The 214,876-nt window shown below is 41.7% G+C and overlaps 9 protein-coding genes and 2 long non-coding RNA genes across 60 annotated transcripts; 5 read left to right on the forward strand and 6 right to left on the reverse strand.

Moving 5' to 3' along the window:
• Positions 1-1,753: 1,753 nt before the first annotated feature.
• Positions 1,754-23,064, forward strand: sgcg (sarcoglycan, gamma). Of its 3 annotated transcripts, none has more exons than XM_026193210.2 (9): positions 1,754-1,794; positions 2,019-2,157; positions 11,151-11,352; positions 11,808-11,912; positions 15,521-15,608; positions 16,412-16,531; positions 20,366-20,438; positions 20,610-20,733; positions 21,637-23,064. In XM_026193210.2, exons 2-9 carry the CDS (start codon positions 2,129-2,131, stop codon positions 21,802-21,804), a joined length of 909 nt encoding a protein of 302 aa, XP_026048995.1. In that variant the 5' UTR covers positions 1,754-1,794; positions 2,019-2,128; the 3' UTR covers positions 21,805-23,064. The 3 variants fall into 3 exon arrangements, with proteins under 3 accessions (XP_026048995.1, XP_080145132.1, XP_080145133.1); XM_080289006.1 differs by lacking the exon at positions 1,754-1,794 and adding an exon at positions 3,856-4,086 and having other exon boundaries at positions 2,023-2,157; XM_080289007.1 differs by lacking the exons at positions 1,754-1,794; positions 2,019-2,157 and adding an exon at positions 3,842-4,086.
• Positions 23,065-24,658: 1,594 nt separating this feature from the next.
• sacs (sacsin molecular chaperone) lies at positions 24,659-47,739 on the reverse strand. The gene is made up of 10 exons (XM_026193206.2): positions 47,581-47,739; positions 47,250-47,358; positions 46,081-46,231; positions 43,659-43,749; positions 43,497-43,582; positions 42,908-43,019; positions 42,503-42,649; positions 40,199-41,684; positions 39,546-39,637; positions 24,659-37,453 (listed from the first exon to the last, which is right to left on the reverse strand). Exons 2-10 carry the CDS (start codon positions 47,270-47,272, stop codon positions 25,902-25,904), a joined length of 13,740 nt encoding a protein of 4,579 aa, XP_026048991.2. The 5' UTR covers positions 47,273-47,358; positions 47,581-47,739; the 3' UTR covers positions 24,659-25,901.
• Positions 47,740-52,025: 4,286 nt separating this feature from the next.
• Positions 52,026-53,995, reverse strand: LOC145420154 (uncharacterized). The gene is made up of 3 exons (XR_013901462.1): positions 53,878-53,995; positions 52,915-53,001; positions 52,026-52,775 (listed from the first exon to the last, which is right to left on the reverse strand). It is a non-coding gene; the product is annotated as an uncharacterized LOC145420154 (long non-coding RNA).
• A 65-nt stretch (positions 53,996-54,060) lies between these two features.
• Positions 54,061-71,880, forward strand: LOC113036750 (tumor necrosis factor receptor superfamily member 19-like). 2 transcript variants are annotated; one of them, XM_026193207.2, is made up of 10 exons: positions 54,061-54,627; positions 55,423-55,514; positions 56,023-56,136; positions 60,625-60,803; positions 60,900-60,985; positions 67,450-67,614; positions 69,500-69,628; positions 69,742-69,844; positions 70,488-70,687; positions 71,108-71,880. In XM_026193207.2, exons 2-10 carry the CDS (start codon positions 55,449-55,451, stop codon positions 71,110-71,112), a joined length of 1,047 nt encoding a protein of 348 aa, XP_026048992.2. In that variant the 5' UTR covers positions 54,061-54,627; positions 55,423-55,448; the 3' UTR covers positions 71,113-71,880. The 2 variants fall into 2 exon arrangements, with proteins under 2 accessions (XP_026048992.2, XP_026048993.2); XM_026193208.2 differs by having other exon boundaries at positions 54,380-54,627; positions 69,503-69,628.
• Positions 71,881-73,695: 1,815 nt separating this feature from the next.
• LOC113036401 (mitochondrial intermediate peptidase) lies at positions 73,696-100,180 on the reverse strand. The gene is made up of 20 exons (XM_026192731.2): positions 100,041-100,180; positions 99,702-99,940; positions 99,403-99,576; positions 98,222-98,310; positions 97,998-98,084; positions 97,823-97,886; positions 97,544-97,726; positions 96,876-97,032; positions 96,693-96,741; positions 96,064-96,124; positions 95,820-95,872; positions 93,463-93,616; positions 93,231-93,308; positions 92,316-92,523; positions 91,541-91,650; positions 91,288-91,362; positions 90,613-90,729; positions 86,799-86,920; positions 84,316-84,389; positions 73,696-73,997 (listed from the first exon to the last, which is right to left on the reverse strand). Exons 2-20 carry the CDS (start codon positions 99,846-99,848, stop codon positions 73,897-73,899), a joined length of 2,103 nt encoding a protein of 700 aa, XP_026048516.1. The 5' UTR covers positions 99,849-99,940; positions 100,041-100,180; the 3' UTR covers positions 73,696-73,896.
• Positions 100,181-101,496: 1,316 nt separating this feature from the next.
• brwd1 (bromodomain and WD repeat domain containing 1) lies at positions 101,497-128,306 on the reverse strand. The gene is made up of 44 exons (XM_026193260.2): positions 128,056-128,306; positions 127,880-127,938; positions 127,727-127,756; positions 127,460-127,519; positions 126,711-126,861; positions 126,424-126,522; positions 123,972-124,132; positions 123,531-123,752; positions 122,213-122,313; positions 119,795-119,865; positions 119,477-119,577; positions 119,291-119,331; positions 119,058-119,159; positions 116,827-116,980; positions 116,582-116,716; positions 115,893-116,021; positions 115,634-115,782; positions 115,385-115,461; positions 114,999-115,211; positions 114,701-114,884; positions 113,833-113,923; positions 113,446-113,568; positions 113,273-113,343; positions 112,864-113,089; positions 112,606-112,722; positions 111,146-111,253; positions 110,841-110,965; positions 110,444-110,526; positions 110,023-110,134; positions 109,698-109,759; positions 109,432-109,587; positions 109,158-109,278; positions 108,902-109,027; positions 108,723-108,789; positions 107,267-107,317; positions 106,949-107,074; positions 106,706-106,858; positions 106,457-106,617; positions 106,187-106,359; positions 105,270-105,374; positions 104,933-105,106; positions 104,524-104,835; positions 104,300-104,440; positions 101,497-104,204 (listed from the first exon to the last, which is right to left on the reverse strand). The coding sequence occupies exons 1-44, from the start codon at positions 128,090-128,092 to the stop codon at positions 102,766-102,768; spliced, it is 6,699 nt and encodes a 2,232-aa protein (XP_026049045.1). The 5' UTR covers positions 128,093-128,306; the 3' UTR covers positions 101,497-102,765.
• A 4,061-nt stretch (positions 128,307-132,367) lies between these two features.
• LOC113036786 (uncharacterized) lies at positions 132,368-135,940 on the reverse strand. Its single transcript, XR_013901461.1, has 6 exons — positions 135,609-135,940; positions 134,559-134,588; positions 133,492-133,521; positions 133,357-133,395; positions 133,147-133,263; positions 132,368-133,053 (listed from the first exon to the last, which is right to left on the reverse strand). It is a non-coding gene; the product is annotated as an uncharacterized LOC113036786 (long non-coding RNA).
• Positions 135,941-135,948: 8 nt separating this feature from the next.
• On the forward strand, positions 135,949-139,885 carry get1 (guided entry of tail-anchored proteins factor 1). The gene is made up of 6 exons (XM_026193274.2): positions 135,949-136,074; positions 136,254-136,435; positions 136,903-137,068; positions 138,350-138,417; positions 138,590-138,704; positions 139,422-139,885. The coding sequence occupies exons 2-6, from the start codon at positions 136,346-136,348 to the stop codon at positions 139,493-139,495; spliced, it is 513 nt and encodes a 170-aa protein (XP_026049059.1). The 5' UTR covers positions 135,949-136,074; positions 136,254-136,345; the 3' UTR covers positions 139,496-139,885.
• A 142-nt stretch (positions 139,886-140,027) lies between these two features.
• Positions 140,028-142,916, reverse strand: LOC113036782 (uncharacterized). The gene is made up of 9 exons (XM_026193262.2): positions 142,802-142,916; positions 142,468-142,703; positions 142,115-142,371; positions 141,687-141,929; positions 141,443-141,580; positions 141,111-141,180; positions 140,898-141,025; positions 140,676-140,787; positions 140,028-140,500 (listed from the first exon to the last, which is right to left on the reverse strand). Exons 2-9 carry the CDS (start codon positions 142,664-142,666, stop codon positions 140,028-140,030), a joined length of 1,620 nt encoding a protein of 539 aa, XP_026049047.2. The 5' UTR covers positions 142,667-142,703; positions 142,802-142,916.
• A 1,380-nt stretch (positions 142,917-144,296) lies between these two features.
• Positions 144,297-159,806, forward strand: sh3bgr (SH3 domain binding glutamate-rich protein). 45 transcript variants are annotated; one of them, XR_013901455.1, is made up of 13 exons: positions 144,308-144,547; positions 146,559-146,744; positions 146,925-147,005; positions 149,090-149,164; positions 150,768-150,971; positions 151,507-151,536; positions 154,851-154,874; positions 155,294-155,320; positions 155,862-155,892; positions 156,528-156,554; positions 157,611-157,652; positions 158,158-158,219; positions 159,064-159,806. XR_013901455.1 is itself a non-coding variant. In XM_080289008.1 (12 exons), the coding sequence occupies exons 1-11, from the start codon at positions 144,503-144,505 to the stop codon at positions 158,193-158,195; spliced, it is 783 nt and encodes a 260-aa protein (XP_080145134.1). In that variant the 5' UTR covers positions 144,308-144,502; the 3' UTR covers positions 158,196-158,219; positions 159,064-159,806. The 45 variants fall into 45 exon arrangements, 39 of the variants coding, with proteins under 39 accessions (XP_080145149.1, XP_080145159.1, XP_080145162.1 ...); XR_013901457.1 differs by having other exon boundaries at positions 150,768-150,956; XR_013901456.1 differs by lacking the exon at positions 157,611-157,652.
• An 807-nt stretch (positions 159,807-160,613) lies between these two features.
• Positions 160,614-182,375, forward strand: igsf5b (immunoglobulin superfamily, member 5b). 3 transcript variants are annotated; one of them, XM_026193023.2, is made up of 10 exons: positions 160,642-160,782; positions 161,756-161,851; positions 165,148-165,456; positions 169,737-169,864; positions 171,807-171,972; positions 174,565-174,696; positions 177,675-177,699; positions 178,246-178,334; positions 180,850-180,914; positions 181,445-182,375. In XM_026193023.2, exons 2-10 carry the CDS (start codon positions 161,803-161,805, stop codon positions 181,553-181,555), a joined length of 1,074 nt encoding a protein of 357 aa, XP_026048808.1. In that variant the 5' UTR covers positions 160,642-160,782; positions 161,756-161,802; the 3' UTR covers positions 181,556-182,375. The 3 variants fall into 3 exon arrangements, with proteins under 3 accessions (XP_026048810.1, XP_026048808.1, XP_026048809.1); XM_026193024.2 differs by lacking the exon at positions 160,642-160,782 and adding an exon at positions 160,801-160,896; XM_026193025.2 differs by lacking the exon at positions 180,850-180,914 and having other exon boundaries at positions 160,614-160,782.
• The last annotated feature ends 32,501 nt before the right edge of the window (positions 182,376-214,876 follow it).

Genomic DNA, 214,876 nt, shown 5'->3' on the forward strand with positions numbered 1-214,876 from the left:
CCCTCTGCATCAAAGTGTGGTTTTGTTTTTTTACATCTGCCGCCTCCTCCCTGAAGTTGAGTTAAGTGGATTAAAATCAGTTAGGGGCAATAAATTAGTTTCATTCTGTTCTGTTAACAAACATGAGGTGCATCATAAATGAATAAACACTGCAGCAGGTTATTATGGCAACATTATTCTCAGTCTTCTTCTTAAACTCTGATAAGGTTATTTTTTCTAATTGGTTTCACATAACGCAGCGGCATGAAGCTGTTCTAATCTAGGAGTGTAGAGAGATTAAGAGCTTTCCAGATATCTGTTCAAAACTGCACACAAGGGGAGAATTTTACAGATTCAAGAGCTGCTGCTGCTGAGGTGCTTTCACACCCCATTTACTGTGGTGCATTCAGTTTGTCACCCAGTAAATTTAAAGAGGCATTCTGACTCAGTTGTCCCATGTTTTCAGTGTTAGATGGATCATTTCTAATTTGGCCGGGTAGATTTGCACTTTGTCTTCAGCTTGTCTGTTACCAGCCACCGGCAGCGAAAGGTTATGAGATATTGATAGGAGTGAAATGAAGAAGCTATCTTCACTGTCACCGTTTGCTCGGGGCATAAGATAGCGCAGGAGTCCTGTGATGGATGCTGTCAGGTGCTCCTTTGTCACTGCGCAGCACCACCTCCAGCACCAGCCACAAAAACATGCTTCAGGCTTAACGCCACTGACAGATGCAGTCCTCCAACATGAGCTCAGAACACAAACAGCCACCTCTCAGTACACATGATGAAACAGTGTCTGTATAACACCTGGAGTTGGAGCTGGAGTTTTCCACCAACGAACTGAAATCTCATCATTTCTATTTATGAGGTTTGCAGCTTGATTAACTAGAATAAAGCATTTACTTGTTTTGCAAGGCTGAAACATTTTCATAATCAAGTGTGCTGCTCAACACTTTGATAGTGTTCTCGGTTATGTAGTGAAACAGCCTTTGGTTCCAGTATAATTTCAGGACATGCAATCAGTGTTGACTTTTTCTAAATTTATCAGTGACAGTAATCAGTGATTTAATCGTCCCCCCCACTGTGCTGCGTACAATTACTGTGCAAGCTCAGTGAATTCCTATTTTTGTTTGCTTAAAAATATGCCTGCACTGGGCTTGATTGAATGTTCTGGACAGGTTAAAGGGGCTGTAAATGGCGTTTACATAAGGGCCCCCATTCTTTCACATTCAAAGTCACATTAAATTAAATTCAAGTGCCCCGAAGTTTAAAATATATGTGATGTTACATTTTTTAAGGAAGGTGTTAAGTCAAGGAATAATTATTAATTGTTTCTATTGGATAACCGTGTCATATGTCCCGCCCCCGCTTCTTAGCTTGCGCATGCCCAGACAAGATGTATATGGCCCTTCGCCTCAGCTATGTCGAGCCTGTACGTTGGTTGGGCTTTGATGGTAATAAACTGTCACTGTTTAATTGTGACAACAACAACAGTAATAATAATAATAATTTTATGTATAATTTCTCTTCGTTATTCAAGCTTGTTTCCCCCACTAAAAAAAAGACCAAAAAAGGTCAAATTATTTTTATTATCTAAAAAAAAAAAATCGAAGTAAAAAATCGAAATGTCATTTTTTAAAAAAGTTGTTTTCCCAACATTTCGAGTTAGTAAGGCTAAGACTTAACCTAACCGTAACACTTACCATAAGATTGAGTTCGAGTAAATCGAAACGTCGAGATAATAACCCGAGATTTTTGGGAAAATTTTTATTTAAATGGCGGCGGAAACAAGCTTCTTCATGCTATACTAAACAGGTTGTGCCTCCTGCATTACCTAGGTTTAAATAACTGGTCAGAAATTGTTTAAAAGTGGCTCGTTTGATAGTAAAAGTTGCTAATCCCTGACCTAGCCAGAAATAATGTGCTTTTAAGCTTTGGTAGGCATGATAAACTCATGCAGGGGCTTCCTTAAATATGCCTGAATTTCAAACATATTATATTTACCTTACCCATCCTACATCCTGTACACCTGTTTGCAGCCTCAGCCTGTGGAAACATTTTGTCAGGTGAATTCTGGTCTGACTGAAGCTTCAGGAAAGATGTTCACAGATCACATCAATGCATCTGGAAGCTTTTTTAGCACGTGCTAATGTGGAACAACTCACACCTTCATCCATGGTAAGTAGGAAGCTTACTGGCAGGTAGGTCAGTTTATGGAACAAAGTTTGAGACGTCATATGAGAAGAACACAGGTGTAACCTTTTAAAAAGCACCTTCCTTTTCCTTGGTTTTGTGGCATGGACACTTATCTGTAAAGAAGAGAAACTCTGTTGAGTGGTCTAACATGCTTATTGGTGAACAGTATTGCTGTGTGATACTGCAAATTCTCATATCGATATGATACAGAGTATATACAGGGCCACTATTGCACTATTGCAGATACTTTTAACCTTTAACAGCAGCTTATATTGGGGAGGGCAGTGTTTCATTATTTATACGATGAATCATCATCGGTTTTTAAATTATTTCAGCATTTCATGTATTTGGAAAGTGTATTTTCTGGAGGGATGTAAATGTACCTGTCAGAGACGTCAGCTTGTATTGTTTAAATGTGTTATAGGTTATAAATAAAATAGACATCCCTGTACGACAGACAGTTACAGAGGTTGGCTGGTTCAGTTTTTCTTGATGACTTGCAGCCTTTAGTGAGTTTCAGTTTCTTTCGTCAGGATGAAAATGTATGATTCCAAAGTGCAGAACAGCAAGGTTTAAAAACCCCTTTGTTCTGGCACCCATCACTCAGTAACAAATTGTAGCTTTTTTACGTAGGTGAGCTAAATGATTCCCCAAATCAAGTATTAGTTGTTTTTTTTCAGTAGTTTGTACTATGTGTGTGTTGTGTCTGTATTGAAGTGTGCATGTGAGCTTGGATGACTTGCCTGCAGAACAAACCTACCTACAGGTAAAAATAAATGAACCTGAACCTGAATGTATAAATTGCTATCCTATAGAGCCACACTAATGCTGTTAGTTTCATATGTTTCTACATCTGTTAGAAGCCTTTAAATCTATTTTTCTTGTTTTTGTTCGGGCACAGACATCTCTCCCGCCCTCTTTAGACTACAATATCAGCATTTAGCTCCAAGGCTGGTTCTTTAAACCTATCACTGTAGATAAGTTTCAGTTTAACAGCAACATCAAGTGGCAGTCCCTGTTTAATTGAGGTTGTCTTAACAGTGTTCTCACTCAGCGTGCCACTTCCTATCATCAAATGTTGGCACTTACACAAACAGACTATATGTAAATATTTCATAATGAAATGTGTTATCCTCAATTTAAAAACATTTTGCACTTTTGATACTCGCTATATCGCTGTCATATTAATGGATGACCTTGAGTTATTGAATTGTATTTACATACATAGCTAAAGTTAAAAAAAACAACAAAAAACCTCACTGATATATTCAAGGACCATAAAACAATTTCCACATCAGGAACCACAGCTTTGCTGCGTTTGCTGAACGTCCGCCTCTCTCACTTACTGACTGCCCTCTTCAAGGTCCACCCTTCCTGCTGTCACCCAGCAGAGCTACAGTATCTGAAAGACCAGCTTCAGTTTATACTGAGAGGCATGACTGAAGTCTCAAATTAGACACCGCTGCTTCAAGCCCTGGGTTGGGCAGTGAAAGTGACTCAGTGGATTGAATGACAAACAAATGCTCTGTTCATTATGTGATGGTTCTGTGTGTGTGTGAGAGAAAGAGAAAGAGAGAGAGAGAGAGAGAGCCTTTCCACTCATCGTTAATACTCCTCTCTCACACTCTCTCTCTCTCACGCATACTCTGATGATATTCAAATATCTGTACGGCTAAAAAGGCAGAGGGAGTCAGAGCTCAGAGTCGGAGTGGGAATGCAGGCGAGTGGGAGCGCCGTCTCGTGGTGATTATTCAGGGCACTTCCAGAGCTGGATTTATGGCACGCAGCTGTTGAGTGGCTGACAGACGCGTGAGGAGCTCAAGCGCTGCTGCTTCTCAAGCTGCTTGTACCAGCCCGAGCTCTGCTTACTGTTGCATAGGAAAGAGGACTGCTGTGCCTCCACACAGATCGGTGAGTACTCTGCCCCCGATTCGACATTTACCCATTTGGTTATTATTATCAATTTTTTGTGTCTTTTACAGCCTTCTCTTTGTATAAAGTTAAAGTGTTTTATGAAGGTAACCTTTCACCTACTGGACATGTTTTTCAGTTTTTGTCCTTCTGTACTTCTCACATTTTGCTCAGTTTACTTTTCAGTCCTCACAGAGGCAGTTTTGGATTTGAAAACAGTGTTTTTAGTCAGCTTTCAGTCAGCCAGTTCCCCTGTGTTTTAACCATACATGGCTAACAATGCTGAAATGCTAAACTAACTGTGCAAAAGAGCGACTCAGTAATATTTTCTGTGTTCTGAGAAATCCTCCGGTCTCTTTGTAATATTCATTAGATGTACCTGGGTGGTTTGTGTCTCTGTGCATTTCCTCTGGTGCTTTTTTTATATTTAGTTCACAATGCTGTGTCCTATTTATAGAAGTTAAGGCATCACAGCGAAGTGGAGACATGACGCCAGCCTCCTTACTACACACAGCCAGGCAGAAACCCTCAGCACTGTTGTCAGTTTCTAATCTCCCTTCGCTCCACACAAACGGTGTTACTCCGCAGTCCTTCCTCCACCTTAAAGCTTTTTGAGCTTTTCTAAGTTAGTGCAACTTGTGACGTTTTGTCAGGTCAAGCCTCGGCTCAGAGAAGAGCCTGGATTTTCAATTACAGCCGGACCCCACAGACTGAAAGGTAGAAGTTAGCCTGTCTGACCCGGCCCTCTAACTCTGATTCAGAGGTCAGAGACAGAGCCAGGGAGTGAGCATCATATGCTTAAGGTTAATTGAGAGGATGCCCTAGGATAAATGGACCTCCCTGGAGCAGAAGATTGTATTAGAGCTCTGTGCTACTTTATAATTTTTTGTAGTCGTTTCCACTGTAGAGTATTTGTGACCATTTATATTTAGAAGCACTTAAAAGGACACTTAGGAAATAAAGACCTGACAAAAGCATTTTCTCTCAAGTCAGATTGAATTTCCGACCATAAATTGAGCATTCCTGGCCCTTCCAGCGAAGCTCTTCGGGGACTGTTTATTTGGGTTGCTATGGAAGTCTGTGGTGGTGGTAAGCACAGAAACTGGAAGCTGGAAGACGCCCTTTAAAGATCTGGCCTCAAAGCTGCTTTCTCCTCGTGCTGCTGACAGTCTCTTAATGCTTTCATTTAAAGTAATTAGACCGAACTAGATCAAATTCATTAATGTGATAATGAACAGAGCCAGAGCTCTTTCACTCTCACTGCTCATTTGCCCAAAAAGTATAAAAGAGTTGAGCCGATCTACATGTTAACACACAATAGATCCGAGGATCTGAGGCTGTTAATAGATACAGTGTGGGGATATTGGAATCAGTCAATTAAACAGTGTCTGGCTGTTCTGGCTCCCTTTTTTATTTTTTCAAGCCTTGCTGGAGATCTCCCTTCAAAGAGAGGGACTCCCAACTACCGCTAAAAGTTGCTGTGCCTCTGCTGCATTGCTGACATTCAATTTATTATGATGATTTATTCTCACAGTTGTGATTAATACATAAAAATGAAGTGATATAGGAGAAAAAAAACGAGTTTTTGACACAAGTTTTCCTTATAAAGTCTTATTTTCCTTCTTTTTGCTGGCAGTGTTTTTTTTGTTTCATTGTGAAATAAAGGCTATTCATCACAGCTAGGCTTGCAGGCCATGTGACAGGACCTGTGGTCATAGAAATACCATCAGCCTTGTGTGCTTTCTCCCTGTGTTTACTGCACACAGCAAGGAACAACCCATTTTGCTTTATTATCAGTGCCTGTGATCCACGTCCTCCTGGACCTCAGAGAGCTCAGACCGCTTGCAGAGAGCGTGTTTGCTTCCATTCATCACTCCTTGGTGTGAGGGTGGAACAATGTTTACCTTCATTATTTACAGCAGCACAACTCCTCTGCTTGTACAGTTTGTCACTGTATGCTCAGCTCATCTTCCCCTGCCTGCATCATCATCATCATCTTCGGGCCTGGGGGAGTTACAGGAGGATAATGTGCTCGGCTGAACATCTGGTAACGTCAGGAAGAATTGCTTTCGGGCTTGAAAAGTGGCTCTTTTAACATGATGGAAAATGTTTTTGCTGTGACAGTAAGATGTAACATCTGTCTTGTATGTAAATCAGCCGGGCTTCTTTCATCTGGGCCCTGTCGAGTTCAGAAAGCACAGCTGAGACAACCCAGATACATCTGTGTTCAGATAACTTTTTTTCCCATTAAGCTGAAATGTGGTGGCTCTGAAGATCTGATGAAGATTAAGAGCAGTTTGTAGCACAGAGAAATCTTCATTCTTTGTGTTACTGCTTCTTTCGCATGTTTCATTGACTCATAATAATCCTTAACTGACAGCATTTTCTTCAGGCTCACTCCTCAATGAAAGCAGCGTTCTCCACAGCCTGCCCCTGGTTATTAATGCAGATTAATCAATAGAAAGTAACACCACTCCTCTCTCTGCAGCCTTCTCAGGCTATGCGCTCTTTGGCTCCGCTGTACTCGAACCGCTGTGAAATCTCCCCCTGAGGTTCTCTCTTGTCACTGTGTCAGATGGTCCAAATGTGCTGACTGGGGGGCTCGCTCGCAGGTTCTGCAGTCCTGCAGTTCGGAAGGCTATCACGTGAACTGAATACAGAAAACGACCGTTGTGTCATAACTTATAGTACCGGCTGTGGTTTGAAATATGCTGACTTTCATCGACTTGGTTTTTGTCACTGTTAGTCTGCTGCTGTGTAGCCAGAAAACACAGCCTCAGCTCTGTAATAAATACCATTTTTCCTTTGCCTTTTTAAAAAACTGCTGGAAATTCTGTCAAGTTTTCCACCGGTGCATAGAGCCAGCCATCCTGTAGCTCTGTGTGTGTGTGAGCTTTGGGCTCATGAATCATACTGTAGACTGTTAGACAAGGCGTTACATAGTGCTGTATGTACATTGTATGCATGTAGTGAAGCATAAAAACTGGAAAAGTATTGAAATAGACCTTGAGAACTTGGATGCTGCAGAATTTGTCACACAGAAGCAAAGCTAAAGTTTCAATTCAGTATTCAGAAAGAGACCAATTGCCATATAAAACATGTTTTTAAAATGCTTTGGTATATAACAATAGCATAATGATTTGAGGGTTTCTCTTGGGTGTCTGAATTCATTTTCTAACTCTTTTGTGTGGTAGCATTCATGGGAATAATATGCAGCCTTGTTAAAAAGAGTTTTCACAGGAGTCTATGAAGCCCTGTGAAAAACTGAGCACTCCTATTGATTCATTAGCTTGTAGAATCACCTTTAGCACCAATAACTTGAAGTAATTGTTTTCTGTATGACTTTATTAGTCCCTCACATCATTGTGTCCAGATTTCTTCTTATCAGAGTTAGCAGCAAAGACACCTGGACGAGTCACCTCATCCACAAGTTGAACTCTTCATACCTACTGGGTAAGATCAGGGATTAGGACTTCAGGTTTCCTGTATAGGAGTTGTGGGCCCTGCAGATTGACAGTCCTTTGCAACATTGCTTCAGTTCATTGAGGTTTCTTTATGCACAGCTCTCTTAAAGCCCCACCACAGCATTTCAGTCAGGTTGAAATTTGGCCTTTGATTGGATCATTGCAGCACCTTGATTCTTTTTTCTGTCATTCTGTGAATTTTTTGCTGTGCTTGGGATCATTGTCCTGTTGCATGACCCAATTTGGGCAAAGCTTTAGATGTGAGTCTGTCAGACAGACTCACATTTGAAAATACTTTGGTTTGGGCAGTTGAGATGGACTAGAGACCTTCCCAGGGTGTACCCTGCCGCTCACCTTAATGACAGCTATGATAGGCTCCAGCCCCTCCGCATATTGGAAAAGTGGAAGAAGATGGATGGAGGGATGTATGCATGCTCTGGTAAATGGGTGCCTCAATGACTGCAAGGTGCTCAGGTCCCGTGGATGCAAAACAAGCCCACATCACCAGCCTTCCAGCACCATGATTGAAAGCTGTGATGAGGTTTTTGTGCAGATTGCTGTGTTCGGTTTTCTCCAAGTCTGGTGCTGTGCATTATGGCCAAAAATCTTCACTTCGATCTCCTCTTTCCAAAGGATTATTGCAGAAGTCTTGTGGTTTTGTCAGATGAAACTTTGTAATCTTAAGCCATCCTGTTATATTCCTTTTGGAGAAAAGAGGATTTCCTTGGCAGCCCTCCCAAAACAACCCATACTTGATCAGTATCTTTTTAATTGTATCTTTATGAACTTGAACATTTATCATGCTGAGGTGTGTAGAGTCTGAACTATAGTTTTTAGATTTCTTGAAGTTTCTCTGAGAAATTGCAGTTTTTGATCTTGAGTTGAATTTGCTGGAACATCCATTCCTGGGAAGATTGGCAGCTGCCTTGAATGTTTTCCAGTTGTGAAGATTTTCTCTCACTGTAGAATGATGGACTATATATTGTTCAGACATGGCCTTTATAACCCTTTCCAGATTGATGTGCAGCAGCAGTTCCTCTTTTAAACTAAGAATAAGAGATCCCAATTCAAAGAGAAAACCAAATAAAGCTCTATTTTCTGTTGCCCACATTGTAGAGGGTGTAATTTCTATTGAGTGCTCCTGTTGATTTTTCTTAATGTATAGGCTGTGATCAGCTGACCTGCTGCTCTTTGTGTATGTTCACAAATGAATTCAACAAGATGTCAGCAGGTGGTCATGAGTTGTCCTTTGTGTCAATCCTCTACACTGATAGTCTACTGTTTATGCTGTCTTTTTTCCAAACAGGATAAAGTTGATATGAAGGTTTAATTCTGTGAATGAATCTAAGCACCATCACCTTAGCTTTTAATTATATATAACTGAACTCTGACCATGAGCACCACAGCCACTGTGCACCAGCCACACACACTTTAAATCCTTCCCAGTACAGCAAACTAACCAGTTTATCCTGCAGTAACCTGCAGAGTATTTTCATGCAGCCTTTAAATAACACAGTTAGTCAACCTCAGTTTGTTTTGCAGTTCATTTCACAATATGGAAAACAACAGCAACAGAAAACCGGACTGAAAACCTGATTTAAAAACATGAAGACTTGCATGTAAGCTTTACATTTACAGTTTATCACATACCAGTGAGCAGTCCTTACCTTTAAATCTAACCTCTCTTCTTCCTTTCCTGTTCTGTCTTTCTTATCTTTCTCCATCTCTGAGTGGAGTTAGCTCCTTCTTTTCTCTACCTGTGAAATACTGCAGTTGGACCTTTAGCTAGCAACACACTCTGCTACAAAATGCACGCAAGCAATTTGTGTGTTTGCTGATTTTTGTTGAGCTGATAGAAAAATTGCATTTGTAATTACTTAGTTAGTTACCAATACAACTCCAAGTCCTCTGCACACTGCAGTACCAGAAAATGTTGTCAAGGTGTGCTTTGTGGTAGGTGGAGTGCAGCTTTATTAGCTAGCACCAGCAAGCTTAACAAAAAACATAAGGTGAGGACACAACATGGGCTTTAATACACACACGAGGTAATTAGGAAGATGTAACACAGCTGGGGAAAACAAGGCACAGGTGAAAGAATTAAAACCACTATGATAAAAAAAGAGGACTTCAACCATAAATCATAACAAATAAACAAAAACTAGAATTCAAAACTAATATTACTCTTAAGAACTTAACACACAAGAACTCTAACTTTCTTTTTCGTATTAGTGTAGATCAGGGGTCCCCAACTCCAGGCCTCGAGGGCCGGCGTCCTGCAGTTTTTAGATGTGTCCTTCATCCAACACAGCTGATTTAAATGGCTAAATTACCGCCTCAACATGTCTTGAAGTTCTCCAGAGGCCTGGTAATGAACTAATCATTTGATTCAGGTGTGTAGTCCCAGGGTGAGATCTAAAACCTGCAGGACACCGGCCCTCGAGGCCTGGAGTTGGGGACCCCTGATCTAGATGGTGAGAAAAAGGTCCTTCTCTAATAGGAAAGCAAAAAAGGAAAAATACATATTAAAGACAAACATCTTATATTTTAAGAGTGCAAAAGAAAATAAATGTTTGGTCATTTCCTTGAAATAATAGAAAGTGTGTGCAGCAAATACATATAGATGTGTTATACATCAGCCTAACGACGAGTAGAGTCTGAACCCCGCCTCTCACTCTGTGTGAGCTGGGATAGGCTTCGGCTCCCGACCTGTCCCCCTGGACCTCCAGTTGGATTACTGGTTGACAAAATGGATGGATGGATGTTATTAATTACTATAGCTGCAGACTTGAAACTGCTTTAAATTAACAGCAAAAACCAATTAGTTGCACACCGAGACGCTTCTTAGTCACTTGATTTGCTTAGAGACTTTTGTAAAGTGATTCTGATGAAGGCTCCTGACAGCACCATTTCACTTGTAAATGCATGAAGTGATGAAGAAAGCAAAAGGCTCTGAGTGTACGAAACTTAATATAGTGTTTTTATTTTTTCTTCTTCTTTTTGGGGGGAGGGGAGCTGTTTTGTGCTGCTTTTCTTGGTGCTCCTGTTGTCAGAATGCTTTGAGCAATGTTCGCTCACTTCTGCAATCAATATTTTTATATTAACTTTATTTTAATTAAGAGCAAAACAGAGACACAGAGAATTTTAATGAATTTTCACACTTCCCCTTAGTCAAAGATTTAAAGCAAGTTTTGGGATTTGAGCAAACTTTACTACTTTAAGCAAATATTACCTATATCATACCTATAGCATCGTTTGTGATCCACAAAGGAGGATTTTTATTCCAAGAAAGCCCTCAAACTTACTCTTTACCAACTACCCAGCTCCAAAGGCAAGATAGACACAGAGTGATAAGAACATATTTAGCAGGTAATGACTGTGATAAGTGCTTTGGGTGCTGGTGAAGACCAAATACAGAACTTTACAGGACACTGTTTGCTTTCTTAAGAGGTTCACTAGATATTATCAACATTATGTTCACAGGTTGTTTTAATAATTCTCTCTGCTCTGCCAAATTTATTTCAAATTGATCTTCGATATCTTTACTAATATCTTTGATTTTACTCCATTGCCTGTGTCCCTGTCTTCATCTGTGGCGGCCAGGCGACAGATGGTGCGGGAACAGTATGTCACCACCACCGAGGGCAGCAGCACGCCCAGGTCGGTGCCCGACGAACTCTACAAGATTGGCATCTATGGCTGGAGGAAGCGCTGTCTCTACCTCTTTGTGCTGCTGCTCATTGTCATCCTGGTGGTCAACTTTGCCCTCACCATCTGGATCCTCAGGGTGATGTGGTTCAACACGGTATGCACAGCTCACATTTGGACACCATGTTTTCAGTTGGGATTGTTTTTCCTTTCTCCTTTCAAATGGTATGTTTAAATATTTAGTATGTAGCTTTTGTTGATCAGCCCATCATTTGACTATTACCTGCTTATTATTGCAATGTCAGGCAGCAATAGCGTTATCCATCATTAAGTCCTACTTGGCTGTCTAAACAGGAGAGTAAATGTGTTTGTTATTTCATGGAGACTTGTCAGCTTTCTGTCTCAACTCCAGATGGCAACTGTGGATTTATGAACAAAGCTGCAAGCCAACACACACTCTTGCATGCACATGTACACACTATGGTGGATACCTTAGACAAATACCTAAGTGATAGAGGGAACGCTGTTAGCTGGAAAGCCAAAGCACATTCCTCACCTTCTTGGCATGCCTTTGTCTAAATATGTAACCTCTTGATTTTATTTTGATCACAGGAAGGGATGGGACTACTACAAGTACATGGAGATGGGGTTAAGCTGGAGGATGGCGAGTCTGAGTTCCTCTTTCCTCTCTATGCTCAGGAGATCCACAGCAGAGAAGTAAGCCAATCAGAAATGCAAACTTTTTTTCCTGCTCTTCTTTGCCACATTCTTCTGAGATAAGCCTCCTCTCTCCCCCTCTACCCTCTCCTTCTCTCCCTTTCTCGTCTTCTACCCCATTCATTTTCAAACCTCTGTTTGCTCAGTTAAGTAGCCTGACAGCCTGGCCATTATTTCTCACTGTTTACTAAACTTAAATTTGAGTGTGTGTTGGATCTTTGGAGACTGCACGTCATCTTATCATCTAAATCTAATTCCTCGCAGACACTCAGGCAGTTTTTATCCAGCTATAGTGAGAGAGCTGCATATTTCTGACAGTACTTTTTTTAGGAGATGTGTCAGAACAAACTGGATTTGGCAGTAGCACACAGTGCACGTGGTGGTGTGCTGAGCTCTCCATTAACCTCAGGGATATTTGTGGTGGAAAGTAGTTTATGGCCCGCCTGCTAGCAGCAGATGGGAACACTTTGCTGCAGTTGTTTACATGTTATGGCTTTTCTTGCTCATAGCAGCAATATTTTTTTTTCTTGCTTCATGGGCCTCATTAAAAAGGCAATGTATTCCTCATTTATGGATGGACACATTTTCTAATGTGTTCTATGGGTTTCTAAAATGATTCAGTGCTTAGAGAGACATCCTGCTGCCCTCTACATGAAAACTTGCTTTCCTAGACCATTTTTAGAAGCATGTCTTCCCCTCAGCTACAAAGGAGCAGAAGAGATTTATTGCTAAGCTTCTTCATTTAAACATTTTATGACAGTATGTGTGTGTGTTTGCCAGTTCTCTTATACAGACCTAATTACTTGCTGTCACATCCTGTACAAATATTTAGGTAAAATAATAAATAGCCTGATAATAATGCATTCTTTGTCAGCCTTAATAAACAGTAGTCCATGGCACTTTTTTCTGGTCAGTAATGCTTCAGCCTGGCTGGTGAATATCCTCCCCCATCAGGATGCTCAGTGCCTCCTAATGGCTGCCTGATCATAATAATAATTGTCAATAATATATCAGTAAAGTGTTTGTAGTTTGTAGAATAATCCAAGTCGACAGCCGTAAATGCTAATGTGTTAGCAGATAAATGATTGCAAGGAAACATCTCGATCAACTAAAAAACAAAATAAATGGCAGTATTAATATTTGTTATGATCTCAATACGTAGCTAAGATACAATAAAAAGCTGTTAATCAGAAAATGACACCAAGTTTCTTGAGTTTACCGCCATGCTAGCTACTTTATGGTGCTTTGGGCTAAATGCTGTTGTTAGCATGCTAGCTTGCTCACAGGAATAGAATCATGTGCAGAAGCTTATGGGAATGTGTTATGAAAAGCTCCAACGCTGGTGGGGCAGCCATGTAACACAGTTTCTGTTGGTGACCACCTCCTCTGACCACATGTGGAGTCCCACAGGGTTCTATACTAGGACCTATCCTTTTTCAGTATGTCCTGCCTTTTGGCCACATTGTACAGAAACATGTTATCATACTGCTCTTTCAGCAACATTCAGTGTTATCTCCCAGTTAAGACCATCCATCCATCCATCTTCATCCGCTTTATCCGGGGCCGGGTCGCGGGGGCAGCAGCCTAAGCAGAGAGGCCCAGACCTCCCTCTCCCCAGCCACCTCCTCCAGCTTATCCGGGGGAACACCAAGGCGTTCCCAGGCCAGCCGAGAGATATAATCTCTCCAGCGTGTCCTGGGTCTGCCCCGGGGTCTCCTCCCGTTGGGACATGCCCGGAACACCAACCCCAGGAGGCGCCCAGGAGGCATCCTTGTCAGATGCCCGAACCACCTCAGCTGGCTCCTTTCAATGTGGAGGAGCAGCGGCTCTACTCTGAGCCCCTCCCAGATGGCCGCACTTCTCAGCCTTTCTCTAAGGCAGTTAAGACCATCTAACCAAAATGAATATCTGAAAATCTTCTAAAATGAACAATTTAAATCATATAAAAGTCTAATACATTTAAACATTTAAAAAATCCTGTTATCCAGTTCTTTGTCCTTCCAAAATTAAATAGGCTGTCAGAAATCTGTGTTTGCTATTGATGCAAACCTAATTTTTGAGAAATATATCAGCAAGCTAATCCAGCCCTCCTGTCTGCATTTGAGGAGTGCTAGAATACAACTGATATTGAGTTTTAGCCACATACTCTCTATTATTCTTACTGTTATTAACTTTGCCACGGAGGTTATGTTTTTGACAGTGTTTCTGTGCCTGCATGTCATTCTTTCTGTCTGTAAACACTATAGCTTAAAGTTTTGAATGAATTCTGATAAAAACTGTGTAGGGGTGTAGCGTGGGGTCATGCCAACAATCCATTCAAATTTTGCTTACATCCCCTGAGGTCATGAAGGTGAACTTTATGATTTATTGGTAGAAAATTGACAAAAAGCCTAGCCATATCTTAGAAACTGATTCTCACAAGTGTTGTGTGTATTGCCAACACATAGAAAATAATCTAATATAATATGATTGCAATATACAGATTTCAAATGTCAGATTTGACCTCCGACCTCTCCTTGATTGTTAATAGATTGATCTGAAGGTCAAAGCAATAATAATGCTGTTTAGGGCTATTTAAAACTGAGTTTGTCATCCTTTGTATTGAGAACATATAGGCATATAAGGAATGATATATGAGGATTCTAAATATCACGTTACTTTGGACCTCTGACAGATAAACCTCATAGCATGCCCTCATGATCCTCATACTGTTTATTTTACAGCATAGTGAAATAAAGTCACCACCACAAAGTAAAAATGCTTTATTGACTGAAGTGAAATACAAAGTGCAGAAAAGCCAAAAGGTAATGTCCCCACGTTAGGACAGAGGGTGTCAGGAGTGAGTGCCCTTCATGACCTGGCTCCAGAAGAGATGCTGGAATAGACCAGTGAGCAGCCTGATATCCTGAGGCAGGAACCTGCCAACTGTTCCCACCTCATGCTTAAAAACTGAAGGCGACTGAGCATTTGCTGTTTGGGCTCCTCTGCTGTGGAAAAACCTGCCTGAGCAAGTCTGACTTTTATTTCGCAAGTGTTAAGCTTTACTCATTTTATTTATTTTTTAAAATAAAATGTTCTTATAATGTTTACTTTTTTAATTTGTATTGTATTTCACTCTCGACAATGCACTAGCTTATCTCTAGAGTGTAATACTTTGGTTTTAAATCATCTGATAACTTTGACTTTTTTGTATTTTTTTGTGTGTATTATGTTTTTGTAAAGCAGTTTTGTAATGCTGATTTTAATGGACACTATTCAAATAAACGTCCTGTTTTTTTTATGGATGCCAGTTTTGCAGAGCTGTCTTGATAGCCTAATAAACCTCACATTATCAACTTCATGGTAGCGTTAGAGTCAGGCAATGAAAGTCAGTAGGAGTTATCCTCAGGGAATCATGAATGCTTTTACAATCCATTAGTTAGTGTGGACTAAAGGGTCTGACCAGTGAACGAGTGCTACCTATAGAGCCAGCGTGCCTAAAAACCTCACATAAAACCTCTTTGTCCAAGTTCATACATGCAAATATTCTAATTTTTATCATTTTACTGTTGCAGATTGATGTTATTTCCACAGGCTGTTAATAAGACAATATTTCTTCATCTCCACAGGACTCTTCACTTCTATTACACTCATCGGAAAATGTTTCCCTCAACGCCCGCAATGAAAATGGTGACGTTATAGAGAGGATATCTGTGGGTGAGAGGACACACAGAAACATGCGGCACATACACATCACATCCTGCTGATGAGTGACACTGAGAGTGATAGTAAAGACACTGGTGCACTGCAGGGATTTCTCATCCAGCATTAGCAGAGACAAGAGGCCATATTTCAATTCATAATCTCTTAGATTTCCATTTAAAATCCATTAAATTCAGCATTCCTTTTCTCCATCCATTGCTTCTGGATCATTCTGTATTACACGCGAGGGCCTGAGGCCGGTGGAGGATCATATTTGTGCGTCTCTTTATGGCTCACCGACTGCCACGTTGGGGGATTTTGTCATAATTAAAAGGCCAGCAAATTGTTGTGTTCCACAGTGCCGTTATGTGTCCTTGATCATTAAGCCATAAAATGCATAGCCTGCATAATCTTGGGCCTCTGTGAATAAAACTAAAATGCTTGTTAGGGAATACTGCGTGTCTGTTCACAGTTGTGAGCCCTGACAGAGGTTAAATATCTCACTGAGTGATCTACATGTTTTAGAGCAGCTTCTCTCAGGGCTGATGGAGTGAAGGGCAAAAGGAAGTAACCTCAGATGAGTTTCGTGTCAGACCAAAGCAGTAATATGGTTACGCATTTTTAATCACTGCGTTTCTCATCAGCAGGTGGCCGCTGACTTTCCCCTTTCCACCTCTACGCTGATCTAAATTGGGAATGTGTCTCTGAGCACATCGAACTGAATCACAGGAAGAGAATGATGATAGATTTTCATGGTTGCACGTTACTCATGTCTTATTGCCAAACCCCTTCAGGTGTTGTTGTTGTTGTTGTTCCAGGTCCAAAAGAGGCTCAGGGACACACTCGAAATCTGCTCATTAACTCGCACAATGACAACATGCTGTTCACTGCAGATGGCGACAAGGCTGAGATTGGGCCAGACAAACTACGAGTCACAGGTACACCAATGGCCGCGACGTGCTGTGTTTCCTTGGACGTAGCACACACCTGTTGGTGGAAGGGTTTTGGGGAAAAAAATGAAAAAATAATAACACTGACAACAGATGTAGACTCAACAGGACCAATTTGGTTTGATGGCAAATATCAGCTCAACAATCCAGCACCCAAGGGCAGAGACAGCCCAGTCATTTTCACAGTCATTCGTGTCATAGAGTGCGTGGTTATCTTTGAAGTGCACAGAGAGAACAGAAAAATGAGATGCCAGAGCACAATACTGTACAGTTTATCATATTACTGAACAAAGGGTTGATGGGATATTTCTGCGCTTTTATTCTGAATCTTAGTCTCCGGTGGGTTGCGTTAATGGTTACGTGTGCCGCTGGCCACACGCTGTGCTGACTGATTAATGTTGAACAGAGTGTCAGCCGATAACTTCGTATCGCTCGGGGTCAGTTTGATCCGCAGAGAGCAGCAGGCAGCGGGAGCTGTTTTTCCAGGAATCCTCTAAACAAAGCTTCTGTACTCTCTGTGTTTGTGGAGTGTTTACATCCTTCATAGTTGGCTCCAAGTGTTGCAGCATTTGGATCCAGTTTTACTTCTCTGCTCCAGCATTGCCTGAATTTTTCTGAAGTCGAAGTAGGCAGACAGCCCGCCTCTATTTAAAAAAAACAAACAATGTTTACACAACGACGCAATCCACAATATATACTGCACTGCAGTGCTTTGAGATAAATATTAGAGGATTACAGTCAGCAGCCCCTCATCCTCTGAGCACAGGTGGCATCTACAAAACTTTAGTTACACTCACCTGGCACTTTATTAGGTACACCTTCAGAGCTAGCTTAATTCTTCAAAGGACACCTCAGAGATTTTGGTCGACAGTGACATGACGGCATCACACTGTTGCTGCAGATTTGTCAGCTGCACATCCGTCATCGGAATCTCCCGTTCAACCGCAGACCCAAAGGTCCTCTATTGGACTGAGATCTGATGACCATGGAGGTCATGTGAGTTCTTTGAACTCACTGTCATTTTCAAGAAACCAGTTTGAGTTTTGTGACATGGTGCGCTTTCCTACTGGAAGCAGCCAAGGATGGGTACACTGCGGTTATAAAGGGATGGACGTGATCAGCTGCAATATTCAGGTAGGCTGTGGTGTTTAAATAATGCTCAGTTGCTCTAAGGAGTCCAAAGTGTGCCAAGAAAATATTGCTCACCACCAGCAGGCTGAACCAAGGCAGGCTGGAACTATGCTTTCACAGCATGTCTTTTGAGCATCTGCTCTGCATCTGCTCTGCACTACCCGACTCACTGGACCCTCTACAGTTTGCATACCGCCACAACAGGTCCACTGATGATGCCATAGCCCTGACACTACATACTGCCCTGTCACACCTGGAGAAGAGAGACACGTATGTGAGAATGCTGTTTGTAGATTACAGCTCAGCATTCAATACCATCGTTCCCTCGAAGCTGGACAGGAAACTGCAGGATCTAGGACTGAGCAGCTCCCTCTGCAGCTGGATCCTTAGCTTCCTGTCTGACAGACGCCAGGTGGTCAGACTGGGCAGCATCACCTCATCCCCCATCACACTGAACACTGGTGCTCCACAGGGGTGTGTACTGAGCCCTCTCCTGTACTCACTCTACACCTACGACTGCACAGCCACTAACAGCTCCAACATCATTGTGAAGTTTGCGGACGACACTACAGTGGTGGGTCTTATCACCAACGGTGATGAGACGGCTTACAGGGAGGAGGTCAGCGCCCTGACCCACTGGTGTCAAGACAACCATCTCACCCTCAACGTCGCAAAGACAAAGGAGTTGATAGTGGACTTCCGGAGGTGCAGAGAAGTGCACACCCCCATCACCATCAACGGCGCTGCTGTGGAGAGAGTGAGCAGCTTCCGGTTCCTTGGCGTACACCTGGCTGAGGATCTTACGTGGTCAGTACACACAAACAAAACAGTGAAGAAGGCGCAGCAGCGCCTCTTCTTTCTCAGGAGACTGAAAAGATTCGGCATGAGCCCCCGCATCCTCAGGACCTTCTATCGCTGTGCCATTGAGAGCATCCTCACTGGATGCATCACCACCTGGTATGGCAACAGCACCGCCTACAACTGCAAAGCTCTCCAGCGAGTAGTGCGGTGCTCTGAACGGATAATTGGAGGTGAGCTTCCCTCCCTCCAAGACATCTACAGGAAGCGGTGCCTGAGGATCATCAAGGACTCCAGTCACCCCAGCCATAAACTGTTCAGACTGCTTCCATCAGGAAGGAGGTTCTGCAGCATCCGGTCCCGTACCAGCAGACTGAGAGACAGCTTTTTCCATCAGGCCATCAGACTGCTGAACACTTCATAGACACCTCAGCTTCACTACTGGAACTTCAACATTATGCACTCCATACTGTATATAAATGTCACTTGTTTTGCACATATTCAACTCTGTATATTTTATATATTTTATTATTATTATTATTATTATTATTTTATTTTATTTTTTTACTATTTAATTTGTAAAAATGTGTATACACACACACACACACACACACACACACACACACACACACACACACACACACGTAGGAAAATATTTAGTATACACATCCAGAAATGCATACACTATTATATATTGTACATATATTTATTAGTTTCAGGTTGGCCATTCTTGTATTTTGCTCGTTTGTGTTGTTGTGTTTGCACATCTCTGTTGCTTGTGGGGCTCGCACACAAGAATTTCACTCGCATGTGCTGTGCCAGTGTGCCTGCACATGTGATGTGACAATAAAAGTGATTTGATTTGATTTGTGATTTGATTTGATTTGTCCCATCTTCCTTCTCTCACCTCCAACTAGTCGCAAGAGATGGCTGCCCCTCCCTGAGCCTGGCTCTGCTGGAGGTTCCTTCCTGTTAAAAGGGAGTTTTTTCTTCCCACTGTTACCAAAGCACTCACTCATGAGGGGTCATATGATTTTGGGTTTTTTTGTCTGTTTTCTCTGTATTATTGTAAGGTCTTTACCTAAAAATAGAAAGCACCTTGAGGCAACTGTTCTGGTGATTCGGGACTATAAAAATAAAATTGAATTGAAGTAAATTCAATTTAATTGAAATTCTCACCCCATAATCTGAATATTGGAGCAGAATTTGAGACTCATCAGACCTTCTGTTGTCCCATTTTGGTGTGAATTTAGACCCAATTTTCCTGTTCTTAGCTGACAGGAGTCAGGAAAGGTAGTTTCCTACATACCTTGGTTGTAATGAGTAATGAGTTACTGTTGCCTTCCTATCACCTCGGAGCAGTCAGACCATTCTCCTCTGACCTCTGGCATCAAAAAGGCATTTTCAGCTAGAAATCTGCTGCTCACCGGATATTTATCAGACCTTTGTCTGTAAACACTAGTGATGCTTGTGTGGGAAAATCCCAGTAGATCAGCAGTTTGTGAAATTCCCAGAGCAACCCGTCTGACAGCTACAGTCAGTCTACATTCAAAATAATTCAAATCACCTTTCTTCCCCATTCTGGTGCTCAGTTTGAACTTCAGCAGGTCATCTCGAGCATTCCTACATGTCTAAATATGCTGAGTTGCTGCCATGTGATTGGCTGATTAGATGTTTGCATTAACAAGCAGTTGAACAGGGTGAGTGCAGTGTTAAAATACTTCAGTCTGGGACAAAGGGGTGAACTGGCCAACATACCATGAATGCCACTGTCAGCAAAGCTACTCCTGTTGTTTTATTAAAAATGTTTGGTGTGTGTTGTGACCATATCAGGCTCCTGGACTCTGTTAAATGCTGTAACAGATCTTGATGTTTGTGTATCTTTGTTTGCAGGTCCTGAAGGAGCGCTATTCCAGCATTCAGTGGAGGTGCCTCAGCTGAGATCAGAAATGTTGAAAGAGCTGAGGTGAGCGTTTCAGACTTTGTGTATTATTGGATTTTTCAAAACAATCTGCTAAAGAAATACAAAACTATAAGAAATCAAAGTTTAGGTTCAGTCTCACAGGTGTTGCTCAGGTGAAATAAACAAGCAAACGGATAAAATGGTGGTGTTTTTAAAGTCGAGATGTTTCTTTAGGTTGGAGTCCCCGACTCGCTCGCTCAGTATGGATGCACCGAAAGGAGTTTTTATGAAAGCTCTGGCTGGCAACATTGAAGCTGCTTCCAACATGGATGTCATTCTGCAGTCAAAAGAAGGGCTGGTACGAAATCCACTTTTCACTTCCTGCTGATTGCTACAAAGCCGTCTTCAGGCATGCTTTTTCCTTTAGCTCACAGAGGGAATATAGAGAGCATGTTTTTCCAGCAAACATGCTGCGCTACGCTTTTACGCTCTCTCGGGTCACACCTGGGAGCTCGAGTTCAGTTTAAAAGGCGCTCTGCTGTTCCCATTTACTGAACATTTTTGTGTAGAAACACCTTACAGACAGCCGGCACTTAAAAAGCCTCTTTATCTTTCTTATCAAAAGGATATAGTGTAACATATTAAAGAAAATCTTTTTCTAAAGCAGTGAGAATCTCGTCTAACCCTAACCCTTTCTTTTGAACTTTGAAAACATCTGTTTGTGCTCTGTAGGTTTGTTGTGGGTAGTGGTTTGCTGTTTCCATGTTAGTGTTTAGAGTGAGTTTTGGTAATTGGTGGCTGAATCGGATCTGACTAATAGCTGTGGTTCAGCGAGCTGACTGAAGCACGTTAGAGCCATTTGTATCACGAGCACTTATTTGACCTTTTTTGAATTAATTCTCAGTAGATCAGCACATTTATATGACAGAGTAGTTGTGTGCTGCATCACTTCTTCATCTTTCTTTTCTTGCTGTGAGGATGATAACTGCATGTTAATCTGCACTTAACTTTAACGCTCACGTTCTCTCATTTTAAGCTGATTTACTGCCAGACCTTTTTTCTTTTTTTTAAAAATTATCATCATGTCGTCATGCACTGGTTAGGTATTAAATAGATCATTCTTTAGCTCGCTGCACACTGTGTCTTATTGTGCGTGCATGACGTAAAAGGACTGAAACAGAGTGATATTTCCTTGCTCTTTCGCTGGATCTTTGTTGTTCTCCTTTAATCGTCCTTGCTCTCCGTGCTGTCTGCTGTACAGCTGGTGCTGGATGCTGAGACGGTGCGCATGCCGCGCCTGCCCAAGAGCGAGGATGGGGTTTCTGGAAATGCTCAGATTCTCTACGAGGTCTGCGTCTGTCCCAGCGGAAAGCTCTTCCTGTCCAAGGCTGGAAGAACTTCCACTTGCAGCGATAATCAGGACTGCTAGATAGAGTCTGACAAGGTCATCGATTTTTCATCTCTCAGAAGAGGCACCTTCTGGGAGGCAACAAGCACAACAGTTTTTTTTTAATCTTTATACCACAGTGGGTCTACCAGGATCCCAGTGGCACATCGAGGCCTGTGAAAATACAAATGCCTGCTGGCATAAATGAAATGAGTTCTTTAAGTTGCATTTATGAACTTCTGACCATTCAACCGAAACAAATTGGCTCTCACAACTAAATTTGTCTGCATCAGAGCTTTATGGATCATTTTTTTTACACACACAGTGTCATGGCTGGGCAACGAGGAGCTGGTAACAGCTTACATCCTATGCAATATTATCTTGTGGTGCAATAAATGAAAGTGAAGCATATCAAGGGCTTGAAAATTTGAAAAATAAATCCCTGAAACAACGCCAGAGTGTTATTGAAAATATTTGTTTTGCTTTATACAATCTCCTCTTGGTCCAAGCCCTTGGTATGCTGTGTTTTGGTGTTGGTGCATGTATTTATTTAAATGGAGACAAACACAAATGCTGTATATTTTGTTTTATTTTTTGTCTTTTTTCTTTTTTTAAACTCAAATTCAGATAATGAGGTTTTGATATTAATGAGGTTTCACATGTGTATCTACAAAGGGCACTTGGAGAGCATACTCTCTGATAAGACCAACGCCAGTGCACTATTTTGCAATTTTAAAGTAAGTGGCTTGGATCCGCACAAAAAGGTCATGGGCTCTTCCTTTGCCAGTGCTCCAGCTCTCCACCAAAATTGATGAAATCTGTTTTATGTGTAGTCCTGATGTCAGACACACAGAGAGCAGCGATCACATGCCACATGTTTGGCATGTTGTAAGCATGTAATTACGCAGCAATTTCCTGCTGGTAAGCTGAGCTGGTCTGTTTGTTCAGTAATCTCACTTACGGCCAAAGGACTAATATATCATCACTGCTGACCTCAGAAAAAAGAACGCAAAAACAAAATATGTGGAAAATAAGAACTTGGATCTCATACTTTCAGTATAACCATTGCCTTTATGATTAAATTTGCCTTTGGTTAAATGGGTCGAAAATATCCGTATGTTGTAGTGATAGTCGCACCGAGTTTGGCACCAGTTCGTCTGTACATCACTGTTTTAGAACATTTCACACCATTGTGTTTTTGTCATCAGTCTTTTTTAAGTAGTTCATTATTAGTCCTGAGATATTTTAATAGTGTGCAATGTGTATGTTTTATTTTTGAATAAACTTTGTGCTATTCTTCTACCTGCCTGTCAGCAGCTGTAATCTTCACATGCTTGCTTTTCTAAAAAATGTTCTCATGTTTTATAATTCAGTCTATCTAAGAAAGAAAGGAAAAAAACAGAAAATGAAAGCATTGACAGACTGATGTGCACGTAAGCTGCATGCTGGTGGACTCAGTTTAATGTAACTGGCCTAATTAATGGCTCTGTGATGCACTCTAGTGGTAAAACTCTGCAGTAACACCACAGTGACTGACACCAGCAGCCCAAGAGAAGCAACTTTGTGCTTATTCAGTGGATCACAGTGTGTGCTGCAGCGGGGTCATGAAGCTGTATGCTCTTTATTTTTAGGATGGTTCAAACTGCAGTAATGTGATGTCAGCGTAGAAAATCAATTTGTTTTGGCAAGTGTAAATTTAACCCTTCAAATAACTCCAGAAATCAGCTTCATTAAAAAAAAATAGTTCTACTAGTACCAGCTATGGCTAGCTAATAAACATACTACATTGTAATAAATCTTATAACTTTGAGGTTTTAATGCAAATGCAGATGCAAGACTGTAGGACACTAGGAGCATTTGTGCTTAAAACATGACTGTCACTATATCACATTTTACACATCATGATTATCTTATAGACATATCATAATTTTGGTATCTCAACTTTAAATACATATATAAATATACAATCCTGTGAAAAAGTAATTATCCCTTTTAGCTTCCATAGGAATGGAAAAGTTAAGTAGTGGCCAAGTGTTGCTATGAATGCACTTCATTAATTGATCACGAACAAGTGTAAGCATCTTTGTAATAGCAGACATTTTGGCTGTTTGCTAGTCTGGAGCATTCGGGTGTGTGTTAACATGATTGTGAGGAAAGATTTTAGAAAAGCAAATTTTGCTGCCCATCAGTGTGCCAATGGGTATACGGTCATTTCCAAACATTATGAAGTCCGTCATTCTACAGTGAGAGATTCTTTAAAAGTGGAAAACATTCAAGACAGTTAACAGGTGATGTCTCAAGAAGTCCACCCAGAGGTCAGCCCATGCAATGCTCAGAGAAACTGCAAAAAACCAAGCGCTACATCTCAGACTACAGACCTCAAGCTGGACAAGTATGGCTTTTTTTAGAAGGGTTGCCGGAAGAAAGAATCGTATCTCCAAGACGTACCATGCTTTGGTTTGTTAAATTGCATCTGAACAAATCGCAAGACATCTGGAAAAATGACCAAAGAGAAGCTATTTAGCTCTAGTTATAATACACTGCACTACATCTTTCCAAAACCAACATTTGCCCAACGATGTGAGAGACTGATAACCCCACGGTGTATATGATATATGCAGTGGGGTTTGCATAGTTTATCTCAGGATAGCACAGAGTTCTTTTTCACAGGATTGCAGTGATTCAGCCAGTCCAATTCATCTATAACTTTGCATCTTGTCTTTTTAAGAAAGTAATTAAAACTCACACCTCACTGTAAAACAGTATACATTACTGATACAATATCAATATTTCATTTTAAAATATCAGTTTCTGTCAATGCAAAATTAAAGTCACACTCCTCTATTCAAAATACACCTTATTTAAAAATAATGTCCAAGCAATAACTGGCACAGAGTATTTGGGGGGTGAATTTATTAGGGCTTTCTATGGCTAGTGTACATCATCATGATCTACAGAAAGAACTCCAAAGTTTATTCAGGGGACAGTCTTGACTGAGTGACCTCAAGCTTGAGGTATAAGTTATTGTTTCTGTTTACAATGTGTGATCAGTGTGTGTATCGTCCTTCAAATCAGAGGTAAAACCAAGCTGCTAAATCAGCAAAAAAACACAAGAGCACCACAGTCTGGTGCTTATCTATGTTCCTTAAACCAAAAGATTCAACTGACAAAAATAAAAAGTATGAACATGGGTTAATGCTGGCAAAGGTTAACATGTTGGGTTGTGCCCAGATTACAGAATATGGCTCTTTATCACAAATCCTGCTGAGTATTAACAAACAGGTAAAAAACAAAACCAAAAAAACCCTACAAGGATACTTGACTAATCGCCTTTTCTAAAACTTCACAGATAAAAGCAAGACACTTGCACTCCAGCTTTGAGTACAGGTACTTCATATTGACTGACACAAAACATACAAGTGAGTTAAAATTAACAGAACATGTTTCTGTTCACAGCTGGATTGTCCCAAGTTTCTGGGTTGACTAATGCTACACAAGTGCAAGTACATGAGTTTCAAAAAGTGCTCTGTCCATAAACAAGTGCCTGGCTATGTTACAGAGAATGTACAACTTATAACAAAATGATACGAAATCAAGCATAAAAGTACAAACAAAATGTACAAACATGATTGTACTTCCTTGACTTGCTGAGCTTTTGCAAATAGGAGATGTTGCATGACAGTAACTGCATTACTTGACAGATTTGACCTTTTTCATAATATGCACAGCCTTTAAGTACACCCAACGGGTTTTCCGTAGCAAGAAAATATATTCATTTATTTTTTACAAAAGATAAAGTAAAAAAAAAGCAGCATTTTTTCTAACTTAGAGCAAAGATAGTCAATGTGGGGACTTTGGTAAACAAAATGTATTGCTGAGGCATCTGTATGTACAGCATATGCACAAATGGCTTTTTTACATATTACATCAAATTTCTATGAATGCAGCCTAACAGGTTATGGAAGCCATACATGTATTTACTGTGCATGAGCCACAGCACCGCCATCACAGGTGTGAACTGCATATGTACCATAAGCTGCCAGGGGGGATTCTTGATACATGGTCTGTATTGCACACAATCACACATTTCCTCGATTCCACAGAGGATCTATGCATACTCGTCTTCATCAACAGCAGTATCATATTTTTTGCTGCACAAAGGTTTCAAGCTTTATGATTATCCGTGCAGTACATTCCATCACTCTCATTGCAACCTCAGATGTGTATCTGTCATTGGGAATCTGCGGGAATGGCAGGAGATCAGGGTAGCGAGTTCTGAGGCTGTCCACACCGTATCCTTCCAGGATCTGAACGTCACTGGCGAGGCCTTTGAGCTGGGAGTTGTACTCCTCTACTTTTTGAGCCAGCGCAGTCGGCTTTACATCTTTGTCTGACTTTCCTCTGACAGCATAATCAGCAGCTATCAATGCAAGCTTTGTGGCCAAGTAGCACTTGAAACAAACCCACTCGTTAGCATTCTTATGAAGGTCATTGCGAGCAGCAGAGTAGTTTGCTCTGGCTTGTCTCAGCCACCTGCGGGCCTCCACAGGGTTTCCAACTGTCTTAAAGGTTGGGGGAACAAAGAAACGATGCGAGTGTGATGAACTTGCATAACTTGTATAATGTTCCCTGAACTGTTGCCTTTCTGATTTGTGACTCGTTGCTTCCTGGTTCCACGATGAATAAAACCTTTGAAATGAGAATTTCTCTGACTGGAAGCGGGTTGATGATGCAGAGTAGGCTCTCCTGGAAGCCCTGTCTGTATTTTGCTGATCAGCCAAAGACTGCTTCTCCATCCTGTTTATCTCATTCTGTAGGTGCTTGAAGACTTCTGTGGCAATGTCCAGATTTTCTGCATTTTTGTCTGGATGCCATTTGAGATACAGTCTTCGGATAATCTTTTTTCTCTCCATCTCAGGAAGCTTCCAGGCTTGTTCAACTACTAAGGTCACTTCTTTAAGAATCTCAGGCAATGCCTTAAGTTTGATCTTTTTTGGAGACTGTTTATGTGGAGGGGGTCGCAAGTTTTCTTTGCCAGGAAATGGAGGGGGGACCATTCGTAGACCAGAGGAACGACTGTCTGAGCTCGTAGGTGTTAATGGTGTTGATGTGTCTCGAACTTGAGTGCTTTCATCTTGTCTGGAGAACTTGTATAAGTCGAGGGAACTAACTATTTTGTACTCACTATAACCAATGTCGATCTGGAAGCATTTCCCAAGGAAACTTGTGTTTTCTTCCTCTTCTCTTTCGACTTCTTGTACAATGATGGCGTATGTATAGGTGGGCTGATATGAGCCATATATGTCTCCCCCCTCAGAGTCTACAAGATAACCCACATATTCCCCTGGATAGAATACATTCATTGGATCCATGAGCAGTGTGTGATGTATCTCTGCTGGAATTGGGGTTCCAGGGAGGGGTAGCTCAAGCTGTGAAGGCTCTGTTGAATCATATTTAACACCAAGGTTGTCCAGCTTCTCTGTGATTCTATAGATGTCATTACAGCCCAACATAGCAATCAGGTACGACGTGTCTGAAATCAAATTGTCTGTAGCAGACTTCAGTGTCATAGCAAGAGCCAAAAGAAAGTTAATGTCTTTGCTGTCTGAATGTTGGATGTAGAGGTGAATCACAGCTGTCCCATATCTCTTGAGGAATGCTAGCGTTTCGCTGCGACTGTGCGGGATAGGGCTACATCCTTTCACTCTTAAAGTTGTCTGGAGTTTCTCAAAACAGGACACTTTGAGCCCTTCACAAAGCGCTTTGCAGAGACGTATGGCTTTGTCTTCATTCACAAGGTATGCATTATCGTTCTCATGTTTCATTATTCTGATCAGTCCTGTGATGAACTGTTCTGATGAGAGCAACAGCTGAAGGCGACCTTGTAGCGAGCAAAGGGCACCGAACTGGCACATTTTTGGAGAGTCCTCATCAAGTTGCTCTTCAAGAATGCTACTCAGCAGTCTAGGCCTTAGCTTCTGTGGAAGTAGCATGATTAGTTTTGTGTGGTAGGCATGATCTTTGCCTAGATAACACTGGCTCAGATCCACAAGCATCTGAACTCCAACATTACCCTGAATTCTGCTCTTGTAGTGTGGTGCATCATCAAACACCAACACATTCGATTTGGCTAATCTACCATCATGGCTTGGCAGGTAAAATATCAAATCTCTTAGATCTTCAAGGTCTTTGCGAATGTCCTTTGGCTCATTATGAAGAGACTTGAACAATCCCGAAACAACCCTTTTCACAGTTCTCATTTCATTTGGGTCAAGCTGCTTTCCCTCTGAATTTCTGTAAATTCGCCACAGCACTTCAACATATTGTCTGGTTGACACAACATCCTCTGTACCAAGTTCTTTGAACAGTTGATGAAAGGTACCGAGTTCTAGAGGTAGTTTGTACAAGTAGGGTTTGAAGTCAGATTCATTGTCCAAATTAATGACCACCTCTTCAGGTTTTAGCAATTTCCAGCCATCTTCTACCATGACAAAGGCTACTCCACGGAGCTGGTAACGGAAATCTCTTTTATCTGCATTGAGGAACTCATATGTGGATCTTAGAACTTTGTTCCTGGTTTTCACCATTTCATCATCAGGATTGGATATACTGCAGATATTCTTACAGTTGCTTATGACTTTCTCCAGAGGTGGGTCCAAGTTGACACCTAGCATGTTTAACACTTGGTCAAGTTGTTCCTGCCCAGTGAAAGTGCTACCCTCTTGGTCCCTTATGCTTAAAGGTGTAGCTTTCTCTGGTAGTATTGGACATGATGTCCAAAGCAAATGAATAATATCTGTTTGCTTGAACTTTGGATTCACTTGGGACCCACTGAAACGTATGAGAGGAAGTGTGCCACTCATCTCTTGGTACTGAGAATGAAGTTTGATGAGTTCTTTGGGTGCTCTCTCAGGGCACAGAAAAGGTATCATTGAGAGCTCTTTGAGAAAAGTGCCCTGAAAAAGGTCCATCCTCTCACTGAAAATATGGTTCAAAAGAACATCGACAATGGTTTGCACTTTTTCCTTGGTCCAGCACTCCGTTTGCGCTTTGATGCTGATCTCTTTTGCAAACTGAAGAATTTGCTGCTGTGATACTTCATGCTTGAGACCAATATTTCTCAGAAAATTTATCCATGAGGTGAGCAACAATGTCCCATTCTTGGGTTTTGACACTTGCTCTACTTTTTTAAAAAACTCAGTAGGTATGAATGACTTTGTAGGTAGCATAACTTCAAACACTTTAACTGTTTTATCATAGAAGAACTTAGTTGGCCTGATTCTGTTTGAGTAGTCATAGATGAACGACAGTTCCTTCAGTTTCTCATAGAGCTGATCTTTCATCTCACATGGTTCTTCCATTGCCAAAAGCCTCTCCTTCAGATAGACAATGTGTTCAACTTTGGCATCATAGGAAAGACTCTCAAACTTTGGCAGAAGATGATGGAGGTAGATTTCTAAGTCATCTATTGGCATGCAGCCAAGGAACGTATACAACTCTTTGAGCTGCGGACAATCTGCAAGAAATGCAAAGGAGTTCGTGTTCGCCCATTTGTCTATGTCCGCAGAAGGGAGACTTTTGGCAAGAACATAGTTTGCCCCGTAGTTAGCAATGCTGATATATTTTCCGCTAACTGATTTAAAGCATGGGAGGAGTTTTAGGCTCTGTGCATCTTCTTGTGTGAGGCTAGCCAAGTTGCAGTTGAAATATAACAAAAAAGCCTCAAAGTCCTTGTCATTCAGGTTTCCCGATTTGAATGCAGATGTCTGAATCATGTACTCTACAGCTTTCAGAACACTTGATGGGTTTTCAATGTTTGCAGTGTACTGTGTCAGAAAAGGCACGAGCTGACTCTCTTTGACACAGATTTTGTTAACTGCAAGTTGAATACACCCTGCTTTCATTAGGGTATGAAAGACTTTGTCATTTTGGCCCTGTGGAAATATGGCAATGCTCATCAAGCTCAGAGGTAGAAGCACATCATACTCTGGAACAACAAGCTTTTCTCTGGCCATGAATTTGATTCCAGGCAGCAAAGCCCAATCTTTCAGAATTTCAAGCACTGTGTCGAAGCTAGGTTTCACTTCCACCTGATTATCCTTAACAGCGATATTCTCACTGATGAAGTTCCACACATTCTTTAGCCAGGATTCACTTGCAAAGGTATCTCTCCATTTCACAGGAATCTTTGATCGATACTCTCTTGGAAGAACAGACCCAAGTAGGTCCCCAAAGCTGCTGATGTCAAAGCTTTTTGCAACTCCTGCATTCAACAGGATGTTGCTGTACCTAATGTACAATGTGTTCATGAACATGTCTTTCCTAGATGATATCAGTTCATGGTGTGCTGTCAGGAACTTTGGTCTCTTTGAATCAAACACCTGAAGCATGTTGTCCATTGTTACCAACAGAGGCAAGCCCTCGACTTTGACTTCATTTTCCTCTATATCTTTAAAACAGTAGTCCACTAGAAGCTTCAAGTTATGAACTAGCTTATAGTTTGACTGCTGGAGACGACAGGGGAGTTTTCCAACATGGCATGATGTATCCGGTGATGAGAAAGTGTAAAGAAAGTTACGGACATCACTTGGTGTAACATAACGTACTGGAATCCCTGCATCTTCCAAACAGAAGTAGAGATTTGCAGTCTCATCGCAGCTGTGAATCAGGTTGAAACCAATATCAAGAAGCAAGGTTTTCAGCCTGTAGACATTTTCAGCCACAGACTTCCTTGAAGTTAGGTTGTACTCTGTGTTTTTCAAATGCTGAAGTTCATCTTGTAGTAGGTTATCAAAAAAGGCTCTTCCCTTGTTTGTTGTAGATGTATTCACCCATGAAATATAAATGACAGAGTGTATCTCAGAGTTGTCCATCTGTGCTGCTCTGACAACAGGAAGGAGACGTTTCAGGTCAGCATGGATACAGCTGTATACTGCTTTAACCAGGCAGTACCAGTCTGGCTGTATATCAAGTCTGTTGGCTGGGAAGAAGAACAGATATTTCCGCAGTGTATCTTTAACAACATGAAGTGGTGTTCCTTGGACTATAGTCATGGTGGGATCTGGACCTGGGAAGTATCGACGCTTGAGCTGAATCAGCAGTTCAACACAGGCGGGTGCTATCAGTGATGTCATCAGATTGTTATTCCAGTCACTCCTCACCCCAACTCCATTGTCATCTCTCCACAGGTTTCTTCTGGCAGAATCTAGGGCAAAATGTCCATTGACATGAAAGGGTAACCCTGTCTCGAGTGAAAGAGGAAGAAAGCAGAAAGCTCTGTGGGGTTTTTTGTAGTTGTGACTTACACATGCAGCTACCCCTCCACGTGGAAACAGGGTGATGTCTTCATTTTTGTGAGCTGAGATCACACTTTTAGAGACATTTTCAATGTTAGGGAAGCCAGATCTGTTGCAGATCATCCATGTAGTCAGATTTCCCTCAGTATCCTCTATGTCCATTGTGTAGGTTATCTGCTGGACTGGGATAGCAGTAAGCGGCTTCTTTTTGGTCACACTGTCGATGACAGAGGCATGAAATTGTTTGCGTTTCAATCGGTCACCATCTGTTATTTTGGCTGTCACAGAGTAGAGCACTTTTAGTTCACCAGATGAATGATCAATAGTACAGATTGATATTTTCTCCATGTGGTTAAGAAACATCAAAAGTTCTGCACCATCAGTTTTAAGCTTATCCAGAAGGTTCTGTACCATCCTGTCAGACGCAGCGACAGAACTGATCTCTGATGTCTTTGCCATGTCTGTAGAGCGGATGGGAAATCTGAACATTGTGCTGCGTTCCAACTTAAAATGAGCTCCTAAGTAAAGATTAAGAACATCTGAAAACTGAGACCTGAAGTCAGAGTCCAAGTCTCGAAACATTCTTCCAGGACTCACAGATGTGGCCCCAGGTGCATACCGTGCATGTGGATCAAAGATACAAAGAATGTCATTGTTAGAGATGAAGGATGGACAGTCAGTTATGTGGTAGACTGAATTGAATCCTATGCCATATTGACCAGTTTTTCCTGGATTGGCCTCTTTTGTTCCTCTCCCAAGATTCTGTATACCTCTGATATCATCTTCTGTGAATGGTTGATTGTTAAATACACAGAGCGCTGGGCCTTGCATCGGGATCCATTTATCGTCAAATATTCTATCTGTGGGGTGCGTTCTTGGATCAAAAACAAAGTAAATCTCTGTTGCTTTGGCATCATCTGCATTTTGAAGCAGCTCTTTCAACATTTCTTTTTCCGATGGGTAAGCATTGAGAATGCTTTTAATTCTGCTTGTGAGCTTTTCTTTTTGTCCAAACTCACTCCCAAGTGTGGTAAAGCAGACATTTGAGGCATATCTCTCCAATGCTTTATGACGTTTTGGGACTGCTCCTAATTTTACAGCAACCTCTCTTGGAATATCCCCGTGACAGTATTTCACCGTTGAGTCTCTGACTTTGATCCAGGGGCAGTCATTGTAGCACAGGGATTTTGATGGCTGCAGCATTAGATTGGAGTCGGGTAACAGAATCTCACCATAATTCACTTGACAGTATTCTTGGTTCTTGTCTCGTATTAGGCTCCATATTCCTTCACTAATAATTCTGCGACATAACTGGAAGTTTTCCTCACTGAGTACTTTTCGTCCACATTCTTGCTTCATAGTTTCCAGAACAGCTGAGAAATCTTCCACTGTGAAGCTAGGTTGTACCCCAACACTTTCAAAAAGCTCACGGCAGCTGTTTCTGTACTTGTTGGGGAGCTGGTAAAGATGTGGAGCTGCATCAAAATTTAGGTGGAAAGCAACTTTGGAAGGACTGACATATGTGTTCTCTACCAGGATGGAGCTGAAGGATTTCAGTTCCTCAGTTATCTGATCTTTTGCACTTTCGTCCTGTAGCATCTCCTCATGAAGATATTTGTAACAGGCATTTGTTATGTTTTCCTGATACAGAGTTACACCATCAAAAGCCTGAGAGAGCTTCTTTAGCTGACTGATGACCAGTCCAACTGAGGGTTTCCTTATTAGACCAAGACAGTCTTTCACAGCTAGCGAGATTGCACCACAACCTTTAAAGGATGGGGAATTCTCGTTCAGGATTGGCTTCATCAGACACACTGTGTCCTGATGTTCAGTTGTGAAGAGCTCTCTGGCAGAGAACATTGTTGTTGGGGAAAAGTTGTTCCCATGCCATGGGAGAGAGAATCCTGCAGGCCTTGTGAGGAATGGAAGAAACCTGATGTCCTGCAGTTTCTCCAAATGCTCAGCTGTTCCTTCATCTCTCATCTTCAGCTTTTCGTCAATGAGATTGAGTAGTATACTACTACGGAAGCATGCAGCTGTATGATCACTTTCATTAAGACCCATGACAGAATGAGCACGCTCAATCAGGTCCTCCCATGACAGATCGTCTTTTACCATACCTAACTGCACTAGCTTTACTAAACATACAGGGTTTACATAGTCTTTAGAAGTTCCTTCAGGAAATCTTCCATCATCAGCGTTGTAGAGTTTAGCAACTCTTCCCTCTGGGTGAATAAGTTTAGAAGGTAAAACCAGTTCCGTGTTGGGGCCAGAGCATGGGATACAAGGTGTAACCCTGAGGATTGATGCAAAATCCTCTAGTTTCTCATTCAAAACATAATGCATTAGAGGGTCCCTAAGCTCTTTGTCAATTTCCTGGATGTGTGGGAAAAAGACATCTGAAAAGAACTGCTTCTCTGTCAGGGTGTTTTCCATCAGCTTTCCTTTGCACCCAGCATCATCAAATCCTTCCTTCACCCAGTCAGGCAGCTCAACAGCACAGAGGTTTTGTGAGCCACTCTTTTTGAGGTATTTCAAGAAGATTTTGAAAGCAGCGGGTCCTATGTCTGACCTGCAGAGTAAGGCATCATCAAGGAATCTGACACATTTGATTGACACCCATGTTTTGCCATCTGAGAAAACTCTTGCATGCTCACTGTCACCTCCTTTGGCTATTTCTTGGTAGACACCCTGGCTGATCAGTCTGAAGTCATCATGTACCTGACCTGGATCTGGCCAAGCTGCATAGTAGTTATACTTCAGTAGTTCTCCACTTTCGGCCATTAACCGTAGCATGGTGAGAGCTGCTAAATAGGCCTGGACAATGACATGTCTCATGAATATAGAATTCCACTGTCCTTTGGTGTCTGTCTTCCAAATCTCTTTACGGTTTGATGTCACAGCAAAGCAGCCATTAATTTGGACTGGTAGGCCTGTTTTGATTTTTAAAGGTAAGTAACAAAACACCTCTCCGATTGGTGTTGCATTTGTCTTCACTGTCCATTTTCTATTCTCTTCCTCTGAGAGAAGAACGGCCACCCCTCCACAAGGCACTAGTCCTAATCTTTTTCCACTATCACTAAGGGAAAATTTGAGTGCCTCATTTGCATCCATGCATGAGCAAATGAGCCAGTTCGTGACCTCAACTGCCTTCTGGGGCATTTCATCTGTGAGTCTTCTTGTCTGAACACCTTTAGCAGCCATCTCAAAGTACTGGTTAGGATCTTCCTCTGAACCTCGGAACAGTGGGGAGTGGAGATCAACAATGCGCTTGAACACGTTGTGAAACTCCTCCACCATAACACGTATGATGCATCCAGACTTGGGAACATCAGAAGGTACCTTGCTGGTGCTTGCTACTTTCTTCATAACCTTTGCTGCAGATTTTAGGATACTTAGAGGTCCATATGAGGCTTTGGATGACCACACACTTTTGTTTATTACCACGACATCTTGCGCTCCTGCTGGATTTGGTTCCTCATATTTCAGGTATTTCAAGACCATGCTTCCAACATGTTGAGTGAACAGAATGAATCTGTGGCCACATATGCTGAACTCATCAACGAGAGAGTAGATATCTGTGGTATTGTAGTACAGACTGCTGATTTCACTTACTGACGCTTCCTGCTCTGTTCTGAATGGAAGTCTGAACAGTGTACCATTGTATTTGTATGGCGAGTCCTGAGCTAAAGGAAGCTGGCAGTTGAAGACATTAATGAAAGGTTTGAACTGATTGGGAAACTTTCTCAGCCTCCTCTGTTGTTTGTTCCAGTTGATTTTGATCCCTGGATTAGACCTGTCTCTGATGTGCTTGCTGATGTGATTAATGTTTGGATCAAACATAATCATGAACTCTCTGCTCATTATGATGGGGATATCTGTAACGTGATAAACAGAGTTAAAACCCAAGCCAAACTTGCCAACTTTGTCTGCTTCACACCTTTTCACTGATCCACCTAATCTTGTGATGTTCAGAAAGTCTGTGTCTGAAAATACGGCATTATTGAAAGACCACAAGGCAGGCCCGTGGCAAACAATCATGCCAGGGTCAAGGAGATTCTCCCGAATGTCAGTGTTTTTTCTCATGTCAATGAGAAAACTGCACTCTGTTGCACTTGCATCATCAGCATTTTGAAGAAGCTCTTTGAAAATGTCTGCTACAGATGGATATTCCTCCAAGATATTTTTTATTCTCACTGTTAGAGGTTCTTGTTGGCCAGACTGTTCAAAGCCAAGATTCTCTGGGTTTATCAAGCGTGTGCTCAAACATGGGACCTTCAGCCACTCTGCTGTTTTCATAGGAATGTCATCATGGACCAATATAATCGGTTCTGAAGCGTCTTCGAGTAAGTCGTTCAAATCATCAACTTTGATATCACAGTAGGTACATTCATGGATGGGCTTCATCGCTAACCTGCTTGGGTCCTTGTAACAAAGAATGGGCACATGCATGTTAGTGTCTACAGGTATCTGATTGTTGTACAGCCATCTCAGGATGTTGATTAAAAGTAGAATATCACGTTTGCTTTCTTCCTTGGTCATCTCTCCTTCACATCTCTGTCGAATGAGAGCAATGACTTTGAACACATGGTCTGGGACAACCTCTTCAACTGAACCACAGAACTTAAAAAGCTTGTGAAACTTCCTAATTGTCTTGGGCAGAGAGTAGAGGTAAGGCTGCAAGTCTAGATCAGGGAGGGCTTTTAAAACTGTCTGGCCAGGTGATGAGAACGTCTTCCCTGTCCACACCCAATCAAAAGGCAGTGATTTCATTGCTTCTCTTGCATCCTCAAGATGAGCCTGCATGAAGCCATAAATCTCAAACAAGATCTGCTGGAACTGATACCAATCCTCTGTGGTGAATGCCTGAGATTTATGCCAGTCATTCACTGCTTTCAAGTGTTGTAATACTTGATCCACTTGTGGCTCCATAGTCAGTTTCAGTGCCTTCTTCATACCTGCAGATGTGTGTTCAACCAGTGGTACTGAAGATCCCACAAGCACTGCATGGGATATTTCACACATTTCAGACAAAGAGCAGATATGGATAGTATCTCCAACCCAAGCAAGAGATTTAGGGTAAGTTAAGGGTCTGTCTTTACAGACCGGTGCCCATTTTAGTTTAAGCAAAGCTGTCTGAGCATCAGCTGATTTTACAAGCTTGGTCTGTTTGTTAAGTATTTGCAGCAGTGTTTTTGCTTTTTTAATTATCAAGTCCCATTTAGGTTCCTCACTGCTTTGCAACTCCTCTATCTTCTTTGCCACTCGAAGTACATCTTTTTCACTGAGCTGTACTTCATTTCTTAGTCCCAGTTGTCTGAGTGAATGAAGAATATCTGGAGATGATGTGAATGTACTTGTGGGAAACCTGTTTTTTTCCTCCATGAAGAATAGATGTTGCAGGATCTCTAGCTCAGGATCAAAAAGATCTGTCGCTTTGACTGACTTTCCACAAGGCAGCTGAATGAATTTAAGAGCAGAAAGCCATCCAATCACGGCTGAGTTTTCATTCTTTAGAAAAGCCAAATGTTTAAGAGCCCAGAGCATGATTTCAGTTGTCTCATCTGTTGTGTAGTAACCTCTCTCAATATCCTGAATAATCATTTTGAAACATTCTGTTGTTTTCACTTGTTCAACATTTAGCATTTTGATGAGGCGAATTGATTCCTCATCAGAGCAAGAAACAAGATTTTCAGATAATTTCACATCTGGCGGGTGCTTGGCTCTGTGGTGTAAAGCTCTGGCCCCTCTCAGTGATGTGAATGCTGAGGTACCTTTAGAGCATGTACCCAGTTTTTTAAAGATGGAAAGGTCAAGTAGGATGTACTTCTCCTTCTCTGTAATGTCAGACAGCCCTGCAAGAAAATTTCTGAGTGCAATTTTCTCTTCCACTGAGAAAGAAGAGACTTGGCTTGATAATCGTTGGGCTGATGTTCTACTCAGAATTTGCAGAAGCATACCAGGAGAGCATGGGTGAATGTAATTTTTTAGCAGAGGATGCTGCAAACAGGGATCCAGCTTTTTTATCACTACTCCTCCAAGCTTTTCTATGATGTCAAGCACGTTTTCAGAAAGTGGCGCCTCTTCCTCATCCACAAGTACTATGGGTGATGGAGTTTTGAAACGAAGAAGCTCAACTGTGTGTGTGCTTTCCTCGAGTGGCACAAGTGGGATCAAAGGCATGTCTTCAAATGTATTTAGGTCATCAGCAAAATATATATAGAGATGCTTCCAAATCAACTTTAGCCAGGAAAATGTAGGATGCTTCAACTCCCTGTTTCCAGGATCCCAATGAACTTTAAAGTCTCTGGTTGGCCAGGCTGTTGACAGGATCTCCTTGATGAGTCGAGCTGAACGTTCAGGGTTCAGCACTTGTAGCTGAGTGCAGGGTCTACCTGTTATAACAGTGAAATTTAGAAATTAGCACAAGTTATTATTACAGACACAGATGCAAAATAAAATCTGATCAATGGGTTAGGTTTGTTCTTGTTATTGATACAGCTGCTACACCTTTAAATGCACCTTTTCATTCATAGCTCAGCCACACAATGTCATTTAATTTTTGAAGTGTTTTGTTTTCTTCTTAGTCTCTTGTCAAATTTTACTCATTAAATGATGAGTACATTTCTGTCCTCAGACACATCACCTCAAATACTCAGAATCTAAATATATTTAAGACATGTAAGTCATGCAAACACGCTTGCACAAACTTTACTGTGTATCCACACACACACACACGCACACACACTGTTCCTTGTTAATTTAACAAGGAAAAATGCTTTTTCCAGGCCTGTGGCACTTGTTCACTTCGCTCATGTATTAAAACACAGACATGCATGGTAATTTATCATGTTATTCATTTTTACCTTGTATCACTTTATATAGTCAGATGGCAAAAACAGTTGTTTATAAACACTAAGCCAAAAAATATTAAATAAATATATTTCTTCTAATTCTTCTTTGCAAGCTATATAAACATTGTGTTTGATGTCACTGTTTGATGAAGACTCATTTATAGATAATGATGATAAGGCTTCAAAAGTGCCAAGGAGTTGGGGAACACACATACATACATATGATACGATCAGTAAGATACTAAAGTCATGCCAATCTGAATCCAGTCTTATCAATCCAACATATAAGTTTAGGTTAATAATAAAAAGGTCACACACTTTGAAATGCCTTACCTGAACACCCCCATAGAAACTGTTGCACTGTAAAATTTAAGAGATGTGGGATGATTTTTACTGTTTCTTAAAAAAAATGTGGTAAAATAAAGAACTTAAAAAGTAAACAAATGATACTTTTTCAGTTCAGGACTTCTGTATATCTGAGTAACATTAAGGCCTTACCCACCCTAAGGCCAAGGTTTGGAAGTACAGTTAAGATGTCTGTTTAAAATTGAATTCTTTATGTAGTTCCCTCCCCAGACACCTTAACGCCCACTCACATCCTGGGCCATCTGACCTCAGGAATTCGCATGATAAGGTGGGGCCAGGTTTCACATTGAGCTCACCCGAAACCCTGGCTGATTGGGACCCACACCCAGTTTCACACCTTGGCTCAGGCGATTAGAGGATCATCAGGGGGTCCTTTTGTCCCTCTGTGGGGGGTTACTCCCACTAGGTTTAAATCTGGGACTCCCCACCATTTGACCTTAGAACTGAAGAAGCTTCTCGGATGAGAGGTGAAACGTCTTCAAGCAACTTAAAGAAGTCCAGATGCTTTTCTTTGCAAGCTCCTTTGACTACGATGACCTGGATGACTGAGAACCTTCACAGACAATTCTTTATGTAATAAAAATGAATAATAGCAAAATGTTAGCTAGCAGAAAAATAATAAGCGGTTAGTTCCAAATTGTTGCAGCTATGTATAAATGGAGTATTCTCTGTGTCTTCTACTTTGGGCTTTGGGGAGAAAATTGTTTTTTCAGCACTTTTCCTCTGCCTGGGTCGTGACCCACAGTCATGACTATGGCATGAGTATGGCAGAGCGTGCACTCAGGATCTGCTCTTGCAGACCGAGTGGAATGTGTGGCACAAAAACAACTCATCGATGAATCAGCGTGCTCACTCTCTCTTCCATTTTCTCTCTCTCCCTTAAATTCTCTATCAGCCTATCAGCTGGGTACCAGATTTACTGCCCGCTGGCATGCTGAGAGTACAACAGTCCAGTGTTACAACATGGCTGAACCCACATAACCTACTTGTTCATCACAGGACTGCAAAGATTTTCTTTTGGAGATACAGGCCAACTAAAAAGTTAACACAATACTTTAAATCAAAATCAAATATAATAAAATAAATAATTATTTTTTTTAGGCTTCCCTAAAAAGACACTTAATCTAACAGATTAGATTCAATTCCTATTGTCAAGATTACAAATAAAAATCTGTTAAAAATGTTTATCATTGTCAAACTCTCTGCTGGTCACTGCTGGAATAAAGCTGATTATATATACATTTATTAAAAAAATAGGTGACATTACCTCTGCATTTGGCAGCTTTCTTCAAACTGTCCATCACTGAAGGCTTGATACTCTCTAATATGAATCGATGCTCCAGTCCTGGATACAAAGACCTTAGGATGAAGTTAAAAAAAAAAGGTTTGTATACAGTTTGTATAACGGTAGGCACAGTTTTCAAACAAGAAGCTATCAAAGGTCATGTTCACAGAGGGACAGCAGATTTCGCACTGTGTATGTAATTCACTTTTTTTAAGTTGTATTATTGTCTCATTTTTCAAAGGCATCAGCAATACTCACTAGATAATCATGCAATTAGTCTGTCAATATTTCTGAATAACTCAGCATCAGCCTTCCTAATATGGAAATTTCTTACCTTGCCACTAAACCTTGCAAAGAGCAGTAATCTTACTTAAAGCCATGAAGAATGAACCATACTGTTTATATAAATGTATTTGGAACTAATACTTGAAAAAAGGAAAATGAGAAATGGATTCCTTATCCATGAAAAAACAACGTGTGAATAGTTTATGGTAAAATATATAAAATAAATATTGTCTTCTCCTGTTAAAATGCATTCAGGAATAATAAAATAAATCAAATTAAGAAGAGAATTACAAAAACATGACGAAACTGGCAGAAGCTTATATGCAAAAATAAACCATCTCACTCTGTACCTGGGGTACTCCTCAGAAGCAATGTAAATGGCATCTTTTTCGGTCACAGAGGATGAAAACGTTATAAAGGTCTCATCTTGGAGTGGCAGGAGCTCAAGTCCTATAAGGTCACTGTAATTAGCATCTCCAAGTGCAAACTCCAGCAGCAGCAGCTTCTCCTGTGAGGGACCTGTGTGTCTGCTCTTCCTGATCACTTGCCGCACCAACGATGGCGTCACCTTCCTCACTTCACCGGACTGAGTCATGTAGGCAGCCAAGACAAAGTCCACAGCAGAAGGCACCTTTGCCACCTGCATTCCTGAGCTTTGGAGGTAGTTGATCACAGTCTCTGAAATGCCATCGTCTGTGTCCAGCTCTGAGAACACAGTCTGGTCCACCCTGACCCAGCTCTCGCTGAGGGAATAGATTACTTGGTGCTGCAACAATTCATCAAATAGTGGCTGGAGAATGGGTTTCCAGCGGGACTTGACCCGCTTAGGGTCTGGCCAGGCCCTATAGCTTCCTGTAGGAGACAATGGAAAGTCTTGGTCCTTTTTTATCTGTACCCTTTTGATAGCCTCAATTATGAGAGTGAAGTAAGCCCTCGGGATGACACTAATTATAAGAAGCTCATTCCACAAGGCAGCTGGATCCCTCCACTGGTCCACTTCCCGCCACTTGATACTCCTGCGGTTGTCCGTGAGGCCAAAGAAGCCGCTGACATGAACAGGAAGGCCCGTTTCGCTCTCTTCTCCAGGAGGAAGAGGAAGGAAACAAAAAGCTCGTCCTGAGAAACCGGATGTTGCACCTTGGTCCTCTCTGTTAAACAGAGTAAGAGGCAGAGCAATGCCTATGCTAGGCATAAACTTCAAATCATCTGCCAAAGAGTCCAACTCAGCACACATCCCTCTTCCCCCAACTCCATTACACACCAGCCATGTCATCCTCTGGGTCTCTTTAGCCGTTTCATCCTGAGTCTCGATGTTGAGCTGGTAAGTGACGCACATGATGGCAGAGCTGGGAACCCCGTTGCTATAGCTGTCTATAGCCTGTCCCAGTATCTTCAGTGCATTCGGTCTTTCTAGCTTATCATCAGTATTCTCCATTGCTGTAACCTGAAACAACATGCGCTCTGTGCCATCAGACTCGCGCACATGCAAGGATATTTTTTGCACACTTTTAAGGAAGAGGAGCACCGTGTCTGCGTCAGCTTTGAAAGATTCAAAGAGCTCCAAAACCTTTTCCTTGTTGTAAATGTTGCCGCTGAGCTGAGATGGTTTCATGCGAAGCGGGAAGCGAAACAGAGTTCCAGGAAAGTGGCCGTCCTGAATGGTTTGATTGGAACTCCCAAACATCCCAAAGTATGGAGCAAACTGGTCAGCTAGTTCCGTGATCTCCTTAATGTCCGACTTCAAGTTCCAGCATTGGCCCGACTCATTCACGCCAAACAGGGTCTGATGGGGGTCCAGCATGGCGATTTGGTCTCCACTAAATATACTGGGAACATCTGAAACATACATACAAAGAACAACAATAATAGCTAACAATGATAAGTGGTTACATTCAGATCAGCATATTAGGCAAGTGGCACAGTCGCCTCACGGCAAATGTTTCTGAGTTTGAACCTGATGGTCGGGTGGGATGTTTCTATGTGAAGGATTTTTGCAGGTGTTCTGGGTTTCTCCCACAGTCCAAAGACATGTTGTAGTTGTTGATGTCACCATGAATGGTAGTAAGCTTATTACAGTTAACTAAAACTAAATTAAAAACTAAAAACTAAAACTAGATGTGAAAAACCATTGTAGTTAACTGAAATAAAAATAAAAACCAGACTAGACCAGGACATAACCTCCACATGTGGGAGGACTAAAACTAAAGTAAAACAAGGAAACACACTCTGGAAACTAAATGAAACTTAAATGATTAAAAAAAAGACAAAATGAAATAAAAATACAAAATAATCAGAAAATACAAAACAATAACAACTCTGCTCTACGACCAGGCAGGGTGCACCACGTTTCATGCCCAGTGTTGACTGGAAGACGTAGATATTTATTTGGGCTTCTGCTTTGCTTGGACATTTCAGTAAATGCATTAGTGAAATTGTTTTTGTAGCCTTTAAAATCAGTGGAAGGATCTCTGGAGGTAATTATCTGCGATTTGTTACCACTGTGATTTATGTTCCAAACTTACTGCCTCTCCGTCTAAATTTGGTTGCGGTCAGACTCTGGAAAATACAGGTAAATATTCCTTGGTTCAACACACTGACTCCACATGAGAAAACAAAACATCATTCAACATTTCGCTAGATAAATAACACTGTACCTGTAATATGGTACACGGAATTGAAGCCGATGCCAAATCGTCCAACTTTTAAAGGATCTTCTCTCTTCCTGCTCCTTGCGATCTCCTGAATCCCATTCCAGTCTTCCACAGTGAACACCGCATCATTGTACACGTACAGTGCTGTTCCTGGAAATCAGAATCAACGTGACCATGCTGGGAAAAACTCCGAAAACAAATGTGATTATTCTAAAATGAGTGAGTAAAGATAATGTATTTTCTTTGACTAAATTGTTGCCTCTCTTCCCAGTCAGAGTAACAGAATAGCTGCTAACAGATATTTAACCAGGACAGATTCTTGCCAGCATGAGAGCTTGAAGGTTTGCCCTCTGATTTAAGAGCTGATCACTGGGCTATGCTGGACTTAACTTGTTACTGACTGCTAACCTTGATGCTGAGCCATGTCAGGTGACCACAGTGACTCCGCTCCATACTCTGTCTCATCGTACATGAACTTGACCTCTGTGGCTCCAGCATCCTCAGCATTTTGGATCAGCTCCTTCAAAATAAAACAGAGGAAAGATCATCAAATATGAAGACAGGGCCTTGTAACAAAGCCACACTGAAATATCAGCTTTATAGGTGGATAATTTTATCTAAAAGGCCTTGCCAGAAAAATTAAGACCTTCAGCTTTGGAAAAAGTACAACCATATATGGTAAAGGACCTGAGATCGGCAAGTTAAAGCCAAAATAAAACTATGACGTTTGATTCTGTGCAAACTTGGCATATTTTCTCATTTAAAATCTTTTTTTTTGCCTACAAACAGCCTTCTCTTGGATGAATCCCTACCATAGCAGACTGATGATATAAACTCCTAAAATACCGCCAATCCGACGCACGTGTACTAAAAATAATAACTAAATAGCCAACTTTAAACAGATCAGAAATGTATAAATTCTGTACAACCTCTGTATGCTAATTATGTTTAATATGTAGTCTATACAGACACATTTTTTTTTAAAAAGCATCCTTACCTTTAGAATCTGTCCACCTTCAGGATATCTCCTCAGGATATCTTTCAAAAATTCAACTAACGGAGGTGTTGTCTGTCCAAACCTTCCTGTAAAGACACACTGTGTAAGATTCTCTTTAATACTGACTCATTGATTGCATACATGTGCAGGTTTTCATGTTACCTCCTCCTTTTAGGCCTCGTCCCTCCAGAATGACAGATACTTCTGGGCTTCCCACGGGCACCAAAGTACCAATTTGCACACTGTTATCCAGCTATGCAGGATTGATGTGAGGAGAGAGAGCTGGTTTTAATGTACAGCAAGAATGCACCACACTGAAATAAAACTGTGTGTGATCAGGTGACATGAAGAAAATATGTATTTTTAAAAAGTCCTTACAAAATTAACATGTAACTGCATGAATAGAATGAGACATGTCATTTAATGAGACTTAACAACAGACTTATAGTCTTCAATCTTTCACCACAGCTACTGTTAAATCATTCGGAGTTGGGGTTATTGCACATTAGTTGACAGTCTGCCTTTTCCTGGTGAGCATTTCTGAATCAATGCAGCAACGCCTGACTCAGCTGCGTGGGGCTCTTCAAGGTGACACTGTGCCCTCCTGCACTCAGCAGTCTTTGCACATCAACATGCTCTCTGGCAAACTGAGCCATCCCACTCATCATCTTCATCATTGTCACGCCACTGTACAATTATTATTTCACAGTATAAAGACATTTTGTGATGTATATTGTAAGCAATATGTTTCTTAGAACAAATATACAGTGACAGAGCTCGACACACAGAGGAAGGTGAGGCCTCGTGGTTATATGTAGTAATATTATTAGGGAAAAAGTGAGTATATAAATCTGTATAAAACCTTCAATAAATGTAAATAACACCTTTTATGTAGTTGCACGCAGGCAGTCTTCATTACTAATGCCTTAAAAGAGTTTTTTATAATAGCTTTAGGGTCCTCTATCAAATATTTGGCTGCTAGGATTGAAGGTTTAATTTTATCTGAGAGCACCCACTGCCAGGCATTTACAATGAAGAATGTTTAGAGACTCAATGAGAACAAGCTAAGCTTGCCTTAAAGTGCACAGCACCTCTTCCTTCACACTGCTGCAGATTTAATTGCATCAGTGTAACATCAAATATAGACTTACATCCGAAGGACACAAAGGAAATTACTTTCTGTTATTGTTTCCTAGGAAACACATCATGTAACACAGCTTCAGGCGCAGCAGAATTCATGACTGTATTACTTTTACTTAAAACTGGCCCTGCAGTGTATGTGGTGTTAGCTTGTAGGACTGGCTTGTAGCTAATTTCTGCATATGAGATGGGATGGGGTGGAGGGGGGCTGCCAAGCACTGCGCACCATCTGGTGCTTTCCATCAGCTGAGCCACAAGACACGGGGCCAACTGCAGTCCTGCTAGTCATGTAAGTCACCGAGTGAACGATTACAAACTAGCACACCACAGTCACGCTATAGATTTACCTGTCACAAATCTGCAGTGTTATTAATGAGTTTAGATTTATGTATGTGTTACGAATTAGATTAACGGATCAAATTTTTAACAGTAACACATCGGTTTGTTTCAAATAAATAATTACCATACAATCACAGACTGTTCATTCATATAACTGTACAATTATATATGCACACAACTTAATAACCATGATCTTAAAACTGCAATATTTTGGGATACACAATGTGATATTTCTAAATCTGGAAAAATTAATCAAGCTTTCGTTTAACGCAGCGTTTTTATTTCAATCCTCTGAATGCAGTAACTTTAGTATTATTCAATACACTGTGATGAAGAGGTGCCGAGTCATGCTGTCTGCAGTATGAGTGAGATCACTGGGCAGCAGCCAGTGGAGCAGATCCTGTGTTTACAATTACTGCATAACTTTCACTGTAAGAATCATAGATAGATAGATAGATAGATAGATAGATAGATAGATAGATAGATAGATAGATAGATAGATAGATAGATAGATAGATAGATAGATAGATAGATAGATAGATAGATAGATAGATAGATAGATAGATAGATAGTCATGAGATCGATAACACTCCAAGGCCTCAAATAATTACTAACACAAATAACTAATTACACCACGAGGGAAACTCACAGCACTTCTAACAATGAGGGCCCTGTTAACAGTTTAAATGAGTGTCACACCATTTGTTCTGCAGTTATGGAACAGGGTCATTAAAATAGAGCAGCTTTCTGCTGTTTGTAATTATCTAATTTAAGAGAGAGAAGCCAAATTTCTTCCTCGTGTCTTTCTGCAATGACATTACTAGAATGTCAAAAAACAAAAACCATTAATTTACTTTGTACTCAAGTACTTACATAAACCCAAAATACAAGAAGTGGCTCACTAATAAACAAAGTAACAGACTTGTGAGTCTTGCTCTAATGTAACATACAAGTGACCAGAAAAGATTTGCCGTTGCACATCATGTGCATTTTGTTTTGCTGTGATCATACTGTGGCACGTTCAAGGAAGTTTAAAATGACAATTTTATTGTTGTCCTTATCAGTTTTATTTGTACTCTTCTATTACAGAAAAATAAATGCTCACCATTCTCCCATTGTGAGTCAGTCGTTGCTCTTTGACTGGGAGGTTTGTCTCCTCGTACAGCAACTGCTTGACATCTTGAACAGATGTAAATGGAGAGACCCGGTAGGACCTCAGGCCAATGCACTCATGACGAACTGTCACCCATGGCAACCTTGAAAATACAAACACACATTTCAAGTTTTAACAACAAACAATGGCAACAATTTTTTCTTATGTATAATAATCTTCCAACAGAGACAACACTACAATTCAGCAGCAAAGAAGGAAAGGTGTTAAATTTCATCACAAGAAATAAGAGTCTTGCTTACGGTCACTATTGATCAAGGTGTAAGTTTGGAAGAAACATGAGAACGTGGACTCTTCACCAGATCCATATACCAACCGTCCATTAATGCCATTTTATGTCTGTGTAAAGTTCTACAATATCATATTGAGAACATTGCTCTCTTCTCTTTCTCTTCACCCCCAAACGGTTAAGGCAGATGGCTGAGCCTGCTTCTGATAGAGGCTTCTTCCTGTAAAATAGGGACTTTTTCCTACCTACTACCACCAAGTGCTTGCTCATAGGGGGTTGTGTGATTGTTGGGCTTTTCTTTAAGACTCTAGGGTCTTTACCTTACAATTTAAAGCGTATTGAGGCAACTGTTGTTGTGAAATGGGACTATATAAATATAATTTAATTGAACTAACTGACCATCCTATCACATCCTTAAAACTGAAACCTTACTGCAGTCCCACCCAAGATCATTGATCTCTCAATGGTTGTTGCGGTTGAATAAGACAACCTTAGGCTAACCTGTTAACAGAAATAAAACAATATATTTCTGCTCATTCAGCAGGAGGCCATTGGAGCTTTGTGGTTAAGTCCCTCTGGACCACTGTAGCTGGGTGGGTGTGGCAACCAGATCCAGCAGAGGATGGTTAAAAAGCATTACAGTGATTATTTACTTTTACACGGGCAATAGAACCATTTTGCCGAAACGTTTATGCCTGGTCCATAAAATGAAGCTGTAAAAAATGTTGTTATTCCTGCCTTGACTGTTAGTTGAGATATTCACTTTGAAGTCTGAACACCTCAACTACCGAGGAATTATAGGAGGGCTATCAGCTGCAAATATTCAGTATGTTACATGTTGCCAGGAGTATATGACAGCAAACAGGAAACTTACCAGGGGTCTGGACAGTTTGCCATGTCGCTGCTGCTTTGTGTCCCAGCACATACACGTTCATTGGACTATCTTCCCCACTGCGCGCAGGAATACACCATCCGAGAAAAGGCTGTCGTGAAACAAGAAAACCGTTATTTTCCATCACCTGCCCCTTGACAGTCCGGTAAATTTATACCAGTCCTCTCGGTGATGTATTACACACATATATATAGCATTTATGTGTTGATGTGATTTGTCTGAGAGTTTTCGTTGTGGCCGTACACCGCCGGTGCCGGTTGTTATTTTTCCACTGAGCCTCTTTAGGAGCGTTATCCCAACAAACCCCACTCACTTGTGTGTGTCCAGCGCGCGCCGATAATGGTCCTCTCGAAAAGCAGAGACATTTCACGGCACTCGGTATTCCTGGAAACAATCGCAACAACAATAGCAAATGACACTGTTAGATCCCCCAACTACACACCGACTCCTTCAAAGGCGATGTTCTAATAATAATGAATTACACTGAGCGTGAGAGCAAAACGGGGGAATACGAAGCGAGAGGATTCCCGGGCGGTTACTTCCGCTTCGTCTTAAAGCCCGTCAGGAAGACTAAGCAGTCTCAACTAACCTTTAATTAACTGTTGTCTTTCTTCTGGGTGTGAATTCACTGAGATATTTCAAATATATTTGAATATTTTCTTCTGCAAGCGTGAATTCATTATTATAAGTTTCTCCTGTAAGGTGATGCAGTGGTGTGATGACCAATTTTGTAGGCGCATGCGTAGAAGCACATTAACGAAAAAAATCTCCCTTTAGGATTTTTCTCAGTAATAATTTTTCTATTCTTTAACTGACTGTACTAATAACTATCTTTCAACATTATTAATCTGCACAACAATATGCACTAGGTTCCAGTTAATCTTTAAATCAATTAAGGTCACGCGGTCAGCAAAGACTATAAAAAATCAAAAGCTCGCTCTGTATTCTTTTCCGTGATCCGGAAGTAACCTGTTGAGCGACTTGCCGCTGCAGCACTACCAAGGTTTTAGTGTGTATAAAATCCATCATTTAATACTAAAAAAAATCACGTTCACTTAATATTTAATAGAAAGATACATCTATACATGGAAAGGATTCCCGTGGAATATAAACTGTGCCAAAATTTAGCATCAAACAGCCGCCTTCTTACAATAAATGAAAAAAATATAGAGCTTTCCATGCTCTTACAAGTGAATGTAAGTATATTATTGACTGTTGTTGGTCTTTAAATAATCTGCATCTATAAATATTTCCGGCTGGCCAATCAGAACCTGTGGTGTTGCCTTGTCAGTTGGCTAATTAATTATTTAGGGGGTACCATTTCATACATTTGAAGTCAAAGCAGTTGGGCACAAAATGGAAAATGTAATTTAATGCAAAATGAAATGTGACATGAGGGATAACAAACCGATCACCTACATATGAAAACTACATGTATGAAAATTAATATTTAAAAGCCTCTTTAAAGTTAGTTGTGCAATTATTTTAAAGAAAGGGAACACTTAATCCTCCTTTAGGTCACTAGAAATGTAACTTCCTGCTTCTAATTATTTTTGATGGACTTATTTATTTTACAATGTCATTGTTTTATTGGTTAGGAGACATTTATTGATTTTCTCTATAATTAAACCAAGTGGCACCATCTCTATATATAATGACATCAGCAGCAAAAACAACAAACCAATCCTCTGAATGCAGTAACTTTAGTATTATTCAATACACTGTGATGAAGAGGTATGCTAACCCAACATACTGTTTTCTAATATGGTGGGGGAAAGTGAAGTGTGCTAGAATTGGCATGTGTGCTTCCAAATGTGAACTCCTTCCAATATACTTTGCGTTACTTTTCACCAGTCTAAGCGACTTAACCTGCTGACTTCTGGGAGTTGGAGTCTCAACCAAAGAGCTCAGACGCCAGCACACTGCAGTCAAAGATGCGCAAATCAACTTTGTAGAGGAGAAACACTGGCAGAGACATGAGGCCTGTCGCCATCACATTAAAATCCTACAGAATTAATTTCTCAGTATATTTCTCAGTGAAATATACCACCTTTATCTCTCCTGCTCTCTGGGTATGCTCTCAATATATAGAGGCTGTTGTCATACTGGTGTCTTTGGCAGGAATCATAAAGCCTATCCACTCTATATTTGAGAGTGTGGTGCAATACCATAGGGCAGATTTACGTAGAAAAGTGACATCATCACTTGAAAGTCAAGGACTCCCAGCACCTTCAGACATAAACCTACTCTAAGCTAGATCGTGCTGGGTTGTCTGAGGACATGCAGTCTGTCTACTAAATACGTTTAAAAAAAACAAACAAGAAAAAACACTTCAAACTTAGCCTGGTGCTGCGATTTCGGGTATTCAATGCTATAATAAAGATAACAATTCCACGCAGGCCCACTTCTATGTTGTAACAATAGACGTGCAATTTCTACATCATTTGAAAATATCCTCTGAGCCGAAATACACGTCCTATAGTGCTCTATCGCCCGAGCAGACCACATCTTATTATTGCCGCATTGGAGAGAGGAGGATACTCACATGAGGAAACGCAGCAGCATCAGCGCAGCATCTCTGCACTGCCTGCTGCTCCGCAGAGGAGGACGCAGGTTCCTTTAAATGACCGCACCAACACTCCAGGGATGTTAGTTTAAACGGAATCAGCCCTCAGATGTGATCTCTAACAGGCGTGAACACCTCTGTACTTGTTTCATACTGCAGGTTTTAACGCGCAGGTCTCTTAAAGAGACAGCATCTGTGGAAACGTCCGATGGGACGCACCACACTAGCATATTATGGGATGGGCGAATAGACACTGTGCATTATACAGAGTGCAAACTGTTGTAGACTAGAACAAATAATCCAGTTAATAATATTTTTAAAAGTAATAATGTAGGGGCTCAGTGGCAGAAGAGTGAGAAAAAGGACACGAGTGTGGTAAATGTAATTGAGAAGAAGAGAATGTGTCCACTTTAGATGGGCCATCACTTACTCACATCACATTTTTGATGCTTCAGTGAGAATATAAAATAACAATGTAGGACTGCTTTCTTGCATTTGCTAGTTCATGCATTTATTACTTCTAGGCTGTGATATATTATCATCAGGTCACTCTAAAAACCGAAATCCAAAATGCTGCAGAAACAGTACTTACAGGGACTAGAAAGAGAGAGCATATTTCTCCCATATTGGCTTCTCTTCATTGGCTCCCTGTTAAATCCAGAATTGGATCTAAAATCATGCTCCTGACATACAAAATCTTAAATAATGTTAAATATATGAGTCCCTGTCATAGCTTAAAGTCCTCTTGTGCCTTGTTATTCTAATAGAGCACTTTGCTCTGAGACTGCAGGCTTACTTGTGGTTTCTTGGGTATTTAAAAGTAGACCCAGAGCCTTCAGCTTTCGGTCCCCACTTCTGTGAAACCAGCTCCCAGTTTGGTTTCGGAAGACAGCCACCCTCTCTACTATTGAGGCTTAAAACGTTCCTGTTTCGATAAAGCTTATAGTTAGGAATGAATTCGATGACCCTGAATCCTCCCTTAGTTACACTGCACTGGGCTTAGGCTGCTGGAGGCTTCCCATAATACACTGAATGTTTCTTCTTCACTCACCTTTTTTTCCACTTTTTTATATGTTAATACATCATTACTGCATTTAATCACTGGTAATTATTAAAGTCTGGCTCTTCATAGTGTGTCTTTGTCCTGTTCCCCACCAACCAACTGGTTGCTGCAGATGGCTGCCCCTCCCTGAACCTGGTTCTGCTGGAGGTTTCTTCCTGTTGAAAATGAGTTCTTTCTTCCCACTGTCGCCAAGTATCTTATTGTTCATAGGAGACGTCTGATTGTTGGGGTTTTATTTCTTTTATTATAAGGTCTTTACCTTACAATATAAAGCACCCTGTGGCAAATTTTGTTGTGAGTTGGCACTCTATAAATAAATATTGAATTGAACTAAATCAATACTGCATCAAATTGAATATTCTGTAGAAAATAACAGGATAAAAAGGAAAATTATGAGTTTTTACATGGGTCTTCTGAAGGACTTTGGTATAAATGTGTAATGCAATAATGCTATAGTATAAGAACACAGCAGCGTACACAGTGGTCACCAGAGCTGACTGGTGGAAAAAATTGCTAATATTTGGTGCACACGTTGAAGGATCCCAGCTTAAACAAGAAGAGGATGAGAGCCTGGATACTTGTGGTCCTCCAACAACATCAACATCCTGTCCCAGGATAGAGAGATGTGTAGCTCTCCTTTTCACCTTGAAGTTAATCACCATTTCTGCGGTCTTATTTATTACTTATACATCCAGCCTCTGCAGAACCATCAGAGTCCTTCTGTAGACTGTGTTAAAAGTCTGAGGTGTACAAGGTAAACAGGAATGGAGGCAACACAGCCCCGGTGGAGTTACCGTGCTGCAGATTGTCATATCAGACAGAGCACTGCCCAGTCTCATATGCTGCAACCTGTCTGTTATGTGAACAGTAATCCACAAAATCAGGTACATGTTTAAAGACATTTCCTTTAGAGTCTCCCTCGATAGCAGCAGCTGGATAGTGCTAAATGCACTTTTAAAGGTGTTCCTCTGCAGCATGATAACATCTTCCACTCCCAGATTTTGTCTGTGTGCAGACTGCAGAGGGGCAAAACTAGTCTCTCCAGCACCTCCATCAAATGATGTGAGGTTAACAGTCATTACACCCATATGCTCTCCTGTCATAAATGTGACTGACAATAGTTCTCATCTAGTTTCTTCAGCTGTCTCTAGAATAGAATAGCCCTTTATTGTCATTGTACATGCACCACAAAGTTATGGGTGTAAAATATAAATGGTAAGACAGCAGGAATAAATAACAAGCAGAATGTTTGTGTTTGTTAACAGTCTGAATGGCCCAGGGGAAGAAGCTGCTTGTGAGTCTGGATGTGTGGGATCTCATTGACCTGAGGTGCCAACCAGAGGCCAGGGAGTCAAATAGGTGGTGGGCAGGTTGCAAGGGGTCACCTATGATGGCCCTGGTTTTCCTGAGACAGGAGGATGTGGTGATGGCCTCCAGGGGTGTCAGAGAGATGCTAATGATTTTTACCCTCTGCGTAGGCTTCCTCTTCTCAGTTGTGGCTTCTGCATACCAAACAGCGAGGCAGTAGGAGAGCACGCTCCCCAATCTAGGAGTGGTAGATTAAGGCCAGTTGGTTAGGAAGTCTTTCTTTGATCCAGGAGCAGGTGGCAGGGGGATCTGAAGGTGGGCCAGTTTAGTGGTGAGGACGTCTGGTATTATGGTGTTGAATGCTGAGATGTAGTCCGCAAAGAACATCCTCAAGTAGATCTCCCTGTTCTCCAGATGGCTCAGCTCTCTGTGAAGGCTGATGGTGATGGCATCCTCTGTAGATCAATTTGCTATTCACTCAAAACACTTCATAAGTACTGATGTGAGGGCTATCTGTAGTCATTGAGGCTCTCTATATGAGTCTTTTGGGGATGGAAGTTATGGTGGAGGCCTTCAGACACAGGGAACGGTATTAGAGGATAACAGAGTTGGCTAATTGTTTTCTGGGATAATACTATAAGTGTTATTGTTGAATACTGATTATATTCACTGTACACAGTGTGCACAAAGTCCATGCATTTTTAAATCACCTGCACCAGTAGATGGCGACAGCAGCAAAGCTCCAGGAAGAAAGGTTTGGCTTGCAGTGACGTCTTCCCACAGCTAGAGGACTCAGGCTACAGACACGCAGTGATTTATAGATTTGATGGAAACGAATGAATACAGGCCATAAAAACATGAATCACAGAAATGAGAATATTTTCATGGGACTGCTAACATTAAACTACTACTTAAACTGCTACGTGTGACATCATGAGAAATACTTAACCCAATAACACCAAGTCCATCATATTTAATACATGAGTTTTTGTGAGTTTTTCAGACCTCTGCATTTCTTGACAACCCTTAAAAAATTACACAATACATTTTTAAGCAATACATTGCACAAAAATGCTCTTTTAAAAAACAAAACGAAACAAAACCTCCCTGATACAAATTAAAACCCACCTATGCAAACTGATATTTGAAAAGAAAAACTCTTAGACTGTTCAATAAACACTCCAGATTAAAAAAGAAGAAGAAGAAGAATTTTCTGGCAATTATTTCGTAGTTCAGCCTTTGCAAGGTCAAAGACTTTTACTTTTGGAAAGTACTGCAAGAGAAAGTATTTACTTGCCACATAGACTGCGTGAAGTAATTGGATTACATCTAACATTCAAAGTAACATTTGCAAAGCACACAGTGAGTTTCCTGGAATCGATACACAGCGTGTCCAGACATGTACAGTAATTGGCCACTTTTACTGCAGTGCTGAACTTTTGTCCTCTGTGTCTTTGCCTTGGTTCAGACACACACACCAGTGTGCACACCGCTCACTTTTGTCTACCTCAGGTGGATATACGAACTTTTTGTTTCAGAGTGGGCTTTGGAAAATCAGTTTTCTTCTGGTTGCCACTCTTTTTACAAGTTAACCAACAGTATTAAAAAGAGAGAGAGAAAAAAACAAGGACAATGAAGAAAATAACAGGCTACGTCAAAAGCTCTGAACTCACCGTTAACACCTTCATCTTACATCAGAGAGAGGATTCAAGAGTCGATATTTACACTGAATTACTGCAGTAGTCGCTGTATATCCCCTGAACTCTGCTCTTCCTATTAGATGGATTAAGCACAGGCTCAGCCAATGGTGAAGCAGCACGCTGACATCATAAAATCTGCAGCAGAGATGAGGGCTTAGCAAATAAATAAATGTGGCCAAGTTAGAAGGAGAAAAGCAGGCAGGCTAAACAACTCTGCTGTGTTAACTTTTCCTTTAAACTAGTTTAACGTGTGAGGTCAGAGGGGGCCGTGGGACCACACGGGCCAGCACATAAGGGCAAAGCAAAGGCATCAAATAAAGCACGCACAGACAGAGGGTTTGTAAAACATCTCGATAGAAACCAGCTGAATGGAAACGGTACTACTGATCAGCCTGTGGAGCAGTGTAGGTGTGTGCGTGTGTGTGCGTGAGAGAGAGAGACCGGGTCTTTGATGTAGACAGGCTGATCACAGATCAGATACACGCGCTTCGTATCCAGAAAGCCAACCCCTCTCCCTCCCTCCCTTCCTCTCTCTGCCTTTGATCTCGGTCTGCCCTCGATCCGCAGCGGCTCGGAGTCGAGCCGTGCCGGGCTGGAGGAGCAGCAGCAGCAGCACTGGCATGGTGAGCGGACCGGTGCGGGAAACAGCCCACCACACCTCTCACCGGTCAGCTTTGGACTTCTAAGCGACACTCTGTAATCAGCAGGCCCCGTTTGTAGCAGGTAAGAAGAGCTTTGATGTCGCTTTTAGACGCTCGTAGATAAACGACAGACCGAGCGTTGATTGTATCCACAGGACGGGACAAACCTCGCTTTAAAGGCACGAGACGACTGAAACTCTCAGTCTGTGCACGCGTATTTGGAGAACTTATTCTCCAGTATCCAGTCTATGGTTGCAAAATGTAGTTTTCATTATTTATTTATTTATTTATTTACACACTTTGAAAAGGAAGAAGAAGAATGACACGTCCCTTTTGCAAAGCTGTGGATGCTGTCTTAACAGTTTTCCACATAAAGGAATTTTAATCTTTACTCACACACTGTCCGTATAGTTTTATAGGCTACTTATTTACAATGAACTTGAGCTATATTGGTGTTTATAGTCTGAATATTCAAACGCACAACTTCCATCTTTTTATGTGATATTAAACGGGTTTCCTCCCTCCCTCCCTTCGTGCTGGCATATCTGGTTTCTTTGTGAACTAATTTTCACTTAAATACCCAATAAAAGTGTTTTGTGTTTTTGGTGGGTAAGGTTTGTCCGCCCAGCAAATTTGCATTTAACAAACCTTCAGCAAATCAGTGCTGTTTAAAAGTTTAACCCTGAGCTTGCTTGTATTGGGTGGAGAAGAATCAAATCACATCATTGTGTTGTTTAGTCTCAGATGATTTTACCCAACCAGCCTTTCTTCCTGATAGACTCTGCACTTTTTTCTTTTCTTTTTGTTAGGGTCTATAACTCTATAATAACATACTTGTGCACACTCACTTGTCTGATTGCTGTTTTTGTTCTTTCAGCTTCAAGCTCTGAGTGGCCCATCAAAATGGTTAGGATGCTTCAGAACACCTTCTCACTTGTGCTAACGTTGCATGTCCTGTATTCATCTCTGGTAAGTTTTTTTTAAAAATGTTTGCACAAACTTAAAATGGATAATTTTGCTTTGCATGTCTTGTCTGTTGCAATGTGTGCAAGGGAAGCTGGATGACACGTGAGCCAAATGCTTTCAGCTATTTAAACAGTTTGTATATATTCTGCAAAAGTGAAAAACGGCAGATACACTGCATATGCGTTAAATAGGCGACTGCTCAACCTGTGGGATCAGTAAAATCTTTGCTGAAGAGATTGTCAACCGCTGTCTCTGGGCTTAGCATTCACTGCATTGTTGCTTTTGACTTAGATTCTGCTGCTGAAGCTTTACAGTTTTCCCACAGGGCTCATTCAGGTTCGATCTTATCTCTTCCCTGTAGGATCGAGACTTATTTTCAAACAGGAGTCCCAGGGTTTGAAGGGAAGGGAGGGCGGCCTCCATAAATGATTATGGAATCAGACTGCTTTATCTGTTCTGGATGAAATGCAGGAATCTTCTAACTTTCTCCAAATGATTGTCTCTCATTCAGATTCACGCGAGAGCCGAAGAGCAGACCAGAGAGTGCCGAGAGCAGGAGTACAAGGACCGCTTTGGAAACTGCAAACCCTGCAAGCAGTGTGATGCAGGACAGGAGCTTTCAAAGGTTGGATTTCTTCTAAACTTTTTTGATTTGTCCACAAGAGCGTTTTCCCAAAAAGCAGTGTGTGCCTCGGTTTATTTAAGAAATGGAGAGTGTTGTAATCCATAACAGGTCAGCCGAGTCAGTTTCCCAGAGCTGAACAAAGTTGGCGGGATTTGTGGGGGAAAACTGTTGGTTTATGAAAAGAATGGACATCACTGTTTAGAAAAGTGTATCTTTCCCAGGGAACAGACATTATTTATTACTTCCTGTCTTTCATGCACAAAAACAGCCAAGCTGTTATTAGCTTTTGTAGAACACCGACCCTTCATTAATCAGTCACACCCATACTTTTGACCTTCTGCAGCTGAATGGCTTCCATTGTTTTTCCCCCCATTGCGTCTCGTCCAAACTTATTGTCTTTACTGTTTGAAGGCAGCCATGCCTAAGCTTGCTGCTCTTTCGACTGGGAATACAGTTTTTTCCACCACCTTAGCCACAGGTTTTTTTTGTGTGTGTGTTTGTGTGTGTGCGCTCGCTTTGTACAAACAGGCCTATTTAGTGTCAGTTAAGGCTGGTAAGCAGAGGCTTTCCTCTCTGGCAGCAGCTATGTGCCTACCTACTTCTGCAAGTGTAGGCAGTGATGTAAAAGTGAGTAACTGAATTAATGAGTTTGATTTAATAATGATAGTGGAACACATTAAACCTTGCATATCCCCTTCCCTGCACGCTGGTACGACACAGTAAAAAAACTGAGATAATTAAACCAAAGTTTCTCATTTCTTTGAACACCAAGTCCCCACCTACCTGCTGTTAAAACCCACTGTTTGCATGCAGCGGCCAATCAGAAGGAAGGTGAGGGAAAGGCAAGCTAAAACGGCTTATTTCATACAACGGGAATACTGAAGGGCCACATGACTGATTGTTTTGAGTTATTTTGAATTATGAATCATTCAAAGCTACTCTAGTAGACTCCAAATAAATTGGTCCTGTTTGAAGGGTAATTTCTCTAACACTTTTGTCTTTGTGCTGTTTGATTGATTGATTGATTGATTAATTGACTGATTGATTGATTGATTGATTAAAAAGCAGCACAATTATTATAAAAGCATGTATATTTGACAGCGAACTGTCAAAAGCAAAAATTAAAACTTCCAGACTGCAGGATTTGCTGCAGTAAAAAAAACATTAAAAGCTCTTAAAGTGAAGAATATACTGCACATAAAACATCTGCTAAACTGACTTTACACTTCAAAACATCTTTTAGCACGGACAAAAAACTCTGTATCACCCCCCCCCCCCCCCCCCCCCCGACATCTGTTGCACACATGCATTTAAGTCTGGATCGCCTTTAATCTCAGTGCACACAGACATGCACTCTGTGGTTGCTGATACGCTTCAGTAGTCCTCGTGTTCCCCTGCAGCGTCGACGGGCATGAATGCCGCTAGCCACCCTGGGGTCCTGGTTAATAATTGGCTGCCTCATTCTTTCTCTGAAGGTAGCGGGATGCTGGCTCAAAATGGAAACCTGGGCCTTGCTCTAGGAGAAAGTTTCCCAGAAAAACAACTTTGTGATCTGAGCTCAGACAATCTGTCTGTATTCTCAAAGGCTAGCCTGACTGTCGAGAGGGAAGCAAAAAACTTTTGGAGTCCCTCTGTGCAGCTGCCATAGAGATCTCAGAGGAATGTGGCCCAGTTTGCTCTGGAAGTTTGCCTCTGGAAGCCGCTCTGAGGCTGGCTGACAAACATCAATTAGCTCCTCCACGCTAACTGTTGCTAAAAGAACCACCCATACAGAGGGAGCATCAATTAAAACCAGTTCTCCCTGACGTACTTCACTTCAGGTTTCATTATAGGAGGTTACTTAGTTAAGCTGTGTTGCATCAAGCATGAAGGTGAAGGCGTAAATCGCCTTCCAATGCATGCTGGAAGATTGCCGGGGGCATTAAAAAAGCGAGGCAGGAACACAACTTTGGCATGTCAGCATCTTGTAGAATGTAAGGGAGAGTGTAGCATTTCCTCTGGCCACACTTCTGGGACAAAGGACTTCTGGGTGGCACTGGCTAAAGAGAGGGAGCAACAGGCAGCAGAAGTGTCAGAGTCACAGTGATCGTTGTGTTTAAACAAGCCAGGCTGTAGTAGAGTTTAAACAGAAATAAAGAGAGCGCGTTATGTCCCACACAAAACACCTCTTTCAAGTAGCACGCCGTTGTTTTTCGTTGTGTTCCCGGATCAGATGACTGGCAGAGCCTCCCCGCCCCCCTTGTGATTCCCTCTTAATCTCAGAAATATCTGTGCGTCTGAACTTGCTTCAGGTCCCAGCCAGCACACCCCCAGCACCACCGCCTTCTCTCCCCACACTACAGTGCTGTGTTGTGCTTGGCAGTCTCGCCCAAAGTAGATCAGGAGATAGGGCAGGGAAGCTGGATGTTAAGCATCAGTTTTTCTACGTGTTTTCAGGTGAAAAGCGCACGAGAGAACTTCATGCAAAACTATGGGAGCAGCCACGCTTTGAGGTTTATTTGCTTTAGTTGGGGTTTTTTCCCGTCTTTTTGCACACTACAGTTCAAATAGTTTTCTCCACAGATGATCGCCTTGATGCCCTCAAAAATGTTTTAACAGACTGTTTGTTACATTGCCCTTTTTGGGTATATAATGACTCCCGTCATCACAGATTTCCGCAGCAGAGTGCAGGCTTTCCTTCAGCTGCTGTTCACGTCTCAGTTGGGTCTTTGTTGAGCTTTGTTAGCGAGGATAAAAGAAGAAAGGGACGGCTCCTTGATCAGAGGGGCAGGAACTGGCTCCATTTTCCTTTTGTTTCAGTGCTCTGACCTGCTTGTGTCTTTCGTAGCATCAGCCTTTCCTGCCATGCGGTGCCCCATGGACAGAGCTCGTGCCAGTGCCGGGCTGAGCGAGGACGAATCATCCCGGGGCCCCCTCCTTCATGAAGAAGTGGGTCACAGAACCACTGCGCGAGCGGGCTTGGCCGTGCGTTCTTAAAGATCAGATTCAAGAGTCTCTCTCTCTCGTGGTGTGCAATTGTGGGCAGCCAAATCTTTATCCTGACTTTCCCCCCTCTTTATCACTCATCGGTCACCCACATCCACTCCCCTCCCTGGGTTCCTCTGGTCTGCACGACTAGAGGGGTAAGGCCTTATATGGCGAGTTCACAGCAACAGCTGCAGAAGTCCAGCCTTATGGGTCCACCTCGGGCCAGGCCTTGCCCAGGGGTTCAGTGTCAGGCTCACATGTGTTTGGCTGGAAGCACTAAATTCCTCATCATCTTCTGTCCTGACTCTGTGGTGCCGTCACAAGATCACATCTTAGACTCCAGCCTCCATTTTTATTTCTTGCCAGCACGCTTCGCCAATCCTCCCTCCCGCCAATCATATCTAAACCTTCATCCCACATTCCAACAGGAACGCACGCCCGGCCGGTGAAACGGGACACGGGTGAAGAGAGAAGAGAAGGGAGAAGCCCTGTTTGAAGCTGACCTTCACTTTAATGATATACGAGCACCCCACCCCACCGCTCCCTGTGTGTCTTCCTGGATTTAGATTTCAGTGTGGTAATGCTGGATAACAGGAGGGCAGCTGCTGTGGAGCTGATAATGAATGATCGATGTATGATGTCATTCCCTCGGGGTAACGTCAGCTGTCATGGAAATGTCAGTTTGTCACTGAGGTCTCGCAGAGTCATTTTTAGAGATGTGACACAAAGAGAGGGAGAAAGACGGACAGAGGAAAGAACTGAAACAGTTTTGGCTTCTCCTTAGGAAAACTTTATAATGTTGCTTTAAAATGTTGAAGACTTTTGTGTTTCTACTTTGCCAGCTGATATAAAGACTGGGAAAGTCTTAAAAAACTCACACAAGCAAAAAAAAATATACACATTCAATTCCACACAACCAATAAAATAATAAAATCATATCTTTTAATTTACATTATCCTTATTTTTGCTTCGTTCAGGTGATAATGAAGGGCTTTTTTAGGCATTAGATCATTCACACAGTTGAAGGAAGCTGTGCTTTTTATGTGCACTTTGAATTGCTGAACACAAAAAGAGTATTCATCTTGTTTTCTCCATATACCTCTCCATAATCCTTGCCCCCTTCCTGAAGCGTTTCCTTTGCTTTGCTGGCCTCTCAATCAACGGGGCACTCACTGAGTCTGCTTGGAGTGGGAGTCCCACACAAACGCAGCAATAAACCTGCAATAATACAACAGTGGGTGTCCCCTCCAGCCTTTATTATTCAAATGCATGGCCTTTCTGGGTCTTGCAGCGGAAGGCTACTCATTCATACTGACAGAGTCAGGGAGCTTATTGCCAGTGTAAGATGGACTCTCAAAAGAGGCAGGCCACTGTTCTCGTCTGATCCCGCGAGCCAAGATCGTTCTTTAATTCCAGACCCCCGGTAGTCCGCATTCAAGCCCTCTTTTCACCAGCTGCACATCACCCCAAACCAACAACCCCACCTCTTAGCCGGTGTATTTCTCCCATTAATCCTTCCAGGAATGTGGCTTTGGTTATGGAGAGGATGCCCGGTGTGTGCCCTGTCGGAGCAGTCGCTTCAAAGAGGACCGGAGCCTGCAGAAGTGCAAACCCTGCCTGGACTGTGGACTCATCAACCGCTTCCAGAAGGGCAACTGCTCCACCACGAGCAACGCCGTGTGTGGCGACTGCCTGCCAGGGTGAGAGGACGCATCTTGCTGGTCAGTTTTACGAAAACCTACACGTTAATGGCATCTGTTTCGGTTAACAAACATTTGATTTTGTGTCTTGCACAGATATTACAGGAAGACAAAACTAAGCGGTTTCCAGGACATGGAGTGCATACCTTGTGGAGACCCTCCACCTCCTTATGAGCCCAACTGTAAGCACCTTTGCTTTCTCTGACCTCCTCTAACAGTTGGACTAACACGAGTGGGAGATTTTGTCCACTGTTCTCATGAACACACCCCATTCATTCCTAACTCACAATAGACGATGTTTTAACATGAAACAACAGGGATACAATAGTCCAAAAGCAAACATCATCCTCCATGACAAACTTTTGAACTCCTTGCCAAACTGCTGCTGGAACCAAAAAAAAAAGGTGCCGGGCACGCACATGCCAGCACACGGTAGTGGAGTAACCAGCACTGCAGCCATATTTCATTCACCAGCCCTCGCTGAGCCGGCCAGCTACGCTATATGTGCAAATAAATGCTTGGATTTACAAGCTGAGCAGTTGAAAAGCTGAGTAGCATAATAGTGGATTTGCCAACAGTGGATTATATTAGTTCAGAGCATGTCACTCATTAAAAAAAAATCTGTTTGGATTAAATGCGCAAACTTCCTTAAACAAAAACCCAACGGCGTTCCTAATAACGACCCTAATTTTCTTTCTCTTTGTCCCAGCACCAAAGTAAACATGTCTGCAGGAGTGTGCCGCTTCGAGCAGCATCATTTATTTCCATTATGCAAAAAAACCCCAAAAAACAAGGAGGTGTGCTCCGATGCATTCACAAAGCATTGTGGGCTTGCATTCATGTAGGCTGCAGATCCAATTAACTTCTTTCTTCTGGCCTTTGTAAGTAGTTAAGTGCAACCTTATGATTTCACGTTTCCACATAAACCCAACAGGCGAGTGAACTTATACCTTTTGGTAATTGAGTGTGACTTCCTGATGGCGGAGGATACGGCAGCTGTTTCCAACAAGGCTTTTTTTTTTTGGCAACAAGAACATCGGGGCTGTTCAAGCCAGAGTTAACACCCCTGTGTCAAATAAACGAGGACAGCTCTGGGAAAACTCTTAAAAAGGGAAAAAAAAAACAGAAAAACTTTTTTAAACTTTGCGCACGAGCCCCAGGTGTAAAGAAGAGTCGCTTCATCGGATCGTCTGCTCCCGGTTGGGTTTTTCATCTTTGTATCTCTGTCGGTGTAGCGCGTGTAATGAGCGCTGGCCTTGGGGCAGCCCCCCTCCCCGTCTGCACGTTCGTCCATCTGCGCAGCTCCCCGTTTTGATAATAGTGCAGCCCCCGTGAAACAAAATGGCCATTGTGTCTGAGAACATAGCTGGTAGTTAGCTCCTACAGAGACTCTCAGTGGAACATTTCCAAATGTTTGAAAATCTCGCCCCCCTTCCCTGCCTCCACCTCTGCCTCCAGTGTTATCTTGAGCAGGGTGGTGAAAACTTAAAGGGCAGATCATTCTAATAGGCCACACTGGGCCCAGGGGCTGGTGGTGGTGGTGGGGGTAAAGGTGCAGCTGTGCAGGGGAGGTATGCTGCCGTCTGTGGTGGACTGTAAATCTCAAACCGCTCCTTTCTTCTCCTCCCTTTTTCTTTTATGCCCCCCCACCCCCACCCCCACCTCCCCCAGTGGCTTCTTGGAGCTGAGTTAAAAATGAGGTTGTGTTTTATGGATTCCCTTCAGCCTCTTTAATGCGTTTCATCTGCTGAAGTTCTTCACTGTCACGGTAGATCTCAGAGACTAACACACGGGCGTGCAGACAGATACGTGTGCACGCGCGCACACATACACACACTTGTTGAAGGAATGCTACCTGCTCTTTGTGCCTTGTCCCGGTATCACATTTATTACAGTGTCAGAAAGGATTTAGAGCGAGTCAGACGGGAATTTGATCCTTATTTTTATTCAGAGAACAGAGAAACAGTGCCGTCAGCTATAAACCACAGTTATATTATTAGGTATATTTGAGGCAGGTTGGAAAAACTGTGCTAATATTACTACTTCCTGATAGTGCTACTACACACACTCACTTGCCACTTCAATAGGTACAGCTTGCTAATAACAGGCTGGTCCCTCTTTTGCCTTCAGAACAGCTGTAAGCCTTTGTGGCACAGATTCAACAAGGTGCAGGAAACAGATTTTGGTCCAATCTCCCACTGGAAACATCACAAAGGTGCTGTATTAGATTGAGATCTGGTGACTGTGGAGGACATCTGAGTACAGTGACGTGAACATGGTCAGCAAGAATACTTTAGTAGGCTGTGGTGTTTAAGCAATGCTCAGCTAGTGCTTAAGTATGTCAAGGAAATATCCCTGAACAATTACACCACCAGCAGCCTGATCTGTCGATTCAAGGGAGAGTGGATGGATGCTTTCATGTTGTTTACTCCAGATTCTGACCCCACCATCTGAATGTTGCAGCAGAAATTGGGAAAATGCCACCCTGTCTGATGAGTCTCATTGCATGTAGCCTCAGTTTTCTGTTCTAAGCTGACAGGAGTGACATCCATTGTGATGGCAGTCCTATTTAGAAATTCATAATGCTAGAGAAAAAAAACAGAGCTTATAGATATATGTCATTAGCATATTTCTCTACCTTAAATTTTATACCACATAACATGTTTAGACTCTGATAGAGCTCCATTGTAAAAGCATTCAGGCGTTTTGACAGCTCCCAATTAAATACTCCAAAACTTTCGTTCAGCTCTACTAAAGAAGCTCTTAAAATAGTGTTCATAGACGGTCAAAGAGCCTTCAGAGGTGTAAAGAAGTGCTTCTTTTATTTGGACTTTGTGGCATTCCATAAAGTCAGCAGGCTATGAAAGGCTGTGGTTTATTGGTCTGGTTTGTATGCAGATAATATCAGCAGGTGAGCTCTCTTCAATGGACCAGTGTTGGTCTGTGTTTGCTGCAGCTGCTGCGTCTCCGATAACAGGCTGGCTTGTGATGCTCGCTTCGGATGAGCTGAATTTGACCATGACAATGAAGGCAGAGTTTAAACATAACGGTCAGACGTCAGATACAGTACAGAGAGATTATTGGCATAACTCTCACAAAACACAAACATGCTGATATTTCAGCTTGTCAGTGTCAGTGTGGGGTGAGGAATATATATTTTACCAATGGCATACAGTACTGTGCAAAAGTCTTGAGCTACCCCTCATTTCTTTATATTTTCATAGGAAATTTGGGGAAGAAGGTGTTTGCAGTGTGTTTAGGATCATTGCCATATTGAAAAAGTGAAGCTGTTGTCAATCAGTTTTTTTCTAATTGGTACTGCATGGTAGATTAAAATCTGAGGGCTGAAATGTAGTCCCAAACCATTTCTTGACGGCCAATGCGGCCATTTCTGATAAAGCTTCAGTGAACAGTAGATGATCAACTGAAGTGACAGATGTATCACTCAGGTCCTGCGTGAGGCCTTTTTTTTTTTTTTTTGTATTTCTTAAGGTTACGGCTTTTTGATCTGCTGTAGATTTCCGTTTGTCCCTCAATCTGTGCTGTCATTCGCATTTTTCACAGATTCAGCTAAAGATACTGGAACAAATTGTGTTTTTGCCACAGGTCAGCAGTAACAAGTAATGTTCTTTGCCAAGTTGTTTGTTATGTATGGGCACAAGGCTGGTTCATGCCTTGAATTAGGTGCTTGAATGATTGACAGGTCAGCATTAGGTGGCTTAACAAACAGAAACAAAACAATCCTCTGAAAATGGTCAGGTAGAAGGAGTGGACTGAACATGAGTAAACGTAACTGAAAAAGCAGCCAATGTCCAAAGAAAAACTTCAGAAAGCCTGAAGGACTATTGTTTGACATCACATCAAAGTCTGGCTCCTTATTTGCATATTAAAACCACTATTTTAGAAAACTGGCCAGATATAAACAAATGGTCTTACTGTAAGTAATCAGCTGGGTGCTTTAATGGCAATAATGATTAGATTATGAAAAAAAAAATACTAATAGGCACTTTGAAGCTGTACATCTATTTACACTTTTTTTCCAGGTAAAAAACTATTTCCTACCAAATACCCTTTCAATGAAAACCTTTGAATCCATCAGGTAACATGAACTTTGAATCCAGCTGTAACCACTGTTCAAATGTCTATTTTGTAAAAGTCTGCAAATGAGAAATTACATTAATAGTGCCTCAGTTGCATATTTAAACAAACAAAAATCACTAAACATAGAATATAATGTAAATAGTCAAGTGTGCAAATTTTTATTGGGATGTGTTATCCCATTTGTCTCCGCTGTCATTTAGTGTTTATTGATGCCGGAGCAGGATTGAATGCTTCACTTCACACAAAGTCTTTAGGCACAAAATCCCCTAAATAAAGTGCATTTTAGATTTTTTAATAACAAGCAATAAGTCATGTTTCTGACATTATGCTCTTTTCTGTGCTTATCTCAAACGTATCCTTTACTCTGCCCCCTCGGTCAAACTGAGTATTGTAACTCCGCTTGGCGTTACAATACTTATTATTTTAGTTGGTCTCTTTTTCTCCCCCCCTTTTTTTAAAGGAATGTTAAAATACCCCTATCCCCTATCTGTCTGCATTAAAGAAAAAAAAAAACCTTCACAAAGTTAAATGTTTACATTGCATAACAAAGAGCTCTTGGAAGTGAAAAGGCTCAAACCAGCTGTCTGTATGATTAATATACTGAAAGCAAACAGCAAAGTTTTCTCAAACAAATGTCATTCATTATATTTGCCATACTTTTCAGTATGCTTTGTGGACAGTAATGCTAAGCTAGTTGCACGTGTTCTCAGAGATAAGTTTATTCCAATCACACTGCTTTTGTTTTTTTGTTCACCTCTTCTTAAAGCTGCAGACTAATGTGGAGACGTGCAGCTTACATGCTACACATGTTACCCAGTCTCCTGATATCTGTACCCAGGATGTCTGTGCCACACTGTTTCTGTGTATTGCTGTGATTAAAATCTGGAGAGGATTGAGAACGTGCTGCTGCAGACGTGCTTAGTTTTATAACCCTGCTAAATTTACATGGGTTAAGAAAAAATGTTGCCTAACCTTAAAAAAACAAAACAAAACAGCGTTTAGAAAGAAAAGGTGCAGCAAACTTGTTTTTATTATGTGTTGCAAATCAGGTTTAAAAACTACTGCTTTTAAAAATCTGCCAAATCAAATATCCTCGGCAACCTTGTGTGATTAACATTTGGGATAAATAACACACATAAGAGTTCAACATTTAAAACCAAATTTTAAGTTTGTTTTGCAATTTTTGGTTGTTTGTTTGTTTCTCTATCAAAGTATAAATCCTAAAGCCAACATATTTTTATCTGCTAATAAGGCTAAAGATTCAAATAATTTCAGAAAGTTGCAAAAAAAAGCTTCAGACTCCTCTTCACGCTTGGTTTTTGACAGTTTTTTCTACTCTTTGCTCTGTATGATGTCAGAGTGTTGATATGCCTAATTTGGTCATTTCTGGCACAGCAGCCCCACCCACCTCCCTGTTCAAATTATTGTTTATTTGCGGCAGCCAATCAGGAGGAACGTGGCTCACAGAGAGAAAAAATGGAGCTCAAATGGCTTGTTTCACATGTAAGATCTAATATCCCTGTGTTGGTGTTGTTCCTACATCATCAGAATAATGTTGGTCAAGGATCAACATTGTCTGGTCATTCACTTAGCATTAGCCAGAAAGTTAGCAATGACTTTACTTTCCTGCTTTGGTGGTCGACTGTGTGTAGCAACTAGTTGAGAAAATACAGGGACACTCAGCAGGTAAGCAGACAGACATTTTTGCTTGGGAGTCGGCAAAAGGGCAAAATAAAAAGCTTCAAAACTGACAGTTACTGTTAAGTGTATGCTAATGCTACAGCTCTGTCTATTGTTTGCTTCCGTGTTTGCACAAAGTGGCCAAAAATACCACATAAAGCAGCTTTAAACAGCGTTAGAAAACACATAGAAGTTTTCAGTCTAGCTGCTCTTACCGTAGTTTACATTTGGAGCCTATATTTTATCTATATCTGTGGGGTGTTGAGAAGGATAATTATACATAGCAGGAGCCATTTTTTTTTTCCAAACAGCATTAATCCACATTATACGCTGATGTTCTGCATGTGTGGGAACTTGAGCTGCATTCTTTGTAAGCCTGCCCTATCCGTATGAGTTTTTGTCTTTGTGTTAAAGGTCACGAAGGTGGGTACACACACTGACATCACATTTCCCCTCAGGAAGGAGGACTGTAATGCCACGCTCACACACTCAGTGACACAACATTAAGCTTTCCCTCTGCCACATACACACTCCTATGTGCCCAGTATATCCACCTCTTGATTTAAAAGCTGTTAGGGCAGCCTGAGGGTAGAGGGGGGGAAACGACTGTAAATCATCTTCTGCAGAGTATGAAGCAGAGGCAGATGAAAGAATTTAACATGGAGTCTTTTCTCTTTGAACTCTACTTTTTTCATTAGCATGGAGATTACTGACTTGAGGCAAATAAAAGTTGATAGGCTGAGAACTCTTTTAAGAAAAAGGTATTATCCTCATATTTGTCGTCGTTGTTTTAACCCTTTTTTGTGTCTGATACCTTGCTGGTAAACTGTACTTCACATTTGTCTCCTTTCTATTTCCTCGGCAGGCAGCGGGCGTGTGAATCTGGTGCCGCTGCCCTCGGTAGTGACCAGTCCACGGGACATGGCTCTGGCTGCGGTCATCTGCAGCGCTCTTGCTACAGTGCTGCTGGCCCTGCTCGTTCTGTGTGTCATCTACTGCAAGAGGCAGCTGCTGGAGAAGAAGCCCAGCGGTGAGTCCCGATGCTCTGAAGCCGCATGTGTCACATTTTCTTGTGTCCAAAATAACCATCGGAATAAGAGCTGGAACTTAATGAGCGTGGTTGTGGCAGATGTGTAAAGTAAGATTAAAGTTTTAGTGCAAGAACGTTTTCATGCACCTTGACAACATAGCAAGCATTGGACTTTGAACGCCCGCATCAGGTGCTGAACTTTCAGGGCACAGTAAAATTTCTAGTTCGATATGTACTCTAGTCAGGCGTTCCAAAAACAAAGGAAAGCTCATCAGTGTTCCAAAACGTATTTAGTTATACAACATCAAACAGTGTAGATAAGATGGCGATAAGTTATCTCAAACGTGTGCTTTAAGACGTGCCGAGAGGGCAGCTATGTGGAAGCTGGAGTCTGTAGTCCTTACACAACGTAATCAGAGGTTTACACACCCCTTTTGGGCATGAATGTCGTGGTTATTTTTGGCTATTTATGGTTATTTTGCACTGTTCTTTTCCCAGTTGCACAGCATGCAGCCATGTGATTTAAAAAAACAAGACTTGGATGCACAAGTTTGAAATTATTTTGGATTTTTGGTAGTTTCTTTTTGCCAGCATAAAAAGGATTTGCTTGATAGCACTCAGTGGATTGACCAATATTCAGAACAATGGGAAAGTCCAAGGAACTCGGTGAAGATCTAAGATTTAGACAAGTAGGGAAGGTCTCTTTGAGGTATTTCTAAACAACTGCAGGTTTTAAGATCATCAGTTCAAATAACTGTACGAGTAGATCCTCGTGCTCTTCTGAAGTTTGCAGCTGCCCACATGGACAAGTCTTCTAGGGAAAGGTTTTATTGTCAGATGAGACAAAGATTGAGCTGTTTGGCCACAATGACGAGAGATATGTTTAGAAGAGTAAAGGTGAGGGTTTCAAACTTAAGAACACTGTATAAACTGTCAAGCATAATAGTGGTAGCTTCAGCTTTACCTCAAATAAACAGCTAAACATTTAAAACTTGGGCACAGTTGGGTGTTTGAACAGGACAATGATTCCAAACGCACATCAGAACTGGTTTTGGGATAAAGCAGGCGCACATTAAGCTGTGAACTATGGTAAAAGCCAGGTCCGTACCAGCAACTCATTTGAATGGATTTAAATTCAAACTTGTGCACCCAATTCCTGGTCTTGAACGTCGTTAAAGATGTATGCAATCCAACCTGGAAAAAGAACAAAGAAATATTCTGCATATGAAGGGACTCCATAGCTGTAAATAAGGCAGCTGTATGAACATGCCATTGCTCCTTTTAGCTCTAAGAACAGGGTGCAGTGTTGAGCTTTATCAAACCCTGATGTTGCATATTTGTGGAATTCTTGAGTCCAAAAATGCCTCAATATGTGAAACGTCCCCAGGCAAAGAATTAATGACATCACGTTTCCCTTGCTGTGCTTGCTCCAAACAAAGAGTGCGGTAGAAGTTACCAAGGAGGTACCAGTTGTGTATTGTTTTTTTGGTTTTTCATACTTGTGTGATGTAAAGTGAGTTAATTATTTCATCAGTAGTTTCAGCCAGTAGAAACACGAACCCCGCCCTTCACTCCAGCGAAATGCTAACAGTTGTTTTTTTAAATTATACAAAGGAATTTTAATTGGTCTTATGGACCCGAGGGTTGTAAGGCATTTCCCAACGCATAAGAGAGCATGTAAATTTAGTAGATAAACACTTCGGTTGGAGCTGGAAGGATTTCACCTGACAGAAGTCATAATACGAGCAAAGTTGTACCACACTGGTTTCTATAATTAGTCTTAAAAGTCCCACCTTTTATTTGGTAGTTCTCAATCGAGGTAATAATGCTGTTATAAAAGTTTCACAGTCATTACTTAATCTGTCATCTCTGTGTGTTTCCTCAGCAGCTTCTCTGAGGTCTCAGGACTGTCCCTACCGCGGAGCAGAGCTCTCCTGCCTGGACGCCCGCTGGCTCCATGACTTTCCACAGAGACCTTGCTGCCAGTGTCACCTGAGCCCCGGACACACCTGTGGTAGGCTGCGGTTCACATCAAAGGGATTTTGCACTGAAATCGACAGACAATGACTACAAACGCTGGGTGAATTTCTGTTTGTGTAAAGTTGTGTCCCTGTGTGTGCTGTTCAGGTCCCGTCCATCTAATCCCGTCTCTGTGCTGCGATGAGAGCTGCAGTCTGGGCCGCAGCCAGGGTAACAGTCCTTTCCAGTCCCAGATGAGTCTCAGTGAAGGGTGAGGATAAAAAAATACAACTGATATTTTAAGAGAGTTTTTTGGGGTTGTTTTTTTTTTTTTTACAGCACAAAGAGTAACTAGCTGAGGTTAAGATGCTGCTGCTGAGTAACTCCATATTACTTGCATTACATTAAAGCTTATGATAACATGCTTGGTTTGGTTAACACCTTTATCCAAACATTTGTCAGCACAGACAGAAATGACTAAGAAACCAGCAGTGTTTGCACTACTTGGCTCTGCTGAGTGGCTAGTAGCTAAATTCAACATTAAAGCTCATGTCCAGCTCTGCATTTTTATTCTTTATTCTCTACCAGACTAAATGTGCATGATTCACAGTTCAAAACAAGATTTTTAGCTACTCTCTCTTTAACCTTTCTACTGATTGGTTGCCCCTTGCAAACAGAATGTCTGATAATCAGGTGGGTGGAGCTTCAGAGTAGGCTAGTCAGCTGCAACATTGGTACCCTTCTGCTTTACCGCCTCAGGCCCAACGTTCTATTTTCAGGTGTTTCAACGAGGTGTTGCAGATACAATTTAAATGACACCTTTGAAGTGCTGACAGCATGCAGAAGCCACAGGGTGTGGCTGCAGACAGATTTGGGATGATATTAACTACAATTTTCTTAATTATGCTTCCCAGAAATGCAAACATGGACGAGGAGCTGGAAGGACATCCCGAGGCCGTCTGTAGGGCTGAGTATTTTGATGAACCTGCAGAAGGACCTGGGGCGGTGGGAGAAGAGGAGGATGAGGGGGAAAGGTGCGGGTTGAGGGACAAATCCCCTGAGAGGAGCTCACGGAGCTGCAGTGAAGCTGTGACAGATGTATCGACTCAGGAAGGTGAGGCAATATTAGCTCAATTCCTCTTTCAGAGAAGAAAACCAGAAACACTGATAGATTTTTTTTTAATTGGATAAAAAAAATTAAATTCTTCATGTTTTATTGGTGTATTAACTCACTTGCTTGTGCAAAGAAAAAAAATCACATGGCCTCTCCCATGATTTAAAACACAGGCTCGGTATGAAATAAATCCCATAATCCCTGCTGAGAGTTAGAAGCTGTTCATCAACTGCTCTCAAACTCACGGCTTGCCTTTTTATAGCCTTGGACGCGACTCTGTGTCCATGAGGAGCAGCTGGTAAATAAAGTTCTTTGATGTAGACAAGACTGTCCTGTTTTAAGTCAGGTTCTTGGCTGGGCGAGGGTAGATACGTTACTAATCACTGCGTGTCTGCATTCCTCTTCCTGCTCTCTTTCCAGGATGACATAGATTTCTTTGGCTTGTGTTCCACCCTTGAACCACCCTGGACTCGACAACAGCCGTGGCCGGATCCTGTCTCGGATTTCTCACTAGTTCACCCCCATCAAACACAAAAAAACAAAAAACACCGCAACCACCACTACATACACCCAGACAACCAGTGTGGCCACTCTGCCCACTTCAGAGCCCTCCATCTACCAGAACATGTGCTTACATGCAAACAAAAGCATAGAGACTGTGAATTCGTTGACCCAGAAGGTAAAAATCATATGAAGTTCAAATGTCGACCTATTACTGCGGAGCGCAGTGAATCAAAATGAGCCTCTGCTCTGCATCGAGAATGTCTTGCATCTTCATGTGTAAGAGAACAAGCAAACAAACAAACAAAAAAACTGTACCGCTCATTTAGCAGCTGGTGTTATGAAGCTTTTGTGTGTAAAGTTTGAAGTGTGACGAAAAGTGTCAAAAGTGATTATGTTGCACATTGAAGACAATCTTGATAATATGGAACAAGTTAAGATGAGGAATGTCTAAGTGATAAATGTGTTGTAGATACTGTAAGATAGTAAATAGGTCAATATTTTTGTAACATAGGCATCATGTATGTCCCCCTCCCATGCACCCAGTTATGACGATGGTTGCGTTTGGTCACTTCCATGTGCCATTTTTGTAAATAAACCACTTGAACATGTTTACATACATTCTGTCATCATCTTTATTTTTTGTTAAATGTAAAAATTCTTTAATGAAATTAAAAAGTCAGTCATATGGATGAAGTTCTGAGGTCTTTTTTTAAAATCAATAACTACGAACTCATAGTATGTACTGCGCTGCTTTGAATCGGTCACTCACTCGTGTGATAATAGACTTCTCTGCATTGAATCATTACTTGTTAATCTCTGGTTCCCTTTCATAGCACATCTTTTGTTCTGTCTTCCTCCGCTCACCCCAACCAGTTGCAGCAGGTGGCCGCCCCTCCCTGAGCCTGCTTCTGCTAAAGGCTTCTTCCTGTTAAAAGGGAGTTTTTCCTTTCCACTTGCACCAGCGTTTGCTCATAGGGAGTCATATGATTGTTGGGTTTTTCTCTGTTGTATTATTGTAGGGCCTCAAGGTGACTGTTGTTGTAATTTGGGGTAGTATGAATAAAATTGAACTGAACTGAATGTTGCTAAAGAATCAGTACTAATAAGACCAGGCAACATTTTCCAGTTTATTATATAATTTTGGTGATCCCAATGCGAACTGTAGCCTCAGTGTCCTGTTCTTAGCTGATGAGTGTCACCTGGTGTGGTCTCCTGTAGTCCATATGCTTCAAAGTTCCCGTGTTGTTACAACCAAAGTATGCAGATGAGCAGTTACTTGTTGCCTTCCTATCAACTCGGTCTCCTATGACATCATCAAGGCATTTTCATCCAGAGAGCTGCCACTCACTGGATATCTTTCTTGTCAGACGAGTCTCTGTAAACCAGTTCAAAGTCACATAACTCACCTTTATTCCCCATCCTGATGCTCAGTTTGAACTTCAGCAGGATCCAGTCTGAATGGAGTGCTGCCATGAAACTGGCTGATCAGATTTTTTGTGTTAACCAGCAGATTAACAGGTAAGTGTATATTGCCATCTATCTTCTAATTTAAAAAAAAAACATTTTATAAATATGACGGCTGATCACCACAGAAAAAAAAAATCACTAAAGAATGATTTAATCTAAACATCTTATGTTTCTTCCAAAGCCATCTGTGCAGGCGGCGTAGCACTCAGTGTGACAAGTCAACTTGTTTTGATGCCTAAAATTACACTAACATCAATACTGGGGCTGCACTTCAGTTACATTTAATCTCTGCTGATATAATTTGCTTCAGGTTTAATTGGAAATAGATCTGAAAGCAAAGCAATGTTGGAGAGACATCACACCCACATAACTGTCAAATCACAGTTTTGCAGCCTCTGTGAGGTTCGAGCCACCCAGCTCGCTCAGGCTCCGCCTGTCTGATGGCGTGTTTACACTTTCAACAGCGACGTGAATCTGCATCTCGGAGCTGGCACAAGGCAAGCAAAGGCAGCTGCAGTCAGAGCCCAGCTGACGACTACAGTGTGAAACTGTTGGAACAGATGCAAACAGCCTCTGTGGAGCATTTTTGTAAATATGCACAACTTCTTAAACTTCCAGAGACTGTGTGGCTTTGTGATTTATACTGTTGCAACAGCTTTTATGAAGAATATGATAAGAACTGACCAAATCTTTCCTATTGTGCTGTAAAAAACTCACAAGCTGAAGCTCTTCTTTTTCACCCCTCCCCAAACTCCTGACAGACAAAACAGATGGAGCGGTATTAATTTAAAGCCTAAACAATGTCCTCATGACAGGAAGAACGGATTAAGTATTCTTCCTCATGCTGATTTGATCAGGAAAAAACCAAACCAAAACAATGTTCTGCTGTTACACAAGCTCAGAACAATCTTTTGGGGTATAAGCTGTGAAAATGATTGCATTTTGTTATTCATTCTTTCAAAAGTTTAAAGTGTTAAAACTTTTTAAACTTTAAATGGTTAAAAAAAAAAAAAAAAAAAAAAAAAGTTTTACAACAGTTTCAGGGTTCTTTAACTTTTTAACTGTGTGCAGCAAGAGAACATGTCAAATATATTAAATATACATTATGTTCATTTGCAGAAAGCATGAAGATCTTTAGAAACCGTGACTATGAAATATGACGGCATGTCTTTGATTTCTCCAGCGTTCTCTCAATCTTTGCCTCATAAAGTTCGTTTCCTTGCAGCCAAAACTGGCCTTCAACCCTCAGAGTCCATGATGAAGGTCTCAAAGTTTGGGTTGAGCTCAGACACGAGCGCGTCCACAAAGTCCCCGATGGTGGGCCGTCTCTGCAGCATTCCTGTCACACACACACACACACACACACACACACACACACACACACACACACACACACACACACACAGAGGCATTAGGGGGTGTTTGCAGGCTGCAAGGAGTGGCACCAGAATTAGTTTGCTGTTTTCAATCACTCCATCTCACTTCATTCATGCTTTCCTTAGTGCTGAAATATTTTTAATCTGATGTCAGAGGAGTGATCATAAAAAAGGAAAAGAAAAACCTTTTGTTTTTTGAGATCCTTTGAAGCAAGTGCTACATTTTTTCTTCCCAAATTAAGCTAAAATCATTTTAGGTTAATGGATTTCAGCTGCAGCACTTTTTTTAATTCCAGCTTCTCTTCCTCAACACTACAATGGATTTTTCCCAGTGCAATGTTGCTCACCATCATCTGCATTTTGAAGTGAAGATTTAAGGACATCACCACATTTTACCACAAAAGCGCCTCAACACATCCTAAACTACTGCAGATGTACTGCAGCACTTTTTACTCCTCACACAGTACTTACACTGAGAAAATGGGCTCAAACACTCACACCTTAACAGGCCTCAGCTGGTAATAACGTCCATCACAGTATATGCACTAAAGTAACCAAAATGTGCAGATTTCCTGTATATTTACAATGTTTTATATTCTCTGTCTCACTCACATAGATTACACAAGAATGTGTCCAGTGTCGTGGAGCTGAGAGTGAGCTCTGGGAATGTCTGTGTGTTTTCAGAGCTTGTCTGCCAGCTCATGCATTGAGGACTCCCTAGCTCGCTTTACAATTCAGCAGCACGCCCGCTTTGAAGTCAGTTCATTTCCCCTTGTGCAGCTGCCAATGTAAATAAGCACTCTCCCCCTCCCCGTCTTTCCTGCATAGGTCACCTCCATTGAGTGCACGAACACACACACATAGGAACGTCTGCAGACACGCATGAATGGCGTCGCAAAGAGTTTCACACAGCGATCCTGAATGTAGACAGATATCAAGATGTGGACACACACACACACACACACACACACACACACACACACACACACGGGAGTCTGTGCTGTTTCCACCATGATTCTGACTCAGCAGGATTGCCATCTCTCCTTACCCACCAGTCGCACCCTGCCCCTTGGCTACAACGCGAGATACCATCACACAGGGGTCCCTAACACACTGTAACCGCAGGGCCCCGGGATCCCTGTGAACACGGCAGCCACATCACAGAGACGACTCCAACCATAAACTGATAGTCATGTTTATAGAGCCGAAGGGTGTTTTCTCCTTTGACCGCTGCTGACGTCTGTGGCGTCTTTGAGGCAGAGACCAAAATGCATTATTAGATGCTCACAAAGAGTATGCTGAATTTATACCTCAGATCAAAGTGAGCGTTGTAATTTAAGCCCCAACTTTCTTTCATGGAGACTTTAGTTTTCCAATTAATGATGAGAAATATGAGTCGAAGCCCACAGTCCTGTTAGCAGCTCTCTGTGGTCCGTCATAGCTGCGTAAATGCTTTTGAAAATCTCAAGTTTGACCCAGAAGAGTTTTCCTGCCTTAACCTAATCAAATCCCCCCTTTACTTCTCAAATATGCAGCACAAAAATCAACAGAGAAACAGACACAGAGGTACGCACATGTCCTGACATGGCACTTGTTTACTTTGGTTGATTTTTTACAGCATGTGTGCAAACAGAGCTAAGGGCTACTGAGCTGAACTCTCCATCCATCCATCCATCCATCCATACATACATACATACTGCAGCATCACCGTCACTTTATCATAGATTTCATTTCCTTGCTGTGTTTAAAGGGGCCTGACCAGCTACAAGTTTCTGTGGTGTTAAACAAGCAAAGTTTACTCTACAAGACTGATGAGAGATGCACAGGTGCTGGTGGTGTGTGTGTGTGTGTGTGTCTGTTGGGGGGGCTAAAGGTGGAAAAGGAAGTGCAATCTGTGAAGGAACTTAGTCAGGTAAACAACAGTTCCCATGCTAGCTGCTCAGCAGCAGCAGCTCGTGGTGTTGGCACACAGTTCTTACGGTACATGACAACAAGCAAAACAATACACAGTGAGGACTGAGATTTTCTCAGCCACGACCCCTGGGAGAGTTGGAGAGGAATGCACAGATAACCTCAGAGTCATAACAACACTGTGGAGGAGTATCTGATCTCAGAAGCTGCCCTTATACATACACACAGGGAGGAGGGGCCGAGCCACACAAGACCCCCTCCCCCAGGGAGGAATCACCACACTGTAAAAGAGATGAAGCTCACAGACAAGTATCAAAATGTCAACTGAATACGTTTTTTTTACTCAGCTCATGGTTTTCACTGAATGGAAGCACTGGGTAATTAAAAAGGTACAGTCGGTAATTTTGGAGGTTATGTAATAGAAAAACGGAATATTGTACTCGGTGTGCAATTATGTCTTCCAACAAACAGATGGGTTCTCATAAACATAAAACTAATCCATTAAAAATACATTACAGCAGGTGCTGGTTGATGGAAGACAGCAGCAGCTGGCTGAAAGCTAACGCTATAGAAGATAATGATGGGCTCAAATGTCCTAAAAAAAAATCACACTTTCAATCTGATTAATAGTTTGATTACATTCTCAAATCGTATGGGAGTTTATTCACCAAGTGTCCAAGTCCAACAATGTTTTAATGTAAGAGACGGTTTCACTAACGCTAGTGTTGCCCCCCCCAAAAAAAAACATTGGCCGTATTTAAACTGCTGTAAATAACTTGTTGGCTTAGAATCTGTGAAAAAACGTATCAAACCCATCTCTCACGAATGAGATCAAGTAATTTTGAACCACAGAAACCATTCCTGCCACAAGGCAGAAGCTGCTGTTTTTTGGCCAAGTTTTATATATCCCTTATTCATCCAGCTAAAAAGTCTCATCGACACTAAAAAGGATGAGACTCTTGACCATACCACATTTTTCAGAGTGATCTGGTTGAGAGAGCAGCAGAAATTGCAACAAATATAAAACAATAGGTTTGTAAAAAGTAAACGAACATAAATTGACACCCGGCATATTGAGACTGCAGTCATATTTACAGCTGAGGTAAACAGCAGACTGACAGCCTGCACTCACTGCAGATGAACGAGGATTGCACTTGAATTAATAGGGATAAGAAAACTGAGTATGACTGAACATTTACAGTTTCTCAGAGCCTCTGGTGATGGCGGCAGCATGCTCTTTTGTTCAACAGACAGCTCAAAAGCCAGTAATATTCATTTTAGTGCGATATATAAAAAAGAAAAGCTGAAACCACCAAGGTTTGCCTGAAGTATTACTGACATTATTACTATTAATGTCGTGTTTCTTAATATTATTTTTGACATTAAAAAAAAAAAAATACTCAATCGCTGCAACTCTAGTTGATTATTTTTTGTGATTTGTTCGAAACCACTTTAACAAATCTAGACAGCTGAGATCTACAGATCCATTCAAACAGGGCATCCAGGTACCCATGGCTCACGACGACAGCAGCGCAGAGGAACAGAGCGAGTGGCTCTGCGTCACAAACGGTGGGGAGAACTGTACACTTACTCTTGGCTTAGCACCGAGGAAAAACCAGAGCCAAACTAAACATAGGCTGTGCTTTGTGCCCATTGTTGGTACAGCCCGAGGACAGAGCCTTTGCAGTGTGAGTCATCTCGTATTTAAGAGTTTCCATTTCCATTCATAATGGCACTGACACAGCTATTGAAGAGCGGGGCTTCTAATCATTACAGTCATCTCAGGGCTTGCATCGTTAGCCAACTTGGCCAACGGAGTTTTGGGATGTTAAAAGACAAACTGGAGCCTCAATCGACCAACTGGCCACTGACTACCTGCTCAAGGGTACATCAAAAGTCCCCCTCCTCCACCCCACCCAATTTATCCAACTGATGTACAAACATTCGAAGACCCTCTTCTTTAGCGCAACTTCCACTGCCTCCTGTTTTCTTTAAACAGGACAGTGGTTCTCAGGGAGATGGAAAACACTGCGAATTGCTGGCGTACAATAGCCCCTGGTTTTTCCGCTTATGTCACCAGCTATCAGCACAAAATGCCAAAAAAAACAAAACAAAAAAAACAAACCCAAAAAACCTTTCAAGGGCAAAATCTTTTCAGCTCCCTGAAACGACATCCTCAGATATAAAGACGTCCTGACGTGGGTCCAGCCTCATGGTAAAATCTTTAAATTACACTGGGATTTTACATTTCACATCAGTAAATAGATAGCCTGCAAAGAAAAGCTTGTTTATTTACTCAAAGGGTGGTGGGCGATGGGTATCAGTCCAACGAAGGCCACTGTGGCTGGCTAGCAGCTCTGAGTCTGGGTAATGACAGCTCAGGGGACATGAATTTAGTACAAGTGCTCTAAAATTGCAGTCCAGCCTGCAGCTACTGCTGGATGAATTTATCAAAGATCTGAGATGCTGACTAAAAACAAATAAATAAATGAATAACAGAAGTTTGGATGGCATGGATAAAGTCTGTCTGATGACCTCCATGATTTGAGAAAGCAAAATAAATAAAGAAATTTAAAAAAAAAAAGGGTGTCTCATCTTATTTATTTATTCTTGCAAAATAACACATTTAATTTGTCCCCTTCAAACAGGCCATGAATGGCATTCGTGTTTCCCTCACAGAACACACAACAGACACTTTAACATTACTGAAAAAACTGAAACTTTTTCATAAAAACATATTGACCTTAACTCCTTGTTATAGCTTGTATTTTTGGTACTTCACAATTTAATAGGCTTCTTTTGAAGGCCAGTTACACCCAGTTGCAACTCCGAGGCAGCACTGTGCTACGTAGGAAATGTGCACAAACTGGAGCGTGCGATAACTAGCCCCGTCTCCTCTGCCGCCTCGTATTCCCCCGGAAGTGTTTGACACCGTTTTCACAAATCTTAAGGTACTTGCTGCTTCATTAGCCGATTCTCATAACTATTCCAAACTTGTCACGGTGTGAAAAGTAGCTACGTCTGTCAGACCTGCAGGCAGGCCCGGGGGCTCACCGCCTCTGTAATTACAGCTTTGAAGTTCAGGAAGCTTTTTCTACAAACCGCACTTAAGACAGGCCCAGAAAGCAAGCAAGACAAGGGTGATGACAAACACTGCACTGGGAGGCTCTTTGTTGAGTAAGCACACACACACACACACACACACACACACACACACACACACACACACACACACACACACACACACACACACACACACGAATTAAAAAGGAACATCAACACAACACAACCTCTTCATAATTTTTCCAAAGCAACACTTACGTAAAAAATTGCATCAAGCAGATTTATTCGGCTTAATGCATCGAGTCATTCTAGAAAAATTTTTAAAGTGTGTTTATGCAGACAGACGGGTCTGCTCACCACTTTAGTCCAAACTGAAATACCTCAGCCGCCATTGTTTGGATGGCCATGACACGCTGCCATTTCTGGTCCTCTGAGCATGAATCCTGTGACCTGCTGCAGGTCACTTCTACTGTGTAGTATTTAAATAAATGTTTGATGGATAATACAGATGCTCATGGCTCCCATGCAATTTACTTTGCAGCTTTTGGATGGATTACTATAAAATTTATTGAACATATTTATGTCCCCGCTCAGGGTGAATCGTAATAACTTCGGTAACTCGTATATCTGCGGGTCAGGGCCCCCCAAGGAGGGTCGGGCAGAGAAAATAAAAAGCCAAAAAGCAGACAGATGTGATGAAAAGCAAAGTAAGTTACTCTCAGCACAGGCTCTTCCTGCACTTTATGGTTTGTCATGAAATGTGCTCCAAACAAAATCTATTGTCCACCCTTGCTGCTCAAAAACAGAATTTAATTTTCTTGAACTCGCACTTCAGTTAGCCATCACATCCCATCTGACACAGACTTAAAGTAAGAATTCAGGACAATTTTGGAAAGCCCCCACGAGTTAAACATTTACCTGATCAAACATTGAGTCTGACTCAAGTACGGGCTGTAAATTATGCCTTTTGCAGCTTAACATCTGGACTATGAGGTTTATCCAATCCTCTCCTCGACTTCAGACAGAACTATGCATCACTGTCTCACAAGTGCTGTGGGATTGTACAAAGCACCCCGCCTCGGGGTTTATTACTGATTGTACAAGCAGTCATAAGAACTATTCAGTCACGCTTCCCCAGACAAAGAACGAACGAGGTCCCGAGTCCCTGCTACAGAGCCCGAGTAGATCCATTTTCTGTGCTCAGTGTTTGAGACTATGGGAACAGCCTGGGCCATGAAAGCCCTCTCTGTAGGAGGACCCAAGGTTCAGTTTAGCCAGTCGATCGGCTTTCACTCTCTCTCTCTCACTGCAGTGATGCTGCCGCAATGAATTTAATACCTGGGTTTACATTTCAACACCATCTTTTCCTGGGAAACATCCAGGAGCAGGCAGGGAGGCATCCAGATAAAGACTGGCCTCTGATTGGCCTTTCCAGGTCTGCTCCGGTTCCCCGTGTGCCCTTATGCCCCTTCTACCACCTCACCTAAGGGGGATAAGCAGGGAAATGATACACACCTCCATTTACAAGGCTCTTTGTTTGAAAGGATTATGTGTAATGGGTTGGATCTGGATTCTGTCTCCTTCCTCTAGTGTTCTGGTTTCTGCTGGCCTAATCCCCGCTAAGGACATAAAAAGAGCCATTCTAATTCACTTCAAATCAATTTTCCATTCCTCAATAAGATTTCAGGATGTCTGCTATGAACCCATCAACCCTTCAGCAAAGACTGTGGAAACTTAAATATTTCAGCACATGTGCCGATGTTTTGTAGTTTTTCATCAAAATGGTGAGGTGGCTCAATGAGGGTTCTTTAAACTGCAGAGAGTTTCTGCTTTAGCTGAAGCATTTCTCCAGACAAGGAAAAAAATGTATTATTATAAAATTATTATAAATGCAGGTGCACACAATGGACAGGCTGCCAAAAAATGTGAGAGTGGATCTACCATCTAGCCCTCCCAAGGCTCTTTCATTTGATCTGCATCTTCTGTCAGACAATGCAATCGCTGGGTTAATCATTATTCCCAGAGCAGACGTTTTTTAGAGCCTTCCTTCCCCTGTGACTTGCAGCCAGAGCGATAAAAACCACCATTAAAACTCTGCCTCACGCAGGGCTTTGGACTATAACTAGAGTAGCATTCGCTACAAAGAAAACCATAAAAGCAAATATCGTAAGTTAAGCAACAGTTAATTGGACAACAGATCTTACAGCGAGGATCTGATCCAATGGTGGTTTTCATTTCAGAGTGTGGGTGCAGCCCTGTTTGGAGCTGTCACAGGAACAATCCAGTGGAGGAGGGAGGGGGTGACCCTGAGGGAGAGATTTACAGTACGCTCCTAAACGTTACCCGATATCACTATCTTTCTGTGTCTCTCTCTTCTCACCTTCTCCACTTTTGTCCTGTCCAGACAGGCCACAGCAACTGCTGGAGGAGGGGTGTAGAAGGAAAGAAAGAAGCATGCGTTCGATTTGCAGTTCAAGTCCACCCTCTTCCAACACCCTGTTTGTGCTTTAATGTGAAAGGCTTCTTCCTTGATGAAGCATTGATGAAGCTCAACTACCCAAACTCCTTGAAAGCACATTACACAGATTTTTTTTCTGATATGGGGGAAATTTCATACACTCAAAAATGTGACTTCTGTGTGATTACTTCAAGTAATAAAAGGAAACTGCTCCTGGACATCATCACATAGGCCCAGTTCCACTCCTAAGCAAGGATCGTTTCTACTACAAATGCAGTTTGATGAGTTTGCAGCCCAGCTTGTCACTAATTTTTATACCTCAAATATCTCAAATATCAGCATATTTAAAATAAAAACGAGCGCTAACATGCTAATCATTAGCCATCTCGAATTGGGATTAGCATGCTAACAACGGCTAATCAGCACTAAAAAGACAGTAAATTGTAGGATGGTGAAACTGTAAACCCTTTCATGCATTTTTATTCCTTACTAATTGTTAATTAATAAATTAATAAAGCATATACTTAGCTTGCCTTGTGTCCGGCTATACTCTTAAAGACACTTATGTTCCAAGGAGTAACCTCCTGAGATTAAAAATGAAGTCAATGCAACAATGGCGAAAACTGCAGTTCCTCTAGGTGCCTCGTGGCACCTAGAGACAGATAGCTGGAGACCCAACGGTTGAGTAGCCATTCCTGTTAATGCTGCATTGGTCACATAATACGCTGCTGCAATTTCATCACACAACCACATCCATACGGATACATCAGCACCAGTGTTGGTCAAGTTACTTGAAAAAAGTAATCAGTAACTAATTACTGATTACTCCCCCCAAAAAGTAATCCCGTTACTTTACTGATTACTTATTTTCAAAAGTAATTAATTACTTAGTTACTTAGTTACTTTTTAAAAACACGATTTACAACCTGAAGAGGTGATAAAGTGATAGATCTTTCAGCCCAATTCTACTTTTTCTACATAATCCATCATACAAAATGTAATCAAATGGAAAAGTCTCTTTTTTTAACTTGTTTTATCAGTTTTAATCTTTTAACTTTATGCATCAAGCAAAACATTTAATTATATGCAACATTCTCTGACTTGAATAAATTAGTTTAACATTTAAACCTATTTTCTACACATTCCAGCACATAAAATAAAATATTTTTTGTGTTTTCACTCACTCTTTCAAACAGATGCAAGTAAAACACAGCAGAAAATAAATAAAGTCAAAGACTCAGCGGTCCTTTTGCTCTATTTTCACCTGTAAAGCAGGAGCAGGGTAGGCGGAGGGTTACCCTGGTGTAGGTGTGCTGCGGTCAGTTGAAGAATCCGCGCGAGTGTCTCTGTGAGTTTCCCATCACGTCGTAGCTACTCGGTGCTTGCTCGGAAGTTTAGGGTTTTTTTTCGCTGTAAAAAGAAGTTTTCTTCCCACGCACGATGGACGCTAATGTTTTTGTCACTTTTTATGGAATCAAACTCAAAGTAAGGTCAGTACTTCCACACTTTAAACGCTGCACGCTCATACTCTCTCCCGCACTCGATATATTATCCATTGTTGATCTGCACACAGCTGCTGTCACCAACGTCGCACTTGCTTACGTCACTGTCATGAGACATTCTCGCAAAAAAAAAAATCACGGTTTTAGTAACGCAGTAACGCAGCGTTCCTACGGGAAAGTAACGGTAATCTAATTACCGATTTTGCAATAGTAATCCCTTACTTTACTCGTTACTTGAAAAAAGTAATCAGATTACAGTAACGCGTTACAAGTAACGCGTTACTGCCCATCTCTGATCAGCACTAAAAAACGTAAGCAAAGACACTGCCAGTTTAGTTGGTGCACTCGCAACGTAACAGGAGTCCCATGTACCACTGTGAGAGGCCGCTGACATTTGACCTTATATGGGGATTGGATAAAAGTAACCAGATCATCAAAATGATTACGTTTACTGTGACACATTCGTCATAAATTGATCCATTTGGTGCCAATAATCAAACAAAAGGAATGTGAATGTTATGGTGTTACAACAAGAAAATTGAGTCACAGAAATCCTGAAGATTTACTGAGAACGACGAATCTATTGAATAGTTACTGGAATATTTGAGTTTGTTTGATCTGAAACACAAAAGTGGTCCGGTCTGTGTTTTCAGCCCTGCAGAGTCAGCAGCGTTAAGCACTCAAACCTATAATCAAACATTTCGGTCTTTCCCTCCTTCATGATCGCCTGTGTACACAAAAAGCACTAGGAGCCATATCGTTATCTTTTTAATTATCTTCTTTAGTTAACCTTTAAAAGCAGATCAAATAAGGGCTGGACTAGCAAGGGGCACTGTGTAACTGCCGCAGAGTGAGCTCGCCGAGAGCAGGACAGGCTTTGGGCTAACAAAGCTCCTGTAAACAAAGATAAGAGACCTTGGGAGGTGTGTTAAACTAGTAAACATGTACCACGGTGGAATCTAAAGCGCAGAGTGGGACAAACCATAACAGTGGTAACTGTGACCACCTGAAACAACAGCAGCTGGATCAGCAGCTTCCATCTTTCTTTTAAGTGAGGACGCCTTTTCTGCTTCATATGAGAAAAGAAAAACAACAAATCCAAGCAGGAGTCACACTCTCGGCTGTCCAGCAAGTCAAAACAAATTTTGTGGCACAACCTGCAGTAATTAGACACACCCTTTTTTAAAAAAAAATTAAAAAAAAAATCATGGGGCAAGACGCCAATGGACTGACAACTCCATAATCTGGGAGGAAACCTCAAACTGTTGGCGCAGAATGGCGCTTTACAGATGTTTGTGGGCAAACATGATATTCTATTAGTATTTGTGACAAAAAGATTGAACCTACCCTCCACCATCAGCATGGGCTCCTTAGCTCCTCCGTGGGCCAACATCTCCCGTCGGTACCGCTCACCCATTTCCCTAAGAAAGAAACCAAGATGGAAGACAGGCAGAGAAGAGAAAGAGATACGGTTACAGACACCTGTATTCACCTGTCAACCCCTCCATCACTGCTGCTGCCACTGGGAGCCCAGGGCCAAGTCTGCTAAGTTGTCTGTAAACAACAGACAGGTGATAAAAACAACAGAGCTCTGACAACTGCAGGTGTTACCGAGACGAGGTAAAGGAGGCCAGGGGGACAGACAGACAGACAGAAAGGGAAACAAAAAGAAGTGAAACTGCTGCAGGGCTCAATGCGATGCTGATACGATTAACGGTTGATTTTCCACAACAGAACCTTATTGCTTTGCTTGTCCGGGGCAAATGCTTTAGATAGAGGAGGATCTGGTAATGTGGATGCTGCTGTGTGTCTGTGAATCACAGCAGATGCCACATTCACATTAAAGCCAGGGCTTTGATACAGATGATATGAACTATGTTTCTGCAACTCTTCACCACCTGTACTTCAGTTTCAGGGTAATGTAGTCATTGTTAGGAGGACTCCTCATTCCAGCCAATTTAGTATTTATTGCCCTTATAAATAATGAACCATGTGTCCAGTTAAATATCTGCCTCCCTACAAAAATAATTCCTCTATTCGGTTCTCTCAAATAAAAACATCTTTAACTCAGCGAAAGCTCTGATGGTTTTATAAGACATATATACACACACACACACACACACACACACACACACACACACACACACACACACACACACACACACACACGTACAGTGGGGCAAAAAAGTATTTAGTCAGCCACCGATTGTGCAAGTTCCCCCACCTAAAATGATGACAGAGGTCAGTAATTTGCACCAGAGGTACACTTCAACTGTGAGATACAGAATGTGAAAAAAAAATCCATGAATCCACATGGTAGGATTTGTAAAGAATTTATTCGTAAATCAGGGTGGAAAATAAGTATTTGGTCAATAACAAAAATACAACTCAATACTTTGTAACATAACCTTTGTTGGCAATAACAGAGGTCAAACGTTTACTATAGGTCTTTACCAGGTTTGCACACACAGTAGCTGGTATTTTGGCCCATTCCTCCATGCAGATCTTCTCGAGAGCAGTGATGTTTTGGGGCTGTCGCCGAGCAACACGGACTTTCAACTCCCGCCACAGATTTTCTATGGGGTTGAGGTCTGGAGACTGGCTAGGCCACTCCAGGACTTTCAAATGCTTCTTACGGAGCCACTCCTTTGTTGCCCGGGCGGTGTGTTTTGGATCATTGTCATGTTGGAAGACCCAGCCTCGTTTCATCTTCAAAGTTCTCACTGATGGAAGGAGGTTTTGGCTCAAAATCTCACGATACATGGCCCCATTCATTCTGTCCTTAACACGGATCAGTCGTCCTGTCCCCTTGGCAGAAAAACAGCCCCATAGCATGATGTTTCCACCCCCATGCTTCACAGTAGGTATGGTGTTCTTTGGATGCAACTCAGTATTCTTCTTCCTCCAAACACGACGAGTTGAGTTTATACCAAAAAGTTCTACTTTGGTTTCATCTGACCACATGACATTCTCCCAATCCTCTGCTGTATCATCCATGTGCTCTCTGGCAAACTTCAGACGGGCCTGGACATGCACTGGCTTCAGCAGCGGAACACGTCTGGCACTGCGGGATTTGATTCCCTGCCGTTGTAGTGTGTTACTGATGGTGACCTTTGTTACTTTGGTCCCAGCTCTCTGCAGGTCATTCACCAGGTCCCCCCGTGTGGTTCTGGGATCTTTGCTCACCGTTCTCATGATCATTTTGACCCCACGGGATGAGATCTTGCGTGGAGCCCCAGATCGAGGGAGATTATCAGTGGTCTTGTATGTCTTCCATTTTCTGATGATTGCTCCCACAGTTGATTTGTTCACACCAAGCTGCTTGCCTATTGTAGATTCACTCTTCCCAGTCTGGTGCAGGTCTACAATACTTTTCCTGGTGTCCTTCGAAAGCTCTTTGGTCTTGGCCATGGCGGAGTTTGGAGTCTGACTGTTTGAGGCTGTGGACAGGTGTCTTTTATACAGATGATGAGTTCAAACAGGTGCCATTCATACAGGTAACAAGTGGGGGACAGAAAAGCTTCTTACAGAAGACGTTACAGGTCTGTGAGAGCCAGAGATTTTCCTTGTTTGAGGTGACCAAATACTTATTTTCCACCCTGATTTACGAATAAATTCTTTACAAATCCTACCATGTGGATTCATGGATTTTTTTTTCACATTCTGTCTCTCACAGTTGAAGTGTACCTCTGGTGCAAATTATTGACCTCTGTCATCATTTTAGGTGGGGGAACTTGCACAATCGGTGGCTGACTAAATACTTTTTTGCCCCACTGTATGTATGTATGTATGTATATAAAATTTAACAGTATGTTAAGCTTCGGTCTCACCTGTTTAAAGGATCCTCTATGAAGCATTGTTTCCACACCATCGAGGCCACTGCACGTGACATGAGGTAGGAGTAGTACTTGGCCCCGTACCCAATCAGGTGGCTGAATCTCAGCTGCCATGCCTTAAGAAGAAAATGAACATTGAACAAAAAAAAATAAACAACTGTATCACTTTAAAGACAGCGAAGCCAATCCTGCCAATCCTGACAAAGCTAACGCTAGGCTAAACCCACACGGCTGCAACTTTCCTAACAGCATCTGTCGCGTGTCACCGTATCCAAGGTGACACGCGACTGTTGCGCCGGACAGATTACTTTAAAAATGCAACTTTAAAATCTGCTAATGAGTAAAAACAGCAGATTTTTTTGTAGCTATTCACACTCCATCAATTTTAAAAATGAAAAAAATCATTCGTAATCAAAAACTAAATCATGAAGACTGGGCACCTTACACCAAAACAAATAAAAATGGGTAAAATAAAAAGGATAGAGTGAGGTTACCCTACGGCCTGGCAGCGTGCACATCTCACAAGTGCTCTTTAAATGACCATAACTCCTCCGTCGCCATTAGTGCCAAAATAAGAGACAAAATGTCAACTGTTTTGGTAAGAAGAGAAGACGAGCTTTACGCAGATATTCGGTATGTCATGGTAGAACAAAGCATCTACAAAGTACTGCTGTCTATCGCCGACAGAAAAATCATCTGTTTGTCTCGTTTAGGGAGACATTTTAAAGGGTTCCTGTATAAACACTGAGGTGATAAAAGGCCAAACACCAAACAGTTTGATGTCTTTAAAACAGTCATATTTGAAATAACCAAGGTGTAATCGAGCAATCTTGGACAACCTAGCTATAATCTAACTTTACATCTTTTCGTGTCTGCACTCAGTTCAACTCCTATTTCTAATCTCATTACTTCACCCTTTAATATCCAGCCCTTCATGTTGACACAACCTGCTCTGAAACATCCAGACAGTCAGACACATAAACACCTGCCAAAGTACTTCAGAGGCGTTTGTGGTAACGCCTGCTTCAGTCAGTGACTCAGGACCAGATTTTGCAATGACTACACCCTGACTACAGACCGACGAGGTGAAAACAACACGTCAGTAGATATTAACAGAAAGCAGACTCATAAATACGCCAAACATTCTCAATCTTTTGAGCTGCCTACGTCGTCTTCACTGATGATATTAAACTGGTGAAATGAATACAAGTTTCCTTGAACAAACATCTTTGACAAACATTAAATCACATCCTGTCAGGTCCTTTTATAAAACGGACAAAACATGGAAATTCCTAACAGCTAGAAAGCCCCGTTCGCTCCTTTTCTCCCATGTTGTTGCCTGAAGGGGAGCTTCTCCATATCTATAAAGACGAGCTCCTTTATGATCTCTGAAAACGGCGACACTGGGAAATTCAGCTGGCAAACATTCAAACATTCAGCCTGCTAGAAAAGGCAGCAGCTGCTGTTGTTAACAAAACATAACAGACTGCAGACGCCTCCTTGCACATCCACATGGGGGGGAAGCAGACTTCATACACGTTAAAGATTTGAACTCAAATTAAAGTGAAATAATCATGAAACTGAGGGATGTGCTTGCAGACTGGTGCCCAAGAAGCTTCCAAAGGATCGTCTGACATCAAGGTACATGTTCTCCAGCAAAAAGCCAAATAACGCATTAGTGTGGATAAAAAAAATCTTAAATTCTTTATGCTGGGAAACATCTATTAAACTCATGTTTGTGAGAAGATATTTCAAAACCTACTGATGCTATACATCACCCTTAACATAAAAAGGTTCATCTTTTTTTCAGAAATTTGAATAATAAAGGGATATGAATGTAAAAAAATAAGACAAAGAGCACTGTAGGTTGTAAGCTCTAAAACAACTGCTTTTTGAGAGGAGCTGTGTCTGCTAAACTAAGCGCGGTCGCTCAACAGCATGAAAAACACTCCCGTGTTGACTTGACAAGACTCCTCAGGGCTGTAGTGACTTTAATAAGAGTCGATAGCACTCCTGAGAGGAGTCACGGCTCAGGAAAGTGTGGGTTAGAGAAGCAGGAACACAAATACAGGAGCTCGGATCAGCTCTTTCAAGTGCTATGAAATAGAAAATGTAGGCCGCGCTAACAAATGCGATAACACATCCAGAAAATTACAAAAAGCCTGCTTTAATTTGTTTTAATTCGGAGGCTCTTTGATTCCTCTGTGCTTCCTGACTGCTGATGTTCTGCTACTGAAAAACTGTTTGGTAATATGTCGCAGTCTCTGACAGGATGCTTTAAGTACTCATCACAAAGTGCCTTGATTATCAGGCTTCCAAGCTTCTCTTTGTTTTCAATCCCTTCGTCTCACATCAAATGATTATCGTCAGCTTTTCTGAGAGAGTGCGAGCGGGTCACATGTCAGCAAGATATCCTTTTCATCCTCACATACAAAAGGAAACTGAGTAAGCCCTTGCTTTTTACTCTGCTCCTCTTCAGTGTCAGTTAAAAGACATTTTTAGGTCTTTCCAAACTCGACTTGTGAGAAGAACGTGAGCCGTCGCATACACATCGACTCATCCTCTGGGGAAATAAAAGGGACAGCATTGCAAGTGTTAAAGGCACGGATTAGCAGTTAGAGAAATGTCAACAAAAGCGAGCAGGACACCTCGCTTTCTGCCTCTTATTCCCAAATATTATCTTCAGCTCAAGAGTGAGCATGTGGTCTGTGTTACTCGCAGCTGATCCTCTCACTCTGTACACAGCGGGAACTGATAGCCCTCCTCTATAAACTATACACATGTCAGCATCACCCTAATGTTTATAATCTGTGGCTCTCCGTAACCCATTAGCCACTCCAAACTTCTCTTTACTGCGGAAACTTTTTCCTGAGCTGCGTTTCCATGAAGGCAGTCAGACAGGGATGGATTCAGAGGGTAAACCACACAAAAAAGAACATTTTAAGGATCTAAACAAATCTGTTTTCACTTGCTCCGATCCAATCGTGATCTAATACTCGACGTTTAAGTACTGCAATCACCCTCAGTTCAAATGAGGAAAGCGATCTCGCTTGTGGTTGTGGCTGTGCACACGGAGGCAAAGTGCCTGTTAGAGCTTCCCGTATGGCTTGAAAGCTTGAAGAGAAATGACTGCGACAGTGGGAAACTATATAACATAAACCGCAATCTCCGGAGAGGGAGCTACAAAGCGAGGCACGTACAGAGGAGTGGGAGGACTCCTGTGAGGAGAAACGCTGGCTGGGACACGGTCGTCCGGGCAGAATATACAGCAGTCCTGTAATCTTTATTCCTGATGGCAACCCCACATAATTACAGCCCTGAGTAAATGCTGTATGAAGGCCATTTCTGGCTAAATTATGACTGTTTTTGATTCCCTTCTGTCTCCTGGCCTCATCCTCCTCAGCCCACAGCTGCTAAAGTGGGGGAATAAAGCACTTTTTTCATTAAAGAGGAGGGAGGAAGAGGCTCAAATATTTCCCCCTGGGAGGGTTCATTTAAAGTATCCCTCTGCTTTGTTATTTTAGCAGCCCTTCAAAAAACAGCTTTAATCCTTTAAACACTGCTGTGCCTGGGTGAGAGATAAAAAACCAGTGAGAGAAAGAGGAAGGACAGCGAATAAGAAAGGAGAAGTGAGTAGAAAGTTAAAGACTAAAAGGTTTCTGTGATCTCATTAAATGGGTATCAAAAGAAGAGCACAGAACCCTAAATTATCAACAACTTCCAAGCTTGTATTTTATCCTGTAGTCATGACGTCAGAGACCATAAGTCACGGGGGGAGAAAGGGAAAAAAAAGGTGGTCAGGCTGTACCGTGTTGGGCGCATAAGGCAAGCCGTAGAATTTCTGCTGCATGTCCTTCAGGATTTCTGTGGTAGAGCGGTTCTGTGGTTCGCTGTGGTAGATCTGATCCAAGACTGCATAGAAAATCTACACAGCAAGAAAAAAAAAAGCAAAAACAATCACCAACGTGAAAACTCTTAAACTGCAGAAATAGAGTTAAATGGTGACTAATGTCACACCATTGGACATGAATGCCCATTAAACTTTTAACATGTTTTGTGGTTGTCTTGTTTGAATCAGTTTTAGCTTTGTAAAGAAAAACAGATAAGCAAGGAGCACAAAAACAAGAGCTTTCCTAATAAAAAAAAAAAAAAAAGAAAAAGGGATAAAGGCTAAAACAGAATGGGAACCAATCAAAAAGATAAAAACAAAACCAAACCTTTCATAGCCACCAGATGCTGTTTATGAGCAGAGAAGGACTGTTCTTTATCACATCAGCTCCTCAGGGTTTTTTTTAATGTTTTTTTATGACTTTTGCACCACGGGTGTTAGTATGAGATTTTCAGTTGTTGTTTTTTTTCTTAGGGGTGGGCGTAACACTAAAGTAGTGCCACACAAGCATCATAAATTAGCTGACACGTGTTATGGATGGTTCCTGCTGTTGCGTGCTCTGTGACAACGTACATGCAAAGACATTAATCTTACCTGCAACTGGGTGTCTGCAGCTCCACACACCTTTTTGGACTCACACAAGCGAGCCACCATACTCTCGGGTAGCGGCTAAAGAGACGATAAAACTGATTAAAGCTACAAATGAACAGAATTTTCATCTGAAGCCTTCATCCTGCAAATTTTAATGGCAATGCCATGACCGTAATATTTCATCAGAACATATTTCTGTACTTTATCGATTCAAATCTGTCCTCAGTTTAAATCGTTTTGAGTGTTTAAGGTTTACCTTTCCAGTTTCATAGTGCCGTGCAAACTGGCTGATGACTCGGTAGTCGGTGGCAAAGTATTCCATGAGGATGGAGGGGACTTCAGCAAAATCAGTTGCACATCTGGTTCCTAGAGAAGGGATAAGAGACTTTAAAACAAAGCAGGATATAGGTGACTTTATTCTTGGCTGCTTAAGTGCTTTGGCTTTTATGCTTAGAGTGTTAAAAACGAAAAAGTGAGCCAGAATGAGAAACCAAAGTCTTTACAGCCCCAACCAAAAGTCAGAATCAATACAAGTCCTTGTGATCTTGTGACACTCAGCAATATCAATAAGTAAGCAAAAGCACATAGGGCAGGAATAGATGTGTAGAACAGAGGTGAAAAAGAGCAACTGTCATGAGATTTACACAACACAAACTTAACCAACATGTCTAAACATTGTGCCCAGTGAAGAAACAACCTCCAGTGCAGTTAATAGATACTGTTGTCAGGCTCAAATAAAGGCTTTGGGATCTTAAATTACTACTGAAGGTATCTGCAAACCAAACCATATCAAATGACAGCGTTAGCAGCCAGCTATCATCTGCCCTCTCCTCGGGGCTTACTTTCCTTGTTCAATTCACCACAGTGTAATGTATAACCCCTTCCTACAGCTCTGTATCAATCTATGTAATTCTACCTTGTGACATTTGGAAATGCAAAGCCATAATGTTCCAATATTATTACTTCTCTAAATCCTCAAGCAAACCAGGGTCCACTGAAGAGCCCTACTCATTGTAAGGGTCACTCCGCACCTGTCACGTGCTGGTAGCGAGTGCGTCCCAGCATTGAGTGCATAGCGTGGCCCATCTCGTGGAAAAGGTTCTCCATCATGCCGGGAGTGAGCAAGGTGGGGGCGCCCTTGGTAGGGTGAGGCAGACTCAGCATCAGCACCACGACTGGCAACTGGTACTGACCAGTTTCCTGGCACTGGCGCCCACCGCGGATGGTGAAGTGACAGTCCTGGGAGGAAAATGAGGAGTGAGGCTAAAGTGCTACTATAGAAAATAATACTGATATATACTAATGACGTTACCAAAACATAATTAAATACAAACTCAGAAAATGTTGGGACACTTTTAAAAATGTGAAAAAACAAACAGAATGTAGAGATTTGCAAATCTCATGAACAAATTTTACTCACAATAGAAATAAAATTTTTACACAGAGAAAATGTTTAATTTTAAGAGCATCCAGTATTGAATTTCAGCCTTCTGCACAAAGAATTCTCTGAATGTTTTGATATTATGTCGATTAAGAGACATTGATGTTGAACATTATTCTGAAGTTCTCCCATAATTTGTAGACAGTTTTTTGCAGATTGGTGAACCTCTGCTCATCTTTACTTCTGTGAAACTCTGACCTGTTGTCAATTAACCTAACTGGTTGCAAAATGTTCCTCCAGCTGTTTCCCTTTAGTAGCATTTAGTTTTCCATCCTTTCGCTGCCCCAGTCCCAACTTTACTTGAAATGTTGCTTTTTTTCATGAATTAGTCTAAGTTTAAACATCTATGTTAAAATATGGTTTCGATGTTCGAGTGTGAATAAAATGTGGCTTTTCTGTTTTTAATCCACATTTTACAAAACTCGTTTGGGAATGGTTAACCACATTTCAAAGAAGGAAGAGATACTTTAAAATCTCGAGTACGTCGATGAGTGTGTGCTCATACCTGATGAGGTTTATCTTGCCGGTGGAAAAAGTCACAGTAGATGTATCCCAGTAATCCCTCCGTCTCATGGACCACAGCCTGGAGAAATGCACGCACAGTGATGTAATCACCCAATAACTGCACACAGACACAGCATCTGAAACTTTGATCTTTAAAAATGGTCCGTGGATTAGCGCTTGGCACAGACTATTCCACACAAGCGAACCTTTTTTCCTCACTAATAATGAGTTACCAGTTTGCGGACATCCTCGCTCCAGACCTCTCCAGCTCTGGGTTGTTCAGACATGAGGGAGACGCCGTACAGCTGAGAGAAGAGATTGTTCAAACCCTCCATACAGGAACCAAGAGACAAGTAGGGACTGTACAGACTGGGCTCTATGTTGTACCTGCCGTGACAAATCAGAACATATCAATGAAAGAAGGAGATGTGACCTTCAGCACCGTGATCCAACAAAGTACATAAAAACAACAAATAGGAATCATGTGCATCTTCTAAAACAGGAAGATCAGCAGATCTAGAGTGGTCAAATAGCCCAAAAGGCCCTTTTTTTATTACTGAACCAGAAGTTGAAGCCCAGATGAAAAAAGAATGGTAACGCTTGCCCGCTTTGAACCAGGACATATTTCTGTATACGTTTAGCTGCAGGTTGCTCACTCGACTAGCTAAGAAAAAAAGAAAACGGATCCTGACTATCACTCATATGTGAGCTCAGCTGGCAGGGCAAAGCCACCACAGTGCCAGGGCTCAGGTTTGGCCACCCATGCTTAAAATGGCTCCTTTCATTCATGCTGCTTATAAGGCATCAAAGATAAAGACCACCGAGCCAAAACGGTTGTTTAGCTAGAACACCACATCCATATATTATCAGTGATGAATAACAGGCCACTGCTGAACACAGCTACTAGCTGTGTTTACCACACACAAGCTCTAGTCCCTGTTTCAGCAGGGTCTGAACACACACCGGTTCGAGCTGGTACTGCTGGAAAAGCACCGATAAAAAGAAAATGAGTGACTGAGAGAAACAAAAAAGCCTGTGATTGTGACGAAAGAGCCTCAGTGGGAGGAATTAACATAATGTGAGCATGTAAGAGTGTACTTGTATGACCGTCTTTGTGAGGACCAACTTAAATTTGGGATCTTGGCTGTTCCTTTCCTCGCCGTCATACACCGAAAAGGGCTTTTCTTTTTTTAAATGCCACATCAATTTTTAGGCAGCATGGTGGCTCCCTGTCATTGCGTGGTTTCTCTCCGGGTACTCCAGCTTCCTCCCTCAGTCCAAAGACATGCGCTTAGTGCCGTTAGGTTAACCTGTCATTCTAAGTTGTCCATAGGTGTGAACGTGAGTGCGAATGGTTGTCTGTCTCTCTGTGTTAGCCTTGGGTCAGGCGGGCAACCTATCCATGGTGTGCCCTGCCTCTCGCCCTATGGTAACTGGGATAGCCTCTAACCCCACCCCATGACCCTGACAAGGATAAACGGAAGAGGATTGATGGACCAGTCCCAGAGGACTGGCAGCATGAGGAAGGAGAGCACAGACCCCACTCCTCCTCAGAAAATCTGTAAAGACACATCAAGTCCAAGTTTCAAGAAAACTTAGTAGCTGCTTAAGTTCAAAGAACACCTGACAGATCACTAATGTCTGCAATAAAGAGTTACCTAATGCCTCCCCAGACTCAACATATAATTAGCCTTTGCTCTGTAAAGTGCAGCTCATTAACCCTTTAAAGCCTGAAATGTGAAATTATTTTTATTTCACATTTATGATTTCATTGAACCATCTTAAAAATGTGTTTCCATAGACGACTTTTAATTTGTATATCTGGCTTTTTTTTTTTTTAAATTGTATAAAAATGTATTTATTTAGTGTTTAAAACACTAAATGTTAAGGAAAGTGAAAAGAAAAACTAATAATAGTGAAACTTATGGCTCCTTGAATTTGCTGAATGCCAAAGACGACCACAGTTTATTTAAGTTCCACGTCATGGGTGACATCCAGGACGGTTTGCCAGCACATGCTTTCTATCACGCATCGACGCCTGTTTTTTTAATACAATTTTTAATACAATTCCAAGTCTTTATTTTTAGTCCAACTTCATTTGTTTTCATTTAGTTACATCTGCCTTGCTGATACTGGGTACTGCATTGAGATCTGATGACTGTGGGGGTCCCTTGAGTACAGTAAAGTTATCGCCATGTTCAACTTTAGCGTTTTTGAGAGCAGACCATCTGACACCAACAATGTTGTTAAATCCTCCTTCTTTCCCACTCTGATGCTCATCATGACCGTGTCTACATGCCTGATTGCAGTGAGTAGCTGCCATGTGATTGGCTGATTAGATCATCAAGTCATAAGAAGCCATTGGGTTACAAAAAAAAGAAAAAAAAAAGGAGGTCGATTAGACTGAAAATCAGACCTGAAGTTTACTCCCATGCGTCTCTCCTAACACCTTTTGTAAAAAGTGACACTTGATGAAGAAGTGGGACGTGATAAGAGCTGCTGCTGTGAAGCAATATGGAATTACAAACATGTGAATGACTATCAAGTGACAGCAAGCTGAAAAATATGTTTCATAAAAGCTAAATCTCACCTTTCAGCACGCAAGACACCGCTGAGGTATGGATGATCCCAGGGCATGAGCTCCTGTCAGAAAACACAGAACTCATCGTAACTCTAAATCAGAATCAACTTACAGGAGTTAAAATATAATATTGTGTAATCAGTATTAATTGCTTTAAGGCATAACAGCATAGAGAGAAATGTGCAACAGTGAGTGTAATGTTGTGTAGTTGGCAAAAATATTCTTGCACATTAAAAAAATAAAAATCACGCACAGAATGTCGAGGGCTGAGTTTCTTCTTCATGTCTCTCATCATCTTAAAGTCTTTTGCTGTTCTGAAAGAGAAGCACCAAACAAGTTATTAGCGTGATGACTCGAGGCGTTCATTCCTGCTTTTTACCCACCTATCTCTACTCAGGGTCAACGGGGGCCAGAGCCAATCCCAGCATGCATTTGGCTGAAGGCAGGGAAACACCCTGGACAGGCTGCCAGGCTAACAGGCTCACATTCATACCTGTGGGTAATTTAGAGTCTCCCAGTCCACCTGAATTGCATATTTTTGGACTGTTTGAAGAAATCTAAGCACACAGAGAATCCATCCCACACAAAAAGAGGAACACAAAGGTTTTCTAAAAATGCATCATTGTGCAAATGATCAAACTCATATTCGCATGTATGACAAAACTAATTAAAGGGTCACTCGTTTCAGTAATTGTGGATCTTTGGGAAACATCTTAAATAGCCTAATAACTCATGGTTAACCTCGAGGGGAAGCACCGATTTAATGAAGCCTTTACACCAAAGGCAACAAAAACATAAATCAGCTCGTGCTGATGATTCAACCTGCCAAACTGAAATAGCTGATCAGTGGATTTTTATTATGAAAAACATGGAAAGCTGTACCTGTCTGACAGCTTGTCTGTTAACAGCTGAAGAAAGCTCATCACCGTCTCTGCAAAGAGGGATAAGAACAAAAATGCAGCGTGTAAACCTCCCGAGAATAGTTCTCAAAGGCACAAAATATTGACAGTGCTGAATAATGAAAATGTCCCGACTGTGAGAAAAACCCCAGAGAGGTGTAGTAACCTGGGGTTTTGGCCATTGTCCCCTTTAGGGCTCTGTGTCCGAAGGACTCGTAGCCCACCAGTGTGGCCAGTTTGTATCTGCATTTCAGCAGCTCTTCCAAACACCCCATCAGCTCTGCGTTGGGATAGAGATAAATCCTGTAGGCGATTTCTCGCACCTACACAAGTGGAAGAGGAAGAAGGAAAATTCATGACAAAATCTAGAATTGTTAAAATAGCATAACAACTAGGCTGCTGATCTTTGCAGGGTCAGAGGTAGATGGCTAGATAAAACACTAACTTTCAAGCAGAAGATGTTAAAATTTATTCATTTTTTTTCTTTTCTTTTTCTCTTTCATCTCAAGCTTAAAGAAAATAGTTTAGCATGCTTAAATTCTACAATGGTACAACACAACTGTCAGAAAGTCATTTTAAGATTACTCAAAGTTTGCAGATCTAATTTTTTAAAACTATTTCATACTGCTATCCACTATAAAATTAGATTAAATATGATAAAAACAAACAAACAAAAAAACAACAACAGCTGCTTGACTAAAGCTTTGAGCTCTCACAGGTTTAGTGTTTCTCATAACCAGCACCCAAAGCCTATGTTGTGCGCTGAGACGTGGCAGAGGCGCCACCTTCTGGGCAGAAGAGAGAAACGTTTGCTGAGCCACAGTAAATGCCTACCAAGTCATTGGGGGAATCTGCATGCAGTCCTCCGATTTGAATGAAGCTTCCTTCTGTTGCAAAGTTCAGATGTAGGTGCTCGGGAATCGCAGCCCTGGCGATCCTGTTCGGCATGTGGGAGCCGACCAGGAACTCGTTGTTTAGATCCAGCAACTTCACATGAAGAGCAACCGCCTCTTTCCTCTGCAGGGTGAAAAAGCACCAAGCACAATCACCGTTATGTTGCCTTCAGGTATTGTTTCCTACATCGCGTGTTTAACTCCATTAATAAAAACGCACCAGTGTGTCATCTAGATGAATTCCACTGATTTCAAAGTCGAACATGAACAGGTCTGCCACTCGCCTGCAGAGGCAAACATGTACAAAAGCCACAACAGGCCAAAATAAACAATCAGATAATCTCATAATGAGATGAAGGATAAATCAGGTCAGATACAAGACCAGGTAAGATTACCTTGTATCAGGATCCAGCTGAGCCTCGATGTCCGGGTTGTCCAGCAAATTCTTCAGGCTCTTGCATAACTCAACATTAGTGTTCAGTCTGAAACATAAAAACCATCAACATCTGTCACAGGCACAAACTGAAGCATAAATGACCCGTATCGCACCGTTGGAGACAGCGTATAAAAACATGTTCTTGGTGTTGTGCAGCTATGAACGACATAGGTCGCTTCTTACTTCTCCACGACTGTGCCGATCTCGATACAGGTCTTCTCAGCAGCCTCGCGGAAAGCTGGATCGGGGTGAGCTACTTTTATAAAGTCTGCCTGTTCACAGGGAGAATGATTATTGTTGACAAGATTGTCAAGAAAACAAGCAATCTCTGCTCATACTGAATTTTAGGAGGTTGAGATTAAAACAATGGTCTTTTGTTGGACTTTGCATTTTCAGTGGGAGAAATGTTTTGTCACTCATTCAAGTGACTTCTTTAGTCTTCACATAAAAGGTCCACAGCCAGAAGCATAGATACACTGGGTTCCCCACTTTCACCCACCGTGGCTAATCTGTATATAGAGGAAATGGAAAACAGGGCTCTCTTATCCTACCCTGGAATGCCACAGAGTCAGGTACAGGTATGTGGATGACACCTCGGTGAAAATCAAATCTCAGGACATAACACAATTCACTGATCACATTAACGCGGTGGACCAACACATCAAATTCAACAAGAAGGATATGAAAAAGATTTCCATCAGTAATGAGGAACATTTAAAAGTTGATGTGTTGATCGTAAACCAACACATATGGATCAATATTTAAGGTTTGACTGGAGCACAAACAGAGCGAACACCATCCCCACAGACACAGCAGCCAGGGACACAACTGCTGCTTAAGCAAAAACCACTTCTGATCCCTTGTGTCAAGAGTACTGGAGCAGCTGAGACGCGCCGTCTCAAAATATCACGACTCTTTGGCTTTCAAAACACACAAAAAGCTACGCCTAAGATTGGTCCACCCCAAGGATCGGGTCCCCTGGCACAAACAGAGCAACACAGTGTACGCTTGCCGTGACTTTGGGGAAACCAAACAACCTCTGGCTAAGCGTCAGGCTAGGACTCCGCAGTCTATTTACACATACAGGCCAGTGGCCACTCTTTCAATGATGAGGATGTACACATTTACGTGAAAAGAAAAAGACCACGGGTACATCTTTTCACCATCCTACAATGCTGTGATTGCAGCCATTCCGCAAACTCTCTATGAATGGTACTCATCATGCTCATGTAATCACAAACATGAAAGCGACCTCACAGCCCATTGTTAGTCAGTAGGGCTGGTCTTGGCTATGTGGGGAATAATATGACCTTATTTACACTTTTGCTACAAAGGTTTAGCACACTTTTGTGTGTTGAACTCACCAGATCGGCCACTTTACACAGTTCATCTGAGAGCTGGTCAAAGCACTGGACTGTCTGAACTCCAGGAGAAGAAGAACAGGCTTTCTCCACCAGACGCTCCGTGTTCTTCAGAGCTGTCTCTGTGGCCACCTGAAAGCCTGCAGGACAGCTCAGCTCTGGCACTCCAAACAAACCCTGCAACCACACACAAACGCACAGTTATCACCACCAACTAAAGCAAGACTTACCTACATAGTGTAAATGTTATTCTGCCAGTTTTGTAAGTTTTTTTTTATTATGATCATTTTTAAAGTACACACCACATTTTTCTGTAACAGGTCCAGTTTCCTGTGAGGTCTGGCATTGAAAGCAGCTCCAACGGGAGACCATGTAGTGAGATTTCTCCGTACATACGTCAACAGGCTCCTGTGCTTTACCAAGTAAAACATCCTCCTGCACGCTGACATGTTGTACAAACCTGTCTGTTGATTCTGAGGCTAAGAGTGCTGACAGTGATTGGCAGAGGACATGCTCGATTTTAGTTTGTACGTCAGCCTAGCTGCAAAAGCCGGAAATGTAAACAAAGCTAGGTCAGTTTATTTTAGACCTTTCTTTTTCAGGATAATTAAAACGGACTTTCTTTGACGTATAAAGCTTACCTGTTCCATTGAAGTGCTCACATGTTAGCTCACTGGAAAATGAAAGCGAATCTCCATAACTGTTGCTACTTGTATTTTCGCTAAAAAACCAAAACATCGGGCTTCCGGTACCATTATTAAAAAAATAAAAACGACACACTCTTTGTTTTTATAAGTTCAAATTAACTGCATTTAAACAAAATGTCGTTATCTAAAATTTCGTTATCTGAAATTTCATTTCATTTTTGGCGAAAGTGCGATGAGCTACCGAAAATTAGTTCGCGATGTCGTCATACTCACGCGACTGCGCAGTTCGATTGAGAATTGAGGGGTGTCACAGGGGGTTTTGAGTCTCTTCAAAATAAAATAAAAACAAAAGATTTGTTTTTTTTTTATTTATTATTCCATCTTTTTTCACCCACTCACCCATATTCTTATAAACAATACAAATAAGGCAGCACGGTTGCGTGGCGGTTAGGAGGGTATGTCTTGGCTCACAGGTCTAGAGTTTAAATCTTACTCATTTTTTTAAAGTTTTTCTGTGAATTAACAAAATCTTTTTTTATATATTTACAGGACAGTCCATTCATTGGGCTGCTAGAATTTTTTCTGTTATTTTTACACATTTATTTCTTACTATTTAAGTCCAAAGAGTCGTGCTGAGAGATTTCTTTCATTTACTGAAGCAGCATTTATGTACTGTTGTACTGTCATACTGTTGAAACTGGACTTTCTTTTATTACGATATCTCAGGGATTAAATGTGTGGTTAAACTTCTCCACGCTGACAGAAAGTGAAGTTTCATTGGTCCACTCTATGTGAGGTCACAGTGGCCATCAGTGTAAAATGAGTTTGACATCCCTGATATATGCACTTTTCACTAGCAGCATGACACAAAAACATAATTGTCTTATGAAAAATGTCAAAGATAACACAGTTTGACAGCCATAAAAATAGTATTTCTACACCAATATTGTGATTCCCCAAGAGCAGTTAGCTGAGAACTTGGCATATCTCAGCATGGTGTGTATTGTGTAAAGACTGAAGTAGAGGATAAGCAGAGAGAAAAGGCTGAGGGAAGCCAAATTACCAAGAACTGGACTGAAAATTAGTGGCAGCAGGATTTTGTGGAGTAATAAATCTAAAATTTAAATTTGGGGAGGAAGTCTGTCAAGGTTTGGGGTTGCATTTCAGCCAGTGGTGCTGGAAATCTTCGGGCTTATGAACGTTGACATGCATGATCATGCTCCCGAACACGCAGCCAACGATGTGAAAGCAAACCTACCATTGGCCTCCCAGAGTCCAGATACCAAATTTACTGATCATCAAAACGAAAGGCAGCCAACATCCAAAGAGCAGCTTTAAATGTTCTTTAAACAGCCTGAACTACTCCTAGAAGTTCATCTGTTTGCACAGGAAGTGCAAAGGGATGGAGCGTCTTAATGAAATCAACGGGTAAGACCCAGTCCAAGACAGATTACACCTTGAAATGATGCCTTTATTAAGAGGAAGAATAAGTCATTCATTGTACTCCATGAACAAATTGCATTAATAGTCTTCCTGTGAAATCTGTTTATTAAAGGTGTAGTACGAAAAAACATTAAGCAAAATGTCATAAAGCGACTGTATTCAGAAACCTCCCCATAAACAAAAACAAAATCATGACTGGCAAAAAAAATGTTTTAAGTCAACTCCGAAAAAAAAAAAGACTTTAATACTGAAAGAAGGTAACACAGAACAACAATAAAAAGTCTTCCCAATATGAGAAATCACATTAATTTGCATTAAGTACTTTTGGTTACTTGTACTTGGCAAAAAAAAAAGAAAAAGAAAAAAGTACCAAATTGTGACATATGGCAAGACAATGCAGTTAATGTGTATAAAAAGAAAAAAGAAAAAAAGGAAATAGCTCAAATTTAAATAAACTCTTTGCCACTGAACGATCACCAAGAAGTTCAGGCAATTTCTTAATCACATATTTACACCTATTCACTAGAATACAACACAAACCTAATAGAAACAAAAAAAGAAGAAATGTAAGGGGAAAAGAAGTTCATTTGGCTCATATCAACTCACAATACAGTCAAGCATTAAGTATATGGATTTACAAAGGAGTGCTGTAGTCAAAAAGTCTAAACTTGGATTAGTTTTTGTCCCAGTAAATGTGCTTGGACATCTGCCAACCTGGAATTGCTTCTTGTCCTTACCTTAGCTCAAAAGAAACAAAATAAACCAAAAAAACAAAAACAAAAAACTGCATGTCTGAGACTACAGTAAACTTAGTTGACCCCTGAGTTTCTAATGCAAAACTAGTGTATGAAATACCTCATTACAGTGTATCTTAGTGCAAGCCAGCAGTATGCTTGATTAAACAGAGGTATATTAGATTAGCACCCAAGCTGACAAGATTCCCCAGAATAGCCTCTGCCAAACCTTTTGCTGGCAAAAATCACCACACGCAGTATGGGAAGTGATGTTTTGCTCTTCATCCTTGTGAAAACCAGCAGTTCAAATGCTTGAGTTTGTATTACATCTATAAACATGTTTTTTGTTGTTTTTTTAAATGTTCCTTTAATCTTTTTTCATAGAAAATATAAATATCCCTGAATGAAAGATTCACAGCATTTTTCTCTCGAGGACTCCAGTGCTACTACCGTAAGGTGGCCAATCAAGTGTCTTAAGCTCTCCAGTTAACGTCCGGCTTCGTCTTCCCTCTAAAGCCTGTAACCTCCAGCAGCTATGTCCTTCATTCGCTGTCGTTGTACTTAACCGTCCGTTTCCCACGGTTTCGGGTGTTCACCCGCGTCTTCCTCCGCGGTTTGCTGTACGACTCGTCGCTGTCCTTCTCTTCCGAGGCGGACCTTTGGCGGCGCTGCCTAAGCTGGCGACTGGCAGTCCTTTCGCCGATCCCCGACCGTGTGCGGCATCTCTTTGGACTGCTGTGGGACCCTGAGCTGGCAAAAGAGTTTTCAGAGGCTGAAGACAACTGCTCGCTTTCTGAGTCCGAGCTGTGTTTGCTGCTGCTGTAGCTTTCTTTTCGTTTGCGTTTGGGCTGCCTCGCGCTTTCCTTTCCCCTTGTCGAACGGCCAAGATGTTCCTCGTCCTCCTCTTCCTTCTCCTCTTCCTCCTCACTAGAATCAGAGTGGGAAGAGGTGTCCTGCTCATTGCCGTTACCACGCTTGGCGTCCTTTTTGGCGCACTTTGAGGGGCCTGACTTGCTGTTTTTGTTGCTCTTGGATACTGGCTCTTTCTCTCTGTCCTCATCCGAGTCATCAGAGTCTGAGGTGTAAATACATTTTCTCTTGGAAGACACACAATTCCTGGTTTCACTCGGGGAAGTCCTGTTAGACACTCTTGTGTTATAACCGTCTTCTCTAGATTCTCTCGCTGTTCTGTTGCCAGTTCTCTGCCTGCCCGGCTTCGCAGAAGCAGAGTCTTCCTCAGAGAATGAGTTGTCACTGATGTATTTCTTTTTCGGCAGGGCTCGGAGGCTCAGCCGCCTTTTCGGCGCATTTTCCGAATTATCCGACTCCTGGTCCGAGGAGCCAGTAGAGCGTTTCCTCCTTGACTTCCTCTTGGGTTTGTACTCTTGCTCCGAGCTCTGCGAAGCCGAGGAGTCGCCGCGAGGCCGTTTGCATATGCTCCTGTTCCTCGTCAGCCTTTTCGTCCTCGTTTCAAAGTCGGACTCATCGCTGGAGCGTTTGCTTTCCGCATCCTGCTCGTCACCTTTTTTCAGCCTTTTCTTGCGTGGGCTGGATCTCTTTGGAGAATCACAGAGTTCATCTGATTCCGCACCATCCAGTTTATGAGCTGAGGCAGAGTTTTGTTTGTCTTGGCTTTTTGACGGAGAAACTTTGCTTTTTTTCTTCGGGTCTTTGTGAACTGCTTCCTCCACATTTCTTCCATTTTGGTGTGGCCGTTTGTCCTCTTCGTCTGAGCTTACGGGAGGTTTGTGTCGTGTGCTGAGGGGGCGGATGTCTTTCGTCTCCTCTTCCTCCTCGCTTGTACTCCTACTTTTTCTCACTGGGGCAGCTGCCGTGCTCCTTGACGGTTTCTGAGACCGAGGTGGCTGCTGTTCCTCCTCCTCCGCTTCTCCAGAGCTCTCTCCGGAAGTTTCCTCCTGCTCAGAGTTGCTCTTAGGCGTGTGATGTTTTGCACTGTGTCCATTCACACGGGACAAAGTACCTGTCAGGAAGGAATAAAACATCGAGCTGTTTAGGGCAACTTCCACGGCAGCATTAGCACAGTCTAAAAATGGGACTGATGAGGACATTTCTCACCATTTTTCTTAATCTTGGCAGCTTGTTTGGAGTTCTTTGTGTTTCCATTCTGCTTACTCTGGGAGAACGATGAGGTATCGCTGTCATTGCCATCCTCCTCATCCTTAAACTCACTTCCTGATTCCTTTGTATTTTGGGAAGCTAAAAGATGAAGGAAGAGAACATAACTGAGTAAAAATCTTTGTCTGAATAATATTCACAGACTTTTAAAGAGTAATTAATACCTGCTGCTGACTCTTCGTCTGATTCTGAGCTGCTCTTGAGCACCGCCGTGCGTTTGCTGACCCGGACAGTGTGGCGAAGGCGGCTACTGCTCCTCCTCGGCTTCTCCTCCTCCTCCTGGTAGTCTTCATCAGACGCTTCAAGGAGCTTCATCTTATTCACAGCTGCCCGAGCAGTCTTTCTTTTTAGCGACCCGCGAACTGTCACTTCCTCCCTGTCGGAGCCTTGAGACGTGGCCCTGTCAGAGTCGCAGCGGGGACGCCTCTCCCTGCGAGACGACCTGCTGCTGTGACCGTTCATCTCCGCTCTGCACTCTGAAAACAAGCCGTTCACAAAGGTCTGTGAGCACACTTGGCGCTGGGTTTTTGTATCTCACGGGGTCGGAGACTGAAGGCAGTGAACTTGTGTTACCTGCACGTTTTCTGTCCCCAGCAGCGCTGTTTCTGGTCCGCCGTGTACTCCTGCTGGGATAGCGACGATCTGAAGTGGACGACGCCTCTCCATCCTCTCCCTCTTCACCCTCACTGTCAAATTCCTCCTCCTCTTCATCATCTTCTTCCTCTTCTTCACTGTCGCTCTCAGCAACTAGCAACAATATATCCAAGGATATTTTATTCAATTACATTTTGTTTATGTAGCATCTAATCACAACAACAGTCGCCCCAAGGGGCACAATTGTAATGTAATTTTCAATAAACAAATAAAATATAAGAGTGAAACATTTATGGATAAATACTTCAGTCCTAACCTTTTTTCCTCTGCTTCGCACGGTTCCTTCTTGTTACTCTTGCTTTATGTCTACGTTGATGATTCTCCTCCTCCGAGTCACTCACCTCGCTCTCACTGTCAGACTCTGAGATTTAAACAAATAAATAAGAATTTAATTAGTTTATTATAGTAGTAGTAGTAACAGTGCATTTAAAATTAAAGAAACGGGCACTAGACTAGGCCCAGTTTTATATTGCATCATTGCACAATACTGGTCTCAAGGTGCATCGATGACCAACACTTAGGGGTGGAAGTGAGTCATGCTAGCATGGCGTGTTGAGGACCATCACAAAGTATAGTTTTATCCTGCAGTGGATGGTGTACAGATCACAAAAACTAAACACTATCAAAGCCCGACCCATCCTGCAGCAACAGCAGCAAAGGCAACGATGCCATCTCTTATGCTACAACAGCCCTCATATCAAAATGTGTGGAAAACAATAGTTTTTCATTAACGTAAATCAAATGTTTCTATGGGGTCTAATTAACGTCCCCGGCAGTTTCAGTAAAAAGGACTAGATGTTACAGTCCCGTATCAGCGACTGTAACATCTAGTGGTCATAAAATTCCCCGCCCCCCCCTTTTATCCCACAAACATCAAAATTCTTTTAAAAAAAAATTATTTTATATTTAATTTACTCCTTTAATTAAGCAAACACCAAGAATATGATGAATAAACACATTTTATCAAAGCCCTAAAATAAGAGATGGGGTTTTATTTTATTTTTAAAATGCCAAGGGATCAAAATGATCCTCTTTGAGGTCTTAAAACCAGAAGAAACTCTTTGGGGAAAAATAGAAAAAAATCCAAAAATGTTAAATCCAAATATCATCATCATGGCTCAAAATCCATTGTGATGGTAACAAATGACCTCTGGGGTGCTCTGATGTCTGTACCTGATGTTGATGAAGCACCTTTAGAGCCAGAGTCGTCCTCTGAGGAGCTGTGACCTGAGCTGCTGCTTCGACTCCTCCTGGCTCTCTCAGGAACAGACACTTTGGCTGAGGTAGTTTTGGTCACTGACACGGACTCCACTTTTTCCTGAGTTTTGACTGCAGCCTTCTTTTGACTGGGGGGAAAAAAAAGGGGGAAAGAAACTCTTCAACTCAGACCGATAACGTGCAAATGAAAAGTGAAACGTCTCAGGCGAGCTGCAGCACTCAGACCTGGTGTCGGGGTGGTCCTGCTGTTGCTGCAGTATCTTCTTGCGAAACCTCTGACTGCGGCGGAGCCTATTGCTGCTTTTGACAGCGGTTTTGTACTCTGATATGATTGTTCTAATTCGCTCCTCAAAGAAGGCAGAGAGCCGTAAGGTCATGCTGTAAATCTGAAAACAGAGCAAAAGAAGATTGAGTGGGCGAGCCAAAATGTAAAATCGCTAATAAGCTCAGAGAATGTGAACATCCCCTCCCTACCTTGGAGCGTTTGTTGGGTGTGTAAGCTTTAGCATTGGCAAATATTAAGCGTGTGTCTTTGCACAGCTCTGTGGGGTTTTCATAGCGATCTTCCTCCAGGGTCCTTTTCACCGTGCCAAAGTCCATGGGTGTGTCAATGATGTCGTGGTAGTCCTGGGCAAGCACAAAACAAAGGGACTTCAACGCACAACTGAAAACAGCATCTGCTCATAGCGTGGCCTGTAGTGTGCCGTGATAACATACTGGATAGTTCTGAGGATCCACAGGTTGCCTGAACGGCTCCGAGTCCTCACACTCCAATATGTAGTTGAGCAGACTCTTGCACTGTTCCTTCCAGGCATCTCTGTCTGGCAGCACTTCTACAGAGCGCTGCAAATATCAGGGAGAAACAACTCAATGACATGAGGCACAACCTAACAAATCCCCCTTTTTGTTAGTTTTTATTAAAATGAATGTAAAGAGTGTTTCATCATCCCCTTGTCAGTTTTTTTTTGTTTTTTGTAATCTTGAAATGTCAAACAGTTTTTACAGGTATGCCGATCACCCATCCAATGCATCTACCTGACGCAGTCTGTGTCCAGCAGATGTTCCTGGCGCTTCGGTGTCTTCTTCCTGTAGTCAGCAATCACATTTGAATTATTTGACTGTGACCTTTAATCAGACAACTGCAATGACAATTACATTTTCACACAACGGGATCACAGATTCACAGCGACGTTCACCACGATCACAGGAATGGAAGCGACTACAGCTCAAATAACCACTAGTGATAAACTTTCAGTTGCGCGACTGAAGAGACTACCAATGAGAGTGAAGGATACTGCTGATTGACATATGACCTGTTAGGTAAATGCATTACAGGATCCCCTAGGCAACCAGATCCTGAAATTTCCACAAGCGAACAGCTGGCAGATGTGCTACAAGCGAGTTGCTTCCAGCATGTTTGTTGTTTTAGATTCCTTTTCATTGGAGAAGCCTTCGAAATTCCCTTTAATGACAACCTCAAACTTCCAGCCAGAGTCACGAGGAACACTGTTTAGGATCAGACATGTTACACAGGGATCACATACTCTGATAGCTGCCAGACACCTTGTACCTCAAGGCGTTTTTCACATCTACAGTTTGTTTACGCTGGTCTGAATCAGCTGATGAGTTCATGAATCACACTTCCTCCTGTGATTTAATTTCTTTTCATACAGTTAAAACTCCAAGTGAATCAAACTGCATCACTACAAACCACAAGAGATGACTGAGTCTGCTTATTGGCCAGATACATCTAGGGTGGGAGTAATAAATGGAAATACAGAGAGAAGGTGCTGCACTCCTATGTGTCAGGCAAAACTGTCCCCTGCACATCTGCTACTCTGCTTTATCTTAGGATGCAAAGCTTATGGGAAGCCATTTATTTCCAGTATACACCAGCTAGTAGGGTCAAACTGAGACTCCATCACAACCTCACAATAAATGACCTGATCTGGAGGTCTGGAACTGCATCAAGATCACCTCCTACAGAGGGTCTCGGTATGTTTTGGTGTGCACAACAGTGTTTATTCATACAGTGTATCTGTATGAATAAACCGCACTAAAACAGAGTGGGCTGGCTGTGGCTCAGGAGGTAGAGCGGGTTCCCTAAATACTCTGGTCTGCATGTCAAAATATCTTTAGCAAAAATACCAAATCCTAGTTTTTTGGAGTGTGCAAATGTTAAAATAGGTTCATAGGTACAGAAAAAAAAGCATTATTGGATAAATGAGACTTGTAGCAAGAAGTGCTTCGAGTGCTCATATTATAAAAACACTAAGTACAGTTTTACTTGAAATTAAACTCAGGGTGCAAGTTCTGGCGTTTTAATTGCAAAGGACAGTCATACCAACTTTTGGTTGAATTTTTAAAAGATTCTTTTGAATTTCTGTTAAAAATTATTTACTTTTAACAAACTTTTTTGCAGCAGTACATGAAAAAAAGAAAAACAAACCCACCAACTACAAAGACTAGTTGTTAAATGGTTCAGACTTACCTCATCGTCATCATCCATTTCTTCCACTTCATTGTAGATCTCCATGATATCTGTGCAGCTTGGATTACTGAGAAAGTGAGAAAATGTGTCAGCAAGAAATACAATTAGAAATTCTGCGCTTACAGTTCGTGCATCATCACAAGGTCTACGAACAAACAAACAAGTCCAGAAACACATACTTGACAAATTTCTGGAGGACGTTGGTGATGATTTTTGCAGAGTGGGCAATCTTGCTCCTTGGCTCATTGAAAGTGCGGGCGTTATGTGCAATATACCTGGCATCCCAAATTAATGCTGAGAGGCGTCTGTGGATTACCAAAGCGGAGCAAATGAAACGCAACATTACACACCACTTCTCACTTCTTTGCATTTCATGAACACGTTTTAAGGACAAATCTGGGCCAAAAGTTGAGGAGAAGATTGGTAGAAACTGACCTGTAGAATCTGTTAATGAGCCGCAGTCTGATGGTGCCCAGATCTGTGGGATAGGCGATCACGGTGCAGTAGCTGGGATACTGGACCAAGTCCACGGGACCAGAGAACGGAGCTGCAATCTCTGTGGCACAAACACGGAAAGAACGAGTGTAAGGATCAGGCAGATGTGAGCAAATGACAACGACGACAACATGTCAGTAAACATGAAGGAGAGAATACGTGGGTGAAATCAAACAAACTGGAAGACAAAGAACATCCATTTATGCATACACACCGACAGTGATGAGCTGATCGATGCTAGCGATGAGTCGTTCACACTCCTCATCCCTACTCCTCTCACCCCACTCGCCTGGCAGAGGCTTGTACATCAGCTCCCTCATCTCCTCTGCGGTCACAGGTATACCACCTCCCTCTGTGTCCGGCTGTGGGGCTGCACAACAAAGACAAACCCTTTCAATACACCCTGACACCTATTAACCAAACTCTGCGAAATGTACTCCATTACTAAACCACAGTAAGCTAGTAAACAGCCTTTAGTACCATCATCCTGAATAGGTTCCACATCCCAAGGACTGAGTTTCTCAGTTTCACCATTATCCCACCTGGTAGAAACACAAGAAGGCTGTTAGCAACCAACCAAACAATGCTGGACAAAGCCCGGCTGAACCACTGAATACTATAGGAAGATTTATATAGATTTATTTATGCCTCATCACCTCTAATGCTGTCTCAATCAACCCCAGTATAGTCCCTTAGAAATTTCACATCACTCACTGCTGTCTGGCAGCATCTACAATATCCAGCTTTTGATAGTTAAAATATCTGAAGAATTTTACTTTGTCCCCACAAAGTGTGCGTTTCTTACTTGACTTTGAAGCACTGGAAGAGACTGTCTGGGTACTGCGGCTGGTAGGGCTCCTGGCAGATGATGGTCCCAAACCACCAGGCATCATCTATCACCGAGCGAAACCTGTCGTCTGTGACAAGGAGAATACGATCAAACTCAGGTGTTTGAGCGAGAGAAAAAAAGAAAGAAGCCTGGCACCCATCTGTGAGGGTGACCGCACGGATGAATCATTGGAAACAGCATGTATGTGAACAACAACACCTTTCCCCCTCTCACATCACCAAAATAGCAATGCAGGGAAAGAAAGAAAAACATCAACCAGCAATATCAAACTGGAATAAATCTTCTCAAACTTCTTAGTCTGTCTATATATCCCTGCAGAACGCATTAAACAGATCAGCAGAGGACATTTCTAACAGGCAGTTTTGGCTTTGCTTACTTGGTTGCCAGTTTCTTCGAAGCGCCTCATCATAACACTGCCTCAGCACCAAGAAATCAATCACATCTGGCATGTCGTGATATCTGCAGGGACACAAGAAAGAGGAAAAACTGTCACTTTGACAAGAAGGTACAAAAATCCCTTCAAGACTTGGTGGTGAAGCTGATGCTGGAAACACTAACAAATACTACAGTAAGAAAAGCCTTTCCAAAAAAGACCAGGATCATCAAAATTATGTGGACAGTATTTTTACATTTCACACATTTTCTTTTCCTTCATGATGTGTCAAATTCAAATACTGACCCAACGAGCGGGTGGTAATGTGATTAAGAAGAGCACGGACACTTGATGTGCTTTATCGTAGAGAGGAATGTCACCAATGGACAGAGCTGCTTACTTGATAGAAAATGACTTGTCTGTGATTTTGCCGGTGCCGTGGTCAATGAGCGTCAGCTTCAGGCAGCAAAGTGTTGGCGGGCAAACTTCATATTTGATTCCAGTGATCTTCACAAACTCTTGGTCCTACAAAAACACACAGCAGGATTCCTACTTAATCTACAGTTACATATTACCACTGAAAATAGTAACTGACACATGCAGACTGGAGAACTTAAGCAGGAATTAGCATTTTATGTATTCCTCCGAACTCATCATCAACTGGGAAATTTTTATGATCTTTATTTTGTTTGTTCCTCGTCTTACCCGGAGCTCCATTCTCTTCCAGGGCTGCTTTTCTAAATTGATGTCGTACAGCTCACTCCGACTTACAGCTTCAACGTAGGCCTCGTGTCCCTGCCGAAAGTAGATCACCTGAAAGACAAATCGTGCAGATGGTTAGAGGGAATGTTTGTACATAGGTGTATAAACCCTGTACAGCCTGAATATGAAATAACTGCTAAATAAAGAAATTAGAAAGAAAACTTAAATTAAATCGATTTGGATAGATGACTTCATTTGTAGCATTTTTGCTACATCCAGCATTTTGTGCAAGTGTTACATGTGTCTCATGCAATCATGTTTTCAGGGGGTGCAACTTTGCCACTTGTTAAGGTGAACCTTACCAACGTTAAAGTTAAAGCAGTGCATGACACTGTCTCTGGAAAGTGCCTGTATGCGTTTGGTGATGCAGAAAATGTATACTTGCTTTATACTTAATTCCAAGTATGGAATAAAGCTGGAAAGTCTCTTTTACACTGCTTTTTACATTAGAAATAAGCAGCAGTACTGAGAGCACAATCTGCAATGAAATAATTAACTAAATCAAAATGCTTATTTAACCGTTCTCGGGCCATAAATGACCAAAATAACAATTTTCTGTAGCATTAATCTTGTCTTATTTGCAACAGTGTTGCATTTTATTGTTATATTTTAGACTAGATTCTAGATTTTAAGCACCATTGTATTATCATCATCTGATGACGTTCCCGATCGGAGCAGAGAGTCATGTGACATGTGCAACATCCTTTATATGAGAGTGTACACAAAAAAAAAGAAAAAAAAGAAGAGAATGATGACGGCCGTATCAGGGTAGGGTTTAAGGTTTTGTGGAGCCAGCTTACACAAAGCCTGGCTGGGTTGAACCTCCCTCAGTCTATCCCTCTGGGTTGACATGAGCATCATTTCTTGATTTTACAACTATGACTACAAGTATAAGGCTGCCAACTAAAACCACAAGAAGTAAATGTACTTGTCCTTTTAATTTAAGGAAAAAAAAACCCCCAAAAGACAAAAAACCTTGAAGGATTTAGCTCTGCCAGACCAAATCGCGATCTTGTACTTTTAGGCTAGAAGACCTATTTATGGTGTTCAGCCAAAACCCAAGACTACACTTAATTTAGCCACTATACATTTCATGCCCCAAACAGTCTTCATTTCCTTCCACACCGTGTGCTTACTATTAAATATTGCTGCAATAAAATGAAGTATACTTACTAAGTACAAGTATTGGTTTGTTGATAAAAAAAAGTTTAAAAATAAACTTGACTGGTTGTTTTGTGGTGATGAAGGCATTTGACCTTATCCAGGGTTAAAGCTTAAACAAATTTATTGCAGAATTGTTCAAATAAACAGCACTAAGCAGAAATGTCGGCTACTGCAATCTCATAAATGAGAGAGTATGATTTTTCTTTTCCAATTAGGCATTAGGCTGATGACCCTCTTACCTCATCACCCATTTGGGGAACAAAAGGAGACTTCCTGGGAATGACATCAGTGATCCACGGCGATGGTCTGAACTCATTGGACACTTCCCTGTTAATGGATGGTCTGGGCTTTGGACGCTGATTGAAGCACCAACATGTAAAACATTAAACAAGTTAATATGAGATATTTTCAAATATTTCACACTCGTCATTCTGTCTAAGCAGTTATTAATCAGATTCACAAAGAGAAAAAGATAAATGAGGATTAAGGAACCTTACCCGAGGAAACTTGTTCTTTGCCTTCTTTGCCTTCTCTTTGCCTTTCTTTTTAGGTCTTTCCTCCTCATCACTTTGCTGCTTTTCCTCCTCTTCCTCGTTCTCTTCCTCCTCCTCTTCAGAGCTGCTGAGTCTGCGCCTTACTCGTTTCCGTGATGACAGTGGAGTTGAGGGCTGCAGATTTATACCAGCGTCTGCCGTCCAGTCAGAGTATTCGCTGGATGTATGGCTGTCCAATCAAAAGCAGGTGTGATTACCACAAAAAGCTACACACTTAATTACACAAATATTGCTACTGTAGATATTTTTTTGATACAGGAAATGTTTGGTTACCAGGGAAAGCCTGTTTCTCTGAAAAGTGACTGATGGGGAAAATAATGCCCGTTGACCCTGATCTATAAAGTATATTCACCTTGAGCTGTCAGTTTTCCACTCTTCCTCATCATTGGAGGAATCCAGGTCACTACCATCCAGCTCATTGTCCTGGAGAGATGAAAAAAAAACAAAAAAACAATTACACACAATTAAGAGGGGGGGGGGGGACGACTTGTAAAGAGCGCTTTCATCAAGAGGAGAGTGCATCACCTCTGAGTGCATCTCCGAAGTTGCCGTCTCCTCTCCCTCTTCACACGATTCGTCGATGTATTCCAATGCATCTCCACGGCTGTGCGCTCGCTTCGCGGTGGAAGGCTCATCGTCTGAATCATCCTGGGGGGACAGATGGGAATGATTCAGCATCGGTGAAAATAAAGCTGTACTAAAATAGATATGAAAAAACCAAACAACAACTTTCATCACTTAGTTAACCGTTTCAAAAGGACACTCAATATATAGCGTGCCTTTTGTTCTTCGATCCTTTAGCACTTTTTTTTTTTTTTTAACTGCAGCATTCCCTTGCAAATTGGTAAAATTTTACTAAATGCTGTGAAAATTTAAAACCATCTTCACTGGGTGGAAAAACAGGAAACCTACTCGACAGCTGCTGTACATAATGCGCCTCTTCTTTACATTGTACTGAACCACCTCCTCGTCTCCTCTGGCTACTCGAACGTCCTCCTGGTCCCTGAAAAATATAATTCACGTCAAAATAAGCACCCAGAAAAATGCTAGAAAACCTCACTGATGACCAAGTTTAGACATGACTTTCTGTTCATGTCATTCCCAGTGCTTCCCACGAGGAACTGGCCCTTCGTTAGCAGACAAACAATCTATATATTTCAGACCAAAGGACTGAGTAAACCTGTTAGGTTTTCTGAATCGACAGACCTGATTAACACAAAAATGTATTTTTTTCATTATTGACCCAAATTAATTACACATTGGAATCTACTGAATAAATCTGCATAGCCAGAACATTATGAACATCTTTATCCAGCATGAAGCAAAACAGATACGATCCACTCAGGATCTCTGAAGGTGCCCTGTGGTGTCTTGTAAGGAGGCCGTGGCACCAAATCTTTTTAAGCCCAGTAAGCTGCAAGCCCCATCATGCTGTCCCCGTTTATACAGTTGATTAGCAAAAAATACTGCTGGGATTGAAAAACCTAAAGGAATTGCCATTTCTGAGATGCTCGTTATCTGCCCTTACCTTTCCCTGGTTTACCTGTTGTCAAACTATACTAATCTTTAACCTGCCCATCTGACTTACAGCCAACATACCTATTACAAGAAGTGACTCTTCACTCTACATCAAAACATCCCACACGTCGTTGTTATTGGACGATCAACAACATTCACTACATCTGCAATAGATTCCAATCTTTTAAAATTGGTTTCCATTTATTTATAAACTATAAAAATCTTTCCCATAAACAATGACACATCTTGGCACATATTGTACCTGTAGCTGCTGTGTGGAAGTTCGGGTACCACCACCCTGCGTCTCCAGGCCTGCAGGTCTCTCTCAGTGGCCATCTGGCTGCGAGGAGCGTTCTGGTGCATCTGTCGTACGCCCTCCACTTGTCCACTGCGGCGAAGACCCACATTAGGGGGTGACTGCACATCTGCTCGGTCGTTCACGGACACTGAAGTGAAAAATACTCGCTGTCAGCAAATACTTTAAGTCTTTTCTGGATATTCTGAGAAATTCTAAGGTCTACTAAAACCAATCCAGTGCAGCAGTGATGGTGTACTGATACCTCTTCGCGGTGTGCTTGGTGCTGGAGCCAACACAGAGCCTTGGGCCTCGGCTGGCCCTTCGGGTACTGCTCCCGTCTCAGGCTGGTTCTGTCTGTCTTGTTGCTCTTGAAGCTGTCGGATGGCCTCATCCAGAAGGCTGCTGCGTCTGACTGCAACCTCCTCGGGTTCTGCCGTCTGCTGGCTGATGACCTGCTCTACCACCTCACCATCACCTGAAGATGTGATACATGTCAAACACCATCAAGTTTGATATGTTTAGCTGTAAATACAGTTCAGATGGTCTTAAATCGAGACAATAAAACAGTGAAAATGGGTCTGTGACATTTAAAAGTATATAATCTTCCATTAAGGTAATGGACTAATTGCAGCAGAATTATGGTCTTACTGGTGGCTACATATCCCAGCTGAGGTACCAGGTGCTCTGCAGCAATGTTCTCCCGCCCTGGGACAAGTCGCTGGTACCTAAAAATCAAGGAAAAATGTCGAATTCAAAGACAGGCCAGGGAAAACCATTTTAACTTTGTCATGCTGCTCTCAGGCAATCAGAACCTCTGATTTAACATTCAAACATCTGAACTTTTGGGCAATAAACGAAGACTGTAATGCTGCATAATGAAAACAAGGTGACGTCTACCGTGGGGGGTGAGGGTTTCCATCCACATCCACTAAAAACGGTGGTGGCATAAGATGGGGAGCCTGCTGTGTCTGTTCGTCCAGCACAAAGCCGTTGGCATCCCGGATCAGCGGTCTGTAGTCTGTGTGGAAGAACACCTGATCTGGAAGCTGCGTGGAGACCAGGAGAAGCAGGAAATAAGTAAATGTCTTCACTTTGCTCACAAAACGTAAAATTTCAACCATTTTCTCGATCTCCAAAATGCAACAGTTCTTCTTGCCTTTTCATAGGGCTTGGAACTGCCGAAGCCAAAGATGAGCAGATGGCCATGGGAGTCCGTGCAGGCGAAACGCTGACCATCGGGAGTGAATTTGCAGTCAAAAACAGCTCCGTGACCCTGGCCTTCAATCTGGATGAAAAACCACAAAATAGAAGAAACTTGTCAGAAAATGAGAATTTTTAACAACAGCACAAATCCTTCCCTCACAGTAACTGGGAAAGACTAATGATGTTGTATTTCCTTCTCTCACTTTGCACAAAAAATACCACAAAAAAAAAAATGTATCCAAATAGAAGAAATCCTGCTTTCAGGGTTAACTTTATGCACACTGCTTTTAATCATAATCATGCTACTGCCCTAATTTAGTGTCCATCAGAATAAAAACATTATAACCACATCTGCCCAGCAGTCATAGATCATTCGTTGTCACATGTGTGAGTCAGTGCTCTCCCGCTGTTATAGGATGTAAAGGAGGAAAGAATCTAGCTCACTTGCCTCTTACTGTGTGCAGAGATGCACCTTGGCCAAAACAACTACACTGTTCCTTCAGTCCCTCACAATTAAGTGTTATAGCGAATGAATCACACTCTGAGCGCATCATGTTATCGCTCCATCCCGCCGGGGTTAACAACTTTCCGCTGTGCACCATCCTATAAAAGCCAACTTCAGGCAGTGCTGTGTCAGCGTACCATGTTGAAGTAATGCTGTGTGTTTGTGCCTCGCAGCAGGTCCCATATGAACACGTTCCCATCGTGGCCAGCAGACAGGATGATCCTGGGGTCAAAAGGGTGAGGTTCGAGGACAAACACCTCTGCCTCGTGGCCCTGAAAAACAAGCACACTCGAGTTGATCTCTGGTTTAAAATGAGAATCTGTGGCAGTTACATCATAGTCAGTATTAATATGAGCTCTGCAGCAGAACGCAGCACAATTACTTTAAGGATATGTAGCAGCTGTCCTGTGTAGGAGTTCCACACTTTGAGGAGATGGTTGTTAACAGCCGTGATGACTGTATTGTCATGGCGATCCCACGCTACCATGGTGACTTTGGGTTTGAAGTAGCTTTCCTCTTCACTCATTGGCTCAACACTGAGAGAGAAAAATAACAAACGAACATCAAATAACAAATTATTCATAATACTAAAAAAGTAATATGGAAACGAATCTATAAAGTCCCTTTGACACATCTCGTGATGACACTGTAATCACAGAAATCCAGATTTTAATTCTAACACAAAGTACCAGATTATTATCACTAAATTCTTGTGAAAGGCAGGCTTTGGCACATGAGAGGTTTGTAGTCATTTCCAAGACAAAAAGGCTGGATGATAAACAGAATGTTTTTTAAAAGATATTTGAAAAACACATGCAGAGATATTTTAAAAAAAAAAAAAGAAAAAAAAAGATGAATATAAATATGCTACTTTCAGCTGCTCCCTTATTCACACGGGGTTGCCACAGCGGGTAGCTCTGCATGTTTGATTTGGCAGACTTTACTCCGGATGCCCTTCCCGGCACAACACCAAAGGGATTTGTGTCTCCTCCCGGAATTAAAGCTGGGGAGCGTTCACTTGTTAAGCAAATGTGTTTGAGATGAATGCAATTACCTGGAAATCATTTGACCGCCCCCCAACCCCCAAATATAACTGAAAATAGCACAAACATCACATTGAGTTTTTAAACTGAAAACAACCGTTATTGACAGAGGCAACAAAAGCCTGGGAAAAAAAGTGTGATGAGTTAATTTTGCAGAATTAAGTAGTGTTATGCCTCACCATTATGTGGGCAAACGGTTTGATTTAAAATTAACACACTGCAGTTTTATGATGAGAAACACTAGAGGATTTATTCAGCTATCGTTAGAAGATTCAGAGAATCCGGAGATCCTGTGTACAGAAGGAACGAGGGAACACTTCTGAGAAATGTCATCAGTGCACACAGGTTTGTTGCTGCATTTGCAAGTGCAAGATAAAAACCAAACACGCAAAGCAGAGCTCTGACCCCAGTGCTCATGACACTAAAGGAGAGTACACGGCACAGAAAACTTGCCTGAATTCTGTCTTTATTTACATTTTACACGGCATCGGAACACCTTGGTAAACAGGAGCTGTACATTTTAAATATATGCTCATGTTTTCATATACATATAAATTCTGCATGAGCTACAGAATAGAGACTGAATTTTGGAAGCAGACCTAGTTTAGCACGGAACAATCTGTCCAGAGGAATGCTCTGCTGGCAAACCGAGAACACCATGTATACCTAGAGGTATGAGTCTCATTCAGGTAAGTCCTTGCTTATTTTAATAAAACAATGCCAACCCACATTCTGCATTTACTGGTAATTCAATGCATGCGGCTTTCTTTCTTCTAGTGACTGCTGAAATTAAAAGTTCATTTTAACGCTTTAAAATAAATCCATAAATAGGCGCCTGAAAGTGTTGAAAAGTGGCTTCTTTTAGGCAGACTTTGATTTTACGCAGCTAATTTTTTGCCAGTGCAAGAACTGTGCTTTAAATTATATACATACCGGTATGTACAGCGAAACACAGCCTGAATGTTTGAAAGCCTCCCCAGTTTGACACTGAACATGCGTTAACTGGCAGATAAAAACAAACATAAGATCTGTCCTCCATTTCCACTGGTTACTCTCCAGGAATAACTAGCCTATAGTAAGGAAGTGAAGCTATACACAACCTAAGACAACACAAAGCCTAATCCTGGGGACACAATACAACTGAACCAGACAAACTTATTCATAAAACAACCCTGTAATTACAAAAAAATACATCAATCAGTATTACCCCTCAGCAAACAAGTTCTTTCAGTGGTATGTATAATTATATACATAAAGAAAACCTTTGTTGGCGACTTGCTTTCCAAACAGATGACCGAGCCAATACAAGCCGACAACTGAACAAATAAGTATTTGAGCAAACGGTTTCCTCAGCTGCCGTCAGCACCTGGTTTACTTGGACATGCTCCGACAGCTCCTCCGAGCAGCTTAGGCAGCAAACGCTTCCTTTTCGTTCAGCACACCGGGCACTTTTTATTCCAAATGAGAATCTAGCTCATTCTGTGCTATTACAGAACCAAAATCAAGAAGGCATCTTCACCAAGATAAGACCCACTTTCGTCCACGCTGGTTCACAAGAGCAAAGACTCACCCTGGAATAGTGGCAGACATGTTCAGCAGGATGCACCTCCACTGCTGCCGCTGGTGGAGCTTCCAGATCCGTGCTGTTCCATCTCGACTTCCACTCACAAACCTGGCACGGGACAGCGACAAACACCAGGCACCATCACTTTACACACCATCCCACTCAGTTAAACGTGTACTCTGAATACTGCAATACTTGATATAATTTTTAAATAATAATAGAATGAGCTTTTATCATACCTTTCACCTGAGTGGCAAAATTGGATGCTATCAACTTTGTCCTAGAAACCAGAGACATGTAAAAGGATCATCAGGATCAAAAGGAGAAGAACAACAAATTCTTACATCAAATTTGCATTTGCAGCTCAAAGTTCTGCCAATAAAACCTTTGTAAGGATAAAGTTTTGCTCTTCAGATGATGCTTACCGTGTGCTCATGGAGCTCTGATATCTTTTCTGGGCTCCCACTTCCCAAGTAATATATTCGGATGACATCATCAGTACTTCCTGTTGCTAAAAACATCCCACCTGGAAAAAAGTTGGTAACGTGAAATGGCGTGTTGCACTTAATTTATTTTATTTAACCTTTATTTATACAGGTAGTCCCATGGAGACTCGATGTCTCATTCACAAGAGACCTGTTCCAGACAACCATTAAAATTACAACAATAAAATAACTAAATAATTCTTTAGTTAGACACATGAAGTAGCACAGAGGTCATTCAACATATAAATGTCTGGTTACCTGGACTGAATGAGGAGCACACGGTCTGAACACCTGGCCTTGGCCGCTCTGTAAATTTGTGCGGTCGATCGCTGGAAGTAGAGAAGAAAACATCACTGATTTCATCCAAAATAGAACACGTGACTGAATTTGGAGCAGACGCTAAAGAAATTATGTTTTCGTTTTTATATTTCATGTCTACCTTTTGCCCTGTCCTTCAACATAAACTGACAGTCAAACTTACATCTAAACCAACCAGCATCTCAACATTTTGGATGACAGACGAGATTACAGCCGGGTCGGATGTCACGCTGCCATTGTTTTGGTCAGATAAGAGACAACAACATACTTGCATATCAGTTAAACAGGCGTTCAAGGTTTAGAATACAACTAAACTTAGCACAAAAACAGAAGGAGATCTGTGTGTGGTGGGTAATATCTTTGTTGTAACAATGCCTCTCATAAATCTTACACCACTGGAAAGCCTGCTTATTCCCCCTTTAATGTTGCATTTGTGGGTTGAGCATCAAGGCCAAACAGCTTATTCTGCTGTTGACTATTGTTTGGTGTTGTTTACTGTATTACATGATTGAAGTCTGAAGAAACAAGATATTGGAAATTTAACTATTTATTTATTTAACAAACAGGGACCCCTGTAGCATGTGGAAGGTGACAGGTACAACAACCTGGCACCACTTTCTCGTACTAATCACCAACTTGGTCACACACTGCTGTGGGATCTCATTCTTCAACCAGCAATTGTTGCACATCAACCAGTGTGGTTGTGTTGGTCACTCTGGTATGAACAGCACACCCAAAATGATACCAAAAATCTTCAGTGGGATTGAGGTCAGGACTAAGGGCAGGCATTTCCATCCTCTCTACTCAAAAATTCTGTTAGTCTGCAATAAATCCCAATGTGTGGGGCGAGCACCACCTTGGAGGATAGTTTGGTCCTAAAAAGCGCAGATGTGGGATTGCCGCTGCATGCAGAAACTTATCTTATCTGCACCGAGATTGCCTCCAATGATGACAAGCCCCGGTGAGGGAGATGCCGCCCCACATCATCACACTGCCTTCACCAAAAGCTGTTAACCTATCGTTGCTGCAATCAGCAATTGCATTCTCCACATCCTCTCCACACTTTGACCCCACAAACGATCCACCTGCCGCAGGCAGAATCTCAATTCATCGCTGAACACACCATTCCTCCACATGTTCTCTGACATCACCCATTATATGTAAATTGCCCTTCAACTTGGAGATGGTACTAGGTACTCCAAATAATGCTGCATCTTGGTTTGTGGAACACCAGCTTGAAGTTTCCAGATTAGTGAAATGTAGCATGTCTGGAGCAGACACCAACCGACTGCTGTAGCAGGGTCCCTGCTCACAGGTGCTGCCAATCATGTGTCTGATTGGCAGCACCTGTGTTACCAGAAGTTCAAAACAAGAATAAGCTGTTTAGCATTGGCAGAAAACATCTGACAAGTTATTCATGAGCGCAACCCACCTACTCAACTCTGCTGTTCAACCCAAAAATGTGGCACCACTTAAAAGGAAATAATCAACGTTCCCAGTGGTATAAGATTTATTGCCAAGAAGCATTGTTAAAAAGAAATAATCAAAGAAACAAATTTTCTTATTTATATGCTTTCTATCTGAGCTTCTTTAAGACAAGGCAGACGCCAGTATAAAGGATGATGTAATGGCAATACACCAGCAGCCAACACTGGGAGTTAAAAACCTTTTAAGCCCAATGTGACTTGTTTTCCAGTTACGCCTTAGGCCCTACTGCTAATTTCCATTAGAATAATAATTTCTAATGGATGACTATTCCCACTCCTATGTACAAGGCGTTGCACAGCTTAGCATTGTTTGTGCCTCGGTGGAAGCGACACACACACAGAAACTAAACTGTTTTGTACTTTAATACATTTATAATAGTTTTATTTTTTTCTTCTTTAGCAGTCTTAGTTTACTGCTCCAGCTGAACTGTGTTCAACAGCATTTCATCAATGGATTACGCATCTGATTTGGGATGAATGCTTTGACAGAATATTTGCCACCAACATTTTGAGGTTAATTGGTGATTCTAAATTACCCATTCGCACTCAGATTAACACCCGTCTCTTAGTCCTGAGACAGGCTGGCGACCATCCAGGGTGTGCCCTGCCTCTCGTCTTGTGGCAGTTGTGATATGCTCTATCAAGTGTTCAATAAGCATGTGGTTTGACAACCATTAATATAGTTTCCGTGTTTTTGCAAAGAGCAGCCGCAGAGGCAGAGACCACCCTCACTACTGTCTGACGCACACCCAGTCATTTTGTTCTAGAAACAGGCCTGAAATATTACAGAAACCTCTCGGTTCAGAGCGGAGCTATGAGGGTTACTCCTGGGAGGCTTTCAAGGGGTACCGAGTTAACATACAGCACTCACCTAAAGTTTATGCTGTTGGCATCCCACTGCCAGAAGCAGACAGTAGCATCAGTTCCAGTGGACAGCATGTAACGTTTGGAGCCCTTGGCAAACGGTGAAAACTGAAACCACAAGAAAAACCACCCATCAGACCCCACTCCAGCCAGTGAGTCAGTCTATGTAGACCGAAACCTGCATTTCACAGAGAAAGGTGAATATTAACCTTTTCTCCCCCTGTACTGGCCAAGACAAAATCTTGATCTTGAGCCAACGGTTAAGAAGGACGAGGTTAAATTTTATTTTCTGGTGTGCACCAACAATGATTTTCAGACTGACTGGACCAGAAATGCTCTTACTGGCTTCAGGACATCTTTAAGTGAAAGGAAAAACAGGCGACAGAGCACGGAAAATGACTCTAAACAGTAAATACGTTCCCAGTATCACGCAGTACTGTTTCTACACATAGCTATGGGGTGAAGAGGAGCTGAAGTAAAGAGAAGACCAAATGAACCATTATCTTTCACATAAAACCAGAACTTGTACAGTTTCATTTCAGTCAATCAGGGAGTTTCTGTGCCATTAAAAACAGTTGCATGGCAGGTAAACTTAACTCACTGAAATAAAAAATGCTTTTATAGAGAAAGAAGGTGGCAAGAGAACTGTAGAAAAGTAAAGATCATGACCGGTGTTTTACTCAGAACATTTTCTTCATGAATCGGCCAGCACTAATATGTACAACTGTGTGATTTTAGAGTGCCACTACACAACATTCACACATGAGAAAAATCTAAAGAAATTAATGAAATCAGTTTATCATTTACTTTGAAAAAGCATGCACATGCTCATATTTAACTTCAATGAACATTTAAAGCCAGCAGTGCATTTTTGCAACACTGAAGATACAGCCATCTTGTTTGAATAAACTTTACTGAACTGTTGATGGACGAAACTAAAATGGATTTTGTGCTTATGTTAAATTCTGGCCATGGAGAAAGGACTGTTTAAATTATTAAGTACTGTGAGAGAAAAACAAAGGATAAAAGAATGGGCTAAACCTACTAGCAACGAATGTTGATGCACAAAATCTGGTGCACTGCCAGAGCGATCCAGGTGCAACTTACGCTCTGCAGTTTCTGTTCCAGGACGTGACTACACAGCCATAAATCGGTCTATTTCTGACAACAATCGTTTAGGTCACAGAGTGTAACAAGAGAATCTCACACCAAACCAAAAGATACAGTCACACCGTGATTCCCTGAGGATTTTGTCTTCAAATAAAGCACTGGATGAACCCACGTTTAAAACAAACAGCATAATATAAAGACTGAAGCTCCTTTACCTGAAGGGAGGTAATGGATCCACTGTGTCCCTGCAGCACAGCTACGGGGGCACAGGTACGAAGGCACCACACACGGATGGTTTTGTCACAGCTTCCTGCAGCAATTAGCGTATTCTCATAGTTAACTGCCAAGTCTGTGATCTCTGCAGAGTGTCCTCGCAGCGTTGAATGAAGCCTTCCATCAAACGAAGACCAAATCTTCACCAAGCAGTCATCTGAGCCCTTAAAAACAAAAACAAGAGCATATGCTTTAGTATACCTGTATGAGAAGAAGAATCTGGGGTACACAGTTAAGGTGGGCACAAGCAACTTAACACTCTAATATTAACAATGCATGTACAGTGGGTGCAATCTGAGTGCTCTTTCATGCAGAAAAACGCTGATTATTATTCTTACAAAGTAGGTGTTTAATTCTGAGAAGAGTGACAAGCTCCAACTTACTGTAAAGATCCTGAGACCAGTGCGATCAAATGCAATACAGTACACTGCAGACAGATGCCCCAGGATCCGCCTATGTAGACGCATGTGCTCATAGTTGCTGACAGGACAGATGGAGCTGAAGCGTTGCGCTCCGGTCAGCTCTCTCCCTCGATGCACCTTCACTGTTGGCAGCATGCAATCAGAAAAATAGTAGTAAACAGAGTTGTAAATAAACTACAAATACAGTAAGGCAGAAGCAGAGGGTGATGAACACAAAGGAAAATATAAGCCTTTAGATACATCACCAAATAAAAGTCAGGTTTCAGTTTGTCTCACCAGCTTTCACCTTTCCTTTTTTACATTTTTTATTTCAGTTTCATAGGCTTTATTTACACAAACACAGCTTGAAATTAAACTCCATTTCCCAATTCAAAACTGATTCGTAAACAAGAACAAAATCACTTCCTTTCTTAAATCTGCTCCATCTGGTTTTTATATGTTGCTAGGGGAAACAAACTATGAGAAACAAGAAGTTCTCCATAAGGGTTTTTTTTTTCTCCTTCTTTTTCGCTTTAAGGTCTTAGAGCTTTAAAAATTTAAGGACAGATTTTAGATGACAATTTATACAAATGTAACTTGGTAAAGAGTTACTTCACTAGTATTTTTGATGTGTGTGTTGTTTGTCCTGAGGAAGGAATGGGATTTACAAGGTTGTTTATGACAGCATAAAAGAAATAGATGGCCCAGCTCCAGGATCAAACAGGAATAATCAGAAATGCACCGAATTGCATGAGTAAAATGATAATTCCACTTAAACGTTTAAAAATGGCGACTTGTGATTAACAGCTCGTTACATCATGGCAAACAATGTGGTGGGGTGTAAGCCTGTCAAGCAAAAGAAAATTAAATGCTGTATTTAGGGCTGCAGCAATCAATTATTTTTAGTAATTAAGTAATCATCAATTAATCGAGTAATCAGATAAGAAATACTTTAGTCTTATTAATGGGCAATAATAAGGTCTTTCAAAATAAACTGCTCATTGTAATTTCTAAAAATGAAACCAATTATTTAAAGTTTAACTACACACAACATCCGTCATAAAACAAAAATCTACACCCTGTGATTGTTTTTACGTCCCATATTAAAATGTAATTTTTTAAAGAAAACATTCTTTAATTGAAAAATATAAATACTCTCAAGTACTCTCTTTCAGAGTTTTATCTCCTGGATGAGGTAGATTTGTTGTGTTTTCATGTTTATGAGTTTTTGTGCATGTGTGTGTTTCTGCGTGTGAAGTCAAGCGAAGAGTGGGTTTGTGCCTGTAAGCCTTTAAAGAAGAATGTGGTGGCTGCAACGAAGACAAGCGAGCATGTCAGCATTCTGAAGTTTGCACTGTGCTTTGATGGAAAGTTTCTGAGCTGCTCAAAACAGATGTTATGATGGTGTAGATGCATATGGTGTTACTCTATAATTATAATAATAATAATAATAATAATAATAATAATAATAAATATTATTATTCAGTGTCCAGAGTTTTAGTGGCCCACGTACATTTTTATTGGCTTGTGAAAAAGCTTGCATTTTTTTAATTTTTAAATTGTAAAGCAATTTATGAACACAATATTTTATATTATTTCACCTTCAATCTGAAAAATGTTACAAAAGCCTTGAAATTAATGTGATCTAGTAAACCTCATGCCCCACTTTAGACTCACCCCTGTTTGCTGCAGGTATCGCTTCAATATAAAATAGGGCAGCTAGCGTCAGCCTTCAACAAGCTGTATAATTTAAATCTAAACACACTATCAGACTAAGTTATCAGCTCATCTGCATGTTTTAATACAATTTCTGGAGGATTATTACAGATTTTTCGCTGTGTAAAACAGTGGCGAATGGAGCAGCTACAGTTTGCTTTTCTTCGAGTCGGGGTTTGTTGTTTAGATGCTTTTAGGAAAGTGTCCTGCTCACTTTTTCCAAGTAACGGAATTAATGTTGATCACAGGAACAGCGCTGCTGTTTTGGATGCTAGAAACACGTTTTCTTTCACTCTACCTGAGCTCAGCGTCTCGGTAACGACTCCACATTAAACTATGTCAGCATCATCATTACTGCTGCTGTTTTCTTACCAGTTTTTTGTTTAAAACTGGGGACTGTGTGGGCTTAATGTTTTCAGACTCTGTATTCATTCACTGCTCCTAAACATATTTCTATTTCATGTCTATTTGTCATCACAAATGCCGGTGGAACTCTTGCATTTCCATGGTGACAATGGTGCACTACAGAGCCAATGTATTAAACAAAGCATTGAAACAAACAATTTGTGTCAAGAACTTTTTATTATCAAATTACTCGAAGAATTGTTGCAGCCCGAGCTGTATTAAACTTACACTGAGCCAGTTATTAATGTGTGCATATCATTGATCCATTTCACTTCACACCAATGAGAAGTATACAGAGGAAGGTCAGGCCTACCTAGCTGTGGAGGTTTCTTGCAGTTCAAAGGCCTCTCTGGTGGTCTGCCCCGGTGAAGGGCTGCATATGATGAAGCTTTAAACCTCTCGCTGTCACAGTCTGAAAATCAACACCAAAAGTTCACAGAACGATTCTGCTGATTGCGAGTAGTAGTACTATTTGACACAGACACTGTCAGTTATGGTGTACATACAGACCAGTATACCATCCAAACCTTTATAATAATGGGATCTAAATATGTTTCTGAGTAACGTCCACCACACACAAAGTTCTTGAAGACTGCTCACCTTTTGCAGTCCTAAGCATGGACTGCTTTCCAGATCCCAGGAGAGAATGAACACCTGGGACACATGATGGCACCTCTTTATCAAGAAGTGGTCCAATCTGCTTACATATCTGTAGCAAGTGGTTTGGTGCAATATGTCTGTTGGCTGCAACCTATCAGTGCAAGCAAACAAACAAATAACATAAAATAAATCATTGTATGGACATGACAGTGAAAACAGACCACTTATAAAACCATTTAAAAATGAATAGCCAGTAATTCTGATAACCAGTAAATAAAGTAAATGTATGTTAAACAGATGGACAAACAGGGAGAAAGATAGGTTTCTGAACTCCTATTCTCACAGGCGTGGCTTATTTTTATCGACCAATCACAGCGCATCTCGAAAGCGAACTAACGCAGAGACAGCGCATCTCGGCTTCTGATTGGCCAGTGAAGCCGTCTCGACCAAGAGAGAAGCCAAACTACCCACCCTATCTGCGGTACAACAGTCGGGCTAAATAATATCAAACTCAGTGTTTAAATGCCGTTTTTTCTGCACCACACAACACTTCACAGTAAGAAATGTAGCCACTGAGAGCGAGTTTTGACCTTGTGCAAAGCCACAAGTCGACGATTTCCAACAGTAACCCAGCAGGAAAAAAGAACAAAGACCGTAAACAAGAACGGAGCGTGGCCGCACGGTCCCCCGTCACAAGACAATAACAACCGCCGATAGTGCATAACAACATACACGAAGTTAAAGCTTACCACATCTTCATATGTTCTCGGGTGCTCATTTCCAAGCCAGTCCAATCTCCCGGGTAAGAGCTGTCGAAAAGAGAGTTTGGTAAAGCGAAGTCAGAACAGAAAACGCCAGCAGCTCCACATCAAGCTAGTAAAAAAACCGGGTGATGTCAAAGGAGTAACGGGGTATTAAAAGTCGACTGAGTGAAACAAGTTTATGCCCGGACTCAGTCAACACCAACGGGTAGCAGCTAGTTAGCTGTTAAAGGCAAAGACAGCTGGGATACATACCTGATATTCCTCCAGCTCGTTCGCAAGGACCTGCAGAGGATTAAAAAACACACGATTCAGATGAGAATGTCTCCATCAACTCAACTCATTATCAAGTGGCTAGCCAACTATTTTGAAATACAACAGTGTGAGAGTCAAAGCACGCCAGCTCACCTCAGCCGCTCTCCGACATGGACCCGTTGTGAGAAAACGCGATATCAAGTAATAGAGCTCTGAAATGAACGGGGAGAACATTTAACAGCCGGAAAAGCAAATGGGATATCAATTATAACACGAGCGACACCGTTGTAATATTAAGCTTTTCAACTGGCTTTACTTCAACGGCTTACCCGACTCAAGGAGCGAAATGTTCCGATTTTTGGCCATTGAAACGGCCGTGATTTGGAGAGTTGAAACAAATTTTCCGCTAACTTTATGGCTACAGAGAATATGATATATTTATTTAATTTCAGTTACACAGCTCTGGCCCCCTCCACGGTTGCTCCCGCTTTCTATTCAGCCTGTTTGCAGTCGCCATTGGAAGGATGAGGCCTCAGCGATACGGCTTACTTCCGCCAAAGCGGAGTAACACAGGAAAAAGGGGGTGGGGAGGAGCACTCGCTCAACAAAAGACAAAAGTATACGTTCGCGTGTTGGTTAGGTACACGGCAGGTTCGGAGTGCAACGTCAGGTATTGATACGACTCCCCGACCACGTGTCGATAACAAGTCATTTAAGAAAAAAATACACACGATCAATCCATCGCGCGCCCCCTTTTTTTAGCGACCAAGGTCGTGAGTTCTGCACATGACGTCATAGATAATGGTCGCAAAATTGCCTTATCGACCTCCTGATAAATGCGTTTTACCGGTTTTCCGAAATTATCAGTGATGAGCCCTAATAATATTGCCATCCTCGGCTCTAGTACGCTGTATAAATATATATAGAAATCTGTATTTCGTGCTTTTTATCTAAAGTGCAGGCTATTTTTTATTGGTGGGTTATTATGAAATATACTTGCACTTATATTCTTTGTGAATTGTATAAAATTGACAGCTTTTACCAAAGAATTTGCCATTTGATTGCACATTTACGACACTAAAATTAACTGTTAAATTGCATTGTTATGTAATCTTTGAAGCAATAATAATATTCTATTGATTGTTCCTTATGCAAAATACATGTTTTGTTTTGTTTTTCCCCTCTTGGGCCTATAGACAGGATATATTGGGCATGCGGTCAGGATTAAATAAACACGAAAAATGATGTATTACAAATCTGAGAATCAAAACTCATTCTTGACTTGAGCAACAGATACCGGAAGGTCATTTCAATTGCTGAAAAAGCAAATAAAAATATCCAAAGATACATAAAGAAAAATTTTTTTTAAAAAAAGTTAAAAGAAAAGAAAAAAATATGCATGGCATTTTTCGCATTTTTATTTTATTTTCAGTACTGGTTAATTGTGTCTTATACCTTTTAAAATTTCTCTACATGAGTCATTCTGAGAGCTGAAAATTACACTTACTCATCAGTGCTTTCTGTTCCACTCTGGATGGGCATGACCTGCAGTGGGTGATGACAAGGTTGAAAGCCTAGACTGTAAACAAAAGATCTGTCATATACACTATATTGTTGGAACGATTTGGTAAGGCTATTATAGACAACATTATTGTCAGATGTGTTATAGTTTCACATAAAAGATCTGCCTTTGGTGTTAAAGTTGAACGTGTTCTTTGGGGTTTTATGTAAAAAACAAACAAACAAACAAACAAACAAAAAACCAGTCAGTTTTTCTTCATTCACTTCCTTTAGGGGCCGCCATAGCAGCACATTTATCTTCATCTCACCCTATCACTAGCATCTTCTTTTGTTACACCAACCCTCCTTCACTGCATCCACTTAAGTGCTTCAGGTGAGGTTCCTTTAAAAAGAATGTTTATTACATTTAAAACTCTACCTGCCCAGTCTTTTTCATATATAGCAGAACTACTGCATTTGCCCTCTCTGATCATGTGGGTAATCCTTTCCTAAACTTGCGCCCATTATTTTTGGCTCTTGTTTTTCTAAAGTATGTATGGAAGTGTGTATGCAGGAATAAAAATAGGACCGTTTATTTGACTGTGTGTTTGTATATTTTGACATGTACACTTAGTACAAGTTATGAGCCAACGTATCTTCTCTGTGGTCTCTTTTCTTTGATCGTCATATATATATAGTTTGAGGACTGACTTATGTGGCTGAGGGAGAGGTCACAGGAAGAAAATCATTGCTGACCGAGAGATGCAGGCCACAGATGTTGTTCACCATGATTTTCTTCTTAAAAATAAAATTATAACTTTTACTAGTAGTGGTACATAACAACTGGTTCTTTAACCTATCCAAAAGGTTAGAGTAATAAAGCACTTTAAAAGGACTGGTCTATTTCCCAGCATGCCAAGTATATCATGTACTGAACACTAAGAAAACCAAAGAGCTCATTGTTGACTTCAGGAGACACAGCACCGACTTGGCCCCCCTTTACATCAACGGGGAGTGTGTGCAGAGGGTCCACACCTTCCGGTTCCTTGGTGTCCTCATCTCTGCTGACATCTCCTGGACAGACAACATCTCAGCGGTCGTCAAGAAGGCCCAACAGCGACTGCACTTCCTGAGAGTCCTCAGGAAGTACAAGCTGAACTCCAACCTGCTGCTGACCTTCTACTGCTCGTCCATTGAGAGCCTGCTAACCTACTGCATCACGGTATGGTACGCAGCTGCACCAAGGCGGATAGAGTGAGGCTTCAGAGTGTAGTCAAGACAGCACTAAAGATCATCGGCTGCCCTCTCCCCTCCCTGATGGACATTTATTCCTCCCGCTGCCTCAGCAGAGCAGCAAACATTATCAAGGACAGCTCCCACCCTGGTTTCAATATGTTCAGCCTGCTTCCCTCAGGGAAGCGCTACAGGTGCATCAACACAAAAACCCACAGACTCAAAAACAGTTTCTTCCCCAAAGCCATAACCACCCTGAACTCACACATGCACCGATTACACATCCCCCCCCCCCAATTTTTTTTCTTTCCACTTCCTCTATGGACCACCGCTGTGCAATGCCAATTCTATGTGCAATAACTCAACTGTATATACACAACACTATTTATTACATATTACTTTTTTTTATAAAAACCGGCTTGTTTATTTGTACATTTTATATATATATATATATATATATATATATATCTTTTTCCCTATGTTAATACTGTCCATATGTATATAGCGTAGGAGATGCTCTGTATCTCATTGTACAACTGTATAGTGACAATAAGGGCATTCTATTCTATGTGGAGAATTGCAAAAGGTTTTTTTTAAAGTGGTTCTGTGCCACTGTCAAGGTTCAAGATCTTAATTATTTTTAGCTGATGAGCAAATGCAACTTTGAACGTACATAATCAATAATTACATAGAAAATCTTGGGCCAAACTGTGTGTACAGTAGGGGCTCAGGAGCTCAGTACCAAACACCCCAAGCACAATGGTCAGATATTTACACTGATCAGTCGTAACACGATGTGCCTAATGTTGTGTTGGTCCCCCTTTCGATGCCAAAATAACTCTGACCCATTGAGGCATGGACTCAACTAGACCCCTGAAGGTGTGCTATGGTATTTGGCACCAAAATGTTAGCAATAGGTCATTTTTGTTCTGCAAGATGCTAGGTGGGGCCTTCATAGACCAGACAGTTGTCCAGCACATCAAACAGATGCTTGATTGAATTGAGATTTGGGGAATTTGGAGGTCAAGTCAACACCTCAAACTCATGCTCCTCAAATCATTCTGCTGTGTGGCATGGCTCATTATCCTGTTGAAAGAGCCCATAGCTATCTGGGAATACTGTTTCCAAGCCACCTCCATTCCATTGCTCTGTGCTCCAGTTCTGATGGTCAAGCGCCCATTGTTGGTACTTTTGGGGGTCAGCATGGGCAGCCTTTAAAGTCTGAGGTTATTAAACACCATATGCAACAAACAGCAACCGACTGTGTATTCTGAAACCTTTCCATCAAAATTAGCATTAACATTTTTTGGCAATGTGAGCAACAGCAACTCATCTATTGGATCTGACCACACAGGGCAGCCTTCATTTACCACGCAGATCAATTAACCATGACCACCCATGACCCTGTTGCTGGTTCACCATGGACCACTGCAGACCAGTAATGCCCCACAAGAGCTGAAGTTTTGGAGATCGACTGACCCAGTCATCTAGCCATCACAATATGGCCCTTTGACAGACTCGCTCAAATCCTTACGCTCGTCCATTTTTCCTGCCCCCAACACATCGAGTTTGAGGACAAGATGTTAATTTGCTCCCTAATATAACCCACCCACCATCAGGTGCTATGATGGAGATTTAATCACTGTTATTTACTTCACCTGTGGTCATAATGTTATTCCTGATCAGTGTAAATGTCACCATCTTTATAAAGTGATCTTCAGTGATTCTCTTATCAAATTAACTGAGAAATCTAAAAAAAATGAAAAAGCAACAATTAGTAACTTAGGCATTTTAGTTTGAGGAATTTCTAATATCTATAATTTAAGTGGTTTACAATAGAAACATCTGAAATAGGTCATTTAAGATAAATCCCTCTGGCCAAATACAGTACACAATGGCTGAGAAATGCATGGTTAAATCAGTCCTCACTTTAATTGGTATTTTATACCATTTATAACAAAAGGAAACTTGTTTTGTTTAAAGGAGGAAACTACATTAGTAGAGAAATCCCCAAACCAAACAGATTTCACAATAGGAAAAAAGTCAGAAGTACAACTCTAATGCATTTAGTTTAAAGCAAAGCAGAAAACATGGATCAATCGTATTGGTCTCAAATACACAATAACATAAAAATTAACCCAACGACTTCCTGTGATGATAATGAACATGAGCAAGGCATTACTTAACATAGAACACAACTGTCAAACGATTACCCATCCAGCACAGAATTTTGATGCATTTTCCAAAACCGGTTACAAAGTTCCAAAATGGTACCTCTGAAATGTCTCGGGTAAACAGGCTTTAAAAAAGACAAAGAAATTAAACACAAGACAAAAAGATCACAAGGACACAATAAACTTTCCCTTCACAGAAGCCGTGATACTGAATGGAAACCATACTATTCTTAAAAAAAGCAATCATATCCCTAAAAACACTGCTGTCTTAAGAAAATAGTAGATAAAAATATTCTCTGCATTTTACAACAAAGGAGGTACAGGGAGCATTGACGAGTTAGTTCAGTGGCAACACGACTACTCTGCTGCTTTCTCCTCCTCTTCAGCCTTGGCGTCCTTTTCGTCTGCGGCTGCGGCCTGCTGGAGAACGGAGAAAACACACTTTTATTTTGTTCTGTTTTGCGACAGTGTAAATGTCACGTGGCGCTCACAAAAGAGGGAAACTTAGAATACCTCATCAGCTTTGGCCTCTCCATTTTCTGCTGGCACCTCTTCCTTTTCTGCCTGAGGTTCTTCTTTTTTCTCCTCTGTCTTGGTTGCCTCTTTCACCTTTTTGGTCTTGGGGGGTGCCTGTGGTGTCATTAACAAACCAAGCATCATGAACCTGCTGTGCATTTTATGTGGTTATAGCGGACGTGTGCAATGGTAAGATTTGGCTTTTACCTTTGTCTTTTCTGGCTGGGGTTTTGGTTGCGTCTCTTTCTGTAACACACAATGATGTTCCAAAATTACAAACACAGCAATGAGAAAATCCACAGATTAATCTGTCAAGGCCGTTGCTGAGCTTTGTAGACTTACCTCTGATAACCTCTGAGACTTTCTCCTTGGCTGAAGAAAAAACAAAGAAAAACAAAACAAAACACAGAAGGCCACATTAATTCAGTTAAGCACTCTGGAAGAGAAGCCCCCCCACGCATTTATGATGGAAAAAAAAAACAAAACATGTTACTCAATGAGAGGTGCTACAATGACACAATGAGCCCACAAAGGGAAGTAGGAACTTCCAGCATGTGTTTCAGACATGCCATTTTATTTACATACCACCAAATCACAACAGGACACCTAAGGATTCTTTATACTGTAATGTAAAGATGTTGCAATAATAGAGAAAACCCCAACAATCAGACAATCCCCAATTTCCAAGCACTTGATGACAGTGGGAATGAAAAACTCCCTTTTAACAGGAAGAAACCTCGACAGAAAGGCTAAAGGAGGGGTGGGGCCATCTGCCGTGACTGGTTCGAGGTTACAGGACAGGGGACAAAGACACACTGTGGATATAATTGCACTCTGTATGCTCTTCATTATTTGTCCTTTAAGGGAGCAAAGATGAAACTTTGCATTATGGGAGTTTGTTTTGATTCATGCTGCAAATTTAGCATTAGCAATATCTATATTGCTATTATTTAGGTTTGTAATCAGTAAGGAAGCTGGATAAATATTAATTGCCAACTTAAGGAGAAGGGGTGGAATTAAACAAGTGTGCACTTCTTCCTGCTCCTATTCAATATGTATACTGAATCAGCATAGGTGGAGCATTATCAGAGTGTAATTTGCTTTATTCTGTATAGTATTTTTTTGTCCTTCCTTTTTTCCCTAAATGAAATAAATTGAACGAATAGTTTACTGTTTTAGGGTATTAGAAACACTAAACTCTTTACCTGTGCACTCATTTAAGACAAACCAGGTAAACAAGAACAATTTGGGCTGCACAAACTCAATGTAACTTGCACTTTAAAACCCATCCAATTTACGATCGGTCTCAAAACTCCGATTAAGACTGGGATGCACTGAGCTGGCTATGAAGCATCAATCTTATTCTGGGTATCAGCATTAGTTTTGAATTTATTAGTGGAAATACTAACCTCTGCACTTGCATCTGCATCAGTGGTAGCCTGAAAAAGACAAGAGAGTGAGGGGGGAAGAAACATAATGAGCCAAAACCAACAACCATTCATGAGTGAGCTAAAGTGGGTGTGTAACGCAAAGAGGTGGGGATGGTGGGGGGGATGGGCACTTCTCCTTCCCTTCAAGTCACAAAGAAATTATGCAATCTGTACGTGGGGAGGATCACGTTTTTGAGCTGACTCAAAGGATCTGGCGGGTGCCAGTTTATTTCCCACAGAGCAACAGCAGCTCCGTGGACACAACAAATAAGGAGTGGATTCGCCCCGCCTGCTGTCACTGTTTATATCACCAGCGTGACTAAACTGAAAAAATAAGACCATCCTCCATTACTAACAGAGCTCCGCTTGACATCAAAACGGCCAGATGTGTCGCTGTGCTGTCGAGGATCCATCAACTGCCATTAACGAGCCTAACCAGAGAGAGGGGGAGAAGGGACTGCACACCTCAGGAGTGACGCGCACCAGCCTTCCAGTGCGCGCACACTCGCCTGAGGTCAAAATCTCCGCCAAATTTGGCCACAAATGCGGCTAAAAAACGCGACACGTGACCGAAGCTGGTACCTGAAACGGCACGCGTGCAACCCAGAGCACAAGTAAATAAATAAATTAATAAGGAGGCAATTACGAAAGAAATTTCCTCGAAATGCCAACCTGTGCGCCTCGACGGTGGTTACACCCCTTTGTTTCAGCGCACAGTTGGTGATTATTAAAACTCAGCCGGGCACACATTTTACAAAACAGAAGCTTTAAACTGGACTGGGGGAAGAGAGCGAAAAAAGCAGTGCTAAGTAAAAAGGCGCCACTTCCCTGTATCAGCCGAGTGAGACAAGACAGACCTGAGCGCAGGAAAAGGTGGACTCCACGGCACGCACATGGACACGCCGTAGCGTGTTGCATTGCTCCTGCATACGTGTATTAACACCACAAAACAACTGCTACAGTTTCTTAAAACGCTATTTCTGCATCATGCCGACCCAAACGTAAAGCACACATTTTCTTTCCACTTACTTTCTTCCTTCCCATTGTTGCTTAGGTTGCACGGCAGGAATTTAAAAAAAAAAGGGAACACTGCCTTTCTTTTAACAGTTACACAAACAAAAGGAGGACTTGTTGTTGTTTTGTCAGCCCAGCTACCTCTGCCTACACCTCCACCAGCTGCAGTCTGTAACTTAACATAAACGTCCGAGCAGTACCAGAACTAGCTCAAACCGGATTGGATCCCCCTCTCGGTATATTTTATCCCTTATCCTACCAACCTACCAGGAAGACAGAGCCCCCGCCCACTGCTTCCTGTGATTGGCTTTGAGGATGAGGCAGCATATTTTTGAAACACAACATCTTCACCTGTGTGGGCAGGACAGTGTGCCAATCAGTCAATCCAGGCCTTATCTAACTTTATAACCGCTTATAACCTGCTCGCAGGGTGTATTAGTTGTGTGTGTACGTGTAGGGTTTGAATAATGCATGGCAAATGGTGAGTTTGAGATATAGTTTACATAAACAAAGAAGAATATAAAAATAAATAAATAGATCCTGCATTTCCCCCATTTTCCTATCCAGTCATTTATTATAGAGGACGCCATATATATGCACGTTACATTATTTTAGTGTTTAAAGAGAGTCGTAATTACTAACAGCATGTCCCGTCTTTAGTGGGATAATTATTAAAGTCAGTGCACCGAGCAGTCCAGTCGCTCAACAGCTGCAACAAGGAGGAGGCTGAGTGGAGGAGAAAGGAAACAAACATGGCGGCCGGTTATGCATGGCTCCTGGTGCTTGGCTCGGTTTTTCTCTGCAATCTTATGAAAATCCTTCTGCCGACCATATCTTCCTTCGTGAGTAGGAGTTATTGTTTGCATATATGGTTGTTGTTAAAGTTGTTTGAATGCCGGTATATTATTATCTGTGTCCTCGTCGGACACACGGTGGATTGTTGTTGACTAGCTTAGCCGTCTGTCAAGCTAACTTATAGCTGCTGTACCTCCTCAGTTATAGCAGAGCTACAACCAGAGGGTGGGGTTTCACCGAGAATCCAGTAGTTGCTGCATTTAACTGGGATTCCTTTTCCTCCTTTATCGCCAAATGTCCTGCTTTAATGTTAAGAAACTGTTTACAGCTTAGCTTTACGGCTAAAGATTGTTTGTAGCTCGAAAGGTTGCCTCATGGAAATCCTCATGGAAAGTGTTAAACTGACATTCGTAGGTGCTGATTAGACTGCCTAATAGGGACTACTACTGTAATTATAAAAAATTTCAATCAGGCCCAGGCTGCTCAGTGATAGTATTTTTACCCCTTCTTCAAGCTCTCAAAGATGGTGCAGAAAGATGCTGAGCAGGAGAGTGAGATGAGGGCTGAAATCCAAGAGATGAAGAAGGAGCAGTCCTCCATTAGCATGATGGATGAGTTTGCTAGATATGCCAGACTGGAGCGCAAAATCAACAAGACAACAGACAAGCTGAAAACACATGGTGAGATTTAAAAGTGCCTACTGACATTCAGAGGATAGATGGTGTGACAGGAGCCTCAAAATGAAGTTTACTGCAACAGAGTGATGAGCTCTAAAAAGTTAAAACTAATTGCTTTTTCTTTATGGAACACAGCAGAAAATATGTAGTAGGTACTCTGAAAGGGCATATATTATGTCTTCCACAGATGTGAATGTCTATTAATGTAGATTTACATGTTATAAATTATCAGTCAGAAGACATATTTGGGGGATTTTCGAGGTAAGTAACTGTTTTTGGCCCCATAGCCTCAGGATTAGCATCCACTTCTGTCACACCAACCCTCTGCATGTGTTCCTTCACTGAATCCATCAGTCTTCTCTGTGGTCTTCCACTTTTCATCCTGCCTGGCAACTCCATATTAAACATCATTTCATCCAGCATATCCACTCAGCTTCCTCTGCACATGTCTAAAACCTTGTCTAAACCATGTTAGCTTGCCTCTAACCATATCTCCAGACTGCAGACCTGTCAATCTTGGTCACTCCCATCTTCAGTTCTGCCACCACCAGCTTGAGCTCCCGTCTTTTTGTCAGCACCACCGTCTCCAAACAATACATCATAGCAGATCTTACTCCCATCTTATGAACCTTCCCTTTCACTCTTGTTGCTATCCTTCTGTCACATATCACCCCTGACACTTGTCTCCATCCACTCCAACCTGCCTGCCCTCTTCTCTTCACCTCTCTTGTTCATTCTCTCTTGTTTTGGTTGGTTGACCCCAGACAATCTGGTAAAGAAACACTGTCTATTCTGTGTGATAACTTACTTAGCAATACAAAGGCTGCTAAAGACTGTTTCTTTGCTGACCTATTCCAAAACCTGCACATTGTCAATTTTAAATTATTGTACAATCAGCATTACACCCAGGCTCTTCTCTATTTTGATTTTATTCTGACCGCACTGTCTTGTGATTCTCAAAGTGTTGACTCTAGTCTTCACCTGATTCTTGAATAAAAAGTAATAGTGCTGTCTGTTTACATTTAAGCAAAGATTTACTTTGTGTAATGTTGGTATTAACAAAGACCATATAAAGAATGGACTAATACTTTCCCTGTTACCCTGTGACTGGTTAAAAAAAAGGAATTTATCCTGGTTTCAGTTCCCTGGACATGGGATGGTCAAATAATAAAGTGAAACAAAATGACAGTTCCGTCTGATTTAAAGGAACTGGCAGTATCACTACAAAATAAAGAAAAATTAATATGTTGAGACTAACAGTTGCATATTTCTTGTCTATTGTAGTCAAATCAAGAACCGCTCAACAAGCCAAAATGAAGTGGGTTGTGAGCATTGTTTTTTACATACTGCAGGTAGGTGGAGGTTTCGAGTAGAAGCATGAATGTATTTTAATTTAGTTGTGAGTCTATAGCACTGGCCAAAACCTCCAGATAATCGTTTTTTGGTAGCTGAATCAGCTTATTTGCCGTTATTGACAGTATATGTCTGTTTTTGTGTTTTTGTTGTTTTGTTTTTTCTTGTCAGGCTGCGCTGATGATTTCATTGATATGGAAGTATTACTCTGATCCAGTGACTGTGGTACCAAGTAGATGGATTGCTCCCGTGGAGCGCCTCGTGGCTTTCCCAACAGGAGTGGCAGGTTTGTGTTAGATAGCATAGCCTGTAGTATACACTGAATGCACACAAGCTGCACGTCCTTGATGTGACTCTCCTGTTCTACCACATTCCAAAGCTGCACTATTGAGCTGAGATTTGGTGACCGTGGAGGCCATTTGAGTACAGCGAACTCACTGTCATGTTTAAAAAAAGTTTGAGATGATTTGTGACATGGCATTTTATTCTGTTGGAAACAGCCATTAAAAGATGGGTATAGTGTGCTTGATCCCTGAAATACTCAGACCAACACATCTGACACTAACCATGCCGCATTCAGAGACTCTTAAATCAGCTTTCATTCCAATTCTGGTTCCCATTTTGAACTTTAGCATGTCATGTTTCACGTAGCTTCATGCCTAAATTCATGGAGTTGTTGCCATGTGATTAGCTGAATAGATAATTGTGTTGAGGAGCAGTTGAATAGGTATACCTAATCAAGTGGATGGTAAATCCATAACAGCTTCATTATTAATAAAACAAACAAACAAAATTACACATAGCTTATAGTTTAATAGAAATCATGATGATTTTATTATCCACTGATAATAAAACCTAATTCATTTCACTTCAGTGCAGGTATTCTGCAATATGTAGATTTTATACAATATGATGCATGTAGTGTATCAATATGTGCTGTTCTTTTCCGCCTGGAGTCAAGCTCCATCAATGAGCTGTTTGTTTTGTTGTTTTTCTTTTTCAGGTGGAGTAGGAATCACATGCTGGTTGGTGGTTTGCAACAAAGTAGTTACTCTGGCTCTGAATGCTGTCAGCTAGAGTGTTTCCTAATCCTGTGTTCAACAGTTTCCTTTGATGACGAACGCTGCAGTTTTTGTTTTGTCGTTTTCAGTCAGCTGTTCCTAGCAAAGAACGTTAAAATAATGCAGTGCATTTTGGTGATCTCGAATTGCAGCAGAAGTTTACTATAAAAAGTGTTATCATTGTTATCATTGTTTTATAATTATGTGGTTATTTGATTGTGTGTATATTGCTTTGAAACAGTGGTATGGAAATGTGGAAATTAATTTTTATTAAAAAGAAGAAAAAAAAGAAGATGTGTTTTGTTATTTTACCTTTACCTGGGAATGAGCCAACCAAAGCAAATTGGGCAGTAAAACATTACTGTAATGAAATAACGACTGAAATAAAGAGTCTGGAGTAGAAAAACATTAGTTTACAGGCTGTTAATACGTTTCAGAAAGTCATACTGTGTGTGTTATGATGCAGAAAGGAGTTTCTCTATGGTAGCTGCATAATAATCATATGATGAGCTAGCCTGCACTTTCCTTTCAATTGCACTTTATTCAGTCTAAGAGCTGTGTGCTCCACCTCCATCAGTTTTCTCATCTGGTAGATGAAGCTCAGGAATTCTACTGAGGATCTCCACCTCAGAGCTTTCCTGTGGGCTCAAGTCCTCAGTGCTGTATGCTGGTCTTCCACAGTGCAGGTTCTCTGTGGTCTGTTTGAAGGTGTAGCTGCTTCTGATTCTGGGGAATCTGCTTTCTTTTCTCTTCGGTGCTGCTCGATTCAGACACCTCTCTAAAGTAAAGGCCATTGTGCTTTCGTGCTGTGTTTGTCGCGTCTCTTCCTGCACCTGAGGGGCTTCTCCGTTATTTTCATTTTCTGGGCTCTCATCTGAACAGATGTCTGAAAACTGATGTTTTACTATGGATTCAGGTCCATTGAGCGCCCGTGTGGGTTCTGGTTCCTCCTTTTCTTTGATACAATCTTCTTCATTTAGAGGCTCTGGACTGTTGTCTGAACTCCTGATGTCACTGCAATCTGAAAGCAAATATTTCAATTTGAAAAATACTGAATAACCTGACAAAATGCCAAAACAACTTATGCCTCTGTTACTACGATTTCAACCGTTCTTTTTCCCCCCCTTTTACAGTGTTTGGTTTCTTGATTGTATATTGTTAGAGAATTGTCACTTTGTTAGGATTGAGTAACTTACTTGCAGATATCTTTGCATCGTCTTGGTGATTCTCTTTTAAAGACAAATGAGCAGGACCCTTTCTCTCTAGACGTTTTATAACTGAAAACTTCTGCGCTGGACCGTAACGACCCTGAAACAAGAGAAAGATTTTAAATTGGTTTGCTGATAAAATAATTTAAAAATGATAAAAGACAGGTATGTGAGAAGGTTGTTCTGTTTTTGAGTAACTGAACCATATACCCAGTTCACAGAGCTCTCCTGCTGCTCCAGTCTCTGAACATGCTCTGAATATTCATTCTCCAAAAGACTTGCAGGGCCAATGGGGAGCAGGCCTAATCCATCTGTTTGAACCATCTTGTTTTCCCTGCCTAAAAATCAAAACCACTCAGACAGCCAATCAAGCATGAGCAAGCTGCGATAAGGCAGATTGTTTTTTTTTTTTTGTTTTTTTACCTCTATTGCTCGACCCGTTCTGGAATCGGTGGGAGTAAATGTTACGTTTTCCCATTTCCCGCTCTCTGTACTGTATGAGTAAAAAACATACCGCACACCGATCATCAGTCAGCGCCTTTAAATTGTTTACATATTTTTTTATATATATATTTATTTATTGAAAAATGACAAGTGAGTTTAACTAGTAACACCCAAGCATAAGACCTTGTGTTTCTACAGTTGATCATTGGCTATTTTTCTAATCAAGACTTTTTCACTTTTTCTTCTCCCAGACTTATATGGCGACAGGGGGAGGTGCCTCAGAATGACCACACACATCTCTTTCAGCTTACCGCTAGTTCTCTGGTGAGCTGATATACTTGCTGTTGCAGGTGGATGGATATTTTTCTCGCCTCTTTCATCTTTCTTTGCTCTGTGACTATTTGCCGCTTGAATGAAGCTTGGCACAACTCAAAATTCTTCTCCATGTCCTAGAATAGAGTGAAGAGACAATAAAGAAGCAAATGTTTAATGTAAAACATATTTTTTTAGGATGCTATATCGTCCACCATCATTCTACTCTCTGCTCCTTCGTACCAGTATCTTCTTGTCCTTCTCCTCCAGCTCAGCAGAGGCTTTGGCCAGCCTCAGGGTGAGCTCCTCCCGCTCCAGCAGGTTGTGATCCTGGCTGAGCAGCTGCAGGTGCTGGAGAGCTTCCCTTGTGTGCAACATTTTGTCTTCTGTGCTCCTCAGCTGCCTTGCTAGGTTGTCACGGCAGGTGCGGGTCTCACGGAGCAGATGCTGAAGAGCTCTGGCCTCGTTTTTGTGCTTGGTTTCAATCTGTGAACAGATATGGTCAATATTATGACAATAACAGAAACACTGATGTTATTTGTGAGAGGGACGTATACAGGCACTATAAAGAGAAAGATGAGGAAAAATAGCAGTATTTTGTACACATACAGTTAATTGATAACATGAATCTGAAAAGCAAGAGAGACTAGTGGCAGAAACCACAAACCCACCTGTGCAATACTGTTCTCTGAGTCTTGGAAGTGCTGCAGTGCCACCATGTGGCGATGTTGCACGTTCTTCAGGAGTTTGTTCTCCGCCCTGGACTCACACAGCTGCTGCTGCAGACTCCACACCTTGTTCTCAAGCTCCCTGATGCGCTTCAGGCTTGGCTTTGGAGTCTCCAGGGACCTGATTGGAGGCAAGCTAACCATATAGCAGTTTGTAGTAGGGTTTGTCTTTTGCATGCTGCCCCCATGAGCTTTATTACCTGAAGAGGAAGGACACCCCCAAACACTTTACTCATGGTAGAGGGAATTGTATATAAAATATTTAGATATTGAGATGTTTGAGATATGAAAACTACCAAATACAAGTCTTCTAGACCGCTTTGATCCTTGCCACTGAAATGATGGGATGGCATCTGCTTTGTCTTCACACACAGAGGTGTATTGTGGATCATCAGAGCTACTGTATGATCCGGAGGGACTGGACCATATAGAGGTGTCAGAGCTGCTGGTCATACCTTCATCCTGCTTCTCGTGGGCAACAGCCTTCTGCATCATCAGGCCCTGCTACCTCCCACTCACGAATCCTCTTTACCTGAGAGAAAAAGCACAGTTCAAAGCCAGACTGGCATGAATAAGAATTTACACGAGGTAAAATAAATAATGCACCAGCCATAACGGTAATAAACCAACCTAAGTTGCTTCTATGCGTGGCTATCTTCTCAAACTCTCTCTGTTTCAGGCTGTAATGTTTAGCAGGGTAAACTATAGTTTGTTTATATACGAACTCGTTCACTATTCGTTGCTGGGGCTTTTTATTTATTTATTATTTTTTGTAGATGTACGTCCACGGTTGCCATGGTACCCAGCCGGTAAAGAAACAAAATAAAAAGAAAACAATAAAGTGACGGTAACTAGAAAAAAAAACTGAGCAAAAAACAAAATAAACAAAAAAGACCATTGTAGTCCTGCATGTAGAGGAGATTCTTTTAAAATAAATGTTCAATGTCCTTAATTTCTTATGAAAGGGAATGTAGACCACTCACGAAGAAGAAAAAAAACTGTTCAAGGACTCTAACAGGGTTATTGAGTATGAGACTTTGTTATTTGCCTACTCGAGCTGGCTCCATTCTTACAATGAAACTAAAGTTTAGAAAATGAAAACTTCATGTGGAAAAACTGAACAGAATGTAATTTAGAAAGGATTTCACACTGAAAGGTACAGGTTGGCGGATCGAGCCAAATATCGATGACATCAATACCGACGCTGGTAGTGGTTCACTAGCATGATAGGATCGATACTTTCTTTCTATCCTCTGAGTTCAGTATTGCACTGAACTGTCTTAAATTACTGCAGTTTTTTATGAAAAACTATACCTCAAACATTATAAAAAAATGTCTGACTGACTGTCAAGTCTATTTTATTTATAGCCTATAGCCCATCTGCAAAAACCCCATGAAACACGGAATTGTTGGTTTATTGTGTTTACTAATATTTGTGTAAAATAACAATGATAGTGATCACAGTGTCATTAAAATGTGTTTAAGAATTTGCAATCTGATGATGATTATTCTCATAAATCAGCATATACTGATCTTGGTATCGACAATACTAGCCCTTTATTTACTTGGTATTGGATCGATACCAAAATTTGCAGTACCGCCTGTAATCTTTCAAACATCTCAAACATCTCTTACGAATCAGTTTTTGGTTATATTGGTTATATAGCCTTTAATGCAGGCAAAATTCTCACTGACATTAAAAATGTCTTTGTCAAGAGAGATCTGATAGAGGGAAGCAAAAATCGCAACAGATATAACATCACAGCTCCAATAAGATATTTTAATAATTTTTAGGATTAACATGTAGGTAAAGTAACACAGAGTCATAAAGATTACTTGCAAAAACACAATTTCTTTATTTTATGTATGATCCCTTTGTAAAAACCTTTTCACCACAATATCTTTACCAATATAAGCAAAGGTGTCACGCAAAGAAAACATACAGAAACATCGGAATACAGTTTTTGGCAGCCGATCACTTTTTGGCACAACACCGGGTTTGAAAACCTGTCAGCCTATAGTGCTGGTCAGTGCTATTTCTGTCCATATATGCACTCAGCAGGACGCTGGGAACCAGCTCCACTGCGCCCCCTCCCTCACCGACAGACAGCTGAAGTTGCCAATCAGTGTTTGTGAGTAGTGCTGCGCCCCTACGGGCCGACCCTCACTAATGGAGCCTGGAGACAAAAATAACCGTGTGTGTGTGTGTGTGAGTGAGTGAGTGATCGCTGTGCTATGTCTCCGTCCAGGGTGTGCTCTAATAATAGAGAAGGCTGCCTGCTCCTTTAAGAGACCGCTTGTTGCATAGTCGACAAAATAAATTGTAGCAAAATGGTCATTAAAGTTTTCCTCGCGTCTTCGTCGGGATCCACAGCGGTAAGCTTTTTACTCCAAAGGATTTATTTCTCTTAAAGTGAACTTTTGTGGTTGTAACCGGCCAGGACTGTCACTCATACAGTGACACGAGAGCGTTAAACCTCGAAATGAATGTGACTTGACTTTTATTAGGCATATCTAAACACTGCAGGCAAGTGCACGGTTTGATTTGTGCCTGAGTTTACGCCTGAGAGGCTCTGGTTCTTTGTTTAATTGTCTCGCAGGTCGATGTGATTTATATGCAGAGCTTTCTAGAACAGGGGCTCCCAAAGTTTTTTTTTTTTTTTTTTTTTTGCATGTTAAGGACCTCCACATGCAGACGCTTGACGTCGGTGTCTCCCCCAAAAAGAGATTTAACATGAAACTTTAAGTCAGACTCGCATTGAGGTAACGGTGTATATGTTAGGTGGGATGATAACAGCAGAGGGGAGGGTGAATTTATTTCTTACATCCACTTTTGGCCATGCTAAAGTGGTTGGGGCCCACTTAGCAGTGTTGTATCACAACACACACTACTTGGGGTTTATCCTTTGAGTGGACTTGTTTCATGCGGGTATGGTCATCTACCCGTATTAGCAGATGACACTCAATGACTGACCACAACAGTCCTCATTAACTCTTAGAAAATGCATCGTTGTTTATCCTCTTATTTGTCCCTTTTTCGACCCTGCTGTTTGTATTTTTTTTATTGATTTATTTTTTCATTTTTACACTTTTTAATCAGTTTTTTTTTTATCAGTTTAAATATGATCTGTCAGCAGATGTAGATACAAGTAAAAAGATCAAACATGAAGACATTCAACCTTCACCAGAGCCCAGAAACATGGATTATGGATTATTAACAGACCAAAACAGAAAACTATTAGTCATTCAACACCATATAACACAAGGATAATAGCATATGTTGGCATCTGAGAAGCTGGAAAAAGCAATCATGTTGTGTTTCTGCTTATTTAAGGGCTTAAAATAAAATAAGATCAGATAATATACACTCAAGAGTCGCTTTATGAGGCACACCTTGTTAGGTCATAAAGGGATGGACAGGGTCAGCAGCAATCAATACTCCAGTAGGCTGTGGTGTTTAAATGGTGCTCAGTTGGTACTAAGGGGGCTAATTGTACTGAGATCCACATCCGTTACACAACCACCAGCAACCTGAACTGTTGATAAAAGGCAGGATGGAAGCATTTTGTGTACACTAAATTCTGACCCTATTCGAACATTGCAGAAAAACTCAAGACTCACAGGACGAGGCGATGTTTTTAGTCTTCTGTTGTCCAGTTGATGAGCCTGTGTGAATCGTAGTCTCAATTTCTTGTCCTTAAATGACAGGAGTGGCACCTGGTGTGGTCTTCTGCTGCTGTAGTCCATTTGCTTCAAGGTTTGATGTACTGTGCATTCAAAGATGCTCTTCTGCATACAAGAGTTTTTTTTTTTCTTTTTTCTTTTAGTTAGCATTGCCTTGCTATCAGCTTGAAGCCTCTGGTAGACCTCTGGTATCAACGATGGATTTCTGCCCAGACAACTGCTGCTCACCTGCTTTCTCATTTTGAGACCATTGACTGCAAAGCCTGAGATAGTTGCGTGGGAAATGAAATTAAGCCACAGCGTAAAACACAACCTGTAACAACTTATATACTATGATAGATGAAGTAGAAAAGCTCAATAAATATTAATAAAAAAAATACAAAATGAAAACAAGATAAGTAAAAAATACACAGAAGATAGGACACCTGTTACATAGACAATAATAATAAACCAAGTACGGTAAAAAAATAAAGTAAAACTCGTACTTCTTTTAAATTGTTGTCAATGGTTTCTGTGTTTACTTAGTAGGAGAGGATGGGAAGGGAGCACTATGTAGAGCATCAGATGTGAATCCATGCTGTCATTTAAATAATGTTAGTTGATATTCCAAACCCCAGAATGCTGCAGCTGCCATCCTGAGGTTAAATATTCCAGGCTTCTCCTCATATACAGTGCAATCAGGGAGGATTTCTCTGCCTCGCAGATCAAGAAGAAGCAGCAAGATGTGGTTGGCTTCTTGGAGGCTCTTAAAGTTGACTACACTCCACTGGACATCGCGTGCAATGAGGACAACCGCATGTGGATGAGGCAGAACGTCCCTGAGGACAAGAAGCCAGCCAACGGCATCCCCCTCCCCCCACAAATCTTCAACGAAGAGAGTTATTGTGGGGTGAGTATACATCGCATTCAGATACGCCAATGTTTTTAACTTGTGTCTACCTTCAGAATATTGAGAGAAAAGCATAGGAAATGCACTTTAATGTCTGTAATGGAACAACTGTAGCAACAAAGTTAAAATTGGAGGGAAAGTAAATTATTGTATTGATTTAGATCTCTAAATCTTGTGCAGGACTACGACACATTCTTTGATGCCAAAGAGGACAATTTAGTGTACACCTTCCTGGGGTTGCCCCCTCCTCCTGGGTCAAAGGTCAGTATTATTTTCTACTGTATGTTGTGGAAAACGTATGCAAAAGCCACATTTCTTCTCTAATATCTCTAATCTTTTACTTCAGTACTGATACAACAGAGTTAGTCCAACAATTCAGCTTGGACTAATTCTGCTTTGACTTTCTTCAATACACAATATTCTTTTATCGATTGTATATGAATTGCAACATTATGATACATTATGTTTTAGTTTTCCAGGTAAGACTTGAGAGTTTAAGGTGATTAATTTGAATCAAAAGAATGTCAGAAGAACAAATGCTCTTCTTTATTGTTATTGAAAGGTTTGTAATCAGATGAAATCAATGTATCCAGCTATCATTTTGGACACAAACAGGTTTAACTCCCTTCTTATAATGAGGGGGTTCCTATCATTTATGGCTCATAAAACAATAAAAAGTCTGAAAATACCATGATGAATTTTCAAAACTTCATGTGTACAACAAAATTCCCAATTAAATAAGAACATCTGTGCTGTCATAACGTACAAGTAAAAACAAAGATGCAACAAATAGTCTCTCTTCCTTTATTCATATATTAAATAATTTAGACCACGTTTATGCTCATCACAGGAAAATTCTTTCAGAACTTAGGTTGTGTGTACCTAGTTTAGGCTGCACTTTAGTCCATAAGTATTTGAACTATTACACGTTTTGTAGTTTTAACTCTTTGCACCAATGCAGTGGGATTTAGATCAGCCAAAATGTGATTGAAGTGCAGACTATTGGCTTTAATTCAGGAAGTTTAACATCAGTTAAGTGTTAACTGTTTATGAAAAACAGCCCTTTTTGTACAAAGTAATCACTTTTCTGATCTTCAAAAGTAATCGGACAACTAGTATAGTTTTAAATATAAGGATTGTTTATTGTTTTTTTTTGTTTTTTTTAATGACCTCCTGATTGTAGAACCTATGGTTATCACCAAATGTGGTGTTTCCTTGTTTAAGATGCTCTGCCAGCTTTTTACTGCAGCCACCTTCACTTGTTGCTTCTTCTGCATTTGATTTTGTATTTAATAACTACGAAGCTGCTCTGTTGGGTTGAGCTCAGATGCCTGACTTGGCCATTGTGAGTATCATGTTTCTTTGCCTTGAGGAACTCATGGGTTTCTTTTGCAGCACGCTTTGGGTTGATATACATTTGCATTGTGAAGCTGTTTGATCAGTTTTGCAGCATTTGGCTAAATCTGAGCAGAGGGTGCAGATCTGTACACTTCACAGTTCATCCTGCTGCTTTTGTCAGTCACATAATCATAAACACTAGTGACCCAGATGTACTGGCAGCCATACATGCCCATGTTATAACATCTACAGTATTTCTCTCCTTCTACTTACTTTTTTCTTCCAATTATTCTTTTGCATCTTAGTTTCTGTTTCTGTCCAAAGAATTTTTTCAGAGCTGTTCAGGCTCCTTTAGATGTTTTCTGTCTCTAACCTGACTTTCTTGCTCTTGAGTGTAACCGGAGGTTTGCAACTTGTTGTAAACTTTCTGTATTTACATTTAATAAGGGTCTTGACAATGAGATGCCTACCTTGTGACGAGTGTTCTCGATGTTGTAAAGTTGTATTCATCCATTTTAACTGTCTGTGATGTCCCTGGCATTTTGGTGTTAAGCAAGCAGGTGATTTGTGAAAATGAATCAGTTAATTACCTTTGAGACTCTGAAAATGGGGAAGTGTGTATAAAAATGGCTGTAATTGCTAAATTGCTTTAGTTAAACCACTGAAACTTCAATCCTATCTTAATTGTTTGGTTTAAAATCCGCTGTGGAGGTAATTATGGCCCTAACTGTATTTATCCAAAGTTCCAGTCTTCATATATCTGCTTTTGACTGATGTGAGATTCGAACACATTTTTCAAAATTCAATTAATTTAAAATTTAAAACTGAAATTTGTTTTTTCTTTAACAATTAAATGTGTTGAAATTAGATGCAGTGGAACTTGTTTTGTAGGTAACCAGATCTGAGTGACTAAAAGAAACAAAAACATGCCGTGGACATTTTGGCAAGTTATCCGGACACTAAATGTCAACGCGATTGTGTTAAACCTGTTAATTTCCTTGGTACAGGAAGCAGAGCAAGCTGACAAGGATAACATTGTGGAGAATGGCACCCATGCTGAGGAAAACCTTGACGACACAATAGTAATGCCTTCATTTAGTCTGTGTTTAGTTTCTTTTCACCGTGTCTCATCTTAAATTTTCAGCGTCACTTAACAACTTTCCTTCTGTCCATAACTGGTGACTTAAAGAGATTCCTAATTTCTTCATGGCTGCCCCATCTCATCTACCACATCGACTTATTCTGGTGTTGCATGAGTGAGAAATGTGAGCTCATAATAACACACTATTCTGATTTGTCATCATAACACTGTGACACTGCATTGCTGTGTTCAGACTGCCAAAGGGCTGTGAAGCAACCAAACTGTGGTATTATTGTGTGTAAATCGTAAAATTTGATGTTTTATTTTTATCAAAAGCATTTTTTTCTAATAGATATATTTAATAACATCTTTATTTCTGACAAGATTATTACCACGAGAAAATTCCTGCTAGTTCTCAGTTCACTAGAGCTTACCTACCGTAGCCCAGATTTCCCTTTCTAATTTCCCAAATTTTAGCCCCAAGAGTAACGATTTTCTGCAGCACTGATCTCTTGTCCTATTTGCAACAATATTGCATTTTACTGTTACATTTCATGTTCTTTATCATTTTTATCACAATTTTATAATTTTAGTCTCTGAAGTAGGCAATGCTTCAGAAGAGTCATATGGCAGAGAAAACGTGACTTAGTAGTCAACAATTTGCTAATAATATATTTAGGATTTCCAGTTACAGTATATATTCTCAATATGAGATCAATAAATTTTCATCAGTCTCTTCACATAAGAGACAAAGCCAAAAACCTGTATTGTAAATGATGACTGCGTTTAACTGTGACAGTCCAGGAACACTTTTCACATCGGCCTGCTTCAGAAAGACAGCGCCAAACTACTTTAGACCAAACCTGTATTTCTGGTTAATTGAACTAACAATGTGAATAAGATTTTTTTAGATTTAGCCTTGTAGAAGAATAGTTTGACATTTGGATAAAGATACTTATTGGCTATTTGAAAGAGATATAACACAATATGTTAAAAAAAAAACCCATATTGTACCTCTCTTATAACTGAAAATTTAATGTGAAATTATGCTAGTATTAGCTTAGCAGACATGGTAAAAACAGGTAATCTAGCAAATGAGTGCTTCACAATTAACACGTTACATTTGGTGTGTTTAATCTGGCGCAGTAAACTTTTTAAACTAATGAATGTTGGACAAATACTGTTACCTGTTTTTCTTTGTTTGTTTCTTCCTTTTACAGGTTTCGTGTTAGGCTAAGTTAAGCTAATTTGCCGTTAGCTGTAACTTAATATTTTTTTTACAGAAAAGAGAAAAATATCTATATTCTCATTTTAAAATGTCAGTATTAATTTTTAGCATATCCAACTTTGGATTTGTTTTCTAACAACCTACACCTTGACTTTTTAGCTTTCCCTTCCTATTTTTATTTATTTATTTATTTTTTTAACTGGATGACAACCTACCAGGATAACATCATTGTTTTGAGTTCATAAACCTTTCCATCTGATGAGCCAACCATCGTAATGCTGCTAAAGCAGTGCCTGAAGTAGTATATCAGATTTTTTTTTATTTCTTTGTGTATTTCTTCTTTCACACACTATTGTTTACACCTTACAATAACAAGGTTCCAGTGGAGGATCGTAATGGGGATTCAAATAAAGAGGTGAAGCAGGCCACTGATGAGAATGAAGAAGGTGAGGGTGATGAGGAGGAACAGGAGGGGGCAGCAAAGGAAGAGACTGCAGAATCGGTAGGAGACGAAGCCCCCACAGTGAAGGAGGAGGAGGAAGCAGCAGTGGAAGAAACAGACGAGGTCACAGAAGACACTGTAATTGCGCCTTAACTAGACCCTAATCTCCCTTCGTTTTTCCTCTGCCTCCATCCTTGGAATGCCAATTTCTTCCACTCAGAATCCTTGTTTTCCCTTTAATCTCCTCCTTTACTCCACATTTAAGGTTTCCCTCATTTTCAAGTCCCTGTCAACCTTGTATCTGCATCTTCTCCTCAAGTCTCCTTCCCTGGACTCAGTAATTTACTAATTCACCTCGCCGAGATCCCTAATCATCATTCTTACACGTCTCATCATTGCCAGTGGATGTTTAATTTATTTATTATTGCCTTTCTGTCAATTCCATTAGGTGTCTTATGTTTGGTTTTTGAGTTGATGACACAATTCACTTACTGTTAACTATCCTGGTCAAGGTGTGTTAGTATAGGGTCCCCAGAAACTCCTCACTCTGTCGTGTGTGTGTGTGTGTGTGTGTGTGTGTGTGTGTGTGTGTGTGTGTGTGTGTGTGTGTGTGTGTGTGTGTGTGTGTGTGTGGTCTCTGATGTCTCTAATGCTATCTTATCTCCACTGTCAGGAGGGCCAAGCAGAAGAGGAAGAAGAGCAGGTGAGATTATCTAAAAAAATTCACGTAACACTTATTTCACTATTTAATAGGGAACAGTGCTTTATTGATGTTTTATAGACACAATACACAGAAACAGCAGCAGTTACTATCCCAGCATTTTTAATAACTATGTGCATTCAATAAATGACATGTGTTCTTCATCTTTTTTATTTGAGAGGGAAAATAAATTATTAACATACTGTGCAACGCATGCAGAATAATTTAAGCGGGTGCTTATTAATTCTTTCTTTTCTTAGCAGTCATTGCTGGTTTAGACCAGTCTTCACCTTTACCCAAACACGTGTACTTGCCAGTCATTCAGACTTTCGGACACTGACATGAGCTAAACTTATAAAAGATTTCTAAAAAGTTTTGGGTCACTTAAATTTTTTTAATTTTTTTTTTTTTTTTTTTTACATTATTTTGGATGTAAAATTTTGTGAAAGGAGTCTGCTAGAAGGCAGTGAATCTCACTTCTGTCCAATGGCAGCCATAGCCAGGTGAGCTGTTGAGGATAGATTGAACTTTTCTATCGGTAAGCACTGCTGTTTCTGCTACTGTTAGCTGCTGTTAGCCCCTGTTAGCCAGTGTTAGTGAAACTTTCTTTGAAATTGACCTAACATTATTGGGCTTGGACACTAAGTTTATGAGAATACATAAAATTGTTGGAAAATTGAATTACACACTTATTAATGCATAGTTACAACATTCTAGGTTTTTTGAGCATCAAATAACTTCCAAAAATGAATTATTATACCTCCAAAGGAACAATTTAAATTTGGCTAGTCGAGTGTGTGAAGCATTAGTCTGCATGAGTCAGTTGCAGTCTCATAACGGCCCCAAAAGAGCCCTTTTCTAAAACTTAAGTCTTCTTGTTCTAAAAAACCAGGACTATTCCATCCAAGGAAATGGACCCCCCCCCCCCAAATTTAAGATCCTTAAGACTTCATAGCAGAGAGTTTACTCTGTTCTGGGAAGATTTCGGTATATCTCTTTGGAGAAGATGCAGTAAGCTGCTATTCTGTGATAACAGAGTGACCAGTCCCTGAGTTGCTGTGGGAAGTGACTTAGTTTACTGTAGGAAGCGTGGGGGGAAGGTTTCCATATTACTTTAACAAACTGCTCTGCAAAGGTGTGTTTAATGACACCAGAGATGGAAGGATGAACTTCTCATTGTGGCTAACCTTGATTTCTTCACTGTATTTTCTATTCATTTAAAGTTTAAGGCGAGTCTTTGAAAAATGTGAATTTTTCTGTGTGACCCCACACTTTTGAATAGCAGTGAAAACATGCTGTACCACCTCCCTCACTCTGTGCTTGTCAAGGCCAGTGAGAATTTTTCTCTCTCTTTGTCTCCCATCACTTTCACTGTTTACAAAAATCTGAGTGCTTAAGAAACCTCTGCTATTTAAAATATGTCTTTTAATCTTGTGCAGTGTAAACACTTATAATACGGGGTTTTAAAGCAGTTCTAACTGAGATAGGCTGAATGCAGGTATAGCTCAGTAGGTAGAGTGGTGGCCCCATGATCGGAAGGTCGGGGGTTTGACTCCACTGAACGGCTACCCTGAGGTACCCCTGAGTAGGGATGGGTACCGGTATCTGGTGCCATTACGGCACCGGTTCTGACATAAACGGTAGTAACCAGACCGAAAGGAAGCGCACATTTCGGTGCTTTATTTCGGTGCTTTTTTTCCTGAGATGTCATACACTTTGGATTCCAGCCAATCATTTTACCTTTGTGAGCGTAGTAGGCGGGCCCAGGTACGTACGTTCTTTTAGAGCAGAGCTACAGATTAAAAATGCCCAAAGCGAAGCGGTCAAAGTCTGGCTGTACTTCACAGCAAAATATGCAAACTCAGCAGCCTGCAACAAGTGCTTTAAGGTGATACTGTGCAAAGGAGGTAACATCTCAAAACTGATGAAACACCTGGCGACGTATAGGGTTTTTTAAAAGCCGAGAAATGCGCCGTATTTGATAGCTTGCTGTGAGACCTCACATTGAGCACATCTACTGTGGGTGTGATGCCTGTTATCGGACCCGGAGTTAGCAACATCTGCAAAAAACCCGAAGAGTAGAGTCCTGGCCCCTAGCCCTGCCAGTGTAGCAGAAATGATGACGGATGATGATGATGGCAGCAGCAGCCATTCTTCTCTGCGTGAGTAGCTTAATGTTGTTCGTGTGTAATTTACGTTGAGTAGGCTAACCACATTATTACATGAAGGCATGTAAGGTGAACTAGCAAACACCGTCGTAGTTACATGAGGCTGTCTTCTTGTTTAATGGCAGATACTCCCTTCACCCTGGCCAAAAAGGCTAAAATGAGGCTAAAAGAAAAAGTGGAAAACAGCCAAACATGAGAGGTTTTTGGACAAAGTTTGTATTTTTTCCATTGTTTAAGCACTGCTTCCAGCCAAGAGTGATGCCATAAATCCCCTATAGCTGCAGAAAAGGCACACATTGTTATCTTTTTACAAAAAAAAACAGCTGAACATGAGTGTTTTGGACCAATTATGTGTTCTCTATTCTTTAAGCACCGGTTTAAGCACTGGCACAGTTTCAAAAGTACCGGTTTGGTACTGGTATCGGATAAAACCTAAACGATACCCATCCCTACCCCTGAGCAAGGTACCGTCCCTTCACACTGCTCCCCGGGTGCTGCATTGGTGGCTGCCCACTGCTTCACTGGGTGAATGGGTTAAATGCAGAGGAACTATTTCCCTATGGGGACTAACACATACACATTAAAAAAAGCTGCCTAATTGACTCACGCGTTAAACACCAAATGACTGATCTCATTTAGCATTTCAGAGTTGATATGTTGTTGTTTTTTTTTGTTTTTTTTGAGTTCATGTTCCAGCCCATCCCTCACCTGACTCATTTCACACAGGCTAGGTCAGGGGGGTCAAACTCAATTTACATTGTGGCCAACATACAGCCCACATACAGTTTAACGACGCATTTAATCCCCTTTAATATAAATTAATTTCAGTATTTCTCAGTTTTTATGCACAATAAAGAAATGCTGCTGTAGTAAATGCAAGAATGCTAAACGGTCTTTATCTGTAGGAAAAGCAGCAAAACTTAGTAAAATACAGTTTAAAATCCAATATTTATGCCTTAATTCACATTTCCCCCAATGAGCTTGATTGAGGTCTTTGCGGGGCTGATTCTGGTCCCCGGGCCTTGTGTTTGACACCCCTGGTCTAGATGCATCAATATCAGAGCTGTGTCTGCTGGTTCCTCGTGTACACAAACACACACACGCTGTATGACATTTGACTCCTTTGCCCTCTTGGTTTGCTCCCTCCAGGAGGAAGAGGATTTGCAGTCAGAGGTAACTGTGCTTCTCTGTTCGTCTCTTTCTGTGCGGTTCCTCCATACAGTCATCAGCAGTGTGGGTTTGATGGTGCAGATATCAGGGAAGGTCGTCCAGATGGGTTTGGGAGGGTCTTGGTCTGCCTTTTAAATTGCCAACTTTGAAGACTTCACCTGTCTACCCCTCTCTCTACTCTCTCTTTATTACGATCTCCTCAAGTTTTTTTTTTTTTTTTTTTTGACCTTTCCTGTCTTTCTGCTAACATCCCGTTCCTCATTTCTTCCCAGTTTTCTAGCTGCTTCCTGACAACTTCGACTGTTCCCATAGTTTCATTTGAAATCATAAGACATTTCCATACCACATGCCTGTTGTGCTCTTTTGCTCCCCACACAGCCGGCTGACCTGCTGCCTGTTACTTTTTCTTTTTTTTTTTTTAGGAGGAAGAAGAGCTACGACAGCTTGAGGTAGATTCATGTTTTATTTTAAACTGCTTCTAGCCTTCCTGAGTTTGTCTTGTTTTTTTCTTTTTGTTGTTTTTGTTTAGTGACTCATTACTTTGTCAGATTATTAATCTCTTTCACACCTCAAGCATTCCTTCAATGATTAGTATTTCACTATTTGTTAGCATATTTTGTCTTTTGCCAGAAACAATGAATTGGTCGCCTCGTGTCTGTGATAACAAAGGGTCAGAGTAAAATGCTAAAAGACCAAAAAAACAACACAAGTCAAAGTCAAAGACGTATCATCCAGAGTGATGATTAATACAGCACCTCAAGTAATTCTCATAAAGAAATGACCAATATAGGGCTCATTAAAAAAGACAATCATGGTAACAATGTAATAATCCATTTTCCTCAGTTATGTCATTATGTTGAAAGAGTGTTTTGTGGGCCTTTTTTTGCCCTGGATTTTGCCTGTCAGGACACATCCCCAAAACTTTTAAACTTCATGTGACCCAACTTTCAAAAAGCAAACTCACACACTTGCTCTTGCACTGTTTTTCAGTCTGCACCCTGTGGACAGGGTTTGAAGTCTGGTGAGTCAGCCCAGCCGGTTTTTCACCCAGCGTTGCTCATCTCAAGGGTAGCTCCTCTAAAGAGTCCACACTTTAACCATTCCCTAAATCAGACTCTGCCCCCTGCAACACACCAACACAATGAATAATCAGTTGGTTCAAAAAGTTGTTTTTAAAAAAAGTCTGGTTCTAAGTGCTGTGTGAAAAGGGCTCTGCTTCTCAGAGACATTCCAGCCTCTGCTTGAGTTTACGCTGCTTATGCTTCAGTGCTTCGCCCTGCCGTTTTTCCGCTCTTCCTTCCCATCTGTTTTGTCCTTGTCCAACCTCTCTTGCAGGAGCAAGACGAACAAGGCAGTGCTGTAGTTTCTGGTGGTTCTACTTTTTTTTTTTTTTTTTTTTTTTAAATTAATTATTTTATTTTTTTAAAGCTTGACAGACTTGCCCTTCTCTCCCTTTCTCCTTCTTTCTTTTGGTGTTCTGCATGGACTTTTAGGTCCACTTTCCATGGACATGCCTGCTGGTTTGCAGCATGATAAACCTGATCATATTTGACCTAAACCTTAAAGGTGGATTTCATGTAGTAACAGATATGCGAGTCACATATGGACCATAATGTTGGTTTCTTTTTCAAAACTGCCTGATTTCGTGTTCCACAGGAGGAAGAAGAGGCTGAAGTGCAAGAGGTATATCTGGATTATAGAATCTTTGTATAAGTTTTGCACGGTGTGAATCACACAGAGACTGGGATTTTTCTTTTCATGCATGATCCGATTGCAGAGAAAGACTGTGTGCACATGTTCAGGCGAACTCTCTCTCCTCAAGATCGTACTTGTCATTGGTTCAGTGAATATTGTGTGCAGTATAACTCATATGGCCTCAAACAAGCCAGGACAAAGATGAGGTTGTTCAGAGTTGGAGCAAACTTTTATGAAACTTTCACAGAGAAACATTCTGCAAGTCTGCCAAGACGTTTTCCCTTTTTTAGTTTTGATACCTAAAAAAAACGCTTGAACGTTCCGTTGTCTTCTTTTAAAACTTGGCCTGCACGCACGTGAGGATAACTCGGACATGTTTGGTTTTGTTGTACTGGGAGATGGGGCGCACTGACTTGACAGGATGACATTTTTTTTTCTTTTTAAAGAAGCCATGGCTTTTGTTCCTTTTTTGCCAAGAGCAATCTGAAGAAAGTGGACGTGAAGTGGATGTGACAAGTTTCAAAGAAGATGGAGGAGACGGAGCACATCTTGTTCTCATGCAATACTCAGAAAAAGAAAAAACATTTCACGTTAGACGACACACTGCGTTGTTTCCAGGCTTACTGCTCTCTTAGTTTGGGTCACCTGTTGGAATAAAGTGGTTGTAGGATCGAATAATAGATAACCTCAGTGAGCGTGTTGTTTACTTCAAGACTAACCAGGAACAGCATTCGCGGCTTGAGTGGTAACACTTAAAACACGTGACACGCAGTTTAACCTCATGTTACACGGTGCGCCTGCTTAAGCACCACTCTTGTCTCACTTAGGTCATCTCATTAAAAACAGAACTCCATAACTAGTTTCCTCAGTTTTTTTTCCGACCCTGCTGTCATCACCACTGCCCACGCTTGACATCTTCTCCATTTTTAACCCATCCTTAACACAGCCACTAACATGGGAAGTCGTCTCACCTTCTCCCTATTTAAGCCATGACTTCACATAGCCCCTCCCTCTTCTTTTTTTATTTTTTAATTTTTTTCAAAGGAGGAGGAAGAGGAAGAAGAAGAAGAGTTGGAAGAAACACAGGTAGTATTACAGCAGTTTGTCACATGTGGTCTTCTGCCTGTGCTTGCCATGCCTGGTCCAGTGTTGTAAAGAGGGAAGATCTTTGTGTGCGACACAAACACACATCACACATCTTGGTAGCTCACTCATAGTAAAGACTGTGGGTTTGTTTGTTTTTTTGTTTTTTTAAATTGCAATTCAAATAGTTTTGTTTTATTTATGCAACAAACTAAGAAACAACTGCAGTCTTTCCACTTTGAATCCCACAAATCCTTCTCCGGTTGATGAGACGCATCCAGGTAAAAGGTTTAACAACGAGAGAGTCTCAGCTATCATTGGGATCGCTTTTTTTTTTTTTTTTTTTTTTCTCCCCACAAATTAAAGCTTGCACCGTTAGAAACATTAGAATAGAATACACAAAGGCACTTTAAACAGATTTTAATCTGACCTTCTACCACTGCCACGTGTCTCTGCTTTCTGTGTGTGTGTGTGTTGGTTATCAATACATGATTTTGTCTTCTAACAGGAGGAAGAGGCGGAGTAGTTGAAGCTAAGCGATGCTGATGATGTCGATTTACTGCTCCCCAGGTAAAACCCTCTGCTTTTTTCTGCTTTACCACTGGAGGGCAGTGCGATGTTATGTGGCTCGGTAGAAGAATGGCTAGAAACTTCTGTGTGTTGCTTTTCTCTTTGGCATTTATGTAACCAGATTAATTAAAAAGATAAACTGGCATTCAGTACAGATTTTTTTTCCTTCTTTTTTTGTGCTTCTTTGACCCTGTTAACAAAGCTCTGTGCAAAATACAATTACGCAACCTGTATTGTATGCATGATGCAGTGGCATGCATTAATATCTAAAACAGGCAAGTTTTTCATTAAAGCGCTAAGATCCTGCTTACTTCACCTTGGTGTTTGGAAGGAGTTATCTTTTTAACCTGCACTTGCTGCAGCGTGTTTGCAGAGGACTGCCACTGTTGACTCATCTGCAAACAGCTTCAGTGGGTACACAGCATGCCTGGGGATCACCTAGATCCACCACCAAAGCATCTCACTATCCCCTGTTTTTCCCTCGGAGTCAGTGGGACTAATGAAGATATTTGTGGTGATTAAAAATTCTAATCTTCTTTTAGCTCTTTTGTGTGTTTAAGGCCTCTATGTCCCACTGAAGGAATAGCTTTAGAGCTGGCCCTGAAAGAGTGGCAGTGCCCACTCTCCTTCCTCCCCTTCTTCCTCTCTAAGCTGTGCACCAGCCCCTGCGAGCCCCTGTCACGCCTCGTTTGTGAAAGCTGTTAAGTGAGCTTCAGAAGTGCCTCAGGAGGTGCCGGCACGCTGGGTGGCACAGGCGCGGCGATGGTGGTGTCTTCCTCAGCCACCACGGACAACTCAGTAATGTGTGACCTATTTCTAGTCATCTGTTTTTCTTGTGTCGCAGCCCGAAGGAGCCTCCCGTTCCATCTCTTCCTGACCCTTGACACTTGGCCCGCCCCCCTCAGCCCCATCAGAAAGCCCCTCTACGTCTCCGCAAAGCAGCACATGACCCTACTGGAAACCACTGGTCATGTGCTTGAAGGCTCCATCCCAGCTGAAAACGCCTAACCCACATTTGCCTTACACCCTTCCCTGTTGACTGCAATGTTGACTTAATTTTTATATTTTGCGTGTACAGACATACTGTAATGAAAAACGAGCAGAGTAGCCTAGCGGTGTTGGTTTGGTTGTTTGCCATGAGCAGCTTTTTGTAAAATGCACAGTGGTTTTGTTAAACTCAGACCCTTTTCCCATGTTGTACTTGTAGAAGTTCTAGTTTTCTAACACAAAAGGCCGACGACCTATGAAGGAAAAAAAAAAGAAGAAGAAGAAGGAAATCCTGGCATATCCTAGCTTGTGACTCCTGGCTTGTAGATTCAAAGTGTCATAAGTCACTCTCTTTCATAACAGTTCTGTTCTTGTGCTCCTAACTTCATGCCTTATCTAACGGCGAGTGTGTAAATTCAAACTGCGACTTCTAATGGCAGCGAGAAAGGAAATAGACACATGCTGCAAGACTGCAAACCCCTCCACCACCGCCACAGCTACTTCTGCCAGAAATGCTGTCTAATCAATGCACTTTGTTGAACGAAGAGTGAGATGTGGCTGAGATGTTGGAAAAGAAAATAAAGTGGACTCGTAAAAACATTCTCAGTGGATCTTTATTTAAACTCTTTTGTTGGCATATTTAAAGAAGAATGGGCTATTGTGCATGTTGGGGAGTGTAGGGGTCAACAGGAAAACAAATGCCTTGTCCCATGAGATTTTCTTGTAGAGGTGGATGAGAACATGCAGTGTTATTTTTAGATAGATGATCAAAAAAGGGTCAGGCATGTGCAGTACAGGCTTTACAGGATAGGCATTATTACTATGCCCAGTATTCACCAACGTCTAATGTGTGCAGGAATGCCACAGATAAATTCTTTCAATGAATAACTACAGTGGGGGAAATAGTTACATGATCTCCTGCTGCATTTGTAAGATTGCTCACTTACAAAGAAAGGAAAAGTGTTTTATTATTATGTTTAATTTTAATGGAGAGACAGAATATCAACCAAAAGTTCAGAAAGGAAGCACATAGTACATAAAAGTTCAATAAATAAATTGATCTGCATGTTAGAGTGGGGGGCACTGTAATAACTAAAACTGTTAAAAAATTTAATACAGTAAAAATTACAGTATTTGCCTGACAACTGTCATGAAATGTGATAATTATGTAGAAGAAAAAAGAAGAAAATATTAATTACAGATGTGTTAGCTCTCTTGATCTGACCAAAAACAAAAGATTCCCGCTTTTGTAAAAAAAAGTGATGTATTCTGTGATCCATCAAACATCTACTGTGTTCCAATAAAAATACATCATCCTTTAAATTCAATAATTTGAAAAGGGAGGGACTCTGTAAGGCCCCTGGGATCTGAGGAATTACAATGGGCAATATTTGCAGTCTCTCCCACACTGTGTATTTACGCATGTGTGTGTGCAGCATGGGCCAAAGTTCCCACTGAATTTGGTAATATTTAACGGGACAGTTTGGTGTGACATGGCTGAGCACCACGCATGAAGTGGAATTAGAAAACATCGATGACATTGTTTGCTTCTCATACACAGAAACTCCAGATCAAGGTGAGTGAAATATTACACAGCTGGATTTTTGAAAATGCTGCTTTGGATCGTTTGAGAAAGGAATGGTTAGGAGGCAAGTGCAGTTGATCGAGTAGCTCACACTGTACCTGAGGGGTAAGATGGTGTTTATTCTGAGCGTGTAGCGATCGCTGCACCTGTGTTAGAGAGAGCACAGAGCTTTATCACAGGTTTATTCAGACTTAATTTACAGTTTGTGTAACTCGGGTTGGCTCTGTTTGCATTGATGCCTTCAATTTAAATAAATTCCGAGTTCATTTTTTAAAAAAAAGTGTAAATTCACAGGGTTTGAATCTAACAAACAGACATTTTGTCACAATTTTCTTTTCATCATTTTTTGTGTTGGAGTTCTAAAATTAACACAGAAAGTACAGACAGTGGAGGCAGATCAGAGCTTTAACAATAAGGAGGAATCTGGCAGAAAATTGAATGTATTTAATTTCTGACCTCCATATTTAACTGTGGAAGGTTCAGGCATTTCTAAGGTGCTGAAAGGAGTTAATAGAATTCGTATTAATGTTACTAATAATGCTGTCATGGTTTCCTTCTCTAAGAACCGTGGAGTTGTTCTGCCAAGCTATGTAGTAGAGAATCTGAGATATTTTTAAAGCGTGAAGAAAGTGTTTGTCCTGCTGCTGGCATGAGAGGAAAAGCCAAATGAGCCTCAAAGTTGTTCAACCTCTTAAAACAATGAATATATTTGCAAAATTTTGTACGTATCTATCAAGGAGGCATTAAAATATTCACAACAGATGGCAACAGAAAGCTTTAGAAGTTGCATGATCATCATAATAATGAGGGTTAATATGCTGGGAACCATGAATAAATGATAAATGTTTTGATATTCCTCTGTGGTCAAAAATGAACTATCGTGATAGCTGTCATGGTTAAAAACATGCAATTATGATTGACCATTGCATCCATTAAGGGAATAACAGAATCACTGTTGTTTCAGGATCGTTCTGCTTTGAATAATGGACTGACTGGACTGACTGATCAGTCATGGACACCTTCCCACTGTTAGTGCTCCTACTGTCATGGAGGACTGAAGGTGAGAGTTCAGCTGAAAACAAGCACAGTTTGTTTGTCTGGGGATGTGACACAGAGACCAGTAATGTGCTCGAATTAACAACTTCATTCATTGGTGTGCTGTGCTTGTTAGCAGCATCCGTCAGATTAAAACCACAGACAATAATTAGAGGGCCTAATGATCTATCTTCACTTTGTAATTAATTTTCTTAAGAATGGCTGCCTGTCTAGTTAACAATTAGATGTACCCAGTGGTCAGGGGACTTCAGAGTCACTAGTTCATGGTCCCAACAGGAGGAAGCAGAAATTATGCTCATTAGTTTGACATTCTCTCATAACAATGAAAAGAAACTGCTCTATAGGCTGGCCTAGATATTTCTCAGACCTAATTTCCTAAATGGATGCATAATTCACAACTCGGCACACGGGCTGTAGAAGGTGCAGTTATCTCACCACAAACAAGTTATACATCGCCCCGGGCACTGTGCCATAAACGTCACGTTTCGAGGTTCGCCATTAATATTAATTCCTATTTTCTTTTACCTCTCGGCTTCGGAAAGCCACAAAACATTCTGGAATTCAACTGTGTTTTTATTTGCATCCTTGTTTCTGTGTCTGGGTGATTTTTTTGTAGAAAGATGAAAAACGCGCCCTAACATTTGTTCATCTTGAATGTGTTCATCTATTTTTGTCCCACTTATCTCATCATTGTTGGTTTTTATATGTAGTTATTGTTAAAATGTGTTACTCCAGTGTTTTCTTATTGTGAGTCCCAATGGACCGGACCTCATTCCCTGACAAACAATGAAAGATTTTGGCTACATCTCTATTAGCATGAGACCCTCTTCTTTGGTGAATGCCCCAAACGTTTCTCACTGGTCCAATGATGTGTTAAATTGAGGTGAAAGCTCAATTATTTTTGGAGGGTAATGTCTGACTTTTGTAACTATCACACTGACAAAGAAACCATCCAAAACCCCTCTTCCTTTAACCATATCTTTTCAGTGTCCCTCTTTCTTCCTAACTCAGTGTATCTCTATTTTGTCCACTGTTTACATGTCGACATGTGAACTGTTAAACTTATTAATAAGAAGAATTTGCCAAAGTGACAAACAAAATCAGGGAGTTGTGTTGTCTCTTACTGTCTCGCACTCATTCTCTTTACATGTTGCATTTTTTAGCAATTTTATCTTCTTGAATCGGTACTTTATCATGGTGGAGGGGTTTGTGTGTCCCAGGGATCCCAGGGGCTATTTTATCAGGGGTCTTTTTCACCCTGGTAGTGTCTCCAATGGCAAATTGGTTCATGGGTGAGGGACCAGACAAAGAGTGATTCAAAAGACCCCTATGAGTGAAAAATCTAGGGAACAGTTCACCATGCCTGGGATAGGACTACTGAGGCCTACTGAGACTAATGATTGGGACATCGAACGTCAGCTCTCTGGTGGAGAAGGAGCCTGAGTTAATGCGTGTGGTTGAGAAGTACCAGGTAGATATCGTCGGGCTCACCTTAATGCACAGCTTGGGCTCTGCAACTAGTCTCCTGGAGTTGCCCGTGGTGAGAGGCTGGGGTGGGTATTGTAGTATTCCCCTGGCTTGCTCTCACCTCCAGCTGAGGGACACTGGAGGTGAGAGCATTGAGTCCAAATGCACCATGTTCAGCACCTCAATTGCTGAAGATGCTGCGCTGAGCTGTGATCGCAAGGTGTTTGTTGCCTGTCAATCAGATGGTGGGGTGAAGGGAGCCATCAGGCTGAAGAAGTAGGCCAATCGTCTTGGCTGCCCTGTGTCACTGAAATGTTCATGATTTTTATGGACAGAATTTCTATGCGTAGCCAAGTAGCGGCAGGCTTCCACTTGGGCAGTCTCAGAATCTCCTCTGCTTTTTGCAGATGATGTGGTTCTGTTGGCTTCATCAGGTGGTGGAACTTCAGCAGTTCACAGCTGAGTGTGAAGGGGAGGGAATGAGAATCAGCAACTCCAAGTCTGGGGCCATCGTCCTCAACTCTAGGTCCGAGACGAGTTCCTGCCCCAAGTGGAAGAGTTTTAGTATCTCTGGATCTTGTTCATGAGTGAGGGGAGAAGGGAGCGGGCGATCGGCAGACGGATTGGTGCTGCGGCTGCAGTGATGCAGACACAGTACCGGTCCGTTGTGCTGAAGAGAGAGCTGAGCGTAAAAGCCAAGTTCTCGATTTACCCGTCGATCTACGTCCCTACCCTTACCTACTGTATGGTCATGAGCTTTGGGTAACGACCAAAAGAACAAGATTGCGGATAAATCAGAGCAGGCAAAGTTTTTGCCAATCTTTTATTGTCCAGTTTTTGTATGCCGATATGAATTGTAGCCTCAGTTTTCTGTTCTTAGCTAACATTTTGTCTTCTCCAGACCAATCTTTGTAAACCTAGAGATACTTGTGTGGGAAAGTCCCAGCTGATAATTAGCTTCTGAAATACCCAGACCAGCTTTTCTAACACCAACAACAATCCCACATTCAAGGTCCCTTAAAGCAACTTTCCTCCATATTTTGATGCTCAGTTTGAACTTCAACAGGTCATCTTGACCATGTCTGAATGTCTAAATGCTTTGAGATGCTGCTGGTAAGACATTACAGTTAATAAATCGAAAAGCATGAGTGTAAGAAAAACCACAACAATTTCTTTGAAGTCATTGTGTAATTTTGAGTCACACTTGATTTTGTTCTTCAGACAACCTGAATGGACACATTTCTGGTTATTTTGTTTATTCTTTAATGTTTTAATGTCTTCATCTTGAACTTGTGTTTATCCCCTGAATATGAAATGAAAAAAGAAAAATATATTTTTTAGTTGACTAATTCATGACTCCATTTTAAATAATGAACTACCAGTGGGTGATCATGCTGTATGTGAACTCTGGTTTTGAAGCAGCCAATATGCATCAGGCAAAAAAAGTAAAGCGATTTCTTGGATTACATGATACACAGTGTGTGATGCTTTAGATATTTTGGCAGACAATTTTTCTTGCTCTTGGACTGAGTGAAGCTACTTGCTCCCCCATGAATTTAGCCCTTATGTTAAGCTATGCTACACGGCTGCTTGCTGTTTGAGTACGATAGATTTTCTCATGTAACTCTCAGCAAGACAGCCAGTAAGTTTGTTTCCCAAAATGTTCAAATATTTCTTTAAAAGTACTTCAGCAGTGGTAAGAAGTGATGCTCTGGAGAATTGTTTTGTTTGACTTATCTCAAAGATAATTTCAGACAGATTTCTAGATCAAACTTGATGTAAAATAAACAAATAAATTACAGACAATGTTTTGTTTATGCTGGTTTTTTGCAGTTGAAGCTCAAATAAAACTATTCCCAGAAAACCTGACGGTCCTGAGAGGGGAAAAGGCCAGATTTACCTGCACTCCTTCTAACAGCCAGTGGACTGCTATGATTTGGCTGCTGAATGGTGAGGTAGCACTCACTATCTCTAATAAACATGGTGTCCTGCAATCCCCCAACACGAATATGAGTCTGATGGCTGAAAAAAAGAACGACGGATGGATGCTTGTCCTGAATAACACAGAGAGACACGACCAGGGAGAAGTGACCTGTGATCTCCAGGGCGTTGATAGGAAAACAGCGAGGCTGTTTGTACAAGGTCTGTACATTCGTGTGTGTGCGTGCGTACGTTTGTCTGTGGGAGAGTCTATGTAGGTGCATTTATGGGTGCATGCATGCATCTTAGTGTATGTGTTACCTAGATTCACTGAAGCAAGATAGTAGCAAGGTAGGTTTTTTTTTCCATTGCAGAGAATTTCAAAGGCTTTTGTGAAGCCATTTTCCCTCAAGGATACTCAGTTTCTTGTGAACTAGAATCTGCAAGTACTCACACACACACACACAAAGCAGATGGTGAAGGCTTTTAAAAACCTTTGCCTCAAACACAACAGCAAAAGAATTTTGCCTTCCAACTATCGCGCCTTAATTAAGACTCTTTTTTTGGTTTAGTTTGCTTTGAAATGGGAAACTGAAGATTGCACGTTTTCACTTTACCGTAAAAGCAGCTGAACAAGCGCCCAAGAGATCAATAGCAAGGGTGGGGAATCATTAGGGCCAACGTGGTGGAGTGAAGTTGCTCAGGCATGTTCGATGGTCTCTGCATTACTCTGTGTTAATGGCAGCGTGGGCGGTGTCGGGGATATGAACTGATTGGCCCCCAGACATAAATACAAGATGGAAACGCTTGGACACTCCATGCCAGTCAGAACAGGCAGCAGCAGCGCAGGATTTACAGGCTGCAGCTACAACCAATCTCATTTCCTCTTCATCCCTCATTTACTGTATACTGTATGGCATAGCATACATCCACAGCATGGATGTATACCATGCCAGAGCGAGGCATGTTTGCTGAGAACTTTAGATTTAGGACAAGACAAGCATCGGTCATTTTTGTAGATCAAAAAACTACAGCAAAGATAGATCGAATGGATCACAAAACATCTTATGTGGTGTGCACAGAAAGCAGTTTTATTTCTGGGAATGATGATTAGATAAATTTAATGGATGGATGGATGATTATTTTCTAGCGAAATAACTATAAATTAAAGATCAAAATCAATCACAGTACTATCAAGCTGCTGAAAGGATCAAATCAATTAGGGTGACATTAACTTACATCACTAATGCACTTACTATCTTTTCATTTCCATTCCCTGCATTGTCTTTAACTGTTGCAATGCAGGGATCTAGTGAAGCACAATAAATATACATCCGAGTGATTAAATGTCTCTTTACACTGAATGGGAGTCAGTTAATTAAGAAAAGCTGAGACTTTTTAACTTGCAGGCTTCTTTTTGTTCCCATGGTAAGGAGGCAAAAGGCTTAGGAGGCCTGGGTGTGGTGATGACAGAGACGGTGTAAAGCTTGTGATTTTAACAGTAGTTCTGATACCCCAGAAAGCCGATTCTGTTCTTCTGGATGTTGCGTTTTCATTGGGAGAAACAGTTCATCACTCAGTGATACTGAGACTGGATGAGTGATGAAACATTTCTCCCGCTGAAAACGCAACGTCCAGAACAGAATCAACTGCGTGGTATTTCCTTACCTGGATGGTTAAGCATGCATCAAGGTAGTCCTGATGGAGTTGTCATTTTATTCGAAAAAAGTACTGCAGTATCATCCAAAATGTTTTCAAGTGGGATTTTCCTTTTACCATTTACCTTGGGAAAAATACATCTAGCAAGTTACTGTAATTTTTAGCCAGACCAATCACAAACATTTTAACGTCTACACAAATGGGCTATAAGGCTGGTTGCAGAAGGGGCTTTTTTCCCCCCTTTTAGATGAATGGAAGATTGCAGAGGATACTATATTTGTTCTCACCCCAGATTTAAACAAATATGTATTGTAAGGCCACAAATAGTGCAAACTATTTCAGTGACACAACCCAAATGTCAGTTTTCGAGAACCAGAGCACATGAGAGCTACAAATACTACCCAGTGAGTATTAACTTTAACAGTTGCTAGAGTTGCATCCTGGTGTTTAAAACAGAAGGTTCTTCTGTAATAATGCTGGTATTTTAAAGTTATTGTTAATCTCTGGTTTCGCTTGAGGTTTTTTTTCCTGTTTAAAAGCCGTTTTTCATTCCCACTGTCACCAAGTCATGGCTCATGGGGGGGTCTTCTGATTGTTGGTGGGTCCTCTGTATTATTGTAGGGTCTTTACCCTACAATAGAAAGCACATTGAGGATACTGATAATGTCATTTGGTACTTTATGAATAAAGTTATGTATTATTTAAAAGGCAACAAATTGTAGCTTCACATTTTATTTGAAATCTTTGCATTCACTTTGATGGAATGGCCATATATGCACGGCGACCCAGTTCCCCAGGCAGCTAACAGTTGGACAGATGTCTTCTGGTTGTTGGAGTGTGATAGGATAATGAGTGTGTCTGACATGTCCAGTTTGTACCCTGCCTTTTGCCCAGTGATAGGATGGATCTTTTTATCCAAAATTCAAGCGTTTTGAAGTATTTGTTAGCTTGATGTGTTACCAGAAATTTGGATGTTGCTAAGTCTACAACCAGAGTTCAAATTGGCGACTGTTGTGATGGTCATGTTTGATTTGAGGTTTCAGTGGTCCCTCTGAGCTGCTGATGTCACAATTTTAGCTCACATGGAAGTAGCTTGCATCAAACAAAATGGCAACTCAGGGAATTCTTCAATACGTGCTTCAGTTTATTTGCGTCTAAAGTGCGTGCACTTGAACTGAGAGCACAGCTAAAAAAAAGAACTAACCCCCCCCCAACATCTCTGCACAATGCGACAGGAAACGAAACCAATGACCCAATGCCTCCAATATATCATGGAGAGAGCCCCCATTGCTGCCAGTGCCACAAATCCCCACTGACATATGCAGCCATTAACAGCAGTGTGTGGTGAATCAGGCCCTCCAGTCTGGATGCAGAGGATCACTAGGGCCTGACATAACCTTTGAATTAATTGTGCACCCTGGCACGCCCAGTTAACAGTCAGCAACTCTGCATGTGATTTGTGTGCTGTGGTCTCAAAAGTACGGCTGGAAGAGAGACGCAGACTTACAGCGAAGCTGCTTGACTCTGTTCCCCCCCCCCCCCTTATCTTCCACTCTCAAATTGTCCCAAATGAAGATGATGCAAATATAACTACACCCTCTCCCTGCTCTTTCTGTGCTTAGTTCTTATGCTTGGTAAATCACAAATGCAGCGCATCTACGCAAACCCTTCACTCAAGCAACTTAGTGTGGTTGCATGCGCTGTTGACTACGAACGGGGACTGAAGTGAAGGCGAGGCTGTAGAAAAGGAGACATGATAAATCAGAGAAGATAGAAAATGCTTGTGGTAATTGGTCTGTAGAGGCGTAGCAGATATTCTCATTGGAGTAAGCTTATAAACACGCATAGAGTGTGTACTGTTCATTTAAGACAAATTGCACAGGCACACTTCAAATCTGCGCGTAGACACATACAAATGATAAAAAGCTTCCTTTAGAACAGCAATTTAGTCTCCCGAGGATCCCTGCTGAAAAATCACTAAAATTACATTTAGCCGAGAGCCCCCTGCTTCACACTACCAGTCTCCCTACAGTGATTAACAAACCATATGAAACCTTATTTCAGGGATCACGTAGGGCGGGGCTTTGTGTGCCGATGCCTTTCTTTTTCTGTTCGGTTGTATCAATCAGCCACGATCGCCAGAAGCTGCTCATCAATCAGTACAAATGAGGCTGCTGGTTGCCTGCTAACCTTTAGTTGGCGGTGCTGAGATTGTGTAAAACCGGAACTCCACCATCAGAACGGGTGGTTCAAAGAACAGGAGTGCGTATGGTGCTCATGCCACCAAATCAGGCATCAAATAAATGCTCCTAGAGGAAGGGGACAGCCAATAATGTGTATAAAATATGTGAGGATTTGAACCTGAATCAACACAGACATGCCATTCGCTCAGACAAAGCACCCAAGTTCCTGCAATTATCTTTCTGTCTGTAGCAATTGTGTGTTGCCTCCACCACCTTTCATTCTGCCTGACAACAGACTTCACATATGAGATACTGTATCTCCCGGGGCTTTAAGTGGCTTATTTGGCTGGCAGGGAAGGAGATGAAGGGGAAAGAAAAGGAAAAGCATTCGTCAGGCAATTGAGAATTGGAGACATGTGATCAATCACCTGGGACGAATGAAATCCATCTTTTGTAAGTGAACAGCCCAGCTGAAGAGGTGATAGCAGAGACGCGTGCATCCAAACAGAAGGATTTCAGAGGAGACTGATGATGGCGCTGAAAGATTCCTACCCACTCACTTACATTTATACATAAGGACATCTACTAAACGTATGTGAAACAGAAATAAGGCAAAGAGTACATCATTCAGGTTTATGACTGACTGTTTTCTTATTTCAGAAAAGGGCAGTGTGAAAATCCTTGGGAATAACAGGTTGGCTTTTCAGCGAGATTCAGTCCTGTTTGAATGTGAAGCAGCAGGATGGTACCCTGAGCCTGTTCTGAAATGGGAGGTGAATAATAACAAGGTAAATACATAAAATCAATCAGACAAGATCATCACTATCTTTAACAAACACCGGAACTAAAACTTGTTTTTCTTACTATTCAGCCTGTAGTATATCCTGCTATGCCCTCAGGCAGTGCAGCCAGTATATCTGGTACTATAAAGGGACTGTTAAGTACTTTATTCTATTTCTTGAGTAATAAAATCGTAGCTACTACATTAACCCTCTGAGGTCTACGTTATCATTGGTGATGACCGTAACCAGAACTCCAGGCAATCAGAAGGAACAAAGGAAATAAAAAATATTGCCATTTTCCCCCAAAAAGTCTGTTTTGGCTGTCTCTAAAATATAAAGACTTAAATTCAGGTAGGTTTATGTAGTTAACATCACAAACACATAGTGCCTCAAATGTAGAATTTCAAAAGGGGCAAATTAAATCAAAGAAACTCATCAGATTAGATTTCTTCTGTAAAATCCTTTGCACTCAGTGACTTCCTGAAATGTTTGACCCATAAATATCTGCATACCTTGTGCATGAGACCAGATAATGGACTCAATCAGGGATATTCCCCTCTTTCACCTTAAAGAGCTCTACAGCGTGTCTTTAGGAAGTGCTGACTGATGAAATGTTGTGCAGTGAGTTCTGATGCATTTGGCTGAACCCGACAACACAAATGCTGCGAGATACATCTGCCCTCATCCTGTTGCTTTTGTCTGCAGTGAATAAATCAATAAATGCCAAGCCACAACACAGCCATCCCTGTGTTCGACTGATCAGACACTATGTGATTACATTTTCTAGTCTATAAAAGGAATCACGCTCCTTGGCCTACCAGGTTATTTGTCATTTTCTAGTTCTTCAACTGATGATTCTTGCAAACCAAACTTACTGACTGAGATCTGAATTCCAGCTTACGGATCCTCTGACTTTCCAGTGGAAAGACGCGCATGCTCTGAATGAACAGAAATGTGGGAACAATGAGGAGGACTTCTTGAATTTTCAATTTATTTACCCCTGTGTTTCCTGTATGCTGTTGTCAAGTTGTTTATATTCTGTCATTTTGATGGTTGTTTGTCTCTGGTGCTGTGTTTTTGTCTGACGTCCCCATGTCTTGTTGTCTGATTTAGTTTCAGCTGTGTCTCACTCTGCCCCATTCACCCCTCTGTGTATTTATAGTCTCTGTCTCCCTTTTTCTGACCACCTTTACTCCTAGCCTTGTTGTGCTTCTTTGGATTTAGCAGTTTCTTTTCTGTTTTAGAGTTTTATGGACTTATACTCCAGCTGAATAAAGGTTGTTTTTATTTTTTGTCAAGTTCTGCCTTTGAAGTTCACATTTAGGTCCTTTTCTACACAACATGTCACTGTAAGAGGCCAGAGGCTTCGGCAATGAGTATAACAGCAGTATATCTGGAAAAGAAAATGGCCTGGAATGAAGTGTTGTGGGATAATAAATGAATAACAATGTGGGAAATGTAAAATGTGAGCATGCAATAGCATTTTACACACTTGGTGTAGTAAAATGTGGCCTCGAAATCTATATCTTTATTTTCTATACATGAGCACTCAGCAAGGCCAAGGTCAAATGCTTAGCCAATATAGGTTTCCATGTCCTGATCTGAATCTGAAACCCAACATCTGAAAAAACATAAATCCAAAAAGACAGACAAACTAAACTAATTACACACTCCCTCCATTGAGGGAGGGAATGAGACAGTGCAGTTGCCTCCTCTGATGACAAATCTCAGACACACTGGTCACCTTCCAACTGCTCAGTTTCTCCAATTTCTTCTGAAGTGGGCACAAATCTGTCTGTACAGCACACATTCACTGGTGAAATGTCCCTTAAAACAGGTTATATTCAGGGTGCTTACTGAACAAACAAGACTGTAAACATTAAAATTAATAAGCATGTTAAACTATAAATAATAATGGTCCTCTCTGTCTTGGGGGAACGGTGCGGAGGTGAGTCCAAGTGAATACAACATCAGCAGTGGAGAGTCGAAGGAGAGCCTCTTCACCTTGACCAGCAAGCTCAGTGTGCTGGCAGCAAAAAGTTCTCACGTGGACTGTCTGGCCTCTGTTTCTGCCCTCCCCCAACCACTGAAGAGCACAATCAGTCTAAAAGTGGGTGAGTTACATTAAATAACACACACACACACACACACACACACACCCACCCACCCACCCACCACATATTCTGAAAATATTCTGTTTTTTTTTTCATCTGAGATTGTTGAGTTTAGACATTTAAAATATTAATTCCACTCTTCCAGTGATGTAAAGAATATGAGCTTTCAATATCCATTCATGTGTTCTAGCTCTAAATTTTCTTTTGCTATTAGACATGTTTCTCTTATGTACATTTTCAAGCCTTTCAGCTAGTTTCCAGATTCTTCTGTGTGAATTTCAGTTCTGCACTTTGGCTGTCAGGTGAATGATTTGGCGTATTTCAGCCCATTAAACAAGTTTTTTTTGTTTTCAGCAATTATAAAAATTCAACTCAAACCATTCACACTGCATTTTCTACAGGAAACGCATTCTCTAGTTTTATATACCGGTTTCAGTCACTGTTGTTGATATGTTAACAGTTAGAATAAGTTCAAATTCTCTTAAAAATAATAACATCAATATGTTATGTTAAGAACACTTACTGGACTTGTGGAAGTATTTGGAGAACCGTGAGGGGCCCTTACAAACATTTGAAAGAAACAAATCTTTAATCATAGATGGAGACTTATGCAAAAATATTAATGAGGTTTTAAAATTTGACTTCTGTCATGGTGTGCTGTGGCAGGCAGGTTGTAGGACCCAAACACACATGACTCGTACGCGGAACGAAACTTAAAGCGGCAGCTTTTATTGCTGGAAAAACTTTTCATAAGAAAAACGCAGAGTAGTTTGGGCCCGAAAGCAGGATTCATCACGTCATTGCTTAAAGACCGGATAGTCTGATGCTGATTTAAGAATGTATAATTCTAGAAGGGTCAAACTTAGCATCAGAAAAGAAAAGGTGATTGAAGTGACTTTGAACGTGGCATGGCTGCGGGTGCAAAATGGTTTGATCTGAGTATTTCAGAAACTGCTGATCTACTGGGTGGGAATTTCCCACATGAGCATCTCTGGAGGTGAAGGACAAAAGAAGAAGTAGCAAGCCTGAAAAAACACATCTAAGAGAGTCTTTACTGGACTGTGTGCACAAACAGAAAATACAGATTTTCAGCCTGGTAACCTCACTTACCTTTTTACGCCTTAACCTGCATAATTTGTGTCAACTGCATTAATGTATTTGTAAGTTAAAAGTTTCATTTACTTGTAGTAGGATGTAATCATGTAAGTGCTGTGGTATCTTACTTCTCAGTTACTACCTTTAGGTGACACTGAATGTCTATGAGCAGCAACGTTCAGTATTTGTCAATTTTCAGTGACCTCTATCTCTGTGTTTGATCATCAGTCTGCAAAGGCAGTGTGTTTTTTTGTGCTATGATAATTTTACATCTGTACTCTGCATACTGCAACAGAGCACTGATTCTTCCTGCCATTTCACATCTACTGTGTTTAGAGTGCAATATAAGAGTTTGCATTTATATTATGTTCCATAGCTTTTTGGAGACTTTTATGTTGTTAGGCAGGATGTTAGGCAGGATCATGGCATAACATTGAATTTTAGGTGTTAAAAATACAAAGTGACTGCTTTTCATTTAATCAAATAAATAAACATTCTGATGAAGAGCCACTAAGGACGTTCTTGGAGTAACTCTCAGCAATAATTTGTACATGAAATAGTTAGTAGACATGTTATTAACCCTATCAAAAAATCTTTAGTTCTATTCGGGTACAAAGCCATAATTTAGGCTACAGGAAACAGTTTTATTCAAATACAATTTATTGTCAAAATGTTCAGTGACTGCACTTTTACAACTTAGCTATTATAAAGTGACCACAAACATTTTAGAGCCAATTCATAGTGTTTAATTGCTTGTGTGCTTGAATGTATTAATGCCTCTGTGTTTAGTCTGTATAGTTTATCTTGCCACTAAAACACATTAAATAATTGAATAAAAACTCACAAATTACTTAAAGATTCAAAACAATTTTACCTGTTCACTTGATGCCAGTTCGGCTCTTTCTCTGCATGTCACTCATTCGCTGATACAAACACACACACGCACACATGCACACATGCACAGTGAGAGTTGTCTGTCAAGCCTCTTTTTGTTCTGTCTTGCTTTCGTTCTCTTTACATGTCTTTTTGTTTCTTTTTTTAATCTTTCACTCATTGTGTTCCTCACTTTGTTCTCCATGTTTTTTTTTATATCTGTCCCCTTCTCTCTATTGGGAAGCATGTGAATCATCACTGAGCGATATTTTAGATGTGGAGAGCGGTACAGAAAAAGGGCTGCCAAGTCAGTGCTGGATGAGTCTGCATCACAGGGTGCTGATGTTACAAACCTCTCTCCGAGGCCCAAATCTTAAAAATACAAACGCATTTAGAATCTTAGCATTTTCAATTTGTTCTCGCTGTTGCAACAATTTCTTCACTCAGAGCAGCTTCCCTCTGCACACACCCTCATGACTGTACTACAAATTAAACCAGGAAATTAAACAGTTTTCTATCCACCAAGTCTGCAAATCTGCAGATGAGCTGCAATGTGAAAAAGCAGACAAAACAGAAACACTGCTTTCGTTTTCTTTACTAAACAATGTGACCTTCTCTCCTCAGTCGCCGAGGTGTTGGAGGAAGGAGGCTACTGCACAGTCCCGCTGGCGATAACTGCCTCCCTCTCTGGTTTTCTGGTGCTCCTCCTGCTCTGCATCTGCACTGTCCTCTGCTACAGACAAAGGAGACAAGCAAGTAGGCACTTTACCTTAAACTGCTGTCCGTGAACATACATCACACTTTTCCAGCACAGAAACTGTGAGTAAAGTATAATGAAGAAGACGGGTGGATGCATGCTGTGACTCGGCACTGCCCCATGGTGGCCTTCAACAAGGGTACACAGTATTCTTTCTGACAAAAGCAGAACATTTGTTCTCAGCAGAAAGGAAACAGCAGCAGGAAAGGTTATAGAAGTGTGTGTGCATGGCTGCAGAGTGGGAAGACTAAGTGTGATTTTAGTTGGATTAGTGTAGGTAGTAGGTAGGTAGTATTTCTTATAAGAACATCCCTTACACAGTGAAGCGTTCTTACATTTATATCAGCAGAATCGCCAACTATTCAGGTACATGTCTGCACACATAAACAAAGGGACTCGCACAGTAACACACAGCCACGAAATGTCATTGGGATATTTATTTGCTTAGAGAATTCCTGGAAACACAGAAAACAGCCAACCTAAAGGCTAAGTCTGCAGCTGTGGTCAGAAATTAACATACAGTACACTCATTATGGGCATGAATGTCATGGTACTTTGGGGCCTTTAATGACTTCTTTGAACTGTTGTTTTTCCAGAGTACAATGACTGTGCTGCATACATCTATAAAGACTTTTAAAAACACGATTTTTACAAGTGTACATAAACCCCCACTAATATTTATTTAACATCCCTTAGCTATCAACATGCTTTTGGCATAATTCAGGCTGAATATTTGACTCTTCTCTTGGCAAAACTGGTGGATTGGTGGAGTTTATTTAAATTTGGCAACCCCCCCCCCCCCCCCCCCCCAAAAAAAAAAAAAAAACAAACAAAAAAAACAAACTAGCTTTTAAGCATTGTACACAAATTTTCAAGGGGGTTGATGTCAGGACTTTGGGAAGCTAATTCCAGAAGCTTAATGTTAGTCTGCTTCATCTATTCCAAAACCAGTTCTGATGCGTTTGGCATCATTTTCCTGCATAACACAAAACTGTGTTAAAGTTTCACCTGTTTAGCTGTTAATTCAAAGTGAAGCTAAGTAAGTCCTGCTCTTTCATTATTCCATTCACTGTGCAATGTACCAGTACCACTGGCAGCAAAACAGCCCTCGAACATGATGCTACCACCATGCTTGACACTTGGTACAGTATTCTTAGGTTTGAAAGCCTCACCTTTACTGCTCCAAACTTACCTCTTGTTATTGTAGCCAAATAACTCAGTCTTTGCCTTGTCTGATCATAAAACTTGTCTTATTCATGTGGAAAGGTGCAAATTTCAGGCAGGTTTGAAGGTGCTGATTTTGGGCTTCTTTCTTGGCCAGCACCCTCTCAGTCCATGGTGATGTTAAACTTGCTTCGCTGTGGACAGTGTTACTGGTTTTCCAGCAGTTTCCAGTTCATGACAGGCTTAAGCCTTGTGGTTGTTCCTGAACATCCTAACACATTTCCTCTCATCTGAGGGTGACAGCTTGGGTCTACTTCCAGACTTCACCAACATGGTGACACAGCTTAAAAATCTTTACCTCGAGTTGTTTAAACTGATGATCTTGGAGTCTTCAGTGTTCAACAATGGATCTCAGAGATCTTCCCAAAAGCATCGAGCATTGGTCAGTCTGCTGCATGCTATTAAAAGAAACTACCAGATGTGCTCAAATTGATTACTGACAAGAGGTCTTGTCAAGCTTAAAGACATTGCAAAACCTTCAGCACCACTTATTAAAAGGGAATGTATTTATATATTTGAGCCTGTATGTATACTTTGGCTCTGTGTGGATTATAGAAAATCGTGTTATTTAATGTCATTAAATATTTATTTTGTACAATCACTCTATCTTGGAAAAAGAACAATTCAAAGAATTCATTAAATGTTACATCTTCTATGTTTGATTCTCAGGTTATTGTAGGCAAACTGGATAAAATGTGCTTTTTAGGTGGATTTTCTACTTTTGAATAGAGACACCTTTTTATGTGTTAAGCTATTCTGACTGACTGTGCTCTTTGTTTCATATTTACTGTACAAACAAGAAAGGTTTATCAATCTAATCACACAACTCTTAAGGAAAAAACTCACCAAGCATACAGTAATTAAAGACTACAGATAACAAAGGCCATCTCCGAGGGGAAGCTCACTCTAGGAGGCAGAAGAGGTCTGTTTGTGTGCGATAAGAAAAAAGTGGCCCTGAGTCACACATTTTAAGTCAGTGTAATCCCTGTGACTGATTCTGGACCACTGCAAATCGTGGCCATGGTTTGGAGCCAGGGGATTATTATAAAGCAGGTGTGACCTTTCTCTTTTGGCAGTTGATTCAGTACCTGAAACGTCTGATACCTCCTCCGTCATTGTCCTTGCTCCATTCTTTGAAACATCCTTGAGTTAATTCATAAGGGTGCTTCTAATGTTACGGGATGTGGCATGCTTTCGAGTTGCTGAGCTCTTCTCTGAGTAATCCACCTCAGTAGGGACTAATGTATGCTTTGGAATTATGGGGGAGAAATGTAAGGGATCTAGCTCTCAAAGACGTTGGCCAGCGTGACAGCAGGGATTTAAAATATAATGACAAAGACTGGTTCTCTGCCTATAAAGGGAAAGTGAAGCATTTATATCTCTCCCGAGGCAAGTGCCATCTGTACCATTGTTACGCTGGTGTTGTTCTCGCCATGGCCAGGAGGACCTTTGGCAAAGGAAACCATGAAGCCATGTTACAAAACTCATTAGCTCCAGCTTTCAGTGCTAAATTGTAGACTGGCTGGAGGCTGTGATATTAGTGCAGAACCCAAACTAATAAACAGCAGGACATTTACAGCTTTCATATTGATGTAGATGCAATGAGCAAGCATAATGTTTCTGTGGTCAATGCAGTGAGAATAATAAAGTTAGCAGCTGATAGCTCATTACAGTAAACTCGATGCCTCTCTCTCTCTCTCTCTCTCTCTCTCTCTCTCTCTCTCTCTCTCTCTCTCTCTTTTTTGCTTTTCAGAAACAAGCCCGCAGGAGGTACTAAGGTGAGATTTAAGAGCTCTTTTGTTATATACAGAGATTTCTAACCCTTAGATCTACTGTGGGACTTTTTTGTGGAGGAAGCAGCTTCTGTAATCAGAGACCTACAGCACAGTCCTGGGTGCACTGAGCTCCATTTATATTTTACATTAGCTGTTAAGAATTCATGCAGCTTATTTCTGGGAATGAAGAGGTTTTCATTGATTATCATTATAAAATAAAATTGAAGGCACAAATTTGAAATTCCACCTTTAAAAAGTAATTATTTTGGTAGTAATTTAACATGATTCGGACTGTCATTAGCTCTTTTAGGAAGCTAACTTATTCAACATTTGTTTTCCATATAGCTGAAATACACATTCAGAGTTGAGTACTTCAGTCTGATAGTAAAATAAAGTGAAGAATGATGTCCAAGTACTTTATAATGAAAACAGCACAGAGGCCTGTAATATACTGCAGCTTAGCTGGGAGAAGAAAATTGTCTTTTCACAACAGCCTCTGATGATGTGACTCTGCCATACCTCCGCTAATCGTTATCATTTCTATTGCAGGTTTGACCAATCGGTGTTTAGTAGAAGCGTCGATGCTGATGCGCCGGAAGGGAAAGTTAACCTGGGATACTCTAGTGAGAGCCCCACAGGTGAGAGTGACCAGCAGGTCGTTACCATTTGGATATGTTTACAGTCGCACTGATCTAAACGACTTCAGTGTTTGTGTTGCCTTCCGGAGATGTTTCAGCGTAATGTGCTGTGTTCAGTGATCAATTTCTGCATTGACCTTTCCCGGTAAATTACAGCACTGGCGCCTGAGCAGGTTTCATTTTCACATAATAGACGTTTTGAAACGTGCGTGACTAATTCAAAATAAATCTATAATATGATAAAGTTTTTAATTTCTTCTGTCAAAGTCAGATTATGATCACTTAGCAGTGCAGTTTTATTGCAGAGTGATTTGGCTGCTTTGGCTTTTTCCACAATAACAATGTAGCTTTTCATGTTTGCTGTACAGAATTACAAAATGTAGGTAACATTAGAATTTGTGAGCCATGTGGGGAGTAAGCCAGTAGAAAAAGATATTCATGCAGAATTCAAAAGCACAGCTGCATGGTTTGCAAAATGATCATGTGTAATGTAAGTTACACATGATTTGTGGTGGAAGAGGAAGAAAAACAAGATAAATCAATCACACTGGCTTTTTACAATAGACCGTTAAAACAAACAAACAAAAAAATCAAAGGTTTTGCTCCCCGGGGAAAAAAAGGATCTGGCTCTGGTCTTAAAATTAGGTCAAAGCAACCTCAGATGACCTATAAAACATGACATTTACATGATGTCATTATTTATTTAACAATAAAACAATAGCAGTGCATGAAATACTAAGTAGACCCCATTATTTGCTAAAGATATCAGCACAAACACCTCAAACTAACTGTTGAGCACGATGGTGGAGTGGTGATGATTTGAGTTTGTTTTGCAGCTGCAGGACCCGGGCGCTTTGCAGTTAATGAATAAACCATGAACTCCTAGCTTGTATAAACAAGTTTAGCAGCAAAAACAAAATCGTATCTTTTCCTCTGTGATCTTATCAGTGTTTCACGCTGTGGAAGAATTTTGTCCCACTCTTCTGTACAACAGTGCTTCCTGATAGGTTCGTAGCTTGAACCCATCCGCTGGAACGTTGAAGACAATATAATTACACTGCAAAGCAAGACACAAGTAGGCAAGGTTCTTCATGTTTACTCATGCATGAGGGAGATCTGGCTGGAGCCAAGCGTCGTCCCACCACCTGACCTCCATCAGACTCTCAGCCAGGCTCCCCATAGCACTCCTTTTATTGTGGTTACATGAATATGCATAGGGTCATTAACATATAGCATCTTACATAGGTATACATGTGAGCAAAGAATACTGTGTGTGTGTGTGTGTGTGTGTGTGTGTGTGTGTATGTGTGTGTGTGTGTGTGTGTGTGTGTGTGTGTGTGTGTGTGTGTGTGTGGGGTCAGAGTGTGACCCCATAAACGACTTCCTTAACCTGCTGGTCTGGAAAATCCAACAGTTCATCTAAACAAAAAGCACTTAGACTAGAACAGACGTAGCTACGTTAATCCTACCATAAAACAATAAGAGAAGGTACGACCTCTCTCGTGCTCCCAGGATGTGGGTGTGCATTCTAGTGTGGAATACACACCAAGCCTTTGCAGCCTGTTAAAGATCACAGTCCTATCACTACACAATTGATTATACACCTCTAAGCATATATGGTTAAATATTTCTAAGCATAAATGACAATCAACAATACAAAACCTAACACTTCCGTTCATTGAGGTTTGTGTCCCACCGTGACATTTCAGTCACTGAGATTTGGACTTTGACTGCAACAGTTGTAATCACTGTCCTATTGATGAGTCAATAATGGCCAAGCTTTAGATGTCGGACAGATGGCCTCACATATGAGTCTAGAATACTTTCATGGTTGACTCGATGACCAGAGGATGCCCAGCTCCTGTTGCTGCAAAAAGCCAATTTACCCACCCTCCACCACTATGCTCAACAGTTGGAATCAGGTGTTTGTGCTGATATGCTGTGTTTCATGGCATTATGCTTGTTCTGTATATATTTTTTTCAGTTGCTTCCTTTAGAAGATCGTCTCCCTCGCTCCCATCCCTACTATGCTCTTCTGTCACACTAACCCTCTACATGTCCTCCTTCACTGCATCCATGAATCTTCTCTGTGATCTTCTACTTGTCCTGCCTTCTACATTTGCTAGGCAGGAATAAAGCTTTAGAATATAAGTACTTTTTTTTTTTTTACCATGACTTTACATAAATACACATAAATTACAAATAAGTCTTTGGGTATGTAAGGTATTTGAAAATAGCTTAACGCGTGTTTCTTAAAATGTCAATTAGGTTTTAACCCCTTAATAATTCATAACTACAGTAGGTGGCTCCAGTGCATCTTCAGGCAACCATAATTTGTCATATCTGGGTGTAAAACACCACGATTGTGTGCTACCCATTCCAAACCTCTGAGCCATTAAACCTCCTAAATCCTGCTCTCTCCTACTGAGGTCTCCTTCAGGTCCGAAGTATGCTGTTGCCGCTTGAAGGAGCTGTTAGGTTAGATGAAGCTAAAAAGCTGTTTTTCACTCTGCAGATGCAGTTAACAGTGAGCTATTCTGGGAAACTCGTAGACAGATGGACTTTGTCAGCTTTCGCAAGGTAAGATAGAAACAGAGAAGGTGGGAGGGATAGGAGTCAGAGAAACAGAGATGAACTGGAGCTGAATAATTCGGCCAGTCATGTCATGTCACATCCTTCCCTGTTACAAAGAGCATAAGGGAAATGCACTCTTGCACCTCTGCTGGCCTCCCATCATGCAGATTAATCTCAACAGATTACTGCATTAACCAGTAATAATGACACTATTTTTAGTTAACAGGACATCTGTCATCACCCTCATTGTCATAATGTATCATAAATGATGATCTACAGATGTATAGACCAGACCCTTCAAATGTATCCTCCAGCTTGGTCTTGTCAATACTGTAATTGCACCTCAGAAGACTTGCAAGTTGTCTTGCTGTTTATATCTCTCCTGTTGGTCATTAATGAATGACTGGTTCCTGTTAGTTTAAGGCAGTAGTTTTCTTCTTGGTGTTTTCACATCACAGGTACCTGTTGTTCTTCTACTCTGCTCAAAAATGTTGTAGTTTTGTTCAGTAAAACCTAAACTTTGACGGTTTCATCAGGTCCCTGATGTCGTGTCCTCCAGCAGCTTTTCTACACAAAGTGAGAGCCAGGCCAACATGTGTCCCCCAGAGGATGACTGCAAGAATGTCCGGAGAATCACCACTGTTTGAATATTAATGTTATGTTTTGTTTGCATGACTTTTGTATAAGTATTCACATTTTTTATAAAGCCACAAGCTAAGGATATATGTTTTTGAACTACAAGTATCTAACACAATCATTTAGCAAAAAAGAAAAATCACTCTCTGGACACTTCATTAGTTACTCCTAGAGTGAGAACGATGTGTCATCCTGCTGGAAGAAAAAGATGGGTACACTGTGGTCATAAAGGGTTTGACATGGTCCGTAACAATACTCACGTAGGCTGTGGTGTTTACCAAGGGGCCCAGAATGAGCCAAGAAAATATTCCCCACAAGTGGCACCTGGTGTGGGTTTCTGCTGCTGTAGCCCGTCTGCTTCAAGGTTTGACATATTGTGAATTCTGAGATTCTCTTCTGCATACCTTATTTGTAACCAGTGGTTATTTGACTTATTGTTGCTCACTGAATATTTTCTTTTTCAGACCATTCAAACTAAGCCCTAAAGGTGGTTGTGTGAGTAAATCCCAGTAGCAGCCGTTTCTGAAATACTCAGAGCAACCCGTCCGGTTCAGAGTCACTTAAATCACCTTTCATACCCAATCTGATGCTCGGTTTGAAGTTCAGGGGGCTGTCAACCATGTCAACATGCCTAAATAAAGTGCTGCCATGTGATTGGCTAATTATATATTTGCATTAATAAGCAGTTAGACACATAAACCTAATGAAGTAGCCAGCGAATGTACGCTGTGATGACTTTTCTCATTTAATTTTAATGAAACCATGATATCTCAACAACACATTGTATATTTTAAATTTTTTTTCAATAAACTGTATTATTGCATATGAAAAGATTTTTGGCCGATCACTGAATCCTTGAATTTACAGTCATAGTAATTTGAACCAGCATGCCGGATAACCCACAGTAAACATTTTTATACAGAGTAATGAGCATTAAAAAGAAACTTCATCTGGCAGCGTTGCTATGGAGAAATCAAATGGACCCTTTGAGACAGCTGCTCGGATGCTCAGACAGATTTTAAGCAACTTAAAAGGCATTAGAGTCAAAGTTTAACCAGGATATCAGTCTGCAAAAGCTGGTGGATGCTTGATTTTATACAAGGTTTAAAGTGATGCTGTGAACACAGTCATGAAAAGGAAACGGCAGTAAAGTGCAGTGCAAGTGCTGACTGGGGCTGTAAAGAGAAAAATACCAATGGTGAGATTCTTTAGTACTACATGGGTGATATAACATTTGCATTCTATAACAATAAAAGACGGAGGGGAGGAGAATGCCGGATGCAGAGGTGTATGAATCTGCCAAACACTTTGCAGAGTGTCTGGCAGTTTAATTGTCCTGCTGAAACTCATGTGTTGTTTTCCACATTTCAGAAACCATATATACAGTAAATAAAATGGTCTTGATTCAATCATTCACCATATGAAGCCGTGATCATATAAAATAATGTTATTATATATGACATAAAATCTGCCCCAATCAAAAGTAAGGCTTTTCTAAAGTATTTATGCACCATTTGTCACCTCTCACAATTGCAAAGGCCTTGAAAGGAACACGGAAGCATGAAATCAGCAGCTTATGTTTTGTCGAATGAGAAATGCTTTTTCATTACACCGAAGGCCAATACGTTCTGTCAAGACCTCTAAGCTTTAGATTTGATTTATCTCTGCTGGCAACCTTGATTAGCTGAATATGAGTGCTAGTGCAAAGAAACGGAGAGAGAGAATGGGATGCCGGCTAAATCCCTGCAAATGCAAATGCCGCTGAAAACAAATACAGTCATTTGCAACACGCTTGAATCGCTTCCTGTAATAATAAAGAACGTACAGTGGCACAAAGGAGAATGTGTTTTATTTTTTCAACAGATTCATTCTGTCAGAAGAAAATGGGGGCTATGCATGTACAGTATATCTGTAACAGACGCACAGAAGTTGGCATTTCGCGGAAGTCTCGCCTTGAAATGTCAGTTATGTAGTGACAGCATGCATGCTTGCATTATTGAAAGAAGCATGCTGACATAGTTCTCTGCTATTCGTTATCACCAGATGGCTGACACAGATCCTCACTTTCGAAATCACATCTCGCTAGTGAATGTGAAGAAAGTGTTTGTCCTCCCTCTCTCCTGCTATGCTTTCATCATTTCTGCCTTCTGTTTTCTCGCACCGATTGCCCGGAATTGAAGCGACAGGCTATTAAATAAATTAGGTTTCCTTCAGCAGGCTTGACAAAGGCAGCGGCAAAATGAGAGGCCTATTACATGACCCGCTTTAGTGTTTTGTTTTCAAGCTTAACCTTACCCTTCCCTGGGGCTTACTTAGAGCACTTCATGGGTGTCAGTTACGGTTTGTAAAATGGTCTGGCGGGTATCATTTGTGGGTATCGAAAGCTCACAGAGCCAGCCGCTGCTTGCCTTTCCTGGAGAAAAGCTCTGACAAGGTACCTGCACTCATATCCGGAGCCTTTTTCTGCAGTGCTTGTCAACTCATTTGACATCTGTCCTGCTTCTCCTTCTGCGTGACACTACAGTTCCACTGCACATGCTCGGTTCCTGGTGCCACTTTGGAAACCAGGTTGTTACGTCAGTCAGTGCAGCAGGTATCTCCGTCCTGCCAGCGTGCATCAGAGAAAATTACTGAGTGGAACACAACCATCGGGAACTACCAGAGAGGAGTCTGCTGCTATGGTGCTGCTCCCCAGCTACCTCAATGGTTTTCTGTTTGGCAATTAGCAAGAAGCCACTACACCCTCCTATTTTTGGTGTGTAGATAAATAAATGGAAACTTTGGTTAATGGCCCTCCAGAGTACAACGTCTTGTCTCCAGTGGCTTGTTATATACTACTTTCCACTTCCTGTTCGTCAGGGTCCATTAGCAGTCCAGTCACTGATCTGCTGCTGGAAGAGAATTCACTGAGGGGAGTGCATGGAAACCACTATATACAAATGCACTGTTAAGAGTTTTCTAAAGGCTAAACTCAAGAAAAGACAGTCTGTTTGTTGCCATTATAAGTTCTAAGAACGACAAGACCAAGGACTGCCCACCTGTGTGTGGCTCACAAAAACAGACCAACAATGCATTTTGTGTTATGTATGAAAAGGCAATTTCATAAACAGCTGTGCTCTATGTGTTTAGTATTTATTAGTGCTGTCAGCGTTAATCTTGTTAAAATGACGTTAACGCCATAACTGCATTAACGTGTCAAATCTCTGTTAGCGAGTTAGCGCGGATCACCCTGTGGATGGGGCTGCACGGCGCTAACGCGTTAATGAGCTAACCACGCTAACGCGTTCCTTCAATATGACTGTGATAATAAAACACGAACCCAGAGAGCACTTTATCGTGAGCTTGATAAATATTTATTCATGCACAGCAGTCTGCAGTGACACATAAAAACACTGCCACCCTAAGTGCTACTGTGCTGACTGACGTGAATTAAATGGACACACTGTAAGGGCAAATTAAGCGACTGATGTTTTGTTTGGGTTCTTCAGGGCCAGCATGGATAGAGCGCCATTGATGAATAACTTAACACGTCCACTCATTATTGAAATCCAATGCTTTTAAAAGCATCATGGCATGAGGCTTCTACTAAATTAAAGGCTTTTAAAAGTTACTTAGTGCCACCGAATAATGTGTCCAGAGACAAAAAGCAAGTGAGGATAAAATCCTCCCGCAACCTTGTTAGCACAGGGAGGATAGACTTTATTAACTGTTCAATGCAATCCAGCAAATCATTGTGCAGAGGGATGATCTCAGTGATCATGCAGAGCAGATGGTATTTTTAAAAAAGAGAAAAATCATGAAAAAATGAATAAATATGACACTTATACACTTTAATTTCTTCTCTTAACTGACTGTTATATATCATATTAATAGAGGATATGAAAAGGTTTGTTTGTGACCTGCAGGTTGATTTTCCTGGCTGGCCAATAATGAAAACTATAAACAATTAATATATTTAATTACCATGATTTATTATTGCACCAAACAAAGTTAAAGATTTCTAAACATTATCTACAGTTATGTCCATATATATTTGGACACTGACACATTTTTCTTTTACCTGTTTACTGAAACATTTTCCAATTATACTTATATAACGGAAAAGGACATAATGTTTAGACTCTCAGGTTTCATTTGAGGGTGTCCACATTCAAACTGGATGAAGGGTTTAGGAGTTTTAGCTCCTTGTAGTAGTATTAGGAGTGACAAAATCTACAGTTTTGAACATCCTGATACAGAAATAAAGCACTGGTGAACTCAGCAAGGCAAAAAGATCTGGATGTCCACAGAAGACAAAAGTGTTGAATGATCACAGAATTATTTCTATGGTGAAGAAAAACCCTTTCACAACAGCCAGCCAAGTGAAAAACACTCTCCAGGAGGTAGGCTTATTGATATCCAAGTCTACCATAAAGAGAAGACTGAATGAAAGTAAATACAGAGGGTTCACTGCAAGGCACAAGTCACTCATAAGCCTCAAGAATAGAAAGATTAAGTTTGACAATACTTTGCTGACACCAAGATCACCCTCTACCAGAATGATTGCAAAAAATAAGCATGTAGAAGGCACACCACATCATCTGTAAAACACGGCAGATGCAGTGTGTATTTTTATCCATAGTAGTTTATATTTGGCAGCCCAGCTCTGTTCTGCTCTGTTCTCTGCCCTGGCAGAAGGAAATGTTAGCATAAAGCTAACTCACGTTTGCATAGGTCACAAATGCACCCAAATACAAAAACAAACAAACAAATTCAGAGCACATAATTTCTGACTAAACAGATGACTAAAAACAGAGAGGAAAAAGACTATTTTTATACAGGGTACAATTTTTAATAGCTTAGTCACACTAAAGTTAAAGAAAAGGACAGCAACCTCTTTGCAACTACTACACTAAATATTTTTGCTGTTTGGAGACTGAGTGCAAATAGTTGCAGCGACCAACTGGTCAAGCAGAGCTTAAGCATGCAAAACCCTCAAACTCACAAAGCAACTGCAAAAAGGTTGTCTGTTAGGAGGCAATAACTGCAGTGTGACTTGGACCGACTATAATCACTCTGAAGTTAGCAAATGATTGCTGTCTAATTCATAAACGCAGATTGCAACCCACTGCAATCAAACGGAGTCAGTCTGCATTATGAGGGTAACTTTTCTGAGAGGTCTCTTTGCAGCAGATGACTTGTTTAATGTGGTTGTCAACTGGTTGCATTCTGGTTGTATTCCTATAAAAATACAAGGATGATAAGAGCCCTGGCTAATTTACAGTTGAATTCCCAGCCTGCAGCAACCATGTTACTTTTTGTGGGAAAGTTTAAGTTCTATGATGCTCTGACACACTGAATGAATTTGTCTTTATGTGAATTTGGTTAGTTTAGTTCAAAACTAAAGTAAGAAAACCCTTCATCTTAGAAGAATGATCTCTTACTGGTGTTGCAGTTACAGAAACACTGTTTCATTTACATTGTACAGTAATTTAAGGCTGTGATTAAATTCATTCCTCTGAGCTGTACTAATTAAATTATTATTTATTTCTTTTTGCCCAAACTTTACTGAAAGTAAGCAGATCTCAAGCTTGCTCTCCTACCAGACACAGAGTCCTTGTGTGTTTCCCAAAGGAGCAGGGATAGCTGAAACTCTGTCCAAACTCTTGGTCCAGTTCTTTATGTGTCCAGGCCATCTATCTATCACGCCCAGGCTCAGATGGCAACAGCTCTGGCAGTGAAGTGGTAGCATTTAAGCACATCAGCGCTTCTGCAGACCGTGTCTCTTGATGGTGCTGTCCTGATAAATGATATTCAACTGTCATTGAATGGGGACCCAGAAAGACTTACACACCAACTCTGTTGCAGTAGAAAGCACTTGTCGTAAAATCCAGCGCTAACTCTTCGCTCAATCTGACAACCTGCACAGTCGCTGGGTAAAGCAGTTCCTATCCAGTTGTTAAGTGATGACGTCTGAACCCTCTCTTCCGGGCCCAAACTACACTGGGTTCATTAAGGCTGTTGTCTTTTTAACATGTTTTAATGCTTTGTGTCTTGTTCTATTAAATCTAAGCAAGTACCTAAAAATAGTCAGTGATAACTCTCGGCCTCTCTGGGTTTTAATTACTACAGGGTGGGCCATTTATATGGATACATCGTAATACCTTGGGAATGGTTGGTGATATTAAAGTCCTGTTTGTGGCACATTAGTATATGTGAGGGGGCAAACTCCTCAAGATGGGTGGTGACCATGGTGGCCATTTAGAAGTCGGCCATCTTGGATACAACTTTTGTTTTTTCAATAGGAAGAGGGCCATGTGACACATCAAACTTATTGGTAATGTCACAAGAAAAACAATGGTGTGCTTGGTTTCAACGTAACTTTATTCTTTCATGAGTTATTTACAAGTTTCTGACTACTTATAAAATGTGTTCAATGTGCTACCCATTGTGTTGGATTGTCAATGCAACCCTCTTCTCCCACTCTTCACACACTGATAGCAACACCGCAGGAGAAATTCCAGCACAGGCATCCAGTATCCGTAGTTTCAGGTGCTGCACATCACGTCTCTTCACACCATAGACAATTGCCTTCAGATGACCCCAAAGATAAAAGTCTAAGGGGGTCAGATCGGGAGACCTTGGGGCCCATTCAACTGGTCCACGACGACCAATCCACTTTCCAGGAAACTGTTCATCTAGGAATGCTCGGACCTGGCACCCATAATGTGGTGGTGCACCATCTTGCTGGGAAAACTCAGGGAACGTGCCAGCTTCAGTGCATAAAGAGGGAAACACATCATCATGTAGCAATTTCAAATATCCAATGGCCTTGAGGTTTCCATTGATGAAGAATGGACCCACTATCGTTGTACCCTATATACCACACCAAACCATCACTTTTGTTGTTCCAACAGCCTTGGAGGGATCCATCCAATGTGGGTTAGTGTCAGACCAATAGCGGTGGTTTTGTTTGTTAACTTCACCATTCACATAAAAGTTTGCCTCATCACTGAACAAAATCTTCTGCGTGAACTGAGGGTCCTGTTTCAATTTTTGTTTTGCCCATTGTACAAATTCTGTGCGCCGATCTGTCTCATCCTTGTTGAGATGCTGCAGTAGCTGGAGTTTGTAAGGGTGCCATTTGTGAGTAGCTAATATCCGCCGAAGGGATGTTCGACTAATGCCACTCTCCAGTGACATGCGGCGAGTGCTACGCTGTGGGCTCTTGCTGAATGAAGCTAGGACAGCCACTGATGTTTCTTCATTAGTGACAGTTTTCTTGCGTCCACATTTTGGCAAATGCAACCCTGAACCAGTTTCACGAAACTTAGCAAGCAGTTTGCTAACTGTAGCATGGGAGATGGGTGGTCTCGTAGGGTGTCTTGCATTGAAATCTGCTGCAATAACCCAGTTACTGCATTCACCAGATATCAACACAATTTCGATCCGCTCCTCACGTGTTAACCTCTTCGACATGTCAATGGTTGTGAACAAAGAGAAACTTGTAAATAACTCATGAAAGAATAAAGTTACGTTGAAACCAAGCACACCATTGTTTTTCTTGTGACATTACCAATAAGTTTGATGTGTCACATGGCCCTCTTCCTATTGAAAAAACAAAAGTTGTATCCAAGATGGCCGACTTCTAAATGGCCACCATGGTCACCACCCATCTTGAGGAGTTTGCCCCTTCACATATACTAATGTGCCACAAACAGGACTTTAATATCACCAACCATTCCCATTTTATTACGGTGTATCCATATAAATGGCCCACCCTGTACTATTCATCTGCAGCATGTTTTAAAGCTCAGTTTTTAAAACCTTACGATGTAACAAAATATTTGAATGGGTCAGAAAATAATCACTCTGAGGCTGACAAAGATTTCAATGGGTACATAAAGTTAAGAATCAGGAATTTCTCATAGTGATTAATCCAAACCACGCAACAGTATATTAATGACCAACCTGCTCCAACCTCCACACACCTGGTCTAATCACACATATTCCTGATGATCTTGTTGTGCCCACTTGTGCCACTCCTTAAGGGAGTGGCAAGTCTTCAGTACTCACAGGATCGTTGTCTCGCAACAGTGCAACCCAACTCAAAGCCTTGAGTTTGTTTCTACTTACCTGTGGGAAAGATACTTATCTCCATCTTCCTTGTGCTCAGGTTTGCCTGGAGATTGGTGAGCAGTGTTTGTTTAGATTGACACAGAAACTGGAAACTGTAGAGAACTAGAGTGGAGCCTGGGACTGTCACTCGACTCTCCAGCTCTATTTAAACTGAGTCCAACCTGTGTCCAGACCTTGACAGATGGTTACATTTTTAATTCTAGTGTGACGACCTCTGCCCTATGCTCTCAACCTTTTTTTCCTCACGCGTTCCAGTTCCATTGTGGACCAAGCAGGACTCATTAGTGCCAACTAGGAATACTTTGGCCATGTGTTCCCAGACTATAAAACTGGCTGGCACTTCATTCTGTCTCTCACTCACCTTCCTGCTTGTCACCATGCCACGCATCAAATAGCCTTTCTTTACTTCATCTTATATTTCACATTTGCAACACCCACTCACATCTTCACAGTCATGAACACCCTATTCCACAGATCAGATTTGCACACCTCATTAGCTTTGCATTTAAGTTATTTATTAAGTCTACATAATAAACTACTTTTTTAAACTGCCAAACCCTTTTTTTGTGGCGTTACCAACCAGCGATGACACTGGAACAAACACCTTGATGGTTGCACGAATAGTTGACCTGACTTTTGGATGACTCGTTTGATTTCTGGCATCTCAGAATGTTTGGTTTTCTGTGTTGCAGTTTCTGGCTGCTGCACAGTGTGATAATATGCTGCAGGGGACTAAGCTGTGCAGGCTGTTGAGTTGACGTTAAAGCCTCTTACAGGAGCAGCTAGATTCTTGACATGCACTCTTTCACCTGACACTGCAGTTCAGGAGTGCAACATGCAACCAATTCTTACCACAAATATCCTCCTCCAGCAGCTCACTGACAGTCAAACAGCGATTTTTGTTGCTTAAAAATGGGCATTTGTTCTAAAAATCACTGCACACACACAGACACAAATGGTGCGCATTCCTCTCACTAGTCCTTAGCCAGAACAGATTCAGTGACCTCTGATCAGTGACATCTATCGTAATGTTGCCCTTCAAACCATGCTGGCAGAAAAAGTAACTTCCTCAAATTCTTGAGTGTAAAAAGCACGCTATTGATTTCTTTCCTAGTATTCGGAGGTGTTAGGCAGATGATATGTGGGTGTCTTTACGCTCTGAGCTTGAACTCTTCATTCCCCCAAGATCCTTACCAATGATCAAAGAATGAGCCCCCTATGTAAAGATAAAATGAAAGCTAAGCAAAAAGGGTAAATGGTGAGGGGAAGGTATGTCGGATGCCTCGATATGAGAAGACAGATTTATCCGATGGCGCTCTGGAAGCAGCTTTGATTTAAGAGGCTTTTCATTTCAGTCTTTAAGAAAAGTGGCTCCAAGGTGTGATGCAGGCAAGAAGTAAGATGAACTACTTTCAAGATGTCATTTTTTAGAAAGAGGTGTATGAATTCTACGTTGCTGACAATGATTAGTTTTTGTTTACTTGGACGTTTTCTGGCATATGGTGAAGCCATATAAGATAGAAAGATTAATGCTTATTGATTAGGTCAATGAAAAAACCTTTATGTGGACTGTTTTCAGTGTGAGTGCTATTTGTAGATGGCATTGTGGCTGAGTGTGAAGTGGTGGGAATAAGAATCGACCTCAGACTTGGAGGTACAGATACGGTGGAGTGCATGGCTTACAGGAAGGAGACCCAGGACTCACTGAGAGATTATATCTCTTATCTGGCTTGGGAACAACTTGATGCCTCCCTAGATGAGCTGGAAGAGGTGACTATGGCGGTGGAAGTCTGGGCTTTTCTGCTTATGAACTGAACTGGGATAAGAACTGAACTGGGATGCAGAAGTGAATGACGTCATGGGTGGTCAAATTTGGTTAGCGGTCCATGTGGTATTGCTGATGGTAGTGTGGCCATAAAGCCTCTGTTTTTCCAGTGTATTAGGAGTTGGCATGAGATGGCAACATATACCACTACTCGGGTTGCTCATATTGAACATTCACCTTCAGATGCCTAGGCTCTTTACCTTACAATATTAAGCACCTTCAGGTAACTGTTATGTTGTTTATAAAAACAAAATAAAAACCTGAGCGGAAATTAATTGAATTGAACCTCATAAATGTTGGAAAAATGATGCTCTTTGTCTCGGTTCTCATCTCTCCTTCCACTTTCGGGCTTGGAAAGTGTCTTCACCTGAAAACAGCTCAGTTTTTTGATGGAGACTCGGCGTTCATCATGATGCTCCACATTAAATTCGAGTCAGTTTAAAACAGACGTTGATGCCTGCTGTCTGAGTGAGTTTTAGGTCAGTGGTGAAATTGCAGAGCGCACAGTCAAAGTTGTCAGAATGAGAGTGATCTAAAATAAGCAGCCCCGCTGGAAGCCATCTGGACATGCCCAAACAAATGACCTTGTGCAGAAGAAATTTACATCAGTTCAGGTTTTTGCAGCTCTAATCACAGCTCAAACCTATTAGAAGACTGCACTGTATAGCTTAATTCAGCACTATCATTATAGAAGAAAAAAAAAAAATAGAATATAAGATAGAAAAGACAAAAGGCAAAAAATAAGGTAAGAACACTGAGGTCACCACACAAGGACAATCTGGTGTTGCTAGTCACATCTGGAGTGATCCAGTGATGCTTACATGTATGAATTAGGTGCAGCTGGCTTGGAGGTATAATAATATTTGGGTAAAATAACGGTGTTCAGTGCACCACAGTTTTTGCTTAAAGAAAGGCTTTGCAGCCCTAGTACAACACTAATGAGATATGTAGGAACAGCGAGAAGATGTATTTTGACAATCATGTGATCTGAGGGGGAGCCTGGTAGGTGGGAATGGTTTTGTTATGGAATGACAGGCAGAGAATAAATGAATACATAACATCATTCATGAAAACACGACATTTTTCACTCTCAGTGGCGACTGAAAATACATTAAAGACATGGACGATAAATATGTTTCGGACATGATTTGATCATTATTTGTGTCCTTTTATTTGTATAATTCCTACAATCCTACAATTCCTACAGACGACACAGCCATCATGGGGTGTATCTGGGATGATCAGGAAGAGGAGTACAGAAGTCTGGTGAGGAACTTTGTCGCATGGAGTCACACAAACCACCTGCAACTCAACACCTCAAAGACTAAGGAACTGGTTGTGGACTTCGGGAGGTCTAGAGCAGGTCCACTGCCGGTTCAGATAGAGGGGGAGGAGGTGGAGGTGGTCAACAAGTACAAGTACCTCGGGCTGTGGGTGGACAATAAACTGGACTGGTCATGCAACACAGAGCACCTGTATAAAAAAGCCCAAAGCCGACTGTACTTCCTCAGGAGGCTGAGGTCTTTTAACATCTGCAGGAAGCTCCTGAGGATGTTTTACCAGTCGGTGGTTGCTGGAGTACTTTTCTATGCTGTGGTGTGCTGGGGGAGCAGCACAGCAAAGAAGGACTCATCCAGGCTGGAGAAACTGATCAGGAGGGCTGGCTCTGTGGTCGGCATGAAGCTGGACACTCTGGTGACAGTGGCAGAGAAAAGGACATTAAAGAAACTGATGGACATTATGGACAATGCCAGGCATCCTCTGCACACGGCCATTAACAACCAGGAGAGTCTGTTCAGTGACAGGTTGCTTCTCCCAAAGACAAGAACTAACAGACTTAAAAACTCCTTTGTCCCACACGCCATCAAACTGTTTAACTCCTCTCTGGAGGGGAGAGGGAGGGGAGACAGGAGGACAAAGGAGGGGGGAACAACTAAGCTGTAGTGCCTCTTCACCTCACTGTGCAACACTTTTGTGCAATACTTTTGTAAATAGTCAACAGTGCAATAGACCTCAATACTTGAAATGTGCAATTCACTTGTATTTTTATTTTTATTTTTTTATTCCTATTTATTCTATTTATCCCCTTTGTATATTTTATTTATATTGTCTCTGTATTTATATATATGTGTGTGTGTGTGTGTATATATATATATATATAATATTCTGTAACTCTGTAACTTCTGTCGGTGCTGTGCTTTTTTGGAAATCGAATTTCCCAGAGGAACCCACCCGAGGGATTAATAAAGTTCTATCTAATCTAATCTAATCTAATCTAATCTAATCTAATCTAATCTAATCTAATCAATCATTTGTAAAATGTCATAATTTTGTTTCCTTTATTTGAATGTGATATGTTTTCCAATTAGATAATGTGGACATGTGTTAGCCCAAAGTCGCTTTAAGGCTATTAAACTGTTTATTACCCTAAAACCAGAGACACTGTGGCTGATCAGTTCGTGAATGAATGAATAAAGTCATGAATGTGCACAGCAAAAAGTCAGGATTTTACAACCCACCAATTTTCAGAGTTAATGAACACTTTGAGATTAAATGTTGAACAGCCTGAGTGATTAAAGAAACAAATAACTGTCAGCCGGTGATCAGCTGTGACCAGCTGATCACGGGGCCGGGGTTAAAAGAGAGACGCCACCCACCTGTTCGCCGCTCAGACATCATTCTCTTCGTGTCAGGAGCTCCGAAACTCTGCCGACGTCAGTCTCCGCCTGATTCAGCAACCGTGAGTGTTTTTCCCTTCAATCCTTTTTCTCTTCCCGGCTCCGCTCGCTCTCTGTCTGTAACGACAGTTCTGAAGCCACGCTTCGTGCACTGATTGTTACTAGAATAACTGCGTGTCTGCTCCAAACCCACCGCTAGCCGTAGCCGCGCTTGGGTCTAGTCAGCACGCTACACCAGCACGCCGAGCTACTGTGCGTAGCTCGCCCCGCCGTGACAGGATGTCTGAGCCCGCTATAGACCCAGCGGAATTCGAACGGCTGAAAGCCGAAGTTCTATATCTTCGTGGTGTGGTAGATCGGATGTGCACAAAAGTGGAGTCCCTCACCGAAACTGTCCTCCAACTTTCCACTTCCGTCACCTCGCTGCAACGTCAGCCAGCGCCGGTGAGCGCGGAACCCCGGATCGGACTACCAGACAAGTGGAACGGAGTTGATGGCCGGCCTGATGGGTTGCTTGCCACTTTAGACATGCTGTTCGAGTGTCAGCCCACTAAATACACCACCGCCCGTGCAAAGGTTGCACTGCTAACCTCTCTCTTGTCTGGCCAGGCTCAGGAATGGGCCGCGGCTCTCTACTACAATAAATCGGCAGCTTGCAATGACTATGCCCTGTTTGTGGAGGAATTAAAGAAGACGTTTGTTCCCCCGAGCAGCGAAGTGGAAGTGGAGTCACAGCTGCTTCATCTACGCCAGGGCAGCCGACCCGTCTGTCACTTTGCCTCTCAATTCCGCACCCTGGCCGTTAAGCTACAGTGGGGAGACGCTTCTCTGCGCTCTATTTTTCTGGAGGGACTGGCTGACTACATCCGAGACGAGATGACCGGCCGTGAGGCCCCTAAAACCCTGGATGAGGCCGTGGACCTTGCACTGAAGATTGACCAACGTGTGATGTCGCGGCCTCGCCATACCCCTCGGGCCTTCAAACCCTTCCAGCCTCAGAGGACCACGTCTTCGCGACCTCCTCCCCCCTCTGATGGAGCCACGGCTAGCCCAAGCAGCACATCCAGCGAGGAGCCCATGCAGCTGGGTGGACTCCCCAAAGAGGAGAAAGAGAGACGCTGGCGTGAGGGCCTCTGCGCCTACTGTGGATCAGCTCGACACCGTCGTCCCCAGTGCCCGCTACAGCTGGGAAACGACGACGCCAGGTAGACTGCGGTGGTGTCCAACCTGGCCCTTCCCACTCCTCTGACCCCTCTCGTTTTTTGTTACCGGTAACTTTTCACCTGAAACACCAACGGCTCTCATCTGAAGACCTCCTGGACACCGGAGCCGCTGAGAACTTCATCGATCAAAAACTGGCCTCTCGGCTTCGCATTCCGTTGACTTCCGTCGACCGATTCCTCCCGGTGACCTCAGTAGACGGGCGACCACTCCAACCCTACCCGATCCAGTTCCAGACCCAGCCAGTCCGCATGTCTGTCGGGGATCATCAGGAGGAGATCCAGTTTTTAGTAGTCTCGGCCACTTCCTCTCCTCTCATCCTCGGATACCCCTGGTTCCGTCAACATGACCCCCACGTCTCCTGGTCTTCCTGCCAGATCCTGGACTGGGGTCCCCAGTGTTCACGCCGCTGCCTTCTCTTCCGGACTGGAAAGGACTCAAAGTCAGAAGAGGCGTCACCCCCGGAGCCCATTGATCTGGATAAGATCCCTCCGGCTTACCATGACCTATCTGAGGTCTTCAGTAAGAGGCGAGCCTCTGCTCTCCCTCCTCATCGCTCCAACGACATGGCCATCGAGCTCCTCCAGGGAGCGGTCCCTCCTCGTGGTCGCCTGTTCTCGCTGTCACCCGCAGAGAACAAAGCCATGGAGGAGTACGTCGCTGAGGCTCTCCAACAGGGCTTCATTCGCCCTTCTACCTCCCCTGCAGCTGCGGGATTCTTCTTTGTCAAGAAGAAAGACGGCGGGCTTCGCCCCTGTATAGACTACCGGGGCTTGAATAAAATCACTGTTAAGAACCGCCATCCTCTTCCTCTGCTATCCACCGCACTCGATTCCCTCTCCCAGGCCTGCATCTCCCTAGACCTACGCAGCGCCTACAATTTGGTGCGGATTAGGGAAGGGGACGAATGGAAGACGGCCTTCATCACCCCTAACGGACACTGGGAGTATCTGGTGATGCCCTTCGGCCTCTGCAACAGCCCTGCTGTCTTTCAACATCTGATCAACGATGTCTTGCGGGACATGCTGGGCCGGTGGGTGTTTGCCTATCTGGATGACATCTTGATCTACTCCCGCACCGAAGTGGACCATATTCGCCATGTGCGGGCCGTGCTGAGCAGGCTGCTCGAGTACCAGCTGTTCTGCAAACTGGAGAAGTGTGCCTTCCATCAGCGGTCCACCACCTTCCTGGGCTTCACCATCTCTTCCAATGGCCTGACCATGGACCCGCAAAAGGTCCAAGCCGTGACCCAGTGGCCTCAGCCCGCCAGCCTTAAGCAGCTACAGAGCTTCCTGGGTTTTGCCAATTTCTATCGGCGCTTTATCCGCAATTTCAGCACCATTGTCGCCCCACTGACATCCCTCACCAAACCAGCTAACCCGCCCAAGCCCTTCTGCCTCCCCCCTGGTGCGAAACAGGCATTCCGAGACCTTATCCGCCGGTTTGCTACGGCTCCCGTCCTGCTCCACCCTGATCCTGCCGGAGATTTTGTGGTGGAGGTGGATGCCTCCGATGTTGGCGCTGGTGCCGTCCTCTCTCAACACGGCCCGGATGGGAAACTTCACCCGTGCTGCTATTTCTCGAGGAAATTCTCTGACACGCAGCGACGGTACGGTGTCGGCGACCGGGAACTCCTGGCCATCAAGTGGGCCTTGGAAGAGTGGCAGCTTTGGCTCCTGGGAGCGAAAGAACCGTTTCTGATCTGGACTGATCACCAGAACCTGATCCATATTCGTTCTGCCAAGCAGCTCAACCCAAGGCAGGCCCGTTGGGCCTTATTCTTCGAACCTTACAACTTCCACCTCGCCTACCGCTCTGGCTCCAAGAACACCAAGGCAGACGCTCTCTCCAGGCAGTTCGCCCAGGACGGCCTCACGTTAGACCCTGGACCTATCCTACCGTCTCATTGTTTCGCTGCCCCCCTTCGGTGGCCCTTGGAGGACTCTATCCGGGATGCCCTGACCGCTGAAACGCCTCCGCCTGACACCCCGGCTGGGAGGCTCTATGTACCATCCCGGTGCCGTCAGGAGGCCTTGCTCTGGGCTCACTCCTCCCCGCTCTCTGGTCACCCAGGGCCCGACAGGACCCTCCAGCTCCTCCGTCGTGCCTTCTGGTGGCCCTCCATGACTCGGGACGTCCATGACTTCATTTCCGCCTGTGACAGCTGTGCTCGGGCCAAGTCCTCCACCCAGCCGCCCGCTGGCGACCTTCGCCCTCTCCCTGTGCCGAGACGTCCCTGGTCCCATGTCGGTCTTGACTTTGTTATCGGCCTCCCATCTGTGGACGGTCTTGACACCATCCTCACCTTTGTGGACCGGTTTTCTAAGGCGGTGCACCTGGTCGCCCTGGCCGGCCTCCCCTCCGCCAAACGGACGGCCGAGCTCCTCCTGGACCATGTCGTCCGGCTTCACGGATTCCCCAAGGACATAGTCTCCGATCGGGGGCCCCAGTTCACCGCCAGGTTCTGGAAAGCCTTTTGCCGCCCGATTGGAGCGTCTCCCAGCCTCTCGTCCGACTATCACCCTCAGACCAATGGGCAGGTTGAACGGACCAATCAACAGTTGGGGCGCTTCTTACGGTGCTTCGTCTCCGCCCAACCGTCGCTTTGGCCTCGTTACCTGGTGTGGACTGAGTTGTCTCATAACCTTCACGTCTCTTCCGCCACCGGTCTCTCGCCCTTTGAGGTCTGTCATGGTTTTCATCCTCCTATCTTCAGCCATCAGGAAGCGGGGGTCGACGTGCCTGCTGCTGAACGGATGGTCCGCCGCTGTCGTCAGGCCTGGATCAAGGCGCGGGCTGCCATTACCCGGGCCAACGCTCTGTACACCCGGCAGCATCGTCGCCGCCACCGCCCGGGTCACCCCTTCCAGCCAGGGGACCGCGTCTGGCTCTCCACAAAGCACCTGCGGCTGCGCGGTGAGTCCAAGAAGCTCACTCCCTGGTTCGTCGGCCCGTACGAAGTCACTGCCCGGCTCAACCCCGTGGCTTACCGTCTCCGGCTTCCGCCCGCCATGAAGGTCCATCCGGTTTCCCACGTCTCGCAGCTTAAGCGGCGCGTCACTTCCTCGCTGGCGCCCCCCTCCCGGGCCCCGCCCCCGCCCAGGATCATCGATGGGGGTCCTGTCTACACTGTCCGACGGATCTTGGACTCCCGTCCCCGGGGCCAGGGGGTCCAGTATTTGGTGGACTGGGCTGGCTACGGCCCTGATGAGCGCTCCTGGGTGCCGTCCCGCTTCATCTTGGATCCTTCCCTCATCTCGGATTTCCGTCGCCGCCGTCCTGGCCCGTCGGGTGATGTGACCAGCTGATCACGGGGCCGGGGTTAAAAGAGAGACGCCACCCACCTGTTCCCCGCTCAGACATCATTCTCTTCGTGTCAGGAGCTCCGAAACTCTGCCGACGTCAGTCTCCGCCTGATTCAGCAACCGTGAGTGTCTTTCCCTTCAATCCTTTTTCTCTTCCCGGCTCCGCTCGCTCTCTGTCTGTAACGACAGTTCCGAAGCCACGCTTCATGCACTGATCGTTACTAGAATAACTGCGTGTCTGCTCCAAACCCACCGCTAGCCGTAGCCGCGCTTGGGTCTAGTCAGCACGCTACACCGGCACGCCGAGCTACTGTGCGTAGCTCGCCCCGCCGTGACAATAACATGGCTTTGAGTTGCAATTTATATTTAGTTTATATTTAGTTTTACTCCCTAAAGTGTCAAGGAATTTATTATAGAAAATGTTAAAGTTAGGAGAAATAATGGCAAGAAAGAAAATACATTGCAAAATAACATCTATTTTTAACATCTTCCTCCAGCAGTAACAAATATAACTGAGGGAGAGCTGATAGCTGAAATCTCATTTAATAAACATGAAGAGTTTATTTAGCTCAGACTTTATTGTCCAGCATTCTTTGCTTCATGGAATTCACTGCAAGAAGATGCTCATTAAAATTGTATTTTATCTGATTGTCAACTGAAAAACGATCACCTATCAGACAAAAATGCTGGAATGTTTTTATCCACTGCACTGCAAGAAATAAGTCCAACTTTATACAATGCACTGGCTTTAACCCAGCAAGTAGATAAACTATTTTAAATAATAGTACATTAAAACAAAAAAATACAATCAGCTGCTGACTGCAGTTTCTCACACTTGCAACACACAATGTAAATTCCCCATTTGAACCAACATTAAAAAAAAAATGAATAGACAAAACGCCAGGTGCAGCCCTAAGCCAGTGGTGTGCGATGACTTTTACAGAAAGGCAGTCAGAGAAAACTATGTTGTCCCAACACACAAGCAAACAAACAAAACCATCTTCCTCCTCCACTATTTAAAATCAAATGGATCAGGTTAAAACATACCACGTGTCTTCACCTCTCTGCACTCCTTCCTGGCTGAGGAATTGTAAAATGTTACTTCTATAGCTAAATAAATACCTAATAAATTACTGAAATTAATCTACTGTTAGCTGACAATGACAAGCAGCAGAGGAATGTTTTAAACTTTCCTTTAGGGGAAAAAAAAAGCAATAAAACACTATGAAATCACCTCCCTGTACAGAAAAATGTTCCCCATCAGCGTCAAATGGATGGATTTCTCCTACATAAGGCCGAGCTCATTTTAAATTCTTTATATTATGTCTAGCATCAAATTCTATAAATCATATGTTTTTATTGGTTGTCCTGTGAGGACAACATATCTCAGAAGCTTGTTTCCACACAAAGTGCAAATCACAAAAGAGCTCAGAGCAGCAAAAGCTGAGCCAGCGGCAGCTTGCCGTGCACGGTGGTCTCCCATCAGTTTACTGTGAAAGACTAGAGGTTTATCCACAATGTGCATCCGCCACCACTACCAACTCTCAGCTTGCCTAGCTCCAGTCACTGCTAAAAGGCGACAGACACTCCCATAAAATGGAGACAGCTACAGTTTCCTCTGAACACAAAATAAGCGCAGAGTTCACCGACAATAGCAGACTGTGGCCACAACAGGGCAGTAATGTGAAGGATGGATGCAAACAGGCGAGGACCTTTATGACCGCTCTGTCTTTCTGACATAACACCAGTGCCCTAAACTAATAAAAGAGGTATGCCGGGTTCTACGAACATGGTTTTCATTTAAAATTTAGAGAAGCCACAAATTTAAACTCAGCCTCAAATCAGATTTTTATATCAGCAAACCTTTGTCTTTGCTTTTGAGTTGAACTTGGATGCAAACTGTCATAGACAGTCACTGGTAGAACTGAAGATGCTCAGTTAGCTACAGTGGGGCAAAAAAGTATTTAGTCAGCCACCGATTGTGCAAGTTCCCCCACTTAAAATGATGACAGAGGTCAGTAATTTGCACCAGAGGTACACTTCAACTGTGAGAGACAGAATGTGAAAAAAAAATCCATGAATCCACATGGTAGGATTTGTAAAGAATTTATTGGTAAATCAGGGTGGAAAATAAGTATTTGGTCACCTCAAACAAGGAAAATCTCTGGCTCTCACAGACCTGTAACGTCTTCTGTAAGAAGCTTTTCTGTCCCCCACTCGTTACCTGTATGAATGGCACCTGTTTGAACTCATCATCTGTATAAAAGACACCTGTCCACAGCCTCAAACAGTCAGACTCCAAACTCCGCCATGGCCAAGACCAAAGAGCTTTCGAAGGACACCAGGAAAAGTATTGTAGACCTGCACCAGACTGGGAAGAGTGAATCTACAATAGGCAAGCAGCTTGGTGTGAAAAAATCAACTGTGGGAGCAATCATCAGAAAATGGAAGACATACAAGACCACTGATAATCTCCCTCGATCTGGGGCTCCACGCAAGATCTCATCCCGTGGGGTCAAAATGATCATGAGAACGGTGAGCAAAGATCCCAGAACCACACGGGGGGACCTGGTGAATGACCTGCAGAGAGCTGGGACCAAAGTAACAAAGGTCACCATCAGTAACACACTACAACGGCAGGGAATCAAATCCCGCAGTGCCAGACGTGTTCCGCTGCTGAAGCCAGTGCATGTCCAGGCCCGTCTGAAGTTTGCCAGAGAGCACATGGATGATACAGCAGAGGATTGGGAGAATGTCATGTGGTCAGATGAAACCAAAGTAGAACTTTTTGGTATAAACTCAACTCGTCGTGTTTGGAGGAAGAAGAATACTGAGTTGCATCCCAAGAACACCATACCTACTGTGAAGCATGGGGGTGGAAACATCATGCTATGGGGCTGTTTTTCTGCCAAGGGGACAGGACGACTGATCCGTGTTAAGGACAGAATGAATGGGGCCATGTATCGTGAGATTTTGAGCCAAAACCTCCTTCCATCAGTGAGAACTTTGAAGATGAAACGAGGCTGGGTCTTCCAACATGACAATGATCCAAAACACACCGCCCGGGCAACAAAGGAGTGGCTCCGTAAGAAGGATTTGAAAGTCCTGGAGTGGCCTAGCCAGTCTCCAGACCTCAACCCCATAGAAAATCTGTGGCGGGAGTTGAAAGTCCGTGTTGCTCGGCGACAGCCCCAAAACATCACTGCTCTCGAGAAGATCTGCATGGAGGAATGGGCCAAAATACCAGCTACTGTGTGTGCAAACCTGGTAAAGACCTATAGTAAACGTTTGACCTCTGTTATTGCCAACAAAGGTTATGTTACAAAGTATTGAGTTGTATTTTTGTTATTGACCAAATACTTATTTTCCACCCTGACTTACCAATAAATTCTTTACAAATCCTACCATGTGGATTCATGGATTTTTTTTTCACATTCTGTCTCTCACAGTTGAAGTGTACCTCTGGTGCAAATTACTGACCTCTGTCATCATTTTAGGTGGGGGAACTTGCACAATCGGTGGCTGACTAAATACTTTTTTGCCCCACTGTATTTACTTTAAATTACTACATATAGTTAGTTAATCAGTCACCTTCTTATTCAGTCCTGGCAACAAACAACGTTGTGTAAAACATTCTCTGTAGGTGCATCAGTGAACCTTGAACATTCTGCAAGTAAGGTTGATTTAATTGCACTTACCATGTAGAACTGTGAGGATAAAAATGGTGCCAACTTGGCACCTCATCTCCATTCAAAGTAATTAAATGCCTGGATGGAGTTTAATTAGATCTCTGCAGAGTTGGGCTAACATCGATGTGATCAACTCTGCCAAATAACTCCAAAATCATTTAAATCAGAATGCATTAAAGCTACAATTGAAATCAACCTCAAAATATTTAACCTGATAATTTAAAGCTTGTGTGTGTACAGACATACATACATTCAATGGGCACTTGATTAGGTACACCTTGCTAGTGCTGGGATGAAAGTACTTTTGCTTTCACAACTGCCTCCGTGGCATAGATTTAAAAAGGTGCGGAAACATTTGTGCTAACATGACAGCATCCCATATCCTGTTCCACCACAACCCAAAGGTGATTTCCTGGATTGAGATCTGGTGATGTTGGAGGCCATTTGAGTACGATGATCTAATTGTCTTGTTCAAGAAACCAGTTTGAAATGATCTGATCTTTTTGACATGGCACTTTATCCTCCTGGGAGCAGCCACCAGAAGATGGATACCCTGTGGTCATAAAGGGGTGGACATGGACAGCAACAATACTCAGGTAGGCTGTGAAAGGGGAAAATTAAATGATGCCCTGTGGGTACTAAGTGGCCCAAAATATGCCAGAAAAATATCCACACCACGAGCAGCCTGAATCATTCATACAAGGCAGGACGGATAGACGCTTTTATGTTGTTTATGCCAAATTCTGACCATACCATCCAAATATCAGACCAGGCAATATTACTATAGTGATTTCTGTATAGTTTTGTGAGATGCATCCTTATTATCCTGTTCTTATGTGACATTCAGTGTGGCCCTCTGCTTCTGTAGTCCACTTGGTTCGAGGGTTAATGTGTTGTAATGAGTCACTGTTGCCTTCCTATGAGCTGAAAGCAGTCTGGTCTTTTTCCTCTGACTTCTCAGATCAACAACACTAAAAATCTTTTTATTTGCCTTCATAAACATGATGCAAAAATTTTGAGTAAAATGCAGCTGAAATATATAAATTCAAAGGTTTCTTTGAAATTAATAGTCATTATGGAAAATATACTTAGTATTAACTGTAAACCAATCAAGTAAATTTAATTTAACCAGATTCCTTAAGTTTAACATTTTACATTACATATTACTTATGCAATTGTAATTTTTTTTTTTTACATGTAGTCAAATTACTTAAAGTCAGCAATTTGGGTTTAAATAGTTATTAATTTTTAATTATTAATTTTTAGATGAGTCCTGATTCTGAGTCTGTTAAAACTGTGATTGCTGGCAGCCTTGCAGAGCGAGCAGCTTTTGATTAAATAAAATGTTTCTAAGGAGAGATGGCAATCTGGAATAATATTGGACAAATAATAGAAGTGTGATGGGTACTGAGATAGAGGTGGCTTTAACCTTCTGCTGCAGTTTCATAGATTGACTGACTTAATGCAGTGAGCTGCAGAACCTCACAGAAAAAGAATTTATGTCAAAGTAAGAGTTATTCTACTAATAATACAGTGTCCAGTACTGGCACTTTATGGAAGTTGGTTCTCCAGACGCTCGAATGTCTGTTTTTATACTTTGTTTTACCACCAGTTGATATCTAATTGATGTTCCTGCACCCCAAATGAACTAACCCATTAGCCAGTCTCTGTCACAGGCTTTTGTCCTGGGCTTTTGGGTGAAATGGAAGCAATTAATAACTTGCCAAGCTAAAGGGTATCGATAGGCTATCAGCAATGTACCCACAAGCTCTGCCAGAGCCTTTTGTGCCCCGGTTCAAGACGACTTGTGCTTCGTTCAGCAATTTCATGTCTCATAAAATACACCATGAAGTAATCATCAGAATCAGTTTCCAATAATGTCATTGAGGACCAAGGTTGTGTAATAATTAAGCACTGACTCACCACGGCTGCACCCTCGTTTGCTGCTGACTTGACTGGTTCTCTCTTTCAGGACTTTCTTGCAGGCTGAAATGCATTTTTATTCAGCTAATGACAGGATCTACAGCGCCTCTCTTTCCCAGCTGAGCCAAAGACCGTATGAAGCAATATAATTGCACACCTCCTGCGGATGTGGATTTCTTTGTGCATGGACTTGATTTTCGCCCCTTTCTTGTGAGAAATTGAAAGTCAACAAAGAATCACTCTTTTTCCAAGAAACTGAGCCCAGAGTCTTCCTTGGGTTTTTTTCTTTCTGTCCTCAAGCTGCATAAAAGCTGCACTTAAATGCAATGTTTGTTTACCTTCAAATCAAACTCTCTGATGTTTCACTGCACTGCCTGCTTTTACCTGACATTTTCAGACTTATGTAACTGTTTCAGCGGAACGATTGTCTGCTCTCTGTTACTTCTGTTCATGCTGGTACTGTTCTGCCTTTCAGCATTACGATGTAATAATAACACACATAATGAAAGAGCTGCTTTTAACACTTCTGTAAATGTGGTCCCAGTAATGTAAAAGCTCTTAATATTCTTTGTATATATGGAATTAACTTTTGAATTTAGTAATATTTGACATTTCTGTACTTAAAACAGTTCAAATCTATCAGATTTTTTTTTCATGCAGTTATTGGACAAGATGATGGTACAATTATGTAAAAATGTCCCTCATTTCTCCGGTCTCTGCTAAAAGCCACAGAGCTCTCCTCTCATCTTTGTTTGAGACAACCTCCCAAAACAACAACCACTAAAGCTAAAACTGTTTGTAATATTCTACGAAAAATTTGTGTGTGTGTGTTTTTTATTATTTCTGTACACTTTTAAGACCTAACACTTGTTATAGTAGCATTTTGTTCAAGACATTGGTTAAGACATTGAATTTATCCAGGACCAGGATGCAGGGACAAGCCTAAGCAGAGACCATACCTCCCCAGCCACCTTCTGTTTCTTGTTAGGGGGAACACCAAGGCGTTCCCAGGACAGCCGAGAGAGACATAATCTCTCCACCGTGTCTTGGGTCTGCCCCAGGGCCTCCTCCCGTTGGGACATGCCCAGAACACCTCACCCAGGAGGCAAATAAACTATGACATAATACAAAATGAAAGTAAAGAGCCAGATCAGTGAGAGTAAGAATGAAGTGCAAATCTCTTGGCAGGAAAATAGAAAATATATGCATCCAAGAAGCCACACTGATCAGTATTTATTAAAGGCACCTTACTCAAGGGATAAACCAGTGTTTTGTGCACTCATAGCAACTTCCCAAAGAACCCATTCTAAAGTGAATTTGTGATGTACCTGAGAGCTGAACAAAAAGGCAGCTACCATCCAAAGCAGAGCTCTGAGTGTCCTCCAAGAAGCCTACTAGCCTAATCCTTCTTCTATTTAAAGAAATGACAGAAAAGCTTGACTAAGAGAGCGCAGGCTGTGTTGAAGGATAAATGTGGTCATTACAAATACTGACTTTCAAGCTGGTTAGAATCGTTCAAACTCTGATTTGGCTTCTATACTGTGATTCCATGTGCTGTACTGTCCTTTTGAAAGACAACAACAAAACAAACAACAAAAAACTCCTAAAGTCTCTTTTGCAATATTTTGGCTTCAGTGCTTTCTTCCTTCTATTTTCTTGACATGCAGCTGCTCATGCTTCAGACCTCAAATTGACTTTGTGATCAAATAACTGACAATATGATCATCGTTAATTTACTATTTAAATACATGACGCGAGGGATGGATTCAGTTACTATGTGTTTCTCCCTGATATGAAAAAACAGCAGCATTGCCAATATTCCCACACCAATCCATCTATGTGCAGGTGCTGACTGTGCTCATTGACGTGACTCTGCTCCACTTGTAATACAATTGGTATTGATCAGCAATCGAGACAAGGCAAGACAAATTGAGTTCAGACTTCTCCAGAGCGTCTGTGGGTTCCACTTCATCTGTTGCTACATCTCTCTCTTGTCAGGCTGACTCTCAGCATGTAGAAAGTCTGTCATAACTTTCCTCTGACTGGCAATATTCACAGTAATTAGCCACTAATAACTGTAGTGTGTAGAGCTGAGACATGAAATGAAGTGTCCGTGCTCTGCTGGAGAACCTCACTAGGCATGACAGCTGTAGAGATGCACTGTCTTTCACAGACACACAGTTCCCCTGTGTGTCTGTGAAAGAGAGAAAAGGAGATGGGCAGAAAAACAGCATGTATATTGATTTATTTATGATTTATATTGTTACATATGATTTATGTATGAGTGTTCATATCCTACATTGACAAAAGTATTCACTTTATTTAAATCATTGAATTCAGGTGTTCCAATCACTTACATGGCCACAGGTGATCAGCAACCGACTGGCAAAATGAAGCATCTAAACATGCAGACTGCATCTACTAACATACGAGGAAGAATGACTCCCTCTCAGGAGCTCAGTGAGTTCATGTGTGGTACAATGATAGGATGCCACCTGTGCAACAAGTCCAGTTGTGACATTTCCACTCTACTAAATATTCCACAATTAGGTGTTGTTGGGAATGACAGCAACTCAGAAACAAAGTGGTTCCCAGAGCGCAGTCAGCAGATGCTGAGCTACAAAGTGTGCAGAGGTCACTTTCTGCACTTTCTGCAGAGTTAATTGCTATAGACTCCATATGGCCTACGGATTAACTCAGGAACAGTGGGTAGAGGGCTTCATGGAATGGGTTTTCATGGCCGAGCAGCTGCATTTGAGGCTTACATCACTTAGTGCAATGCAAAGTGTGGGATGCAACAGTGTAAAGCATACCGCCACTAGACTCTAGAGCAGTGGAGACATGTTCTCTGAAGTGATGATTCACGCTTCTCCGTGTGGCAATCCGATGGACTGGGTTTGGCGCTTGTCAGGAGAACTGAACTTCTCTGACTGCATTATGGCAAATGTAAAGTTTGGTGGAAGGGTGTGGGGTTGTGTGTCAGGAGTCGGCCCTTAGTGTTAGTGAAATTTTAAAAATTTTGGACAATTTTATTCTTCCAACATTGTGGGAACAGTTTGGGGATGGCTCTTTCCTGTTCCAGCCTAACTGCACACTAGTACACAAAGCAAGGTCCTTAAAGAGATGGATGAGTGAGTTTGGTGTAGAAGAACTTGACTGGCCTGCACAGAGTCCTGACCTCAACCCAACAGAACATCTTTGAGAGGAAGTAGAGCGGAGACTCTGAGCCAGGGTTTCTTGCCAAACATCAGTCTGACCTCACAAATGTGCTTCTGGAAGAGTGGTCAAAAACTCCCACAAACACACTCCTAAATCTTTTGGAAAACCTTCCCAGAAGAGTTAAAGCTGTTATAACTACAAATGGTGGGCCGACACCATAAATAAACCCTGTGGATTAAAAATGGAATGTCACTTAAGTTCGTGTGAAGGCAGACAAGTGAATACTTTTGGCAATATTTGCAATTATCCTGAGAAAATATGAAGAAATGGGATGTAATTTAAGATTTTTACACTGTATTTGTAAATCTTGGGAGAGTTTAATGAGTTCAATGAGCTCAACAAGACTCAATAAGCTGGTTGGAATTTTATTTTACTTTTTCAATTTACAAAATAAAAAAAAATGCTGAAACTGTGATATCCTATGTCTGGACATCCTTTGGTTACTCTCTTCTTCGGGCACTGAGAAACCAGAGCTGTATTCTACTTTCCCCTCTCACAAACCCAAAGTATACATGTCATTAGCTACACCCTACTTTGTCTTCAGTGATCTGCGTGCTAATGAAAGCTGATTGGCTGTGCGGCTTTTAATGCCCAGCAGGAGCGCTTATTAAAAAAATGGTTCAGCATCCACAGATGAGGGAGAGCATTTCACCACCCAGGATCTGACCACAGCAGATGACAGTCAAAGAGACGCGGGACATCACGCAACAAGGCGTAGGAGAGACAACAATAAGGAGTGGACATAAAGAAGAAGACAAATGAAAAGTGTGAAAGAGGAGAGGGACAATCGCTGTACATCATGAGGAGGAGGAGGAGGATTCCAGGCAGACAGAGCTGTCAGGTTTCCTCTGTGTGAGATTTCATTATGCAGCTGTCTCTGGTAGCTACGGGCTGTTCTCACAGGATTGGATTAAATTGCCAACTACAGTCATAAAAACAAAGAGAATGTCTCCAGGCTCTTTTGACACAATGTTTGTTTAGAGTGTGTGTGTGTGGGATGGGGAGCACATACACACGCACGCAAAACTGGGATGGTGGGCAACATATAAGAGCTGCAGAATATGGGAAAGATTGTATTTTGATGAGACGCAGTAATGTCTAAAGGGCAAAAGGTCATATGCCTTTTCTTTATGCTGGTTTTACTGTTATAAAATACCAGCTTCTGTCACAAAATCACTGTGCCACAGAACACTGGCTTCCTCACTCAATTACTGTACTGAAATGCCACTGTTTCATACAGTCGCTGAACTTTAATTTAAATGATAAAAGCAGGGGGAGGAACGCGCGACAGGTTCCTTAATGATAGCAAAGACATTCTGCTTTGACTGCAGTGTACTTTAAATAAAATATATTCATGCTAACATAGACAATGACTATATGCATGTGCCAAAAAGCTGTCTATGCTATTCCACACCGCCCTATTGCTCCCCACACCGCCCTGCACCGTGACTAAAATTATAAGAGCTGCACTTGTAACGTGTCAGCGCTGAGCACCGTGCGGTTGTATCTTATTCAAACATATCGAGACAAGAGACATGACTGCTGATATAATGGCCTAAGCCTGTGCAAATAGTACAACCTTACACAAGAAGAAAGAGACATGCTCTCTATAAATATGTATTTCCCCAAAGGCAAACTAACATTAAAAAACTCTTTTCATATCAATCCAGCCCCGAGTGCATCGGTTCCGAAATCGGACATTGACTTTAATGTTACTGCACAATTACGTGAAAAAGAACACTTTCGGAGCACTCTCTGCAGTCCTGTGAAACACTAAGTACCACTTTTAGCAGCAATAAGTTAAAGCAGTTCTTTTCTGTATGACTTCATCAGTCTCTCACATTGATGTGGAGGAATTTTGTACCGCTCCTTACATCCTAGCTTCAGTTCATTGAGTTTTGTAAGCACTCATTTTATCCACAACTCTCTTAAGGTTCTACACATAGTTTCAATCAGTTTGGGGTCTGGACTTTGATGGGACCTTTGCAGCATCTTGACTCTTTTCTTTTTGAGCCATTGTGTTGCTCTGCTTCAGGATCATTGTCTTGTTGCATGTACCAATTTTAGCCAAGCTTTAGCTGTCACAGACCCACATAGCAAAACTGGTGTGGCCCCGATTTGGCCCACACAATGTGCTTACACATGGCCCACACACCGCAAAGAATGACGGCCCTTTGGTGGCCCACACATGGGCCATCACAAGGCCAGTTGCAGACGCACTGTGCGCCCTGTGCTGGCCCAGAACAGTTTCAGCTCTGGCCCCAGATGTCAGCCTAATGTGTACCTTAATCAAGCCATGTAATAACAACATGTGCCGGAACATAACGAAACTCTGTTCAGACAGTGAATGGACTGATTCTTATATAGAGCTTTTCTCCCAGATTAATCAAAGTGCTCTATACAACATGCCACATTCACCCAATCACACAATTTCTCTAAACTGAGTGCTTCCTAACTACATTCATGCACATTCACACTCTTGACTGGATGAGACAGGGATCGAACATGAGTAAATCCTCACTAGGTTTTGGATAAAGTGTACACTCACAAACCTGTCAAACCTGCATTTGAAACGTTGGCTACCATAGCAGTATTGCAACTTGGCATTTGGGTCTTCTAACTAAAATAGGAACATAAATGGTGCCATCATTGCCAGACCTGGCCCACATCTGGTTGCCTTACACCCTGGCATGACACCAGTCAGAAGTGCCAACTTGATGCCGGATCCGGGGAAGACATGTTTTCTATGGGCCTGGGCTACATAAACCAAACCATAATCGGGCCAGATATGGCATGCCATCACAGAGACAGTGCCATCTACACCAGGCCTGGCCCATATCTGGTTGACATACCACTTACCATGCCAGAAGTCAGCCAGCAGTGCCGGCTTGACACCAGATACGGGCCAGACCTGTCTGCTATGTGGGGAGATGGCCTCATATTTATGTCCTCAATATTTTGTGTCCAGGTCTGCAAAACAAGCCTAAATCTTCCCTCTGTCTTTAGCACCGGCTTGGCAGTTGGTAGGAGGTGTTTGCGCTGATATACTGTGCTTGGGTTTCTCCAAACATGGCGCTGTGCATTAGGCCAAACATTTCAAGTCTTGTGATTCATTCAGATGCAGCTTTGTAAACCTAAGCCATGCTGCCATGTTCTTTTTAGAGAGAAGAGGCTTTGTCCTGGGAACCTTTCCAAACAAGCCATGCTTATTCAGTATTTTTGTAATTGTACTGTCATGAACTCTAACATTTAACATGCTAACTGAGGCCTGTAGAGTCTGAGTTGTCAGAGCACTGCACGCTTTCAGACCTTTCAGACATCCACTCCTTAAAAGCAGTGTTGCCAACTCCTCAGTAAGGAAAATCGCTATTGGTTGTCCTAAAAGTCGCTAGAAGTCGCAAAATGATGTCATCGCCTAATTTGCATAATTGGTCAAGCTAATATAATTGTAACCTATGTTGTTGGAGAGAGAAATAACATCATGGAAGAGACATAAAGTGAGTAAAGAACGTCCTAAATGCATTTAGAATTTATTTATAACTACAAATTAAATTTATTTTAGCAATTATTGTTTTTTTTTAATGTCACAATTCCAACCCTGCTCCTTTACCCGGGCTTGGACCGGCAAAAGTGACCCGAAATAGGCGCTCTGGTGGAGTTACTGTGTGTGTGTGTGTGTGTGTGTGTGCGCGCGCGCTTGTACAAGTAGTTTTAAACCTCGTGATCCACAAAACAGCATAACAGTAAAAGAAGAACTGACTGCGTTATAGTCAGTGCGGGAGCAGCGGCTTCGCTCATGCGCGATTCATTTGCAATTCGGACGCACAGGTGTGAACGTCTCCTGCCCTGATAGCAGCTGGGGGAGGACTATTCTCCGCCCGTGAGCGCTTTGGAACGGGCGAGGTACCCACGGCAGCACCCGCTGCTTGTTGAGAGTAAAAGCGATACCCGCTTTCACGTCAAAAAGTCGTCATAAATAAGTCTCCAATAACACCAGAAAAAGTCGCCAGATTTGTCGCTAGTCGCTTTTTAGAAAAAAAAAGTCGCTGAGGGGGTCTGAAAACTCGCTAAATATAGCGACAAAGTCGCTAAGTTGGCAACACTGCTTAAAAGACTGTGGCATCATGTTAACACACACCTGAACACTCCAGTCTAACGAACTACCTAATCTTCGGCTTTCACAGAGGTGCTTGCACATGCTGATGATCGGTTAATTGAGTGCATTTGATTGGCAACACATGGCTGCTAACTTCTTAATTCTTATGGAAGCAACAGAATAAAACCAGATGCAAAGCCAAACAACTTCCAGATCGATGCACAGTCGCTATAATCCCCAGTATTTCCTGGCTTGCCAGTAAACCCTGGTGTAACACAGACTTTTATGGGAAGACCCCACACATGACCCCAGACACTCTGATCAGCCTTTCACATAGACTTTTTTATACACTCTGTTCTTCACAAATGCACTGTGTTTGCAGCTCTCCTTGAGTAGGTCTCGCTGCTGCTCTGTCACTGCCGGCCACAGCTTGATTTCTCTCTGCCATACACTTCTGGGTCTGGTGTCCTGCTGTGACAAATAGGAGAATCTTGATTAGCTGATGGCTGACAGCCTACACTGGCACGGCCCCACTGCTGCAGTTGATCCACAAACCACACCTCGCCACCACAGTTAGCAGTAGGAAGGATAGGATTATAAGTATTCAAATATTCACACGGATAAGTATGGTCTATTTTAAAAGCCAGAGAGAATCCATATGCAGTCTTATTTCACCTTTAAGTGTTAGTTCTGAACTGATCTGATGTTTCATTTGCGAGAAGTACGAGCTGAGACAACGTATCTGAAGCTGGATCTCCTGAAACCTTGGGTGTTTGAGTTCCTTCATTTAGCTCAGCTGTGCTCGTTTCATCTTCCTTCAGAAGATACACAACTGCAGTTTGCACTTGTTTTTCTCCACTGTTTCCATGTTTCTTTTCGATTTATGCCCATCATCAGTCAGCTCTTTCCCGAAGCTCTTCTTCTCAAGAGCATCACTTTTCTGTTTCCACTGCTCGCTCTAAATCAGGCCAGTCATTCCTCTCATATTAAGGCTGCCATTTCTTCATATACTCATGTTCATTTTTGTTTAATCTGCCGCTAAGCATATTCTTATTTCCTTCACAAGCTGTCCCAATCTACTTTTGGTTGTTTCTTGTTTCTTTTCTCTTTTTAAAAAAGCAACCTTTGATCTGTTCACTTTTCTCCTAGGCATCTCTGATCTGGTTGTTCTCCTCCTTCTGAGCTCTCCTCACAGGAGCTGATTTTCTTTCCTTTATTTAAGATTTTCTGTCTTCTAATACATTCAGTGTCATCTTGTTTGCATATTATGCCGTTACTCTTTGCTTTCCTACTCCTTACTGTTTCATCCGCAATTAATATCAGTCTTATTTTCTCAAGACTGAGCTGAGAGTCTCCTGTCTTACAAATGATTTGCAGATAGCAGATAGCAGGTAGCAGCACAAACTCTCTTAATATCTAAAGCCAGCAGAAACATTTATGATACTGGGGAAAGAAGATGTGTTGTATTTGACATCCGTTTTCCTCTTATAATTGAAAGTCACAGGCATGTTCTTCATTGTGGTGCCACCGATACACATCTATAGTCTGGGTAACTGCAGGCAGCAAGCTACAGATGAAGTCCAGCTTCCTTCTGTAGAGTCTGATCACATAACGATAAGGACTTCCTGTGCAGATATAGTCTGTGGCATAGAGGATTCATAGGACTATAGTATACTGTAATCCTGCAGGGTGGCTGCTTGTGAGGACAGATTTGTACTGTGCACTCAGCTGTGTATCATATATCTGGTAACGTCGCCCGCAGTGCAGAGTGACTGTGAATTATTCTTTACACTTAGCTCCTGTTGTTCAGACTATGTGTGCTGTGAAACTCTGTGAGCTGTCACCGAGTCCACAACAGTGACACCAAGACCAATCTGTGTGCATCTATTGTACTCGTGATTCAGGGCACTTTGAATGCAGCAGTTTATTATACAAATGGGCTCTGAACAGGAGGGAATCAATTTAAAAAAAAATCATTTCTAAATTGCACCTTATTATTTTGCAAGTAATGAGGCAGAATAGCATAAGAGACTGTTCTGATCTACAGTAAGCAATTATTGCTCACTAGATCTTCACAGTGTGTCTCTGTAGTGGAAAGTGTCGATGTTTCTGTCAGTAAGTTCAATCACAAGTTCCCAACTCAGAGTTTAAGCATGTAGTAACGCCTTAAGCGACTGTGCTTTAAAGTGCTTATGTCGAGAGGAACTGAACCTCACTGTAGTTTAGCAAAGGACTCACATTAGTAGTGATCATGCACATGAAATATATTTTACTGTTAAAAACATAGACCTGCAGCTCTCTGCACTCTCTGCTTTTGTGCAATTGATATATAAAAAGCAGAGCCATACAGTAATGAACAGTCTGCTCTCTAATAGTGCTGAAACTTGTTTTCTACACTAACCAATGACTTTACAAATTAACCATGCAGAAAAGCATCCCATAACATGAGCTACAGCAGCAAAAGATCACACTGGGTGCCACTCCTGAAAACTAAGAACAGGAAATTGTGACTAGAGCTCACATATATTCACCAAAAGAATGTAAGGGTTGAGTTGCCTGGTCTGAAGGGTCTCAACTTCTGCTGCCACGTTCAGATGGTAGAGTCAGTAGGGCCTGGTGGTGGACAGGTGTGGGCATATTTTCAGCAAACCCTATTTAAACAACAGAAACAGTATTCAGCATGTGTGATGCTTGGCGCTGTAACTTTAAACAAGCAGGTCACAAATGTCAAAGTCACGAAAAATCCTCCATAAACTATTATTTGGTGACTACTTCAGCTGCAAATTACACGATTTATGCATTTCTCTTCAGATGTTAAACACAATTTTCATATTATTACATTGTAAATATAATGAAACTGTCCATGTGAGGAAGTGTGATTATGTTACAGTTACTGTGACAGTAGTGAATCCTTCGACTTGTCACGTTTGATAAGCAAATGATGGATTACGACACTTTCCCTTAGCACTCCACTTGACTGAGGTCTTACTGCTGTAATCAATAACTCGTGTTGTTATGGGTCATGACAAAAGTGATTTATATCGCAACACTCATGCTCATATTGTTTCAAATGGATATGTGAAGGTGTTTATTTTTATCCACAGCATCACCCTGTAGCAAAAAGGGCACTGCGGCCACTCTCTTTGTTCCTGTGTACCAACCTGCTGGGCTGAGATTGGCTTCCTCAGATAGAAGCAGATGAAAGGAAAAACTGCCCGTGGTCGAAATGCTTCTCTGTGTCTCTTTAATAAAGATGGG

This window comes from Astatotilapia calliptera, chromosome 14 (assembly GCF_964374335.1).
Source record: "Astatotilapia calliptera chromosome 14, fAstCal68.1, whole genome shotgun sequence".
NCBI lineage: Eukaryota > Metazoa > Chordata > Actinopteri > Cichliformes > Cichlidae > Astatotilapia > Astatotilapia calliptera.

Bases quoted from the DNA above. Each gene is read 5' to 3' on its own strand.
- brwd1 (XM_026193260.2), bottom strand. From the start codon at position 128,092: ATGGCCAAAAATCGGAACATTTCGCTCCTTGAGTCGG. The intron at 116,717-116,826 runs GTAATTGTGCTG...CTTGTTTTTCAG, and splicing joins AGCTGCTACATATCCTTAAA to GGCCACGAGGCAGAGGTGTT. The intron at 106,618-106,705 runs GTAGGGAGGGGA...CTCTGTTTTCAG, and splicing joins CACCCAACAAACGCTCCAAG to ATTTACAGCATGACCTTACG.
- LOC113036401 (XM_026192731.2), bottom strand. From the start codon at position 99,848: ATGTCAGCGTGCAGGAGGATGTTTTACTTGGTAAAGCACAGGAGCCTG. The intron at 92,524-93,230 runs GTATGAGCACAC...TTTTCCTCCCAG, and splicing joins GGCAAGATAAACCTCATCAG to GACTGTCACTTCACCATCCG. The intron at 91,363-91,540 runs GTAAACCTTAAA...TCGTCTCTTTAG, and splicing joins GGCACTATGAAACTGGAAAG to CCGCTACCCGAGAGTATGGT.
- LOC113036782 (XM_026193262.2), bottom strand. From the start codon at position 142,666: ATGATGCAGAAGGCTGTTGCCCACGAGAAGCAGGATGAAGGTATGACC. The intron at 142,372-142,467 runs GTAGTTTTCATA...CTTCCTCTTCAG, and splicing joins GTCTAGAAGACTTGTATTTG to GTAATAAAGCTCATGGGGGC. The intron at 140,501-140,675 runs GTAAGTTACTCA...ATTTGCTTTCAG, and splicing joins CGATGCAAAGATATCTGCAA to ATTGCAGTGACATCAGGAGT.
- get1 (XM_026193274.2), top strand. From the start codon at position 136,346: ATGGCGGCCGGTTATGCATGGCTCCTGGTGCTTGGCTCGGTTTTTCTC. The intron at 136,436-136,902 runs GTGAGTAGGAGT...CCCTTCTTCAAG, and splicing joins TGCCGACCATATCTTCCTTC to CTCTCAAAGATGGTGCAGAA. The intron at 138,705-139,421 runs GTTTGTGTTAGA...TTTCTTTTTCAG, and splicing joins TTTCCCAACAGGAGTGGCAG to GTGGAGTAGGAATCACATGC.
- LOC113036750 (XM_026193207.2), top strand. From the start codon at position 55,449: ATGGTTAGGATGCTTCAGAACACCTTCTCACTTGTGCTAACGTTGCAT. The intron at 60,804-60,899 runs GTGAGAGGACGC...TGTCTTGCACAG, and splicing joins TGTGGCGACTGCCTGCCAGG to ATATTACAGGAAGACAAAAC. The intron at 69,845-70,487 runs GTGAGGATAAAA...TATGCTTCCCAG, and splicing joins CAGATGAGTCTCAGTGAAGG to AAATGCAAACATGGACGAGG.
- sacs (XM_026193206.2), bottom strand. From the start codon at position 47,272: ATGGCAAACTGTCCAGACCCCTG. The intron at 39,638-40,198 runs GTACAGAGTGAG...CTTCATCCTAAG, and splicing joins GCTTCTGAGGAGTACCCCAG to GTCTTTGTATCCAGGACTGG. The intron at 37,454-39,545 runs GTAATGTCACCT...CTGTTATAACAG, and splicing joins GAAAGCTGCCAAATGCAGAG to GTAGACCCTGCACTCAGCTA.
- sgcg (XM_026193210.2), top strand. From the start codon at position 2,129: ATGTGGAACAACTCACACCTTCATCCATG. The intron at 11,913-15,520 runs GTAAGCCAATCA...TCATCTCCACAG, and splicing joins AGGAGATCCACAGCAGAGAA to GACTCTTCACTTCTATTACA. The intron at 15,609-16,411 runs GTGAGAGGACAC...TTGTTGTTCCAG, and splicing joins TATAGAGAGGATATCTGTGG to GTCCAAAAGAGGCTCAGGGA.
- igsf5b (XM_026193023.2), top strand. From the start codon at position 161,803: ATGGACACCTTCCCACTGTTAGTGCTCCTACTGTCATGGAGGACTGAA. The intron at 169,865-171,806 runs GTAAATACATAA...AACGGTGCGGAG, and splicing joins GGGAGGTGAATAATAACAAG to GTGAGTCCAAGTGAATACAA. The intron at 180,915-181,444 runs GTAAGATAGAAA...CGGTTTCATCAG, and splicing joins ACTTTGTCAGCTTTCGCAAG to GTCCCTGATGTCGTGTCCTC.
- sh3bgr (XM_080289008.1), top strand. From the start codon at position 144,503: ATGGTCATTAAAGTTTTCCTCGCGTCTTCGTCGGGATCCACAGCG. The intron at 144,548-146,558 runs GTAAGCTTTTTA...TCTGCCTCGCAG, and splicing joins CTTCGTCGGGATCCACAGCG to ATCAAGAAGAAGCAGCAAGA. The intron at 155,321-155,861 runs GTAGATTCATGT...ACTGTTTTTCAG, and splicing joins AAGAGCTACGACAGCTTGAG to TCTGCACCCTGTGGACAGGG.